The 288,358-nt window shown below is 39.3% G+C and overlaps 2 protein-coding genes and 1 pseudogene across 2 annotated transcripts; 2 read left to right on the top strand and 1 right to left on the bottom strand.

The window, feature by feature from the left end:
• Nucleotides 1–16,190: 16,190 nt before the first annotated feature.
• Nucleotides 16,191–65,650, top strand: LOC139717248 (kinesin-like protein KIF27). Its single transcript, XM_071628745.1, has 33 exons — nt 16,191–16,228; nt 19,481–19,599; nt 20,136–20,273; nt 22,142–22,228; nt 28,901–29,008; nt 29,758–29,890; nt 30,345–30,491; nt 33,661–33,849; nt 35,092–35,315; nt 35,860–35,996; nt 36,564–36,608; nt 37,482–37,704; nt 38,846–38,932; nt 40,108–40,233; nt 41,333–41,488; nt 42,904–43,040; nt 43,791–43,879; nt 44,831–44,999; nt 46,129–46,225; nt 46,830–46,997; nt 49,048–49,191; nt 50,084–50,173; nt 53,472–53,612; nt 54,647–54,751; nt 55,357–55,490; nt 56,497–56,577; nt 57,094–57,202; nt 58,026–58,163; nt 58,875–59,056; nt 60,526–60,664; nt 62,376–62,482; nt 64,270–64,328; nt 65,300–65,650. The coding sequence occupies exons 2-33, from the start codon at nt 19,567–19,569 to the stop codon at nt 65,344–65,346; spliced, it is 3,969 nt and encodes a 1,322-aa protein (XP_071484846.1). The 5' UTR covers nt 16,191–16,228; nt 19,481–19,566; the 3' UTR covers nt 65,347–65,650.
• A 25,269-nt stretch (nt 65,651–90,919) lies between these two features.
• On the bottom strand, nt 90,920–94,412 carry LOC139717239 (uncharacterized; annotated as a pseudogene).
• Nucleotides 94,413–101,505: 7,093 nt separating this feature from the next.
• Nucleotides 101,506–263,514, top strand: LOC139717247 (uncharacterized). The gene is made up of 46 exons (XM_071628744.1): nt 101,506–102,456; nt 179,414–179,605; nt 184,525–184,609; nt 185,562–185,739; nt 186,930–187,094; nt 190,206–190,352; nt 191,247–191,312; nt 192,173–192,287; nt 192,864–192,995; nt 193,520–193,617; nt 199,312–199,474; nt 200,179–200,307; nt 211,391–211,566; nt 212,184–212,326; nt 217,554–217,619; nt 226,857–227,111; nt 228,074–228,190; nt 229,193–229,292; nt 230,502–230,648; nt 231,360–231,544; nt 232,301–232,383; nt 232,927–233,035; nt 233,663–233,737; nt 234,718–234,885; nt 235,410–235,493; nt 235,972–236,048; nt 236,890–236,951; nt 237,699–237,754; nt 238,648–238,832; nt 239,794–239,897; nt 241,797–241,940; nt 244,324–244,485; nt 244,900–245,016; nt 246,047–246,180; nt 248,438–248,588; nt 249,131–249,518; nt 251,838–252,070; nt 253,090–253,161; nt 254,415–254,677; nt 255,882–256,006; nt 256,662–256,781; nt 257,251–257,378; nt 258,995–259,077; nt 259,836–259,926; nt 260,446–260,586; nt 263,073–263,514. Exons 1-46 carry the CDS (start codon nt 101,955–101,957, stop codon nt 263,358–263,360), a joined length of 6,804 nt encoding a protein of 2,267 aa, XP_071484845.1. The 5' UTR covers nt 101,506–101,954; the 3' UTR covers nt 263,361–263,514.
• Nucleotides 263,515–288,358: the final 24,844 nt, after the last annotated feature.

Here is a 288,358-nt window from a genome sequence, read left to right as displayed (position 1 = left end):
CTTAGTCACGTAAAGCATCCTCGTTTCGTGACGTCACTTTGTGGACTCGTTGCGGGCGTGGCTTTCATCTCGACGGCCTTTGTGAAAAACGTTTACATCTTTGCCACTCTCTTCCTTATTATGGGTGAGTCACGTAAGTGAGTCACGTGATCGACTTTTTTTTTTCTGGTATCAAACCTCGAAGTCCTAGATTTATTCTCAGTGCAGCAAAAATCACCTATTCAAATTTCTGTCGGTTATTGTCAATGACGTCATGTATCTGAATGTATAAAAAAAAAAACTTCCATTTTGAGGGTTTTCTGTGATTATGGGCTAAAGGTGGTTTTTTTTTTTTTTTATCCATGGTAGCCTTTTCAATGTTGCATCTGCTTTACCAGAGGGCCTGCCATTATTATTGTCCTATAGCGTTGGCAGGTACCCATTTATACATTTGGGTCTAGAGGGAGAGGACGTGTGGGTAAAACATCTTATCCAAGAACGTAAGTTCTAAGGGGAAATCGAAAAAGGTCCTCCAACTGGGAGTCGTTAGTCTTATCCACTATTATGCCATACACCACACTTCCTTTAGTCCGCAGTATCACCAAATGGCACAACAAATGCATGGCGACACGAAACCGCCGAAATCACCAGAAGGGAAGAGTTTCACCCCGATCTGCAATTCCATTCAAAACGATCGTCCTTCAAGATAACCTTTCACGTGCCGTGGTTCTATTGTGTCATTATTCTAAAGAAACCTACAGATTGGCGGGGGGGGGGGGGGTCTACCGAAAAGACAAAAATTAATAGTCCTCACCTCCCTCCCCCCCAAAAAATAAAAAATAAAAAAAGAGAAGAGGGAAATATTTGTCTTTGCAATGTTTCTTCTGTGTTTGCTAATAGGTTTTCTTCTCTTCCAGGCCTTTCTTCCGCGTTCTTGAATCTGCGAACCTTTGAGCTCCTCTACGAATACTTTCCCGACGACTTCGCCTTTATCAGCGGGATCAGCGTCATCAGCATGCCGATTGGGGAAGCTCTCGCTCCCGCCTTGACTGAGAGAATCTTGACTGCCTGCGGGCTGCACTGGGCTGTTCTCATCAACGGCGCCCTGTTCCTCAACATGTTCCCTATCGGCATTTCCCTGAAAACCAAAAGTCCCTCGAAGAAATATGAGGAATCCACGACTAAGAGTGCTGAGGAAGAGTCCCTACTCCCTCGAAGCGGGGATCATAATGGGTTCGTTCGAAACGGCAGCTTGAGACGCGGGAGGTCGAGTTCGCATGGGCAGAGTAACCACCGCAGCAGATCTTCGAGCGCGGAAGAAAATGCAGGATACTCTTTGTCTAGCGCCCTCACGGCTGTCTCAAAATTCACCCACCTCGACGTCCTGGCTAAAGAACCCATCTTCACGGCCTTCCTTCTGCCCAGCGTCTCCCTGACCTATCTCACGATCTGCGGCTGGACTTTCTTCGTCGTCGTCTACGCCTTGTCAGAAGGAATTGAGATATCGCGCGGGGCATTCCTCCTTCCAGCTGGCGCTCTCGGAGGCTTCCTGTCGTCGTGTATATTTTGTTGCATTCTCTGTTGGAGAGAATCATGGTGCCCTTACCTCTATCTTGGGAGTCTTCTCCTCGCTGCCTTCGGTTTCTTCATCCAGCTGCTCAACTCGTCCTACCTCTACCTCCTCGTGACGTCATTCATCATCGGCTTCGGCCTGTGCGGCGGGAACGTTACCTCGGAGGCGATGATAGCGTGGTTGGTTGAGCCGGAAAACGTCCCTGATGCCTGCAATCCCTTCCTCTTTATTATAGGACTCGCCTATCTCTTTTCTGGCTATATGACAGGTAGGCAAGACATATATTGCGATAAAAATACAGACGTGATATCATAATGAGGCGATTTAAAAAAAGTTAAAACCAATATTTCAGCAGAATCAAATTTATCTATCATGGCAAAACAATGACAATGACATGCAGGAACCGCAAAACGCGACATTATAATGATTACCTTTGTTGTTGCTGTTGTTGTTGTTGTTGTTGTTTTTCAAATCAGTGGCCCAAGTGCGCTCATAATAGAGAAAATTCCGAGCATTGTCCAATTTGTTTTCGAAACTGCAGACCATCTCGAAAATTCCTGGGGATTGCACTATAAGACAACAGGAAGATTGTGCTATCTGTTACATGTCTGACGTTGTGTATCAATACATGATTCGATGCAAAGGAAATAATAAATTTTGATTTATATAGAGCGATGTCGATTGTTCCTGTCGCAGCCGCTGCGTATGTGTGCATTAGACTATCATGATCGAAATACTGCATGCATGGACCCAATGATTTATTAGATGCAATGAGCATTGAACGTACACGTTTCTGGCCCCGTTGCATTTTACATGGTAACTTTACAATCTAAAGGTGACTCTGCAGTTACTCATGGTTATGGGTTATCTTCAGCATTTTTTTTTTCTTTTTAGAACAGTCTCTTGTTTTGGTATATTATTTTCCATTCAAAGCAGAGTTACGATTATAAAACGGGGTCCTCGTTCCTTCTTGTCTTCGCCATTAAATCATGGACATTATTTTCAACCATGTCATGCGTTTTAAAGCAAAAAAAGAAAGAAAGAAAAGAAAAGAAAAAGTAATAAGAAATATGGAAATAGTAGTCTTCCCTTAACTAGCTAGGTGGTTACTGTTAGCTTCCTTTGTTATGATTCGTTTTTTGTTTTGCTTTTTCTTCCTTTGCTTCCGATTCTCAGGCTTCGTCCAAGACAGGACCCACAGCACAAAGAAGGTTTTCATCCTGCTGGGGTCAGTGTTGCTGGCGGCGAGCCTTCTCGGTGGTGTCGCCGTCGTAATAGGGCGGAAGAAGAGGACCGCCCGACAAAACCAAATGCGTGTCTCCTGATTTCGCTGCTCCTTTTTTTTTTCTTTACCATTGCATTATTTGCACCCCACCCCATGAACAAAACTGCAAATCAAAACCAACATATCCTTTGATATTCTTTTTTAACGAAAAGGGACTTATTTTAGAACCCGTTCGTAAAGGAGCTACTAATTCGCGTTCTCCACCAAACGTTATCTTGCCATCCAATACTTTCACTCTCTGTGTATAATGCGTGTACAACAAACATTGTCATAGCATTGCAATCTCACTTGGAATTTGCATATTGATTCAATTTGCCGTACAATTTCTAGAAATGTCGGCGTAATCAATAAAGTTAAATTTTATTTCCCCCAGAATGTTTTATTAATGTTACATTCATCTTTAATTTTACCCTATCTGAACTATGGCATTCTCGCCGGGGTAACACTTACTCCTCATATCTAGAAAGAATATTATTATTGCAGAAAAAAAGCTCTTCGTATTATTTGTAGAGAGTCGTGGAGATGTCATACAAACGATTTGTTTTATCAAAATAATATTTTAAAAATTAAGGATTTGTATTGTTTGAATTTAGGTCAGTTTATGTACAAATAATTCCCTTCCTTTTGCGTTTGATTCCATGTTTATTCAAAATAAAACTGTACATTCATACCCCACGAGACAAATCAATGAATTCCATTTACCACTCTCTAGGACGATTTTTGCAAAGTCTATATTCTCCTTCGCTGGACCTAAATTTTGGAATTCCCTTGACAGCAGCATAAAAAAATCTCTAAGTTTTAACACTTTTACTTTGAAATTAAAGAAAATGTTTATCAATTCTTATATCACTGGGGATTTGCATTTCGAAAGTTGCTAACTGATTTCTTTGCTCTTAATGTCTTTACTTTGTTTAATCTATTTCATAACTGTTATATATATTACTTATAGATAGTCCACTTCTTGGTAAGACCAAAGTCTCATGTGCCCTGGCATTGACCCTTGAACTCTTCCTCCTTTGACCTTTTCTCTCTCTTCCTCTGTCTTCCTGTCCCCCTCTGGTCTTTGGCCTCATATTAATTCTTTCCACGCGTATGTAAGAGAGCAGCTTTGTTTTTGTCTGTGTGTGCGTTTTATGTGCGTACTTGTTTTATTTTCTGTTTCCCGAGGACTATGTCAAATTGTCTTGTTGCATTATTACTATAATTTTCACGACTCACGAGGGGACTGCATTCTTCAAGCTTGGCTTTTTAGCAGTCCCCTCCATTTCCGACCTTTTCTTTCTTATGATTCAGTCGCATTTTGCCCATGTATTTTTTCAACTAGTATGTTTATTGAGTCATGTAAACAAATGACGTGTATCTAAATGTCATTTGGAAATGTAATAGTTACATTGTACTTAATTTGTTTATATGAAATTGTCATATTATATGTTTTGGCCAGAAATGAAATAAAAATGAAATGAAAAATGAAAATCTGTATGCTTTGGCGTAACTGTTATTTGAATTATAACACAGAATAGATGCACAAAGAAGATATAAAGGGAATTCCACACAAAAAATAAAATTACGCATTCCATCAACTTGGAATTAGGGCCTATTCCCCCTACTTTCTGAAAACGGTTAGTCAGGTGCTTTTTCATTATGATAGAAGAGTGAAATCATGTTCAGTTGTCTTTATGTTATTTTTCTTAATATTGTTTTTTACACAATCATGATGTGTCATGTATTCAGTAGTCTCGTCATCCAGCGGTTTTAACATCAACAATTCATAACTTTTGCATTCATTGTCCGATTTTCACTTTCACTGATGTGTTCTATTAATGTTGCTGCTTTCACTCCATCAACATTTCTCTTTGGGTTTTGGTTTCCTTTAACTTCGTGTAAAATTGAAGAAAAAAAAGTCTATTATTCGTTATGGCCCTCTTGTGTCAATTTCGGGACAATGTTAAGTTACCCAACTTCGTTTTAGAAGCTAGAGTAATTATTATTGTTTCGGTATGCTTTACACACCATCCGCTTATGAGTTACAATAATTGTCAGAATACTATATAGTATGTTTCAAACGATTCCAGTAATGCTCATGTTACATGGTTATTCAATAGCGTATGATTCATATTCCTTTTCAATTCAATTCAATTCAATTTTATTTCCATTTCCATTGAATAAACAGAAAAAATATATACAATACATTTACAGAACAAATTTGTAACAATTTCAAAGAAAACGTACAAGTGGTCACGAGTAACAACAGAATTTCGTTTCTAAGGTATATACCTAATACAAAGATTAGAATGGAAATGGAGGGTCCCACTTAAAAAGCAAAGCTTGTAGGGTATGGGACCCTCAAAAAATACGTACACAAAGTCAAAGAAACCAATGTCAACTGACATGAAATTAACTTAGGAAGGGGAAAAAAAAGAAGAGGAAAAAAAAGAACAAAAAAGGGGGAAATGAGACTATGGTACAACACGCGCCATCGTGGACACAAGCATACTGTACTTCATGATGAAAATGCAATAACAAAACAATACAACGCTCCCTGGTTTGAAATTGCGATTGATTGGGTGCATATGCCGGTATTATATGAATGCATAGGAACGGATATTAAAAAAAAAAAAGAGAAAGAGAATAGACTCACTGTTACTGGTACAATAAAAGAAATATCTGAGGTAAACTTATGTTAGACAGATTGTTTTCCTTAAAAGATGATTTCTGTGTGATATCTTAATACTTGTAAAAACAAACAAACAAACAAAATAACAAACAAACAAACGACTTGATTGAGAGAATGAAACCGAACCTAATTTGGTTGTATATCATAAGATTTCAATAGAAAGAATTTTAATTTGTTCTTAAAAGAATTCAAAGTTTGTGCTGTTATTATGTCGTTGGGAAGTGAGTTCCAATACTTTGGCCCCTCGTACACTGTAAAAAATGCGACATGCGACATGTTTATGAACTAAACACAGTGTTAAAAATCTAAACACTTTGTTTAACATCTAAACACCCGGTGTGTATAGCACGTGTAAAGTATTGAGAGTTAAAGTGTTTAGCTTGGAGTGTTTAGTTGGAGTGTTTATTCTGGTCACGTTATGTTAATCTCAATATGTCCATATATATATGGAGAAGTGTTGGAAATGGTGTGTAAATTGCAATTTCTAGTTTCCTTTTATCACGAGAAAGTGGAAACTGTTACGACATCAAGATGCACTATGAAATAATTCATGTCTTAGGCCTTTCATGGAAATGCCTAATCAATAAGGAAAAAGGATAACCTAAAAATAAATTTATATTTTGGTTTCGCATGTACAGTCCTATATTTTAACTGCTAGAAAAAAATGGGAGTTGCCTTTGTTAATGATTTCGTTCATGGTTTAGGGCATTACCCAAATGTTTGTTGGTTAGGCCTAAACACTTCTACTGTCAGGATTAAACAGACGCGTTTACATTTAGAACGCCTCGTAAACACATTCTAAACACCGCACATGTTTAACATAAACACTTATACTCGTACTCTACAAGTCAGCAGCGCATGTATTGTGACATGACGGCCGCGGCCACAACGCACGCAGTGGTGCCCTGTGCGTGCGCTTCTAGCGCCCACTCGTGCTATGCATGATTATGACCATAATCAATGCACAATTGGCGGGAAAGGAGATGTGCACGCGCGTACGTACCTGTACGGATGGATCTGTCTGAATGGCTGGCTGGTGCTGCGATTGCATGCCCCAGCAGCGTGATGTGCGTAGGCCTACAGTACGTGCGCATTCGTTCTAGGCTTGGTCGTCCACACACTGCACTTACGACTCGATTGACTGCACTGCTGACTGCATGCCGCACTGCATAAAGGAGCGGATCTAGCTAAGATGGCGTCGAAGGGATGAAGTTCTAGCCTGGCCGGCCTGCATGAAAGCGGTGAGTCTGCTAAGTCAGCTAAGTCGGTGAATAACAAGATTTATTGCAAAATCGCCCTCGTTTAATGTAAAACTGTTGTAGGCGTGGAAATAAGCTACGCCCTTAAAGATTTTGCTCGTTTGTTTTAGTTTTCTATTTCTAAATCTAACGACTAAGTTACGTTAGAACGGGGAACGCTCTAACTGTAACGTGTTAGTGTTGTTAACGTTACAATATCTAGGCCTACACTCTGCAAATTACCGGTACCGTAGTTATGGGTAAACTCGGCCCAGCGGGTAAACTCACTGTATCTTTAATTTTACGAAGTTATGAAGTATCTTTCATGTGAATGACGATGGGTTAGTGACTATATTTTGAGTGAAATTCAGTTTTATTCCCTGTAAATTCTTCACTCAACAGGTGGTGAAAATTGAATGTAAAGCCCATTAGGATGTCTTGGAAGGGGATGGCGATGGCACCAAAGTGGGTGACGATGATGTCCTGACGTGTACTGTATGAATCCTGCAAGACATTACCTCTGCTGGCAGAGAACGAGGCATGGTGTAGTCAGCAGAGTAAATCGACTGGGGATAGTACATCACTGTATACTGCCCATGTGGAAATTGGAAATCAAGTAAGTCAGTACTCAAAATTGCAGGGCCAAATCAATGAATATTATGTACTTAAAGGGTATGTAAATGAGTTTCTATAAAATGCAGATTTTAGATGCTTTGACTTCTTTTGTTTGTGTGTGTGTGTGTTTTTTTTTTAAGGGGGGGGGGGGATTACCTACTCCCGACTCCCGAATTCAATCCATTAGCTAAAATAGACATGGAAAATTTATTTATTGCAAATATTGTTGAAAGTGTAAGTTACAGATGTGAAAATCTTCACCCAAGAGACAAAGGATACAGTATGGTCGTAACTCTGCTTGATAATGATGATGAATAAGAAAGAAGAAACAACAACAAAAAGACTTGAATTATTTCCAGAAAATTCAGCAGAGTAAGTAAAAACTGACGCAAGACACTATGTGCTAATGTGATGAAGGGATTCTGTCATTCCTTTTAATTTGAACTTGCTTATGGATTCAGTCAACTTTTTGCTATCCATTCATTTTCAGAATCTATGGGAGCAGTTAAGTCCATTGTATTGCAAAGCCAACTGATTTGTTTTCCTTGTGTAATCATTTCTTTTTACCAGCACCAGTACGTCATGGAAGAATTGATCGGGGATCACGCCAAACCTGTCTGGATTAGAATGAAAGATGCATGCGCTTACTTCTATACAACCCGTCTAAAAGTGCAAACATCTGAGGATTACAAGGACATCGCAAGATATACTGATATACAGTATATCTATAGGCCTACATGCCATATGAAGGAAATGAACCATGGATAATGATTTTGAATGTTAATAATCTTTTTCCCGCTAGCCATGTGATGTCTCACATCGTCATGATGCACTACAGACCTATTAGGAGGCATCCCACCTGTTAGAGCAACCTTCTTATTGTTTTTTTTTTTCTTCACTGACAGTGTGCATCTAAACCTGTATACTAGAATAAAGTAAATCATATGGGGGTTGATAGGGGTTTGAATGTGCTGGGGCTTCAGTTCTCCGTGTGCGTGTATGCGTGTATTACATAATGACGAACCTCTAAAGAAATATGAAGGTAGGGGGCCTATATAATTCGAAGAGGAATTCAATGCTTATTTGATGAAAATTGGTTTTGAAATGGCAGGGATATCCAAAACAAAGCGATTCTATTGTCCTCTGTGCTTACGATAATGGTCACCTGTATTCTTATTGCTGATAGATATGTGTAATTGTCTTATTTTAACAGCTGGTACGTAAAATTGTAATGTTATCTATTATGTAAAGACACTTGCTCGAAATCGTTTTGCACTACTAAGAAAAACAGTTTTATTCACTTCATTTTATTCATCAACCAATATCCTTGTAAGTCACTGTTAATATATTACTCAAGAACTTTGTTCGATTGGCTTTCTGTTATATTCTTGTGCAAAAAGGAATATAGAAATCAAAACAAATCAAATCAAAATATCAGCCATTTCTTTTTTTTCCCTCAGGTGCTTCAAATACAATCAGCAGATATTGGACGCAAATAAGAGGCCAGTAGTTGCATTTGTTTGGAATTCTTTGCAATTTTCCTGTAGACCTGATAGGAAATGCAGCATTCGGTAGTTAATATTTTCTTTCTGAGATATTCTTGAAATCTGTCACATGGAGAGAGGTATCAGAAATGTAGTACAACATGCATGGAGAATAGGGAGGAATCTTGCAACTGACTGACAAATTGACAAGGGAGGAGTCTTGCTGATCACATCGCGTGTTCATGACAGCCTTGCATACCCTCCCCCCTCCAGTTGCAATGCATTATTTTTTCTTTGTTCATATCCTCTTGTCTTTACCAAAAATTCTGCTGTGTCGAGATTGAAAGTAGCCCTCCATACCATGATTATGTGGAGTATGATGAGACTGATTAGACTCTAATAGACTATTCATGTATACCCATTGAGTTTGACTTCTTTCTCCAAGGTTCTAGCAAGGTAGAAGTTTTTTCTCACTCACCTTTTGAAAACCACTAACATTCTAAGATTTCTCTCGAAATAGCAAAAGTGAAAAATCAATACAGTACTGTTAGCCTACATGTACTTTCAGTGGACGTCGCAGTGAAAAGAACAATATCATGTATGTATTTAAGTTCCATTATTGGTACTGATCAGGGAGTGCAGATGTTCACCACAGGCTAAATACAGTGAAAACATTTTTTATTTATTTATTTATTTATTTTTTTTTTTTTTTATTTTTTTTTGGTGGGGGGGGGGGGGGGGTCTCTTTATGGCGAGTGCATCATCTACACTCCCTGATCAGTACCAATACGACCATAGTGTTGTGCATTGTATAATTTGCCGTGAGCCTAATTTTGTTCGGGTACACCCCAAAGCACTCTGTCAATAATTGGTGCAATCTTCAAGGTCGACATCGATTTGTTCACAGACTGCAGTTATGTTCCTGGAGGTGTTACATACATGTCAAGCTTCCGAAGCGTTGAGTTACAATTCACAATCACCAAGTTTATTCGTTTGTTTTACAATACTAAGAATTAGTTCTGAATACAGTAGAAAGACGGCAATTCTTGAAAGTAGGCTAAGAATTACATGTGACTGAAAAGTAATTGTTAAATGCAATATTTTTTTTCTCCAAAATGAGTTATGTGTCATTTCCTGCAAATACAAACTTTACTGTGTGTATAGGAGAGAATTCCATTTACGTCTTCGTACAGGCCAGTGACTCCCAGGTATCTTGCATTTAACTCAGTATTGTGTCGTATAGCAATAACATGGCAATATTTAAAGGGGAAATCCAGTCCAAATACAAGTTAGTCTGATAAGAAAAAATAAAATATTAAGAGTTCATTGGTAAAATTTTGATCGAAATCGGATGTAAAATAAGGAAGTTATGACATTTTGAAGTTTCGCTAATTTTTGAGGAAACAATTCTTGAATAGTTGATATGAATATGCAAATGGCAACGTGGGCATGTCATTCCCTCACAACTTACTTAATTTCAAGTTTTTCATTCAAACGCAATTATTCCCGAGGCTCAAGTCCTGATATATCTAATTGATCACTTTTCTAAAGTTATTCAACCAGCAATACCATAATGTTTCACATTTCATTAACATAAACATTGAATTTCATCGTTTTTGGGGGGGTACGCGATCAATGGAAAATTGTGAGGTTATGGCATGGTCAACACACTCATTTGCATATTCATATCCACTTTTAACTGCTTGGCAGAAATTAGCAAATCTTCATTTGATAACTTCCTTATTTTTCATCCGATTTCATTCAATTTTTTACTGTTAAGCTGGTAAGGTTTTACTCTTTTTTATCAGACTTGTTTATTGGACTCGATTTCCCCTTTAAAGGATTTTAACTTATATTATTCATCAGATATTGCCCAAGCTTTGACTGATGTTTTGATAACTTGCATTCAGAGAATTGCCTTTAACTCTTGTAGCCAAAATGTTCGTGAAAGCTAACCCAGGTCTTCCCTGGTATTATGCGATGTAAGTGTGCTGATGATTTGGTACATACTGGGTAAATTCTATATAATGTTATGCGTTTATCTTATTCCATGCAAAAAAAAAATGGAAACAATCCACTTTACATTAATAAATACATGGAAATTAACATGCATGATGATATGTCTCATTTAAACACGTAGAAATTAGCATGTATGAATGTATGATGTGTAAACATGTCTCATATAAACACGTGGAAATTACCATGTATGATGTGTAAACATGTCTCATATAAACACTCGGCATGTATAAGGTGTAAACATGTATCATATAAACACTGAGAAATTGCGATGTTTAATATGTAAACATGTCACATGTTTAGTGTATGCAATTTTGTGATCGATCTAAAAATCAGACATGTGTTCTGAAAATAAACACTAGAATGGCAAATAAACATGTCGCAGTGTTTTTAATCTGTCACAGCGAATAAACATGTCGCAGTGTTTACATCGTAAACAGTGCGTCATGTTTATTTTTTGGTTCAGTGTTTAGATCTTAAACATTGTGGGTGATTATGTGACTGTGCGGTGTTTAGTATTTAAACACTGTGAGTGATTACGGTGTAAACGTTTGGTGTTTAGGCTATAAACACAGCAGGTGTTTAGTTTTTAAACATCAGAACCGTTTAAAACATAAACATGTGTGTGTGATAAACACCTAGGGTGTGCTGAAAATAAACACAGCATGTGTTTAGTTCATAAACATGTTTAATATATAAACACGTCGCAGTGTTTTTAAACTGTCACAGAAAAGTGTTTAGTTAGGTGTTTAGAAACTAAACAAATTTTTTACAGTGTAGATGAAGGTTTGCTGAGCCAGCAAAGTCCTAAAAAATGGTGAATGAAATTCGTTGGATTGCCTTGTAGGATAATTATGAACAGATTGATTTTTTGAAAACATTGATTCAAATATAATATATTATATGGAAGATTATTTTTATTGTAATTATACATAAATTGTCCTAAATTAAACAAATACAAACCTTTAATTTTAAATATTTTATTTTCAAAAAATAACGGATCAGTATGAGACAAATATGCAGTGTGACATATAATACGCAGTGACTTCTTTTGTAGCAGAAGTAATTTATCCAAAAAAGTTTGATATGTATTTCCCCATACAAGAATACCGTAATTTAAATAAGGCAATATGAGGGATGAATATAATGTAAGCAGGGACGACAAAGGAAGACAAAATTTAATCTTGTTGATTATACCAATGTTTCGAGAAATAATCTTACATAGACTATCAATATGAAATTTCCATGAAAGCTTATTATCAACTGTTATTCCCAGAAATTTGATATAAGAAACATTTTCCAGTGGTGTGCCATCAAAAATAATATCAACAGGTAGTGCCTCAATGGAGTTGCTGAAAAGCATATATTTTGTTTTTTGAAGATTGAGAGATAATTTATTAGCTTTTATCCATTGAGCAACTTTTTCTAATTCAAAATTTAATGTCTTTACTAGGGTAAAAGGATTATTATGCGAAAAAAAATAAATTTGAATCATCCGCAAAGAGAATGAAAGAAAGAATATCTGATGATTTACAGAAATCATTTATATAAATAAAAAACAGAAGCGGACCTAATAAACTTCCCTGTGGGACCCCACATTTAACATTTAACATTTGTGAATTGCAACCATTTAAAGAGACATATTGCTTCCTGTTCAAGAGGTAGCTCCTGAACCACTCCAAGGCCTTCCCACGGACTCCGTAATGTTGCAATTTATTAAGTAAAATATCATGATTAATGGTGTCGAAGGCCTTGGAGAAGTCCAGGAACAAACCTATGAGATGTGAAGATTTGTCGATAGCATGTGCTTCTTTTTTCTACAAAACTCAATAATGCATGTGAGGTGCTATGTTTTTCTCTAAAACCAAACTCAGTATTTGAGAGTATATCATTGAATTTCAAAAAAGTAAGAGTTCTTTTGTAAACAATTTTTTCAAGAATCCTATCCCAACCCGTCTTAATAATGTTTATTTATTATACTCTATTATTATTTGGGGACAAAAGCTGAGGTAAACATGTTGAACGCTTCAAAACACTAGGCCTCCTGCAACATTCTTCGTCACTATTAACTTTATCACACCTGTAATATACGCTCCAAAGAATGATGAGTTAGGTGAACGTAATAATGCAGGCATTGATAAAATAAATTGGTAGAAAGTAATATGCAAGTAGAAGTTATGCATATATTCAAAGAATATTTGAAGAGAGCATAATGTTTGTAAGTACACCGTATTGTCGAGTATTATACACGTTCGATTATTCGACTTGTTTCTGCTGATTCATGTTAAAAGGTATATAGTATACTGCGTTAGTCCCTCGGGGACCTGGCTTCTGACAGAGTTACTGTCAAATGCATCTTTTCATTACACGAAGAACAGAAGTGAAAATACACGTTGGATTCTCTTTGTTCTCTTCTCTTCGTGATGTACTGTGATATTGTTGTATTAGTCTTCTTGTGCAGTGACGAATTCATTTAAATGGGAAATCCAGTCAAGATATGATTTGTGCTGAATTTAGATATATAACGAGTTCAACGATAAACTTTAATCGAAAACGGATGGAAAATAGGGAAGTTATAATGACATTTTGAAGCTTCACTGTTTTTTAAGAAACAGTTCTTGAACGGTCAATATGAATATGTAAGTATCAAAGTGAGCATGTCATTCCCTACAAATTGCCATAATAATCATAGTCTGTGCAGCTGCTGCATACAATTGTGAAATTTCCAGTTTTTATTCAAACGCAATAATATGCCCGAGGCACAAATCCTGGTGTATCTAACTGATCACTATTCTGAAGTTATCTAACACGGAAAAGCATCATGTTTCAGACTTCATTGTCAGAAACATTGAACTTTCGTCACTTTTTTTACTCCATCAATTGAAAATTTGGAGGTTATGGCATGGTTAGCTCACTCATTTGCATATTTATCACGTATGTACTGTTAGTACAAGAACTGTTTTGCAAATATTAGCACATTTTCAAAATGTCATAACTTCCTTTTATTTGTTCATTCGGTTTTAGTCAATTTTTTTTACCTTTTTTTTATCAGACGAACTTATATCTGGACTGGATTTCCACTTTGGACTAAAACTGTCTAAATTGATAACTTCTGAACGCATCATCCAATTATCCTCACACTTCACTTGTGTGTATGTGTTTTCTCTCTCCTATTTTCACTTAATCCACATTATAAAATTTAATTAAACGGGCTCCCCTTTCAAGCGTGTTTTCTGTTTCTTTTAAGGGAGGGGCAAGTTTCTCTCCTCAATTTATTGAGGGCGCTGTTCAACTGAACGTTTGTTGTTAAGCTTTGTAATTTGCCAATGATGAAACACTAAAAATCGGGAAAAAATCCAGAAAATTGTATTTTTCTAAGCAAGAAAATTTTAAATAATGGCGTTTTGATTGATTCAGCTTTTAATTCCAGCGCTAAACTACCAAAATTATTGACTTGAATAAAATTCGTAAGTCTATCAAAGGGTTGTAGTTGGGTTTTTTTTTTTTTTTTTACACATGCAACCTACTTGTCATTTTTTTTTTTTTTTTTTTTTTGGTCGGGTGAAGGAACCTTTTTTTTGACAAAAAAGAAAAATCAAAGAAAAAGTGACAAATTCATGATTCTAAACATGTTCCGTCCTGATCGAGATTTTATAGACTCTTAGGATCAGCAGATGTATTGAATATATCAAAGTGTTAGCATGATCCTCTTTAACGGCAGGTTGAATTCTTTCAAATTATTAAAAAAGCGACATTTTCGTCTGAAACTAAAAATAATCATTATGATCATCACAACTTCACAAAATTCATTTATATATCAAGGTCCTCATACATGGTACTCTATCCCTAGAGAAATTAAAGCATCAAAATCTATTAATAATTTCAAAATTAGATATAAACAATTTCTATTAGACACATAATTCAAGGCGTATTTTGTTGTTGCTGTTTTCTGTGTTATTATCGTCCATTTAACTCCGTAGTTCTGTTTTGTAATGATTGCAGTCTTTTGTTTTGTTTTGTGAACTTAATTGACATTTTTTTCAATCTGTCAAAGGTGTATGTTACAGTACATGGGTCAGCTACTCACAGGGTCTTTTCCCTTTCTCGCTGCTTCCCCCACCAATGGCATTGTCTTTGTTTGTAGTCATACCGCCACATTATATTTCTACTTATTGTACGTTGTATGTCCTATTAATTTTTCTCTATTTGTATCTCATTTCGTACTTTCATGTTTTACTGTATGCTCTGTATATAATAAATGCTTGGTGCAAAATAAACTGAACTGAAGCTTATTGCTTTGTTCTTTCTTTTTGCCAGTAGGGCCGACGTTTTGAATTCCACGCATCGCTTATGAAGTGGCGTGTCAGAATCAAGAATGTTTAATTCAGGATAGCTAGGCGCAGATAGCAGTGGTGGAGCCAGAGGGGGGCGCAACCGGCGCACGCCCCCTTTATTTTCATTAAAAACAAAAGAAAAAAAAAAGAAAAAAAAATGAAATGAAACCCGGAAGTGGCACCAGAAATATTGGTTCCCCCCCCCCCCCTTTACAGAATTCCTGGATCCTCCCCTGGATAGAGTCACTGCATTCTTATTCCCTTCGGATCCCATGTGCGATATACACTGCCAGACAAGATCTTTTAGAGTAGGACCTATATGAGTATGTGCCAAAGTGGATATATATATCATATATTATATTGTAATAATGATGGTAATCATAACCTTTCGCCTTCTCCTGTTTATGTGTGAGCCTCTTTGATGAGTAAAAATCAAATTACAAACAAAAGATCCTTAACTTCCCATGTCCGCGTACTTAATTTGGCATACTGATTTATCAATAACCATAACTGAAGATTACCATATCAGTTCTATTGATGAAATTGCGCGGAAACTGATAGAATCGGCGATCCAGATCGAGTACCGTTTCACACAGTTTCACAACATAATTCTTCTTGACACTTGTGTATACAGTGTACTTATTTCTGGATGGCATTGATTTCTTATAATGCTTTTTTTTTCCTGTTTTATATTGTCTTTTTTTGTGCAAAAACAATCGAAATATATCCGACATTAGGTCAGTATTCAAAAGTGACCTTCAATTTGCTCACATAGATTGTGCAAGATCCACGTTGATGATCGATCCAAGACAACACACAAATTCATGCACAGGTGGTATTCTTTCAAGCCATCCCCTAGAAAATAGACAGCCGTTTGAATGATAAATATACCGTAATAGCCAGCGGGAACGTCATTCTCTAGACCCCCCTTGGTAAGATGCTGGTAAACGGCTGCGGTAAAGTCTATGCAAATAACTTCGATTAATAATGGAATTACGCGTCCTTGCGAACAACACATCGTAGAAAAAAGGTAAGCAAATGCCCGAATATTTTAGTGTATGTGTATGCCTAATATCCTTGTTTGATATTAAGTATCTTAAAATAATCTATCAAGTATCAAGCGAGTAGATTATATGGTAATACAGAATAAATCGATACGTTATCTGTTAGAGCTTGCTGTCAAGACCTAACAGCTAGTCTAGACGCGTTGTGGGGCAATTGACGGTTGTGAACCCCGCCCGTGTTCTGGTGTGTATTTTCATGGGCCACCGCCGAACCGACTATCTTTTCAACAACGAACTATGAACATCACGTTGCGTTTGGCCCCAGAGACACCCGTTAGAAACTAAGAAAGTGTTATTATTCCCTGAAAACCCCCTTCACACCCAAATCTCATGTTATGACTTTGGCATTCCATGACTTTTATCCGTGCTAGCCCTAGCTGCTGATTAGATGATCCTGAGCTGAGCCTCGGACTGGCTCTGCTCTGGCTCTGGGCGTTCATTCCATCCAGGCCAGGCCGGGTGAATACAAAATGTAGCAAAATTATAGCAACGCCAATGGGATGGGCAATGGCAAGCAGATAACACCAAAACACAACTGGTCAACAGCACAAATTGTACTGGTACCACATAAACTTCATTGGTTCTAATGAATACACGGTACTCTCGGTAGTGCAGTAGGGCATAGCGCATACATTATGAGTGAAGTCAGTGATGTATGTATGAAGGATCGGAACCATTGCATGCATTACTAAAAAAAAAAAATGCTTTCAAGGTAAATCAAGGAACCATGCATTAGGGTGGGATTTCACGGAGCACGCGAACGATTTGCGAATGACGCGAATGGCAAAATCCAGCATTCGCATTTTAGTCTGCAAAAGATCGCCAAACAAACGTGAGGGTTCGGAAGCGTCGTCAATTGTTCGCGAATGTCGTTTTTACTTCGGCGATAATTTCAAAAAAGTTTGAAATTTTTTGCGAACCTTTTCCGCACACTTAGTCGGGATTTGCTCGTGAATTGTTCTCGAAAGTGTCTTTAAAGCTTCGTCATATGCGCAAGACCTTCGCAAGACACGCGCGATGTTCGCAAAATGTTCGTGAAACCCCAAACAGACTCCGAAACTTCGGAGAATGTCTCGCGTATGTTACGCGAAATCTGCGAAGTTTTTCCGATCATTTTACGACGTAATCGCGAACTGTTCGCGTACCTTTTGAGACATTCTCACGAACGTTTAGCGCACGTTTGAGGGATGTATGCCCTGTACGTTTTCTACAAATAAAAATCGTAGTATACATCTAAACATCAAACAATTAAATATTAACAACTATAGTAACGAAAGAAATTAAAGACTAGCAAAGAGAAAGAATATTTGATATACAAAAAAAAAATCGCAGAATACACTTAAAATCAATCTTAAAGGGAAGGTAAACCCCAAGAGCAATGTGGATTGAGTGAAAGCAGCAGCATTAGTAGAACACATCAGTGAAAGTTTGAGGAAAATCGGACAATCGATGCAAAAGTTATGAATTTTTAAAGTTTTTATGTTGGAACTGCTGGATGAGGAGACTACTAGAGGTTATGACGTATGAGTGGACAACAATACCAAGAAAATATAAAGAAAATTCTGCAAAAATCCATTTTTCATGAAAATTACAAATTCCATCAACTTGATATTGACATATGTTAAGGGTAGCAATTATTCTCCCTGCTTTCTGAAAGCGGTTGGTCCATTGCTCTTTCATAATTCTAGAAAAGTGAATTTTTGTTGAATTTCCTTTATATTTTCTTTGTATTGTTGTCCACTCATACGTCATATCCTCTAGTAGTCTCCTCATCCAGCGGTTCCAACACCAAAACTTTAAAAAATCATAACTTTTGCATCGATTGTCCGATTTTCCTCAAACTTTCACTGATGTGTTCTACTAATGTTGCTGCTTTCACTCACTCCACATTGTTCTTTGGGTTTACCTTCCCTTTAAGTATGTAAATTTCATTTGAACTATAGAGATTATGTGTTGGAGGAACTGCAAAAAAAAAAAGGAACAAATGCTTTACTAGTGGAGATACGTCCTAGGGGGAAAAAATGTAGGCAAACACACGATAGAGAAATGAGAGAAAAAGAAAGGAGAAATACAGGAAAGAAAAAAAAATCAACTCAAGAAAGCTTTTTGAGTTGATTTTTTTCTTGCTTCCACCTCTCCTTGCTACATTTTCTCCCATGATTATTGAAAATGTTTCGTTGTTCGCATTTCCGTCGCGTGTTCTTCGTGTACGTAACATGCTGTACTTTAGCAATGATACACACGACAATCGCACATACGTCGTGGGAACTTCGCACAAATTGCGCAAGAATAGTTTTCGGCTTCATTGTCGGAAAACATTCGGAGAAAAACTTTTCCGAATGTTGGATTTTGTCATTCGCGTCCTTCGCAAAACGTTCGCGTGCTCCGTGAAATCCCACCCTTAGCCAGCAACTACGTGTAAGTTCAAGGCCTAGGGTACTGGGTAGGCCCAGCACACTTTCATAATTTTATGCATTTTTGCTATGGTGCATGCTGTCTCCTCTCTTGCCTGCCTGAGACTCGCTGGTTCATCGAACTATTCAAAATTTAAGTTACCAAAACTAAGCAACAGCAAAAAAGAAAAACAAGAAAAAAAATAAAGAAGAAAGGACAATCTGCGTGGGGAATACACTGTATGTTCTGTGAAGACTTTGTACCTCAATCCTAGCTTCACAGAATCCTCTTCTCCAATTATCCTCCGGAGGACCATAAAGCAGTATTAAAAGTAAAAAAAAAATTAAAAAAAAAATGTTAGAGCCCTAGAATATTTATAAACCTCCTCCGCTCCAGACAGACAAACAGATTTTTCTGTCTGTAGTTCATCAATGCTGTCTACATGTAAAGTACCGGTACTGTACACATAATGGCCCGAATTCTCAAAGGTGGTTTAAACTTTAATAGACCATCGTACAAATTTAGATCATGGTCTAAAATAAGCGTTAAATGCACCTGGTGTAGGCAGATGCGCGTATCAATGCGCATTTGTTGCTGGGTGTCTGTTGTCGTACGCAATCTGTCAATCATATTTATGCAGAAGATATTTGCATAAAGTTTTTATAAAACATGGATTACATCTAAATTCACCTTGAATATGGGCCAATTGGTGCAGACATGTTATGGCAAGGATGAATTTAACCCTTCTTGTTTTTTGTTTTTTTAGGTGTTGTTGTTTTCTTCAGTTCACCGTGTTCACTATCTTTTTATTTCATTTCCACCAGCACAGATTGCGATTAACTCATGCCATATGATGGAGAGTACAGCAAGGCCCTGTAGACTCTCAGCCAGCAGTCAGTGAGGAGCAAGGATGCAAGAATGCCCCGTGAAAGTCGCAGTGAGGGTAGGTACACTTGTATCCTGAAACGTCGGTGGCGGATCCGGAGAGGGGCGCACTGTCAATGGTGGATCCAGAAGGGGGATGCACTGTGCCTACCCCCCCCCCCCCATTTTTGTTGTTGTTGTTGTTGTTAAATACAAAAGAAATAAATAGAAAAAGAAAATGAAAACCTGAAGTAGTACCATAAATATTCTTTGCTGCCCCCCCCCCCTTACAAAATTCCTGAATCCAACCTTGAACGTTGATCTTGGATTTTAATGTAACTACCTTCCAGACATCTCCTGTGGGTTTTTAACTGGAGGTTACTTAGATTGTGGATTCTCAGTAGAGGGAAGACATGGATGACTCCTGAAGGAGAGCATATCATGTTTAAACTGATGGGGTGATTTTGAGAAACAGAACGAGATGTAACTAGATTATTTCTAACCCCGGGGCACTCCTTCATACAGTAATACTGTGGAACGCTTTGCGTTCGGGCTGGCCGCAGTTGAATTGTTTCCTGCAGCTGTCTACTAGTACATTGTATGTTGTATTCGCAGGTGCGCCCTCTACTGCCCCAGGAACGCCTCCACCGACATGAATTGTGTGTGCGCGTCATCCCAAAGACCAATCAGATCGTCGTCGGCAAGGACAGAGCGTTCACCTTTGACCATGTCATGTCATCAAAGACGTCACAGGTAGTGGTCACTTTTTGTTCACTTTGTACTACATATAAAAGCCAGATTTGTATTTAAAGGGGAAGGCTAGTAACTGATCAGTGGGAATCAGTGGAAATGTTGGGAGATGATTGTTCCAATCCTTACGGGATTCATTCAAGAGTTCATTGTATATCTATTGTTGTGTGAAAATGATTTGCTTCAGAACGGTCTCATATTCAAGTAATGTGCAGATTAATGCTCCGTCACTGACCAGGGACGCTAACCTGGAAGCATTAAACTGCACATTACTTGAATATGAGACCATTCTGAAGCAAATCATTTTCACACAATAATAGATATACAATGAACTCTTGAATGAATCCCATAAGGATTGGAACAATCATCTCCCAGCATTTCCACTGATTCCCACTGATCAGTTACTAGCCTTCCCCTTTAAAGTGGGGTTTCATGATATACAGATCTTGTGACTCACCTGATAACTGGTATTTGTGACTGATATCTCCAACAGATATTTACAAAATTATCAGTATGACAAAGTACAGTCAAACCTGTCTATAGCGGCCACCCAAGGGAGACGAAAAAAGTGGCCGCTATAGACAGATGGCCGCTATAGACAGGTTATCCAACTTTGTGTACATTGCCTACTTGTACATATATCATCGTTGTATACATCTATAAGTACTTACATGTACATTGTATGTGTGGACATATGCACACGTGTGTATCATGCATTGAACAATGCCGGTGTTTATGAAATTGTTGCACAGTAGCATGTGTACAGTCTTGAAGAAAGCTTAACACTGGTGCATTATTATGACTGAATGAGTGATGAATGCAGCGGTGGCGATCACTGAACGTTGCCCATGAATGACTGGCACGGCTACAAAGCAGAAAACACGCTGAATTATCAAATCTTTGGCCGCTATAGACAGGTTAAAATCTACCGCGGGAAACAAAATTTGTGGCCGCTGGCCGCGTTAGACAGGTGGCCGCTATACACAGGGTCTTTAACAGGGTTTTTCTCTCGGGGGGATTTTTCAGTGGCCGCTGTAGGCAGGTGGCCACTATAGACAGGTGGCCGCTAAGGCAGGTTTGACTGTATCACCTCCTAATTGGGCACAACACCAATAGTCTACATTTATTCTTAAGTCTCTCCACGGAAACATTGTCAAATTGTACTTGAGCATCGGATGTTCAACCCAACATTTTACTGCAAAAGTGGATATTTTCGCATGACTAATTTTTCGCGCTTGGCCAGGTAAGAAGAGTTTCGCGTGTTTTTAATTCCGCGGAATCAAGACATCAGCTACGGGAACATATGACACGCAAAAATATTTGCATGCTTTTATTGTCGCGCTAGCTTCTGGTTGCGCGAAATGCGCGAAAATTTCCACTTTTACAGTACTTTATCATAAAGATTTACTAGTGACTTTGACAAGTGGTATTTGTTTGACATACAATGAAAATGAATGAAAAATTACACCATTTTGTTCCTTTTTTATTTTTATTACTTCTTGAATTTTGTTTTGCTCTCGTAATTTAACAAAACTCTCCAGACATTGTGATGATCTATGCCGCATTTTTGCCTGAAGTCCAAACTTGGATATTTTAGATATTGGTACATTGTCACTTTTAAGTTATTGTGAGTGAAATCTTGTCTTTTGTGCCTTTGGCACCTTTTTAACATGCAGAGATCATGTGTGTGCAAGTTGGGCTGAGTAATGCATATATTTGCCCACGTAGCAACAAATGTCATGAAAAATTGTTACTTTTTACTATAAAAATGAGTGCATCAGGCTACACCAATGTGTCAGCTGGCTTAAATGCAAAAAAAAGTAGCAGTTATCAAACCTGAATAATTTTATTGTATTCCCTGCATCTCATAGGAAACGGCTTATCGCATATGTGTCGAAAACCTAGTTACCAGTTTCTTCGAGGGGTACAATGCCACAGTGTTCGCCTATGGGCAGACGGTAAGTTCTCTTTCTATTACCCTTTGTGTCAAGTGAGCTGAGCTGCACAGTTAGCTATGAAGTACATCATGATAACACTTCTGGTGCTTAGTTGCCCACTGCAAGGTGCACCCTTTCCGACAAAAGCGTGCTTAGCGTCGAGTGAGACAGTTGGCCAAATTTAGCAAATAAACCTGTGTTAGTGACAGATTAATTTTTGTGTAGAAAAACAAAAATCATAGGTTAGAAAATAACAGACATAATACCACAATGCTTGTCAAAGACATACAGTTATTGCAGAAGAGATTGCTGCATTTGACGTATGTTGTGTCTTCAAAACTTTTTCATAGCAGCTGTATGAGGTGAATTGATCCAAGCATTGCAAAACCGAAAAAGTTCACATTTAGACTTCAGGCAAAGATGTTGTACATTTGTATTATACTAGATAGATTTGTTATTTTATACATGAACACCATTCATCATTTATTAGTCTGTCCAAGTAAACAACCTTGGTTTTGGGGCCAATTATAAGTGTACAAGTATTTTGATTATGCAAACATGAACTCATAACCTCAAGCTACCATTTTCTGCTGCTATGGCAACAAACACGAAGCATCCGGTTATCCGAGTGCATCTGTCTTGTTTCTATGGCGACTGCATCCATATCATTCCAGGTCTCTAAGTGTGACAGACGACCCAAGTGACCCTAGTCATGTCTGCCACTCATGACAGTGAACTGTGTTAGAGCTCGCTTTTTTATGCCCCGCCAACGAAGTGGCCGGAGGCATTATGTTTTCGGGTCGTCCGTCCGTCCGTACGTCCGTATGTACGTCCGTCCGTACGTCCGTCCCGTTTTGTTTTTGTCGATATCTCAAGAACCGTGAGGTGGTTTTGCATCAAACTTGGTATGAGGGTATATCCTGGGGGGATGATACTTTGTTTGGATTTTAGGGTCACAGGGTCAAAGGTCAAAGGTCACAGGTTATTTTGTGAAAAAAAGGTTGAAATTTCATGTTTTTCTCCATATCTGGTCAGTTTTACAGTAAAGGGTGTAACTTTGATGTGGCAAGGGTCAAAAATTAAAGTTGTGTTTCCATTTTTATCTTTGCCTTTATTTTATATAGGAATGTCTATATTTTCAATATTTTGTCATTCCAGAGCTTAATTCTTAGGCTAAATATGAAAAATGAAGTGACTATTATGGAATTTTAGATAAATTTAGGTAAAAACAACAAGAATGTTTTGGTCACCCACAGCAACCAAATGAAGATAAATGGTGGAGGTAATGCAACTTTTCATTTGCTGTGAACATATATTTGAAATATCAAAACACTTTTCCCCCAACAGATATTCGCTCTTGCAATTATTTGGATGTGAACTTCACATTCCAAGGTAAAAATGGTACCTGACAAACCATTTTTAAGTTAAAAGAATGTTCTAGAAGCAAGAGCCACTCTAAACATAGCCCTAAATTATCTCTTGGTAACAAACATTTATCAACCCAAATCCCAAAGAAATTTGATTATTTTTGACAAAGTTGAAATTTTCAGACTTGTGAGTTTCGGAGGCTTCAGTTAACAAACTAGTGTGTTTCGGAGGCTTCAAAACTGGTAACACAAAGTTCTAGCCCTGTATTCACTTAAAATGATAAACTACAGTAAGCAACTATCACTACATGCTAGAATAAGAACAAGGCATCAATAAAATGTGAATAACAGTATACAGATGTACATTTTATGGCAGTGCATAATGTTTTATACCCTTCATACAAATTGTACTTATAATTATAAGGAAATTGGCTTCCACAAAAGTGAATAACAAACTGTGTACACTTTGAGCAATGCTCAGTTCGAATTTATGGCATTACATGAGGCAATATGATTCTAAAGGAAACTGCAACAGTAGCAATAAAAGTACACTGATTAGGAACATCTTCTTTTTTTTTGCGGCTTAAAGTTAGCAGCAACGCATGTTTTGGAGGCTTCATCATGACTGTTAACATGCAAAAATGGTCCATTTTAAGGTGATATGAAGTACTTTAATGCAGCTGATTGTTTCCAAATAACTAACAATGTTGTAACATGTAAAATAGTATTTATTTGTATGCAGAAAAAAGACTTTCCAACATATATGTTAACAGACAAAGAAAAATATTTTAAATCTTTATGCTCACTTGTATACATACACTGTATTTGCATACATGACTTTGGCAATGCAGAACATGATTAGGCTACACACATGTACAGCTGTATGCATTTGTCAAACTTTTCATCATAATGCAGTAAGAATTACTTTCAATGAGTTAGAACTGTAGCTATAGACTTAATGCAAAGATTATGTTTGCTTGCTTTATAAGTGCAGTTTGTGGGATGTATATTGACATAAACCACCCATCATAATTGTTTTATATACATGTGAAATCAATTTCAACTGTTGATGAGAAAGGGATAGAAAATAGACTATGTGATGGCATGACGGTTAGATTACAACATAGCATTGTAAAATATAGAAAGGGGAAAAAAGGCTTATAAACATTCTTTTGCATATGACCATGCCTGATACCCCCTACTATAGCTATCAAATGCAGTGATCATGGTCATAGAACAGCAATCTTAAATACCGATCAGCCATTCCATGTAAGGGTCATCATCAAACTGTCATCATCAAAATGGAGTTGGAATAATCAATATATTGGTGATATTATCATGGAGCTCAATAGAAATTGAAATGGTCAAGATCCCATTCATCTTTTTGAATCGCCTGTTGAAAAGAGAAATGTACATACCCTACCCATGACTGTGTACGAATTTGAATTAAAAAAAAAAATGTTGACCAAATGTATAGTTCCCTATAATATATGATAGTTAGAATTTTACTTTCTTTTTCTGTGGTATACAAGTCACCCCTGTTTCATATCATTTTATTTTTCTTTTTTTTTTTTAAATTCTTCAAAGGCTTCTTTTTTTATAGTTATTTTATAAAATTCCAGTTAGTGTGACTCCTGTGACAGCTAGGAGGCCTGTTTTTGAAGGTACGCATTGAGAAATTGCTAACAGAACTTTTACTGTTTCTAAAAATGACAACCTTTTAGCAAAAAATTAAAAAGCAGCAAATGTGTTTAAAAATATCTAAGTTTTTTAGAAACCCACAAGTTTGTTTTAAATAGTATATAAACCCACAGACTACAGTTTTAACCCTTTGAATTTCAAAATAGTTAGGGGCTTGTAACTTTTTCCAGAAAAGCCAGGACTAAACAGATTATAAAGATTTCAATCATTTCAATATTGTTCTTCATGAACATAACTTCTCCAGTCACCCACCCATGTAAACTACATGTATCCCATGGCAACAGGCTTTTATAAGTAGAGGTCTATATGTCATTTATAAACAATCCTATCCCAACCATTACTGTCCATTTACTGCACTGAGAACTACATCCGCAAACATGTCATAGAGTCTCACACATGTATGCGAAGAGATGTTTCGTAACACAAGTTACATTTTGTTTAATCAAAAATAGTCAAGTGGTCACTGCCAGCATGATAAAGTATGGAAAATAGGGTATAGTTATCAAGATTGTGTTGCACCTTACATGCATCAGATCTGACATACAGATTGATATGAAAACCTGTCTGAATGAAGTAATCAAATGTCAAAATTCCAAAACAGTACCCTGTGATCCAAGTCACACCACAGAAATGATAATCTGCAAGATGTTAGCTATTTTCAAATCCAATCACAAATTTATTGATTAATTATTTTCCTCCAAATAAGTACTGGAAATGAAAGCCAAAGAACTTGTTAAGAAATGGAAAGCTGAAAAAGTCAAGATTTTAGTGTGGCACAAACAAATGCCATGTGAGTAACAATGGAATGGATTTGTCAATGGGTTATAAATGGACATGTAAAAGATTGTGTGTTTCGAAACTATTACACTCAGATGATAGTGAGTCGAAAGTATAAAAATCCAAAAAGTATTTTTCACCATTTGCTCTGGATCATGCATAAAAGATACAACCTTAAATTCAAAAGTAATATATTTCTTAATTAAGTGTATGCTTCCCTCTTGAATAACCATCTATTAAAGTCCTTGAATCTTCAGGACAGGAATAGTGTTCAGTTCTTTTTTAAAAAAAAGTGTATTTAACACTAAATAATCAAGTAATTGTTTGGTCTTCATTATCAAAGTCTAACCAGTCAAAAGAGTGATACAAATATGGTCACAACACTTCAACTTCTCTCAAGAGTAAAAATGAGTTTTCCAACTTTAATAAGAACATTGATGTATCCACAACTACTTGCTTTGTTGCACTACTGTTGCATGATGTGGGCATGCACGCAAGCTGGAAGTCACTTTCATTACTCACAATATCTAGCCTGTTTCATTGTTTCAAAAGGAAACCTACAAAATAAATGCTTTTCATACATTTAAACAGCTATCTACACCTTGCTTTAGGAATCATTAAGTCTCATTCAGTCCAAACAGTTATTTGATAGACTTAGAATTACAAAATTGTAATCAAAACATTCCATTTACATGCTGTTAACATAAAATGAAGCCTCCGAAACATCTGGAAAATTAATTTGGTATGCCTTATGTTTTTATGAAAATCATGTATGTTATGTAGAAAGTGATGGGTAAATTGTGTCTTTTTTGGTTGATATACACTGTTTAAACATATTTGTGGGGCAACATCCTCATCTGCTAATATTTTATTGCTGAATGAAAAGGTGAGTTATGTGTGACACGTCTGCACTGTTTAAGAAAAATAGGTAAATCATATAGTAAATCTATATTGGTGAGTAAACAAAGCAGCCAGAAAACTGAATGTGATTAAATATCTTTAGATATGTCATAAGCGATCATTGGGTGGGTGAACAATAAATCTAATTTGATTTTGTCCAGAGAAAATCACAAAAATGCAGTGTTAACATCCTTTTGAAGCCTCCGAAACCACTTTTTCTCTATAAAGTGTATTAGCTCAAAAAATTATTGCAGTATCATAATGTTTTTATTATTTTTGTTGTCTGTCTATGTCTGTTGATGATTTCATGGCATGATTTGGGGCAGACACTCAAAGAATTTATCAGAAATGTCAAATTAGATGTTTTTGCTGTTTCGGAGGCTTCAATGCGTCTCGGAGGCTTCACATGTTAACGGAAAATTTGTATTGTCTCCTGTTTTCAGAGAGTTTGGCGGATCTTAACTATTTTTGGTCTATTAGGTTAGGGCCCCATATCCTACATTTTGACATATAGATTAGGTTGCTTCTCTTATCTATATTCATATTATTTGACTAAACACTTTGTTTCGGAGGCTTCAAAACTGCTAACGGAAATTTCACTTGATGGAATAAAATTATCACAAAATTTCAAATAGCCCTAGAATCAAGTAAACTTTGATGTAAGTCGAAAGTTTAGCTGTACCTTACTATTTTCAGCATAAAAGAAAGTAACCAAAACACATCCACTGATCATTACTGTCCATCAAAGTTTGTAAACAATTGTTAACGGAAAATGAAGCCTCCGAAACCTCAAATTTGAAGTCATAGTATTCTAAAATAAAGGGCCAGATACAAACCAAACTAATTTGGTCATTTCAATTGACCATACAACTATGCTTTTAACATGAAAAATTAGATCTCTGCAGTTGCTGTAGAAAATTATTACATTTCAAAAATGTTATATAAATTTCAATGCAACAAAATAGTCATTTTTAGGGTACATATGTGACTGTCAAAACAAAACGCATCAATACCTGGACCTGATTATGCTACCCAAGGTGGCTACTCATAAGGTGACTCACATGGGAAAAAATCTTTGAGATCTGTAAATCTATGTGTTCAGGGTGGGCCAAAAGGCTAAAAATTGAAAGTTACACCCTTTACCGTAAAACTGACCATCTCGCAAATGGTTCAAGGTATCTTCATGGAACTTAGTATATATGCATGTACCGATGGGCAGTGATTATCTAGGGAAGTTGGGGGTCAGGGGTCAAAGGTCAGGGGTCAAAGGTCAAGGTCAACTCCTCAAAATATCACTACTTTCCTTATATTTATGCAATGCCTGAAGGATTTTTTTAAAACTTGATGTATGCATGTATAACCCAATATATATTCTGTGGGAAGTTTCTTGCCAAAAGGTCAAAGGTCAAAAGGTCAAAGGTCAAGTGAAAGTGCTAAATTGCCCTTCTTCCTCCATATCTCAAAAGTAACTCAAGGTGTTATCATGAAACTTACATATTTATGCATGTTCTACCTAACAGTGATTCTCTTTGGAAATGTGAGGTCAAAGGTCAAAGGCCAGGTTTAGATAATACTATTTTGCCATTTGATACTGAAATTTTACTTTTTCTCAATACCTTGAAAATTACTCAATGCATAAACTTATAAAAGGGTCAAAAGTCAAGTAAAAATCATCAGTTCCCCCAAATACCTGCACTCTGATGTTTTAATCATTCATCCAATTGAACCTAGTTCTAGGAAAGTGAGCATTCAGCACATTTGTGGCAAACCTGTCATTTTAATATTTTGCCAATTGTGTGAAACTGTCATCACACTTATTGTCAAGACATTGTACTATAGACCTATTAGGAGAACCATGCATTATGGCGGAGGTATACACCAGTCGCCGTAGCAACATTTCTAGTTTAATTTCTGTAACTTGTGATGATTTTGCAATATTGCTCCCCAGGGCTCTGGTAAGACGTTTACCATCGGAGGAGCCGACACAGCCAGCATCATGGAAGAAGAGCAAGGCATCATCCCCAGGGCTGTGGGCCACATCTTTGACATCATCAAGGTTTGAAAATCTCATTTTAGCGTTTATTTGTTTGCTTGTTTGTTTTCATTTTCTTTTTCAGTATGAGAAGATGGCTGGATAGCCCATATTCAGCTGCACTAGCTGGTCTTCTGTGGGGTCCAGTGGTTGGATGTGAGGCAGACCACTTCATTGGATTATGCACCTTGCTCTTTGCGATGAATGAATGAAGCAGGGTCGTTTATGTTCCTGGGTTATTAATCTCTCATGCAAGGGACTTCCATTTCATGTCCTATCCAAGGAAGGATGATTGAGGTGATGATTAGCTGAATTTCATTTCCAACGAGATATGATTCATATCATTCGTATCACCTGTTCCTGCTTGTGATTAGAATTGACGTTTTACATGTTGAAATACAATGTTAAATCACAAGTGTATGATTGAAGTCCATATTAGGGGCTGTGGAAAGGGTTTTCCCTAAACCTGCTGGAGGCTCACTGAGAAAATCAGACAGTTTTATTTAGTTGTCAAAATACAAAGGAATGTTACCCGTTGAGGACGAGTCCCGAGTATAATAGTTAATACATGTACTCGGGCAAGTGTCTATGGGAAATGTGTGTTGTAGCAAAATTAGTCCGTCCTCAACTGGTTAAAAGCCCCACTGATTTAAGAAATATTTGTATCCTACTGGGGTGCATGTAACCCACAATTGTCTACCTGCTTGCTCTTTGGATTCTTCCTGATTTTGATGTGTAACTTTGCTAGCCTCATTTTACTCTTTTCCCTCCAGAACAATCACAACATTGACTACGTCATCCATGTGTCCTACATCGAGGTTTACAAAGAAGATTTGAGGGACCTCCTGGATCTTGAGACTAGCAGTAAAGACATCCACATCCGAGAAGACGAGCAAGGGAACACAGGTGAGAGAGGGCGTCCTGCCTCCTTTCATTGACATAGAAGCAGCATTTATCAGTTGATAACCCTGTGTTAGCATGCTGTAGAAATGTGCTCTGGGAGCAGACAATGAAATGCTATGTATGGGACTACAGATGAAGTATTTACAAGCTGAAGTTGATGTTAATGTTTGTCTTGCAAGTTCATTGTTCTTTATATTAAAATTTGCAGTACATACAGTACATGTTCAATTGAAATGTAACTTTTGCCTTCAAAGTATTCAATTATGTATTTATCTATGTATTTATCTGTTATTTATTTATTTTTCATTTTTTCATTTTTTATTTTTTATTTTTTTGTTAGATGTTTCAGTGTGCTTTTTGATCTGTAGAAGTTGGCAGCCCTGGTAGTTTGATGAACTCAAACGAAAGTCTTTGTGTATTCATGTCTATCTTTTTCTGTGTTCTGCCTTCACACCAGTGATCTTGGGTGCCACTGAGCTACCGTGCAGTTCCCTTGACGACGTGCTGCGTTGCCTGGAGCTAGGCTCCGCCCACCGACACACCGGTGCTACAAACATGAACGAGCATTCCAGTCGTTCCCATTCCATCTTCACCATTCTCATGGGTAAGTGAATTAATTTTTTAATGCACAAACAGTAATTTTGCATATTTTTTGTTTCAACAGCTCATATCTATTAAAACTCTAAAAGGGTATTTGTGTTCCTATGAAAATTGATAGTTGTGTCATTTTATACTTGCATCACTGGGATGCTTATACCCAAATTGTATCATATGTGACCCGCTACAACAAAACGATCCTAAAGTCGCTGAGAGCTGAGCCGTGAAAATTGAATTTGAAGTTTATACATCATCAAAATCGGTCAAAACAATCAGATTTCTTTTTTTGGCATAATTTTGTAGTCTAATGTTTTGTCTATCACCTGCCGAAATTTTGAAGGTAAATGATCAAAGGAAAGGCAAGAAATCAGCGTTTTTCTGGGCCTTGATTTTCCGACTTTCAGCGTAACAGAAACGTGTCCAATGATTTGGATTTAGCACCGCAGCTAGACTCCGCCCCTTGCAACGAGGGAGTGAGCTTATTGGTCAGAGCATGGCATCCTGATTACTGATCGGTTGTGCGTAGACCGCTGGCGCTAAGCTTGAATGAACATCGCGGAGGTCGCTAGGAGCATACCTTCTATTGTCAAGCGGTGAAAACTATCTCGCCTCCCCTTGATCATGATAGCGTAGGAAGGAAAACTTTGAAGGCGTTTTTCTCCAAACTCTGATTTCCTCGACCACTTGACATGCGCTAATAAAATCATTGATATCTTCGCAACCGAGTACTTTTATGACTTGTGTTATTGTCCCCGCCGAACGAGTTCGAGCAGGGGACTATGAAACGGGCTCCGTACGTGTGTGTGTCCGCGTGTCTGTCCGTCCGTCTGTCTGTCTGTCTGTGCGTCCGTGTGTGATCAAAATGTTCAATTTGCTACTTCTCTGTCATTTATGAGCCAATTTTAATTCTGTTTGCTTTATATGATAGCACTACATGGGAGCTTTGAAACTTCTACACAGAATTTCAGTTGTGACCTTTGACCTTGACCTTTGACCTATATTGTACATTTTGCTTCAAAATGCTACTCCTTCGCCATTTCTAACCCGATTTCGATTCCGTTTGCTTTATGTGATGGCACTAGGTGAGGGCTTCAAAACTTCTACACAGAATTTTGACCTTTGACTTCTTTGACCTTTGACCTTGATTTTTGACCTATATTGTACATTGGCTACAAAATGCTACTCCTTCGCCATTTCTAACCCGATTTCGATTCCGTTTGCTTTATGTGATGGCACTAGGTGAGGGCTTCAAAACTTCTACACAGAATTTTGACCTTTGACTTCTTTGACCTTTGACCTTGATTTTTGACCTATATTGTACATTGGCTACAAAATGCTACTCCTTCGCCATTTCTAACCTGATTTCGATTCCGTTTGCTTTATGTGATGGCACTAGGTGAGGGCTTCAAAACTTCTACACAGAATTTTGACCTTTGACTTCTTTGACCTTTGACCTTGATTTTTGACCTATATTGTACATTGGCTACAAAATGCTACTCCTTCGCCATTTCTAACCCGATTTCGATTCCGTTTGCTTTATGTGATGGCACTAGGTGAGGGCTTCAAAACTTCTACACATAATTTTGACCTTTGACTTCTTTGACCTTTGACCTTGATTTTTGACCTATATTGTACATTGGCTACAAAATGCTACTCCTTCGCCATTTCTAACCCGATTTCGATTCCGTTTGCTTTATGTGATGGCACTAGGTGAGGGCTTCAAAACTTCTACACAGAATTTTGACCTTTGACTTCTTTGACCTTTGACCTATATTGTACATTGGCTACAAAATGCTACTCCTTCGCCATTTCTAACCCGATTTCGATTCCGTTTGCTTTATGTGATGGCACTAGGTGAGGGCTTCAAAACTTCTACACATAATTTTGACCTTTGACTTCTTTGACCTTTGACCTTGATTTTTGACCTATATTGTACATTGGCTACAAAATGCTACTCCTTCGCCATTTCTAACCCGATTTCGATTCCGTTTGCTTTATGTGATGGCACTAGGTGAGGGCTTCAAAACTTCTACACAGAATTTTGACCTTTGACTTCTTTGACCTTTGACCTTGATTTTTGACCTATATTGTACATTGGCTACAAAATGCTACTCCTTCGCCATTTCTAACCCGATTTCGATTCCGTTTGCTTTATGTGATGGCACTAGGTGAGGGCTTCAAAACTTCTACACAGAATTTTGACCTTTGACTTCTTTGACCTTTGACCTTGATTTTTGACCTATATTGTACATTGGCTACAAAATGCTACTCCTTCGCTATTTCTAACCCGATTTCGATTCCGTTTGCTTTATGTGATGGCACTAGGTGAGGGCTTCAAAACTTCTACACAGAATTTTGACCTTTGACTTCTTTGACCTTTGACCTTGATTTTTGACCTATATTGTACATTGGCTACAAAATGCTACTCCTTCGCCATTTCTAACCCGATTTCGATTCCGTTTGCTTTTTGTGATGGCACTAGGTGAGGGCTTCAAAACTTCTACACAGAATTTTGACCTTTGATTTCTTTGACCTTTGACCTTGATTTTTGACCTATATTGTACATTTTGCTACTAAATGCTACTTCCGGCGGGGACATATTTTACGCACCGCGTAATTTCTACTTTTCCTTGTATATGAAATTAAAGCAAAAGAGTACGGGAATTATGTCATTCCATTTTCAGAAAATTGTCCTCCCCCAACTTTCGGATCCTTTTGTTGTAGCGGGTCACATATATTTTCAACTTCATACTTATTAGATATTATTTTTTCAAACATTGTATTTTGAGGGAAATAATCATGGTGAGATCATTGGAGCAAGATCTCTTCCAATATGACAAACTCTGGCATAAAGATGCATCTGACAGGACTCTGGATAATTATAAGTACATGGTCCTTTTAACGGGGAAACCAGTAGGTCTATCTTCAGAGCTGAAGGAGTCACTGTAGGCAAATAAAACCATCATAATGATGATGATAGGAGTAGACGTAGAAATAGTGGTAGTAAAATCCTAAGTAGGAGGAGTACGTAATTATAATGATAATAGTCAAGGCACTAGTGCTTTTATTATTATTATTATTTTGTAGGTGTGTTGTCGTCAGTGTTTACTATGGTGACTATTTTCTTTATCGGCATTTGTTTGTGTACTTGTTTCTATGTTTGTCCATTTTTCCAGAGCAAAGATGGCGTGATGGAGCAAACAGTCCCTCCGCATCTCAAGCTGTCTCCCCCCGCGGTGAAGAGGAACTGTCCGATAGTGACGAGGACCCAGACTTCCATTTCATGTCGGCCAAGTTTCACTTTGTGGACCTGGCTGGATCTGAGAGGGCCCACAGGACGGGGAACGCCGGGGAGAGGTTCAAAGGTCAGTTTAGTATCAAATTTCAATCCAATTTCATTCTGGCAGACCTGTGCTAGTCGTGGTTTGCGAATAGGGAGCTTTAGATTTTGACGCGCGGACATTTGAGACGACGCTTGAGCTGGACGTTCTCCTCTTCCCTGCGTCGTGTTGAAAAGTAGCTTTAGATTACGCTGTGACGCAACGTTTGAAAAATAAAATGGTGCCCCCACATGATCGGTGCATCAAGTAGCTCTCTACGTCGTGAACTGAGTGGACGTAAAAATGGCCCAGAAACGCATAGTGAAAACTCGCGCATGTGAGCTGTAAATAGATCGAGTTTGGTACGCGATTCTGTTCGGAATAGGTTTTTTTTCCCCTTTGAACGTCCCTGTCGCGAAAATCTAAAGCTCCCTAATGTATTGAAGTGGACAGCAAATGGACATTGATCCAATTCTTCGGCTACTGTAAATCAAGGAGTGTTTGTGTTCCTTTTAATTTCGTCAATTTTGCAAGAGCCAAGATCAGCAAAATTAAAATGCACACGTAAGTTCTTGTCTACACTACATGAATGAGTGCCAGTGACAATTCGCAAAAGTCTCATGCTGCAAAAAAGGTCATCAGCTCCAATTCATAAAATAAAAAATGTTATGGCAATAATATATCATGTTTAACAACTTCCCAATGACACTATCTCCGCACACTACCAGGGCCCCATTTTAAAAAGTTGCTATCATAGCAACTCTTTGCTGGGCTGGTAATTGTCATGGTAATGACAAGAATCCAGCTTCCTGATTGGCTGCTGCTACGGGAAGTTGCCATTCCAGCAATAATTGCTATCCAAATGCACCTTTTTATGAAATGGGGCCCAGGCCTTTAAATTGAAATGTGTGTTGTTGTTGTTGTTGTTGTTGTTCTTTTTTTTCTGTAACCAGAGATGAAATACTGCCAGAATATTATGCCTTGTACTTCTACTTTTGCTTTTAAACAAATTTTGTCATGCAATTCTAAGCCTAAGTTCTGACTACAGTGTATGTACTTGTATGCCACTACAAAAATTTCCATTAAATTTTTCTGTTTTCATCACTTTAAAAGGTATACTGGGTATTTATCTTTTTTTTGAACACACAAGTGAAAGTTAGACACAAAAACCATGCTAACATCAAAACTGTTATCCACCAAGGTTGGTAACAGAATATTAAATTTGAAAACTATGCTTTTGACTGAAAGTACATTGACATTGGGCCTCCGTTTTATTTTGTTTTTCAGAATCTGTGTACATCAATAGTGGTCTCCTTTCGCTGGGCAACGTGATCAGCGCCCTCAGTGATCCGAAGCGTAAGAGCACACACATCCCATACCGTGACTCCAAGATCACACGGCTACTGAAAGACTCGCTGGGCGGGAACGCCAAGACGTGCATGATCACATGCATCAGTCCCTCAGCCGTCAATTTTGACGAGACCCTGAATTCACTGAAGTACGCCAACAGGGTAAGAAAAATGTAACTAAAAAAGGAGTAAAGGAAATGGGATTCCTTCGGGATTTGAACGTGAAACCTCTGGATTGCTAGATCCATGCTCTAACCCTCTCAGCTGTGGAAGGACCCAGTGTGGTTTTCAACCCAGTACACGCTAAACTCTCAATGCCCACGTGGTTAGAAGCTTAGTACAAACCTGACATAAACCCGAAGGATAGAGATCAACATGACGAGAAATGCAAGGGATCAATGAAGTGATGCAGCTTTTGAATGACAGCATATACAATCAGTATGAGAAAACAAGTATTCTCACTTTTTAAGAGCAAAGTTTAGAGATTTCTCTTTGTACTTAATTTGTACAATGCATTTATGTAAACTGAAGTTAATATCTTTGCGGGCTGGTGATTTCATGACATTTGGTTAACTTTGAAATTTAGCTAAAAAAAAAACACAGCGAAAGGTGCTATGTATAGGTCCACCATCTGTAGTCCCATAAGATTTGAATTGTTGTTGTACTGTACCATTGATTCTGTGACGGATGTGATATTTGCAAACAGGCGCGGAACATCAAGAATAAGCCGATTGTGAACAAGGACAAACAAGCCACACGCATTGCCGAGATGCAGACGGAGATCCAAGCTCTGCGAGATGAGTTACAGCGCCATCGCTTGACAACTGCTCAGACAGAGGTAAGGTGTCAGGAGAAGGTCATATAACTGATTCATATTATTATTTTTATATTATTATTCTTACATTTGTCTTCATATTTTAGAAATTCTTTACATTTGAACAAGAAAAAAGAATAAGTATATAGAAATCATCTTTATTCATTGCGATACCTTTAAAAAAGATATTGCTAGATGTATTATGGATACTCAAACTGCAAAGAGACTTGGTTTTGAAATAAATTTGATTGTTATGATGTGTTGGAGATAGTCCTTTAGAAGAGCATGTAAGACTTAAAAGTGTGGATAATTGATGGTAATTATTATGCAAATTTTATTTCAAACTCTTTTAAAGAGTGGTTTCATAATATTTGAGTTGTTTTTTTTCTTAACCACTATAAGTATCATCTGGGAAAAAATGGGGAAATAAACATGATTGTATAACAAGTATGTGCAGTAAGGTTTGTTTGAAATGAAGAGTCGGCGATGCGTTTATCTTCATTTTGCTTCACTCAATGAATCAATGGAATATATCAAGGCAAGTGTTGTGATACGAAACTTTGTTGTTGTTTTTTTTTTTCTCACTGGTCACAGAGGCCTGACACGCTACGCATTGGTGACCTGGAAGATCAGATTTCAAGGTGAGCTTTTATAGCAACAAAAAAAAAGGGGGGGGGAAGAGATAGATGCAGATAGGAAGAAGCAACATCTAAATATAAGGAGAGAGTTGCAAAAGGTATTCGGACAAAGAACAAATGAGGAGGATATGGGGACAGTGAAAACGAGAAATTCATGCAGTGTGGAATGTGGAATCAGAAATCCTAAGCTTGAATGTGGTACATGTATGTTCGAGGTACAAGAAGAGGAATCTGATAATAGTTCACTTTTGTGACAAATGACAAGTTTGGGACCATCTGCAGCAAATTTCACTCCTTTTTCAACAAACATTGTTAGAATTCATTACTGTTTTCCCAGTTAAATTCATTCAATGTATAATTATTATGTATAGTTGTTGATTTGCATTCATGGGACTGCAAATTAACTGTTAGCCTGTACTGGCCAAAAGCATCATAGTTTGGAGTTTTTTTGTTCAAAATGAAAAAACAACAACAAAGTGTTATCATGATGTGACATAGCCAATATTTGTTTATGTTTTCTAATGTTATCGGCAGAAATAAAAAGAAAAAGAAAAAAAGAATAGAAATAGTTGTGTGTAGGTAATGCCGCCAAAATGAAATTGTTGCGACACTGGAATGTTTCGTGCTGAACCAATTTTGGTGATTTTTTTGGTGTGTGTGTATGTGTGTGCGTGTGTGTGATTTTTGCAAAGGAGAGTATTTGTTTGTTGTTGGTTTTTTTGGTCTCCGAAAATATTTCCATCTTTTTAATTTGTTTTCTTTTTTTATGGTAGTTCATTTCATCAAAGTGAAATTTGCAAAAATTTCCATGTGTACACTAGTGTAATTATGAAATGATTCTCTTATCCTCGACTGTATTTTCCTCTTTCCTTCAAGGCTGAGAACTGAGCTTGCCCACTACCATGTCTGCACGGAGGAAGCCTCCAACATCTTCTCCGGCCTCCAGGACAGTGAGCAGCTGACCAGAGCGCAGCTGACCGCCGTCAGCAATTGGCTGGACCTGGCCAATGAGATGAGGGATCAGACGCAGGCCCCACCCACCGACCTCGGCAAGGAGGGTCAGGAGAGGATTAGGGAGTTGGAGAAGAGGTTGAAACAGGTGGGTGTGGCATGCAGGAGGCCGTAGAGGATTATTTGATGATGAGGTGGAGCTTAGGCAAGTGGGTGTGTCCATATCAGTAGAGTATTGGAAGACAAGGAGGTAGGGACAAGTCAGTAGAGGGTTAGAAGTTGACGAGGTAGGGCTAGGGCAAATGGGTGTGTCCAAGTCAGTAGTGGATCAGAAGGTGAGGAGTTGGAGGTAAGACAAATGAGTGTGTCCAAGTCATTGGATGATTAGAAGATGGGGCTAAGGCAAGTGGGTATGTCCAAGTCAGTAGCAGTAGAAGGTTAGATGGTGAGGAGGTGGAGTTAAGGCAAGTATTCATGTCCAAGTCATGCAGGTGATTACAAGAAGAGGAGGTGGGGCTTAAGCAAGTTGGTGTGTCCAAGTCAGTAGAGGATTAGAAGGTGAGGAGGTGGAGCTAAGGCAAGTGGGTGTGTCCAAGTCAGTAGAGGATTAGAAGGTGAGGAGGTGGAGCTAAGGCAAATGGGTGTGTCCAAGTCAGTAGAGGATTAGAAGGTGAGGAGGTGGAGCTAAGGCAAATGGGTGTGTCCAAGTCAGTAGAGGATTAAAAGATGAGGAGGTGGAGCTAAGGCAAGTGGGTGTGTCCAAGTCAGTAGAGGTTTAGCAGGTGAGGGGGTTATGCTAAGAAAATGGGTGTGTTCAAGTCAAGAGAGGATTAGAAGGTGAAGAGATGGGGCTTAGACCAATGAGTGTGTCTAATTTTGTCAAGAATTGGAATCTAATGTGAATAATGAGGCTAAAACCAGTGGATGTTTTACACTCTGTAGAGGAATAAAAGATCTGGAGGCATGTCTTAAACCATATGGTGTGTCTCAGTCTGTAGAGGATTCAAAAATGTTTGGGAGGGTCCAATATCAGTGAGTGTTTCACAGTTAGCATGGGGTATGGAGACTTGAAGGCAGGGTTTAGCCAGGTGATTATGGCATGCTACGTGGTAGACTGTAAAATTTCATGAATGGAGAGGCTAAAGCATTTTTGGAACCCACACACCAAATTCATAACCTGCCAAGCTGTGATATTTGCGTTCAGATAATCCACTTTGTATACGGATGACTTATATGATGATTTCTGTATGGATGTATCTGTGTATTTGTTCCTTTTTTTATTCTTTTAGGCTCTTGCTGACCTGTCAAGTGATGAACAGATTTTTGCTGACAAGCGGAGAGAAAACAGCGACCTCCTGGCAAGACTCAAAGATGTGGTATGTCGGTTACTTCTTGATTTGAAGGATACATTGATACATACACCAAATGTAATGTGTGGGACTGAAGGATAGCTGGGTAGAGGCACTGGGAGGTTGTACCTAGTGTATACTAACTGCAGCACTGAAGCTGGGAATTTGTTTCATCTGCATTTAGTAAATAATACCTTAACTGGTGTCGTTTTTGACATGTTTACAAATTTGGTGAACTCCGGCTTTGGTTGGGCACACTCGCAAGCAGAAGGTCATAGTGAGCACGCCCAGGGCAGCCTCTACAGCATGAAATTGGGCTGACTCATATCAACACAGCCAACAGGTTCGATTCAGACAGATCTGAGGTTGCTATTTGTTTTCACTAATTCGCAGGAGAAAAATCACACAGTGGGCATTTGGCTTTACTGGTCCATATATGGGCCCTGTTTCATAAAGCTGTTCGTAAAGTTACGCAAAACTTTACGAACGACTTAAAGGGGAGGGCTAGTAATTGATCAGTGGGAATCAGTGGAAATGCTGGGAGATGATTGTTCCAATCCTTATGGGATTCATTCAAGAGTTCATTGTATATCTATTGTTGTGTGAAAATGATTTGCTTCAGAACGGTCTCATATTCAAGTAATGTGCAGATTAATGCTCCGTCACTGACCAGGGACGCTAACCTGGAAGCATTAAACTGCACATTACTTGAATATGAGACCGTTCTGAAGCAAATCATTTTCACACAACAATAGATATACAATGAACTCTGGAATGAATCCCATAAGGATTGGAACAATCATCTCCCAGCATTTCCACTGATTCCCACTGATCAGTAATACTAGCCTTCCCCTTTAAATATGGCAAGCCGAGTGGGTTTCGTAATCGCTGTTAATTTCAATAGCTAAAGCTGAAATTTGCAGATGACAACAATCATTCTGACATGTTAACACACTTGTTTAGTTGAAAGTGTATTTTTGCCACAGTGTAGAAGTATATTGACTTACAGTCTTACTTTGTTAAAACGTAAGGGGAAAAAAAAATGGGCACACATACTGCCACTTTTATATAATATATTTCCAGTCGTTTGTGAAGTCAGACATGGGTTATCAGGCTGGTGGGCTTGTAGCACCCTGCATGGTATATGCTAGCGTCTTTTTGCCTTTGTTTAACGCGGAGCCATTACCTGCCTTCCTTGCCAGGAATCTGAGAGGGAGCAGTGTGCCAATGAGCTGGAGATGTCGCTGGACAAGATCCGCCGGCTGGAGGGCGCCCTCGTGGAACAGCAGACCAAGATTGCTGAGCTGCAAACCCAGCTGGGGACCGAGGTACTATAGATGAAATGTTATCGGCTTGTTAAGCGTGTGCTGTGATCATTTTGATTCAGGAGCAAGAAGAATGGATTTGTATGCAAAGAAGGAGTGGGAGTGTGAATTATGAAAATAAGTCTCAGAATAGCTGCAATCCCATTAGCTGCTTGTTTCCTTTTTGCCACGAGCTATTGACTCAAGGGCCACATGAAAGGATTGCCTGCAAACTTATCAAGAGTGGGAGTGTGAATTATGAAAAATTAGTAGCAAAAAAAGCTAACTGAATACTGCTTTAATATCCAATAGTGGCGACCAAATGGAATAAAATGGAATCACATGTGGCCCGAGCTTTTGATCCTAGCAGAATCTTCATCAGAGGCAAAATGAGAAACAGGCAGGTAAAGTAATCACATAATGGATTACACACAACAAGCACAATCTAAGGAGGGCTAGGAACACAGAACAATGAAAACAAAAGGGGTGGGTTAGAAGTCAAAGGCACGGAGCCAAACAGGTAAGGGAGGGGGATTATTGAAGCAAGGGGTTGAATAGACAAAAGGCAGAGGTGGGCCAGTGATGATCCCAAGAATTGGCTGTTTGCCTTTTGCAAGTACAGTATTGTATCTGTACCAAGAAGTGAGTGTCCACACTTGTCTATTGTATTCACCAAGGCATCAGTTTATTTCCTGCGGTAGGATTTTTCTTGTAAGTTCGTTCTTAGTTGTACATGCTTGACTCCTTCTGGTCCATGTATGTATTACCATCTGTGGAAATACACGAGAAAATTTGCCCTTTTTTTAGTGTGCGAATTGGATGAGCAAATCTACAAACATTCTTGACTAGGGTCTTTACTGATGGATGTATGATGTGGAATATAACAATAGGCACATCCTTGCATAGAACATGTCAGAAACTCTTCATAAAATATCTGTTTAAAAGTTATTTGAAAGTGAATGTCAACGTTTGAATTATTCCTGTGGGCATATCTAAAGGTAGATTAAACATTACTTCAAGATGGTAGCATTGTCAAACATGTGCAATTGTATCTAAATTCCATCTCTGAAAGTAGCTCCAAGTGAATGCTATGACACTGTTTTGACCCTTCCATACCCTACAGACCGGTGGAGGGGGCTTTGAGTTACCCCTCTCCGCTGGTAGGAGGGCCATGTCTGTCCCTCCCCACGCCATGAGGACCAAGTCAGTGTCTGGGAGCACTACGGCCAGAGACAGGAGCAAGCCCCAGCCCCGCAGACTGCACACCAGCCCTCCACTGGTGAGTGCATCCTCCTTGGATGGGTCTCCATGGCGATGCTTGGTGCAAAGATGCCATCACAAGAGATGCATAGTAGAAATTTATCTGCTGTTGTTGAGGATAATTTTAGGCTTGTTGTGGACATGTCATTTGTTGATCATAGTCACTTTTTTTTTTTTTTTTTGCTGATAAAAGTTTAGTGCTTTTGTTCATATTTTTCCCCTTTTCTCTTTAATGTCTTGTTCAGGATCTTAGGGCCATTGGCCCCCTCCTGACTGGGAGTGGTCACCCTTAGCCAGGATTAACATTAATTTTTAACGTGATTATGCCGTGTTGTTTCATGACTTTTTTCATCGAAGTCTCCCGCATATTTTGAGACCAAATTTGCAACATCCGGGTACACTGTTCTGAAGTTACGCAATGTTTTGCATATGCATGTCAACCTGAAAACAGCTCAAATTCATGATTTCGTGTGCAAATCCAAGGCAAATTGTTGTTGTTGTTTTTTTAATTGATATAAATTAGAATATTTCAACTTTTAATTATTAAAATTAATCAATTCTAATGTAGATAAGCTTGAAAAAGTGCCTGCAACAAATTTTGGCAAAAAAAACAATAGAAAACAAAAGGTCAAAAAAAACAAAAAACAAAAGGAACTGATTTTGATTGCGCTATTTTTTTAAAAGAAAATTGTTGATGTGTCTTGAGGAACTTCTGACACAAAAATTTAGCAATCCTTCAATTTTATTTTATGGAGTTATAGGTGAAAATATGACTTCATGCGTAAATTTGCATAATTTATTTATTAAAATATATTAAATCAAATTTCTCTATTGTATGACTGCATAATCTTGTAGTTGACATCCGGCTCTATATTCTGGCCAAATTTTGCGGCGATCGTGCGATCGGTGGCCGAGATTTGAAGGGGGGTCAAATTGACCCCCCCCAGTAAAAACTTGGTCTCAAATAGCCCAGTTGAAATAGGGTTACACACTAGTGTGTGACAAATCATGGGTAGCCTAGTTCATTGGCTATCCAACAGGGTACAATCAAAAACCACGAATAAGACTAGTCAGTGACTATGAGAATGAAAGCATGCACATCCATAACGATTTACTCCAGTTGAGATTCTTCAACTGTGTATGTACATCTTGTGTGTGTGTGTGTGTGTGTGTGTGTGGATCTATGTATGGGTGGCTGTCGAGTGGTCGTGAGGGAATGCTGAGTTGGGCACCAGTACATAGAGATTAGTGATAAAGCTGTAGAAAAACTGGTTATGGGAATTCTTGAATCTATCTGAACCGGACCAACCTTGCTTACTCCATGAATCCCCATACCAAAGGGTTGTTAAGACCATCAACCGCTCCTTGCAGTTGATTTAGTCCTGTTAAGGAGTGATGTTGATTTTGTTTATTTGTTATGTTTTCCCTGGACAGTTTTCCTTGGAGCGTATTGTCCAGGGGTTCCGAGCCAGGAGCCAGCTGTTGATTCGTGAGCTGGAGGATGGAGACGCTGTACTCCAGGAGAGACTGACGGACAGCAGCGAGGCGGAGGACTCAGATCCAGAATCCAGGTCAGTGAGCCGCAAGCATTGCTAGCTTTCATCCAATCATTCATTCATTCATTCATTCATGCATTCTTTCATCCATTCATGCATTCTTTCATTCATTCATCATTCATTCATTCATTCATTCATCATTCCTTTATTCATTCATTCATTCATACATTCTTTCATTTATTTATGCATTCTTTCATTCATTGATGCATTCTTTCATTCATTCATCATTCATCATTCATTCATTCATCCATCATTCATTCATTCATTATTCATTTATTCATTCATTCATTTTTGCATTCATTCATTTGTTCAGTCATTCATTCATTCAATCTTTTATGCAATTATCATTCATCCTCCTAATATCCATCCGTCCAATCATTCATTCATTCATTCATTCATTCATTTATTCATTCTTTCATTCATTCATTATTCATTCATTCATTCATCTATTCATTCATTCATTCATTCATTCATTCATTCATTCATTCAAGCACATGGCACAATATGCCTTGTTGATACCGTTTCCTGACTATTGGGAGTCGCCTGGGGATAGCTACGAGGGGTCAGCATCATTTGCTTATTTTCTTGTGTGGGTGGGTAGGGGGACCACTTTACTGGGTTGGCACCCTGCTCTTTGCAAGGAATGAATGACCTGCTATTTTCAGCTACAAGGAAGCAATTTCGTGGGCCATTCCTCGCAGTAATTTGCAAATGTGATCTGCAACATGGAAACAATGTCTTCTATTTTGTCTCCTCCCCATCCAGAGCTCTCGGCCAAACGTGGAACAAGGAAGAAAAGGGAGGAGTCTCATCGGCACGGCAACGGCGACGGACCCAGATCTTGAACAACAAGAGTAAGTTGAAGACAAAGGCTGCTCAATCTCTATCTTCTAGAAGAGTTTAGTGCTGATTTTTGTGTGTGGATGTTTTGACAGTTTTGATATCATTTGTGGCCAAAGAAAAAATGTGAATTTATTTTCTTTTCAGGCCCTCAGTGCTCACGATGTTCATATTGTTATTTGATATTGCGGCATTATTCTTGGGATTATTCCACATTATTCTTGGGATTATAAGTGGAGGGTCACTAATAAGCTGATATTTCTTAATCTGTTGAGGATGGGCTGATTTTGCTACAACACATATTGTTTTTTCCCATAGACACATGCCCTAGTGCACTCAGGACTTGTCTGCAATGGGCCCATCTATTTCATACCCTGCAATGGAGAATATTTAAGGATACTGAAAAAAATGTGTTATATGTTTCCTGTCAGCACTGGTGAAAAGCATGTGTTTGGAGTAAGTGGTTCTTGTAAGTTCATGTGACATGCCCTGTGTTTCTCAATTCCTTCTCACACAAAAAGTGCTTAACCCGTTGAGGACGGGCTGATTTTGCTACAACACGCATTTCCCATAGACCTCTGCCCGAGTATACTCCGGACTCGTCCTCAACGGGTTAAGAATGAGCTTCAACATGTTTGGGAAAGAAATTCTACATGGTGTTTATAGTGATGATGTTGCCTGTGAAAAGTAGAACAGAAATTTTAAGACAAAACTGGGTTAGACCAGGGCACCGTTTCATGAAAGTTGTCAGCCCTGACAAGTTGTCAGTCTCTGAAAATCGCCATAGTAACAGTCAATGACCAGAGCTTCTCAGCCAATCAAAACCAAGGATTTTACTGAAATCATCAGAGACTGACAACTTGTCAGGGTTGACAACTTTTGGTGCCCAGGATGTAAAATAACTGCATGACTGACAGAAAAATTGTTTTATCAGCTTCTGTTATCTGTCTTTCTTTGGCCATTAGACTTTGGCTCGACGATCACAAAAGGTAGAGCGCCCTCTATTGAGGAGACAGGGTCAGAAGGGGTCGACCTGAGGTCGAGCCTGACGACGGGCCAGGAGCGAGTGAGGGCGTCCCAGCTGCACATGCAGGAATCGCAGCAGAAGCTTCGGGACCTCACGCTGAACATCAGGTGAGTCTCTGCAGATTAGCTCTTTCTGTGCAGGGGACTTTGGACAATGTGCTCAATGCTATCATATTTACTGTGGCCATTGGCAATCGGGCATACAAAGGCCCGAGTTCACGAAGGTGGTACAAATGAAACCATGGTTTAAACCGTGGACAGAAACCATGGTTTAAACCATGGACAAAAACCATGGAGCGCCAAGTGTCGCATTTAATATTTCATTACGAAATCAGTCATTTCGTTGATGAAATGAATATTTTGTAATGAAATGACAACATTTTGTAACTAAATGAACATTTCGTCCACGAAATGATAATTTCGTTAACGAAACGGTCATTTTGTCAACGAAATGACCAATTTCGTAACGAAATATTCCGTGTGACACTTGGCGCTCCATGGTTTTTGTCCATGGTTTAAACCATTGTTTCATTTGTACCACCTTCGTGAATTCAGGCCATAGAGTTAATTGACCCTCAAAGAGATTATATATGAGTAGGCACCAATTTCAAACATTTTAAAGTGAGTCCATCATCACAGCAAAATAAAACCTTTCCAGTTATACTTCACTTGTTACGAACAAGAAATATTCTACAATTTATGGTGAGAAATTTCCCTCATCTTTTTATATTTTTCTTTGTGTTTTTTTTAAAACCAGATTTAATCACAAATATCTCAAATTAAAGAGAAAGTAGGCCTACAGTTTCATTTGAGATAGGGCTGCAGGTTTCTAATGTTTTTTAATGAGGATCTTTTGAGGTAATCTGAAACCTCTTGTAAAATATGAAAGAGCATTTGATTCTAAGAGGAATTCAAAGTTTATTTGATAAAAATTGGTTTTGAAATGGCTGAAATATCCCAAAACAGAGTGATCCTAGTTAAAGATGGGATTCATCTTTTATTAGGATTGCTTTCTTTTACCTTGTTTTTGGATGTCTCAGCCATTTCAAATCCGATTTTTGTGACATAAACTTTGAATTCATCTGAAAATGATAAGGTCGGTACTATTTTGTAAGTGGTTTCTTGGCATCTTGCAGAAAGTTAAACGCCCAGTCCTCATCTTCAGCAATACTATACCATCCCATTAGTCACAAATATCTTGAATTAGCACATGATCAAACTCTTTTTTTTTTTCCAGACTGAAGGAAGAACTGATCCGAGAGTTGGTGCAGACTGGGAAGGACTCGGAGGCAGCCAACAAGAAGTACTCGGAGAAAATCATGCACCTCGAAAAGGTTTGTTTTGGAGCAAATCAGATGAATCTTGATAAGATACGAGAAAGTTTGCTATGATTTGAGGTTCCTGACTTGATATTTTTCATTATAGTTGATATGGAGTTCTGCTTCCTCCTCCAGTATGATATCCTTTTCATATACACAAATACCATGTTTTCTTATCGCCAACTTTGAAAAAATGAATTGTTTTTCTATCCTTTTCAATGTTGCCTATCTCTTCCACAATTTCATATTTTTGTTTTTTTCATGGTGTCATCTGTATATCTTTGTGGTGGCTTCTTTCCCCAATTCCTTTTCCATGTATTTTTTTTTTCAATCTTGTCTCTCTTGTCTGTATCTTCTATCTTCAACTGTTGTTAGTTCTTCATTAATATCTTTCTCCCCCTCCTCCTCTTCTTTTTTGTGTTCTTCCTCATCACCTTCTGTTGCTTCTTTTTTTTTTCTTTCCTTCTTGTTGTCCTTCTTGTTGTCCTGTTGCATATTTCTCCTCTTCTAGTGCTCATTCTTCATTTTCTGCTTTTTCATCTCTCTCTGCTATTCCCTGTTTCTTTTGATGCATAATTTTTTTTTCTTTCCTATTCCGTTCTTCCTCCCATCATTGCAGGATGTGAAGAAGGCCAGAGAGGACCTGACAGAGGCCAGGAGGCACCTGCATGACCTGGGGTCAAAGGGCGAGATGGAGGTCAAGGAGAAAGGTCGGCTGCAGGTCGAGTACCAGAAGAAGATGGAGAAAGCCCACACCAAGGTCAAGGAACTTATGAAGAAGCAGCAGGTAGGTCAACAAACTTTCCTTCTCAATTCTATTCCTTGGGGGTGTTTCATCAATTTAGTCAGTGCTGACGAGTTGTCAGTCAATGACAATTTCAGCAAAATCCTTGGTTTTGATTGGCTGAGATGCTCTGGTCACTGACTGTTACTATGGTGATTGTCAGAGACTGACAACTTGTCAGCGCTGACTAACTTGATGAAACACCCCCCTGAACTCAGTGTGTAACACAGAAGAAACTACCAAATACATGAATGCAGTGCAATTTATACTCTCTCCATCGCTTACATGAACTGTAAACACCACATGTAAATCTTTTTGGGAATAATGCTGTAAGTAGATGATGTATATATCTCCGTGGCAACAGGTGGAATTGTTACCCATTTTTTATATGTTCCACGATGTCAGTGTACGCAGGAAACAAAACCAATATTTCAAAGAGTGCAGAAAGGGAAATTGTCTGTGTTTAATACTTCAAGACATTTGGGGATAATAATATGATATTTCACTTTGTGTATATTTCACTTTTATACCTCACTGTATATTGGAAGGTCAGACAAGCATATGTATACACTTCTGTAGATTGATTGATATTTTTTCTCTCTCTCCCCTTCTGCAAATACATGTACATTTAAAGTCAGGAAGTAAAGACAGAAATATACTAGAAATACAAAAGATTTCCCTCATTGCCTCAATTAGCACCACTCATGTCGGGGCTGCATCTCGCAGTAAATTTAACTATTATACAACACCTGAAAATATGCAAGCTGTCCAATTTGCCAATTGCTCATCATGTGACATGCATTCATAAGTATTGATGCATTGCACACTGTCACTGTTGAGTTCTGTGAGTTTGTTTGAGCAAAAACGGATAGCACACAGCTGATGTCACCAAGTTATGTTGACTCTCATGTTAAATTCATGATCAAGTTGTAATTTTCACACCATTGCACGCCTCTGACATCACAATAAACATGTACCTGTGCCACGCACACTCGATTGGTTACAAGAGTGCACTCAGTCACTCATTTCACTGTCAATGTCTTTACCATTAAACCAATGGCTTTTGTTCACGTAAGACTGACTCTGCTGTGCTAGCTACCCGTTCGCCTTTTGCGGAAATACAGTTGCCATTTCTGTACTTAATTGGAGAATTGGTATGGACCACATCCGTTGATGTCTGAAATGATGTATAAAACAAATAGTGTGTGGTCTTTACTCGTGCAATGGAACAAGATTTCGCACCCGGTGAAAGATGAGGGGCACTATTCAACTCGGCTTTGCTTCGTTGAATGGAGCGCTTCCATCATTCATGTCATGCGAAATCTTGTACCATTGCACTTGTGACCATTCATTATTTGTATACTACTGTGCAGTCACCTCTGCCCATAGTTTTAACCAGATACTCTCCAGGCAAAGTATGACCCTGCACAACAAAACCAACAAAAAGTCACCAGACATAGAATTTTAGTTAAGGGCAGATTCTGAAAGAGCAGCCTCTAAGCTTTAAAATGATGTATAACTCAATTCAAATAGATTCTCCTAACCTATATAAATATTGGAAAGAAAGGCCACACTCTGGAAAAGTTTGAACTGAGAAAAGAGGCTTTGAAGTGCAGGGTCTATTCAAATGCTTAATCTTTACTAAGCTGTGCTACCTGTGCCATGAATGGGACAAAAACCATGATGCTAACCACTGTAGCAACAACAGTGAAGGGATTATCAGATTAAGCTGAAATTAAGAATGCTCTATTACACATTTTCAAAAAAAAATGAAAAGGGGCATCTAAGAAAAACCTGATCACACTACTCTACAAAAAAAGCGGTTGTAGAAAAACTGCTGAAAATCCACTTTCCCATTCACTTTATGATCCCAAACTCAAGAATAATGTAGAAGAAGAATAGCTCTTTCAGAAAATATGGAAACTCAAAATTGACTTGGTTGAACCATTTCATCTTTCTTCAGTCCTCACGTAAAATCAAGGGGTGCGAGTTTTTGTTTGTTTTGTGATGCACGGTCACATATGTTTACTAACTGTTCAACTCTGTTTCCCAGGAATCTGAGCGGATCCTCAAGATGCAGTCCCAGCGAGAGAAGAAGATAGAGGACCTGGAGATCGCCGTGGGTCGGATGAAACAACACCAGGAGCTGCTACAAGTCAGGCTGAGGGAGGAAGGGGAGAGGAAATTAAAACTAGAGGTGAGTCTCAAAACACCCCGTCTCTAAATGGATCATTCTTCTGCCAGTGGTTTGCTTTGCTGTAAAAGCATGGATGACACCAGACTGTTCCATGTTACAGCAGGGGTGTGATAATGTCATGTAAGGTCGAATGGTTGAATACATTGGGCTGTTCCAAGTATTCATCATTTCATGTGAAGGAAATGAAACACTTGATAAGATGGATATATCTTTTGTCAGCAGAAGTGATCAGTACACTCAACACTAGATGAAAATTTACGCATTCTTTTCATGTATCTATTTAAATGTTTAGAACAAACAAACTTTGTGTGGAAAATGTATGGCATCCAATAATAATGTACTTTCCATGGTAACATCTGAAAACATTTTGTCATTTATCATGTCATAAGTCATGTAATAAGTGAAACTTACAGTGATTTTTCAGGTCAGTTCATGAGGTCAACATATGTGACAGCCATATACAGTAGAACTGCTGTGTGACATTTTTGAGGGTGTAGGGCTGCTTGGGCTTTGTTTGACCATAGGGAAGCATGCTAGAGTGCTTTCTTCAGCTGTTAGCACAGATAAATGGAAGCTAATTGTCAATGTAAAGAGATTACCTAATCCTCTTTAATCCCTATTGTGACATCATGGCCTTTCTGTTTAAAAGATCAGGTCACATTAAAAGATCAGGTCACAGAGTCTACAACTCTGTCCACTTTAGATTGATTATTGAATGCTGACAGAAAAAGCGTGGCAAGTTAACTTGTTGCTTCCGAGATTACTCAATTTCCCATTGCTTCAAAACAGGGGGCACCCGGATCTCGTAGTGTAAGTACCAGGGCACACAAAGGTTTATCGAAAAGTAGTTTTGAAATGAAAAACGATCTCTCCAAATCCTTCTCTGCCTCAGAGGGACTTACAGAGAGACCAACAAAAAATCAAGGACCTGGAGCTTCGCAACGAACAGCAGCAGAAGATTCTCAAGCGCAAGACGGAGGAGGTAAGGAAGAGATTAAACTTGAAGAGTTTAAAATTGCTTGTTTTAACTCTTTATGTGCCATGATGTAAACCACCAGTGTGCCATATCATTCTGAGACTGCAACGTAGTCATGCTTTTTGAATACGTTTTGTTCTTCAAATCTATGTAACTTTTATGGATTTTTGTTACCTGGGACATGTAAGAGGCAAAGCTGAACACGAAATGCCAAGCTTTGCTTTGATGTAAATTGTATGACAAATATGATGTGATTGATTTGTTTTCAAATGACCAGTAGCTACATAATTGTAGAGACATGACTTTTGCACACAAAACAGTGATAAAAGCAGAGAATTTACTTGCAAATCCAGTACGAAACACCCCTAGATAGTCAATCCCCACATAAAATGCAAGCTACATGTGACAGGAATGGAATTGCGAGAGATGATTTCAATGTACTGTGGCATTTGCCGATTTATTGATCGGTTTGGGTGGGTTTGTGCGTTTGAGCAGAATATGCAAAGTTGGCATGCCATCGACTGAGTTGGTCGTGCGAAAGTGGCACATAAAGAGGTAAAAGAGGCAAAACCGATGTTGATTGCTATAAGGAGGTAGCACCGCTATTGATCAATGATGATGGAAGTGGTGTGGGAATTGCAAAATAATGTCTGGATTTTCTGGTACGAAGGACAAAATGTGAAGATTAATTGGTAAAAATTTGAGTGTATGTGTAAGATTTTAGAAAATGTGGAGTGCATACTGTGATATTTTTATGTGGTGTTATAGTAATTTCCACATTGATGTGTGTGATACTCATAAGGCTTTTTTATGTTTGCATGTAGAGACATGCCAAACAATGTGACATGAGACTTATAGATATGAATATATACACAGGTGATTTTGACATATAGATATGAATATATACACAGGTAATTGTGACGTATAGATATGAATATATACACAGGTAATTGTGACGTATAGATATGAATATATACACAGGTAATTGTGACATATAGATATGAATATATACACAGGTAATTGTGACGTATAGATATGAATATATACACAGGTAATTGTGACGTATAGATATGAATATATACACAGGTAATTGTGACGTATAGATATGAATATATACACAGGTAATTGTGACGTATAGATATGATTATACAACACCTCAGAATGATGTCGAATTGTGATTGGCCAAGAACATGTCACATGACATTCAATAGAAAATACCTATCAAACTCATTGAGAGTGACAGCCATACAATAGGCCCCTGGCATGGGCCTATAGCACGGCTCGAAGGTACTATAGCACGGCTTCGCGGGGGGCTACTAATGCATGGCCGCTCACAGAGTTCTGTGGCTCACACCCGTAGCAAAGCGCCAGCAAACTACATTGTACAGTGTACGTGCTGGCCGGCTGCGCTGCGCTGCCGGTAAGTCTCACAGACCAGGCGCGGCGGAGTACAGCAACGTTAACGTATACACACAGTTACTTTACCTAGCTAGTTGCATGTATCGCGGCCTGTATACACCTAGCGGTACTGCTGTGTTTTTACTTTTGACTCTGATCTGCTACGTGGACCACAGTGATCCCAACATCAAGACTTCATTTCAAGTTGAGAAACCGTAATTTGATTATTTTTCTGTGTTTTTATACAAAATCATTTTCGGAAATAGACAAAGTCTAGACCTACTACTAGATCTACCGACATCTCAGATCGACCTAACAGCCAGGCCTAACTCGATCTAACGTTAGCGTAGAATGGGTATAGACCCTGCGGAGTTCGTGATTCCTGTGACTGTGTGGTCGAATCATGACGAGTGTTTGAAAGCAGTACACAGGGTGGTTTACAATTCTCTGCCTAATTGTTACATTTATTTTTGGGCCTTCCTGAGTTGGCGGTCACTAATTTTGTATTGTGATTGTGGACAAGGTGTTGTATAAAACGAATAATTTATGATTTTGTTCGTGCATTGGGGCACGTAATACCGCACTCGGCGCGAGATTCGCCACTGGTCTATTCAACGCGGCGCTACGCGCCTTGTTGAATAGACCAGTGGCTCATCTCGCGCCTCGTGCGATATTCGTGCCCTATGCACTCACAACTCATAAATTATTCGTATAATATATACACAGGACTGGTAATTGTGACGTATAGATATGAATATATACACAGGTAATTGTGACATATAGATATGAATATATACACAGGTAATTGTGACATATAGATGTGAAATTCAATATATATACGGGAAATTGTGACTACCAGTAAAAGAAGACCCAGTTAGTTGTTGCAGATTTGTTCACTTTCTACCTGTAATTACCAAGCTTTTGACCTTTTTTTATGGGTCTTCTTCGGGCCTTGAAATACTTAATAACAAATAGCAAGCATTTTCAAGCCACTGAATTTGAACAAAATTATAGTGAAACAAGCACAGCAGTATAGCATACAGTGTATATCGACATAAACACTCTAACAACATGTAAACCTGTTTTGTGTTTGAGGTTCGCTCCCATCTTCTGTGCGTGTGTATGAAGTGTATTGGTGTCTCTGTGTGTCACACTCACTGTATGAGGTTCACAGACATTGTGCTCCTGCGACAATTGCTCTCATGAAATATCTGCAAGCTATTAAAAGCCAAACATAAAACCTACCCACAACCTGCATAACCCCTACCCTAATCCTCATCCTCAAATCTAGCTAAACCGGAAATCCTATCACAACCCTAACCTTAACCCAAAGTCCTTTCCCAATAGAGAAAATAAGATTGGAGCAGTCGTTGCAGGAGCAAATGGCCTGTCACCCTGAATGCAAGTTATGCATTCTACCATGCTTCACAGTACACTGTGTCTTAGCCAACTTGACAGGTGTGTGCGTGTGTGTGTGTGTGCGCGCGTGCTTACCGATGGTGTAAAACAAGGACGTACACACAAACCTTACATTTAAACCAAGGACACAGCAAACCGAGGATGTCCTCGGTTCGCAGACCATTCCAGACGGTCTGCTTTTGCATTTAGGGGTACATGTTTGTAGGTCCCGATTAGCATTACTGTAACAAGTCCTCGGTTGTATAGTAATAACGAATATATGAATAAGTCCTCGGTTGACAAGAGTCCTACTTACACGCAGGTCCTCGGTTATGTGGTGAAATTCTTGTGCGTAAAACATGTCCTTGATTTCCACCATAGATGCGTATGTGTGTGTGTATGTGTATGTATGTATGTAGTGCATTGGTGCCTTCTGTGTTTTACACTCACTTTATGAATGCGTCCCTGCCACACTTCACCATCCATTGTGTCTTTGCCAACTTGACAGGTGGCTGCTGCCCAGCGTAAGCTGCGTCTGGGTGTGACCCACAGTGAGGAGCAGGAGAAGCTGGAGGAGCAGCGAAAATGGCTGGACACCGAGGTGGAGAAGGTTCTCCAGCGGAAGAAGAAGATGACGGAACTGGAAGATGTGAGATGGAGAGCTTCTTGACCTTTGACCCTTCTGTTCTGGAGGGGAGGGGGAATTGTACAGCTTGTACACAAAAGCTTAAAATTTCCAGGTTTTGTTTTTTTCTCCCCCAAATGCAATTATGTCCCAGTCTCAGATCCTAATATATCTGACCGATCACTATATTAAATTATTCAGCTTTGAATAGCATTATGATTTACTCTTTTAGAGTACAGGAATTTAATTTATGTCAGGAAATGATTTACATGTACATTTTGAGATTTGTTTTTTTTTTAAGAGTTTAAAGATTCAAAATTTTACTGATTTGCGGTCACTGGAGTCATGGTTCACTACTGCAAGGCTTCAATGAGCTGGTCACATATTGGAAAGCAAAGAAATCTTGAACAAAAAAATACCCCTGGATAAAGATGGAACATGATTTGAGTGCATATGCAGTCAAAACCGGGGCAAGTTTGTCCCCCGAGCTGTCCCATAATGCATCTAAATCCTTGCGTCGCCGCATGGCACCAAGGTATTGGCGATACCAAGAATTGAATTTATGTCCTAAAGAAAACAGTTCAGAATTAGAGTTTCTATACTTCAGTCACTTTGCTGAAAGTTGTCGTATATTAAAGGGATCGTACAGTTCTGGTTGAGACCTAATTTCAGGTTTCTAACATTTTTAGGTGAGATAATGAGAAATCTCACATGGAATATGAAAGAGCATGGAATTTTATGAGGAATTCAACATTCATTTGATAAAAATTGGTTTTGAAATGGCTGAGATATCCAAAAAAGAACAATTCTAGTAAAGTGTGGGACCCACACTTTGTAACAATCGCTATGTTTTACTTTGTTTTTGGATGTTTCAGTTATTCCAAACCCGATTTTCATCAAATAAACTTTGAATTCCTCTTAAAATGGTAGGCTCTGTACAATATCATAAGAGTTTTCTTGGTATTTTGCAAAATTTTAAAAGCCTAATTCTCATCTCGACCAAAACTGTACTATCCCTTTAATGAATGGTTTATTTCCCCCTCCCCCTTTCTTTATAGGAGTTGAGGAAGAGGGAAGCGATCCTGTCCAAGAAGGAGGTGATGGTGAGAGAGAGAGGGGAGCTGGAGATGAAGAAGCTGCGGTCCAGTCAGTCCCTGTCAAGAGTGAGTTGTCGATTTAACCCCCTCACCACCGCTGCCTCAAAAGGCCATTGACATTGTGTAGGAACAGGTTGTCTATGGGAATGCAAAGCTTGAAGCCAAAATGTAGTTCTTGGAATGGCTAGAATAGAAATACAACTTCCATCATTCAAAATTTGCTTCCAATATGCTGAAAGGGGCTACCAAGAAATTTATCTGGCTGACTTGTTTTGCCAAGATGATGAGCTGTTTTACGGTGTTTGTAGATCCAAAATGTAGAATAATTTCAATCACAGTACACAACTTTTATTTCAGAAGAGCCCTCCCTGTTAACCCAGCATTGTGGAATGGTAGAACGTATCGTGATGATCAAACATACCAACCAAAATATTGTTGCTGAAAGGAACAGAGACCAAGAGTCAATGTATTTTCTTTCATATTCCTCTTAATTTCCACATTATTTGAATTAGGAAAATAAGCAAAGTATCATATAAATATTATAATGTAAATCATAGTACTGAGCACCTTGGGTGTTAAAGTTTGTGAATACACACACCACAATGTAGTAGATTTACACCACGGGGATTTGACACCTTCAGTGTAGTGTTTCCCTCACACTCCTTCCCTAGGACATGACCGGCATTTCGTCCAAGCTGGAAGCGGTCGAGAGGCGGCTGGAGGAGAAGGGTCAGTCGCTGAGGGTCAGTCTGGACAGCGAGCGACCGGTCATTGGTCGAGAGATTGAGAGCCTGCAGGCAGAGAAGTAAGATTCTTTGTTTGTTTGTTTGTTTGTTTGTTTTTTCATTTCCATCTGAGGAGATGGCTGGATAGCCTATATTCAGCTATGCTAAGCAGATCATCCATGGGTTTCAGTTGGATGTGAGGCGGGTTCACTTCACCGGATTAAACACCCTGGTCTTTGCGATGAATAAATGAAGTGGGCTATTTTACGTGCATGAGTTGTGACTCTCTAATACACAGGACCTCCATTTTATGTCCTATCCAAGGGACAGAATGTTTTGCCTCTTACTAGAGGAAACGGTATGATTGAACACAACATTGCTCAGTCCAGACTTGTATTCGAACCCGGGTCGCTTGGGTCGGAGACAGATGCGCTACCGACTGAGCCAACTCTCCGCCCAATTTGGACTTTATGATGGACATTATGATGTCAACCTAGTGCTTGTATTAGGCTTGTTCCCGCCACGACAGACTGGTTTATTAGCACTTTCAAATTCTATCTATAATTCTACATCGTACCTGTGACACAATTTCAATGTGAATACATTGTGTGCATTTTCAACTGTAAACATTTTTGTGAACATCCACAGAAGCACCTCTGGTACACTTTCATGTGAGCAAAAATAATTTGCTTCAATCTCTCTCTCTATTTAAAATTTTTATAGATGGTTTTATAGGTAAAAGATGCAAAAACAGTTTTGCTGGAAATTAGTTGAGTGGACATATTAAATGTACACCTGTCCACAGCCTTGGATTTGATTTTGATATGATTTAAATTGAGTTTGATATCTCTTGATGTAAACCCTGTATTTGTTTATTAGATAAGTGTATTCATTATGATATTTATTCACATGTTTATTTTACTTCTAATATAATCTACATGGCTACTTTTGTATCTATTTTGCGTGGTAAAGCAAAGTTTCCATCTGTTTAATTGTGCAAACTTTCAATTGAACTTTGAGGTATAAATGATGATTTGTGCTTTAGAGCAATCACTTTATTTATCTCATTTTCTCTTTCCTACCCAGGGAGCGCCTCCTGCAACAGAGGATAAAACTTGATGAGAAGTTACAGCAAGGAACTCTCTTGTCTACCACAGAGGAGAGACGGTAACCATGACAACAGGCCTCTCCTCCTTTCCTTCTGTCTTTCTCCTGTCGTCTAGATGTTGTTTTTTTGTGTGTGTTTTTTTTATTGCAGCCTCGAAGATTCAAAATTCAGGATTGATCTTTGGAATCTCCTATCGGGATTCCATGTAGAATTTCAAGAGGCATGCATGTAGGAATGGCAATGCTTGTGTGAGTTTAATTTTTGGCAGTGTACGGCAGAAGAAACTTGGAAGGAGCAGCCAAATCAAAGAGTGCAGACTTGCATAAAAGTTTTAAATTTCAATTATGCCCTGTAAAAATGTTACATGAGTGTGCAGAACACACGCGCGCAGAGCGAAGTCCGCCACGACTACAAAAACGTAGGGCACATGTGCGGCTCCTTGTAATCACTTGCATTATTACAGCCTTAAACAATGTATCATTTGCCCTCTGTAGGTAGTGAAAAAAATGTCTTTGCGACGACATAACTGACGTGAACACTGTTTTATGGATGTTCTCATCTGTGTTCCCCTCAAGGCTGATAGAGTTGGATGAAGGGGTGGATGCTCTGGACGCCGCGATCGAATACAAGAATGAGGTCATCGCTAGCAGGAAGAAAGAGCTGAGGAGGAATGACTTAACCCAGGTTAGTTGAAGAACGTGTGAGGGGCTGCATTACTGTGGCATTAAGCCATTGTCTCCCAAGTTGTGAGAAACCAAGCACTTCTGAGAACCATGATCACACCTGTCCCTAGGCTCTGTGCATGTCAAGAGTTCTTATGTCTATTTTTTCACGTTATCAGAATTGCATCAGGGCAATTACCCCCTCGGCTTAATACTGGGTTGTGATAAGGTTGAGAGTAAAAATTAGGGTTAAGTTTACATCAAGGGTTAGAGTTCGGGTTTGGGAATAGGATTAGGTACAGGATTAGGATTAGGGTTAGTGTCAGGGGAAGGGTGTGGGGCAATTGGAGGGAGAGGGGGTGGTAATTGAGTAATTGCCCTAGACCCCATCAGAATAACTATGTTCTTAATGAAGGCTACATTATCAATATTGCATCTCTATGGTAGCAGAAGATGAGAAATTGATATCGTCTGAGTGTTAGTAGTTTTTTAAACAAGGCAACTTGCTTATCTACCCCCCTCCCCCCACCGCCCCCATCAAACAGCCAACCACTAGTAAGCTTCACTTGCATATAACCATCGCTTAATCCAGACCTCCCAATCGTTCTGAATTCTAGGAAAGAATCTGAAATTTGACCATTTCAAACTCTTATTTCAATGGAAGTTTCCTATTTTTCTTGATAATTTCCATGGGAACTGCTCTTTCTTTCCTACTTTTGAGCCAAATCATCCCTATTTTTCAGTCAGAAAGGTTGAGAGATCTGCTTAACCTTAACCTTGTTGAGCTGGTAAATATTTTGTTAGCATCTACTATAACTTCTACAACTACCACTATGAAACTACAGAGCGAAGCCATTCTAGTCAGCCGACTAAATAGTCTTGCCCCGACGGAGACACGCAGCCTTCTTGCCAGGTACTTTGAAAAGGTGGTCGACCTCAGGGAAGCGGACCGAAGGAAGGAGCTGGAATTGAGCGAGCTTGAGGTAAGACCGAATCGTGATCCTCCTCTCTTTATACGAGCTTTGCTTATCCCTCTAAAGACTGGTATCAAATATATTTGGGTAGGTGTCTATGGGAAATGCGTGTTGTCATAGCAAAATTTCTAGCCCTCAATTGTTTAGCATCAATAGTCTGCATATTGTAAATGTAAAGATGTAAGACTCTATAACCCTGATGAGCAAAACAAGAGTAACGAAAAAATGAAAACTAGTGTATTCAACTTGGAAAGTGTCTCATGCTGTTTATGTACTGGAAGCATGTCATGTGCTGATTTTACATGGTAAATGTTTGTTGTCCTTTGTTGATGTGCTAGAGTATGTCATGTTACAATGTACGTATTTGATATATCAGACCAATGATAGTGTGATAAGCAAGGGCATGATCTTCAGTGATGATTTATGACTAGACTTCAGTGGCCAAGAATGTGTAGTGGTCACTCTTCATCTTTCCTTCTTTTGGCTGCTATGGAAAAAATGTCATTTCCCTTTTTTTTCATTTGTTTTATTTACACATCTGATTTAAAAAAAACCAAAAACACACACACAAAAAAAAAACACAAGAAAAGTACATGAAATGTAGGAACAATACAAGGAAAAAAGTACTTTAGCTTTTTGACAAAAGGTATAACACAAAATGAAAACAGTTATTTCAGCATTTGACCAGTAGTTCTTCACTTCTCTACGGAAATCTTAAAGGTAAAGATTGAAGAGCAGGAGCGGGTCATCCGGACCCTGGAGAACTCCCTCCGCAGCTCCAGCATGGAGGCAGACCGGAAACTGGTGTCGCAGCAGAAGGAGCATGAGAGGAAAGTCCAGATGTTGATGAGAGAACTCCAGCAAGATGGAGGAGGAGGAGGAGGAGGGGACAGCCAGATGGAGTAAGTGATGAAGGAACTTGAGGAGGGGGATGGATGGCTGGATGGAGTAAGTGATGAAGGAATGAGATGAAGGAGATGGATTGAGTTTTTGATGATGCATTGTCATGGTAATGTAAGGATGATCTTGTAGAAGGCAACATGTGTCAAATGTAGGGGAGAATGAAACGAGTGAACGCGAGCAGGATGTAGGAGGAAGAGGGGATGGCGGGATGGTGGGATGGAGTAAGTGATGAAGGAACGGAAGGAGGAGGGAGATGGATGGATTGAGTTTTTGATGATGTGTTGTCATGGTAATGTAAGGATGATCATTAAGGCAACATGTGTCAAATGTAAGTGAGATGAGTGAATGCGGAAAGGATGTACATAGGAGGAGGAGTAGGAGGTGGGGGAGGGGATAGCTTGATGGAGTAAGTGATGAAGGAACAGGAGGGGGATGGATGGATTGAGTTTGTGATGATGCGTTGTCATGATAATGTGGAGATGATCTTTGAGAAGGCAACCCATGTTAAATGTGAGTAAGAATGAGATGAGTGAATACAAGCAGGATTTAGAAGGAGGAGGGGAGGGCTGGATTGAGTAAGGGATGCTGGGTTGTCATGGTGATATGAGTGTTATGCTGGAGAAAAAGAAAATTTTGTAAACATGAAGAAGTATAGGAAGAGCGTTCAGATTCTGATAAGAGAACTCCAGCAAGATGTAGATGAGAAGGAGGAGGAGGATGGATTGAGTTAGTGATGATTGGTTGTCATGGCATCAAGAGGATGTTGTTGGGGAGGGCGTGTTTAACAAATTTGAATGGGAATGATTCAAAGGTCAAGATGCTAGTAAAGAAATGAAATTAAATCATTGCATGTGGACGTACTGGTCTAAATTCCGAGGACGGTTTCACATCCAATCTTGGACGCTTCATCAGCTCATCTGACAATGAGCTGATTTTTATACAACTCGCATTTTTCATACGCACCTGCTGAGTTTACGTGGGACTAGTCTGGAGTGGGTTGAAATATCTTACGTTGCCTTGATGAATATCATGGACACGGCAGCCTGAAAAAAAAGCCATGAGAGAAATGAAGCTCCCAACCCCACAGGGTGGGGAAAATGGGTGTTAGATAATGATGATGATGATAATCATGATGTTCTTAATAATGATGATGATGATAATCATGATGTTCTTGATAATGATGATGATGATGATGATGATGATGATGATGATGATGGTAATGGTGATAATGATGATGATGACAATGATGACGATGATAATGAAAATATGATGATGGTGACGATAGTGATGATGGTGATGATGATGATGGTGATGATCGTGATGATGATGATGATGATGATGATGATGATGATGATCGTGATGATGATGGTGATGATGATGATGATGTTGATGGCAATGATGATGAAACCAACTCTGGTTTCCATGGTAATCACCATCACTTCTCCTGCATTCTCCTCCCCCACCGTAGCGGCATGGAGCACAAACTCCGGGAGTTAGAGAGGGACCTGTACTACTATAAGAAGACCAGCCGCGATCTCAAGAAGAAGCTGCGAGAGTTTGTGACGGCCAGCACTGAATCCAGCAACGGCCATGCTGAAATGAAAGCTGCCCTCGCTCGCCCAAGAGACGAAAGAGGTATAAACAAGTGTCTGTCAAGTTTGTAGTACTATATTTAATAGTTGGAAAGATGCTGCGCACAATGCATTATTTTGTTTTGTTGTGGTGTTGTCTTGTCTTGTCTTAATTCTGCACTGTGATTCAAACACAAAAGCCAAAATTCATAAAGGTTTTTTAGATCTAGAAAGTCAGTTGATTACAGTGTATAAAAATTTTGTCTATGTACATGTAGCTACACACCATACATCTCATATGCAAAACAAACATCAAATGCAGTGTTGTATTAAACTGGAACTGCACCATACGTTGCGTATGCAAACAAACTTCAAATAGTAAACCCAAGATGATATGTGCTTATGCAAAGTGCACCTATTTTGTGCTTTTGCTAGTCCATGGATTAAATTCAAACCTTGGATATAATTCAACCCAGCTCTGTGAATTTGAGCCAAGTGTGCATATTAATGCAGTTGCTTACAAGAGTATGTCGACAAGGTGGTATTGTGCAATGGGCGAGATATATTGGGTTGTATCCCAAATGTTCTGATGTTTTCTGTAATACTATGCAGTGTGTATTAAAAAGAAGGTAATCTAACTTTCAAGGGCTACAATTTCATAATCATCAGCGATGTAGAGCACAGTGTTGGTTGTGAGGAAAGAAGAACTCTTCCTCTTTCCATTGGTGCCTATAAATTATGTTGACAAATGTCATTCATGACTGAGCGCATGAACTTTAATGGGGTATTCCAGGCGATTTTCATAATTTCACATCATGTGGTACATAAATCAAGAGCTCCATGTCTAGATTTATGGAATTTATTGTGGTTCTTGAGCAGAGAAACAAATCTTTGAAAAACCTTACACAAATTACACTGAACAAGGATGATGACATAGGAGGTTCATATATTTCAGAAATGTAGCAGTGGAATTCCATTGCAATACCGCTTGCTTGCGAGTTCACCTGTGTATAATCTATGCATGCCTTCTTCTTTTGTTCTGCTTCCTTGAGCCCCAACTCATGCGTTCTTATGGTGACCCTGCCATATCATCATCCTTGTTCATGGCAATTTGTTATAAATTTCGAAAATATTCTTATTCGTTATCCCGATTATCATAAATTCTGAAACTCTGTCCTCAGTATAACTAATTTATAGTTGTTCAAATGTTAAAATCTGAAAATCATCCGGAGGTCTCCTTTAAAGACAATAATGACAAATTGCGCTTTTTCCAAGTTTGAGTGTCACATGAAGGAGCAATGAATGGCTCACTGCATGCATGAGATCTGTCAATGAAATGGGCTTCCTTTTTTAAGAGGAAACCCAAGCCAGCATAGCAAGCCAGGTCATAGGTCATCACGGCGGCACTCCTGGTTTATCTATCCCTATCTCAATCTATCTATCTTTATCTGTCTATCTGTCTATCTATCTCTATCTATCTATCTGTCTATCTATATATCTATCTCTATCTATCTGTCTATCTATCTATATATCTCCATCTATATATCTATCTTTATCTGTCTATCTATCTGTCTATCAATCTCTCTGTCTATCTATCTATATATCTGTCTTTCTATCTCTATCTATCTATCTGTCTATCAATCTATCTGTCTATCAATCTATCTCTATCTTTCTGTCTATCTATCTAAGTATCTCTCTCTATTCCCCGTTTTCTTCAGATGAAGCCCAAGCCAGCATAGGAAGTCAGGTCAGAGGTCATCACAGCGGCACTCCTGGTTTACCTCATCAACCTGAGCACACTCCGAGGGAGGCCACACCTGTCCGGAAATCCAGAAAGGAAGTCCGGGAACTGAGGTGAGATGATATTAGAGGCATTTGTATTCGTTCTTTCAAGTATTCTATGCCTGACCCATCATGAATCGGAGAATTTGCTGCAGAAATGATTATGTTGTGGCCTGATTCATTTGCTGCCCATTAGGGTTCCATTCGAAAACTACGATATAGCACCGGTCTGCAAATATGTGCATCTTAAGATCATTGGTAGCAGTCGACTCCTGTCAAGATTCTTTAGCTGTGTTTGTACTTCCACTGAGATCAATGATTTAGCTCCACACAATTCATTCTGGAGATTCTTGACTATACAAATGATGCACAGGATAGAGTGCATTTATTTACTTTCTCGTGCATGTTTCACAATTGTAAATACCCTCAAATGCGCTGCATCTCCACTAACGCCACGAAATAATCCTGTGCATCATTTGTTTTATAAAATGGGTCGAAAACTAACAGCATTTTTCACGTACCTTTGTGGATCAAGATGTCCGAAGATGTTCGTCCCAAACATTTACGCACGTCGCACTCGGAAATCCCGCACATATAAGTACCGTACGTATAAGAGTATACGTACGCCACACATGTTATGCACACAAGAAAGGCCGGCCGGCAGCCCGAACTAGAAGTTGTTTACAGGATTGACAGTGCGTATAGTAGTGCGCGACGCACTTGTAACAACTGATTCAGTGCGCTCTGCTAGTGTAAATATTGTGACGTCGGCCGTGCATATGTTAGTGAGAAATTAATACAAGCACACGTGACTCATTTCAGCGCTTGCAATTGGCTACATTCTTGAATCCATTTTATAATACTGTATAACCAAGCCAGGCCAGCCTTCCTACTCCATGGTATCCCCACGCTACCTGGTCTTTAAATTGGCACCCATGAATTTCTATGCATATCTTGCATTGGAGAAAGCATAGCATAAGCTGGTTAATTGTACTACATCTAAACAAGATTGGAAAGACATTTGCCAAAAAGAAAAAGAAAAAAGAATGCTGACTTGAAAGAGAATAAGGAAATAGAATGTGTTGCCATTGAAAAAGTGGTTGGGAATTCAGCAATTTTGAGGCTTCTGAAAATATTGCACCTGAAACAAACAAATTGTATATGTGAGGAAAATGGTGGTTTCGTGAGAAACGTTATATGGGAAATGACATGCCCAACCCTACTGATTGCGTGAAATGGATATTGAATGATAAGGAGAATGATAATTCGAAAAGACAACGTTTTTATCCTGGCCGTTCGGATAAGCTTTTTGACCGGATATGGATGAAACACTGTTTTATGAGTACAAGTAGGCTGCCAACCCAGTGGTAGCTACATAGGTACGGGTGTACACCTTAGCAGTAGTGTATTTTATACCAGCTTAATTAAAATCATGGTAATGAAATTGAAACATTTTACTGTAAAATTCTGAACATGTCTCTGTAAGCAGTATTATTGGTAAATTACACAGTATGCGAGTTTCATAGGTGTTTTGATTTTGTTTAAAAGTGTTTGTTTTTTTTGGTCATTACTGCTTGTAGTTGTTCGTATAAGAGAGAGGTGCGGAGAAGAGAGGGCTGGGTAAAAGAAAGGTCAGACTTTAAGCAGAGAAGATGGATGGACACAGGCAGGTAGCAAGACTGCAAATATTCTTGAGCCTTTGTGTGCATTGAGTGCTGATTTGCACAGAAAACCTCGTAGCATTGTACATACTGGTACAGAAAGGGTTGCGCCAGTTTCCCAAGTTTTCAGTGCTTTGAATTTCCAGTTCATTGATAACAAAAACCCAACTCAATTTGTGTTTGTCTTTATTTTTGTAGTGAAGCGGAGGTCTCCCTGCGAAGGTCATCTGCAAGTCAAAGGTCAAGTTTTGTGGCAGGTGAGGACTTTTTTATTCTCTTGTGGGCTTGAGTGAATTTAATCCACTTAATCAAATTTGGCTTAAAGGGACTATATAGTTTTGGTTGAGATGGGGATTAAGGTTTTATTTTTTTTTTGGTGAGATAGTTAGAAACCACTTAAAATGAAATATCTAATATAATACAATTGTAAGGTGGATTAAAAATTTAGTTGATGAAAATTGGTTTTGGATGGCCGAGATATTCTAGTACAAAGAACCTTTAATTAGGACCACTTTGTTATGCTTTCTTTTGGATATCTCAGCCATAACAAACCCAATGCCCTTTAATATTTCATACTTGTAGTTTCTAATTGTCTCACAAAAAGGTAAAACCCTAATCCCCAACTTCACAACAACAACAAAAAAAAATAGACCATTCCTTTAGGCATTCACTGCTGAACTTAGCCCATCTTTCAGCTCGGTTCACTTGTGAATTGCGCTCATCGAATTAGATCTAAATTGAATGTTTGATTCAACTCTGAATTTTGCTCATACTTTTAGACTATAAGTTGTGGAAAGCTTTGCATAGGTGTGAGAGGTCACATGGAGTTAAGTTTTGGGGACTTTTTGTTTGTAATTTTTCTTTTAAATTTGTAACTATGGAAACATCAGACATATATATGAGATGATGAAGAGGGATCATGGAAAGTTTTGTTTTCTGAATTTCTTTGGCAATTTTGAATTGACATTTGTTTGTTTGTTTTGTTTGTTAGTTTTGTTTGGATTGGTTTTGTTTGGTTTTGTTTGGTTTGTTTTGTTTTGTTTTGTTTTGTTTTGTTTTGTTTTGTTTTGTTTTGTTTTGTTTTGTTTTGTTTTGTTTTGTTTTGTTTTTGCTACCGCACTATTTTGGCCGTAATCTATGTTACTTGTAGCTTGAACGTGACGGTCGTTGAAAAGATATCTTCGAATCTGACCTTTGACCCCTGTCCTGTTCATCTTCATCGTTTCAGATTCAATAGAGAGTGGTGCCCCCACTGGCTCCAATCCATGGACCTAGGTCAAGATGGACCCTGACCTCTGAACTTTGACCTTGCATAACAAAGGTGCTCTTGAAGTGCCTGCCTCATATTGTACGCCCTGTATTCTGTGCCAAGTCCAAATGTGTTGTATTGTGTGTGTGTGTGTGTGTGTGTGTGTTCGTCTGTCTTGTTTTATTACAAAGTGGTATTAGCAATAAGAAGTCTTTACAGAATATAATTTATTATTATATCATAAATTAATCACTTTGAATGTGAAGAGTTTGAGATCTTTTAAGTGTTTTTGAATTTTCAAAGTGTGGCTTGCAAGGAAACAGGCGTGAGTTGGTGTATACACCGTCATGTGTTACGTTCATAGTGATGTTGAAAAGCACATACACGAACTTGATGTGTCAGTATGTTAATAGCAATATTTATGCTATCACTATCATAAATGTGATTTGTGTATGAACCTTAGTATGCACACCCAAGGTATTCACTATAGTTTGATGTACATTTACTTTAAAAGAGTAACTTTTAGGCAGGCGAATATGTATTTTTTACAAAACTATTATATGCAATGCAACATGACATTCTGTCTATTAATTTTACACAATTTCATTGTGTCAATATTTGACCAAATCTGTGGGAAACTTATCTATTACATTCGTACCTGTACAAAAGAGGATGTTTGCTAGCTTGGTGAAAAGTGTGTCAATACCAATAAGTCCTATTGAATTCTCTTTTTATCTCATGTTAATGTCATGCTACCCTCTTTCCCGTTGCTCATACATTCTCTATTCCTTTATATTCTATCCTGTGCATCTTTCTACTTCTACTTCTACTTCTATTCCTTTCTTGTTCTACATTTGTGTGTGTTTGATTTAGTTTGTTCAGCAATCCAACTTTTGTATATTAAGTGCTTGTTCCTTTAATAGTTTGATTTGGTTTTTTTTTTTTAAACATAGATTTTGATGTGCATGTTCTTGCCATGAATGATAAGCCCACAAGGCATTTCATATCAGTTGATGCAAATCATTTGTTGCTTCATCTACATTGACACATTTGCCCTCAATGTTGAAATTGTCAAGGCCCCGTCACACTACAGTGAATGCCCAACGAATGCCAAGTGAAAGCCCAACGAATTCGAAAATGTGAAGACAGTTTGCATGTCTGACGTTCTTTGAATTCATTAGCTATTCTTAGGGATTCGCAGAGATACGCTGGAGATTTTGGACATGTTTAAAAAATAAAATCGGCTCCAGCGTATCTCTGCGAATCCCGACGAATAGCTGATGAATGCAAAGAACGCCAAGCATGCTACGAACTATTCTAGTATTACCAATGGATGTTAACATATCTTCAGATTTTCAAATTTATTGGACATACGTTGGGCATTCGCTGTATTGTGACCGGGCCTTCATGAATCCTGTTACCCCTTTCTGTGCAAGGGACTTATGACAGTGTGTACAATGCTATAGAGTTTTCTGTACCAATGAGCACTCAAAGCACGCAGTGGGGTAATGGGTGGTAAAGTTTTGGTTGAGATGAGGGATTCCGATTTTACCTTTTTTGTGAGATATTAAGAAACCCAGTATGATATATTAAAGAGCATAAAATTCTAAGATGGGTTCAAAGTTTATTTGATGGAAATTTGTTTTGAATTGCCTGAGATGTCCAAAATCAGAGAGAAAAGGTAATTTTGATAAAAGATGGGTCCCTGTTTTTGTAAGGACCTCATTATTATTATTTTTTTCATCTCAGCCATTTAAAAACCAGTTTTCATGAGGTAAACTTTGTATGCTTTTGATATTTCATGAGAGGTTTTTCATTTTCTCACACAAAAAATTGAAACCTGAAGCCCCATATCAACTTAAATAATACCATCACTTTAAGGTCTATACACATTTAATTTCACAACAGACGTGACTGTTTTTGATTCAGTATTTCTCCTTGGAAATTTACCCTCCCCCTCCCCCCCCCCCCCAAAAAAAAAGAAGTTTGGAGCATAAAATGAATGTGAGGTAAGTGAAGTTAACATCGCATAGGCACATATTATTTCATGATCATAGTGAAGTACTTTGATTGAAAAATACAAAAATCTTAACTGATAGTCTTTTCTTTCTTCCTTTCTTTTTTTCATTCTGAGACGTATATTACCTTCCATTTAAGTATTGTATGGAAACTGGCGATACAATATCCTTTGATAATTAATTTCTTTGTTCATAGAATTGGAACCGTTTACAGAGAAAGTGATATTCATAAATTCAAAACTATGCTTCTCTTTTTGTGGAATGAAGAGAACAATAATCTATACTATGTAACAGTTTTCATGATACCTTGATTCAGTGTGCATTGTAAGTTTTATTTCAATGTATCCGGGCAATTACCCCCAGAGGGCAATTACCCTCCGGCTAAATACTGGTTAGTGGTAAGGTTAGAGTAAAGATTAGGGTTAGGCTTAGGCTTAGGGTTAGGAGTTTGGGTTAGGGTTAGGATTAGGTTCAGGATTAGGATTAGGATTAGGGCCAGGGGAAGGGTACGGGGTAATTGCCCTTGACCCTTATTTCAAATCTATTTTCAAAAAAGGCTTGTAGATACATTGTATTAAGGTATTCTTGCTTTAAGTTTGTATCCCCTGAAGTACGACTGTATAATATATCTATTCATCTCTGTAGGTTATTAACTGTTTCAAGGTACAATACTTGCATCTAGCTGTGATTTAAACTGCCTTAATTACCTGAAGCATAGGTAGCAGTGTATATTCATGTACCATGCCAGCAAACAAAGTTAAACCAGTTTGGTTACTTTGTTTTTGCTGACCCCTCTTTCTTTCTCCTTCTCTCTTTATCTCTCTCTCTCTCTCTCTCTCTCTCTCTCCTTTCTATGTGAAAGTATTGTGTTCTAGTGTAATAAATTCTGAATAACATGGGTAGTTTTTTTTTTTCCTTTGGCTAGTAGCTTGTTACAGCTTTCATCTCACCGGGCACCATAGTCTTAAGTTACTGAAATCCTTGCATCTGATTGGCTGAGACCAGATTTGTCAGTGAATATCACTGACAAAACAACACTTGCTAAAATGCCCCCTGAAATGCATTCATAAGAATGATCTGTGCTTTGTATTACACAGTTTATGTGTAGTTTCTGATATGTCATTTATCAGTCAGATCAACAACTTTCTTCTTTTTTGTTTTTATAATTGTGTTCCACCCCAAAGAGTATAGCATATGCACAGTAGGTCTCTGCTAATTCCGGCGACTTACATGTCGATAACAGGATCTTTTAAAGTGCTCTGAGTGCTATACGACTGGAAAGTGTTGCAGAAAAAGCACTTTTAACATCATCATATTAGCACATTTTAGAATACATCGGTCAAGGCATGTCATAACCTTTTCTTTGTCTGATGGTGATTTAGCAACATTCCAAATTTTATATCATCATTAATAGTACTATTTGTAAAAATATGAGCTGTGATTTATTTGTTATGGTAGAATTCTCCAGTATCACATGTTATTCTAAGCCACTGATGTCCGTCCTGGTGAGTTTTTACCAAATAAAATGCACTGTTTTATTCTGTAACAGTATAGCGACGACATGACAAATATATTACCGAGAAAGAAGGGGAAAAAAACATATGCAAACATTACGGTGGTCGTGTGATTAATGTATACTAAAACCGTGTCTATAGTAGTGGTACACTATTTGCATATATATACATGATACACTGTACATGTAACGTTGACCCCCTCCCGATCCTGCAGAGGCCCCCACCCCCCAAAAAAAATAATAATAATGATAAAATGCTCTACGGCCCCCTTGAAAAAGGGGACTTTCATTGTTGTCAAGTGAATGATTGAACATACTGTCCTGAACACACAGCTAAAACAGAGTCATCAGGTCGTGATTAAAAGCATAACTTCAATCAGAAAGACCAAAAAAAAAAAAAAAATGATATAGTGACATAGCAGGCACAATGTAAAGGATTATGAACCGAGTTGGATGACTGCTACGTAACCAAACTATTTTTTTGCAGGATTTTCCCACAGAATGTTTGTGTGTGAATCAAGACATTCAAATGGTTTCGTCCTGGCTGTAGGGGAGTTTCACGGTTAGCGCTTGTTTCATTTGATCCCTACACCACAGACTTTCAAATAACATGGAATGGTTTTGTGATGAAGCGTTATTTGTTTTAAAGCATGTCAACTTTGTAAGCAGTGTATGGTATGAAATGTATGGCGATCTTTTATTAATCGCTGATGAGTCACTTTTCCCTGTACGGTCTAACAAGTGTGAAGACGCTTATCTCTGAACATTCCACATCCGCATTGCCTGGGCATTCGTTTTGTCTAAAAGACAGTAACAAATACTCATCACATTCTCATTTAACTTTTATTTTTGCACTTGCGTTAATCACAGCTGTGAACTCCGTTCATATAGTAGTTACATTCAGACGGCAATCCTTAGCCTCGAGGATAAGCTCTATGGGGCGCCAAATGTCACACGGTCGATTTCGTTACGAAATCAACGTTACGACACTTGGCGCCCCATGAAGCATATCTTCGAGGTTAAAGATCACCGTCTTAACGTAACTAACGTTCATTTTGTGTGCCTCTACTATTTGAGGAGCCTTTCCATGTGTCTCGGTATAGGTTCATGAGGTGGAGGTTTCTCTTCCAAATTACGTTGACCTGTAAGCATTAATGCATCCACGCTGATCTTATGAAAGGAGAGCTTTGTTTCTGGAAGAAACATTATCAGTTACATACAAACCAAGATAGATATGAACTCCTTGTACCGGTATAAGGAATGAAGGTCTATCGTAAATACTTAATGCCTGGATAGAAAATAATACTGTTTTATAAAGTTTTTTGTTGCGAATGAAACAAAATTGATGTTTTTGGAAGTGAACCATACTGTATGAGTTTGCAGTGACTGTGACTACTGTCATTACTTGTATGTGCAGGTCGTCTCCAGCTGTGTTTATGTCGTTTACTTTGACGTATATTGCACATGGAAGAGGGTATACACGAATTGATTTGTTGGAGAGAATTGTTAGCTCGAATATATTAATATTATTAATTATTAAATATTACGTTCGGACACATAACTCCTTTAACTTGTGTGTGTTACTTCCCCAGCAGATATGTTTGCTTGTGTGTTTGTTGTTTGTTTATTCGTAAATGTCATTTGGTGCTCGAAGAAGAATGAAGAACAGATTTTGGAGTGATCCCTGAGGTCACTCGAAAACGAGTGAAAATGAACATTGGCACTCAAAATTCACTCCAATTTCACTTTAAATTCACTCTTTTTTGTATTCACTCCTTCAATAGTGAATAATACATGTATTTTCACTCGATTTTTTTTAGAGAGGTATGTATGTATCTATGTATCCATCTATATATATATATATATATATATATATATATATATATATATATATATAATATGTATATATCTATCATATTGTTATGTGCATGTATAATTATAATAGATAGTGAGAGGCAGAGAAAGAAAAAAAAAATAGAAAGGAGAAACGAAAAAGTGTCCTTAGATTATGTTGACCGGAATAACACTTCTGCTGAACTTTGAAATTGATTTGATACTTGTGTTTCCTCGTCTTTTACTTATTGGCCAATAAAAAGTCAAAATGCAGTAAAAATGGTAAATATCACCAATGTATCTCAGGCTTGAAGCACGTGATGTAAAACTGATGGGGGGGGGGGGGGGGGGAGATCAATAAAGAGATGGGACGAACACAAGACATGAAAGAAAGGACCAGTATCTAACACCAAACGGTGCTATCGATTATTCCAGATTACGCCCGATTACCAGCCAAAGGCGATCGATATTACCCCAGGCGCACCATCAAATTGCCAAATCGATTATTCATCACTCGTTCCATTTTGCATGAAAAGAGAAACTCGTTTAATGGCGATTGCTTTCCTGTGTCCTTAATTTTATCAGCTTTGTTGCACACCAGTTAATCTTAAAATTACAGTGAATTGATTTCTAGTCCAACTGGATGAACGTTTTCTTATTATTATTATTATTACTGTTATTACTACTATGCTTCATTTCCCCAGAAGAATGTGGCTAATTGGAAGTTTCTTTCCTGTTTGGCTTGAATGGTCTCGATTCTCAATTTCCAGTAGCTCGCTGTTATGGAAAAGCTCTTATACTCCTGACCCTTCTCTTCTTTGTAGCATTTTTGCCTTCGCCACGAAGTGTCGCCTGTCGCATTATGTTTTCAGGTTTTCCGTCCGTCCGTCCGTCCGTCCATAATCAATTTCCTAGGCAGCATACATGTAACTTAGGAGCCGTTCAATTCAATTCAATTCAATTCAGTTCAATTCAATTCAATCCAATTCAAATTTTATGTTTTATTTTTCCCTCTCTTTTTCCTCTCAACAGAGCGTACAAAGAAATGCGTGAAATGTGACATGTATCATATCGAATGATACTAAGACAGCAAAGAATAAAACATGTTCATGTCTATGTTCACTACAAGAAGAGACATACATATACAAACATATTTATACATTTTGTTTAAAAAAAAAAAAAAAAAAAACCGGTGGCACCCATTTGAAAGACTACGCTTGTATGAATTACCTCAGAGGAAAGGAGAAAGAGGGGTGATGAGCTTACAAATACAAGGAGCACGGGAAAATGAGGACAGAGGGAACAAAAAAAAAAAAAAACAAGAAAAAAGGCAACTTCTGGGAGCACACGCTCACGATCAAAGGTCAAGTGTCAAGTTCCAATTCTAAAATGTCTCTGTTTCCGCCATATGTATGCAATGCCTGAAGGCATTTTCTTGCAACTTAGTGTATACATGTTTCACCAGATAAGCATTTTCTAGCTAAAGTTTTGGGCCATGGGGTCAAAAGTCAAAGGTCAAGTGAAAATGCAAAAAATTCTCTTTTTTTCTCTTGGTATCTCCGTGAAACTTACTTGACAAATATATATTCTTGGACATATTGTGACTAACTAGGTCAAGTGTCAAAGGTCAGTTGCTCAATGCTAAGCTTATATCCTTAGTAATGATGAAATTCTACTTTTTTCCCCATACCTTGGAGATTACTTATGTATACACATAAGCAAACTGGGTATATGTAGGCCTACAATACATGCACAACTGCACGATGATTTTGGTGCGAAAATTTTTGGCAATGGGGTCAAAGGTCACGGGAAAATGTTACAATTTCTTCCCCTTCTTTGAAAAAAGGCTGTGAGTATTGTCATGAAAATTCTGTGTCACCAGTTAGTAATTATTTGAAGTATTGTGGGCCATGGAGTCAAAGGGTATGGGTTAACCCTAAAAAGACTGGGCTATTTTGGTAGCTCGAAAGACTTGGGGGGGGGGGGCCTAAAGGGCCCCCCCCCCCTTAAGATCTCGGCCGTGGATCGCGCGATCGCCGCGGAAATTTGCACAATGGTAGTGTGCGGTGTAATCTACAAGATCGTATATTTAAATTTTCCAAAATAGTCTTCTTTCATTTTATTTTGATTAATTATGCTAATTTATGCGAGAAATCAGACTTTTTTATCTAAATCAGTAAATAAAGCTCCAAAAGTGCTCATTTTTGGTCTAGATATTCTTTGTAGCATTCTTAGCAAATGTACTTGAAAAAAAATTCGGTATCAAAATTAATTTCTTATTTATTTTATTGTTTTATGAATTTCTTATGTATTTCTTTGTTTTTTCGACATTTTGTTTTTGTTGTTTTTTTCAGCAAAATTTGTGGCAGACCCTTTTTGAAGCATAATACTACTAAAACAAATTGATTTTAGCCATTGAGAGTAAAAATAAGCATATTTATATGAACCATGTGATAAAACTCAATTTGTATTGACTTTGTACACAAAATCACATTTTTGAGCCATTTTCGGTCTCACGTGCATGTACAAAAAGTTATGTAACTTCAGAACCGTACCCCCGGGCGTCACAAATTTGGTGTCAAAATGTGCGGGAAACTCGAAAGAAAAAAGTCATAGAGCATCGCCGCGAGAGCATTGCGTGTTGCTGAGTAATCGCGCGAAATGTCGAGGGGGGGGGGGCCTTTTAGGCCCCCCCCCCCCCCAGTCTTTTTAGGGTTAAAGGGATTGTGTAGTTTTGGTTGAGATGGGGTTTCAGGTTTCCAACGTTTTGTGAGATAGTGAAAAACCTCTAACAAAAAATCTAAGAGGATGAAAATCAGTCTGAAGTGGCTGAAAAAAATCCAGAGCAAAGAGATCCTGATAAAAGATGGGACCCACCTTTCATTACGACAACTTTATTTCATTTACCTATTCTTTTGATATCTCACCCTTTCCAAAATCGTTCCACTTTTTTTGGCAAATACATATAGGGTCTTACACCTTGCTCCCACCCCCATGTTTTTTCTTCTTCTTTTTTTTTTGTCAGAAAAATAGGGTTCGACTGTTTGTTGTTTGTTTGGCTGAAAGCTTCTTAGCCAGTTTTGGTAGGCAAATGACATCCAAAATGTGAATACCTTTTTTTTTTTTTTTCTTAAGGACTCTTTTTACTTTTCTTTTTTTTTTCTTTTTGTGTGCTTGTCAGGCGATTTTTTTTTTTTTGCACAATATTAACTGTCACCCAATATACCCTCTCCATCTTCAAAATAAATCGACGTCCCTGTTCCCATAAACTGGGCCCCTCACTTTAAAAAACAACAACAATCCATCTGTTTTGTATATCAACTGTATAACGCGTGATGTTAAGGTTAGTTTTCTAATATGAATAAGGAAGAAAAGTTTGTGGTGACGCCATTTGCATTCATAGTCCTTGTACAGTTTGCATACTGATGTGAATAAGCCCCTCTCCCCCCCCCCAAAAAAAAAAAAGAACCAAAAAAAAATCATAATTCCTTCACGTGTTGAGATTGGCCTTTTTGATATTATACTGAGTGACTAACCTTTAATGTCATAACCGGCATTCAGATTACTATTTGTGATAATCAGATAGTTTAGGTCGTAGAGAAACCTTTGCAAGACATACGATCAACGATGTGGTGAAAACCGATGTAAACTAGTTGTTTTGTTTTGGTTTTTTTTGGGTTTTTTTATGTCCGCGAAGCGTTTCTATACATGATCAGTGGAGCACTGGCGTAGCCAGGGGGGGGGGGGGGGGCGATGGGGGCGGTCGCCCCCCCTAAGATTTGGACCGGGGATTTGGGAGGCGGAAAAAAAAATGCGTGTATACTGTATGCATGCACATGAAGCGGGTCTCCTTTGCAACCTTTCATCAAATAAGATATTTTTTTGAATAGTTCACCCAAAGTGTGCACCAGATCGTTGAATTTCAGTTCAAAATATGCAAAATTTCTCGTGCTTGGGAGGGGGTATCCCCCTCCCAAACCCTCCCCCTCTGTGCCTCTTTCCCTAGCTAAGTACACTTTTTAGATTTACAAAAAATTCTGAATAATTCTGAGTCCACAAGACTTATATTCCGAAAAATGAAGGTTCCCTCATAAGGGGAATTTCCCCTTTTAATCGACCCTTTCCTCCCTCAGTCCCCCCCCCCCCCCCATCATTTTTTTTTTTTTTTAGTGATTTTCCAAATGTTGATTCCATCAAATATGCGTATACGAGATATCTCAATTTCAACCTTAAAAAGATAAAAGCTCCATCGGAAGGGAAGGGTGGAGATAACACTCGCCCACGCCTTCTCCCTGCTCCCCCCCCCCCCCCCCGCCATGCAAAGAAGTAGACTGTGGCTATACCCAGTTCGCTTTATTTCAATTCTAAAAACGCAAAAGCTCCGCGAGCGGGAGGGGGAATCCCCCTTCCCCTAAGCTCTAGACTTTATACATACGCACAGATGGTGCACATTCGGAATAAGAGCTAAATTCACACTTTTAACACTTCGATGAAAAAGCATTGCACCAAAAATGTGCACCAGATCGCTGAATTTCAGGTCTGAAAACGCAAAATCACCTTCGTGTGGGAGGGGATATGCCCCTATCTACACCCTCGTGCTTTTTCTGTTTTATTGCTGAACAGACAGTGTTCATGATATTCAGTGCAAGAATTAATACAAGAAGACTAGTGTATTTAAATGATACCATTTTATAGGCAAATTGTTCAATAATAATCTACACTAAAATATCCTGCTACCTTAAACAAGTGGGACTGTTTCACGTCGATAAAACGCGCAAAAACATGCATCAAATTGCACCATTTGCAACATCAAAATGCAAAAAGTTCTTACCGTGGGAGGGGGACACCCCCTCCCACACCCTCCCCAATGCCTCCCCCCTCGCTTGTTCCGCTCGCTCGGGTTCAGTCGCGTTCATGATATTCAGTGAACAGAATTAATACAAGAAGTGTATTTAAATGATACCATTTTATAGGCAAATTGTTCAATAATAATCTACACTAAAATATACTGCTACCTTAAACAAGTGGGACTGTTTCACGTCGATAAAACGCGCAAAAACATGCATCAAATTGCATCATTTGCAACATCAAAATGCAAAAAGTTCTTACCGTGGGAGGGGGACACCCCCTCCCACCCTCGCCCCTCGCTCGCTTGCTCCGCTCGGGTTCAGTCGCGTCCATGATATTCAGTGAACAGAATTAATAAAAGAAGTGTATTTAAAATTATACCATTTTATAGGCAAATTGTTCAATAACAATTTAATCTACACTAAAATATACTGCTACCTTAAACAAGTGGGACTGTTTCACGTCGATAAAACGCGCAAAAACATGCATCAAATTGCACCATTTGCAACATCAAAATGCAAAAAGTTCTTACCGTGGGAGGGGGACACCCCCCTCCCACACCCTCCCCTCGCCCCTCGCTCGCTCCGCTCGCTCGGGTTCAGTCGCGTTCATGATATTCAGTGAACAGAATTAATACAAGAAGTGTATTTAAATTATACCATTTTATAGACAAATTGTTCAATAATAATCTACACTAAAATATACTGCTATCTTAAACAAGTGGGACTGTTTCACGTCGATAAAACGCGTAAAAACATGCATCAAACTGCACCATTTGCAACATCAAAATCCAAAAAGTTCTTACTGTGGGAGGGGGGACACCCCCCTCCCATACCACACCCTCCCCTATATACCCCTCGCTCGCTCCACTCGCTCGGGATCAGTCGCGTTCATGATATTCAGTGAACAGAATTAATACAAGAAGTGTATCTAAATTACACCATTTTATAAGCAAATTGTTCAATAATAATCTACATCAAAATAAACTGCTACCACAAACAAGTGGGACTGTTCGACGTCGATAAAACGCGCAAAAACATGCATCAAATTGCACCATTTACAACATCCAAATGCAAAAAGTTCTTACCGTGGGAGGGGGGACACCCCCCTCCCACACCCCCCCCCCCCCCCTCGCTCGCTCGGGCTCGGTCGCTTCGCTCCCTCGCAGACTAACCGCCCCCCCCCCCCTAAGATGAAATCCTGGCTACGCCGTTGCAGTGGAGTGCTATAATGTCTGATTTGCTAGCCTTTAACTTTCTATGAGTATCTTTCGTGATTTATAGGAGTTATCTGTTATCAGATAATGTCACCCATTACCCTTGTCCGTCTTTCGTAACCGCTCATACTTAAAAGTAACAAAAGAAGTTCTTAGCAAGATGAAGGAGACTGTAATTTTTACAATGTGAAAGTATTCATACAACTCATGCCATGAAAACATACTTACATGTAAACAATTGCAGTGATTACATGTAGTTTCTTCACGATTTGGATATTACACTACACGGCGCATTTCAAATACACGACACAAATTCTAATGGACAAAAGGTCGAAAGTTCCCAAGCCTTGCAGTCACCTTGTGATAAATGGATTTCAGTCGGAAATTGATATGCTTAATTTCTATATTTTAACCATATGCATGACCGCAAAAGTTTAAAGTACAACATGAAAACTTTGATCTTAAAACAAATTATTTTCATTTTTGTCTATTTGAGATGTTTTGGATTAAATCTGTTTAAAGACAAAGAAAATCAAAGAAAGAGATGTGAGATATTTTTTTATTATGACTTCAAGAACATTTTCTTGTTAAGCAACAAGTTAGTGAGCTATCATTAAACTAGATTAGGATTCCTGTATGTACATAACCATGATGACGAACTTACTTTGAAATGTATACAAATGGCGCCTAACCTGTTTCGTGGTCAAACTTCATAATTATCATATATACATATATACATTTATCATCCATTATGTATATATATATATAAAAATCATCCATTATATAAATATATACAGGGTGGCCAAAAAAGAACGGAACACCCAAGATTTTTAATTTTAGCAATATTGTTCCTAATATGTCATTATTTTGTATACTATTGTAAGGGCCATTCTTTTTCCAATAGAATGACACCAAGTTCATTAATTTTGGTTAATGCATTATGGTTTTAGGACCATTTTTGTCAACCCTTGCAATTTTCAAAATGTGATCGTTTTCCACTCTCAGAGACACCGAAATCAGCGAGAATTCGGCTTGCCATAGAAGCAGTAACGTTCACAATGCCGTGGAATGTGGCTGTCATTGTCCGTTACCATTGTGAATGAGACGACCTGACGACAATAACACTGTCCGCCCCACATTCCGCACTTTGCGAACGCTACTGGTTCTACGGTAAGCCGAATTCTCACTGGTTTCTGTATCTCTGAGAGTGCAAAATGATCTCATTTTGAAAATTGCAAGGGTTGACAAAAATGGGCCTAAAATCGTAACGCATTAACTGAAATTAAAGAGCTTGGTGTCATTCTATTGGAAAAAGAATGGCCTTTCCAATAGTATGCAACATGATGAAATATTTGTAACGATATCGCTGAAATTAAAGATCTTAGGCGTTCCATTCTTTTTGGGCCACCCTGTGTATATATATATATATATATATATATATATATATATATCATATATATCATATGTTATCATATATATATTATACATATTCAAAACAAACATCCCTGTCATTGCCGGTTTTGTGCTACCACTTTCAACAACAAAATTAAAAATCAAAGCTGATAATTTTAATTATTTTGCCCTGAAGGTCAGGGATAAACTGACTTTTGTTTGTTTTTTAATTTAATTAAGTTAATAAAAATCAATAAAGGTGTTCAGTTGAGCAAAAATGTCATTTGTGTAGTGGTATTCCTAAAGTAACGTGAAAACCAGATGTTTTGATTTACATTGCTTTTTATTCCTGATTTGGCTTGGCACTGATTTATTTATTCAATGGGGCAATCCTTTTGCCCCGATTTCAGTGATACCCATGATAAAGCGAGAAATAAGTACGGTTGGCCATTTTGCATGGCGATCAGGAGGTTGTCATTGGACATAGGGCAGCGGGTATCGCTAGCAGTACCATGTGTGACACTGCATCACAAAACCAACAAAAGACTAAGGATTTGAATATAGCCTTTACTTCAGAAACTCTTTTCATTTTATAGTACCATTTTCCAGAGTGTGTGCTTCCTTTTCGATATAGGTTACCAGAGCCTCCATCACTTGAATGTATAATATTTCCTGTGACTTTTTGTTGGCTTTGTGATGCAGGCACATTAATAATGACACCTTAAAGGGGCTTATATTCGCACACAAAGCTACTTTGGGAGGAACACTTATTGTCGTTTATGCCATAGTAGCCATCGCGCCTAAAGAATTGGATGCAGTTCTCGTCGCCATGGTTATCATCATCATCCGGCTGATCGGGAAACCACAGGGGGTCCGATACGGGTACCATGCCGCCAAAGTACGTCCAGGTGTAGCTTCCCTCCACCTCAATGTCATTGAGACCCAGCCAAATAATATTATACGCCACACCTTCATAATCCGTCTGGCCCGTGAACGGGTAGATAGTGCGGAGAAACTCGACCACCGTTTCCAGCTCTTCGTCGGCATCGAGGGCGACCAGGTGACCACCGAGCTCGACGCACTTGTCACGGGCTGCGAACCAGTTCAGTGAAGACCCGTTGCTGTAGAGGTAGCAAGACCCTGCAGCGCCAGCGTGTTTAGCAGGCCAGTTTTTCGGGCATTCCCCTGTTGAGAACAGAAACGAGAAGCAAATAGAAAAATAATTCCAAGAAATGTAACGACTCGATTACTGTAAATGGTATAATAACTTTGTTTGTGTAATGTGTGTTTGTTTATTTAGTTATGTGAGAATATTTGTTGTCGAGACTATCAAAAATATGAAAATGAAACGATAACCTTAAAAATCGTTGCAATACAGATTACAGTTGAGATGACAGTCGCTGTTCTATGAATTCTGATCTGTATAAATGCAGATCTTAGTGTGAATAATGTCATGGATGAATGGATGAATAATTCAATGAATGAATAAACAAAAAGGGAAAAACAGTAGGCCTACTGGGTTGAAATGCACGCAGTGTACAAAATATGCAAAGAAGATGCCAACCCCTGATGATATAATTACCTTTATTCACTCTGAACCTACATCACAAAACCACCAAAAAAGCACCAGGCATAATAGAGCATACTTTAAGCTTTAAAATGCTGTGTAACTAAAAACATTATTTGGATTCTCGTAACCTCTAGAAATGTTGCAAAAAAGCACACACTCTGAAAAGATGTTTACAAAATGTACAGTAATGATCGTCTGAAACGATCGTCTGAAACGCGGCCGTTACACGGTAAAAGGGTCTATCTTTAGAAATGTTACTTCGGAGAAAAACGGGTTTAAAGTTTCTTGTATTTGTATGTCTGCCTCTTGTGTTTGTATAGAAAATGACTTGTGATTGTTATGTATTATGAAAATATACACATAAAAGACATGTTTTAGAAAATTTCATCTTAAATGCTTATTTTAGTCCAGAGTTATTACAAAATGTATACAAATAGACCGTTTTACCGTGGAACTGCTAAACGCCCAACGATAGTCCAGACGTTCATCTGCACTGTGGGTAGATTGTAACATTTCTTCGCAGCGTACTCACAATCTTCACAGGTCTTTCCGTAGAATGGTTCTGCACAGTGACACACGAAAGACTCCAATGTCTCCTCACAGCTTCCTCCATTCAAGCAGGGCGACGACACGCAAGCTTTAAACATAGAACGTGGTATCATATAGGTCTTGTTATACAGCTTGATCTCAAAGCGAAAAAAACGCCATCTTTAACCATTTCAAAATATATCAATCATAGAGCAAAAGAAAACCTTCCAGCAAATAAATGTCCACATTGCAGTAATACCTCACTTGTTACAGAATAACAAGGAAGGTGCTTGAAGTAATAATTAAGATATCCTGTGTTTTCTTTTTGATATTCTACGTTATCAGTTTCATTGGCAAACAATAAATTCTAAATCAATTTTATAGATGATAATGGAAAAAATTCGCTTTCCGACCACCAAACCCTTCATCATAATCATTATGTCACTGAACCATAGGCCTATACATATTGATAAATCACCTGGCCGTGCGCAGTATAAATTCATTTTCTCCCTTGCTCTTTCCGGAACCATATAAGCGGCATAATTATTGTTGTGGCCACGTGGGACGCGCTTCACAACGAGCTGAACAATTTCTCCTGTCTCTTCTGAGGAAATGGCCGGGCACACGTCCGGAGGCAGAACTCCAGTGCCGGTATCGATGGCCCCTGCAAAAGACCGTTAACCCACAGAGGACGAGTTCCTAGTGTACTCGAGTAAGTGTCTACGGAAAATGCATGTTGGAGCAAAACCAAACCGTCCTCAACGGGTAGACTAAAAAACAACAATAAACCACTCTCCTAAGAAGAGGGGAGGGGGTTATCTTACTGAACTGTGAATGTTGCCAAAAGTGGCAAATAGTAGTTCATAAGGTTTCGTCAGGGTTCGTAAACTGTTTCAATCAAATTTGTAAGCAGTTGCAATCGAATTTGCAAACAGTGTTTCTTGTAAAGAAAAGACATTTTGAACACGTTCACATTTTCTTCGCGACAAGTTGTGACAAGGGGAAAAACTGTTTAAGACAAAGAAAATTATCTGCGAATTAATTGCACATTTTTGTGAACTTAATTCAATTTTTTTGCGAACCCTGACGAAACCCAGGACTCGCTACATTCCCAATCATTTGCATCTCAGTGAAATACTCCCTTAAGGGGTATTTCAAAGAGAAGCGTATGCTTAAGGGGATATCTCACTGAGTTGCAAGCGTTGCAAATTCTAAGGAATTTCAGGATTACAGTTGTGATTAAATTCGTAAATATTTGCGAACGAATTCGCAAAGAAATATCATTGTCGTAAACGGTTTTTCTCTAAAGAAATGTTGAACATGATCAAATGGTGTAAATCTGCTAAGGGTCGAGGGTTTGGTGGTTAAACAAGACATAATTCTTTCTTGGATGCAGATGTGGTCCTGAAAAAACACTTACTAAAAGCTCTTACCATCATCAGAATTAATACATTAACTTACCTAAAATCGTGTACGCCGTGAAAATTAGAACACAGTAGATCACAGTCACCTGTCATCGAACAATACACAAGAATAAATACGGCAAGAATGAATTATGAGCTAGCAGAAATTGTGCTCTTTGGATCTCATCCTTGCAAAACCTTTCTGTTGCTGAGCAATGTCATGAATGTTGGGAAATAATTGACATGGAAACCATGTTTTTGCTTGAATCATGATACTATAGATGATTCAACTGGTGGTAAATAGCCATTAAGAGGCTCTTAATAACATTATCTACAATTTGCAGGCGAAACAAAAATCCCATTTTAATGCTTAAAATTTATAGTTCTGATCTGTGATTTTGCGATAGAAACAACCAATGTAAATATATTTACCAGTATTATCAATGTTATCAATGTTACGGATTGTTAAATATACAAACAATAAACAATGGTTACAATAAGATTGTTTCTAGAATAAACCATCTACAGTTGTGGTTAATTGAGAAAAAATAGTTATTTATCCTGATATTTTAGGCGTTGCTGCGAAATAATTTTGTGATACAGCTGACCTACACATATACATGAAATTTGATAACTCGAACATTAAAAAAAATAAAAAATAAGAAATAACTGCTCCCATGGTGAATAATACCTTTACTGTGCAGAGGAACTATGCCTATAGCACGTGAAATGAGACCATAAAGGCCGTGTCACACGGTCCTTTCCGGGCAAGCCTTGGGTGCGACTTGCGAAGAACAATTTTTGCTTCCCAGAAGTCCCCGCAAATGACCCGCACATGACAGTACCTAGTAAGTATCTCACCCATAGTGACCCGGAGTTGCGCACGCAAGTCCTCTTTACCGGCAGCCAAGTTTTGGCCCTGTCACATCTTTCCGGGCAAGATACGCGGGTTCGATGCGTGTGGGGATTTTCGAGAACGCAGGACAACTTCTGCAGGCGGACAAGGATTTGGGCGAGTTTCGCATGCGTCTTACTTGCTGGACCCGTGCTACTTTCGTTCTACTTACGTCCATTCCGTTTGACCTGCGTGTAGGCGCATGGGTGGCGAGTGAGGGCTGACAACTCGGCGATGGAATTCCTCTGAAGGAATATGATATGGTCATGCTCAAAACTAGGCTGCGGGTAAATCGGACTTGCGTGCGCACCTGCAGGCGAGATACGCGCTATGTACTGTCAGGTGCGGGCCAACTGCTGGGAGGCCCGGGTAGCAAAAATTTTTCCTTGCAAATCAACCCGCAATGCTTTCCCCGATACGGTGTGACAAGGCCTTAAGCATGCTCAAAACTCGTTACGGCCGAGTCACGGGGGTTTGCCGGCAAAGGTTCACGTAGAACGCCAGTAGAAGGCCCTTAGCGGCAGCACCTCGCAGTCAACTCATACGAGTGTACTTCGCAGCTGTAACGCAGGTACTTCCCAGTCCCCGTATGTCGCTCGTAACTGAAATCGGTTTCGAAGCTCTCACGCAGGTCACACGGAATACACGCAAGTAGCAGATAAGTAGCACGCGTCTAGCAGGTAAGACGCAAGTACGGAACTCGCCAACATCCTTGTCCGCCTGCAGAAAATTTTCCTGCGTGCTGGAAAATCCCTACTCGCAACAAGCCCGCGTAGATTTCCCAGAAAGGCGTTGCAGGGCCTTTAGTTTGTTTTTATAGCAAACTTACAAGGGTGAAATAATAACGTTCCGACAAACAGTATTACAGAACAGATGTTTCGTCAAAATTGAATATGAACCGAGAAATCATTCAATATTATACGAATAATTTATGAGTTGTGAGTGCATAGGGCACGAATATCGCACGAGGCGCGAGATAAGCCACTGGTCTATTCAACAAGGCGCGTAGCGCCGCGTTGAATAGACCAGTGGCGAATCTCGCGCCGAGTGCGGTATTACGTGCCCCAATGCACGAAAAAAATCATAAATTATTCGTTTTATACAATACCTTGTCCACAATCACAGTATTAAATTAGTGACCGCTAACTCAGGAAGGCCCAAAAATAAATGTAACAATTAGGCCGAGAATTGTAAACCACCCTGTGTAAGCTGCTTTCAAACACTCGTCATGATTCGACCACACAGTCACAGGAATCACAAACTCCGCAGGGTCTATACCCATTCTACGCTAACGTTAGATCGAGTTAGGCCTGACTGTTAAGCCTACCTGAGATGTCGGTAGATCTAGTAGTAGGTCTAGACTTTCTCTATTTCCGAAAATGATTTTGTATAAAAACACAGAAAAATAATAATTAAATTACGGTTTGTCAACTTGAAATGAAGTCTTGATTTTGGGATCACTGTGGTCCACGTAGCAGATCAGAGTCAAAACTAAAAACACAGCAGTAGGTAGGCCGCAATACATGCAACTAGCTAGGTATCGAAAAGTAGCTGCGCGTACACGTTAACGTTAACACGTTAAAGGGTGCACACACTTTTGGTTGAGACTTAATTTCAGATTTCTAACATTTTTTGGTGAGATAATGAGAAACCTCTTATGAAACATGAAAGAGCATGTAATTCTATGAGGAATTCAACGTTTATTTGATGAAAATTGGTTTTGAAATGGCTGAGATATTAAAAAAGAGCGATTCTAATAAAGTGTGGGACCCACACTTTATTACGATCGCTTTGTTTTACTTTGTTTTTGGATGTTTCAGTCATTCCAAACCAGATTTTCATCAAATAAACTTTGAATTCCTCTTAAAATGGTATGCTCTGTACTACATCATAAGTGTTTTCTTGGTATCTCGCAAAAAGTTCAAAGCCCAATTCTCATCTCTACCAATACTGTACTATCCCTTTAACGTTGCAGTACTCCGCCGCGACTGGTCTGTTTACCGGCAGCGCATCGCAGCGCAGCCGGCCAGCACGTACAATGTAGTTTGCTGGCGCTTTGCTGCTGTGAGCCACAGAACTCTGTGAGCGGCCATGCATTAGTAGCCCCCCACGAAGCCGTGCTATAGTACCTTCGAGCCGTGCAATAGGCCCATGCCAGGGGCCTATTGTATGGCTGTCACTCTCAATGAGTTTGATAGGTATTTTCTATTGAATGTCATGTGACATGTTCTTGGCCAATCATTCGACATCATTCTGAGGTGTTGTATAATAAATTTTATCACATTAAGCATTAAGGAAGTACAATGATCCCAACACCTCACAAAAAATAAATAAATAAAAAATAATTGAAATCATTGGTGATCGAAGACTTAACCATTGCAACCTCGTATTTATTTGATTTATATAAGCAAAGATTTCTGGAAAGTTTAGAAGGAGGGAAATGCTAACATCACAGTTTTTCTGGGAACATTGTTATGTCATCATGTTATGTGAAATGTGAGGTATCACAGAAATTGTTCTAATTTGCTCCATCTGACAATGAACTTACATGATGCAGATTATTTTGTAATAGTGCTTCAAAAGGAAATCAGGTGGTAAATACTTTGGTAAACATTTCCTGACCATACCTCATGAATATCTAAATAAGCGTGTTGATGATATCATGCCCTCACAATTTTTCATGTATATGTAATAAAAAATCATTATAATGATATGAAATTGAGAGAAAAAAAATCTTATCTATAGTTAAGACAGGTAAAGCATATTCCCATATCAAAATATGTCAGAGATGATATTGTTTTTGATGATGTTTTTTTAATTTTGAGTAATTTCCAATATAAACGCTATTGGGAGTTATTACAAATTATGAAATTTCCTAGCAAAAGGCTTAACGGGACGGTATAGTATTGGTTGATATGATAATTCAGGTTTTAACTTTTTGCAAGATACCTAAGAAACTGCTTTATGAAATGTTAAAAAGCATACAATCACAACAGGAATTCAGTTTATTTTATGAAAATCGGTTTTGAATAAGCTTGGATATCCAAAAACAAAGTAAAACAAAGCGATCCTAATAAAAGGTGGGTCCCACCTTTTATTAAGATAGCTTTGTTTTGGATGTCTCAGCCATTTCAAAACCGATTTCCATCGAATAAACTTTGAATTCCTCTTAGAATTAGAACTATAAGCTCTTTATAAGAGGTTTCTCATTATCTCACAAAATCATTATCAAAAACAATGGTAACCTCAAGCCCATCAAACCAAAAATTGTATCCTCCCTTTCTTGTGTTTAGAGCAGAATGCTGGAAGGACGTTGCATTTGACATTCAAATGACAATGGGATTGCTTCTTCACTTTTTGCATTTCATGTTTTAAAATCATGACTTCGACATACCGTATAGACAAACATCCTATCCTCGTACAAAATGTTGAGCTGATTGAAGGTTCGGATAGAGAAACACCAAACGTCCTCAGCATAAAACGAGAATCGACAATAAGAAACATCTATATATATATATATATATATATATATATATATATATATATATGTATATATATATATATTATAATGGTACGTAAGCTATGTTTGATATACGATTTATGATGAACAATGAGAAGACCAACCTTCTTCAGGCTTCGGGCTGTGACTTGATCCATACTTTGCCACATCAGTCCGGTTTTATGATCCTGCCCAAAATCCTAACTCCGCTGCACAAAAACGAATTCAAGCAGAAGTACTGCCTCGGCTCTGGACCGGCAAAATAATTTTGTTGGTGGACTCTGGAGGTGTGTCCCTTTCCCTACAGTCCTTTTCTCAATCTTATCAAAACCACGCATGCGTAGAGCGAATGGTGATTTTACAGTAGAAAAAAAATATGCCAGATATTCATCATTACTCAAATATAAAACGACAATAAAAACAAAAACAAAAACAAATGCAACAAAAAGATAAAGATCAGAACATTATGAACTTATTTTATCATTACAGAAATTGGGCCAGACTTTAAGACAACGCGTAATTTCAACTAATGTTACACTTCTGGTTACCATGGTTTCGCCTTAATGCGGGAAACGGTGTGATGCCTTCCCTGGATAACGCCCCTCGATTGTAAAGTGCACGGGTTCTGAATATTACATATGAAAAAAACAACAATAACATTCATCTTTACTCAATGAGAAGTGAAAACAACAACCATAAGGATGATAACAACAACAATAACAACAAGCACAGCAAGAATATCATCAGCATAACCTTTAGGAAACCCAATGGCATATCCTCATCATGCATGCAGGTGTTCGTGCCAGAATTAGGGTGGTTTAAAAAAAATAAAAACTTTTCTCTGTTTTCTTCGGATAACCGTAGTCTCGTCAAGGTCCGGGAGCAATTAAGGCATATATAGGCTAATGCGTTCCCTTGATAACAACGCTCGTAAAGTGCACGGGTTTTAATGATGTTGAGAAAAGGCGAAAATACAAATAGGGGACATTGCACTTATGCCCTTTTATCAGGAAAAAAAAAGGGAAACATCAAACAGGTGAAAGGAAAGGAGAAAAGAAAAGAAAGGAAAAAGAAAAGAAAGGAATAAAGGCAGACATAAAGGCGAAGAGAGAGAGAGAAAAAAAAGAAAGAATGCGAGGGGAGAGAGAATTATGATGGATGTTAGCTGCGAGTTTTCTTCCTTATTGTAATAATCTAAAAACGACGAATATACCCATCCAGTGGCACACTTAAGAAACAGGCAGAGAGGTCGTATTATACACACACACACACACACACACACACACACGAACACACACAGATATATTTAAATATATATATATATATATATATATATATATATATGTATATATATACATATTATATGGATTATATAGGTAGATATATATTATATAGATAGGCCTATATGAATAGATATTATATCTATCTATCTATGCTATACACGTATATATTTAAATACTGAGTATACATTCATTTGTTGTCGTCGTCATGGTGTGTTTTGCTCAGCTAGACAAAAGTTCTTTCCCTTTCAGGTGTTTTCTTTTCTTTCCTCTGGCGTGTAAGAAAACAACAAAAACTGCAATATAACTTATGTTTCGTATTGCCGTACAATATTACTCAGACAAAGGCGGCTGGAATTCAGACTAGACATGCTAGACTACGCCCAAATTCACGAAGGTGGTACAATATCCTTGTCCATTATTTCGTCACGAAATCGGTCATTTTGTCGACGAAATTAACATTTTTATTTCGTAACGAAATAGACAATGCGACCCTTGGCGCCCCATACGTTTGTCCATGGTTTAAACCATGAACAAAGATTGTACCATCTTCATAAAATCGGGCCTGAGAGGTCAGTGTGGGGAAGTTTTCTCCTCTTTCATTAAAAAAAAGAAATATATATATATATATATATATATATATATATATATATAAATGGTCGATGTACATTTTGCACTTAATTCCGTGCCTTTTAACTATCTTACCCTCATTTAGATTATTATTATGATATTCGTACAAACACGTGTAACACACAGACATGTGTATGATCAGTACATGCATTCATAAATACAGATGTCTGTGTGCGTTGCATGATTTTGATATACATTTAAAATACAAGTTTTCTAAAAAGAACTGGGGAAGGCATTCATTTGGCCATCGTTGATATTGCCCGGAGGAAGTTGAATTTTTACGACTCGAGGAACTTTGCTCGCAGGGTCACAGCCTGAAGTTGAGATCCAGATAGGTGGCAGTGTCCTATCAACGATGCTACGAGTAAAAACGGTCCATATCTGTTTTATAACTACATTGTATAATGACAATGACATCAGATGAAATTTCACTCGATTGAAAGAGGTAGGCAATCAACATAATAGATGAAGATTAATCATTGCAAACAGATTGCACAAACGACCGAGATCACCTTGGGCTGTGGAAGCCAAGTGTTTACAAAAAGAAAGAAAGAAAGAAAGAAATCACAGTGCCTCTGGCCTTAATCTGGTATACAAACCGAAGGGGGCGGTTCAGAACTATGGCACGTTGTAGTACTATGGGGCAGCTTAGTGCTTTGTAAATAATCGAGAATTCCATGGGGCATGTAACAAGGTAATGAAAAGAATACCAACACACTTATAATTAGCCTGGTCAGGTTGGCAGGACCTGGTTCCGAGGGCAAGACCAGGCTAATTTGCACCCACTGCGATACATTCGGAAAGCAACCGGCGAGCTGCCGTATTTATATGATTTTTATTTCCATGAGAAGTAACATCATGCGATATTGCATAGCAGGAATATTCGAAAAGGTTTAACCCTCTCAAACTGTGCCAGTCAGCAAAATGTAGGCCTTCACACATTACTCCCACACAAATCTAGATATGAATAGGAAATTAATGTGGCACGCAGAGTATTAAATGACTTTGACGACATTTCGTGATCCGCGCTCGATAGTGGAGTCGTCAGCTGCGGCGGCAAAAGGCTCCCTCTATCGTCATCATGCAATCATGATTGGAGAAGAGAATATAAGCACGTGGAACGTTAAGATCACTACAATATCAAGCAGGAAAGTATGACAACGTTGTTCTGGAGATGAAGAGATCGGAAGGCAATGTTCTGGGCATGCCAAGGATGCGCTGGCCACAAGGGGGAAAATCAGGTTAGAATATAATAAGGAATCACCATGGTGTAAAATTCCGTGTGCATACTCTAGAAATAGAAAGACACTTAAGTAAACGGAGTTTGGATCTTGATGTCAAACGACGTTTCTTCTGCGACGACCGATTCAGAGCGGGCAATAATCACAATTCTGAAGGAAAACCATTCAACTACAACATTATTCATCTATGTGCACCAACCAGCGTGAGTATCAAGAGAGGAGAAAATCGACGAATTATAGACAAGTGTATGGGCCTCACCAGTTTTTTTCAAGGGGGGAGGGGTAAGTTTAATTAAAAGGGGGGCCTGCAGTGCAACTTTCTGATTTCACTTCTGGGTTTAATGGAGTTGATAAGTAAAACTTTATTTTTAGGGTCTGAAGGGGAGGTCCTTTCGCACCAACGCACCCCTCCCCCTGGTGACGCCCATGAAGTGCATAATCAGGTGTGGGAGGCATATCGGCAGCACAAGCCGGGTGATGAATTCCAAATGTGGACATGTTTGGAGAGATTCAACCAGGGGCGAGCGCGATGTCCAAGGCCTGTGTGTCCTAGGCGAGAGGAGCGAACGAGGTGAAAGATGGATTGAGAGCTGTACGATACACCAGCAGGTGATCAAGAACACTTGGACAGTTTCATTGTAAAATGGGTTGAAAGGGACTGTACAGTACTGGTTGAGGTGGGGATTCAGGTTTATAACATTCCTGATAAGTGAGATAAGGAGAAACCTCTTATGAAATATGAAAGAGCATGTAATTTTAAGAAGGATTCAACTTTTATTTGATGAAAACTGGTTTTCAAATGGCTGAGATGTCCACAAAAAAGTAATAATAATAAAAGGCGACAAGCCACGCCTTTTATCAGGATCTCTTTGTTTCACCTGGATTTTTGATATCCTTCCGCCATTTCAACACCGATTTTCATCTAATAAACTTTTGATACCCCTTAGAACTGCATGCTCTTTGACATCTCACAGAGTGGTTTCTCAATATCTCACAAAACGTTAAAAGCTAAATCCTCACCTCAACCAGAACTGTAGGGCCTACACACCTTTGAATATTGATGAAGAAGATAGAGGTTGTATTGGCAGACCTGTACTGAAGACAATGAGGGTGGTGATTTGGCTTAGTCGGTAAACGCAACTGCGTCTAAAGGACCCGGGTTTCCGAATCTCAAAGAGCAATTGTTACCAGTCCTGTGATCCTACCGTTCCCTCAGCAGGCAAAATATCTTAGGACAGAGTCATCAAATGCAAGTTAAAGATTCCGCTTCATCAATTCATCGTAAAGAGAGCAGGGAGCCGGTGAGTAGTGGTCCCAACCCACATTCACCTCGATCATGTGCACTGATGTGGATCCCTATCCATGAATGACAAGCTAGTTCAGCTGAACAAGGGTTATCCAGCCAGAAAAAAAAAATCAATTGCAGTACATCATGATGGAGAAGTTGTTGATTGGTGGTACAAATTTGCCCGTGTAATCACTTTAGAATATAGTTCTATGTTTTATGATTCTGTGTATGCGATCACACGTGCGCGACCGCGAATGTTTGTAAACACACATCCGCCGGTTACGTAATCTTCATGTTGAATCATTCGTTTTGAACTGCAGCCTTATACACTTCGCCCAGGTTGAATTTAATGTTGTGAATATATTAAGCTGGGCGTGCCTGATGGAATTTTCCATGTATGTGAGAATATTCATCTTAAGAATCCATTGCTCGCGTCAGTCGACAATCAAGAAGCCAACCTGCCCCTAGCCCGTTTTTCTTCGACGACGACGGCGATAAAAAGTTTTCGTCGACTTGACCAGGCGAACCACCAGGCGGTCTGGAGCCAACGCCCACCTGTGATTGCTACACGGCAACTATAGTCAGTGGGAGCCACGCCGAGGTCGATCCAGGGCGTCGACACTGTGCGTGAATGGCGACGCGGACCCAGTGGCCAACGCCCTTCTGCCCGGCATAGTCGCGGAGCTGCAAGCTGACCTGAGATAGCGGCAGCAGCGTCGCCGTCTGATTCGACGACGTCCTCGTGCATCGACGCGTTCTCCACGTGATATAGCGCCTGGCGTCGCCTCCCCGTCACGTCGCAGATAAGTAAGGGGGGCCCCGACGTTGTTTTTCTTGGGGTAAAACCCCGGCCAGGTATTACATTATCTGTCTTTAAGTTATCTTTCGTTGAAGCGATCCTTTCTAAACCTTGAATTGTTATAGTTAATTTCGCTGTAATGTTTTAAGCAAGAATGATTATTCCGGTTGGAAACTGATTGTTAACCAAATTCCTAATAAAGCTCCGGAAGATTTGTTCATTTCAACTGACTGAGACCGCCTTGCATTCTTTGTGTGAAATTGACCGTAATAATTGGCATATCAAACGTGGTGTGCGGCAAGCAGCAGTTGGACAAATTCCCTGACGTTGCAACCATCCATTGATCTGTTCATATTTTGGTCATAATGGTAGTAATTTTGGCATTATCGTGAAATTTGTCACCAGTGACAAATTTCCGCGGCAGGACAATTTCGCCTTTGACAGCTCGCGTATTCCGCGAGAGAGTGACTCGCACAATCGTAGTTAATTTGATTTAATTAAATTTCATTTCATTTATTTTATTTCCAACAACATTTTCATACACAAAATAACACAACATCTATACAATGTCGTAACAAAGAAAAATACGTGAAGTTAACAATACTACACATGAAAAAAAGCAAGAAAATATTGCAGGAAATGGAGGAGACATGCTAAAAATCGCTGGAGGTCGCTGCGATCCACGACTGTGTGTTTCCTGGTTCTTTTCGCCTTTCGTTACTCGCGCAATCTCATAATTTTTTTTTCTTCAAATAAATCATATATATCATAAAAAGTTTGAAACAGTTAATGAATATTAAGGCAATATGGAAAATCAAATTATATAAAGATATGGATTATATAACGTGCCAAAAATAGTCAATATTATGACTGATTGCCATTAAAGAGGTCCTGAAATCCAAATGCATGTTTATTTGTGTTGATTTATGATACCCTCAACATCACTTTTGCGGTAAAACGAATATCTAGAAACATTCCATATCTTTTTAATGATTTTTTCTTCTATTTTTCTTCAGATTACTTGGGAACGCCCCCCCCCCCCCCCCCAAAAAATCCTTCCAAACCAATCAATATTCATATTCTTGAGATGACATCATCTGTCAATCATTGCTTAAGTGCTGAAATGTTTAACAAAAGACATTGGAATGCACCTTCCCCTCGACTCTGCATAGCTTGCATGTTTCAGTCACATGAACGTGACTAACAAAAGACATGGCGAGGGAACATGCAAGTTATGCAGAGTCGAGGGGAATAGAATTAAGATTTTTTTTTTTTTAGTATCCCTGATCTTCTTTATATTGAGATGTAAAATCTACAGTATGTTTACGAGAAATTAGATGAAACTTAACGGCATACCGCATTCTCTCTTCAAATGTGCGTCGATCCTTTTCTAAAATTTCTGGAAAGCAATCAAGATTTCTCCTTTGAAGGCCGGATATTCACAAAATCAATAATCAATACAGTAGGAGTAAAAGACGAACGGATAAATGCGTAGGTTCCTTGTAGATGTGACACTTTTTACGCAGTTTGTTGTTTCCGTGATCCAAGTGTATGAGTTAAGCCCTAATGGAAATCGCTATCAGACTGATGAAGACCAAGTTAGCACGAAGTTGGATTTTTAGTATGGATTTTCCTTTTTCTCCGACGTTTTGCTTCCTGTTTAAGCGGGAATTGCCAAGTATCCCTCGGGATGGTGAAGTCTACTGGCGCTAGACGTGATTGTGCGCATTTTATTTTATTTATTTATTTTTTTGCCGTTACCCTTGCTATTGTTTTTTCCGTTTTTTCCTTTCACTGTCCAGGTGGTAGAGCTTGAGGCAGGCGGAGAGTGGACCCTTTTAGCTACTGGGTCGGATGATAGCGTAGGGGCAACATCTCGTGCGTGAGCTGTAGGCCTGGAAGTTGATGGGCCAGCTTCATCTGAACTCACTGACGGCGGCGAAGGCGAGGTACATTTAACCGTCACATCAGACTGGACAGAAGTATCGACAGGATTGCCATCTTCTTTCATCACTTTCTCTCCTTCCGTGACATTCCAACTGTCAAAAAGCGGCACCCTCATCTCCAAGTTTGGTTTTCTACGCAGAGAGTATAGTGCTCGCGAACGAGATTGAAGAAGGCTGATATGACATCGTAGCGATTGACCACAACTCTGTTCCACCAGATAACTTCACACAGATGGCTTTCAAATGTGGTTATTTGCACCCATTGATGCGGCGAAAGTGGTCCTTTGAGATTTTCCACGAGCCTTCGGTTGTATTTGTGGGGACCACTTTTTCTGCGCCGGTAGATGTATTCCTGTACCGCTGAACGAAAGTATGTTTGTGCTCAACTGCGAAGTGATGGTAACCACGACTGTTAAGGCTGCTATACGCTTGCCACCCATCGGAGTATGGGGATATTATTAGACCCCTTTTCTACATGTCTCTCGATGAGAGGTATGAGGGTGGTTTCATCCCTCCTCTCGACAGGATATAGAATCAAACGATTGGAAGAGCGCTCCACCATCCCAAATATCCAGATCTTCAATCCGCGATGGTCTCCACGATGGTACTTTCATCTATTTCTATCTCTCCCCTTAGCTTCTCCTCCTCCTCATAGTACAAATCGTGGGCAAACTTCCTACAGTGATCCCTCAGGAAATTCACCCAGTCCACTGCCGATTTGTATCCTCCATGCCGGACTGTATGGCGCATCGATGAAGTGACGACCCCAGAAGCCATTCGCGAACAAACACTAATAATTCCCGAACGTCGAAATGAACCCCTTCAAAAATCGAAAGTTTGTGAGAGCTGTAATTTGTCTCGTGCTTCCATGTAGCAGACCCCCTACACCTCCAAATTTTCCCGCCCTTTCTGCTCTTGGCGCTTACCACTTTGCAAGGCCTCCCACATTTTTCGTAGAAGAAATTTGCCGCAATGAGGCCGTTCTGCTCCAACCACTTGTACAAGACAGCATCCTCCTGTGATAACAAAAAATGAAAAGAAAATGGATTCCGAAAATGGCCAAAATGCAGAGTGTCGACGCTCTCAACCTTGCTCTTCCAAGACATGATGAATACCCTGTGTTTTCCAAACGGATGCGAGAGTGCGAATGGCATCAGTCTCTTTCCAGCTACGTGGCTCAGTGCAGACCGCATCCTAATTCAAATCATTGGCATTCATGAATATAAAATGAAAATTATAAAAAAGACACGTTTCTTACCTTAAAGGACCGTACCTACTAGTATTTGGCGTCATATCCGTGTACACTCTGATTGGATGCGCGAGTGCGAATGGCATCAGTCCCTTTCCAGCTACGTGGCGCAGTGGGGGCGTCATCTGCAGACCGCACCCTTATTCTAATCATTGACATTCATGAATATGAAATGAAAATTAAAGAGATAAAAACTGTTTCTTACCTGAGAAGACCAGAATACTATTTGACGTCACCGTTTAAAAACTCATAGCGTCTGGTTGTAACGTTCCGTGCGCATAATTTGTATGCTCTTCCATTTTCAAACAGTCTAAAATAAAGCTCTATATGACATGTGCACCTGCTCGATCTCTGCAGAGTCCAAGCAGATCAGCCCACTCCATAAATACTTCGGGATTGAGTCCATTCACGAAGACGAAGGCTGCCACCAAACACCGCTGCCAATGTGTAATATTTTTCGTCCAGAAGTACCGTCTAATTTTCCGTGGCCATCGGCTCGCATTACCAATGATATCCTGAATGTGAGTCCACAGAATGTAGATGTCCCTGTTTCTTGATGTCATTGTAATTTACGCGGTTACTCAACAGACACTTGCCAACAAATGCCCCACGTTTTGAAAGATGGAAAGACGTTCGTATTAGCTCTTCGAAGGGAGTTGCAGAAAGCATTTGAATTGCACTCCAGTGCATCTCTGAATTATATTTATGAATAACTATGAGAAGAACGTCAAGCATGTTGAGAACTTCACCACAATCACATGATCCTTTAAATATTTGTTTTTAAGGCAAAGTGCCTCTATGTATACTTACGGAATTTGTCACCACCACTTTCATACTAAATAAATCGTTGCTAATTTGTTCATTCCATCAATCCCACTTTTCTCCCCTCTTCAGTACATGTACTAGTCAGGGGCGGATCTAGCTTGTTATAAAGGAGGGGGTTTTGGGTTGGGGGCGGTATGCGAGGGAGCGTATCGACCGAGCCAGAGCGAGCGAGGGGGGGGGGGGGGGGGAGGGTGTGGGAGGGGGGTGTCCCCCCTCCCACAGTAGGGCGAATTTTTTGAAAATCTGTGTGTAAAAATGGCGTTTTCTTGCATCTAAAACACCGCTATCCCCCCCAAAAAGAAATAATAATAATAATAATAACAATAATAAATAAAATAAATACATAAATAGAAAAAAAAAATAAAATTACAAGTTTTAAAAAAAAGATAAGATTTAACAAAAATTGGTTCCCGGATTTTTTAATTATTTATTTATTTATTTTTTTTATTTTTTTTATTTTTTTTTTTTTTGGGGGGGGGTTGCAACCCCCCTCCCCACCCCCATCCCCCCCCCCCCACTAGATCCGCTTCTGCTAGTCTATACTTTCAGATAGTTATGCTATCCAACATAGACAAATCACATCACACTCCACGATTTATTTAGTGTATGCTGCTCAAGGAAACTCTCTATGTGCTGATCGTGGAATTTGTCACCACCACTTTCCTACTAAACCTATCGTAATTAACCTGTTTATTCCATCAACCCCACTTTTCCCTTCTCTTCCAGACCACTCTGCCACTTTCAGAATGTTATCCTATCCAACATAATATACGAATCACAGTAGGAAACTCTCTATATACTGATCGTGGAATTTGTCACCAGCCCGTGTTAACTGGCACCCGAATCCCATAGGCAGTGGCAAATTCCACGATTAGTATAACTAATCGTGGAATTTGTCACCAGCCCGTGTTCATATTGCGTGGCGTTCCTATAGCCGGTGACAGATTCCGCGATAGGTCCTAAACTCTCGACCAAACTCTCCAGTGTCGTTGAGTTTGTCACCATATTCGGCCACTCCTGAACTGAATAAATCGTAATTAACCTGTTTATTCCATCAACCCCACTTTCCATTCTCTTCAAGACCACTCTGCCACTTTCAGAATGTTATCCTATCCAACATAATTATGTACGAATCACAGTATGAAACTCTCTATACTGATCGTGGAATTTGTCACCAGCCCGTGTTAACAGCAGCTAAAATCCCATAGGTGGTGACAAATTCCACGATCAGTATATTATAGAGAGTTTGCCGAGAGTTTCCTTTATACGTTTAGGGCCTATCGCGGAATTTGTCACCACGCTACTGAACGGCACGCAATATGAACACGGGCTGGTGACAAATTCCACGATTAGTATATAGAGAGTTTCGTATGAAAATTATTATTCATAAAAGATTATTACAAGTTAAAGCGTCTGAGCCTTCATCGTCCCGTCAGGAGATAGTGTATCAATAGGGAAATGTGTGGTGGAAATCTGTCACCGCTTGCCTCTTGTGTTAGGAGAGCTTCGCACGCACCGAACAATAGCTTTCATTCAAAATCACGGAAGCGTGCAAGCGGTCTGATATTCGGGTACGTGTTAGAAGATGTCACCAGTGACAGAAAACACGATAAATGGCCGTAATTTCAATGACTAATAGTGGACTCTGACATAAAGCGCTTGTCCGTCGAAAAAAGAAAGAAAAGAAAGAAAGAAAGAAAGAAAGAAAGAACAAGATGCACATGGCGCTGTAACAAAGCTGACATGAACTACTCTATACGCTGTTATTTTCGCGTACAGATATTTTCGCGAATGAGGAGGTCACAGACATTTTTGCGAGATGTAGTTTTCGCGAATTGACAAAGAGACCTAAATAAGCGCACGACTACCTAAGTGTATGGTGACATTTTCGCGTGTTGTTAAATTCGCGGTGCAACTGAGATTCGCGAAATTCGCGAAAATTAAATCCTCGCGAAAATAACAGCTTATACAGACATGTTTTCAACCATAGGAAAATCAAATACAATAACTTGTTCGAACAGTTTGAATGAAAATTAATACTACTGCTTATACTATAAAAACAGAAAAGAAATTAATATCTGAACTTTAGAAAATCAATCATGAAAGTAAGAGACTAATAAAGCAGAGGGGTGAAGGGTGAGACCTGAGTTTTCTACAATTCTCTCTCCCTCCACAAATTAAATTTGTAAGATCGCAACTGCATTCGATTATTAATAATTCATGCGTAGAAATTATAGAGCGTGCTTGGTAGGAATACGCTTAAAATAGTGGTAATGAATTTAGTAGGCCTATTGTACACTACATCTTAAGTGATATAAAGTTGATTTTGGTGACGAATATTCCTGTCAGAAAAGGAATGCTGGCTGAAAATCTATTCATTTCTCTGGATTTGATTGTGCTTTTGTGTCGGATCAAGCGCGAAGTCTTGCGCCCTCTATAGGCCGAATAGTGGCAAGGGATCTTTCATGAGACAAAAATAATTTTTGGCAATGAAAGGGGCTTCTCGTCGTGATCTGCAGTCTGTGTAATCCTTCGATGCAGAGTAGCAGCGATTCTCACGACAGATTATGAATCTCATTTAAGTCTCTCAGTTACAGATTGTAAGATATGACACTTACAGCCGAGGCACAGTTTGCAGGGGCGGATCCAGGAATTCTGTAGGGGGGGGGGGGCGAAACTCTTATTTCTGGTGCACTTCCGGGTTTCATTTCATTTTTTTATTTCTTTTGTTTTTAACGAGAAATAAGGGGGGGGGGCGTGCGCCGGTTGCGCCTCCCTCTGGATCCGCCACTGGTTTGAATAGGTAAATGGACTAGGTACAGGCGGGGGGTGGGGGGGGGGGGGGGGGCAGGGTGACAATGACGATCACAAAACTTTGATCGGAAAAAAAGAATTTTGCAACCTTCTTTGTATACGTTCTAAAGTAAGTCCATTAACGAATAGACCAAGATTTTCAGTGATCCCTAACTTATTTCATTATAGCAAGGGGTATTCTTGAAATTATGATTGAAATGCCCATAGATCATTTTCTTATTTTTTCTTTTTTTAGCAGCTGTATATTATCATGTATCTCAGACTAACAAAAATGCAGTTAAATTGTTTTTGCGTTCAAACTCTTTGTAATTATCATAATTTTATGGCTGTCAAACAAAGATTCGATTTTCAAACATCAAATATCACACTTGATTGACGGAAGATCAGATTCCTTTATCGTGTTAATTCTCGTTACTTCAATATCAATTTATTAATTAATTTGTCAATTCTTGACGTATTCCAGTCATTTGTCTGCTTTGATATATTTATCTATTCATTTGCCATCTCTTTAAAAAAGATTAATAATCCGTTCCATTTAACACTAGAGCAAATTTTCGAATCCAGTGAGATATAAGAGCGGATAACGAGACTGGAAGTCGCCTTAGCCATGAATAGCAAGTTGGCCTATAATTATCATAAGAAATTATTTAAATGATTCAAACTTTATTTTCACTTTTTGCTGAGTGAAATCCTTTTCCCATTCAGGTAACATAAACATAATTCAATTAACTTGTGCTTTATCTTTTTAAGATTAAACATTAAAAAAAAATGAATGAAATAAAAAAGATATTGACCATTAATGTAATTGTTATCTTTATAGAATCATAAAAAAAGTTATATTTTGGCCATGGAATCATACAAGTAAAAGTGCTAGCAAAGAGAATTATAAGCTACATTCGCCTTAATGCGCATTTATATGAATTAAATATTTCCATGTAATCCATTGAATGTCCATACATCATCAAGCTCTTGTCACGAGTGCAATAACAATACTTGAAATTCTCTTGCCCTGAACTATAGAGGGCGCTTTCTGCGAAAGTAAGTCGTGTCAATGGCTACCTAACTGCATGAGGGCCAAGGAATTCTTCAAATATTTGCGGCCTGTAGTAGACAGGGAGGGTCCTTGCCATTAATCTTCTTGTTCGGTTCTTCGGTTCACATGGTGTGTATACCAGACGCTGTCAGTTCCATAAAGACATTTCCTATAAACATGTTCCGACCAACCAATGAAAAAATAGTCGCTATAAGACGAACGCATGCATTCAGCGTGAGCATATCTTATTGGTTGCAACCGGACTGCTGCTATAGCAACTGTCGCTATGGCAAGTTGAGGATCGTTGCTCGGTCATTTTGGAAAACGCCAGCATGCCAATGATGTAAGATACTGGGGCACAAAAAGAAACGAGGAACCCTACCTCAGTGGACGCGGCTACTACACTACACGTTTGTGACTCAACGCACCGTATGGGACTTCTGACATACCACGTGTAACATCCCTACCATCAATTTTGACAACGAATGTACACTGTAAGGTGATACCCTAAATAGACTTCATAATTCCCAGCTGACCCTGAGGAATAAGCTTGTACGAATTGTTGTGGTCACGCCAAACATCGTTTTACGGGTAGTATTACTATCATTAGGCCTCCATTGCGTGGACTGTCATAGGATATGGCTATTAAAAAAACAACAAGAACTTAATTAACCGTCTAGCAGCTGCTCATTGCAAGAGTGCAAAACCGTGGTGACCTATCCGGAAGAAGTTTCATGCCATACTGAATGCTGAAATCTGCATAGACTTAATTTACAGGCCACCTGGTTCCCGTAGAGAACGGGTTAAAGGAAACCACAGCCCAAATTTGTGGAATGAGTGAAAGCAGCAATATTAGTACAACACACCAGTGAAAGTTTTGACTATAATCGTACAATTGATTCAAAAGTCGTATTCTTTTAAAGTTTTGGTGCTGTCATTGCTGGATGAAAGGACTACTACCGTTCTTTACGTAATTTTGGACTACATTATAAAGAGAATACAAGAAGAATTCCACATTATTTCATTTTTCATTAAAAGTGCATATTCCATCCACTTGTCGCTGACATTGTGTTCAGGTAATATTATCATTTCCCCTCTTTTCTAAAAGAGGCTAGACAAGTGCTGGTTATTATGCTAGAAAAATGAAAATATGTTGAAGTTTCGTTATATTTCCTACCATGTCCATAATGACGTCACTGAAACTTTAAGAATTTATAAATTTTGCGATTAAATGTTTTTCTTCAATCTTTCACTGATATGTTCTACTAGTATTGCTGCTTCTATTTAATTCACATTTATGATATTACGTGGGTTGTGGTTCCCTTTGATACTAAGGGATATTGGTAATTTAGCACGTTCAGCTTCATGCGATATGCAAAGAATGATGTCAAAAAAGATAATAATATATTCATTTTAATGTGATCAACGTTCCTCTTCACAGATCTCAGAGCAAATTGCAAAACGACTGCTTTTGTTATCGGCTTTCTATTTAGTTCTTGAAGGTCCTCTAGCTAAAGCAATATAGTACGAGTACTATGTGTCACACAAATATGCAGTCTAATTATACATATATCTATGTCACATATGAACCATTTTCAAATATGGATCTGCTACTAGTACTTCTACTACACTATATTTATGCTGCTACATACACTTTGAACAACTAACTGTATGAAACAATTATCGACAAATTGAGATAATTCGTCTTTAAATCATTTTTTTTTTTGGGGGGGGTCTTTTGTGTAGTGCGTGTAAGTTACTGATCTATATTCCGTGTGCGAGATTGATTATTGATGACAAAACAGTAATATTAAATCATTTCACCATAACATACTAGTACAATTACATTGTGTTCTGCAATTATATTCAAATTTTAGATGCTGTAAGCCAAAGGAATCAAACTTCTGACTCGAGTCAGCGAAAAGTTCACTTCCGTGACCTCAATACCAATGCGAACAAGGATGCGCCGCGCCTTGTTACTTAAAGCGTATACGCAAAGACGTCGACCAACCAGCGTTCACTTCAGGCTCTGCACGCAGAACGCTTCTGCTTTTCCTTGATAGGATCATATTCAACTTTCATGCTGTGCACGCATATCTGACACGCGCAGTAGCGCAGCAGAGAGAAGACTCTGTATTGGACGCACACACATACACACACACACACATACACACACGCACATACACGATCCTTATGCGCTATCCTATGCGCTTATACACAGCATCAAGGCAGACAGTAGGCACCCCCCGATTTGAACACGGTCGGGCGACCAATACAACACATACACACAAACAACACACACATACACATAGCATACATACACACCCATACCACACACACACATTTACCGATATCGCGCACTGTGTGTCTGCCTGTGATCGAATGTTCCACGGTCGATCTTGCTTGCCGGATTTTGGAGCTAGCTGGGCTTTTATGCATTTTTGAGTGGCACCGACCGGAGAAAGTCCTTTTACGTTAGCGATGTGAGTCGTGATATTGATATCATACCATTTTCTTTTTGCTCTCGATATCACTCTCCATCTACTGTACAGCAGTAGCGTAGTCTGTCGGACATCTTCAGTGAGTCTCTCTGGATACATATGCGATTTATTCCTACAGCGAGCTGTTGGAAAGTTACTCTGCACTGCAGCGATGTAGCTAAAAAGGTGAAGTTCATTCCTTGGCTCCAACACTGGAGGGAGGTTGGTGGAAGCGCCACCAAATCTTAGCATGATGTTGAAACAGTGGTGAGTTGAGGTGGAGTAACAATCCCGGCAAAATTTCATCTGCTTTGGACAACAAAATTTCTACAAGATGACTGGAAGGGCAGGTCATATTCCCGTCGATGTCGAAGAGGCGGAAACCGGTGGTAGCAATGACCGGACAACGAGCACCACCGACCCCCAGTCCTGCTTTCTCAACCCGCAAAATAGCCGAATGCGGGCTTGGGAAACTTTAATTGTCATTACAATTCTAACGACTTTTAGTTTGGATTTATTCATAGCTGCTTTTGACTCTAGGATTGTCGCTCTGTGGATTGTCCTCTACACTTGCGACATCCTCTTCTTGATGGACATTGTTATGCGCTTTTTCCTGGGATACATGAAAGATGGCATTCTCATTACGGATAGCAATAAGATAAAAATTCACTACCTTCGCACCACATTCCCATTGGATTTCTTCACCATCTTACCAACTGACTTACTTGTGCTGGCGTACCCCGGCATTACCGAGCCAGCCAGAGTTTGGAAATGGGTAGCCACCTACAGATTTGCAAACAGATGTCTTCGAGCCCTTCGCCTAAACACCTATTTCGGTAAGCAATCATCACATGTCTATTCCAGAATAGAATTTAATCTGGACTTGGTTAGAGTAGAGAGATCTAGAAATCTAGAAGTCTACTGTACTGTTCACGTTACGTTAGAGCTGTCGTTAGAAGTATTAGAACTACCATGTTTACTGTTGTGTTTATAATGTCAATAGGTAAGACTAACGATTAGCAAGAAAGAAGTTAAGGAGGAGGAGGAGGATGAGAAGAAGAAGAAGAAGAAGAAGATGAGGGGGAGAAGAAGAAGAAGAAGTTGAAGAAGAAGAAGAAGAGGGGGAGAAGAAGAAGAAGAAGAAGTTGAAGTAAAAAACAAATTTGTCGTCCCAAGCCTAACAAGGTGAAAACGACGATGTCTAACGGTTAACGGTTAGTCTTTACAGTGTAGATTCCAACAAAGTTTAGACTCTCAGAGTATCAGACTCAGACACTGTCTCACTCTCAAGTCTCAGTCCTACCAGAACATAAAGGAGAGTACAAAAATCAAATCACCTAGTTTCTAGCATTTGCCCAGGCTAGTTCAACTAGTTACCGTTTATTGTTGTCTGATTCCGTAATCGCTTTTCCTGTGGGACTTAAACTTAGGCAGTGTCAGAAGTTGGATTAAACAACAACCTTGTCAGACTAGAGTAAAGGAGAAAAAGAAGAAACAAAGAAGACAACAAATCCACCTAGTGTTAGTATCTAAGCTATTAGCAAAGACCCTTCTATGGTTTCTAACCTTCTTGATAATCTTGAGAATAGCCCTACACAATGAAAAAGTCAAGAAAGAAAAGAATGTCTTGAACCTTTGAAGGATCTAATTTCTACTAGAATCTAGAAAAGGATTAGGAACCTATTGTCACTATCGAGGTATCCTAATTCTATACTATGACTAGTCTGGTATAGATTTCTAGGTCTAGAAAGTAGTCGAGAGTAGTGAAAACGTTGCTTTCTTCCGTAGACGATAAAACCAGAACAATGTCCTGAAGAAAAAAGAATGGACTTAATAGAGTCTACATTCCACCTCATGACCTCCTGAGTTCAGACATTTGGATTATACATTGTATTTTTTATAGGACTATCATAAAAGTACAAGTGTAAACGTACAATGTACTAGATCTCGAGTGTAATTAAACGTATGATGACCTCCTAGTTTGACCTGAACATTCTTAGAATCTTGTACAGTGTGTGTTTACTTTTGAAAAGCAAAAAGAGAAATGAATATTGGATTCTTACAATGGTTCTTTTACACTTTTTGCATAGTAAAAGTCACGGTAAGTATACTCAAAGCATTCTGTATTAAAAGCATTAGATCAAATCCTGCATTCGTTATTAGAGAGCACTAATGTGTACAAATGTATAGATCTATGCTCTAAAGCCTCTACTAGGTACACAGGTTAGTCTTGTGTTGTGCATTATATCACAAAAGTTTGTTATCTTGATGTTTTTTACGTAACTGTCCCCATAACAGAACTGTATTAATATTGTCTGTAAACAAGTGGTACTACATACATATGGCTCATTACAGGTCAATTGAGACTTGAGAACACGTTGACTAAAGACAAGACTGAAGCTTTGAAAGTTTGAAGAAAGTTGATCTTTGTATCATTAGAAGGAGTTATCAATTTCATTATACAGCCAAAAAACTGTTTCCTTGTAGAATTTATTGGCCCGGCCAACCGAGCAGGTCTGTACAGCTGCTGAATTATAGACCTGTCTATATTTTTCCTCGGCGCATGTAGAACCACCATAGCTGGACGATTCCGGCAAAGAAAGCAGTATGCAAAATTTACGGAAGTGACGTCATATTTACGTGACCAAGATGGTCACGACACTCGTTCAGTATTAATTTCGGTAGTTTAAAAACAAAGAAACGTGTAGTATTACATGATTAATAAAATTCCTGTTAAAAAATGTAGGCACTGAAATGTTTATTTTTTTCTTGAAAAGCGTAGTGGGATTTGAGACGCTGTTGGCGATGATGAAAATGTTAGTGTCCGAAATCATTAAAAGAGACCTCCAGATGATTTTCAGATTTTTACATTTACAACCATAGATTAGTTATACTGGGTACAGAGTTTCAGAATGTATAGTGATTGGAATGAAGAATAAGAATATTTTCAAAATTTAGAAATTGCAATGAACAAGGGTGATGACATGGCAGGGTCACCATTAGAATGCATGAGCTGGGGCTCAAGGAAGCAATACAAAAGAAGAATGCATGCATAGATTAAACTAACACAGGTGAACTCGCAAGCAAGTAGTATTGTAGAGGAATTACACCAGGCTACATTTCTGGAATATGTGAGCCTCTACAATGTACAAAATTGTACAGTATGTCATCATACTTGTTCAGTGTAATTTGTTCAACGTTTTTCAAAGTATTGTTTCTCAGCTCAAGGACCACAATAAATTCCACAAATCTAGACATGGAGCTGTTGTGTTACATTGTATGTACTACATGTACATGGTGTGAAATTATGAAAATCTTATGGAATGTCCCTTTAAATGTTAGCTTTTGTGAGAATTTGACCAATATTCTAAGAAATCATATTGTGGAATAAAATTTAGCTATTGTTATTATAATAAATAATAATACAGTGTATTTACAACAGCGTCAGACAAATGCCTTATAAAGTAACTGAGTCTAAAATTCCTGCAATAGCTAGTTGGTGCCCTGCCACACACACACACACACACAGTATACTAATTGTTTTTTCATGTTGGCGATATCATTCAAAATAATAGTCTTTAGACGTCCCAGGCATTGAGAAAAACACATTGTAGGTCGATTGTCGATGATTTCTTTATTGTTCTGTAGCATTTCACATTTTCAGTGGTACACACTCAATGTAAGATGAATCATGTCCCCATTTTATTTGTCACAAACTTCTGCATTATTCCAAAAAACGAATATATTACCAATTCAAGATATAATCTGCTTCCAAACAGGAATTTTTATGCAACAGTACTTATTTGGTGCATTACCAGCCCCCTTACAACTATGTTTTCATCTCAACAGCAGTATTCATTCTTATAATACGAGAAACCAACAAAATTTTCATCCTCCCCTCTACCGAACCGAATTGGCCAAGTCAACAATTTTTTATCAAGGTTCAATTTTGTGGAATACTTTACCGAAGGAACTGAAAAACTGCAAATTATTACAGCAGTTCAGAAACAATTTTAGACGCACTTCCCACACACATATGTACAATGTATGTAATAACAACATGGTTTTGTAATACTGCCAGTATTTTACTCTTTTCTTTTTTATGCCTCCGCAACGAAGTGGCCGGAGGCATTATGTTTTCGGGTCGTCCGTCCGTCCGTCCGTCCGTCCGTCCATCCGTCCGTCCGTCCGTACGTCCGTACGTCCGTCCGTCCCGTTTTGTTTTTGTCGATATCTCAAGAACCGTGTGGTGGTTTTACATCAAACTTGGTATGAGGGTATATCCTTGGGGGATGATACTTTATGTGGATTTTAGGGTCACAGGGTCAAAGGTCAAAGGTCACAGGTTATTTTGTGAAAAAAATTGAAATTTCATGTTTTTCTCTGATATCTCGCAAATGGTTCAAGGTATCTTCATGGAACTTAGTATATATGCTTGTACCGATGGGCAGTGATTATCTAGGGAAGTTGGGGGTCATGGGTCAAGGGGTCAAAGGTCAAGGTCAACTCCTCAAAATATCACTACTTTCCTTATATTTATGCAATGAATGAAAGTTGTTTTTTTTTAACTTGATGTATACATGTATTACCCAATATATATTCTCTGGGAAGTTTCTTGCCAAAAGGTCAAAGGTCAAGTGAAAGTGCTGAATTGCACTTTTTCCTCCATATCTCAAAAGTAACTCAAGGTATCGTCATGAAACGTACATATTTATGCATGTTCAACCTAACAGTGATTCTCTTTGGAACTGTGAGGTCAAAGGTCAAAGGCCAGGTTTAGATAATGCTACTTTCCCATTTGATTCTGAAATTATACTTTTTCTCAATACCTTGAAAAATTACTCAATGTATAAACTTATAAAAGGGTCAAAAGTCAAGTAAAAATCATCAGTTCCCCAAATACCTGCACTCTGACATTTTAATCATTCATCCAATTGAACCTAGTTCTAGGAAAGTGAACATTCAGCACATTTGTGTCAAACCTGTCATTTTAATATTTTGCCAATTGTGTGAAACTGCCATCACACATTATCAAGACATTGTACTATAGACCTATTAGGAGAACCATGCATTATGGCGGAGGCATATCAGTCGCCGTAGCGATATATCTAGTTCCTTCTTCATCCTGCTTTGATTGTGCACCATTTGTGTTCTATATATTTTGTACCTTATATCGTAAGTTGAGAAAGTCTTGTATTTACTTTGGGGCCTATTCCCAACAAGCCTGAAAGGCTTTAATTGGTCCCCCACGTTTATACTATGACCTGAAATGTAATGATTGTTGTTTTTAATGTGGAAATAAATGAAATGAAATGAAATGAAATTTGAATGACTGACATGAAATAACGGCAAACTGTGTCAGACACACACACACATATCATATACACAAACACAAAATGCAGAATATAAAATGTTGGGAGTTTAAAAACTAATCACTGACTTCTCGAGAATATACACTGTACGTAATTTTGACCTTACAAGATGCTCAAAAATAAACTGGCATAATTCATCAGTCTATTAACATACAACTAGGACAAATAGTGTTTTTTTAATTACTTTTGCGTCGTTTAAGCTTAAATGATGATTCATAGACAATCTGATATACATACTATTGTATAGTATGGTCTTTTTCTGTCATGACATGCATTAACAATATCCAGATTTATCTGTGCAGTGTATCGGGGTCATTTTCTTTTAAAACCATCCCATATTCTACATCTATGATGATTTATCTTTGTCTGTTGACAATTTTAAGCGTTCAAAGCCCCTTGTTATAAAGAATCGTAAAAGATTTCATATCATTTTTTATTCAGTACACGGCTTACTATACAGTATCAAATCGTCACATTCATATCATACAATGCAATGCATTCTATTGTTGTTTACATTTACAGGATGAGAATAGAATGAAATATTAAAAACTGACATAAAAATTGTTGAAATCATAGGGGAAAACGTTTTTGGCAGATGTACACGTGTAGATCTGTGAGAAAAAAAAAGAAGCTAAATAGCGTATACAAGCACTCTGCATCTTGAATCGAATTCATTGTATGTATGAAGTGTTATAGCAGTGGGCATTTTCCAAAACGTGCGGGTTGTTGTTGTTGTGTGTATGTTTTTTTTTTTTTTTTTGCAGCGCTGACAGCGCTCAAGTCCATCACTGAAAAGGCGATTCTTGTGAAAGACTGTGAATGAATGCGAAAGACGATCTTTTCATTATAGTTTGTATTACGTGCGAACACTCACAATAGCAACGAACCAATTACAGTAGAATGAACAAGTACGTATGCATCATTCACATTGTATAATACATTGCTCTTTTGACCTCTGTTTTCGCATGCCGCAGCTGTGTTGTGCCTTGAAATGCGGACTCACAATTACTCACTTTTGGTCATTAGCATTTATATCACATGCTCTATTGATCTTCCCGCACTCCATGCGGGATAATTTCTTGTACGACACAAAATTAATCATCCTTTTAATATCTACTTGATTCTCTGTTTTCTCTGTGCGATAATAGCAAGCTGGAAAAGACAATAACGTATTACAAATCAAGGTATGAATAATGAGTACTGGTATCTGTTCGCATAATGATCATAAAAGAAAAAAAAATGCAAACACAGGTACAGTGTATTTACACTTCTCATGCTTTCAAATCGCAATTCTTTGTAGTGTTATAGTACAACACAGGGAATCCAAAGGTGAGTATTCTCAAAATGTGAACAGTGCGTGGTGTCGCATTTCTACTGAGTGCAGAAAAAGTTCGGGACTATCACATGAAGTATATGCAATAACTGCTCTCGATGAAGGGCAATAGCCATGTACAGGTACAAGTGACCGGAACTTCAGTTTCGAGTCGATGCTGACCAGTGCGACATTGAGGAAGATCGATAGTCAGTAATCTACTACTACAAGCCAAGGCTCATACAACCGTCATAGCGTACGAATCCACAATGCAGTATCACAAAAAGGTTTGCGTAGCCTACGCATAAATGATCTTTATTGGGAATGGTCATTCCATTCCTAACCATTGGTCAGGCTACCGAGCTGGAAAATAGGTAACGTAAAGATCAATAACAGGTAAATAAACTGGTCCACAAGTCATCGATCGTAGCCACAAAATGCGTTCATGCTCTGTCGCGTCATAAACGCGAGCAGCGGACAATATTTAGTGCTATCGATGTGTACCCAAAATCGCCTGGTATGAGAAAGCTAGCGACAACAGAAGCGCCATGAAAAAAAAAAAAAAAAAAAAAAAAAACCGCTATAATGCATGCGTTGATGGGAATAGCGTATGCTTGACCTTGGTTTTAAACGGCGTGAATCATTAAGTTCGGCCGATGCTAATTTGAGATGCACCCGTACCGTGTAAATGTCACCGTTTGTATGATAGCGGCGATAGCACACATATTACTATGAAGCTATTTTAAACTTCTGGTATAGTATTTTTACACCATTTTATGTATTTGAACGTAGGGTTAGAAGCCGAGTTGAATTAGCGGTTGTTTTTTTTTTTTTTACTCAATTATCTGATATTGTGCTCGGGAAAAGTGGGGACTTGAAAAAAAAAAGCGAAATGATTTCTCGAGAAGTCGAAGAAATGTACAATGTATGTTTTGAAAGAATAACAAATTATCAGTTTATGAAAAGCACGGCAATATTTTTGGGTCAATTAAGTAAGGTAATTTGAAGATAACGTTTTAGAGTGCATGGATGCATTTTTGCACATAGGCCCTATGCCTTGGTTACCTTACATCGTGCAATATGCATATATTTTGTTAGCCTGTTGTTGTTGTTTTTTGTATGATCAATAACATTTAACAACAGACTGTGTAATACTTATACTGAATAGTGTGAGAAAAGGGGAAAGATAACGATTTTACGTATCATAAAAGTTCCTGCAAATTCAGCTGCACGACTTATCCTACAATGTGTATAGACTATTGGGCGGTAGTTGATAATGTGTGCGCGTGGACAAAATGTTGAGAGATTGTTTTGAGATACGAAGAAGATAATATACAATTTATGTAACAATATTTCCTCAGTACTGCGCTTGCAGTCTTTGTCGCTCCACTGGTTTAGATATATCGTACTGAAGTGAATATACAACACAATAACTTCATATCCAATTATTGAAGTTCATGTCCATGTAAATTGCAGCCTGCTGTGTACTTTGGTGATACACTTGATTAGACTATCTCAAATGCATTCGCGTGGAGGAAAGCGAAGAAGAAAATTGTAATACAGAGAAGATGAGAGAAGGAAAGAGAGAGTGTGAGAGAGTGAGGGAGAGAGGAAAATGTGGGGTGCGGGAGATGTTTAATTTTACGCTAGATGAAACATATATTTAAGGAAAAATAAAACAGCCTCTGATGGAGATATCGTTAATGGGTTTGGATTGAAGCCGGCCAATTATTTTGTCTCTAACATTTAGAATGCATATAAATTCACGACCTCTGTCTCTGCATGCAATGCCCCACTCCTTGCATACTAAGTATCGTGTGCATATTAAACACACTTGTGACAGTACATCATACAAGTAATTGTACTGGTTGTCGGCTACTTAATTTAACAGGCCATGGAAGCGGTGTGACTTCAGTATTGTTCTAAGTGGTATGCGATGATAGTTCTTACATCAACGACTATACATTATCTTTATCTGTTTGAATTATTTTTTCCCAGTTTTCGTGTATTGCCTAAAAAGTCAGCACATTATATCACAAAGTTGACGGTCAGCTGTTATCTCGGCTTCAACTCTAAATAGAAGTCACCTCGTCCGTTGAGGCCCATTTGTATTCATTGATTAGTATAGGACAATATCACACAACATACACTGCAAAAAGTCCGGTGTTAAATAGTGAACACCGAGCTGGTGTTAAATTTTCGGTGCTCATTTATGGTGTTAAATTAACACCTCCGGGTGTCACTTCCAAATTTTAAACTGTTTTTTTGAAGAGTTTCTTAGTAACTGCACTTCTTTTTGATTTTTAATTTAAACAAGACGATGAAGAATTTTACATTAAAATACTCGATTTTTGAAAAAATTTGAAAATAAATTTACACCAAAGTAACACCAGCTGGTGTGGTCTCTTATTGAAGCTGGACGGGTGTTAAACCATTGATATTAACACCAACAAATATCAAACCAACACCATGTGGTGTCATTTTTGAATTAACACCAGTACAGTGTCAAAATAACACCAGGTACAGTGTCAAATTAACACCACGAAGTGTCAGGTGAACACTTTTCAACACCATCACAGTGCATTTTTAACACCTGTGGGTGTGGTCCTTTATTGAAGTTTGATCGGTGTTAGATTTAACACCCGTGGTGTTAAATCTAACACCGCTGTTTTTACAGTGTACTCTCAGTCGCTGGGCGTCTATATTGTAAGTCTAATCTGGGGAGCCGTATCGATCCCATGTCAGAAACACCTTTTGTTAAGCAACAATTTAAAGACGTGTTTTGTTCGATGATGTCTAGACGGTCCCACTTAACGGGAATTCGCTGGTAGTTTGAGATTACTTGTAATCGAGCAATTTCATGACGAATAGTAACTATTGGTAGTCCATGAATTTGATATTTGCAACTTTTTTCTATTAATATCTGTTTGTTTTTCTAGTGTGGATGTGATAGAAGGGGAGCCATAATGATAATTTCCTTTGGTCTATAAATGACACATTTCATGTTAACTAATGTACACCATTTTATGTACTAAAACGTGTCCTACTGCATGCGTGCACGATGTTTCCCTGCAGAACAAACGAGGAGATACATTTCGAATAAAAATGAGTTGCACGATACTGCACACAGGCAAACCAATTAAGGCATCTACATGCTGAACTGTCAATATGTGCTGTTTTCGGCAACAGTGGGTTTTTTTTTTCTACAAAAACAAAATTTCCCCATAAAGATGAGATGAATATTTTTAAAGTGCACTATTACGAGATCGTTGAATTAGGATACCAATGGGCATTTCTTTTATAATGCCTAGTTCCCTTTAATGGTCATAGTACCATTTTAAACAATATTGTGTATGTCAATAAACTTTGTGCATGTAAACTCGTGAGGGAACGGAGGAAAATGCAGCGTGAAGGGTTTAAAATGAAGTTTACCCACGGGAGGAAGTAACAACATGTTTCCTGTCATAAAAATGGTCAAGTTCATTCAATCGCTGTCCTGTATTTGACTTTGTGTGTTGTAGTGCTACTATTCATCACGTGCATGCCATGTAAAGTAATGAACCTTTGTTATATTGTTTTTACAATAAACGTTTGCAGCGAAGAATTTATAAGAAGAGTTGTGGAGTTTGATGATGACCTGCACCTGGTCGTCTTGGTGTGGAAATTTTGTGTGCGCGTGTGTGTATCGCTGGGTAGAACGAGAGAAGGTTATAGAGATATGTTGTTGTCATTATTGTTGACATGTTTGTGTACAAATATGTATGGTTGCGTGTGTGGGTCTGTGTGTATGCGCTTTTCTGTATTATGTTTGCGTTCATGTAATATATTTATTGCTCCACTATGCGCGGCTTGCATTTACGAATGAATACTGAGTATAGTGTATTATTGGAAATACGTGTACTCTTGTGTTTGTGTATATGCAGTGTATGCAAGGGTAGGAAATGTGAGGATCGGTCGACGTAGAAGAAAGATGATAAAAGTCGGCGAGATCATTTCTCCGGCTCTGCAATAGAAATTGCACCTGGGTACTCGATTTTGATTGATGAGCAGCGATGGTCCCCCCCCCCCATCTCTCCCTCTCTTACTAAAAAGAGAACTCCTGGTCTTTAGCAGTTCGAGGCAACCCATACAACCGAGTCTGTCGCCGAAAATGCCTATTAATAATAGCGAAATTCTCAGAGTGAAGCGAAATGGAAGAGAAGAAGGAACAGAGTTCTACAGGAAGAAGACAATGAATCACGCTGATGGATCATAGATTTTCGACAAAAAAGAAAAAAAGAAAAAAAAAGAAGATGGAGATGTCGATAGGCTTAGTGAATACATTCTACGGATAGACGGAAGAGTATTAATGATGGATGGGGCACAAACAGATTCTATATTTAGATAGGTAGGAGTCTATAATAGATATTCATTTGCATGTAGTTACATTCACACTAACCACACAAGAGTCAAGAAATGTTGGCTGATGAGGTTGATGGCTATAGATGCTGATGTTATGGTGACGGATAAAGGTATATGCGGAAAATACTTACGACCTCTCCGCATGCAGGTAACAGTGTGAAAACAAGACAATAGATCTTTAAAAGCTTAATGTATCTGGAAATAAGTGCATGTATTATACGAATGGATGGCAAGACAGATCTATGAGCTACATAGATAGGCCCATGGATATACACAGGAGTTTGAATATCCTTGAGACACGTGTAGACAATGGTTGTGCAGACTTGTATTACAGTGTACAGTGCATGACATCGGATATTGCTACGAAAGTCTACGTCGAAGTTCGTAGGCCTTCTGGTGATATACAGCTGAAAAGAAAACTGTAATAAAACCATGATGGGCGTGTAGGCAGTTATTACGTATGGAAAACATCAACGGACATTTTTTTTTGTTTTTTTTAATGGTTTACAGTAGACGGACTACAGTGTACCAGGTGTTGTATACAATAAAGCGGAGACAGCTTGGTAGAAATGCATCTATAACTAATTTTGTGTACATTGTACATGTATGCATGAAATATGAACGACCCTGATAAGCAGAGACTGCAAGATGAACGGGCTGATGAGTGATGAAAAGATGAATAGATACAGATAGATAGACTGATGTATAAACAATAGACAGACATCTAGACAGATGATAGAATAGTTATAAATAAAATAGTTGGATGGATATAATATGATACACAGACAGTGGATTGAAAATGGTGGAAGGCAAACGAACGAGCCGACCCAGGGTGCTCTTGTATGTCGTGAGCAATGAGTGGCATGAGGGAAAGTGTACAGCGCTGATGTGGCATCTTCGGAACACACGATGCATGCTGCAGAGAGAATGGCAGCCCCTCATTTTAATGAATTTCCCTTGTGACGTCATTGGCAGGGGGGTTGGAAAGCAAATACCAGAGGCCTGGTAAATGTACGCTGATACGTGATGAGTGACGTGAAGGCCTGACCGGCGCGCCAATACTGCAGCGCGGGGATTACTGCGTGCACGATGCATTCTGACAAAGCCGAAATATCGATGAGTGCCAGCTAGCTTGCTCCGCCATTTATAATTCGCTGGGATTTTACTTGCATGTCGAAAACTTCACAATACAAGACGCGCTCGCGAGCCTACAGTGTCGTTATAAATAGTTTAAACATGCGCTCATCTTGATACACGGTTGCTCAGTATACCCCTCCTCCTCTCCCCCTCCATCTCTCATCCAACTGACGTACCAAGGGGAGTACCGGGTAGAATGAACTACAAGTGCAGCTTATGGGATATGGCGGGGAATGCAATATGATTTAATTATTTGCAGTGGACATTTCGGAGCGCCTGTCTGCACCGGTACTTGTATGTCAAACCTATTAACATAATTATTGTGTTTCGCGTATTCCTCTGCTGTTGTTCGTGCGTTTTCCCATCAATTCTCCCAGTCATACTGTCGTGCTCTTCTTGAGCATAAAGAGTATGTAATACATGGTGTCTGTTTATAGCTTGACTTAAACTAACATTAACAGGCATAACATGAAGTTTAAGACAATCAAACATTTCATATACAATGTATAAATAAATATAGTTGTACAGTATATTTACTTATATGTGTGTGCGTCTGTGTGTGTGTGTGTGTGTGTGTGTGTGCGTGTGGTCTCCCCCCCCCCACTCACAAACTTTTAGCTCTTAGAAAAAGATATCAAACAAAATCGAACAAATAAGCAAAACAATGAAACGAAACCCAAGATTATCCGAGGGTTCCGCCAGGAGATTCGTCCCTTATCTTCTAGAATATAAATAAAGGGTATACTAAAATTAACCCCTGACCCCCATTGACCGTGGGTTACCCCCCCCCCCCCCCCACACACACACACACTAGTATGGAAAATTTTCCGCGGCGCAACGTTTAAGATGTAAATGATTTTTTAAATAAATAATATTCATCAGAAATAGTCTCATGTGTTCGTCGCTATTCTGTCCACCCGGTTCACAAAATTTTCATTTTTGCTTGTTGCAATTATTTGTGTGTGTGTGTGTGTGTGTGTGTGTGTGTGTGTGTTTGTGTCTGTGGGAGTAAAAGAATAATTTTTCAGAATTTCAAAATTATCGTAACTTCGTGACTGGAATTATAAACTTTGCTTGCGTGGGAGGAAAGATGAATTTCGAGCATTTACTTTTGTGTCTCCATCAACAGTTATGGTTGTCAGATCGCCCTTTCAGGTTTTCATGCTCCTTGGATAGAGGTTTTAATGACGAAGTATATCGCTATCTTTCGTTGATTTACTCTGCTTTGCTTTGATTTGATTTAGCATTTGTGCATAGCAAAATGCATACACTGTATATATTTTGACACATGGCTGGTTTCACATGTCAAGGGGCATATTGCGTCAAGAGTATAATACACGATAACATTGTTGAGTAAAAAAGGCAAGTATACATAATTACACCTACAACCAAGACACAAGCTCATTACCAATACTTAGTAAACCCTCCATTAAAATTGACGTTTGTCGGTTATTATCGCTTTTTTATAGATAAATGCAGAATTAATATTTGGTATCTATAGCTTTTTTGTTAGTGTAAGAAAACTGATTGCTGCTTCCAAATACTCCTAAAAGTTCATATCGGATTTAATTAAAAGAATAAAAACAGTGCTATAACTACAACATGATAATGACCCTGTGGAAGTACAGGCACATTTTGCGAAAAATATGGCTGAACGGGCAATCCCCCTTTTCTTCAGACTGTATACGTTATTTACATTTATATTTTCTTGCAAATAATGTACTACTATATTTTTATCTGAACACGAAAATAAAAACAACAACATTTCATGTTGTAAGAGAACAAGACATTAGTTTAACACAGTGTGTATAGAAGCTGTCATGAATGTTAGTACACACACACACACACACACACACACACACAAAATGCATTTTGAGTTTAAATATGCAAATTGGAGTGCATTGTGTATCACAACGGAACTCAATTCATGTAATGAAGCGAGAATATATGGAGGCAGAAATTGTCTAGCTTTTAAGTATGAATGACGTGTTTTATGTTCGTTTGCTGTAAATAGTCGTTGGTACATGAGTTGGACACCTACTCAATGCCTATGTTTTCACGCTTGGTGTAGCAAGGCTTGTAGTTTGGGATGTTACCTCACGCCTTTCCCGTGGCGACCTTGCTGTCTCCGCCACTTGTCAAAAGCTATTTCGCGCACTTCATCGACGACAATGGGACATACGGGGACTACTTCTCGCTGCAATTATCATAGTCGCTGCTCACAATAAGCAATGTGAAAATGGGAGTGTTTACAGTGGCCTTTTTTTTTTTCATATTCAAGACAACACCTTGCAATCCAATGGCGCTTGACTTTAATATCGCTGCGTCATTTAAAGGAAAAAAAAAGTAAGTTGGCGACTCGCTACCCCGTTCAATGCATTAGGTGATTGGAACTCGGCTTCTGTTATACCGCGTATTCGACTGTGCTGAGATCACTTTGGCGTGTGCATGGCGTGTTAGATTCTATGCTCAGCCGCTTGATCGGACAGTTGCTGTATGGTGCGCGCACACACAGCGAACTGGATAGTGTAAAAAGTGTGCTCGCACTTGCCGTCCCGATATGAGTGCGCATTTTGGCGCCTTCACGAAGTCGCCATCACCCAGCTACCCATTGCATATCCCATGTTTAGACTGAGTGACTATTAGCAAGATTAAACATGGAAAATGTATTCCTGTATGTATATATTATGTGTGTGTGTGTGTGTGTGTGCCACTGCGTGTGGTTAGTCGATTAAGAATAATGATGTATATTATACTTTGAACTTATTACACTTCATCCAACAGAACACGTCACAACGCTTTATTGGAGAGTACACGCTAATGAGCCACTCTTGTTCGATTTTTGTCAGCTTTTATTTTAATTGAAAGAGCTTTGGCATAATGGACGACAATAATGCACTTGCAGCTTGATAATGAAGTGAAATAAAAATGGGTCAGGGGAGCAGCACACGCGGGTGACAGGCTAAAGTTCATCTGCAAATTGGATGTAATGAGTGTTTGATGAGCTGAGGTCGGACCAACGAGTCGCGACTGGCTTAGTGTTGGTGCTTCCATACTTACTATACTAAAAAAAAAAAAAAAAAAGCTTTTAGACATGAACCAGCAACATCTATACTGTACGGATATATATTTAGTACTTTGTGACTAGCGTCTGCTTAGTCGTGGTTTATACCTGTCCAGGGTTGCCCAGTTGAAGGGATGTTTTTGTTTTATTTTCGTTCATTATTTTGTTTTCGATCCCGCCACCATCAGCAACCTACGCCATATCATAATTACTCTTGTGGGTAACAGGGACATTTGGTACATAAATTGTATAGATCTTGTTCGAGGATGAACGCACCGAGCAGGATTCGAACCCCGAATTTCACATCAGAGAGCTCCGAGCAGTGTCCACTATCCCCCTTTCCGTTCCCATCCCCATGCACGGAATTAGTCACCTTTGACGGTCACTGGAAATACTAGTAGCTCATAATCGATGTCCCGTCCTATTTACCCATGTCTATATATCACATGAAATGGATGTGGAAAGGTGCAAAAAGTGACAGTATGAGTAATAATGCGGACAAGATTTAAAGTACTGACAATATCTGCACATTTTACCATCAATCACTGGTGCATGCATTCGAACAGGGTCTTATCAGTAATACATGTAGGCTACCATATTCATCATTAACGTCTAAACATAAACATCAGTCATTTTTGTATAAAGTTATTCTCTTGTAATATTCATTGAAATGTGAATGAATGATATCAGTCTTTGCATAATGTTCGATGTATACAAGGTATAAAGAGCAAAATGTTGTACGCTAATAGGAAAGGGCGATTACGAATGAAATAAGTAAAAACAAAAAGAAAGTACAAAAAAAAGTGAGCACAAAAATGATGTCGAAGAGAAGGGGAGATGCCGACGGCGGGCACGTGAAGGAAGATAATGAGAAGAAGACAGCGTTTTGAACGAGCGAAGACCATGCACAACTCTTCCCCACCAACCTGTGAATTCTGGTAGGTCTATCCCTCTCACCTCTGATCCATTAGTATGGATGCAAAGTGCTATTGCTGCGGGCGTGTTCGCGGGAGATGTTTACTATCGCGCGAATATACGCCACGGCGCTGTATCGTTTGGCCGCCCTGACTTATAAAGGGATAGTTAAAGTCTCTCTATCGTGGCAGGCAGGCATCATTGCCTATCTCGGTTGCTGATCAGGAATTACCGCGTTTTACCCGTAGAACGCACTTATTGCTTCTCTAAAGAGGCCTTAATAATTACAAGACGCTGTCACAATATACAGTCATCTTTTACCTCGCTGCGAAGGAAGAGATTATCAATCAAACCCTCTAGGCGTGAGAGAAACGTGCTGCCCTGCTCGAGAGAGATTGATGCGATGTGTGTGCGTGCGCGCGCTCGTCTTCCATTGCGTGTCGAAATATTTGTGTGTGTGTTGTGTGTGTATGTGTGCGTGTGTGTGTGTGTGTGTTTGCATAAAAGCACTGAAAAACTTCATGGCTAAGGGCAGAGTGTATAACATGTAGATAAAATGCATGAAAGTGGTTGTCCTCACAAGTTATGGCGATGACACGCAGCGGCTATGTAGTCGTTAAAAGATAGTGTTCGAATCTAGCATTTATCGCAAAAAAAAAAAAAAATGCAGAGATACAGTCTTTGACAGTAGAACGGAATGTGTGAATACATGTATGTACCAAAGAGTATGTAAACTAATAAGGATCTTTGCAGCTGTGTGTGTGTGTCCCTTTCTGTATCTGTTCTCCCAAAACATTGATTCTTAAATTGTGTGACATAAGGTGAACTGTCGACATGCTTCAGGGGAGAAAGAAAATAAAAGTGTAATGTACTGTACATCTTCTTTAAGTTGCTTTAGAAGAGGAAGACAATGATATCATTGTAATTGTAAAAACCTTGTATTTCATCTAAATTTCTCCCTCTGTATTTTTTATGCAAGAAAAATTCTGGAGACTTTTTTAAAATGATGATAATAATAAAAAAAAAACAGCGTTGCCCAACGTCCACTACACGTTGACTTCTGCTGATAGGAACGGGTCTGCACATCATAAAGTCAGGAACAGTTTGATCCAAACGATATGTATCGAGAAAGTTTTGACCATTTTTTATTTGTCCAGCTCCCACTAAGCTCCGGCCAGAAATCTCTCGGCAAATCTATATCACCTTATGTGGCACTATCGGCAGCAAAGTCAGCTGAAATAGGCAACACAAATACTGACAAAGCGTCACAAGTATTGCACGCTGCCTTGACAGTTGCACAAACTCAACGATAGTAGAACAGGTTTTATAAAACCGTAATCCTCAAGATAGTATGATATTATGGCAGTCATTGCTATTTGCAAAATGTTCGAAGACTGAGAGTATAGCAAGAAGCGGCGTAGAATTGTAATGGTATGGAAATATTGTCTGGCTATGTATGAGCTGGTGCACCTGGTAACATCAAAATGCATACTATTATACGTATTTTGCTATACTTACTTTAGCTGACTTTACTGTAGATGGCATCAAAGAAGGCAAGGAAGATTTTTGATTGGTGGAGATAAGCAGACACAAAAAAGAGAGAAAAAGAACGAACTGAATGGATCCATACACACACACTCATAATATATATGTATATATATATATATATATATATTTGAATTAGATATCTTGAATTTTAGATGTTGATACGAATTCTAATCAAGAGAAGTCATCGAGGACACATGATATTGGAATTGGTCGTCAGGGCGTTTACGAAAATATTTATGAGCATGCAGATGCTGCTCTTACCTATCACAAAGAAAACCAAGCATGGTTCCAGGCATTTGGTGACACAGGTTATTAGACGAGCATTGCTTTTGCCCACACGGAATTCATGTAGTGTGTATTTCTTTTTTTATACGTTATATAAAAAAAAAAAAAAAAACAAGCAAGACCATTTTGAATGAAAAGAAAGATACTCCATGCTTGAACAGAGAAGTAAGTGTTCGAAAAAGCACACGTGAACTATGTGCATAAAACGTTAACTCTGCGCGTCGCTCCGATGCACTTTATACCGTACGCATGTCTTTGTGACCTCATAATTACTTGACGTCACAATACCTCTGTTATAATATTCTAAGGATGTCAAAGTGCACGTGAACTATGCGCACAACATGTTTACTGCGCATCGCTCCAATGCGCTTCATACCGCGCGCATATCTTTGTGACGCCATAAGTATTTGACGTCACAATACCTCTGTTATGATCTCAGAATGGTTCGACTAGATGAATATAGTACACTGTACCAGTACCACTGGGAAAGTCCCACTGGAATATTAAAGCCTTTCACCATAGCGTGTTTCATCCTTAGAAAAGGTGATGATTGTCATGAAAGACGTAACCATTGAGGATCACATGATCACATTGTGTACTAGAAACAAATTGAAATGATTGAGTTTAAAATGTAACGTCGTATTCCACCAGCCCCTTCCATCTCGTTACAAAATGATTTTTTTTTTTTAATCTGCCTCATGAAATGGTTTGCAAAGTAGACCTACACAATGATGGAAGTGAATGTGATCTGAACTCGTATCAATATTTTGAAAATGAAGCGCTTTGTTACTTGAGTGAAAATAATAAAAAAAAAAGCTCAATCAAATTCGTTCCTTTCAGTGATTAAGATGGAATATATCAACATTAGAAGATCACCAGTTCAAACGGCCGTCTCTCCCCTTTTTTGCGAAATCGCAGCTGTTTGAAAGATTCTGATCACACTTGCCCCCCCCCCCCCCAATAAAAAGGCGGAAAGACAGAAGAAAAAAAACTGCACCCCGTGTTTCCTCTTTTTTTTTTCCTGTTCGCGCATCGATTTTGGACGGTACGGCGCTCGCTTTCGGGTTGGGCGCGCGCGGCTCGCCTATGAGCGGAGCATAAATCTTCCTCCTAATGGCTTTACTTTGACAAATGCTGGCGTAAATGACAAGCAGCTCAGTCTGGCGAACGTGCCGATCTCGCACATTCCAGGACACAGTGCCGACACTGATAGTCGGGCGCACGGGACAGCTCTGGCTGCGTGAAGACTGCATCTGAATCGTCCGCTACACTTCGCAGTCAGTGGTTTTTGGTGTCGATTGAAATAATAAAATAAGACAAAAAGAAACAAAAATAAGCCCTAGGAAATAAAGTAAGACAGTTGTGGGTAGAACGATGAGAAATAGAAGCAGTGAACACCATAATTGCTCAATGTCTCATTTGACATAGATGTTAAAAGGTTATAATACTGTATTTATGTGCGACACTAACATTACGCATATTTCAGCATGAGCAAGAGATGTTGCTATAATGTTTACAGGCGTCGTATACAAACGTTGTGTACGACGCGGTAAAGTCGCAAAGTGATATTTTTCATGCATCTGAAAGAGCGATATGCCGCTACTTTGTGCATTTTTTTTTTTGAATAGGAACTAATAGAGAGTGTATAAATTGTATACATTTGGGATATACCATCACAAGTTCGAGAGTCGTGCTCGCGAAGTTCCACCAGGTTGCTGAGCATTTCCAATTGACGGAGGAGGGCTTATTTTGGGATCTCACACCACCCTTGACCCCATTCCGACAACTTAAAGATGACTTAAGAGAGATTATCTATAGCTAGGAGCCGCTTACACAGTGACGCCATCCTCACACGTCAATATCGTCAGAGTCCGCGCTTGCGTTGTTTCATCCCGTCATTTTACAGTACAGTATGTCAAAAAAAAAATACAATCAGATTTTTGCATTCATAACACCCAATATGATTAAACTGTCGCATCGATAACACTCAGTATGATTAAACTGTCTTAATGCTACTTCAGGGTCTTAAAATATTACATCTTAGCTCTATTTTGCAGAAAACCCCATTCAATTTGGTTAAGCGCTCACAGAGAAATGTGGATTGTAGTAAAGCATGTCACGAGTCTGATTCTTCCAAGTTTAGCACTTCGATACTCTTGTGTGTGTGAACACAATAGACAGAACTTGGAGGGAAGAGATTCCTGACATGCTCTACAAAATTCCTCATTTCTCTTTGACCACTGAAGCAAATCGAATGGGGTTTTTCTGCAAGATGTGGGCAATGAGTTATATTTTCGTACCCAGAAATTGTATTTGGATTGATTTACTATTTTTAAAGTTATCATTGCGGGGAGGGTCCCGTTGTACTTTTTTTTTTGGGGGGGGGGGGGGACATACGGTGTAGTATGGAGTTGAATTCATTCAGCGGGATTTACCGGTTGCTCCTTTCAAGCAAGGCTGTATAATTGTGCCCGTTAGGGAAATGTCCTCTATAATAAACCATATAAACGAACAGTAGACAATATGTAACTGCAGTACTAGAGTTTTCCTTACTGTATTTGAATGCTCTCGTACATCGTACATGAAGTCCTGGATGGCTCATCATAAATTTCTGCACATCCTCGTATATCAGCAGAGATGGCACCTAACATTACTTTTGCTTTCCTATTCATACCCTCCCCTACAAAATAAACAAGCATAAAACCCCAAATATATATGTGTGTGTGGGGGGGGGGGAGGGAATAGGATTAATAGGAATAAGGCAATGAGGTATGATTGTCATACCAATTCATTCATTCATTCATTCATTCATTCATTCATTCATTCATTCATTCATTGTCACTACATATATTTATTATCTTCATTGCGCATTTGTTCATTAAAAATAGAATATGGTGAATTCACAAATTAATGTTCTCAGCACATCACAAGTTTAATAATACTATCGATATCTTATTTGCGCGCACTTATTTTCAAGGTAGACACATCAGCGGAAATTGCAAATCGCATTTGTTATAGAATTATGTTTGTTTGTTTTTGAGGTGCTATAGCACTTACGTGAGGCTGAAACCTCAGTCTGTGAGAATGACAAAAATTATATGAAAGGCAAATGGGACCTTTTTTTTTAATCATTTATTATATACATTTTTTTTTTTTATGTGAACCAAAACGAAAGAAACGCATGTTCTAAGAAAAGGATGTATTCCTGTCGTCAATCATACAGATGACAGCTTGGTATCTATAGTCATAAGACGCTTGGCATCCATTGCTAATTTGGGAGAAAGTTTGGTCTGAAAAATTGCAGAGAAGTAATTCAAATCCTCAAGGCAGACGGAAGCGCAATCAAAAAAAGGAATAAAAAAATGTCACAACCGTTCTTTTCTTCTGCCAGATGCCGTTTGCAGCTGAAACTTGGGTAGAAAGGGAGACATTTTGAAGGAGGTTGAGTGCTCACGTTGAAATGTCAAAGGCGCGACCTTCTCGCTACACCCTACTTTTTTTCTCGCCAAAAACAGGGTGACGCGTTGGCGTGTTCCAAGGCCACACGAAAGAGAACCGTTCGCTGCATTTTGGTCGCAAGGCACCATCACACGCCGTACGCGATGAGCTGAAATTCCATCCTCTTTGTAGGTAATGGCGGACTTGTGATACACTCTCCCACGCGCGGTGCATGATATGATAGTCATATTTAATGAACCGCAGCTGACAGCGTGTGTCAGCATGCGGGCGATAATAACTGCCAGAGCTTGTTCGCCGCGCTGAAATTAAAAATTCACCCCAACTGCCTCCATTGGTGCACGCTCCGGTTTTATGACCCAGGCGCAGCGAGCCAGTTTCAACCCAAGCCCCCAGTGGTTCATCCTTCGTCCAGCAAGCAGGCATGCAGTTATAGGATGGGGGGGAAATATATCGCGTGCGTTATGAAAGACAATTGCTCAAGGCCTACATCAATGTTTACATTGAATGACAGGTCAGTATGACGTCACTGCGAGTACTCAATACTCACCCCTCCCCCCTTGGATGGCATCGCATTCCCGGACTTCCATTTTAGATTCCGCTGTCCAGATCGTATAGAAAAGCTGAATGCTGTTTAGATTATAAATATGCAAACCAACATGTTTAAGCGCCGTCGTTGTGTGTGTGTGTGTGTGTGTGTGTGTGAGAGATTGTTGTTGTTGTTGTTGATATTTCCCCCTTATTCATTGTGATTGTGATTGTACCGAGTAAATACTTCTTTCTATTTCATATCGTAGAGCTCCACTGGTAAAAAAATGCTTAATTAAGGTATGCAATTTACATGATTTGCCTTATAATAAGAGAGAAACAATCAGAACCACTATAGTACAAACATTATGTCAGTGGTGTTACTGTGGGGAAAAGACGAGTAGATTAGAGAGAACCACGAAGGGGACTGAAGTATTCACACTGATATAGATGTAGGGGTTTGATGTTATAGGGATAGTATAGTAGGCTCTATCGGTTGAGATGGCGATTGAGCTTTTAACTTTTTGCCAGATACTAAGAAACCACTTATGAAATGTTACAAAGCATACAATTCTAAGAGAAATTCAAAGTTTATTTGATAAAAATCGCTTTTGAAATGGCTGAGATATCGAAAAACAAAGTAAAGTAAACGATGTCGATAAAAGATTGGTCTCACCTTTTATTAGGATCCCTTTGTTTTTGATATCTCAGTCATTTCATAACCAATTTTTATCAAATAAACTTTGAATCCATTTTAGAATTGCATACTCTTCCACATTTCATAAGACATGTGAGAGATGTCTCATTATCTCACAAAAAATTTGGAAACCTAAAGCTCCATCTCAACCAAAACAATACCATCCCTATTAAGCAGAACAGTTTACCACCGTATTTTTCTTTTCACATCAGACAGGAGTCATCACTATTGCTACAGTGTGAAAAGACCCATACACGAATTTGGCGTCCTGAATGAACATTGAGATAAATCAAGAGTGAAGCCCCATGCAGCACGAACATAAACAACCTCACACACAAACAGAATGTTAACATAATATTTGACTGAATAATGTCTAAACAGGTCGTCGCGGGAGATTTTTGTAAATAAGCTGCAACGGGCAACCGCTTATTACCGTGTTTGTTGTCCCCGCCGAACGAGTTCGAGCAGGGGACTATGAAACGGGCTCCGTACGTGTGTGTGTCTGTGCGTCCGTGTGTCCGTGTGTCCGTCCGTCCGTCCGTGCGTCCGTCCGTGTGTGCGTCCGTGTGTGATCAAAATGTTCAATTTGCTACTTCTCTGTCATTTATGAGCCAATTTTGATTCTCTTTGCTTTATATGATAGCACTACATGGGAGCTTTAAAACTTCTACACAGAATTTCAGTTGTGACCTTTGACCTTGACCTTTGACCTATATTGTACATTTTGCTACAAAATGCTACTCCTTCGCCATTTCTAACCCGATTTCGATTCCGTTTGCTTTATGTGATGGCACTAGGTGAGGGCTTCAAAACTTCTACACAGAATTTTGACCTTTGACTTCTTTGACCTTTGACCTTGATTTTTGACCTATATTGTACATTTTGCTACAAAATGCTACTCCTTCGCCATTTCTAACCCGATTTCGATTCCGTTTGCTTTATGTGATAGCACTAGGTGAGGGCTTCAAAACTTGTACACAGAATTTTGACCTTTGTCTTCTTTGACCTTTGACCTTGATTTTTTACCTATATTGTACATTGGCTACAAAATGCTACTCCTTCGCCATTTCTAACCCAATTTCGATTCCATTTGCTTTATGTGATGGCACTAGGTGAGGGCTTCAAAACTTCTACACAGAATTTTGACCTTTGACTTCTTTGACCTTTGACCTTGATTTTTTACCTATATTGCACATTTTGTTACAAAATGCTACTTCCGGCGGGGACATATATTACGCACCGCGTAATTTCTACTTTTCCTTGTTTGTTTTTTTGCATCCAGTTTCTTATTGAGTGTTATTATTCAGTGTTTCCATTTATCGGACATATTGAGGTATCTAGCATTTCGCTGCACCACAAGCTCTACGTTTGCTTTATAGGTTTGAAACTGCATGATGCATGATGTTGTAGAGTTTACGTCATTAATAAGACAATTCCTAAGAAAGTGAGAGCCTCTAATTCTGAATCAGATACAGTATAATGCAAAATTGGTTGACGATCACTATTAACGTGTTCCATCAAATGTATGTGCAATTAGGATTAGCATAATTTAATTTTTTTTTGATGAGCAAATATCTTAGAAAACCGATGATCAAATTTCAGATATAACTCGATGTTCACTTGTCCGTGCACATCCATGTCTGTTATGAATGTATATGATTATGAATGTATACATAGACATGACAGGTATCTATGAAAAGGAAGGCATAATTTCGGTAAAATCATTATCCCATCTTTTGTATGATCTGCGCCCATAAGTTTTAGGACGTCAATCATCAGAATCTGTACACAGCAAGTCGAGTTATGAAAGGAAAAAAAAAATGACGGCAATAACATCGCGGTCCGTTAGCAAACAGCAGATGCCAAAGATCGGATGTGCTCCCACCACCGTAACCATGGCAACGCCCTCATGCCCTCGTCGCTGAGATACTGTTTCCGACGATAACTGTAGTACGTATAGTGGCTGCACAAAAGCAGGGGAGAAAACCTGATCCATTTCTCTTTCTTCTGCAATGATATACAGAAAAGCTCAGCACAGAAACTTAGATGACGAAGTGATGTGAAAAAAACAGGTCTATGGATAAAAGTATAGAGAGGGGACAGAAAATGAACAGTGTGTTCTTAATCGTAACATTTTTCAGGGAGAGTTGCTTTTAAGGGACAGTGTTCTTTGTGCGACGACAGACAAGGTATTGCGACGGGAATTGGACAAGAATAAACATATTTTTTTCTTTCGAAGAATAATGTTAAGTTAGAGCTGCGCGGATTCCTGTTGTCGCCATGTGTAGTCGGATATCAACGCGTCGGCATTGAGTTTTACGTCAGGTGCAGTCTGCTCCCTTTCCTTTTTCCTTCCTTTTTTTTTCTCCCTTCCGAGCCGGAAACCATTGGGCGGTTTGGAGAGGCTCGTCTAGCGTCGGACTGAGCGCTTACTCTCGATTGGTAACGCAATCCAAACGGTCTCTCTATTTATCAGGCACCGTTACGAGTACGTGGGTCTGTACGAGTGGCTCTACTTTGATTAGGATGTATCCAAACAACGCGGTCGTCGAAGAAGGCACTACACGTCTGAATAGGCGAAACGAAAGTGGTCGCCCCGGCATTACTTAGGGCTGCCCACCTTCACTCGCTCTCCCTACTTAAAAGAAGAATTCGAGAAACTCCGTGGGTTTTGATTTTAGCCTGACTGTAGTCCGTCAAACATAGTTTTTCATGTGTAGAAAAACTATACAAACTATACCGCCATAACATTGAATTAACTTCGTCATAATAAATTATGCTAAGGACAATTGAAGGGAGCAATGGTATTGGGTATAACGAGTCAGTTTTCTGTAAGGTGGCCCTGTTATCCCTTAACACAAATCGACATGAATGCTCGATCGAGCATCGTTGTTGGAGAATTATTTTGTTTTGCCCTGCGCATTCTGCGACTTGTCATCAGAGATAAAAAGCAAAGCAAAGCAACGTGCCTTTTCTGACTTCGCCAACGCCGAGCCCCTCTCCGGCCGAAACAATTTATGGCTATTATGAGTGTACACAAACGCATCCTGCACGACAGTTTAGTCGCGGCGTATATGGGTACATCAGTTTAAACGTGAGCGAAATGCATTTAGGGGGGACGAGAGTGAATTTGGGAGTTATGACAAGCCGAGCTGCGTGTGGAGATGGAATCTCGTGCCATGCTGAAAGAAGAACGCACCATAGCAATGCTTTTAAGGCCAGCTATTTTTCAATTCTCCCCCTGCACGGCGTGCATTTCGCATTAGTTCGCGGTGACGTTTTCCAGATTGTGCTCGTAGGCTAAATAAAGGGACTCTCGTTGTGATTCCCTTCCCGTTGATGCGTGAAACGTAGTGCTCCGGCAGGGGAAAAAAAAAGTCTTGTGCGGAAAAGTGGATGTACAGATGAAAATTGATTATTAACAGGTAGTGTTGACGAAAATGTGTCTCAAATTGATGTCGAAGCAGAGATCGAGAGGAAGAGTTGGATAGACAGAGTGAGTGAGCAAGAGAGAAAGAGAGAGAAAGAATGGAGAAGAACAAAAACAAAAAGATAAAGTAGGGAGGGAGATGGGGAGGGACAAAAATGTTCCAGGACATGTTTTAAAAAACGTTCTGTTCATAATACTGAAACCCGCGGTTATACAAAGGTAGTATATGGGTAAATGATTATGGAAGTGGCGTTGCTGATCAATGAACACGTTTTGTTGTTGTTGTTTTGCTATTTTCCTGCTGGAGCTGACTGTATCATTATGCAGTACATAAGACCGACGGACTTTGTGACTAATACTACCAACAATGGTCGGGTAATATCATTGTAGGATAAGCGTTAGTGTGTGTAGATGTGTGTGTAAGTGTATGTGTTGTTCGTTGTCCTCGGGGAAAGGAAACTCTTCAAAATGACTCAGTGCAGATAGCAATGACTCGGTTCAGTCGCACAAAAATGCCATTCTGACGCTACACGCGTCCAGCATTTAGTATACGAGTACACAAAAGACGCTTTGCTTTCTGGCTTAAAGGAAACACATAGAACAGTGTTCGTATACTCACACATTACGATGACGTTTTGCTGACACTATGAAAGTGGGTGTGTGGGGGGGGGGGGGCAGCCGCTGAGCATGGCGCCTCTTTGCCCCGTTTCTTTGGCGTCTCTGGTACATGTATTCATGTGCGTGTAATTGAAGAAGGTAACTTTGAGAGAGAAAGAGAGATAAAACTGCATTATTATATAATGCATACATTCATACATAGATATGGGTGTGCGTTTGTGTGCATATGTATGTGTGTGTGTCTGTGTGTGCGCATGAAAAGAAGACTATTTATCCTCAAAATTCTTCGCAGTTTCTAACGTTGAGAAAAATCAATTGGTATACGGCGTCACTGATCTCTCTAATAGTTTAACTCTTAGTTTTTGTATTCACCTTGCATTATATAGCTGATTTCTATACGTTATAGTCAGGGTTATATACTAGTTTGTGATGACACCAACTCATTGATATTTTTTCTATGTGAAAACCTGGTTCTGATTCTTCCGATACGAAAAGTCGATCTGTGCGACACGATAGTGATGTTCTTGCCCATTGGCACTGTTCTCAAAAGTAAAAAAAAAAAAAAGAAGGATGAAATTAAAAGAGGATAACCCGTCATCACTTTGTCATCGCTTTGTTTAGCTTCATCAAGGTATACTCTGTAGATACAGTGTACGTCTGGAGTAATGCCAAGGCAAAGCTAGTAGCTGCATACCCCGCGAAATTGATAGATGATTAGAGATTTCGTGTTCGTGCTCATCATCCTGACTAATCTCGCAATAATAACACAGAATTCAGTGAAATTATCCGTTTGACTCTATGCAGGCCCTCTTCATTTGATTCCCCCTTATACATTGCATGCTTTATTTCATTTTATTTCCTATGAATACAATGTCGTACATAGAAGGCACTATATGATATATTGACATGGACAAGTACTTAAAGAAAGAAGACATACGTTTACTTAAAAATACCTACTATATATCAGCGATATCATTAAATTAGAATGTATTATAGCTTTTTGTGGATATAACGATGAAGTACGTCTTGATGTATTATTTGAATGGGTCGTGCTATTAACTTCCGTTTTGTCCTTTCGGAGAGTGAAATTGACTCCTCAAAATGATTATATTCTACAAGGATGTAGAAATACAGATGTCTTGAAAATTGTGCACGATTGCAATGCGACGTATGCCATGCAGGGCATATACATGCCCCGTCGGATGCTGTGCACGGCGGATGGAATATGTTTTCTGTGACGGTTTGTGCATGCAGGGCGATATGATAATCTCATGCGCGTAATCTGATTTACGTGCACCTAAGCCCAGATGTTGCCGCGATCATGACGTGCGTGCGCTAATATACAGAATGCAGTCAGATGCACTCGACGGGGCTAGGGCGTGCCAATCCCCCCCCCCCCCCATCCTTCTGTAGCGTTATTATAGTACACCTTGTACTGTACTGTGCAGTACTGTACACTTCTTGTGACATTCTTATTGCCTATACAGAAACCGGTTCCATAACTGCACTGTTTTCATAAAAAGCAGTAATAAAAGTTGTTTTGTTTATGCAACTGATCGATAATTGGCCCTTCATCGACGTCAATAAACACTGATCGGTCAGTGTTTTAGTAGTAGCCATGATAGAAATCATGCAATGGGCATGCAGATTCAGGTTGGACTTGAACCAACGACATTCCCGATTGCTTGACAGGTGTCATAAATATCCACTATTTATTTTCCCTGTGTATTATTTACGTCGATGATGGGCAATTTGTGAATCGTCACAATTGCAATAAATCTAAGAAAGAAAGAAAGACAGACAGAAAGCGTGCTGGCAAGACTGACAGAAAGAAAGAAAAACAACCCAACAACTCGACGTGATTCATTTAAACCAAACCCAGGTAAACAGTGACTGCTTTCTTTAATCGGATATCATTAGTGTGGTTAATCCTATCGAGAAGTTTGAAAATGCAGTGTGTATTTCGTTTGTTGCAACTAAAATACAACGAACAGCACGTCAACGCACGAGAATATGCACCGTCTCTATTGCGATTCACTTATTTATTAAATTGGCAATTATCTTTCTTCATTTAGCTATATCCCATTTTGTTATCAAAACAGTGTATGCACCTACAGGGTGTAAGGTTGTGTGTTTGTTTTTTTTCACTAGGGAAAGGTCATGGTATATGGGCAAAAGCCATACCAACTATTTTTCATCATTTTTATACTAGTACCAAAAACATTCTTAGATTGTGAGCACTCTTCGTCAAAATGGTGCTGAAAGGTTGTAGATTTACGTAAAATACAACAGCAACTATCGCTATGATACAATACATATTATACATCTACTAAATATGGTGTTTATTTCGACCATTCAAAGATTCAATCAATTATATTCACAGTTTAGCCCCCCATGAAACTAACTCATGAATTTACCGACCCCCCCCCCCCCCCATCTCGGTATTGTACCGATAATACAATCATGTGCTCAGCTATTGGTTTATCAAATTAATTTTGTTATGATATTATTCCTTAAAGGACAGTTTGATGGTCAAATGATAGTTCACGAGACTGGAATCCGTACTCGCAGGCGAGACTTAATTTCACATATTTTGACAAACACGGTGCAGGTAAAATAAATTTTAATCATAAACGATAGAATACGTATTATCACGTATAGCTAGTCTTTATATAACCCTAAAATTGCTAACTTAAAAATTTACTTTGTATTTGCTATGTTAATAAGAAAATATATTTTGATGCAAAAAAAATGTTTTATCGTGTTTATAACATGTACAATGAACCGTATGAGCTTCCCATTAAAGGCAACAATGATATCCATGCAGATTTTTTTGTGCGTTTATTTACTGTTCATCGTCTTTTCTTTATTTTTAGATAATTATATTAAGATTTGCAGTCCTGAGACCGTATAGGCGAAAGTGTGGACACAGTTTGCAGTGCCACTTGTCACAGTCATAATATTTAATGTTATCAAAGATATTATATATTCTTAATCAACTTTGTTTTTGTTATTCTCTCTGTGAACAATTTGTACATAATATTATGAAAGCTTACATAATTCGCTACAATAAATAAGCACGTTTGCGCGTACAATTTATCAATCTACTCAATATTAGATTTTTGAAGAACAACTTATTACATGATACGGAGACGTCGCCAAAAATGCGCCTAAAGTATCGTAGTATCTTGTAATTGTAATGGGATTACAATTTGTCCAAAATACGTGTTTACTATACGCGCTCTCTCTGAAATTAGTCTCCTCTGCGACGAAGACAAGCGCTGAAGAAACGGTTGCAAGTCGCGCAAGCCATTATCGCCGGCGCCACACGTTCCAGCAATTGGATGGTCGCCCTGGGTTACGGCTGTACATAAGGAGAGAGAAAGGGAGAGAGAGAGAGAGAGAGAGGGGGGGGGGGGGGTTGTCGAGAGCGGCACAAAATATTTTCACGTGTAATCATAAAATAATTGTATGACTCTCCATGCAAGAAGAGATGATCATTATCTTCAAGAGATCAACGCGTATACGGAAGAAAATTGATAAAGACCTTCCGATTTCTTTCTTCTAATTCCTGAAACAATAATGGAAGGCGTTACGATGGCTAGGAGAAGATGATTAGATAGATCATTACGGTAAGGCGTGAGGACCTTATTTTATCTCAAACCACCCTGGTGTTTTTTTTAATTTTTATAATAATATTGATAATGATAATGATGATGATGGTGATAATAATAATAATAATGCTGATAATAATAACAACAATAAGAGTAATAATAATGATAATAACAATAATAATAATAATTATATAATATTGACTGGCCTTGAGAGAGATACCAGAAAATATTGCCCAGACTCAAAGAGTATTGCCCGAGTCGAAGACGAGGGCAATATTCTTTCAGTGCGGGCAATATTTATCTGGTATCTCCCTCAAGGCCAGTCAGTATCATTATTATTACATATCCCCTGGGTAATAATCAGGAAAATATGTGAATACGGCTAGACAATATGATATAGATAAAGCCACATTTGACTACCTGTAGATCATCACCAACATGCCGAATAATTGCAAATTGTTCATCAATGTACATCATTCAACTCCAACTTCCAAGATGCATATGCAGTTGTAACAGGCGAACTTCAAACATCTGAACGTATATTTACACTTTGTTTTTGCTTTTGTTTCAATTTGGAGAGTTGTAATAACTGATGTTCACTGTGCAGTTATTGAGCACAAATGGACTAGTCATTGTTTGACGCGTAGTGCTACTGGAAGTGGTCGACCTTGTATGAGTTGATTTATTGGCGTTCTGCGGTGCATGTGTCCCGGATTTGTGAATGTCTCCTCTTTGTGATTGACCGGAATGTTTACACGTAAAGTGAATGGCGAGACCCGGATGGAGGGTGATACGCACTAATATCGCCCTCTGACCTCGACGACCGATCAAAATACCAACTACAATTGCCCTACAAAACTACCTCATATAGGTAATAATAATAATAATAGTTATTAGTTTTTATTATTATTATCATTATTATTATTATTACTATCGTCATCATCATCATTATTATTTTGGACAAAAACAATAGTTGCTCTCCTTGTTTCTATACAGACTCATTTCTTTCTGTAGCTTTCGACACTCTGATCATCCGTTGCTTAACATTTGGTACGGACTATACTACGGGCTCGCATTCTGAATATTTCGCGCGAGTATCAATTGGCATTTCATAATCGGGTATGAGATGTATTACATACAGAACATTGTTGAAGATCTTGTGTGGTATACATTTAGACAGAGAGAGTGTGAATGACAGAGAAAGAGGAAGGGAGGGAGAGAGAGATGGAGAGAGAGAGTGTGTGTGTTTTTGTGTGTGTGTTCGCTTGTTCGCTTGTGTTTCAGGTTATACCCGTCTTCATGAAATTCGTTGGAATGGTTACTGCAAAGTAATTGAAATTCCCCATCGCTGTAATTTTGCATTTCTGATGCATAATACGCACATGATCGCCATGCGTGCGTATTATATACGTCCGTGCAAAGCAGACGGTCGTACCAAACTGTCGGCTCGCATTTCGTACAGCACGGCCCCAACCATCAGTCAGCGGTGCGCTAATTTTCGTTGATGCCTCGACTGCAGCGATGCTTTGTTTATTCAAATGCGATTATATCTGATTGATTATACTCTCAACATGACGGGAAGGCAGACTATAGAGAAGAGACGGAAATAGAGATAGATGGATAGATTGATGAATAGATAGATAGAGAGATACGGAAAGAGAGAGAGAGAGAGAGAGGGATGGGGTGGGGGAGATAGGAAGAGATACAAATTACAGAGCTCTGTACTCTGAATGGGGACAAATACGTTATACCGTCATTCAATCGCATAACGTTCGCTATGAACCCCAATTCTTTTTTCAGCAACTTTGTTGAATGGACGATGTCCATAAACGATAGGCCTAGTTATAATTACCATTTTCAGGATCGTATTTTTTGCTCTCTCTCCTATAATGCAGCTTCTAGTTTGTCTTCTCCCCTGATTTCGGTTCTTGTTCCATTTAAGATTTTCGTTTCTGAAGAGTATCTTACAGTCTTTTCAAAAGCCTCATTTGTTTTTAATTTGTGTGTGTATATGTATATCTGTGTGTGTGTGTGTGTGTGTGTGTGTGTGTGTGTGCACCCATTCTGACACCGTATAAAATAGAATTATGTACCTTTGTGATATGTGTGTGCCTGTGTGTGTGTTTGTGTAGGGCCTAAACTTGTACTCATATACACTGTACTTTGTTAACACACTTATTTCAGATCAAAATGAAGAAGGCTTGAATAAAATTTATTTAGGTGGTGTTTAGCCTTGTTAAATCATGTTTTATAATTATGTTGATTTCGGCGTCACGAAGCAATGATTCAATATTTTGTTAAGGGATTTATCTGTTAGACAAAGGAAATACAATACAATACAAATGAAAAGTCCAGAGTTAGTGAAGTGTGATGATTTGTTTGTTTGGTTTTTTTTTTTACATATCTAGTACCACTTCAACCATTCCCTGGTTTCAGCATTTCGAAGTTTGTATGTCGTTTAAAATTGTAATGCTGAATCTAGTCAGCATTTTAATAAGCACTCGTAAAAGGAAAACATTACAGGTCATCTTTATACCATGCCAAGTGATAGGGGTCAAATGCCAAGAATCACATTCTGAGCTGTCAATATTCTGGCGGTTTTACGGACAGAGAAATGTTTATTTTTCATAGTCAGAAAAATATGTAACTATGATACTACGTGCAGGGAAGGTTGCTGATCAATGTTTTGGTAAAATAAATTTGGTATAGATGCTAGCGGCATTGTCCAAGTTTACAATGCGAAGAATGTCAGTTGGAAGCTTGACGTGGAATCAGCAACGCGTGGAACAGTATACCATCTTCCTCCTTATGTCCCATCCCGCCAACAAAGAGAGAGAGAGAGAGAGAGAGAGAGAGACAGACAGACAGAGAGAGGGAGAGAGAGGGAGAGAGAGAAAGCAAAACGTTAAAATCAGAAAATCAGAAATAAACATTTGAATTGGCGAAGAGAAAACAAACAGACTTGCGTTGCGGTGATGGAGAGAAAGAAGGAAAATAAAAGAAACACAAACAAATCATGGTCACTTGCACAAGGAAAGAAAAAACACTTCACATGGCCCGCAGAACAGTGTAACCACAAAAGGAGATTCGAGGGTTACAAAAACAGATAACAACAACTACACGTTAGCATTGCCGTAGTCGAGTGTGAAGAGCATGCCGATGGTTTGCTATTATTTCCACACAGCGCTCTATGTATAAGACTTCAACCTCCTCCGCCCGGGGTTTGGTGTCAAAACCCCACCTCCGCGCTCCCTCGGGGCTTGTATAAAAAAAGCGGGCCCAATTCATTATTGGCGCATAAACACGCGAAATCACACAGCGCTGGCATGTATCACACATGATAGTACCGAGGCCTGCATGAGTCGCAGACGCCTCGAACGAATGGCGGGCGCGGGTAAAATGAACCGGGGGTGGTGGGGGGGGGGGGGGGGGGGGGGGGTGTACGGTTAACGCTTCATAAGAGGTGATTAAATTGAAGGTGAAAAACATTGATTGCCAAGGTGATGTTGATACTGATTAGACATTTCACTCATATCGATATTGTATTAACTGGAGGTAACGCAATTCTAATTTATCAATACATTTATTTATATATATATATATTTTTTTTTTTGGGGGGGGGGGGAGGGACTAAGTGTACTCGTTAAGGTAACAGTTATAACTAATTTATCGTTTTATGCGTATAGTATCCACTAATTGAAATCTATCAAGATTTGGAAATATTCATGAACAGTATACATCGTAGAGCACGATATCTTATTGCAAATATCGTTTAGGTCCATTGACTGATCAACAAAACGAGGGGTACCCATAATTTTTCATCTAAAGAATTTGCAGAGGATGTCCTACAATTCAACACATGACAGGTACATACGGCTTTTCCTTATGAATTATCAATTAACTTAACCTTGACACCAATTTTTGACTAGTCAATGGTCATGTAGAATACTCTAGTTGCAAGGACACGCCCACTCGTGTTCCTAAGTGAAGCGGTTATCGCTACATTCTGATTAGTGCTATTGAGGAGGTGTCATAACCAATAATCCTGTGTTTGTCCTATATATTTTGAGAGTATCACTTTAGGAGAGTAATTATACGCTGTATAAAAGGTATCCCCATACAGGTGCTAAAGAATAACCCTCACTGGCTGTATGTATAGATTAGTCCACTGAGGGCGCAACGAACTGACGATGCCTTTCACTTGGGGCGGATCACACGGATGATGACTGCCTCCCCCTGGCGGACCTTCTCCATCTTGAATTATTTAATTGCGATGACGTTGTAGCATCTCAGTGCGTGTCCGTCCAATTAGAGCGTGAGGTATTGTGAAATAATGCACGGAGAGTGTCTTTAGGGAACAATGCACTACCATGAACGGCGCCGAGAAAGTCACATCGCATGGCGCGAAAGGGAAATTAAGCATTTTATTTTTCCCGGAAAGTGAAAACGAAATGTATGGAATGACAAGCTATTTTTGTCGTTGGTTTATGAAAGAAAAGAAAACAATGGAAATCACCTAGACTGATGCTTGGAATGTTTATTTTCGTCAATTTTTTTTTCTTCTTCTTTTTACATTTACGGTGTCAGGGACCTTTTATGATGTTATATTTTGTTTTGTTGTCATTCTCATATTAAAAAACAACAACAACTAAATTTAGTGTATTATATAAGAATATAAAGAATGTACTTTGTGTATGTTCCATAAAGAAGTTCAAAATCGTATACGCCAAAATCCTAGGAGTTGCTGGAAGTAACCTCTTGTTTATGGTAAGAACTGTTGCTCTGCAGTGATCTACACGGTTTATATATCGCATGCGGGCATTCAATTTTTAGAAGTAAATTTCACCGATTTGTATAATGATATATATATATATATATATATATATATATATATATATGATACAATCGGGTATGTGTGTGTATTTGTGTGTGTGTTTTATCATAACACCAACAATTACTGATTGATAATGAATTATTGTAATTAATAGATGATTATACATTACCATAACGCAATGGTACATCATAATCACAAGACACGAACGATGCTCGTCACTGCACACACTTGTAACAAAGAAGAGTAATTTGCCGCGATGATCAAACAGAATTCATTATAGAGTGACGATAATAGATATAATAATACGTTAATTTTGATACGTCAACATCGAATTTACATCGACAGTCGCTTGATTGATGATAAGGCAAAATAGAAAGCTCAGATCGCGCAGACAAGGCAATACATCATCCGAATTCGCATTAATGCCATAACATGATAATTGCCTTAATAAGTTTTTTAAAGACTTTTTACATTGAGATAATTTTATTTAAAAAAAAAGATGCATTTGAATTTGATGCCTTCGTAATGGTACAAGTCTTTTACCCCGTCACAAGACTATGATCTCAGAGAAGTAGAATCGCCATTATGACACGATCTTTGCTATTTTGGGTGGCAATATTATGGTCATGCATTAATGGTCGAAGATGCAAAATGACCTCCTTCCACAGTGTAGACAACGCTGTATTGATCGTGCGTAAAGACAACCTATATCATACGATAGTCACTATGATGCTAAACACGCATGATATACTATAGGCGCCATGGAATGGACCAATATGTAGACTACAGAGAGGGCATGCGGAACATTGCATTCAAGGAGAAAGTGATCATGTGAAGAATGCAAAGCATAATAGTTCACATTGTATCACTCTTGTAAGTAAGGGTAAGGCCGCCGCCTGAATTCGAGATTGCTGCTACTGTATTTTTTCCTTCTCAATTTACGGTTTTCTGCAAGGTTTAAAAAAAAAAAAAGACACAGCGACTTGTATGCAAAGTACAACAGGGGAAATACAGCATCGAGTCCGTAGAACTTCTAGAATGATAAAGCACAAGATTAATGTGTTATCATTTGATTCAATTTGACATAGCAAATTCAGATTCAAATTATTTGATTTCCATAGAAAGTAATACAAAGCAATATACATGACGCTTACATGAATACATAATATTTTAAGTAACTTTGAATCACGTAAAATTCCACAAAACATGGATACAATAACGGTATGAACTGTCATGACTTAATACCTCGTTTCCTCGTTTCGCTTCAGCAGATTCTTCATTACAATATGAATGAAAACTGAAGACGACAAAGCTTAAAAAGAAAAAAAGAAGAATACTTTGGATAGCGTAGTATTTTGCCTTGCTGACCAGTACTTTGATCAGGGAGCGAAATATCAATACAAAAATAGGGGGAAAAAATCTCAAGTGCTGTGTAAATACCAAAAGGTCATCTAGGGATGAAATTTCCCTGGAGTTGGGAGGACGTCCAGGTGGAGGATATTGCCATGAAAGTAAGTTAGGCTTTCTCTACAAACAGACTGTGATGGCTGCTGTGAAGACTCTCAGAGGCGAGTAATGTTTCATAATCAGAAGGAGATGACCTTCAAAGATAGATTTTTTTTTTTTGTATTAGCACTCCCCCCCCCCCCCCCCCCATGGTCTCTGCCACTAAAAATCTAATAAACCATGCGTTGGCAAGTTCCCATGTTATGCACCTGAGTCGAGCAAAACATTGTCAACAAAACATCTTGTGAAAGAATGTTTACGTTACTTTGGCTATAACAATATGATTCGAACTCCGCATACAATGAATCAGGACGCAGGATTGCAGACCATGTGGCTATACTGAATTGCAAAGTAACAGTTATCTATCACATTGCACGTTGCGTCTTTTTGACATTACAGGGTACTGTCTGTCTTTAATCATTCCTTTGTTGAACTTTCGGGTATTTTAAAGGGTACAATCGTACATGATAAATTAGAGAGAGTTTTATTCAAGGGTATCTTTGATAGGCTCACGCATTGGCACACAATGCACTGAGCAATGTTATACGCGTTTCAGTATTTATAACGTGTTATCAACCAGCCTCTCTCCATACTCTCTCTCTCTCTCTCTCTCTCTCTCTCTCTCTCTATATATATATATATATATATATATATATATATATCTAATATAGGATATTTTTGTTTTATAAATATTGGCTCTCCATTTTCATAGATTCAGTATAGTATGTCACCTGCTTTCAAAGGTAATTCAGAATGTACTGATAAGGAGTTGATTTAAATTCTCTACGATAGGTTTTATATATCATCGTTATAAAAAGAAAGTATTTTAAGGATGTGTCTGCGCGGTGTTTTAATGACGGGCAGGCCCATTTACTTTACGATAAAGACTGATGAGAAATATAATTGTAGAATGTGCCTTAATTATTTTTTTATCAACCCGTGATGGACCACTTCATGACCATCTATTTCAATAACAATTTTCATGAATCTTGAGCTTTGCGAACCTGTCCGATGGAACACTTTGTTATGTTAAAACGAGTGTCCTCGCACGAATCTTATGTCGATTTTACGCTGACGTACCTTTGCTATCGCCCTACCGATGCAGTATACAGTCGTGTGTTTCAAGGTCGCGGCGCCCCTGTGTGTCTACCGTTTGCTCAGGCTCACACACATTGTCAAGCAGAGCGTCAAAGTGAATGGCGAAAAGTTGCCACGCGAGTGCTGCGCCGAATTAAGAATTTCGCAGGGAGCGTTTATCATGGCGTAGTGTTGTGATACTCGCCAAGTGATAGAGTTTCGTGCAGCCGCGAAGTCCGGAAGAGAAGGACGAAATAGGCTTCGAGTCCGTACAGGTGTGTGTCGTTATGACCGTGAAACTTGCAGGCTCAGTTTATGTAAAGAGATGACTGGCTTATCAGAGAATGTACGGAATGTTCGATTTGAAAATGAGGGGCTTACCCCTCCGCGAAGCGAGATTTTAATCATCCTACACACAGAGAAATTAGGGTTCTATTAGGGTTCATATTTTCACCCTACGAGCAAATCTAACTAAAAGGCACCTTATAGGGTTCGGGATGGGTGTAGGGGTGCAAATCCGAACCCTAAAGGGAGCCAAGTCTTAAGGGTTCGAATTTGGAACCATTCCATAGTCTTTCCCGAAAGCTGACATGTGGGTGTTGAATGGTGTTTGCTTGAAATGCCACACTATTTTTGGATATTATCGTATATTTTTATTTGAAAATATAACTACACGTTGTTAAAGAGTAACAGTGTCATCAGTAATACTGTACTAAAAAAATTACTACTTGAATTAAACATTTGTTTTTTCTTCTCGCACCGGGATCAAGAATATCATTTCAATGACGTTATCATAGAGTACACGTATTATGCGTGCACGCGTGGACCGTTCAGCACTTGGTCAATGGCAAAGCTAAAATCGCATGCGCACGCCACGCCGTTGGTCGCGCGGTATACGTACGTACGTGCATACTACTGACGTTCCTCGTTTGAAATGGACTGACGACCGTGAGGTTGGGATGATGAATTAATCTTTTTGATGAGCCAAACGTTGTGAGTAGATAGTTGTACTATAATTCCGTTGAAAATATTTCACAGTAATCGATGATGATATGTGTGAATTATGCTAATCGAATGCTGAGTGGTGAAAACTGATGCGAAAGAGTTGTATCGAGGTACATGTGTACTAACATGTCAGAAGTGCGATCATACATATCAGGTACATACAGTAAAGCATAGCGAATAAGTCAATGAAAGTGCACGGTAATACGGAAAGCCTCAACCAAGGTACTAACTACGACCAACAGCCCCATACGCATAGCCATAGCGTAATTACGCTATGCGTATGGGGCTGCTGGACGCAGTTACCAAGGTACGTACGTAAATAGGTGACCGGATATAGTCGCATCATATTCGTTAATAGGAATTATTACGTTTGAGCCGAGTTGAGGCTCAGTTGGATATTGGTTTCTGTGAAGTTGACACGAAGAACGATGTAGGCAAGTATGATGTGCCTAATGAAGAAAAATAGCGTTCCTGGTTCATTTAGGAGAATTTAAGACATGTATGAAGATTGAAGTCAGAAAATTTAGGTTGGCCTTGACTCCTTGTTGTCTATCAATGAAAATAGAATGTGTGTTATAAATTAGCAATGCCATAGTCACAGAGCATAAGCAATGATACACGATATGTGAATTTAGATAATATCTACTGGAGAAGTTGCATGTGCTAGACATGACATAAAATAAGTCACACAAACAAGGTATGTAAACGGTAAATCACTTCAGAAGTACAACTACTTGATCCCATACTTTAGCAGGTAGATATTCCAATATTGATTGTATGTTGAACTTTGTTTTATTCAATTACAGGTTGAGCCTTGCTGATCCATGCTGATGCATGGTGTTAGCTTGGTCTCATACTGGGCCAAAGGGACCTGTGATTATTCATCATCGAGTTCACTATGCATCAAGTTCAATAATGGTCTTCAGGATGAGTGATGCAGGTCAACCTCGAGAGACTGGTGAGCCATATAGGATGCCAGAGCTGGAGATGGAAGATGTTCAGGATGTCAATCCTGGTTCCTCGTTGAGTCAGTGTGGAAGCCATGCCAGTCCTTCTGAGAGTGATGGCCAGAAGGGCATACTATTTGGCAGCTGAAGCAGGTGCTATAGAAACGCATCAAAAACTAGAGCTCGAGGAGTTTCGACTTATGCAGCGTAAGATGAGATTAGCTATGAAGACCAAGCTGCAGGTTGCTGAAGCAGAGGATCAGATATACCTTGACTACGAGAACAAGAAGTTGGGAGTCGGCTTTCCTGTGAAAGCAGAGGATGAAACCTTGCTGTACCCAACTGAATGCGCCAACCAACCAGTACACACGAGTACACCGATTTCCCTGACTAGAGAAGTAGCAAAAACATTATTTTCAAATTTTCTTTGACTTTTAGCAGATATAGTCCAAAAGCCAATAAGATCATCAGCATCATGTAGTATCCCTGAACCAGGTTTGATGAAAGCCCATCAATTTTTCCGTAGATACATCCGCACAGACCGGGAGACAGACAGGCAACCTGAAAACATATGCCTCCGGCACCATTCAGGGCAGAGGCATAATAATGAGACTCCTATGTCATAGGCTATGTCATGTATGTTTAAACCATATAAAATTTGAGACGGGTCACATTGAATCCCCCCCCCCCCCATTAGAATTGCTAAACACCACGGCTCTAGAAACATCTTTCCATTTTAATCCAGAAAGTAATCACCTCCCTGTTTTTAGCCGAGGGTGAGCATGAAGCCACTCCATGAAATGAAGATTAGCATTTTTTTTTGCAAAATATATGTGAAAATGTCTAATTTCATAGATAACGATAACTATTTATTCTGTCTTCTAAACTGTTGTCAGGTTATTCCCTTTCTTAGAATGCACTGGGCTTGAATATTTACAAGAATACTCTAAAGAAATATATGATAGAAAAATACAAGAGAACGAACTGGCAAATTACAAATTTAAACACAACCTAAAGAGAACTTGACTTCTATTCACTTTTTTCTTTTTTTCTTTTTTCGGGGGGGGGGGGGGGTGGATTATGGATGAAAATATGAATCTGCTAATGGATATGAAATACTCAAATTATGCTTTCCATTATATTTCATACTAGATGGGGTTAGTTTGTATTGTTCATATATTAGATATTTCTTCACCATCGATAGCCTCAGTGCTTCAATAACACATGCACACTTTGAATTGATTGTTTAAGTAGGGAACAAAAAAAAAATAAGTCGCCTGCTGTTTTTTTGTAGTAGACAGCCACACAATGTATGTCAATTTTGGGCAATCTCTGGCAATGCAATGTCATAAGTGGAGTAGCTTTGTGACACTTGACAGAAGCATGATTTTCTCACAAACCCTTTATGTATATAAGGATTGAAAAATAGAGTTTGTTCCAAAACCTGAGAAAACTCAACATATCATATCTACTTTTTTGCATATAAAAGAACACTGGACTTCACTCTTTAAGAAGGCAGAAACTACATGTATTATCATTGCTCTTACATACGTCAGTGACTTGTTGAGGAAATGTGCATGTTTTACCTAAAAGAAAAAAAAAGTGAAATTCTCTTTAGGTTTTCCTTGAATTGTTCTACGCATGTGACATCATAAACTCTTCTCACTCTGCTGCGACTGCACAAATGACTTAAAGATTATTAACTTTTGAACTGAATGTCCGCTTTTCACTTTTTTTTTACTGATGTGTTCTAATAGTATAAGCGAGTTCGGGGTACCAGTTTGAGCATGTGCGGAAAAAGGTTATTTGTACCAAGAGACAGGTTGGTTTTTTAATTTCACTGAGATAAGCATCTGTAATGCTAGGATTATTCATGGAATCCTTATAAATATTGCCTGCCAGTACATCCACTTGACAGCAAGCCTGGTATTTGGCAATGTTAACACACAAAAAAAGTTTGTTAACATATTCAAAACAGCACTTAATAAAATAGATGATTCCCTAAGTGTTGATTGACGAACCATACTGGTCACTTCATCTACACTGGTTAGGTTCATTCTTTGTTTGAATATGAGTTCCATAAATGGCTATGGTGGGCAAGCTGCTGCATTATGTCACTTTGAATTGAGTGAAGTGCCTAACCAACTGAGAAAAATGAAAGGTCAGTTGTACCTATGTGCACATGAGCTATCTCCGGACTGGCTTATTGCTGCGCATTCACTCAATCCACATGTAGGTCTATATGAAGGTGGACTTGCCCTCTAACTCTGATTATAATTTTAAGCTTTCTTTAAGTAGGTTGTATAAAGTGCTGATATATTTGTGTAAGGTTTGGTGAAAATTAAGTGTTAAAATGATTGGAAGAGTTGTGAGACTGTAACATCAACACTTGAGGTACCGTATTTCTCATGCATGATCATAAATCTCTGTAAAATATTGATGGTAATACATGTAGTAATAATGATAATGATAATAATAATAATAATAATAGTAATAATAATGATGATGATAGTAATAATAATATATTTTGCTTCTGATCATTATGCTTGTGATGGTGCCAATACCAATACCTGCTTTATGAATGTGAAAAATCGACTGCTCTTTACAATATTTTGAATGTTGGGGCTAAACTGCATACATTGTGTAATTATATTTATGGTCTACTGAGTACAATGTGCTTCTTGTTTCCATCGCTTGAAAAAACAACAACAATGTATCAAAAAAATTGTTTTTAAACTTGTCTCACAAGACATATTCCTTCCTCTTTATGTCCAGTTTGTCATGCCACTGATTGGTTAACTTTATTTTCCCTTTCTGAGGTTACATTTTCTGTGGAATTGTTAATGTTAATTTGATGCAATGAAAAGTGTTTTCAGATGTGCTATTCTGCCCAAGATTTATAACTGGGACATATCTTTAGCTGTGTGCATAAAAAAGTAACCAAATTTAGATGTGCATTCTTCATTTTTTGATTCTTTTTTTCACCTTTCTTATCATTGGTGTAATTGTATATGAAAAACAAAATGTGAAGTATACTAATTGTATAATGGCGCACATTCCCTAGCTCTCAAGTTTGGAATTGGATGGAATATGTCAGTACAAGTAGTGAGTTTCAAATATATATGACAGAACTTTGCCATACCCTTCATTGTTTTGGCAATAACTTGTGTACGAGAAATCAGAGTTGACATATCGCTGTTAATGTCTAAGAGCGTCATAAAGGTGCTTTTGATTACACATAAAGGTGCTTAAGATGTACCGGTAAATTCAAGGTACATATCTATGATCCATTCTAGAAGTAGAAGGACAATGTGAAAGATATTTGTCACATAGTTTACTATTACTCTGCACAAGCTTCAGGGATTTTTTAAATAAAAAGAATTAGTGCTTTTTGTCAATGTGGTAACTTCCTTTAAAAGAAGAAAAAGTAATCATTTGATGGAAAGAACAAATATTTTTTTCTTTTTCAATGTACTGACCAAATTTCATACATTTTTGATTTACATTGCAATTTTTATGACAAAATATGCATCTCGTATTAGAATTTGTAGAAATACAATGTATATTTGATGTTCACTTTAAAGTAAACCATGAAAAAGAAAATCGCTGTTAACTTGTCCCTCTTCCATTAGACATATATTAAAATGTTAATAATTTATATGTAAGTATGCACTGTATTCATCATGTTTATGTTCTATTTGTTGTTGAATTGAAGTCTCTGACTTCATTTTTCGAAAGATTGTGGATTTAATTGACTGAGAAACTGTGTGTAAATCTATGCATGCTATTTTGCGTCATGTCTGGAGTGTTGCCTTAGGTAATTGTTTGTGAAGTCAGTGAAGGCATCCAGTAGACATTAGGTAATTGTTTGTGAAGTCAGTGAAGGCATCCAGTATATAATTATTTTGGTTTAAAAAAAAGGTTATAATTTTCACCATATGGGGTGCAGAAAGGTAACCCTATATAGAGACGTGTGCAAATTGTATTGCATCCTATATTGCGGTGACTTTATCACCCCATAGGGTGCAAAATTACAACAATAACAATATGAACCATAATGGGTGCAGGTATGAGGTGCAGAAAGGGAACCCTGTATAGAGGTCCATATTTGCACCTTATAGGGTGTTGAATATAGGGTGCTAAATAAGAACCCCCCAAAATAGAACCCTAAATGGAGCCGCTGGTGTTACAACGATATGAACCAGAAAGGGAGCAAATTTGCACCTGAATTTTTGTTCACCATATGGGGTGCAGAAAGGGAACCCAATGTAGGGGTGCAAATATGCACCAGATATGGTGTTGAATATAGGGTGCTAAATAAGCACCCCCAAAAATAGAACCCTAAATGGAGCCGCTGGTGTTACAACGATATGAACCCTATTGGGTGCAGAAAGGGAACCCAATGGAGGGGTGCAAATATGCACCATATATGGTGTTAAATATAAGGTGCTAAATAAGCACCCCCAAAAATAGAACCCTAAATGGAGCCGCTGGTGTTACAACGATATGCACCCTGTAGGGTGCAAATTAGAACCGTAATTTCTCTGTGTGTATTATGAGGTCAAAACATTCTGTAGTAAATCAACAACTGTTAATAATTGTAATCGATATCTGTCAGTCACGAAGACAAATTCAACTCGAAAATCGGTAATCTTCACCACCTGTTCACAGAAAGAACTATCTGAATATAATACATGCAAAGAACATTATTAGTACTGAGAAGCAAAGTGTATCAATGTTAATATGTTTCGTCGCACTTCATGAGGTTCCTGCATGTTATTGTATGATTGTACATTTTGCTGTTAATGCCGCAATATGAAAACGATGTTTATACTATGTAGTCCCTCCTGCGCATGATATCAAAATGATCCTCTGTTTTTTAATATAAAAAGTTGATGATTGTATGATTATGCAACCTGAAATATTTATTATTTTCAAGAACCGCTTTAAAATTTATCAGTTTCATTCACTATGCAGGAATCATAATTGTTATCATTATTTTTTGTTATTGTGAGTTTTAAAAAGTATTGTATATATTTATAGCCACCGATCAAATTGAGTTAATACTTTGTTCTCTGTGATGCATTATACATGTCTCTTGTTTCGACCATCCGTTTCATTTTCCTCACACAACCATGAATGAATAATCGTATAAAGATTTGGCGCCCTGGTGAGAGAAGTAATCATTACAGGAACTGTTGCAGTTTTTCTTCGTTTAGTGGGTGTTGCAGTTCCAAAGAAAGCGACGCCACCGCGCGCGTTTGTGTGTGTATGTGTATGTGTGTGTGTGTGATAAGGTAAAATAGAGAGCTAAAGATAAATAGATATGATAAGAAACATGGAGACAGTTATGTGGTAAAGATTTGTATATATATATATATATATATATATATATATATATATCACTTCATACATTATATATAGAGAGAGAGTGAGAGAGAGAGATAGAGAAATATATAGTTATAAACAGAGTGAGAGAAAGAGAAAGATTACACTGTAATAAAGAGGGTGAGACAGATAGATAAAAAATACAGATAAAACATATAGAAAGAGAGATTGATACATAGAGAGGGAGAGATAAATATAGATATATAGAAAGAGAGAGAGAGAGAGAGAGAGAGAGAGAGAGAGAGTTTAGTGAGAGAGTGGTGTGTCTCAGCGCCTTGACAGGAACTAACATTGGCAGGCCTGGACAAGATATTTCTAGGTCAATCATTCCCCCGCGCTTCAAAGCATGTCGGTATTATTGCATACCACAAACCCCTCCCCCACCTCATCCTCGCCAGGCTGACATAATCTAGTTGACATGCACATAAATATAACATGCACACATACAAACAAAGATATACAAACACATTCAGAAACGTAACAAACACATACTGTACATGCTTCAATGGCGACATATTTGTGTGCGTGCGTGTCCGGGTGTGTGTGTGTGTTGTGCCTGTGTGTGTGTGTGTGTGTGTTTTGTAAGCACTCGGAAGGTTTGTTAGGTACTAACATGAATGGAAGAAGTCTAATCGTCAACTATGTAGTACTCGTATCTTTTTGATATCTGCTGGCATATTTCAGGGATTACCCCAAATCAAGAACAAGGTATAACAGTACCACTTCCTCTGTGAAAGTATTCCTTCTTCTCCTCTTCCTGGCTCCTCTTCCTTCTCCTCCTCCTCATTTTTCTTCCTCTTCTTCTTTCTCTTCGTTTTCTTCTACTTCTTTTTCTTCCCACCGTTTTTTCTTTTTATTGGGACGCAGTTTTACGTTTCCCTGTCTCAAACGTTGCACGGTCAAGAGACTAATCACCTTTCTACTGATGTTGTACGTGGTAACGCTTCTTCAGTGTGCAATTACAGCTTATTGTCCTCACCACCTGCCCAAGGTGCCCCTTCATTTGGCTGACGTGAGAAGACAGGGTTGTTTGAGTACATCGATGATAGTCTTTTTCATAGCACGGGGTTGCGTGTAAACGATAAACTTCATGTTTGTGTACACTCTCAGTTCGCATTATGCAATGTTATGTGTACTGCTTTTTCTGGGAAGACGGAACGGACTTTATGCATTTTGAATCCTTGTTTCAGTGCAAGAATAAAATATTGTCGGATGTGAATGACACAATTTTTAGATCTCGGCAGAGAAATCGCTTAAACGCCTTTGTATTTTGAAAATCTGTTTCTCATCATCTATAGTCATTCGTAAACTAAGTAGAAAAGGGAGAAGAAAAAAAGAAAGAAAGAAAGGAGATATGTATAACTCATGTAGTCCCATCATATTGTAGTTTGTGTTGGCGTTTATTTTTTTGTCAATATCTGCCGAGAAGGGACTGTGCAATCAAGATCGTCAAACCAAAGAGGTACTATAGGCGAACATGATGCTTACAACACGTAATCAAATCTGGACTTATTGAAATTCTCAATTGTGAAGTCCAGTCGAACAGATTAAATCACGTGTTGTTATTGCGCTAACTGGATAAATCAAAGTCCTTATGCATCAATAGATGGACTTGAAGAGATTATCAAAAACGTAGATGGATATCAAGATATAGCTGGATAAATAGATAGAGATAGATAGAGGTAGTTCTGTGTATGTGTCTATGCGTGTGTGTGTAGAGGTCATACAGCAAGTGTGATTGTGTGCGTGTGTGTGTGTGTGTGTGTGTGTATGAGTATTTCAATGTGTGTATGAAAGTAGACAGGGGAAAGCCACGAATCTTTTTCATCACTTAGAATAGACCCATTGCGATAAATTAACCAACTGCCATGACTGCCATGGATTGTAATTATGTGGCCTGTGTCGGTGAGCTAGCGAGGTAGTACATGGACCATGCTGAGCACGCATTAAACTGGTGGCCCTGTTCATTGGCCGTTTCCTCCCACGCGGAGCTGTCTTCCCATGCAGCTTCGCATTGGCACCGAACCCCTGCAGTATTAAGTATACAGGGAAGTGCATCATGCATTACACGGTGCCGATGGTATTTTGAAAATAATACCCCTGAGAGGGTAATGAAGTGTCATTAAAAGTAGCAAACAAATACGTCTATGTTTCACAGCGAAGTACTCTCATAGAATTCGAAAAAAGCACATTGTTTCTCTCCCCCCCCCCTCCCTCACCCTTGTGTCGACGTTCTTTGACATCCCCCCTCCGAAACACGTTACCGGTTTTCCAAGTTTTGTGTCTGTTGCTTGGAATATCGAGGCTTTCTGTTCGCCTGCTTAATAATAGGGGTCTTAGTCCTTTGTGAGAGATAAACTTGTGCAAAAACCCACACGCACACAAACGATGCGGTAATAGGATCGTTTGTTCTACAAGAGTGCAATATGCGCTTTAATATTTTTCATGATCTCAGCAATACGTAGAACAAAAAAAAAAGAAGAATCCCATCAAATTTCCAGTTTTTTCTGTCTGTTTGTGGCGATAATTAATGGGATTAAAACCGCCAGTTATGGGTAGCCCTATGTAATATGCAGCGAGAGGAATGTTTCATAGCTAGTAAAAGAACTGGCGTGAGACTAACAGTATCATTCATGATTTCTCGTATTAAGACATTTAAATGGAAGGTGCCTATATATAGCCACTCTGATATACAATTTGTACTATATTACCCATGGTACTGTCATGGGATTGATTCGCTGTCACAGACAAGCCATCAGCTGTTTGCTGCGGCGGTGGGGGACCATGAGAAGGGTCGCATCCGTGTCGCCTGGCTACATACACCCATCCTAGTCAACCTCCAGCATCAACATGCAGTTATCAAGAGGATACATGTATATCATAACAGCGCAGCCAGGGTGCTCCGAGATAATTGAATAAGGCAGACTCCACGTTCTAAGAGGTAGTATTCTCACCAGCCGCACGAGACGATCACTGAGGGAAGAGTTATAGAGAGCATGAGGCGTGTGGAGAACAGTTGAGCCACAAAAATTGCATAAACAGAGTGCAGTGCATAGTTAGCGCGGCATGTGTTTGCACATGTCGGTTAACGTAGTCCACCAATAGCAACGTGGGTAGTATATCACGTGATTACACTTTAGGTACATAACAGCGAATTGGCGTGACGTCATATAACTATAGGGCATCGACAGGTGGACCTTTAATGCGTACTTTTCTCATTGAGGGAGAAGTGATAACCAAACAAATGACTATTATGTGATGAAGGCGCTTATTCTGTTAGTGCTCATGACCTTTCTGTAGCCTAAGATTACATAAACGATCACCTTCGCGTCTACGCATGTATTGGTGGCCTAGTATGTAAGAGTTCAAATTCCTTGCATGATTAATAAATGCGATCGCAACAGTCAACCGTGAACAATTTCAAATGCAAACCTTGAATCACAATTTTTTTTTTTTTTTTTTTTTTTTTAAAGGAAGTTACTTTTAAGCGACCGGAGGTCGTAATGATTATCATTCACTTCGAAACATGTTAGCATTTCTTATTTCCAACTGAGAAATCTTAAAAAGAGGCAGCATTTTGCCATGAGCGCAGAAAGGGAGTACAACAGGCGTATACAATTTCGCTCCAACTTTAAATCCTTGTGTCAAGGATGCGATTATAAGGATCTGTGAACAAACGATTATTCAATTTTCATATAATGTATATTGCGCGATATTACTATACAGGCGTGCCATTAATAGGAGCCTTGTATGAATTGGGTCCCATACATCCGATAAAAACATAGCGACAATTCGCCAAGTCTTAAAGTATACGACATGAATCACGCATCGTGATAGCTGACGATTGTTCATACGTGGACCTTTAAAAGCGCGCACCTCTGCGAGATGCAATGGATGAGCAGGCGGCCATTATTATGCCAAGGCCGAATTGGTTATCCGGTGGTCTGTTTTCATATGACTGTGCAGGCCATCTATACGGCCGTCAACCCAAAATCAATATGAGTATCCCTTTCCTTTATAACATTTTTTTTTTTTTTTACTTCTTCATGCTGGCATATACGTGCAGATAGTGAATTGCATTTCCATCCTCGCATAGCTTCACCACGTGAAACTGCATTTATTTCAGCATGCCTACTCGTTTTTTTTTAATTCTTTTTTTTATAGATTACCTGTCTATGTGACGACGACATGCTGAAACGCAACGACATGTCCTTTTGCAAAAGTGATTCATTTGGTAATATTATCTTAGCCAGGTATATGCATAATAAACAGGTGAATAAGCGGATGATAAATGAATGAATTTTTAATGAATAGATAAATAAGTAAATACAAAAATAAATGAATAGTTAAGTCGTAAACAGACTTATTATATATCTATTGATATAAATGGTTAAATTCAGCAACTATACATCGAATCGAAACCAGACGAAAAGAGAGAAAAAAGACAAGCAAAAAATGTTTGCATCAATGATTACATTACGCTATTGGAACTCTTATAAAACTTGCAATTATTGCGGATACTGTCATGTAGTACTAGTAACTGTATTTTCTAACCTGCTGTTAGAAAAGGGGACGGGCCATCTCTTGTCAATGCAGAAAATTTCAGTGTATACATCCTCAAAAGAGCCCAGGAGCGTAGTATCGTAACTAGTGGTATATACAAACTGTATAACGGCACTCCAGTATATAATCCTGATTATGCAGTGTGAGAACGAGGAGGGGGGGGGGGGAGGTTGAGGGTTGAAGGGGAGCTATAGGAAGGAAGGGGGTTATTCAGAAATTAAGAGCAGAGAAAAAGCGCCTATCATATCTCGTTATATTCATAAGAGAGTCTGGGAGGTGAATAGTAAAAGATATTGTTATCGTTATATCCCATCAAGGTCAAGCTACAATCATTCCACGGTAATTTTAAGCTCCTTTCATTTAATTAATCAATTTTCCGCATATTTAAAGACTTCTATTAGTGACATAGATGGATAGACACATTGCAGAGAGAGAGAGAGAGAGATAAAGATATAGATAGAAAGATAGAGAAAGATCTGTCTTCTATGTTAACTTAATAGTTAAGATACCACACAAGATCTTGTTACATGAATAAACATTTTTGTTTGTAATGTTTCCTTTACCTCTTTTCTCACATCTCCATGCTTTCTATCTGCATTTCTCTGCTCTTATTAATGAGCATCTATCGAAACAGGTTTCTAACATTATCCTCAGTATCGTCACCGTGATATGCTCAACGAGACATTGAATTTTACATTGCCATTATTATGCGTGAGTTTGCGTTCTGAGGGCGCCCTTTTATACATTACAATTCTTACAAACCTTCTTAATAGCCCACCAGTGGATTTTAAACCGTGTCACTGAAACCTCCCTTTTGGATTTTTGTAACTGTTGGAATGGCAAAGGCCTAATCTTTGATGTTCTCCGTGTATTTACGTATGCGAGGTTATGCAGGAATTCTATTCATATTAAACAGTAAGTTATCAGAATTCCTGAGAATATCATTGCACATCGTAAATGTAGAGAGAAGGAGGTACTGTTTCCATTAGCATGCTTTACGACATTCTTTACCATAATCCTATGAAGAAGTTACATCGTAATTTTTACCCAGTACGACGAGTAGTATACCACCGGTACTCTTCCCGCGATATCTTCAGTGCGTGGTGAGCTGCCATCGTGCGTTTTGTACGCCATTGCTTGTATGCACGTCACTCGAGCTACTAACAATATACTGCAAGCCACCCGCCACGAAACGCACGAGTTCTGTGTATGTAATGCTATACCCCGGCCTTCCGTCTAATGCATCAACTCTCAGGGGGACGCGAATTCCTCCGCATAGCGGGGCCGCGCCGAGCCCGGCAAGCCGTCTCATTTCTCCGGCGATGGCAATAAAGTGACCGTGAGAGTCGTGTGCGATCCGAAATTGAATTTTCCACCCATAGGTCACGCGTCGGCCCCCGCGCGAAGGGATATAATCAGGAATGAGCAGCCATCTCCTTTGGTTGTAAGGCGGGCTGGTAGTGTTGTAGTGGGGCGGAGGGACTGATGTGAAAAGATTTGTCTTTGTCCACCGATCTGTTTTTTACACTTGCAATCATCCCCGCCCCCTCCCACCTAATGATACTCCTAAAGGCATTGCTTCCTTGACAGGGAGTTTTGCTCCTGAAATGATCACCACGCCATCACTGAATTTGCACCTCTGAATTTCACTGATATTGGAGAAAGATCAGAGTTAGAACATGGCCTTGTTATTAAAGATTATAAAATCTGCCTCGCAAATAGTCGGGAAAAATATAAAAGTTTGCCCTTTTGAAACCAAAAGATTTAATCGAATCTTTAAGTTGTCTTATCAATTGTGACAGAATGACTTATGAATTAATGCATTCAGAGGGTTAAGGTATTCCTGCGATTAACCTCTTCTGTACCGATGAGTCAAATGTGCAGAAATTTCACACAAACAGCTGGGGACAAGAGATAAATTTGGCATGCAGAGAGTTAAAATACAGAATGGTATTCATGGCTAAAATAAATCTACCTCATGAGGCATTGCCGCAGTGGATGCAATAATATAGCAAATAATAATATTCAGTGAAGACAAAGGGAAACACCACCAGGTGACGTGACGTCTGGTGTATTTAGATTATGTGAGATTAGTGGATCAAAGGCATTTTGACATGAATATACAGTTGGCACTTTTTCGTTCTCGTTCAAACACTCTTTCATTCTGGAATCTGACCAATAGGATAACCATTACAAGAAAATAATAACAACAACAGCAAAAACTAAACAAACAAACAAACAAAACAAAACCCACAAACCAAAAATCAAAGCACAAACAACAACAACAACTGATGTTAATACACGCACGTTAGGTCATGAATGTAAACAACTTTGTTATCAAAATGAATCAGTACAAAGGGATCTACACCTTTCAGTTTGTATTTTTTTTGTCTTTTTATTTTAGAAACGGAGACGCCAAAATAGTAAAAGGAATCGAATCGAATGCAACTTCTCTTTTCGATCATTCTGCATAATGTTGTGATTGCAAAGGACAGCATGACGTAGTCGTGTTGTATACTGCTGATTAATAATCGCCTATCGTGGAATGAGTACTACAGTGCCCTTGAATTGTAATTTCTGTGTGTGTGTGTGTGTGTGTGTGTGTGACTATCTGTATAGCCACAATCTCTTTACTCCTCTCTCATCTTCCACCAACTTCAACAATAATGTTATGCTTCAGTGCATTCCCTCATGACGAGGCGCCGCATCCCATCATGCACCTCCCCCACCCCGTCTCCCACGCATGCATATCGGATAATAATTTTCCTTTGCATTTAAGTGCAATAATTCCCCTACAGTGCCTTGGCATTTTCACCGTTCACGTTCCACACTGTGATATCTGGGAAGAGCTTTGCAGGCGAAATTTCAACGCCCATATTATCTCGTCTCTTTAATCTAAACATTTATTGTGCTATTATAGATCGTGAATATATTGTGTGATCTATAGTAGATGGTAACGTAGTAAAAGACAATATTGTTATTGTTATTGCTGCTACCTTTCTACTGATGAGGCTACCCTGTTGAGATAAGACTGAATAAACAAATAAAGACGAATACACTTATCTTTATTATCATTATCACTATTATTAGTATCATCATTTCCATTATTATTATAATCTAATAGTAGAAGTAGTGGCAGTAGTAGTAGTCGTAGGAGTAGTTATGGTGATAGTATAATATAAGTTGTCATTATTGTTATCAATGCTATCATGGTTATTATTGATATTGATATTATCACAGTTATGCAGTCTTGACGATGTCGTGCACAGTTATTATTGTTTTGTCATTTTCTAGCCATGTATAGTAGGTCTCTTTCTCTCAAAATTTTGGATGAATGACATATATTACAAAAATTATGTTTGGTTTTGATGTCAATGCTATAAATTGTGTTTTTCTCTCTTTTCTCTTTCTCGGTCTGTCTTGGTCGTGTTCGTCGCTTCATGTCAATTCCCATGTTCTTCTGAAAAGGTAAGTGAATTAATTCCGTACCATTTGCTAGCCATTTGACACATTAATTCCATGCCAGGATTATAGTCATGCGAGATAGAATTATTGACTGATGATCTGCTGTCTTACTCGTGGCTGATGGTGAATTAAATGTGGCTAAAAAGAATAGCAAACTTTTATATGGTAAACAAATAGCGCCAGAGGATTTATCCATTAAAATCATTCGCTCGAAGCATTTTGTAACATGATTAATCAAGACGTACAATGAACTATACATTATAAGAACAATAATCGACCCATGATTTACCGAACAGGGCTCATGTCCATGTATTTTATGAGCTTGTTCCAGAAATAAATCTTTATAAACTGTCCATTCTTCCATGTAAAAATGCTGTTTTCACAGTATCAGTATAAAGTTGTTTAAGTGTCCCTCTGTACATTTGAAGAGATTGTGTGTAAGCATTACAGTATGATGCGTAAAGCTGATGTGCATGTGTGCTTGAGAAAGTGCGCGGCACATCCTCCGTTATTAGGTGATCCGAGTATCCTCTCGGATCACCTTCTGTATCTGTACTGATTCTTTGTTCTTCTTTTTCTTCTTCTTTCTCCGCAAAAGTTGTGTAGAGGTAATCTCGGAAAGTCCTCTTCCTATCAATGTCAAAATTATACCATACATGTATCATGTCCCAAAGACGATCCTCCTAATAAAATCATAGTGATTAGTCGACCGTGACGTCACTATGACGTCATTATATGAAAACACATTTTCATTTATATCTCATTAATGGAATAGAATTTTGCAATGAAATCTACGTCACATACATTTCAAATTATGCGCATTTTACTCATATTCTCAAAATTCATATTTTCTCTTAAAACGTGCACGTACGCGCGCGTTGAAATATTTGTATGCTCAAATCGAGCTCAAATTTTTTTGCACACGTTTCAGACCATTTGGAGCATTTTTTAAAAAATTGAAAAAATTGGACGGACGCGTACGCGCGCGCACATATTCGCACACACAGCTCATATGCAATGGAAATTTCCCGGTTTTTTTACACTAATCGGATGCCTGAAATGTCAAGGAATATTTCTACCAAGTTTCAAGTCAATCTGACTCAATATGACGTCATACGGGCCCGTCAAAGTTGAAATTCCGCACGCGCGTCAATGGCGATATACAGTGCAACGATGCAAAAAAAAAAACCGCCAATTTTAAATCCGATTTTACTCGTCAGGATGGACTGTAACCCCCCATTTTCTTTACATATTCTGAAAGCTGATGAGTTGGACATGTTATTTCATGGGTTGGCGATGCTGGCAAAATGATTAAAAGATATCAAATTTCTTAATAAAGTAAAAAAAGTAAATTTTCAAAATGACGTCATCAAATTTCAAGTTCACTCAAGCGTATCTCACTTATCCTTTGCCAATTTACACCCAGATTTCAGTATGTTGTAGCTTATTATACGATCTTTCATTAATATTATTACAACATTTTGATTGGATGACGGCATCACCTCGTAAAAATGGATTGAAAGTAATATTGTCAAATTTGATCAGTTTACGTGTTATCTCTATGGGAGAGCAGTTTTTCTGGCAGTGAAAATTGACATGACTCTCTTTTTCGAGCACTAGCTCACTTATGCTTCAGTGAATTTCTCCCATGTTTTAGTATGTTGTAGCTGAGACTTTGGGCTATAATAAATGTGCCCTCCATTTTTTCATACGATGTCGGCATCACGTCGAAAAACTTGGTTGAAAATGGCACGAGGCTTCGATGCAGCGTCATTTTGCTTAATACACAGGGCCTATGGAGAATGAAATAGGTCATTGCGTAGCGCATCCGACTCGTAATCCTAAGGTCCCTGGTTCGAGGCTCACCCCTGCCAATATTTTTTTTTTATTTTTTTAAATACTTTTTTTCTTCTTTTTCTTTATTTAATCTTAAACTCCCTCTCCTTACTTTATCTTTTCCTGATTTTTTTATGCTTCTCCTTCAAATTTCTATAAAATAACAATTTTTTCTTTATTTTTCTTCCTTTCTACTACTTTCTGTGCAATAGATTAACAACAACAATGGCTATCAATCCCATATTTTGCACATGTTTAGTACATGTCACGTACATTATTTCATAAAATAACAACTACTTGATCGGACACCATCTTGGGTATGTAAATTAGGGTCAAAGGTCATAAATGTTTCATCCTGTATCTTGGTGAATACGTGTCCTATCTTTCCCATATTTTGCACACGCAAAGACCATGTTACAAGAATCATTTCATAAAATAATCACTTTTTGCTTAGACGCCATCTTGGGTGTGCAAAGTGAGGTCAAAGGTCAAATATACTTCATTCTGTATTTCCGTTAGTGTATACGGAATTCGGTACCAAAGATGGCAGGTCTCACTCCCTTTTCTAAATGAGAATCCAAACATCACACGGCCAATGTCCCGTCAACACAGATGAAACCTGTATGGTCATGAATATTTGGGTCAGGACTCAAATCATTGATTCTCGAAGAGATCGGATCACCTAATTTGTCAGTGTTGACAAATTCCGGTTCTAGTCACTATTATTGTTATCATTATTATTATTTGGAAATATAGTGTACGCGAGGAATAAATACTTTCTTTGACAAGAATGGTGCGTATCGTATCATCTCTCGCCTTTTTATTCAAACGCATTGAATTTGCTTGCGCAGGATGTCGTAAAGACTATGCAGTGAAACAAGATGTCAGGTGTCATGTATTGTACGTGACGTAATCACTCTCAATGCCTTACCTTCGATTGAAAACACATTGAGTTCTGCTGACCTCATTTCGGTAGTTTTGTGAGTGTGTGTTTTTTACATTTTTAAGCCCCTTTTTGTTCTAACAAACACACACACACAAACACAAAATCTGTGATTTACAAAATATCTAAAAGACAATATCATTGTTCAATGAATTATTCAAAAGTCATTCACCATGCGGTGTCATTAATGAATTAACTCTAGCGCAGTGTCAAAAATATCACCAGCTACAGTGTCAAATTAACACCACGAAGTGCCAGGTGAACGCTTTTTTAACACCGTCACAATACATTTTTTACACCTGTGGGTGTGGTCCTCTATTGAAGATTGATCGGTGTTAGATTTAACACCATGGGTGTTAAATCTAACACCGATCAATCTTCAATAGAGGACCACACCCACAGGTGTAAAAAATGTATTGTGACGGTGTTAAAAAAGCGTTCACCTGGCACTTCGTGGTGTTAATTTGACACTGTAGCTGGTGATATTTTTGACACTGCGCTAGAGTTAATTCATTAATGACACCGCATGGTGTTGATTTGATGTTGATGGTGTTAATTTCAATGGTATAACACCCGTCCAGCTTCAATAGGAGACCACACCAACTGGTGTTACTGTGGTGTAAATGTGTATACAAATTTCTTCAAAAATCAAGTACTTCATCGGAAAATTCTTCATCGTCTTGTTGAAGTTCAAGAAATTCAGTAACTAAGAAACTATCCAAAAAAAAAAAACAATTTTATATTTGGAAATGACACCCGGAGGTGTTAGTCTAACACCATGAATGAGCACCGGAAATTTGACACCAGCTCGGTGTTTCATATTTAACACCGGACTTTTTGCAGTGTGGCATTGTGTTTTCTCTCTGTCTAGAATTGGCAATTTACTTCAGAAAGCGTGCAGCTCTAAAGTGTTTGATGAAGTTTAATAGTTACATGATTATCATAATTATCAATTATATATTGTGTATTATTGCCATTATCAAACATGATTTAGTAATTGATGTAATGTTATTGTTTAATATTTAATATAGTATTTCTAAAGATTGCCAACTTGATGATAAAAAAAAATAATCATTTCCGCAGCATAAGTTGTCGAGGACTCGATGGATTAAGCGTGGAGTGCTTCCTCAATCCCCGGCAGCGCTAAATTGAATGGGCAAAAAATGGCGGAATATTTTCGAATCCAGATTATGATTAAACCATCGATGAATCAGGCGCGTAGTCCTATAAGGCAGCGCTCTCGACATAGTTATTTGATGCCATCATGAAGACGTATGAACCGCTCTGGGAGCATACAAGCCGTTTGTCATGCCGTGCGCCCCGTGTAATGCTCCGGCTCGGTGAATTCCTCGTCGACATCATTCTCCCCCTACAAAATATATATAAAGGTTGGCTCCCTCGTGGGTAGTTTTGTGCATCGGAGGGGGAGAACATGTCGTGGTAGACGTGAGGGGAGATTAGGATGCGAATAAGGAGGGACCGAGAGACGATAAGATCAGTGGGCTTCCCTCTGCCGTGTGTTGCGGGGCATCTCCTCTCCTCTCTTCTCCTTATACCTCTCCTTGTACCCTTCCCCCTGGCTCGCTCAGGCACAAAATGCGCGCCTGGCTGCACATGATGCATTCCGACGGCATAATTATGGCCCAGCGCGGCTTTACTGGATGCAAGATCGCGTCTTAAGACGACAAGGGAGGGATATCGAAGGAAGGAAGGACAGAAAAAGAGGAGGAGGAGGAAGAAGAAACGGAGGACGGGGATGGGGGTTCGGAGAGAGGGGAGGGGTAGAGGGAAGATGCCTAAATATAAGTAGATCGGACTTAAAAGGGTTCTTCCCTAGGTCTTTCTACTAGTAGAGAGTGCATTTCAATGCCCCAAATAGAGATCCCCCCAAAATCTCATTCCCCACCTTCCATCATCTCATGAAAGGATTCGAGAAGAAATAGGTTCGAATCGAAACGGGCGCCAAATGAAGTCGTTTCGAAGAGTGATGGGCTCGAACTGACGTTAGATTGAAATGAAATCGCTTCGTATTGTATTTTGATATGAAGTTTCATTCGTCGTGTGTTTTAAAGGGGTTCGCTAATTTGCTTTAAGATGGCCGCAGAAAAATAAGTAGGCCCTAATAATACCATTGATGGGAAACAAACGCGATTTGCTTCATCCGTTGCTAAACTGTTGCTGAACTGACATTTGACAGATGCTATTCTCATTCCTCGTTCCAAATTTTATAGTGGGATGAGTCATTGAAAACCTTCAGCCAAAAAGACTGGTTTGCTGTATAGAGTGTCTCAACTTATGAGTAACTGAACCGCACGAAATCGCCCGTTTTACTACTCCTTAAAACGCCCGAAACCACCGTCCGCTTTTCATTTTTATTTTTTTTCTCTACCATTTTTTTTTTTCGTAAGGAATGTATAATTACGTCATTTGAATGGGTCAAAGGCCAACAAAAGCATGTCAAAATTACTTCAGCGACACACCATTCTCTTTGTAATGCCTTAAGATGCTTTTAGATAAACATATCTAATAATAGACAAGAATGAATAGGTATAGTGACCTATTTTACATAATTCATAAAGTTGTCGAAATAAGAGTAGTGGTATCGCTAAACTTTCTATAAAGGGAACAATAGGCCATTATATACGTACGGAATCTTCAGTTGCTAAAGGGTTAATACAGTGACTCGATGTTGTCACGTTTTCGAAACGAATCGGTAATAGATGTGAGATAATAATGCCTAATTAATGATCTATGGATATTCACATGAAGACCTGAAACGACATGATCATTTTGTGCCAATATTTTGTATGTTTGTTTAGCTGTCTAATCTCTTTGTTTTACTAAAATCCTATACTTAATTCAATATGTGCTCTCTCACTGTTTTTCTCTCAACTCTCTTTCCCCGAAAAAGGCATGTTATAAGGTTTAAACGCTGAAGTGTGTGTCCTGTGGACAGCCCCACAGGAATTTACGGGTGGTTGTGACGACGGAAATTACAAAAAAAAAAGTCATGAACGGAAAGGTTCTGGTTCAAGTCATGGATTCCGAGGTGATAGAAAAGTATAATGCTCTTTGATTATATTATCGTAATTATCATCGTAAAATACATAATTTCAATTCAATTCAATAGTTTATTTATTTCCATCATCACAAAGAAAAGAAAAGAAAAAGTTGACATAATCCAAAGTGATACAATATTTTTTTCATTTCTCTTTAATACACTCGTCTGATCAAGGATTTTTTCAATACAATGTTAAGTATATTATTATACACAAATGATGTCGTAAAAAAGAAACAATGCACTTTGTCATGGCAACAAAAATAGTAAATAATCACAATGATGGAAAACAGTGTTCCACTAAAAAAGCCACGCTTGTAAAACGTGGAACACTGGAACAAAACAACAACAGCACCAATTTGTTATACCAATAAGACATATTCATGTTAAATTCTTCTATATACTATTGTACATTTTAGTCATTGATATAATGATGCTGATACTATGAACAATACTTACTAGGATTTTAGGATGCAAACGTATAAACTATATAACATATCACATTTGTGGCACAGACACTATGGGGCCAGGGCCCCGTTGCATAAAAGTTACAATTATGGTAACTTTGCCATCCAATGGTAACTACCATGGCAACAATACTCAACAGCCAATCAAAATCAAGAATTCCATGGAAGTTACCACTGGATGGCAAAGTTACCATAATAGTAAGTTTTATGCAACGGGCCCCAGGTGTGCCAGGAAAATTGAACAGAAAGGAAGATAATTTCACTAGTGGCTCGAAATTGTGATATTTTTTTTTTCACATCTCTCAACCGAACATACAGTTGTTCATAAAGTTGTTGAACTAAATTATATACATAATATTTATCATGATAATATTATAGTAGAATAAATACATAAAGTTGTTGAACTAAATTATATAAACTGATTCGGTGGTCTATGGAGCAGATATACGGATAGAATTTTAGAAAGAATCATATAAACGTGCAAAACTTAAGGCAAAAATATAAGTTTAATATCAGGCTCACACTGACAGGGCGTAAACGCGCCCTCGCTGGCTTCTACACAGGGTTATTCGCCCACTCGCTGGCATTTGCATTTTAAACGATGTTCCCGTAAGGGACTCGCAGTATAGCATTTCACACAAAACGATATTTATACACACTCGTCCCAGTGCCTTGACAAGGAGAGTGCTCCTGTGAGCAGGCGTCCTCTATTCTAGTCTTCCCTCCAGGCATCCGACAACAACTAAACGAATTTGCTTCTTTTCAAGCGTTCAGCGACGCAGGTCAACTCGTCAAGATGTACCCATCACAAACAAAAGGTGTAGATCCTGCACGATTGTTCATGTATAGTTCTATGACGATCAGAGATAAAAAGTACAGGGTACCCCTAAAGGAGAAATTATTGCTTTTTAGTGCATAAAGGGCACCGCACACTATACGACATTTGGCCGTACGACTGACCGACTTTGGATCCGAAATAAATCACAATAGCCTGAGAATAACCACGTTTGTTTGTTTGTTTGGGTTTTTTTTTTTCATTTCAGCTCCAAAGTTGGTCAGTTGTGCGACCAAAAGTCGTATAGTGTGCGGTGGCCTTAAGGCGGGGGGATGCATTCCTCTTTGATATTATTTGCACGGGCGTTTGTGAAAGCTGGTCTGGAAGTGGTAGACTAGAGCTGATCACATCTGCTCCGCGGGTATCGACAGGTGCTCGATATAGTCTCGAAGGTGATGACGGGGGTATGAACATGAGCACTCCCGGCCAAGTAATGGTGGTGTTAGGAGAGCGCGTAGAACAGTATAGCTTCGCACTATATCACCTATAGTTTACAGCAGCAGCTAGCTATAGCGGTGAGCTAGTGAGCTGCTTTACCAAGCTATTCTAGTCACGCCCATATTATTCTGTGCGAAATTCTTGACGTGCAATATTCAGCAATATTGCCTAGCGGTAGTTATCATGACTACTATAATATTATCATGGTATAGTGATGTTAATAATCCACATGCACAGAAATGTCGAAATAATGACAAGCGCCGCCACCTCGCGACGACGACACGTCAGATGTTGGCACCTCCTTTAACACGAGAGCTAGCCGGCAAGACCCACTCCAGAGAGGCAGCGAACCATGCCGGCGGAGTTGCCCCCATCCACTGAGGAGCGGCATGTACCCGAGCCCCTCACCGTCGCGTCAAACGGTTTGTGGTCCGGCTATGAGACCTATTAATATTAATGCCGGACACTCGAAGGAAATCGAAGATCAATGCTCGTCGACGACTCCGAACATGGAATGTTTCTTGTTTCGAGTGGAGTGCAAACTTTCATGGAAATCGAGGGAAATATAAGAAGGGGACGCGTCTGAGGATGAGGACTGAAAGAAAAAGAGATAAGAGAGAGGGAGAGATGAAAGTAGAAAACAAAAAGAAGTAAAAAATGAGAGAAAAAGAAAGAAAAAGTAAAAAGAAAGAAACGAAAGAGAAAACAGCAGCGATAAAATATGTGTAACAATGTTGATATCATATATTAGTTTTATACAAATATATGAAATAATCAAAACTAATTATATTTATATCATATAATACGGATGGAATTTTGTACATAAATATTATTAATGAAAACATTCTTATTTCATACATTTTGTATAGAGTTGTATGTAAATAAACATAATTCATTTATATCCGTAGATGAGTGTCTATGACTATGTTATACAATATACCCGTGTAATTCAACGTAAGTATAATTCAAACATTGCTATTTGATATGTATAAAATTCATGTAAATATATACTATATGATTCACTTATATCTACAGACATAGAATAGAAAGAGAGGGAGAGGGAGAGAATTAAAGAGAGATGAAAACGCGGGAAAAAGTACTTGACACTGTCCTCTCCTCGTCCCGTCTCATTCCCTCTCCCTCTTTCTCGCTTTCTTCTATATCTCGCTGTCAGGGAGCTTATCCGACTCATTGTAGAGATTGCATTCTTGGCGCCGTAATCGGATGAAGGATGGTTGGCGAGATTGGGCGCGCCACCTGTCCGAGGTATTGCTTCTATTTCCTTTCTGCCTCGAAATGAAACCCTTCACTCTAGTCCGTTGTAAATATAGCTACAGGAGAAAGGAGAATGCCCCTACTCATTCCCCACCCCCCCCCCCCAAAAAAAAAAAGAGGAAAAAAAAGGAAACGAAAGCTTGGATTGGGAAGGGGCCTATGTTGTTGTTTCAAAGAAAGAAAGAAGAGAGAGAGAAAAACTGGGGCCTATACTGGTGGGTTATGTTCGTAATTTTATTTCACGCTTGTAAATTACTTCATGCACAGTCTGGTTTTCTCTGAGAAATCTCCTATAGCTTTCTTCGTGTACTGGTATGTGTATGTGTGTGTATTTGAGTAGAATACGACATTGTGTTTTATGCCTGCTGGAATTGCCCATTTATGGGGTATGGTTATGTTTCATGTATGAAACATTGCTATAGGCAGCAAATAGTACATACATCAAATTGAAGAAGGGGAGTGTTTTCATTTTCACCTGTTCGTGTACGTGTCGGTAATTGTTCCACATAAATGATGATGCAGGCCATCCTAAGGGAATATTGAAGGGGAATTCAGTATGATATCATGTTGCTTTATATAAAAACAGATAAATCAGGGAGGCAATTCAGTGGAAATTTTGACACATAAAAAGTCGGGAATTGCAAAAGTTAGGAGTATTAGACAAATTGGCAACTCTGTGTCACGTGTTTTGCAGCTCTCCATTTCTTTTGCATACACCAAATTTAACGATAATTTTCATTTTTCTCAATCTTTTTTGCACACAGCTGAGGGGGACGCGCAAAAGCATATAATTCTTTTACCAAGAACAGAGAGCTAAAGATTCTTTTTTCCTCGAGAAAAAAATAACATAAAAAGAAATATCTGTAGGGATTGTTTTATGGCCAAGGGGGTCAAGAGTAGAGTGGAAATGCCAAAATGTAACCTTTTTTTCTTAAGCATCTTTGAATTAGCTCAAAATATCTTTCTGAAACGTAGTCGACATGTATTTCTCGAAGCGATTTTACTGGGGAGTTTGGGGTTAGGGTTTCAAAGGTCAGATTAAGACCCTATAAACTACACTATTTGATGCTGAAATTTCACTATTTTCTCGATGCCTTGGAAATGACTCAGTGTATACACTATCTTAATTAAGCTTGGTGTACATGCTTTACCGCGCACAGATTTTGTATAGGGGAAATTATTTTGTACTAATGTCAAAGGTCAAACGAAAATTCTAACATTCCATTTTTGTTCGTATTTTTAATTTAAAGCTGAAAATATTGTTGAATAAATTCATCAGTTAGTATATAAAAATATAAATTAAATATATATAAAATAATATGTATGTAATTATATGCATATATCATACCAGATAGTGATTATTCATAGATTTTATTTTTTATCATAGGGCCAAAGGTCAAGAGTCTTGAGGTCAAGTAAATACTGAAATTTCACTTGTTTCTACTTCGCTCTGCAATCGCTGACATTATCATCCTGAAACTAAGTATGCATACATACGTATTTAACCAAAAGTTATATTCATTTTTTTGTTGACATAAGATCAAAGAATTTAGTAGTGTGAAAAGGTTAAGGGTGAAGTGTAAAATGTGAAGACTAAATGCTAGCGATTTGCCAATTCCACCGAATGTGTAAAATCGCTCCAGCTTTTGGAGATAAATCATGTGTTTGATCGTAAAGGCTTTTCAGTTAAAAATGACCTCTATTGTGGTCATGAGGTCAAATATATAAAAAAAGATAAAAATAACGTAACAGTGCACACCATGTGCATCATGAAACTTGTTAGAATTCCAAAGTGATCACTCTGTGAAACGATTTTTGCTGTTCAAATGAAAGTAAGTCCAAAGAACGCAATACATGTCAAGATGTGCCATTAAACTTTCAAACCTTTCATTCATTTTAATTTCTTGCCAGTCATGTAAACCTACAAAACCTTACATCGTCAAGATTATATTTATCGGGTGAATAGTGTAACATATCGGATGCATACTGGAGTACTGTAAAAGTGAACATTTTCGCGCGACTAATTTTCCGCGCTCAGCCGGATAAGAAGAGTTTCGCATGTTTTTAATTCCGCGGTATGAAGACATCAACTATATACAGGAACATATTATGGCAAGCAAAAATGTTTGCGTGCTTTTATTTTCGCGCTAGTTTCTGATTGCGCGAAAAGCGCGAAAATTTCAACACCGCAAAAATTTCCACTTTTACAGTACTCGTCACCATTTGCGACATCTCTCATTTCTCTTCATGCTCTTCGTGATAGAAAAAAAAAAGTTTTGTTCCACCTTGCATTTGTATATTATGAACACCTGTGGAACGTTGCATAAAACTTACCATTGAATTTCAATGGTAACTACCGTCAAAATTAGGCGTCACAGCCAATCAGCATCAAGGATTATAAAATTTACTGCTAATTTGAAAACTTACCGCTAGAAAGGAGCGGTAAGTCCAGCGGTAAGGGTTTTATGCAACAGGGCCCTGATGATGCTGTATCTTAACTTGGTGACAGATCTTATTTTTGCAAAATTGTCTTCAAAGCATCTCTATATTCATTGGACTCCAGAATTTGCACGTATGTCATTTTTGCTGCTAATGTTGTTGTTATCTCTGTAATTGTTATCACCATATCCATCGCTCTTGTCATCAGCATAAAGAAGGGGGAGATGGAAATACTTTTACAACTTCCAGGCTTTACCGCAGGTTATACTTGCAGATAAACGTGACCCCACATTCGCGTTATTGAGTACGTAAACGTCGCGAAAGTTGCCACGAACCATATTATGAATGTTCAAACTCTTCTCAAATGGGTCTGCTTGAAGGGTTTATTCTACTTGACATGATATGATTGAAAATAGTTGCATTCTCTTTTCAAAGCAATAAGTTAACAAATGAATTCCTCGTTCTTTAAGTTAGCAAATCGAACCAAAACATGAAAAGACCGAACAGAGCTGCCTAACAAAAAATATAGACATCCTGAAAAAGGTCATCTGAAATAATCATTCAATCTTGCATGAAACGCATTCGAGAATAAGCCCTCTAAGGAAAAGATGCGCAGAAAAATAGAAGAAAGTGCCAGAGAAAGAAGGGGAGAAAGGGAGAGAGGGAGGAAGGATCTCACTTTCACTTTTCGGGACGTCACAGTCGAAAATCCGTTCCCATGGTAACCCTGATTCAGCGTTGGCAGGTCGCTCGGAGCTGATCCCTCTTCAGCCGTCCAATTTGGATTCTCAAATATTTGTCCAGTCTGCCTTCGTATTTCTTGTCCTCTCGCTACACGTGATGTGTGTGTGTGTGTGTGTGTGTGTGTGTGTGTGTGTGTGTGTGCGTGTGTGTGTATTATTTTGTGTGTGTGGTGTGTGTGTGTGTGTATACAACTAACCACTTTCTCACGCGCTATTGTAGAAAGTGGAAATGTGTGAGTATGGGATTGAGGTACGGTGGAGCAGAGGTGCGGATACACTCCACAACTTGAATTGGGTATTCCGTGACCAATGCTTTGGACGCATTAACATCGCGCCCGTGGAAACAATCATAATGTGGATATTTGATTTCGCACTCTGTCTCTTGGCGAATGGTACGCTCGCCTACCTCGCTTTTATCAGAAACAGAACGTGACATTCTTTCAGCACCTCATACCGGTGCACGCTTACCAGTGCTTCGCAGAATACATGTAAGTTTACCTGGTGATTAGTATACCGTTTTCCAGGAACGTCCCGTGTCTGCCTCCATACTCATGAGGGAATGATTCCATGCTGGGGACAGTTCTGAGCATCGAGAATAGACTAGATTCAATATTGATCACAACACCTTCAAAAATCAAGAACCAAAAATATGATTAAAATGGATCAGCCATGATGAAAGTTCCCCGTACTTTTTAGTTATCAAAACGTACTACAATGTACTTATAAATCCATTCATAACTGAACAAAGAATCCCATCGCAAGGAAATGTTTCACTGAAACCTTCAAAATATGATTGAGATAAAAGTAAACTGCCGTGGATGAAAGTACACGGGACTGAAAATTGCGAAGGATGAATCTTTGTCTCCCCTGCGAAACGGAAGCGACCCATAGACGTCACTTTTCCGTCGTCGTCATCCGCGATGTCAACAATTCGGTGTACTCTCTTTAACTTTTAATAACTATAAGCTATGACCACGAAACTCGCATCAAATGTATATAGTTATCACCTAAAGCTGCCAGTCAAGTGTGAATATTGGTGAAGTCCATCAAGATGAAGGGTCAAAATGTCAATGAGCTTTACCTAAGAAGCACTGTACTTATAGTAAAATGCGGTGCCTACTCTCAATGACTTTCCATAGGTTTAAGCTATGACCATCAAATTGACACCAAGGAGCATTTAAAGATGCCGTCCGAGGTCGAATATTCGAATATTGATGAAGTTCAACAAAAAGGTCAATGGACTTTGCCTGATAAGCACTGCAGCCGTAGTAGTGTGGGGTACTATCAATAACTTTCCAGAGATTTGAACTCTAAACACAAAATTCATTTGACAGGTACATCACCTAAAGATGCCGGTCAGGGTTGAATATTAGTGAAGTTCAAAAATAAAGGTCAAAAGGTCAATTAACTTTCTCCGATAACCACTGTTCTCTCCATATCGTGGTTGTACTCTCAATATTCCAGAGCTTTGAACTATGACCGCGAAACTGACAGCACATGTGCATCATAATATATGCTGATCAAGTTCGAATATTAGGGAAGTCCTACTAGTCAAAGGTCAAAAGGTCAATAAGCTTACATTGAAAAACTGAAAAACACTATACAGTACTAACAATAGAAGGGGTGTAGTCTTACACTCAATAACTTTCCACAGCTTTGAGCTTTGACCATTCTCACTACCCTAAGTAGTCCTACATTACCTAAAGTTAATTTTGTATATTCGGTCAGATCTGACGGTGTCAAAGGTAAAAATGTCAATCTAACTTACGCTAAGAATATTATACTCACAATATTGGGGTGTCTTCTCAATAACTTTTGTGAAGTTACCAAACCACGTGAAAATTGCAATGTGCAGGCGAGACATCGCTTTGCATTTGCTTTGCTGTTTTGTGTGTGAGTGTGTGTGCATAAGATTATTGTTGTACTCTAAGTATTGATCATATTAAAGGGATTGTATAGCTTTGGTTGAGACCTAACTTCTCTTTTCTAACATTTTTAAGGTGAAATAATGAAAAACTTCCAATGAAATATGAAAGAGCATATAACTCCAAGCGGAATTCAGTGTTCATTTGATGACAATTGGTTTTGAATGGCCGAAATATCCAAAACAGAGCGGTCATAATAAAAGGTGGGACCCACCTTTTATTACAATCGCTATGTTTTACTTTGTTTTTGGATGTCTCAGCAATTCAAAAACCAATTTTTAACAAATAAACTTTAAATTCCTCTTAAAATGGTATGCTCTGTACTATTTTATAAGTGGTTTCTTTGTATCTGGTAAAAAGTTAAAAGCCCAATCGTCATCTCCACCAATACTTTACCACTCCTTTAAGCTACCAAAATTTGACTTTCATTTCTAGTCTTGTATACCTTTGCGGCGAGTGTGAGAGAATAATGTAACTTGCCCCCCCCCCCCCCCACACACACACTTTTTTTGTTTTTTGTTTTTGTTTTTGTTTTTGGTTGATAGCACTTTCCCTTAATTGTTTATGCGGGCTGAGCCCACCGATGCCATGTACCTGTAGGCAGGTTAATGAGATGTCGCGGTAGCGAAACAGGGGTGAACGCCCATGCTGATCACCTGAATGGAACGGCTGTCCTGTCGAGAGCATGAGCGGGTTAAACGCGTGTGTATTCGACCTTACTCAGACTCTATTATCCTCTGCAATGGTTACTGGAGATGTTTAAACAAACTTCTCTCCGCCATCTCCGGAGGGCAAAGGGTTGCAATGCATTAACCATCAACTTGCTTTAATAATGATCACCCGCACGGGGTTGTGGGGATCTACCACTCTTTATGTACCTTCGCTTACTACGCTGTTTACTTGTCCAATTGTGATTCCCCCCTCCCTATATGCTTTCTTATATTTTCTTTATCTATCTCTTTATCTATCTCTTTATCTACCTCTATCTATCTATCTCTCTATTTACCTCTCTATGTACCTCTCTATATCTATCTCTCTATCTATCTCTTTATCTATCTCTCTATCTACTTCTATCTATCTCTTTATTTACCTCTCTATCTACCTGTCTATATCTATCTCTCTCTCTCCATCCCCTGTCCATCTATCTCTATTTCTTTCTCTATCTCTCTCTATCTATCTATTTATCTATTATCTATCTATCTATCTATCACTAATCTCTATATCTATTTATTTTGGCTTTCTATTTATGTATCCTTCTTTTTGTATCTGGTTGCGTCCTCAGCCCTGTGTGTGTGGTCGCTTTCGATCACTTAGTGCTATACACTCCACGCCAGTGGATTCGCGATATGTCTGAAGATGGCGGGTGCACCGTTCCCAACTATACGTGCTCACTTATAACGCGTGGCATCCGGGTCGCCATCACAGCTATTCAACCATGGAAAAAGCGTGCCTTAGCCGTCTCCGATTCACATTTCACTATGAAGGAGGAAACTTTGCTATGGTGAGGCTGCGACATTCTCCCTCTTTGGCTCACTCCACACTGCACCCCACATGATTCTTAAGAGAGACTGTGATGAATACAGCATACGTACTGAGATACCTCGAATGTTTGGGACATGTGGAAAGCTTACAGTACATCTTATGTTCCTATAAAAGTAACACATGATGTGGATCTCATTGTCATCGCACAATTTGATGTGGCCTTTGATTTCATCTTTGTTATTTGCAATTTCTTAAAGATGATACGACACTTCAACAAAAGGAGACAAAAATACCAAAATACGTCGATTATTATTGATAATTAAACCAGAAGACGGTAGCTCTTGTCAACTCGGTAAAAATAATCATTTCAGACTGTTTTCAGGAATATGGGAATGTAGCAGTCTGAGGATTGATGGGATGGATCGATAATGTGAAATGACGTCATCATGAAGCCAATTCACAGTGAAGCAGTGCCCCTTTGTGCGCAGGATCAGCGTCAACCCATCTGATGAACGTATCGAACGAGCGTATTAAACTAGGCCCCCCTGACAACTTAGAGGAATACAGCAATGCGGGAATTGATGTTGGATTTTCACGTTTGATTCATCTCACACGTGCAAGCTTTTATTTCGAAAGAGGCCTGGTAGATTCTAGAGAGTCATGATGTACGCGGATACGGACGCGGGCGATTTGTGAATCCACCCCCATCAGCTTTTTTTTGAAAGTGATTGCCGGCTGGTTATCAATTAGTCGGTGCGCTACTTCAGTCTGTGTTTGCGCATTGTTCGTCACGACGTGAGAACTGAAATGAGCCCTCTCTCAATCTTCGCGTCTTCGTGCACTCCTCTTCCCTCATTATACCTCCTGGATGATCCATCTCGACGCACAGTTCCCGCTCGGTCTTCAGTTTCCATTGCCCCCTCTTGCGTCTGACATTTCTTGCGATGACTTCAACCCAATTCCACCCCCTTCTCCCCTCCCCCTCTTCCTCTTAATTCTCCTCCCAGTGCATCATCTCCCTCATCCCTCCCAGTAAGCCTGCATCCATCTCGCCCATCTACTGAAGGGGGAGGGGGAGGAGGGGGAGGAGGGGGAGGAGGGGGGGGGGGAGGGAGGAAGGAGTGGAGAGAGGATGGGGAAATGTTTTCCCAATGACGGTAAGTAAACCTTAGACGATACAGAATGTCCTTTAATATTTTGAATATCAATTTGAAGCTCAGTCAGCATTTGCTATATACATTAATTCTTGCAACTGATTGACAGAGTGCCTTGTATCGATGTAAATAAGTAAGTGTTTTAGTATAGTAGCTATGATAAAAAAAATCATGGGCATCCATTCATGCTCGGTACTCGAGCAGGATGTCTAGGAGACAGGACGCCTGTCCGGTGTCCAGGAGGTCGCAGATTCGAATCCTGCTCGAGTATGCGAGCCAATGATTTTGTTGTTGTTGTTGTTGTTGTTGTCATGGCTACTATACTCAAGCAATAATCAATTCTGTACTTATTTACTTTGATGTAAGGCATTTTTTTTTCAATCCGTTGCAATAGGAAAAACCTACTCGACCCAAGAATTTCATCACTTTTAACATTCAATACAGTGTCTTTGACGGAGATTGTCATCAAAAAGGTAAAATTATCATGTTGTGTAAACGGTATAAACATTACACACAACAAAAGAGCTCCCAACCTGTTCTTCTACATCAAGGTTATGTATTTTTTCATGCACTTAACAATGAAAATATTTGCTTGCTTTAAATGTTGATAATTACATCAACTGGTGGCATTTCGTGTATATAGTATAGGCAATACAAGACAGAGAAGAGGTTGAACGGGGTTATGGGAATTTGACTTCGCCCGTGCAACGCGTGATGGTCGTAAGTAACGATGTGCAGGTAATTACCTCACCCTGCGTCATTATACTCGAGTTGAGCTGTTTTTATGGTCGTAGCACACATGGCGAGTCGAGAATCGTGCAAACATTGACAACGAGCGATGTTATTAGAACAGGCATCCTCTGCCTCAAGGGCAAACCCTGCGAGATAGGAGGATGGAGTGCAGTCACAAGACTCTACGGAAGATATTGGGGCTGAAAGCTTGGATCGCATAGGTTATGCCTAAAGTTCACTAATTGAAAAGGAAAATACCATTCAACTTCAAGAATTCTTGTACATGAGGGTAGTGTGGTATAGTGTAAACGTGAGGTGATGTCTCCCAAATGCTAACGAAGAATGATGACGAAAGAACAAACACGAAAACCCCGATCTATCAGGCGCAATAAAATTGAGCTGAGTATTAAACATGATAAATCAAGCCGAAAGGAATAATTGAATTAGTCTTGCTCCGTTTCTGCGCAATACCATACAAACGGCAACAGAGAATTTCCCGTATTAATGGCGATACTTGCATTATTTTATGCCACAACAAGTAATCCCACATTGATTATGATCAGAATGATGATTATACATTAAAAGCTCATACAGCTAGAACCAACAGAATCACGCGATCGGATCTGTACACTTCTATAAGTCGCGGTGAAATGATACACCCATGCAGATTGCATATTTTTCACATTGATTGTAGTACATAAGATAAATGAAGTATTATAATCTGTAGTATCAACAGCATCACAATATATAGGAACTCTACACTCGTAATGCAGTGAAATGGTACGTCATCTCTTTCACACTGAGCTTCCTAATGACACTGCATTCACCAGACTGTTGTAATCATGTTTCTCAATCACACTGCTGCTACTATTACACTGTGTGCCCTTTACACTGTGTCACTGTACACTGTGTCATTCCCGTCTCCAATCACAAATGTCAGTCACTGTGATTGACTTTTCCATCACATTGTTTTCTACACACTGTCTTCTCTATACCCTTTCCGTCATCATTCCTATATGCTGTGTTTTCTGTCTTGTTTTCTTTTTGAAGTGATGTCTTTATGCTGCGTCGAATTTTCCTCACTAATATACATATAATCACACACCCATTTTGCACACCCCACACACAAACACACACACAACACATATACATCATAGGAATATAGTATATTCCTAACATATAAATATTATACTATTATGTAATATATTCCTATATAAATGCTTTAATAATTAATATATTGCTATATAAATACATATATAATGAAAATGATGATGCTGATAATAATGATATTAATGATATTAATATGTTTTACACACAGACAGAGAGAGAGAGAGAGAGAGAGAGATGTATATAAATAGATAGAGATATATCTGTATTTATAATTATAGATGAGTGTAATACAATAGGTAAGAACCCCGAAAATGTTCTCCTGTTCCTCTCCGTTCGTCATCAGTAGACATTCGATTGTGGTTCGCTATTACTACCTCACCCCCTCCCCTCCCTTTCAGCCCTCTGGGGTTTGGCGCCGATTGCGTTGAGATCGGGATGATATGGGTGGGCTGATCTTTTGCTTTGATAAACAAATTGGAGTTCACTAACACGGACGCTTGACCTTTATCTAGGCTTGTGATGTCGTCTGAGCAATGGAGCTCGTCTGGACATAAACGGCGATGGTGATGGGGGGGGGGGGGCGTCCTGCGCGGAGCGTGGTATCGGTCACATTGTATGTTTCACCGAATGTCTACCGTCCCTTAATATTGCAAGTTCGAGGGATTTTGAGAATCTGTAGAGTTGTTTTACGCGAAGTTCTGGAATTTGATTTCGAGTATGGGGGAGGGGGTGATGCAAAAAAAAAAAAAAAACACCAAAAAACCTCACCCAAGCGTTGATGGCGTATAATAATAAAGGTGTATTGGTATGGAAATACTGGTTCACGACTTTGGGCTCTAATTAAATAGCTGTAGAGTTCAAATCCGGACAGAAGGCTTTCATCAAGGAGGTATCACACACTAAAAATTCAGGGATGGCAATAATGGCAGAGTCCTCCATTCCTGTCTTACTCTAAAAAGGAGTGACCCCCCACCTTCCCCCCCCCACGTTTTCGAAAAAGCAGGGTAAATTGGTCAGTAATCGAACAGGTAGTATTACACTCTGTTAATGCTGCTTTAAAATCGCCGACTCTGTCCCATGCGCGGGAGTATTAGCCTTTGCTGTTGCCAATTCGAAGCCATCCGTAATTACCCCTGCACGGGCCTGGCCAGATATCGATCTGATTGTTCGCGATTATCATAATCGATCGGAGCGTCTGGCACAGTCCATTGCCGTGACTGCGAGTGTGAGTGCTATTTAATGTGGGCTACAGTTCAACGCGCGAGGACAGGTTTTCCCAACCCTCTCTATCGATAGTCGATAGTGAGATTTTCATATCGTAAATGCTTGTGCACGCGCGCAATACCTAACTGGACGAATTAACATTTGTGTGCTCCATAATAGAAGGTGTGAATAGAGTAGAGTTTATCTGTCCTGATTTGTGATTGGTTGAATTGACATCACGTGACATGCACTGATATTGCTTTTGGAGATGGTACTCATATAACAATGAATTATTGAATGACTTGTGGAGTAAATTTTGTACAAGTAATTCAGTGTGAAACCGGAAGTGGTTTGAAACTTCAACAACAAATCAAACAAAGAGAAAGTTATATCACATCGCCCAATACTTTGATAAGGTAAGTTAAAGAAGTAGGTTTACTTTAGGCAGTCACCGCAGTGATGACACATCCTTCTTAACCGAACAATTATCAAATTAATGATGATAGCGCTCTATGTGAAGCAAAGGAGCGAGGTGCAGGCAGATGTTCTTATGGAAAGTTTGCAACAACAACAACAAAAGTGGGGCTCTGCCACATGTAAAATTAATGAACATTGAATTTTGAATGTGCACATTTTAAGGACTCTTATGAGCCTGAAGCTCCTGTTTTGCATGCATCTCCCCCTCATTTTCATCTCTCTCTCTCTCTCCTTCCTTCTCTCCCTCTCTTTCTCTTTGATAATTTTGTTTTATGTCGCTTTGAAGTTAAGTGAACAAATCGTTACCCAAGTCTGATTACGACACATTCTTCCATGCCCCAATAATCGCGCGACTTTTACAGTGATTGTTGTACTCGCTAATCATGTCTTTGAAGATGAATGGTGGTAATTATCCTATTTCATAATGATAAAATAATTGTATTGATTGTGTTTTGCAGTGTGTATGTATAGCTAATTAACGTTTTGAGGAGAACGTGATTAGTGCAGGGAATAGTGTGTCAACATGAAAGACACACGTGTGGGGGCTCTGTTTGAAGTGACGCTATACAGTATGGAGACAGTATGGAATATTTCCGCACTCACACCAACAAGAAAACACACACACAGCCATGTAAAGCTCACGCAGTCGACATCACATACCCACATTCACACAGTGCATTCACACTCACATTGACTCAGTGCAGTCACACACACACACACACACACACACACACACAAACACATTCAATGCAATACGGCACTCTCACACACACATACGCACACACAAGTCACTTAATGTAGTCATAGCCAACGTGATCAATTTCGTCCGCTGTCCTTCGTTACGGTGCTTTGTACAGCTCAGACCGGAAAACGTTGACGGCATTCCGGATGTAGTGACACAGAAATGAAAATGACGTCATACCTCACACCTCAAAGCACGTGCAATAATTTGAGTGTGACTCAACACGCTTTAAAGATAATCAAACCTAATCAGAGAAATCAGGACAATGATCTGCTGCTCCTCATGAAAGAAAAATACACACACACACAAAAAAACTTATTTTATCGTCTGTTTTTTTTTTCTGTTTCTCATATTTTGGGATGTTCCTTTCTCAAATATGTACTGTCTTGCCAAACAGCCATTATATTCAAACTCTTTCTGATAGCATCGCCTTTTGCACAGTTTCAACCTTGGTTGTTAAAAATGCATTACAAAGTACAATCATGACCTTTGACCCGAGCAAAGTCTATAGCGAGAGTTCGTTGGCATCCAGTATCCAGCATCTAGCCAATTACATTCGCCCCATATACAGTATACATTATCTACGGTAGATCTGAAGCTAATCTACAGCCATTGTTTGCGATTGCCGATATTACGGAGCTCAATGTCGTCTCGTGTACGTGATCAAGTGAAGGGAAACGGATGGGAGCGTAGGTGGGGGCAGGTTACTCCTGCACAGCAATGAAAAACAAAACAAAACAAAACAACGCCGCCATCGGCGAGGCATGAATAATATATTCTGCCTTACTGAGTATCTTGTGCATGTATCAAAATGCCCGGGACGGGCAGAAAAAACCCATTGTGTAGACATGCATCCTGGAGCCTGCTAAATGCATTCATCCAAAAATCGCATCGCCTAAAGGATCCGCGTAGGAAGAAAACATCATTTTGAACTTTTGGCAAGTGTGGTGCCGAAATTAGCCTACCTGAATTTCATGGCTGATGTTATTTGCATTAATGACATTGGATGCTGAATTTCCCTCATAATAATGTATGGCAAGATTCTTCTACACAATGAATGAAACATTCACAAAAAGGAAATCCTATAGTGATATTTGTGAAAACATAAGTGAACACACACACACACACACACACACATTAGATTAATTCCTTTGGTTCGAAAAAAAAAACGTTTAATAGAAACACGAATCTTTTTAAGGTGCTATGTTTTCTTTGGAAAAGTCTGCCACCCTTTCTTTATTATATACCATAATGGTTTCAAACGCGCATATAAATCTCATCGGATGAGCTTGTCTTCATTCCCTTACCGATTTCGTGTCAAATGTTACTTTTATGTTCGTGTTTTATGTCCTCCTTGATATATGATATTTTTGTACCTCTGGGGTTAATGTGTTATAAAATTTTATTTTTTTTAAGGTTTTTTTTGTTACTCATGCATACACATGAAATATGTTCTACATGTTTGTAGTTTCATGTTTATGTGATTATAAGTGTATTTTTATGACGAATAAAATAAACTGACAGAAAGAGAGAGAGAGAGAGAGAGAGAGAGAATGGTGACAGACCAATGGACAGACAAAGTTTTACAGTGATACAGCGATTGGAAGAAGACTTGAGCTTTCCGCGCTACTTTTGGCTAGAGCGAATTCTAAAACCCGCGAATATGTCCACATTTTGAATGGGTTGACCATATTGCGCAGCGCGAATTCAGGAACCCGCAAATAGATGTTTTTGAGCGGCTCACAGGAAAAATTAATCGCGCGAAAATATCGACTTTTACAGTAGAGAATGGGAAGGCTAGACATAGTGGCATGAATAGAGAGAGGGATAGAGATAATAATGAAGGAATTAACGACGTAATAGAGAACACAAGAAGGAGAGGGGCAGACAGATAGACGGACAGAGGAAAACATACAGATATATTGCTGGTGTGAGAGAGAGAGAGAGAGAAACAGACGGACAAACATACAGACAGACAAAGATGAAGAAGGCGGGACAGAGGGAGGTTCGTGACGTCTGGGCCTCTTTCCGCATCTTACCACCCAGCGAGAGAAGTCATCATTACAAATTCCACGCGGGGCGACTCCTAGGCTCGTATACACAGAGTACCAGCAGGGATCCCGCCGAAAGACGGGCGGTCTATGAGATGGGTTTGGAGCAGAAAGAGGAGGAGGATGAAGAGAAAGAGGAAGATGAAGAGGAGGAGGAGGAGGAGGAGGAGGAGATGGGTGGAGGTGGTGTCTCAAACGTGGAGATTAAGACAGGGGTGAATGATTATGACTGTCATCTATAATTGTCTATATACATACGCTATCACTCCCGTACACTAAAAAAATAGAATGCTGTGCAATTATAGAAAGAGAGACTAGTCATGAGTCTTGATATTAAAGATAAATGCATTTCCTTATGTTACATGGTCAATGGGACAGAAGTCGTTGATATGCTGATGACTTGAACCTATCTAATGATGTATCCGAGATTATCATTGACATCATATAAGATTGTAGATAGGACAAATAAACTGGGAGGTATTATATTTGTATATCGTGTCTTATATTCCGCAGTTCAAGTTTTGCTCACGGTCTAAATCTAGTCCATTGACTGTGCGAGTTTCGACTGCCCAAACGTGCGTGACTTATCGAGTACGCCAACATCCATACAACCTTGAAGTATAACGTTGACACGGGCATGTGCGAAGTTCTGCTTGTTTTGATTATTATCGATGGAAGAAGTTCAAACCGTGACTTTCTTTTTAAATACATTTACGACGTGGATTTTTCAGTGTTCATATTTATAGTTTGTAACTTCTCTTGGTTGACATCAATTGAGTGAAAATAGCTAAGAATATAAAAAAAGGGGGGGACACTGGACTATAGTGCAACAGATAAAAGTGGTAACTTGATGATTCCATCAATGTGTTGTTATTGTTTGTATCTCTGTGCGTCTTGAGAGGAGACTATTAGTGTTGGTAGAATCGCCGCGGCTAACGAGTGTCCTCCCATCTATCAAGACGCTCCGCCCGGGTATCCGGCCCCGTGGAAGCGAGTGGCGACCTGGAGGCGAGAAAATTGATTATACATCCTGTGCTTGTGGAGCACCGTGGCCCAGCTGAAACAGGAATGACATTAATCCGAGGTCGACACATCCTTCTGACTTGATAGGGCAACGTTGACTAGTAAAGAAAGAGGAGAGAGAGAGGGAGAGTGAGAGAGAGAGGGAATATTGTTTTTGTTGCTTTGATTTGATAGGAAATACAAGAATTCAAAGAGAGAGCGAGACAGTATCGTTTTATTGCTTTGATTTGATGTGAAACAGAGATTGAGAGAGAGAGAGAGAGAAGGAGAGAAGAGGAAGGAAGAAAAGGGAAAGAAGGAATGCAAGAGGAAGAGAAGATTGAAGAGTTTTAAGTCTTGAAAAAAGTGGAAATTTTCGAGGTGTTGAAATTTTCGCGCATTTCGCGCGTTTTTTTCGCAAAAAAACAACAAAAAACAAACATATCATAATATATATCACGTGATAGGCCTTCACTCAGACAGTGAAAGAGCAAATTTGCAGAAATATGCATCGAGAAATAATTAATTTTAAACAACTATTAAAACAGGGCAATCCGTTGACTGCTGTCCTCTGATCGACAATAGCCTATAAGCCATTGCTCTCCATGGCATCCGCGTAAACCATAGACATGCGGGACGGCGAACTCAGTCATGACTCATTATAGTAAATGCTGCATCAATTTACCACATTATTTTCTCTTTTTTTCCCCGTCTCGCAGAAAACCGGGAATCCAAGCTGGGTTCGAACACGGCTCTGCTACGGACCCTGAAGTACACCGTTTTAGCCGCCATGGTAATCCACCTGACGGCCTGCGGCTGGTTCTACTTCGCCTGCTCCGGCTGGCACGGACCGGACGGAGGCTACGAATTGAACTGTCGGAAAAACAGCTGGGCAAGGAAATTCGGCTTCGGTAAGACTTTCCTCGTTTGTGTGTGGCTGTGTGTGGGCATACACTATACATACATGTACATGTGTATGTGGTGTGTGTGTGTGTGTGTGTGCGAGCGAACATACACTAACGTATATACACGTGTACATTCAAGTGCAAAGTGTGTGTACGTGTGGGTGGGGTTAAGGTCCGTGACCCTGTGTGTGTGTGCATATTAATGTATGACAAAGAATAACCTTCAAACTAAAATAAGTGAATTAGCAGAAGACTTGCGTGTTTTCGGTATTAATTATACTTTAGCAGCAGTAACAAGCAATGAAAAACAAAGGAAACAATCGGAAAGCAATGTACTATCTTTCCAGTGACATGTAAAATGTGTTTAATTAGATGAAGGATGTAAAAAGACGGAGGCAATTATCACTGGGTCAAAAAGAATACATCAGGAAATGCAAAAAACACCCCCTAAAAAAGAACAAACAAACAAACAAACAAACAAACAGAACAACAACAACAACAAACTGAATAGGCTGTAAATGCGACCTCTACCTCTCCAACGCAAAAGTGAATTTGCAGTTAAGCATTGTAAGGTAACGTTTGAACAAGAATTTGAACTGGCTGTGCACGATAAGGGGTGCTAAGGACAAACTAACAAACGACAAGCTGCTGCTATCAGCTATATTGTGAAGCCAACCTTTGTCTCCCCCAACCTTAAAAAAAAATAAAATAAAGAGAAAGGACAGAAAGAAACAGAACTTCCTGGTAACACCTACTTATTCTGGCGCATTGAAAAAAAAATGTTATGCAAAAATTACTAATCAAGAACAGGTTGTTTGGCGCCTCCGCCCTCCTTAACTCTAAGGCCGTGTACAGCAATTAACTGGACGTGAATGGAGATCGCCAGAAATAACCACGTTATTTTCCACAGAGTAATGAGCATTTATTGTCATTGCATGTGCTGTTATGGGTTGTAAAGTGATAATGAGTACAGTAGGCAAACATATTTTGAAAGACCTTTTACATGTGTTTTAGGAATAACTCACCCCAACAGAACAAAATGTGCAAAATAGAATGAACGAAATTGATCAAAGTTTCTAGAAGGAACGTTTAAGTAAAGGAAGTCATAAAAAATAAACGAAAAGAAGTAACAACACCCACCAAATAACACAACAACCCAAACATGAATAGACGCCATTTGATTATTATGCACATTTCCGCTTTGAAGTATAGATTGCAAAGATATAGCATGTAAAAAGAAATAAGATAATGCAAACAGAATATAAAGCCATGCTCCACGTTGATTTGCGCACATTTTTTCCCTCCCCACCGTTCATTAAGTCCAATACTATAGAGGAGGTAAAAGAAGCGGGAAACAAACAAAGGAACGAAATACGTAGGAGAACCGTTGTGTGTACAAATTTAACCTACCTGCTTCTTATCCGACTCGACAGGTATTCATCATACACGAAGAAGAATATTATTATTGGAGGAACTCGCGCACTCCGAGCCGTGGGTTTCCCGATGACTTCTGACATTTACCGGGCTATTAGTCTCATTGGCGCAACGTGAAAGAAATATTGCCAGTCGCGTAGTACACAAGAGAAGAAGAATTTCCAAGAAAAAAAAAAATGGTCACAGCTAATACTCGCATATACTGTCTTCAGGTTTTGCATTTGTATACCCGATGGTACACACACAGAGAGAGAGAGAGAGAGAGAGAGAGAGAGAGAGGGAGAGAAAATAAGAAGAAGAAAAAGAAGACAGGCAGATCTATTCTTGTATTTTGATATTGATTTCTGTGAGACGGAAAAACATATATGTTGGCTTTTTCCCCCCTTGGACAGTTATCGTTCAACAAATTCACCTTTTACTTCAGTTCTTTTACAGACAAACACAGGCGCTCAAAATATCTCAATTAAAAACAAAACATGATCCGATGTGCGCACGTGCATTTGATTATTGCATTCGTGTCTGTATGTGTGCGTGAGTGTGTTTGTACGTATTTCCCGTACGTGCCTCTTATTAAATGTACCTCAGTAACATCGATCTTCACTGTGTAACGTTTATTCGCAGCTGAAGATAATTGCAACAAAAAAAGAAAATAAAAACAACAGAAAACAAAAGAAAATACCAAGCTACAATAAGCTTGTGCCTTGTGTGTGCGTTGTGTGTGTATGTGTCTGTTGTGCATTTGAATTACATCTTCTTTTTTTATTGCAATCAAAGTCCCTTAACACAGCCCACACTCTTGAATTTCTATTCGATTTTCGTAGAAAGAAGTGAAACCAAAAGAGAAATCTTCTCATAATTCCTGCACCTGACAAAAAGGGATTGGAAGAGGGAAAAAAAAAATGCGAGGAAAAGTAACCATTCATACCTAATATTTCCTTCAATGTATTTCAAACAGGCGAAAGTGGTGATTACACTTTTCGCTTCAGGGACGTTACCATGACCACGGACATGACGTCACTAGGGGTGAAAAAAAAACATGAAGGAAAGTGACAACGTTGAAGAGGGAAATGTGTATGTTTGTGCGCGTGTGCATTGTGTGTGTGTGTGTGTGTGTGTTTGTACGTGTATAGCATTGAAGGGGGTGGACATTATCACTCCGTGGCACTTTGTCACATCTGGAAAGATGGATACTGCGCGAGAAAAATGTGCCTAATGGTGAAGAGCGCCCCCGCATACATGCACTGCAAAAAGATCGGTGTTAGATTCAACACCATGGGTGTCAAATCTAACACAGGTCAAGTGTCAATAAAGGACCACACCGACAGATGTAGAAAGTCTGTTGTGATGGTGTTAGAAGTGTTCACCTGACACTTTGTGGTGTTAATTTGACACTGTAGCTTGTGATATTTTTGACATTGCGATGCTGTTAATTCAACAATGACACTGTTGTGGCGTTGATTTGATATTGCTGGTTTTGATGTCAGTGGTGTATCACCCGCCCAGTGTCAATAGGATATCAAATCAACTGGTGCTACTGTGGTGTAAGTGTGTTTACAACATTTTCTTAAAAAAGAAAAACCAAGTACTTTATAGGGAAGTTCATGTCCGTCTTGTTGAAGTTCAAAATCAGCAAGATTACTTAATTATCTATCTAAAAACTAGTTTTACATTTTGAAGGGACACCCGGAGGTGTTGATTTTAATACACACAAATGAGCCCCAGAAATTTAACACCAGCTTGTTGTTTCATATTTAACACCCTATGTATATATATATTATATATATATATATATATATTTTTTTTTTTTTTTTCAGTGTGGCATTTGGTTTGGAGAGCCCCTGCGTTAGCAAGGACGGGCAGCGGAATACCCCGAAGCGCGAGGTTTTACGGGCGAAAACAGACAGCTCGCGCTGGCCTCGTTCCGATTTGATGATGATTAAAAGCTGGCTCACCGTTCTTTTTGTGCATCTGAGCCAAAAAAAAAAAAAAAAAAAAAAAAAAAAAGGCTTGGCGCAGATGTTCAAGAGTCAGCAGTATGAGTCATTATGACTTTGTTGATATGTCATTTTTGTCGAGCCCACCAGAGGTGAGGGGAGACTAAGGGATCGCCTGCGGCGTCTGTCCGTCCGTCCGTCGTCTGTCCGTAACGCTATAAAAACTTGAATAACTCTGTACTCTGGGTTCAATTTGAATCAAACTTGGAGTGAAGAGTGGTTATACAAAGTTTAAGCATTTACCAAGTATGAAGGTCACCTCAAGGTTAAAGGTCACAGGCAAGGGTCATTGAATTTTTAGGGCCCAATATAAAGTTTTTAGGGCGCGTTTCGATTATGGGCAATAACTTTTGATCCGTAAGTGTATATGTGACCAAACTTGGATGGTAGATGTACCTTGGGGAGTTGATGGTCACCACAATCATGGTCAATGGTCACAGGCAGGAGTCAATGAACTTTAGGGCCCAATGCTAAGTTTTTAGGGCGCGTTTTGATTATGGGGCATAACTTTTGATCCGTAAGTCTATTTGTGACCAAACTTGGATGGTAGATGTACCTTGGAGAGTTGATGGTCACCACAAGGTCAAAGGTCACAGGCAGGGGTCATTGAACTTTTAGGGCCCAATATTTAACTATGACTCCTAACTTTTGATCCATAGGTCCATTTGTGAACAAAATTAAAAAAAAAAAAAAAAAGGTGTTGTACGTTTATGGGCGAGACACATTACGGCACTTGCCTTGTCTGATGGAGTGTGTTGACAGCATTGCAGACAATACGTTCTACATATCTACTTTCTATACACATAAAATTGCTTCTTTCTTTTTTCAAGTGGTGGATCTTTCTGACTTCCATTTTGAGCGTGATGAAAAACGAGGAAAAGGTGTGATTACTTGGTCAGGCGTTTAGCTTTCATCATCATCATCCTTTGTTTTTAATCTTTGCAATAAGGTGCAGACTTGGATATTTTACATGGTGGGCATGGCTCGTACATTATGTCAGTTACAGCAAGTTTAATTCGCTGCCTCGTTTTCGTGGTTATCACTCGTTTCATTAGCATCTGTCATTTCACATGTGTGATATTTCTAAGCATTATTGTATTATTGTACTGTTTGGATTGTTTTTAGTCTTTTTCAGGGACAGAACGTTTGATTGTTTGTAATTTACCATACAGTTTCTTTCAGAAATATGTCGCTCCTGCCAGATAATTCGCGCCGTTGCTAAGGAGTATGAGTATTGAAAGTGATTACAAATGAATTTGAAAAGAAAGTTGATTGATAATGATCGTGTGTTATGACACCAAAACTTTCCGTGATACTGCATGCAGTCTAAACGTCTGTTATATGTATTTCGGTCTCCAAATATTTCTTCCCCTCCCCTCTTTTTGTGGGGGTTGGGGATACGATTATCATTAGACTTAAAAAAAAAAAAAAAACATAGACAAGGGACCAATAAAAGCTAAACATTGTTTTTATTTCTGTCCCATTTTTACTGTCTAGTTGGCAACGACACAGAGTCGGACAAACCCGGGGATTTTTATGTCATTGCCCTTTACTGGTCCGTGGCCACCGCAACATCTACCGGGTGAGTATGTAAACTTCTCAACACAGGCTGAAGGTTTGTACTTTCTCGAAAGTGTGTCATATTTATGGTTTATTTCATGGGTAAGTGTTCAAAGGCACCGGTGCCATTACTAGATGCAGCACAGTTTACGTTATAGAGCCGGAGGGCTCCGAAGGAATTCCATCCGGCTGGGCATGATGCGATTAAATCGGCTTTCCGTTCTCCGACGTGACTTACATTGGGTAAATTTTTCTGCCTAAGGTCAGAGGTCATGGATCAAGGTCATGTGATCGTTACAATTTATTTCCTTTTCAAGAAGCAGTTCGTGATGAGATCCGTGAGCCTCTATATAAGAGGATCTATGCAGACAAGATATTATGTTGAGATATAATCGGCAAAGAGCAAAGTTAGAAGAAAGTTCGTTTATAAATTGCAGTTGGTTAAACCAGTCATACAGCTACCATCGCCGCTGGTGGCAGCATATTGATTTTGTTGTGGCAGCAAAATTGTCCCTTCTGTGTCTGTCGTTTTAGGGAAAGTCCCTTCCTGCGATTTAAAAAAAAGAAACAAATGAATAAAATAAAACAAAGAAAAGGTGAGAAGCTAGAAAGAAAGAACCATGTCATGAGTACGACGGATGCAGTCAAGAAATGTCTCAAAAGAAAAAAAAAAAGATAGGCCTATGTATTCTATGTAGAAAAAAGTTGTAACTAAAAAACAAACAAGCAAAACGTTTCAAAGCAGTCAATATTTTGCAGGACAGATCAGCTTTGTGCCAAAGGCCAAAGTCTTTGAAAGCTTGAGGAAGTGTCAAAATGTGAAGACTTTTAATACCTCATGAGACTATAAATAGATATAACTCCCGCGCGAGCTCGTCGAGTGTTATAATATACCTCTAAAAGGGCAATATCGGTCTAACAACGCACGTTAGATATAATCTATAATGACCGCGCTCCGTCGTCATGTGCTGCAGGTATGGAGACATCAGTGCCGCTAACGAGCTGGAGAAGTGGTTCTCAATCTTCTCCATGCTGCTCGGAATCGTCGTCTTCTTTGGCATGATCCTGGGCGGCATGGCCTCCATGCTGACCAACTTTGACGCACAGAGGGCGCGCTACACGCACCGGTTCAACGTCATCAAAGACACACTGGTGAGAATATACGGATTGAGAGGGAGATTGAAAATTTGCGTTTGTGTATGTGTGCTTTGTTTAAAATAGAGTTTAGGAGTACATTGTGTCCATAGATACATGTAATTGTTGTTTTAATTGTTATTCAAGTGAATGGTTGAATGAATGAATTCTCTGTCGTTAGTGATGACACCTTATGGCACATCCCCGCCCCACCCCAATAAAGGAATAATAAATATATGTTTTGTTGCCCGTATTGTGTGCTACCATGGAATGCAGGCACTTCATCTGGCACCTCTGCATGAAAAGCAAAGTGTGATATAAAGCACTGAACTTTAAAACATTCTGCTTTTAACAATATTGAGTCGCGAGTCAGTTGCTCACACAACTCCAATTTGATTCAACACGTAAAAAACATCTCAACTTTTCGTGAAACATGTTACAAGCAGTAGTACTGAAGGTCGATAGACAGTTTTCCTGCTGTAACAATTATCACTGAATATCATTGAACATTAAAAGATGGAGACATAGAGATGGGAAAGGAGTTGACCATTCAGTCTTGCGTGGATCATATTCTTGATATCGTCATGTTAATTCGTTTCTCCTTCCACTCATCTTCCCTCTACATCATCCTCTCATTCACTTTACTGTCCGCCCTCTCTTCCTTCTTGCTGTCCCTCCCTACCCCACCTTGCCCTTCTACACCCCTCTATAACCCTCTATCATACCCCTGCCATCTCCTCAACTCCTCCCTCCGTTTCTTCTATCTCCGCCTTGCTCTCCTCCCCTCCTTTTCCCCTTCCTCGCTCCTCTTTCTGCTACTCTTCTCTTCCCCTCTCACCTTCCCTCTACCCCCCTCATCACTCTGACCATTCCCCCTCCCCTCTCCCATTCCCTCTCCCCCTCCCCTCTCTACACTCTCCACTCCCATCTCCCCTCCCTTCTCTACACCCTCCCTTCCCCTTCCCCCTCATCTCTCCCCTCCCCTCTACCCCTCTCCTTTCCCACTTTCTCCCCTTCCCCTCTCCACCTCCCCTCTACGCTACCCCTCTCCCTCCCCCTCCCCTTCCCTCACCCTCCACATCACTCTCCTTCCCTTTACCTTCCCCTCACTTCCCTACTCAATTCCTTATTCTCCCTACCCCTTCCGCTCCCTATTACCTCAATTTGTTCCTCTTGCCCTACCCATCAAACCCCTTTCCCAATTGCAGAAAGACCAAACGGTTCCCGAGGACCTCCAGAAGCAGGTGATAGGGTACTATGAGTACCTCTGGGTCAGGAAGAAGGGGGTAACGGACGAGAGTTTGATCAACGCCCTGCCCCTCACCTTCCACGCCGAGGTCTCGCTGAGCGGGAACAAGTACATCCTAGACAAGGTAGGCACTAAACTTTACCAAACTCGATTGACCTCTTCAATATCCATGAAGCATTACTTTTAGCTCACATGCTTTTCACATAGACATACCTCATCGGATTGTGCTCTTCACAACTACAGGAAATATGTTGAGGCTTGTCCAAAACGCAACGACTAATTGCCTGCGAGCGTGATTTAAATTCTTGAAATAATCTGTGCACTCTATCCTGAATCGAGGAACACAATGGACTTTAATCGCTGATGAAACTCTATTACGCCTCTAAATGTTGACATCTTTTACTGTAGTATTTTGTCGTTACAAAGTGAATGTGTGATGGTACAGTGCACTTTTAAATGCGATTAACTCATTTCATATTGCGAAAGGGACAGTGTATATCTGTGCGTGTGTGTATGCTTAAATGCGTTATGCAATGACCGTAAAATCATTGGTGTTTGAGTTCATCTCTTTTCCACGCCTTCCAGCACTTCTCATTCTTTTGGGTTGATTTTTTTTTTATGCCACAAGTTCACCTCTTGTCTGCTCTCAGTGTCAGCTGAGACATAAAACGCCAATAGCATTGCACACACTGTCCAAAGTCCCTTTTGAGCACAGAAGGTTTACAGAATGTGCAACCACTTCATATCTACTGTAGACGTACAATGTATGGCCCTGGGTCTCAAGGTGACAATACACGTACAGACATCACCCGCCCTCTCTGTTCTACCATGGACGTCACTGCCCGTTAGTGATCGCTGATGCTGTAAGCCTCCCCCAGCTCCCTCTGTCGTCACACGAGTACAGAAATGTGAATTCTTTTTTCTTTTCTTTTCTTTTTACCAGTTAAAGGGGATGGCTAGTAACTAATCAGTGGGAATCAGTGGGAATGCCGGAGGATGATTGTTCCAATCATTGTGGGATTCATTTAAGAATACATTATATCTATTGTTCTGTGAAAATTATTTGCTCCAGAATGGTCTCATATTCAAGTAATGTGCAGTTTAATGTTTCCAGGTTAGCGTGCCTGGTCAGTGACGGGGCATTAATCTGCACATTACTTGAATATGAGACCGTTCTGAAGCAAATAATTTTTACACAACTGCAGATATATAATGTACTCTTAAATGAATCCCACAAGGATTGGAACAATCATCCCTCAGCATTCCCACTGATTCCCACTGATCGGTTACTAGCCATCCCCTTTAATAGAGGCATAAGCCAGGCCAAAAACACACTGAAAAACATTGCTGGATACCTTAGTTGATAACGAACCATTTCTGCAGCTCACTTGAATCGCCAGGCGCGATTTCTGACGTCAGTTGTACTCTCATTTTCTAATGATATAGTTGGCCAAGCGAGCATTTATGTGGATCATATCCGTCGAGGAATATTGTCATGAACTCCCATTCCTATCGCACATGGTAGACTTGCTCTATAGATTACGACGGATTCACAACGTTTGTTGTCGTTGTTTCGAAGAGGCGCCATTTTCCCCCGAGCGCAACGAGGCAGGCCCTATTTCTGAAGAGTACGATAACACGTACGCGTCGCACACCTCCCGTATTTTCCTATAGCCATGTCTACACCTATCCAAAAACTTGTAGTTATACTAACTACGAGCGCAAAAATGCGTTCCCCTAACCACGATAAAACTTCGATGCCGTTCACACCTACATGCAGTTAGCAAAACCTCGAGGTAAACATAACTACGATAGAAAATAAAGGGCGCCTAGTTTGCCCATAGGGTTGCGCACTATTGTGGAAAAAACTGAGCGTCGTGGTTAACAAAACTTCGTTCACATCTGTCATAGTTTAAGCGCGCTGCCACAGCGCGCTTAAACTACGCGCTTAAACCACGACAACACCCTAAGAAATCTTGTGGTGTTGTCGTGGTGTCTTCGCCTTAAGGTTTTGTCGTGGTTTTCTAAACTACATGCGTCTACATCTACGCTAACTTGTAGTTTAGTACCTCGTGGTTTACAAAACCTCGAGGTTTAGAAAACCTTAAGGTAAAGGGACTTAGGTGTGAACCTCACTACTGTGACATTAAGCGCGCCACGCGATCGCCTCGCGCCGGTAATTGTGCCAGTGTAACGCTGTTTATCCGAGCGGAATGCCAATCACAAATAGCCGCGAAGTCTTGCCGCGTGTGTCCACCTGCTGCCCGCAGTTATTTGCCTGTCTCTTCACCCTCTAACCTAATAGTCGCACTCCCCTCCATCCCGCCCGACCTCACAGCTTACGTACCGTTCTCCATCCCAATCGGAGAATCGGAGAATCGGAGAATCGGAGGGTAATTTTCTGCTGCATGCACAATGTTGCTGGTGTGATGCCCTTAGATTAGATGGAGAGAAAGAGAGAGAGAGAGAGAGAGAGAGAGAGAGAAAGAGAAAGAGAAAGAGAGAGAGAGGGAGAGAGATGGATGGGGTTGGGGCTGGGGTAGGGCGACGGGGAGAGAAAGAAATTCAAATTTCTACTCCACCACGATATACTGAAGATCTCTTAATACCGTCGGATATCATATTCGTTAAACATGCATCTTCACAACGTACTTGTGTGTGCTTGTGTGTGTGTTTGCACACGTATGTGTGTGTATGTATGTATGTTTTGTTTGTTTTGAGTCATTTTACAGGGGCGGTCGAATGTGTTTTAGTATGTGCGTATTTGTGTGTGTGTGTGGGGGGGGGGGGGGGGGTTGGATGGCTTGGTCAAGGGTAAGTGCTCCCCAAGGTTGAAAATAATCATCAAAAGCTTCATAATAGATAGAAGGTAAACTCTGTGACTGACCAGATTTACCATGCTTTCCATACCCCTTTAAAGTCAGTAGTGCTTTGATAGACCTTTTCAAGGGGAAAAAAATCACAAGAAAAAAAAAAGGCTTATTCTGTATTAGTATGGCTGAAATTGTTCTTGAAATATATCTTGATAGTGGTAGCATCAAGTTGACCAAGTTTGGAGTGCAGATATGTGTTTTTATCAATCTGAATATGATCACGCGGGTAGGTCCTAGCCAAGTTTGACTACTATAGTATTATTGTATATATTCAGTTGTGTCATGATATTATACATTGTGTCTTTATCAATCCGAACTGAAACAAATTTCCTGTCGAATTCCTGTCACGCCGTTGGCGGCAGGCTCCAATGTTCCAGGGCCTGAGCGACGGCTTTCTGCGCATGCTCTCTCTGGAGATCAAGCCCTCCCTCTATCTACCACGCCAGACCATTGCGGGCCGGAACGAGATTTGTCACGACATGTACTTTATACAACGGGGAGAAATCGAGGTAAGCATGCACACAATAATCATTTTCAGAAAAATCATGACAAGATTCCAGTACCTACAAGTAACATTAAAGGAATGGTATAGTTTTGGTTGAGATGGAGCTTCTGGGCCCTGTTTTATGTAGAGTTAAAATTGATTATAGAGTTGATTTCTATTATAAGTCTATGGCAGCCTGTGTGCCTGTGTGTCAAGGAAATTCAAAGTCGATTTTATCTTTTGATAAAACGGGGCCCAGATTTCAAACTTTTGTTGTGTGTGTGAGATAATGAAAAACCTCTTGGAAAGTATGAAAGAGCAGTGCGAAGCGGTTCCCTCATGACATTAATTTTGCTCCTCCAACAATTGCTCCCAAAAAATATCTACACGTTAAGCCAAATATAAATTCTACCCACAAACATAACCCTAACCGTGATCTTAATCCTCACATCAAACTAAACCTAAAACCCTATCACAACCCCTAACCATAAATTCCTTGGACAAAATAAGATCGGAGCCACTGTCGCAGGAGCAAATGCCGTGTCACCTAAAATAGAATACAGTGCTCATCCGAACATCTAGAATCGTTTTATCGGGAACATCGCTCAGGGGCAACAGAATTTGATATTTCAAACTGACAAAGCTTAGGCGGAAAGAGAGGAAAGTACACAAGGAATCGAGAACGAAGAATGGCGGGGTAGGAAAAGAAAGAAGAAAAGACTATTTGTGACGCTGACAGGCATAATGCGTTCTCTAATGTTCCCCTGCCATTTTTACTCAATGTCAGCTCGCATCATCTTCGTGTAATACGATACATCCTAACCGTCATTATAGGCACATTAGTGGCGGCTTAATGCCTTTCGCAGTGTCTCAAATGGGCGCCCGTTTCCGCTCTCCTATTCCCCCTTCCCTCGCTCAGGTTTTATCAGCTGACGATGACGCAACTCCAATCGCCCGCCTGAACCACGGCAAGCTGTTCGGAGAGGTAGGTCTGTGTGTTTAATGGTATAGTGTGTGTGCTGGTCTATGTGTATGTGTGGGAAGGAATAAGTATGCTAGACGTTTATGTGAATGCTCTTGTGTGTATGCGCGTAGCTATCTATGTGAATGTGTGTGTGTGTGTGTGTGTGTGTGCACCATTTGTTTATTCGTGCGCTTGCAGTTAATAAAGGGATGGTATAATTTCGGTTGAGATTCGGCTTAATGTTTCCAAGGTTCTTTGTTGACGCTTTTTTTTTAATAATGAGATTTCAACCTCTAATGAAGTATGGAAGAGCATAATTCTAAGAAGAATTCAAAGTTTATTTGATGAAAATCAGTTCTGAATTGGCTGAGATATCCAAAGAAGAGCTTTTCTAATAAAAGGTAGGACCCACCTCTATTGATATCAATTTGTTTTTGTTTCTGGATATCTGAAAAAAAAAGAGATTATGATAAGAACATTTTGTTTGTTTTATCACATTTTAAAAAAATATTCCCTGTTATGTCACAAGTGAGGTATTACTGGAGAGGTTTTTATCTTACCCTGTGTGAGGATTGACTTGCTTTGAAATATTTAAAAGCCCGTTAGCCCGTTTTGTGATCAAAACTGCTCATATGTAAAATCCGTGTATCTCCTCAGGTCGTTGTTGAGCTGTATGTTATTAGCTCGTATCCGAGGCGCCTCTAACACCCCACAGCGTGTATTTGTCGCATCTTATATTAGTTTCACTAGAAACGTAGGTATCCTCTGTAATGCTCAATTCAAAACGATTTCCATGAATTATTAAACAACTAATTGAAATGGGAGCTCGTTGTTAAATTACAAATTTGGTGTCTTTCCTCTTCGATATTTTTACTGCTAAGGTGAGCCTCATCTTCAGCATGCCTCGGACGAACACCATCCGGGCCGCGGCCCACTGCGACCTCATGGTTCTCGATAGAGCAGACCTCCAGAATGTGCTCCATCACTATCCCGAAGGTAAGGTCAAAGTTCACGATGACGTTCTTTTGTTTTGTTTTGTTTTGTTTTGTCTTGTTTTGTTTTGGTTTTTTTTCACTATTTATAACAGAACACAGGCAGGGGTAAAAGGTCACAAATCCTGGTTCATGTTAAGCTTTGTTTCATTCTCATCAACAGAGAAGCATGAATTGACACCCTGGTCATTCGTGTGAAAGTTGGTATCTCTTTCATATTGCAGGATACTTTCATGTCGAAGTTTAAGTTTACAATACCATTATCAGTCGAACAGAAACCGCGATTGCCGATAGGTTGAAGCGATTTTCAGTTACGATTTAATCATAAAAAATGGTACACGCGAGAATTCATTATCTTATCTTGATTTTGTATTTGAATACCAATGAAAGGAAATGAATTGACAGTCCGTTGGCAATGGCATCATATGAAAAAAAGAAAGAATTTGGGTCTATATTGTTGACTTGGCATATGTACCCTTATCATTTTCATTTCTTTCTTCTTATTCCTCTATTTTTAATCTTACCTGAGTCTCATCTTTGTATTTTCTTTTTCATTTCATTTTGCTTTGGTCCCACGCAGTCGCCAAGAAGCTGCAACAGATAGCGGAACAGCGCTGCGACGCCGCCGGTCTCCTGGAGGAGCGGGTACGAGCTGGCGAGGGTATCATCCCCGCCTCCAAGAGCCTATCACGACACGCCACTCACCAAAGCAGTAAGTCTTTGAAGTGCCAAGCACTTGATGAATTAAAAAGAAACAAGAAAACAGATGTAAATATACATCAGAGAGAGAGAGAAAAAAAAAGATATGAGAATTTTGTTTCAAACTTCCTCCCCGTTGAATAATGCGAGGACATGGCGTTTGTTTAATTATTGTTAGCTTATAGTCCGAGCCTCCACTTTACAGTTTGTTTGAATATTGGTATAATGGAAATATGTTGCTATTTTCATTGCAATTTATATCTATATTACATTTTTGCTATATGGACATAGTGATGATGATGAATTTTGAAACGTAATATTTTGTCAGTTTGGTTTTCATGTAAGGTTATTTACAAATGTAAGTTGGTTGCATTCTAAACACCGTTAATGTTATTACAAAGAGTGGTATCAGTAGTGCTGGAATGAACTGAAAAAAACACAACAAAAAACCTCATCAAATTATTACCTGGGTGGTAACATTACACTACCACAAGTAAAACATTTCTTTAGACCCCGTGATGCTCTACCAACCCACAGGACACGACTCGGGCTACCCGCTCAACTCCTTCGAGGCCTTCGACATGGAGGAGATGGAATCGGAATGGGTATCCGTGCACCGTGGTTCCGTTGTCATGGTAAGTGCCACACCCATCCACCCACCACACCCCATTTTAGTCTAGGCGGGGGGGGGGGGGGGAGGGCTTGGTGAGATCAGCATCGCCAAAGAAGATTATTAAACACACTTTTATTCTCGATATTGTCTGATGTCTCATAATGACAAAAGTGTGATATACAGTACTAGAGTATACATCTCCAGGGCCCCATTTTATAAAGGGTTGCTATGACGGCAACTCTTGCTGGAATGGCACTCACTTGTCATAGTAATAACAAGAATCCAGCTTCATGATTGGTTGTTGTCAAAAGTTGCTATTCTAGCAAGAGTTGCTATCCTAACATATTTTATGAAATGGAGCCCTGGGGGGCATTTCATGAAGGAACTTGTCGGATAAAATGTCCGACAAGTCAATTATATCCGACAAGTTGAGAGAAATCAGCCAATCAGACTAAAGAATTTCTCAAAACTTGTCGGGGCCCTGTTTCATAAAGCTGCTCGTAAAGTTACGAACAACTTACGAGCGACTGGTGATCACTTCTGATGTGCTATACTATCAGAATTTCCATAACTCAGCACAAGAACTGATCACCAGTCGCTCGTAAGTCGTTCGTAAGTTTACGAACAGCTTTATGAAACACCCCCCTAATATAATTGACTTGTCGGACATTTTATCCGACAAGTTCCTTCATGAAATGCCCCCCCCCCCTTGTGATGCGTCTTGAGCCTAGGCAAGCCTTTCTTCAAACATGTCCACGTAAGACGAAATAGAATTATGGTCACCCTTTAATCTGAATTGAACTAAAACATTACGCCATTGAAAAGTAATCACCAGTACTGAATGTATACGAAATGGAAGAAGTTTATCTTCAAGAAGCCCAAGAAGGTAAAGAAAGAGAGAAAAAAAAATGAAGAAGCAGGAGATAAAGGAGGAGTAAAAGAATGAGAAGAAGAAGTGGAAAGAGAAAAAAAAGGAATAATTAGAAGATAGAGGAAACAAAAGAAGAAGAGGAAGAAGAAGAAGTAGAAGTAAAATATGAGGAACAAGGGTGATCAAAAATGGGATTGAAAAAAAGATGGAAGGATAAGAGGATGAATTAGTATGGGGAGAGAAAATCAAAGAAAATCCAAAGTAAAAGAAATTGTGAGGACAAAGGGTGAGGAAAACAGGAGAAGGTAGGAAGAAGGAAAGAAGGGAGGGGGAAAAGAAGATTATGAGACAGATGGTGCTAATATCAAAAGGCATTATCCCCACGTAATTAACATGTGAAGTAGCACATAATAAAAAAGAAAGTAATTAAGCTACATTTGACATGCTTTGTAAGAATATGTATTACTATAATTATAAAACGCCCGGTTTACACACACAAGCAAAATGTTTGACATGAAGACATGTAATTTTTTGAAAACTAGTCTTTGAAAGTGGTAGCTACGGTGTTACTAACAAGCTCTATTAGATGCGCGTGTCAGTCTCAATATAGACTGCCTAAATTGACATGTTTAAATGTAAGTCGAACTGAAATGTTTAAAGTCATTGGCTCTGTTTTGTTTTGAGGAACTGTACAGTGCTAAGTAGTATACGATAGTCAGTTTGTCGTTTAAAGCGTACACGAAGTTGAGAGCACCAACATTGAACTTCCGCGTCTGCAATATGAATTAATGTCACTATTTCTGCGGCTCTACTGATTTCAATATTCATGATCTCTCTAGTAAGTTGTGCTCAGCTATGTTTATCTGCCAATTGTTTAGTCAGTTCTTGCTCTTTGGGGATGTCCGTACATTTAGTGTTTAGCTATAGAATCTTAAATGTATTACTTCATTAGCTATACACGCTGAAATTACCTGTCAAGTATGATCGGAGAAACGCTAGTGTAAAGATTAGTACATCAGGAAATGTTCTAATCATCTTGCGAAGAAGAAACATTTTGCTCCATTTGTTGCTAATTTTCATTACGCTAGTTCTGCAGATTTGATATGTCCTCTTTATAACATCAACAAGCGAGGTCTATTAACTCTACATGGTTTTGACAATTTCTGCATGCCAACTAACACGCTTGTGTAACAGTACATGCGATTGATATTCAATTCAATTCATTTATTTTCATTCTTCTTTTTCCAACTAAACGTAACACAGAATAAATCAGCAATTCTGATTTCTCAATATTAGAATTCGTGACTGATGATGTCTGTGCTGTGAGAGAAATAAGTACTGTTCATTTACTTTAATACCCTTGGAGAGAGAAGTATATACACTGCCAAAGCTAACGGGCTGCTGGGACAGTCTCTACCGACTATTACATCAGTCAGTCAGTCAGCCAATGATATCCATCATCACAAGCCACGCCCTCTTTTGTCAGCCAATTAGAAAGACGTGCTGTGTTCAAACCCGTAAAAAAAATCTTTGCGCGTAGCAGAATGCCTCTTTAATTCATAGATATTATAGTCAGGAAGGAGTACATTACATTGCACGGCTACTCCCTAGAAAATGATAGAAAATGTTTCGAGTATGTTTGAACGTGTGTTTTATCTGCGGTAATTCTCTAACAAATCATGCATGGCTTCAACATGGAAGATAACATTTACTAACAACACGAACATATATGCCTGCTCACTTTCCTTATTCACGTCAATAAAAAATAAAATAAAAAAAGAAGAAATAAAACGTACAGGTAGATACACGGGTGTTTTATAGCTAGCGTACATTCGTATGTAGGAAAGCACATAAAATACGTCCAGATTCTAACATTGTCGTCAGTTGATAACCGATGCATTACTTTGAATAGTTAGTGTGCCTGACCTGAACGGAGAGTGTAACTCCATCGTGTAGAAGTTGTACGATATTGCCCCGCGTTGTTCAAATGGAATCTAACACTGGCTTGAGAAAGTGATAGTACAGTGTGACTGAAATTAAACCACCATTGAGTTTCGATAGTCATGATTAGGTGATCTGATGCCTGGTTTTAGAACCATAGTCTGATCCTAAAACAACAACAACAACAACAACAACAACAACAACAACAACAACAACAAGATGAAATCAAAGCTTGAGAAACTAATATACTACAATCACATACGATGTAATATTAGTCATTTGGGTAATACTTTTTTGATTTAACTTCTCAATAACACGTAACTTCATAATGGCTTCAAATTAATTTTGTAGATTTTGACTAGAGCTTTCAAAAAAAAATGAGCCTGAATAGATGCAAAATTGAAATGATAAGGCTGTCTTTAAGCGCTAGAAATCCTATGGACTACTTTTTGGCTGTGCGCATCACAAACTTACAGGGGCAGTTTTCAATATTAGTTAATGCCTTTAGAGACTGCCGTTTTTATTAAACGCATATTTTACAAAGCTTCAGCGCATGCGTAGGAAAGTACGAGAAAGATTTGCCTAAAATGGAAAAGAAAAAAGAAATGGGTGTAAACGGTTAACTTACAAAATTACATGCAACATAAACACACTAATATAAACACGCATGCGATCGGTAACATGTAATCATATCCGAATATGTATGGCTGTATTTCTTTCTTTTTTTATGGCTATTGCTCACACACTGAATTTATCGGTGTTTATATACGTCGATGAAGGACAATTTGTTGATCAGTTGCAATAAAAAGATTAAAAAACAAAACATGTATTAAAGAGCATTTTCCTTCAATTTGAGAGTGCACTAAATATGAACACGGAGGGCGCCCTTCATTTGCAAAATATTCTTTGATATTTCCATAGCTCATTTCTCCGCAAAAGAATCTCACAGCAAAGTTAGGGAACAAGAACGAATGTCATGGACATAGTCCTTTTCTTTTTATTCAGTGCCTCAGTTCCCACGTGACTGTGTGTAATGGTTATAGTTATCGTCTTTCATTCAGCCGCGAGAACTTTTTAGCATTCTCAGGTGAGGGGCCTCACGCCATTGTTTGAGATTAAATGTCTGTGATGTTCTTTTTAACCTGGTCCTTCATTTCTTCGTTATTACGTTGCCATAATCAGCACAGTCCAGCCCGGATGACACCGTCGGTAAGATAGACTGCTCCAGGATTGTCAAGATCCATCCTATTTTTTCTCTAGATCTATGCTTTCTGTGGTAGTGGCTTTCCAGTCGTACATAGAGTATCAAATTCTTTGTCATTTTCTGTCACAACTGCACTTTGCAAACCGCATCATACGTGTCAAAATGTGTGGAACGTTTTCTACTTTCTTCGCTTCATGTCTTTTCCTGTGCTGGCCAGTAGTTTAGAAACTTTGCCACAAAGTTTTCACTTGAACTTGCCTCTTTCGCCTGAATAATCACCCTCTTTTTTCGACCAAGAAAGATGACATATACTTGTATTTCACAGTGCATGGTAGAAGCACTTTATTAACCCTTCCGGCACTCGCTATTACCTTTCTAGTTGTCAAGCCTGTAGATCTATGCAACTACACCGCCTTCGATCTTAACTCCATTGCGTGAGTCTGTGAGCACAAGGAAAGTAGAGAAAGAGTCTTGTGTTTGGTGCAATGTTTGATTGCTTACTTCTGCTTGTGTTGTATGATCTGGTCTTATTCTGGTCCTTTTCATATTTTTTCCTTCATTTTCAATGACATAAATCTTACGGCCAGTGGCAATACTAGCAATTGCCCCAAAAGAGACGCCTAGTAAAGTTATTTATAAAGTAAACCAATATTTCTTGGAGATAGTCCGCCGGTTTTAAAATGCCCGGATCTAATACCAGCATGACAATTCTCACTAGTTCATTTATCAAAAATAAATAGATAAATATTTGTTTTGTTCGTTGTTGGTGTTTTCTTTTTTTCCTGAAGAGCTGTTGCAAGAAATAAAACAACTGAGGAAAGAAAGAAGTTTGCCATAATTATATTGGTTTCCTACTGCTGCAGTATCGCCGCTGGAAAAAAAAAAAATGTTTTCAGTCTTTTGCACTTGTGAAATAGATATTTGTGTGAATGTCATAATTGAGCAGATCTATGAATGTGCTTGTTTCTATGGTGCTGTTGTTTGTAAGTGCTTTGTAATGTCTGCATGGATCTAACAGTATCAAATACTTCCTAAACAGTGAATAATGTTGGTTGAAATTCGGACAGTATTCGTCTCACTCTGTTCTCAATGAGTGACATTGGTAAGCATTACGTTATTGTCAATAACTATCATGTGGCGAGAAAATACTGAATAAAAACCCACGTTGAATTCGTGTTTTTCCCATTAGTCCTTCTATGCCAAACGTAAATCTTTGGGTTATATTTTTGTTTCAATAATCGCAACTTGTTGTCTTGTCAACTCACTATTTTGGACGTAATATTGCTACAAAGTTGTGAATAAACTTAAGTTCATTTGCTACATGCTTGCTTTATCAGAGCCCACATGCCAATTGAAACATACAGCTAGTGAATCTGCTCCATCATGTCCATTTCTTCATTTTTATCTCGTTTTCTGTCCTTTTCTCTCCTCTTTCTCAATAATGCTTTCGTCTATCTATCTATCTATTGATCTATCTATCTCTCAAACTATCCATCTATCTATCTACCTGCCTACCTATATCATATTCCTACCTACAAATGTATAAATATATCTATCCTTGTTTAGCGCAGAATATGTCTCAAGATTTATGGAATTGAACAAAGCAGCTAACAAGTTAAATTTCTTCAATTTTTCTCCGTTTATCCCCTCCCCTCCCCCACCCCATGTTCTTTCTTCTGTTTATTTAATCGGTCTCACAGAGGACAGGGCGCCACCTACGGATCTTGTGGGATGACATCCAGTCGCTAATCACGGATACAGTGGTCCTGCCTAACTCTCGCTTCGCCCGTCTGTGGGAGCGGGTGGTATTACTAGTCACTCTCATCATCGCTTTCCTATACCCGTACTGCGCCAGTTTTATCGGTATGAACGTTTGCCTGTCGTTTGTTTGTTCGTTGGTTGGCTTGTCTGTGTGTGTGTGTGTGTGTGTGTGTGTGTGTGTATGTATGTGAGTGTGAGTGTGTGTGTGTGTTTGCGTTTGTGTGTATGCATGCATAAATGTGGGGGGGGGGGTTTAAGTCTGTGCGTTAGCTTGTGCGTATTCTTTGGTTTGTGTCAGTATGCGTGTGTTTGTTCAATTCTTTTCAATTAACCGAATGCCAATAGCAATTACCTAACTTTAGTGTTGTTATACGTATCTAACTTCTGTGCCGTGTAAAGTGCATATACAAAGAATTAATCAATTAATTACTTGACACTTATCATGTGCTTTTTTAAAAAAAAACATAATTATTCCTGATACTGAAATTAATGAAAAGCGTTGTAAATTACAATTACCTCCATGAGGACTGACATGGTTTACCTTCTAAAAATTGGTGGAAATATTGATAGCTGAGATGGATAAATTTCCTAAAATACCCTAAATGATGATGATGATGATGGTAATAATAACAATGATGATAATAATAATGATAATGATAATGATAATGATAATGATAATAATAATAATGATAATGATAATAATAACGATAATAATAATGAAAGCAATAATAATAATGATAATGATAATAATGATAATAATAATGAATATTAATGAATAAATCTTGTGGTGTCGTCCTGTCCTCCAGCGAACCAGAACAAGAACGACGAGAACGCGAAGGAGAACCTAGTCCTACTCACTCTGATGTACCTCATGGATTTCATCCTCGTCATCGACATCATTGTCCGCCTCCGCACCGCTGTCACCACACCCAACGGTGAGAGCCGACACATTTCAAACCCTGCACCAGTGTGTCACTTTCCCTCTCTTTCTCTTTTTTTCTCTCTCAATCATGAATCTATCTATCTCTCTCTCTAGCTAGAGAGCTTTTCATCGCTCTATTCATTTTCCTACCTCTTTGTTGTCTTGTCTATGGATTATAATCCCCATATTATCTCTCTCTATATATATCTATAATTATTCATTTCTTTTTCTCTCTATATATGCTTGCATCTATCAATTTTATCTATGTAGCTATCTGTCTATAATTATATCTATCTATCTATCTATCTGTCTATATATCTGTCTATATATCTATCCATCTATCTATCTATCTATCCATCTATCTATCTATTTATCTACTTATCTACTTTGATATCTATCTCTATCTTTTGCAGCCAACTCCTAATCTCTCTCTCTTTCTCTCTCTAGTATATCTTTATCTATATATTTTCCTCTTTGATTTCCAAGCTCTTTTGGAACACTGCCAATCCAGGTTTTAAAACGTTTCTGCGTCCTAACAAAATTAATGATGTGCATTAGTTGATGGGAGTTCATTTGTTCGTTGCAGGTTTTTTTTTTCCAGTTGTCTTCAATTCAACCTATATTTGGTTGTTTGTTTGTTTGTTTGTTTCTTATTATTTTTCGTAATCTCCGTTGTTCTTTAATATGAGATCCCACTCGTACGCATGCGCAGTCAATTCATTCGTAGCGTGTGTTTCTTAGCGGTCAAGTCGCCATTTTGAGCTCTAAATTTCGCCGATTTTCTTTCACTTTGCGATCTTTCGCGTTCTAGTTTTCGGGGTTTCATAGGTTATTTTACCTCCCCGATCGTTTGGTAGTATTTTTGGAGAGTGATGGAAGCGAATTCGGGTTCTTCCACGAAGCCGAATTTCCCGCACGAGAAGCTGGTTCGCGATGCGGGTTCCACCAGCATCGCCAGCGGACCGCGAGCGGGTCCCTCCCCCGGCAGCGATCCGGGGGGAAAGGGTATAAAGACGGCAGCGGCGAGCTCGGCTAGCCGCGGTGGTAAAGGCACGGGAAAGCCAAAGGCAAAGCACCGGCGAAGATTACTTCTCCTCCTCCGTGATTGCACGGAAGTTCGCCAAGTCGGCTGCTACCTCTGAGGTCTCAGACCTTTTGATTAAGAAGCCCTCGATCATGATTGACTCTGAGATATTAGCCAAAGATTCTCGGGCTGTCCAGGACTGCATTCGTGCAGATCCTATTTCAAAGAAGGACAGTCAGGCCTGCATTCGTGCAGAGCCTCCACAAACCACGACCTCGAATTCGGGACCAAGCACTAGTGTTGGTGGCTCAAATTTTGAACATCGTCTGAATAAACTGGAAGAGATGCTGGGAAAATTGGTGGATCATTTGCCACTTTCTCATCCACAGACTCGTAGTAGTGATGACACGAGAAGTCTCGGAGATGAGGATGATAATCTCCTTTTATCTGACTATGAGTATGACTGCGATCAAGATGGGCCTTTTGGCTGTAAACTTACACCAGCGTCTGACTCACAGACTTCTGATTTCAGTGCTGAAACAAGCACTGAAGATAGTAATGCTACTCCTGCCTCTGGCAAGAATGTAGCCATCCCAGCTATCGCAGCAAAATTCGCAGTGCCTCTCAGCGTGGGGAAACCCTTAGATGAGGATATTGCTGGGTCGGTATCCTACCTTGTCAACCACACTCTTGAACAGGCTGCCCTAGAGGAGACTGGTAGGAAGTACACTAGCCCAGAAAACTGTCCACTACTTGACGTGCCCAAAGTCAACTTGACAATTTGGGAGAATCTCAACCCTACTACCCGGGCTAGGGACCTGAAGCTACAGCGTATTCAGAGCGCTCTTGTAAAAGGCATCACTGCTTTTGCGCAGACCCTTTCTGCTTCGGAGCTGTCAGAAAAACAGCAGGACGCTCTCGGACTCCTGTGTAGCTCTAATTTTGAGCTGAACGCCTTGAGGAAGGACCTCATTAAACCTGGCTTGAATGCAAAATTTGCACACTTGTGCAAGCCTCAGAACCCTGTGACCAAACAGCTGTTTGGTGATGACTTAGGAAAGAAAGTCAAAGACATCCAGGAAGAACAAAGAGCAGCAGCCGGTGTTGTGAAAGGCTCAAAACCTTTCTCAACAGGTAACTCCCGTCAGCGTCCATATTCGCAGTCACAGTCTCATTATCACCCTTACCGCCGACAGACGGAAGCTATAATTACCGTAGAATGAGATCAGCGGGGTGGACCACGCCAACCGTACAGGCTGGGTCGGTACAGCGGCCTTTTTTAGGCCAGCATTCGTGGAAGCCACACACTGCCACCCCGATGACCAGACCCAACAAGGGCAGCGGCCGACAGAGCCCTCAATACCGGGGGTTTGCGGGGGCCCGCAAGTAACTGAGCATGTTAAACCAACAGTCTCCTCATCCTCTGCAGAGGTGAGTACATGCCCTCTCATAAATCTTGCTTGTTCAATGGTGGGTGGACGACTGAAAAATTTCTATGACAAATGGAGAAGCCTGACTTCAGATCCATACATTTTGAATGCTGTCAAAGGATACAAACTCGAATTTGATCCTAATGAATTCCCTACTGTAAGAGGGAAAGAGTTGTTAATTTATCTCGCAGTTCAGAACTTAACAGTCAAATAGAGGGAGAGATTTCTCGCCTCTTAGCTAAAAATGTGATTGAACTTTGCGAACATGAGAATGGAGAATTCATCTCCAATATTTTCACGAGACCCAAAAAGAATGGTTCCTTACGAGTTATCCTTGATCTTTCTGATCTTAATACAGGCATCCTTTATCAGCATTTCAAAATGGACAACATACATACAGCCTTGTCACTGCTCAGCCCAAATTGCTACATTGCATCTATTGATTTACAAGATGCATACTATTCAGTTCCCGTCCATCCATCATCGAGAAAGTATTTGCGTTTCTATTGGCAAAGTAAACTGTACCAATACAAGGCCTTACCTAATGGTCTCAGCTCGGCTCCCAGACTGTTTACAAAAATGCTGAAGCCAGTGTTTGTCCAGCTTAGAACAGAAGGACATGTAGTTATGGGTTATCTTGATGACACTTTGATAATTGGGAGATCTAAGGATGCTACCCAAAGGGCTGTTTCAGCTACCACTAAGCTTCTAACAGAGCTGGGGTTCTTAATTCATCCTGAGAAGTCAGTACTTAGCCCAGGCCTAGACCTAGAGTTCCTTGGGTTTCATTTGAATACTAGGTCAATGCACATTACTTTGCCAAGGGAAAAACAAGATGACATTTATGAGGTTTGCACCTCCCTCTTATCCCTTGCCACCCCATCCATTCGAAAGGTTGCTAGGGTCATAGGGAAAATAGTTGCCACGTTCCCTGCAGTACAGTATGGCCCACTGCATTACAGATATCTAGAGAGAGACAAGGTACAGGCCCTTAAGGCAGCTTGTGGTCATTTTGGTAGGCCCATGACTCTTTCCATGGAGGCACGACATGAATTGATATGGTGGAAAGAACATATTCATGAGTCATTTAATCATGTTGTCAGACAAAAGGTCAATTTGGAGCTACGTACAGATGCCAGTGCAGAGGGATGGGGTGCTACAGACTTAACCTCTCACACAGGTGGCAGGTGGACCACAGAGGAAGTACATTCAGCTCAAACATCGGGTATTAATTACCTAGAAACACTGGCAGCTGGACTGGCTCTGAAATCCTTCTGTGCAGATAAGAGAAATGTACATGTCCTATTGAGGATTGATAACACTACGGCTGTTGCCTACCTTAATAACATGGGAGGGCTGAAATCAGAAACGTGCAATCAGGTAGTGTTAGACATCTGGCATTGGTGTATAGAACGCAATATATGGCTGTCAGCAGCTCACTTACCTGGGTGCCAGAACAACGAGGCAGACTTCATGTCTAGACACTTTAATGACAGAACAGAGTGGATGCTAGATAAGAATAGCTTTGAGAAGATTGTGGCTAAGTATGGTACACCAGTAATTGATTTGTTTGCATCCAGACTAAATGCTCAGCTACCTAGGTACATTTCATGGTTGCCAGATCCCAATGCAGAGTCAGTTTATGCATTCACACTAGACTGGGGAAAATTTGCAATCTTTTATGCCTTCCCTCCTTTCTGTTTGGTAGCAAAATGCCTACAGAAAATACAAGAAGACAATGCACATGGCCTGCTTGTGGTACCAAATTGGCCTACACAGGCCTGGTTCCCTCTCTTGACAAGTATGATGAGTGAAGAACCTTTGATCTTGAAAAGAAGCAAATCCTTGCTGACACAACCAGTATCTAAGGCTACCCACCCACTCTGCACTAAACTCGATCTTCTTTGTTGCAGGATTGGCGTTCACAGTTCGAGATAAAGGGACTACAGGACAGGACTGTGGACGTGTTGTGTGCATCTTGGAGACTGTCTACACGCACACAATATGGAACTTACATTAAGAAATGGCAAGAGTATTGCAGACAGGAAACTTTGAACAGTCACTGCACTGCTGTAGAAAGTGTTATAGAATTTTTGAGTTATCTGTTTCATGTACATAAGTTGAGTTATAGTGCTATAACTGTGCCAGAAGTGCTTTGGCCTCGGTGGTGCTGTTGGAGAACAGCAACTGTACAATTAGTACACATCCTTTGGTGACAAGATTCATGAAAGGTGTATTTCATTTACGAACTCCGCTGCCACGGTACAACCATATCTGGGACGTTAAAATCGTGTTAGATCATCTCCGCAAAATGTCACCAGCCAGTAAGCTATCTTTGTGTGAACTTACTCATAAGCTGTGTATGTTGCTCGCACTCACTTCAGCACAAAGGGCACAGACTTTGTTCTACATTCATATTGATGGCCTGGTTTGGAAGGATAATAGCGTAGAGATTCATGTCAGTGACTTGGTAAAACAGAACAAGACCTCCGACAGAGTAGGGAGTACGACTACAATTGAAGAGTATCCTTCAGAGAAGAGACTCTGTGTGGTACGCTACCTGAAAAAGTACATTGAGCGTACAAAAGTGATGAGGGATACGGAAAGGCACCTGTTCATATGTCATAGGAAACCTCACAAACGAGCCAGTAAGCAAACCATCTCCAGGTGGATAAAGGAGACAATGAGTGCGGCGGGTATCGACACTAGAATTTTCAAACCGCATTCTACAAGGGCTGCAGCAGTCTCTACTGCAAAGACAGCAGATGTGCCCATAGCGGACATTCTGAAACAGGCTGGATGGTCTAATGAGGAAACCTTCAACAGGTTCTATGATAAGCCGTCGATCAGGGCAGGACCTACATGTAGGTTCTCCATGGCGGTACTGGATAATCATTGAAGAGAAAGAGTATTATTGGTGAGCTACTATGTCATTCTTATCACCATACATTGCTTGGTTTTTGCAGAAATGCGACCACTTGCTTCAAAATCTCATATTAACGAACAACGGAGATTACGAAAAATAATAAATAAATTAAACGAGAACTTACCTGTTTGAAGTGTGATTTTTATTATTTGAGTAATAGGAGTGTGAGTTAATATGCCCTCCACTCCCACCCTCAATTCAAACTTCAAGGTAATGTTCTTTCTCCGTCAATTTACAGTGTATTTCCAGATTGTGGGATTGTGACAGTGGTCGCATTTCCTCATGGATCAGGCAAATCTCACTTGACCCAGTTGGGTCTTTGGTTCAGTTCTCTCACCTAAGTTGACATTATGTATTAGACGTCGGAAGATGGTGGAGATTTGCCTGGGCGACGAATATTGACTGCGCATGCGTACGAGTGGGATCTCATATTAACTCACACTCCTATTACTCAAATAATAAAAATCAAACTTCAAACAGGTAAGTTCTCGTTTAATTTATTAGGTGATACGCTATCAGCGTATCACCTATTGTGATTGTCAAAATCTCTCTTTATTAGGTGATACGCTTTTAGCGTATCACCTATTGTGTTTGTCAAAATCTTCCTTTCTTTCTTTTTATTCTTCTTTCTTTCTGGCACATTTTGTGTCGTGAATATCTCAACATTGACATGACGGAATAACATGACATTTTCAGTCAACATGTCTCATGACAATATCTAGCCACAATAAGGTTTTCATGACAGTAACATATCTATGACGTCATCTAGGCGCCATTTTGTGATTTTCGGACCATGTTACATTATCGATCATAACTTCATAACTAGATATCATTTCTGTATCATTTTCGTTGGACATAAAGTTCAGGTCACGCTCTATCTTACTTTTTAATGCTAATTACCTAGGACATCATTACGCGCGCATTAGCGCGCGTCAAAGTTTTTAAATGCTTAAAACGACTTCCCAATGGGAAATCTCGAAGTTTCAGACAATTTTAAGCGTTCCGCGCGTTCGCGTCCGTCCGCGCATTTCCGCGCGCAGTGCGCGTAAGCAACATGAAAATGCACATTTTTTGACAGATTTGGATTCCTGATACATGAAGTAACAATATCCATTGATTTCCGATCAATTTCGACCTATAACAAAGGAATGCGATGGCGTCAAAGTTGAAATTTCGTGTGCGCGTCTATGTGGAAATATAGCGAAAAACATGTCTTTGTTTATTTCGCTATAGCTCTTTAAAACGTCAGGTGACCCTATGTTTTTATTGCATATTACAAAAGCATATGAATTGAAAATAACGTTTCAAGTATCAATATTTCCCTGAATACATTATGACGTCATCATATCATCATCTGAAATCAAAAAAAGTGGAATTAATTTTTTGAGGTACTGTTTCTGACATTCATTTGCTCGTATCTCTGTTGTTTAAGCTCAATATTATTCCAAATTCAGATATGTTGTACTTTGAACATTTGCCTTTCAAGTCCATGTCATGCTTTTGATATTTGATGACGTCATCATACCTTAAATTGTGATTAAAGGTAAAGACGCAAAATCGGACAAGTTTACGTGTTATGTCTATGGGAGGTGATTTTTTTTTAAACCATGCATTGACTTAACAACGTTTAAGCACCTTTATCTCAGCTGATTTTGCTTCATTTCCTCTGAAACTTAAGTATGTTGTAGCTGAGACAATAAGCTGCAGTAATCATGGATTTTATTCTTTGAAATCTTCTCATCAGATTGACAATTTTGCAGTTTAAAACTGAAAATGAAAATGGAATGTGGACAAAACGATTCCTCATGTATCTTTCACATACATAACTTTACGTTCCCCATATTTTCTCGTCGAGACGTATGGCCGAGTGGATAAAGTCGACGTCTCAGAGACGTGAGGTTGCGGGTTCGAACCCCACAGGATCACGAAACAAAATACTTAGCTATTTTACTTTTTTTTTCTTCAATTTTGTATAACATATTCGTCCATGTAGAAATCACGTTCGTATATAAACGCACCTATACACACACACAGACACACACACACGCCATATCCCTCTTTTTTGTGTGTTGGAGACCACATTGCTTCGACTGCAGCAAAATTTTGCAGGTTGACTTTGTCAAACCGATCATAGTATGTAATGACGACGACTGAGGTGTTGTACTTTGAACAATTGTCTTTCAAGACGATGTCATTGTTTTGTAATTTGATGACGTCATTACACCGAAAATTGTGATTAAAGGCAAGGTATCAAAACCAGCCGATTATAGGTTTTATGTCTGCGGGACGTATTTTTCCCAAGTTACCAGAAACGGCATAGCGACCTCAGTCGTTACAAGGCCGCTTTTCCGTCTAGCAATGCAATAGATGTTCACACGGCCACGTTGGTTGAGTGGGCATTCACTTTCCCCCTGTTATATCTATACATTGGTTTGTTTTTTTTTGTCTTACCATTTCCGTGGATGACCCGTGGCCGAGTGGTTACAGAAACGGTTTCGCATGCACGCTCAATATAACTTCAAGGTGCCTATATCACATTCTTTTCTTTGTCGATCACAGATGACCGTCATCTGATGACCACAAGCGTATCACCTAACTCGTCCTCAATGTGACGAGTTTTCATGTCTCGTTTCTTTTTATTCTTCTTTCTTTCTGGACAATTTTGTGTCATCAATATCTGAAGAATGACATTACGGAATAACATGACATTTTCAGGGAACATGTCTCATGACAATATCTAGCCACAATAAGGTTTTCATGACAGTAACATATCTATGACGTCATCTAGGCGCCATTTTGTGATTTTCGGACCATGTTACATGATCGATCATAACTTCATAACTAAAGGTCATTTCTGTATCATTTTCGGTGGACATAAAGTTCAGGTCACGTTCTATCTTTCTTTCTCTGATCCTAATTACCTAGGACGTCATCTAGGACGCGTAAGCGCGCGTCAAACTTTTAAAAGGCTCAAAACAACTTTCCAATGGGAAATCTCGAAGTTTCAGACAAATTTAAGCGTTTCAAACGATTTTGCGCGTGCGCGTCCGTCCGCGCGTTTTCGCGTGCACAGCGCGTCAGTAACATGAAAATGCACTTTTTTTGACTGATTTGGATTCCTGATACTTTGAGTAACAATATCCATTGATTTCTGATCGTTTCTGACAAATAACAAAGCATTGCACTTGCGTCAAAGTTCAAATTTCGCCTGCGCGTCTATGTGCAAATATAGTGAAAAAACATGTCTTTGTTTATTTCGCCATAGCTCTTTAAAACGTCTGGTTACCCTATGTTTTTATTGCATATTACAAAAGCATATAAATTGGACATAACGTTTCAAGTATCATTATTTCCATAAAACATTATGACGTCATCACATCGTCATCTGAAATCAAAAAAGTGGAATTAATTTTTTTAAGGTACTGTTTCTGAGATTCATTTGCTCGTATCTCTGTTGTTTAAGCTAAATATTATCCCAAATTCAGATATGTTGTACTTTGAACATTTGCCTTTCAAGTCCATGTCATAGTTTTGAAATTTGATGACGTCATCATGCTTTAAATTGTGTTTAAAGGTAAAGATGCAAAATCGTACAAGTTTACGTGTTATGTCTATGGGAGGTGATTTTTTTAGAAACCATGCATTGACTTGACAACGTTTAAGCACCTTTATCTCAGCTGATTTTGCTTCATTTCCTTTGAAACTTAAGTATGTTGTAGATGTGACAATAAGCTGCAGTAATCATGCATTTTATTCTTTGAAATCTCCTCATGAGGTTGACAATTTTGCAATTTAAAACTGAAAATGAGAATGGAATGCGGACCAAACGATTCCTGATTCATCTTTCACGTACATAAGTTTACGTTCCTCTAATTTTCTCGTCGAGACGTATGGCCGAGTGGTTAGAGGCGTCGTCTTAGAAACGTGAGGTTGCACACGTACGGGTTCGATCCTCACAAGAGCACGAAAGAATATAATTTTTATTTTTACTTTTTTTCTTCAATGGAGTACCACACCTTCGTCCATGTAGAAATCACGTTTGCATGTAAACACACCTATACGCACACACTCACACAGTATACCTTTGTTTTGCGTTGGAGACTGCATTACTTCGACTGCTGCAAAACTTTGCAGGCTGGGCTTTCAAACTGATATAGTATATTGTAATAAAATGAAATTTGTTCATATCAATTCAGTAACACAATGTAGTCGTGGTTACTTTGTGCTGATTTATACATGTAACAAGCTATACATTGTAAAAAAGGTATTCAGTCTTCTGTATTGATGATTATTTGTCAATTAGTGGTTTTTGTGGAGTTTCAGATAGTGATAAAAAGTATGGATGATAAGTGCAGCGATACTTCCTACAGTTAGTTCAAAGTTGTGTTACAGATGTTTGATACATACATTTAGCATTGTGTGTGTATATATACGTGTGTATACAGGTTGGCCATATGACACATTCTAGACAATTAATCTTAATTGATTAGCAAACGTTATCAGCTATGGAATTGAATATGGTACTAATGTATGATGTTAATGATTCTAATTAAACTGTGACGAGTTTAAAGGGATAGCATAACTGTGTGTAAAAATAAGGCAACTATAAGGAAATTTTAGGGCAATTTGATAACCATGCCTATAATAATTTCATACAGGTACTAATGCCTGCCTCATATTCGTGTGATAGATTGTCATGTCAATAGCAAACTGACAACGTACGATGAATGTGTTATACATTGAACAACTGTCTTTCAAGTCCATAACGTTCCTCATATTTTCCCGTCGAGACGTGTGGCCGAGTAGTTAAAGGCGACGTCTCAGAGACGTGAGGTTGCGGGTTCGAACCCCACAAGATCACGAAACAAAATACTTAGCTACTTTACTGTTTTTTTTCTTCAATTTTGTATTACATATTCGTCCATGTAGAAATCACGTTCGTATATAAACGCACCTATACACACACACAGACACACACACACGCCATATCCCTCTTTTTTTGTGTGTTGGAGACCACATTGCTTCGACTGCAGCAAATTTTGCAGGTTGACTTTGTCAAACCGATCATAGTATGTAATGACGACGACTGAGGTGTTGTACTTTGAACAATTGTCTTTCAAGACGATGTCATTGTTTTGTAATTTGATGACGTCATTACACTGAAAATTGTGATTAAAGGCAAGGTATCAAAACCAGCCGATTATAGGTTTTATGTCTGCGGGACGTATTTTTCCCAAGTTGCCAGAAATGGCATAGCGACCTCAGTCGTTACAAGGCCGCTTTTCCGTCTAGCAATGCAATACATGTTCACGCGGCCACGATTGTTGAGTGGGCATTGACTTTTTCCCCCTGTAATATCTATACATTTCTTTTTTGCCTTACCATTTCCGGGGATGTCCCGTGGCCGAGTGGTTAGAGAAACGGTTTTGCATGCACGCTCAATATAACTTCAAGGTGCCTATATCACATTCTTTTCTTTGTCGATCACAGATGACCGACACCTGATGACCCCAAGCGTATCACCTAACTCGTCAGCGTGACGAGTTTCATATCTCGTTTATTTGTTCTTTCTTTCCTTTGAAATATTCTACTATGTGGTGTTCGCGTATCAGTAGTTTATTTCAAATATCTCTACACTGCCCCTATCACACATTCCCCTGACGTGATTTGATTTGACTTGATATTTTGACCCTGATCCGACTGGAATCGGCTCCAGGCACGTTCAAGGACTTCCACTACATCCGGGACCATTACGTGCGCAGCTGGGGCTTCGTGTCGGACGTGCTCGCCATCCTCCCGCTCGATCTATTCTGCCTGCTAAACGAGGGCGGGCCCGAGCGCACGCACGCACTCTACCTTCTGGCCCTCAACCGACTCATCAAATGCTGGCGGGTAAGACATATCTGTTGTATATCTTTTCGTAACAAGTACCATGGAAGAATAAACAACTACAATCCTACATCTAAGAAACAAGACTACATGTCATTATATATTGTAGGTCTACGTTGTTCAGTCGTATTATAAACTGTTATTGTACTATTAAGCACTGAAAATAGAACTACTTCAAAAATATTCTGTGTCTGTTTATTCTTTCATCTTGCTGCAGTAAGCTGATTAAATATGAGGCGATCCACCATATTTTCTGTTCTGTCTGTCTGTATATATTTCTGTTTCTGTATTAAATGCAAAGTTTAAGGGCTTTCCCGATTTGCATCAGTCTGACTCGGAATGTTCCTTGACAGAATAATAAATGTGCTGTTACGTTGGGATTCGTTTTCTCTCATGAATAGTCCTGCCTAATTTCTAATGTCAATACAACATACTCAAAGTGACATAAAAATCATACAATTCAATTCACCACTGAATGGTGGGCACTTGCCTACATCAGCATCAAATTATCTTTCTACGGCATGGCATAAATCTAGAGCTTTTAAAATAAGAACTCTCAAAAGTGATCGAGTTAAGATCCATCAATTCGTTTTTTTAATGAATGTGCGAAATGTGTGAAGGTCCCGAACTACTTCAAGAACCTGGAACAGAATCTCGACGTCAACATCGGCACCATCCGCATCTTCAAGTTCGTCATCTACATCGCCCTTCTGTCGCACTGGAGTGCGTGTTTGTGGTACCTGGTAGCGTGTCCCAGCGGCAAGTAAGTTTGGGGGCGAATTCTTCGTTTAGTCCCCCTTTTTTGGTAGTATTCATTTCTGTTCTTTTAATGATTACGTGTATAACCCAAAGGAGCTAATAACTCAATATAGCTATAACCGATAACAACTCAGTAGCTAAAATCCAGAGGGGCGTTTTTGCTGAGGCACCTATGATAAAAAGTTTTCGGATATCTTTCTGTCTCGGTCTGTTTGCTGTCTCTTTCTCCTCTCTACAAAATATGTCTGTTTTATATCTCTTTATGGTATCTCTCTCTTCTTTCCTACTCTCTCTCTCTCTCTCTCTCTCTCTCTTTCTTTCTGTCATTGCTTTAACTAAAGGGAAGTGCCCGTTGTCTCAACAATTACATTTGTAAAATATCAAAATACTCTCCAACATGTCTTTTCTTGCAGCGATTAATGTACCAAATATTAAAACATGTTTTCTTGCGTTTTTGCAGGAGTGAATATTTCAAACCTATTCTTGTCTTGTGAGGGAGACATCGTGTAAGAGACTAAATTTCCCCCAATCCTTTTTTCAATGAATGGTATTTATCTTAACGTTCATGAAATCATGTACACTATCATTTCAAAGTTTTTGGAAAGGTTTGAAAATAAAGAGAATATGAAAAAATTTTCATGACTATGACCAGTGTGAAGAATTTTCTCACATTTAAAAATAAAAAAATGCTACGTTACTTACAGCTTAAATCAATTCACGCAAAGGAATGATAACTCACTTCTGAATTTGCAAAGCAAATTAACTTTCATTCATTCTTTTAACAACCGCTCTATGAGTATTTTTTTTTTTATGTTACAGCCACTGTTTTTAATACAAGCGATAAAAGGCGAAGCTATGTTACACTATCTTTAATTATCTTTAAGCAAGGAGCTTCTCATTACGTAAGACCTTTGAAGAATCAAATTCTGTCGGAATTCATGTCTCGTTGAATAACTCGTTTTATTCCCTTACAGGTTTTACACATTCTTTTTTTTTTCTACAAACATGACAACCGTATTTTTGTGCATTTTTGTTGTAGCATCAGAATTTTAGCAATTTAGAATAGGCACCATGTTGATAACTTATCTTTCTTATTTTGCTTGCCTAGGCAGTAAATAAGTGTCGTACTCTTCTTGTAATTACTGTATTATGCACAGTGCAACTACAAAAGACACAACTTTTAATCACTTTTTACTAGTCGAAATAAATTGTACAACTGATCATCTATCGCTTTTATTTCGCCAATAAAACTATTCGGACAAATTTCAACCAAATGTACGGTGGGAAATGTAAGCCTTTTCAACCTTGACACGTGTGAAATTATTCAATCTCTTGCATGACATCAATTTCTATTTGAGTTCTCTTTTTCTCCTGTTAATCTCTCAATTATAACTTCACATCAATACTCGTTAATGGGGTGTCTTTTTTATGTTTCCATCGAAGTTATTCATCAAATTGAGTGTGGATATTAAGACAATACGAAATCGTTTCACCTCCACTTGTAACGAAATAATAATTCAGAATTTACAATTATTTTCCTATGACTACATGTATACTGTGTGATCCATTTTATCTACGCCAATGTCCTTTTTTGAATTGAAGTTTATTCCATTTCGTGTTGTATTGGGCGTTGTTCACATCCCCCACGCCGTGTCATTCAATTGCTTTTAGTGTGAATTTGTGGCTCAAGTAACGCTTTGAATGTTACTACATGTGCAAGAGTCATTTCTACTCCATCCCGTCTTGTCTTACTTACTTAGTTCCGCAATTTCTCGTGTTAGATATATCTCTCTTTCCTTTTTTTTAAAATCCCACGCTTTAACTTCGTAAAATTGTTTAGCCTCATTTATGAAGAAGATAGGACATGCTTCATGCACACATTTATATATATGTTGTAATCAGCACAACGCTGAATTTTAGATCCCATGTGTATCACTTTCATTGTAGATTTTCACGTTTGAGTGACACATTATTTACAATACGTTAATATCATAGTCCACCTTTCCTCATAGGTATGAAAATCTGTTGGGAAAAAAAAATACATACAGAATTTTGTCAAGAAAAGGTGTGCACATTGGGTATTTAAGAAAGTTAAAAATCATATGATAAGACGAATGTAAAGCAATACATATTGATGGAGTCTGGCCACACACACATATACACACATAAAGCGAGCATAATATTATGCTGATTACAAGCCGGGCAGAGAGAGAAAATGTTTGGGTCTTATGTAAATCAATGATCTCCATCGATTTACAATTGTATTTCCTACCACGACATTTTTTTTCTTCATACTTCAAGAAAGAAATTCGACATCTTTCTATAGTGTCCATTTACATCACCATTGTAGAGATATGAGAATCATGTCGTTTAGGCAGGTCGAGTTTTCGTTCTTTTGTGTTCAATCATATTTTGTACCTGTAGTTCTTGGCCATTCGGTGTTCCTTCGTCTCCATGTTCGCTATCATGTTCCTCATGATCACATCATTCAAATCGTCATCGCCATCGTCACCGTAGTCGTGTTCATCGTGCGCGCTCTGTTGCAACCCCGAGAACTCATGTGTAGTATCGTAATGTCGTGAAGAAAGTCGACCTCTCAGCTTCCGTGTTCTGTGTTTAATGACACCTGTGTATACAGCTTCCGTGTTCTGTGTTTAATGACACCTGTGTATACACATACTCATTTCTTTCGCTCTATCGTGAACACGTGTTGTTTTCTTTTTCTCTCCTCCATTGGAGTTCTGTAGACTTGTGATACCCGTCCCACAGTGCATTTAACGTTAAACACCAACACTGGAAACGGTGGTCGTACACGTGTTTGCTATCAGTGCCCCTTGTTGGCGTCGTGTATATGTGTGCTTCAAAAGTGTTGAGTCTCTTGACATCGTTCAAAGCTTATTGATTAATTCAAGAACATTTTGAGATAGAAATACGTTCATGAGTTTATTATTAAGTACTCAAGCAACACTTGGACAAGAAAGAAAAAAAACAGTTCTTTTGGTCTGAAATTGGATAAAGGGATAGGATTCAATCGCACGTGTGATTTTTTGTTCAATCCAAAATTACATAAGGTATCATGTTTTTTCCTCACTCAGTCGTTGTTTTTTTTTTTTTTCAAAAATCAAAAATACATATTACTTGGGAGGTTTCTCCCTTAAATCACTCATAGAGGAAACTCTACGGATATCTTGGATAGAATTAATATTTATTCAAATTCACATTTATTTTTACATAAAGGAAAAGCATATGTAGATTTTTTTTTTTTTTTCAAAGCGTAGTGCTCAATGTTGCAATATTATGTTTTATGCGCTCCCACGTTTCATCATTTTAATTATTATTGCTTGGGAGTTTGTACACATTAACATTTGGTTTTTTTTTCTTGATTTTTTTTTACATTTTCCACCTATTCATCCATTCATTCTGCATATTTTGTTACGTAACTTATCATGCCATCAGCTATCAACATCTTATCTGGAATTTACTGATTTTCTCTCTACAAACTTTATGTTTGTTTTCCATTTCCTAAGTTGGTGTCAATACCTTACTGACACAATATTGATCATAAACTTTTAGCAACATATAGATTATACAGTATTCGTCTTTTCAATTTCTTCTATAATCTTTGTTTTCAGTTGATATCTCAACATTTTGTACTGAAACATATCTCTTTTATCATATATGCACACTTCTTCCCCACATCACTAGTTTATGCTCTGGAGTGGTAATTTCGTTGGATTTCATTAGTCAGATTTATAGTACACACGTTTCGTTTCCACCGTCGGGTAGACTGAAGCATTTTCGTAGCAATGGACTTTTAGATTAGATGTTCTACATGTCTATGGTACATTGAGGTTTATCTAGTTACACATTCAGAATCATCATCATGTATGCAAAGGTGGTAGCCCTTAAATACTGGAGGTCGATAACAGAAAGTTTAAAGCCCGCCGCACATTAAACGACTCACGACTGTACAACTGACACACTTTGAATCTGAAATAAACAAGTGTGTTTATTCTCAGGCTTTTGCGATTTATTTCGGATCCAAAGTCTGTCAGTCGTGTAGTCGTGAGTCGTATAGTGTGTGGCGGACTTATTGAAGACTTCCAGTCCCAGAGTTCGCTTGAATAAAAACCAACTTGTGCTGTAAAGCCCGCCCATCGTATTTCAATGATAACCACTGGATGGCGCCCCCAGTGACAGGAAATATTATTCCTGACCTTTGTCTCCTACTTCATCTTTCTCTCTACGGGACGCCAAGAGGTTATTTTCACCCTCAAACATCCGTATTTTCTGATGCAAAACGTCGTCCAATGACAAAGATGTATACAGGAATCGAATTCGATACCCCAGGAGAGTCCGAGAAATTGGGGCTACCACCCTTCAACGCTCTTGTATTCACCACTCTGTGGGATCCAAAGGGACCATCTAAGTGCCATTTAGATATGCTCTGTTCATGCTGCTACATGAACTAGTTTTTTTCCCCCTATTTTTTTCCTTATTTCAAACTCTTTATAAAACACACACGCAAAAAAAAGGGAAGCTTTCCAATTCACGCCCATACGCCCGCAACCATGCGCTTGCCACCCCTCAACCCAAACCGGTCACATCCTTCCACCCCCCTCACCACGCTGTGTCTGTATGAGCACATTATCCCCACCCCTACCACCACCACCACCACCACCACCACCTGTTCTCTAGCCAAGCGGAGTTCGCACCCATCCGCTTACCCTCCACCCCACCCCTTGCGTATAATCAATGTATCGCGTGAATGTATTCACCACAATTAACATCGTACGTAACAAATGTAACATTGTGTGTGTGTTTGAAAATGAAATGAAATCCTGCCATGTTAACCGATTTAATACAACCGTTTCTCCTCGCTTTCTCTCCCAATTGTCTTCTTTACACCGCTTCCCCGACGAACGACTTCTACCAACACCCCTACCCCACTCCGTCTTTGTGTTACCCCCACTAACTAACGAAATGGACACCACACTTCTCTCTGTGCTGCGTGACGAACACTTTTTTCCACCCCTTGGACGTGTCTTATCCTCGTCCTTTACACGCTATGATGAATCTTTCTTGCACTTAACGTGTCTTTTCTACCAAACTTCTGTATCCTTCTCCAACCCCCTCCCTCCTACCCTCCTCCTCCTCCTCCTCCTCCTCCTCCTCCTCCCCCCCCCCGAACTCTTCCTGTACCCCACTATTCGGTATCCGACCTATTCCAGCTGCCATGTGGACATGAGCAAATTGGAGGATGCAAATTTTATATTTATCAGTAAAGGATCTTCAAGGTTAGCATCAAAGAATGGTTGATCTTTTCTCTTTGTCTTTCTCGAACACTATATTCATTATTATCTAGTCACTTTTCTTTAATTTTCTTTTCTTTTTTTTACTCTATTTTAGACGCTTTTTTTTCTTTAGTTCGAGCCATAGCATCTTCAGCTGATTTCAAAAACTCTCGCTTGCCTCAATTTGATCGTTGCTAAAATAAAACATCGAACGAAAAAAAAAAACGCTTTTTACTTTAAAGTAATCATAATACAAAATATCATTTTCACACCACCTTTGCTCCGATTAAACGAGCAAGTGTTTGAAAACTGTAAGAGAAGTATTGTAGCGTTGTTGTAAATATAAGAAACAGATTAGTTGGCCAAAAGTATCTGTTTCCAAAGTTATCGAGGGCCTTTCTTGACTGAATGATGACAATTTCGGAGGACGTCGTACACGTCATAAAACGGATCAAGGGAGCGCACATAAAACGCGCTACTTGTATTCCACAAACTGACTCGGTATTTGCACCATTCAAGCAAACTTTCATTATGTCGGATGAAAGCGCAAAATACCGATCGAATTTGAGGCGAGCTCTCTTTTTTATTATTATTTTATTTCTTTTTTTTTTCACCGCATGACGCTTGAATCGTATCAGCTTTCAAATATTTCTTTCTTTGGATTGGGCTGTGGTATCTATGCCTCATCTTGATTATCTTTGTGACTGCCCCGCTCGACCCGTGGAGCATGCTCTTGCCTTTCGTAGTGAACGTGTGAGTAATGTAGCTGTTCTAATCATCTGCATTTCACGAGCTTGATAAGCACCGAGGCTTGTAAGACCGCATTTCGCCTTCTTCTCTTCTCTTGAATTTTCCTCGCAGGAATTACGATCAACAGCATAACAGAGAACGCTAGCAGTAATGCTAACCTCGTTTCTTGGTGAACGAGAAGTATGATAGTCATGATATTATAATAATATAGTCATAATAACATCTTCTTTACCAGGGTAGCCTCTTCAGTATTGCCACTGCTCTACCAGAGGGTCTTGTCATTATCAAATACCCTAGCGTTGCCAGGTACCTATTTATACACCTGGGTCTAAAGGTACATTGCGTGTAAAAACGTCTTGACCGAGGATGTAAGCAGTGGGCTGGATTCGAACTCGGGTTCTCCGATTGGTAGTCTTGTAGTCATGTTCCATGACATGTATAGGCTTTAAATATAGTTCTTTGTTGAATCTATTATCTAAACCAGAGAGTAGGAAATTGTGTGTGTCTAGTTGTTTGCTTCTTCTTTTTTCAGTGAAAAGTATCTTGTATGCGATCTGAAGAAAGAAAATGAGACATAGTATTTCATCTGACTGCAAATACATCGCATAGATTTTGTCGAGGACGTTTGATCGAACGAAATAAGTTAGAAAAAAAAGAAGCAAAGTCAAAACATAACGTCTTCTTCGTTTTTGATAACGGTGGTCTGAAATCGGTGTCAAAAGTTAATCCAGCTGTAATGGATCACCGATGACACTCAAGAGACCCCCGCAAATCTTGGTTTACTTCTTAGGGTTGTAGGTGTGAATAGAATATGCATTCTGTGCTTGTTCGTTTTGTTTGTTTGTTTGTTTGTTTGTTTGTTTGTTTGTTTGTTTGTTTGTTTTTCCAGCTACAAAATTTGCATTGCTTGTAGACCGTTGGTGCAGTGCGTGAGTGTGTAACTATGCAGTGCACGTGTATGTGTTTTTGTGTTTATGTGTGTGTGTATGTGTGTGTGTGTGTGTGTGTATGTATGTGCACATGTGTGATTCTGCTTATGTGTGTATTATATAATGTGTGCGTGTGTGTTATGTACGCGTGTGTATGTGACTGTGATCACATCTGTTTTGTGGTTAATTTTTGTATAATATTAAACTTAATTTGGAAACATCGCTTCATCCGAAGACGTTGTACAAGAAAGGGAACTGCAGTGAAGCAAAATCAGAATGTAGAAATCAATGATTAAAATGTCGACGTAGGCTTTTCTTTTGAGCGTTTTATATAAAATATGTCTCCTGGCTTCAAACGGAGCAGAGTGGCTAGAACAAAACAACAACAATGACAGACAATCAAACAAACCAATGTAACCATATCAAAAGTTTCTTTTTCAATGCATTGGTTCATTCAAAGTAGTAGTAGTAAAAAAAAAAAGAAAATTATGTTACAGTATGAAACGACAGGCAAACGTCCCTCACTTTCAACGAATGTACTTTCATTCACTTTCAAGGAAAATGAGACGGAATTAAAACAATGCTTGCATTTCAGACATTTTACTGTGCCGTATAATCATATTATTGACATCCAAGGGCGGATCTAACTTTTTGCTAAGGGGGGGGGGGGGGGGGGTTGACCTAGTGACAAAGAATCATGACAAGCAAAAAAAAAAAAAAGTCATTTTTTTTTTTTTTTTGCTGCCGCTGGTCTCCCAAAATCGGCTGACAAGTAAGCAAGAAAAAAAAAGGGGGTGTTGAATCCCAAAAACAAAACTAACACACACAAAAAAATCCCAGTGAGGTGTGTGTGTGTGTGTGTGCACTTACCCATGGTGTAAAACGAGAACACACACTCGAACTTTACATTTAAACCGAGGACACACAGAGAACCGAGGACGTACGCAGACCATTCCAAACGGTCTGCTTTTGCACGTAGAGGTACATGTTTGTAGGTCCTCGATTAGCATTATTGTAATAAGTCCTCGGTTGGACGGTAATATCGAATGAGTCATTGGTTGACATAGTCCTACTGACACACAGGTCCTCGGTTATGTGTTAAAAATTATTATGGGTAAAACAGGTCCTCGGTTTCCACCATAGACCCGTATGTGTGTGTGTGTGTGTGGGGGGGGGGGGGGTAACCCCCGCCCGTAGATCCGCCACGGGATATTAGAGTCTTCATACACACAAACTGTTCATCTAACTGTCGTTTTATAAAACTTGATAGCAATCTTATCAGGCTGCGTGCGGGGACCTTTACCGTCAAAACACATTAACATCTACCGAAGATGTATAATGTAAAGCTACATTCATCCTCTCTTAGTGATCACTAAATACTCATGAGTAGAACAGAACATTCCAATACTTCTTTTCTGTTTGTGTTTTTTATTGCCACTCGTTGTAACGTATGAGTTGATGCGATCTTTGTTAACAAGAGCTAAACAACAAACAAACAAATAAACAAGAGCATCAAGCCGAAATAGCTATCGCATAATAGCGACTTTCTACCACTTGTCAAAATCATCAATACCGAAAGAATATCTGATTGGTTTCAAATTCATGTTTGTTTTTCAATTTGCTTTTCTCCTTTTAGTCTGCTGTGGTTTTTTTTTTTTTTATTTAGACAACGAAATTTCTCTTTCGGCCTCTGTTCCCATTGGCTTGACCTATTCATGATTCAAACTTAGGCAACGACGAAGAAATTATTATTGATATTTTTTAGTATGAAATTCCGAGGAAACTGGGAAATGTAGTACATGTAGATAGGCCCCACTTTGATCCGGCTAAATTACCAACAAGAATAAAAAGACATAGTCATACACTTAGGAGGAGCGGGAAAAAAGCGAGAAGAAGATGATATTTCAGAAAGAGGACTAGTCGAGACGAGGTCAACTCAGTGCGTAAGAAATGGTTATTAGCTCACCTGAGCCAAAGGCTCAAGTGAGCTATTGCGATCGCCCTTCGTCCGGCGTCCGTCGTGCGTCGTCCGTCGTCCGTCGTCCGTCGTCCGTCGTCCGTCGTCCGTCGTCCGTCGTCCGTCGTCCGTCGTGCGTCGTGCGTAAACTTTTTACATTTTCATCTTCTTCTTGAGAACCCCAAGACCGATTTTCATCAAACTTGGCAGGTAGCATCCCTAGGGGGTTAGGAACTCAATTTGTTAAAATGGGCACCATGCCCCACCCAGGGGGCCCCCAGGGGGCCCCCAGGGGGCCCCCAGGGGGGCCCAAACCCCCCAAAATTAAGGAATCTGTAAAAATCTTCTTCTCTAGAACCAGAAGTGATAGAGCTAAGTTAATACTATGAGTTAGTACATTGATGACTGTAGTTTCAAGTTTGTTCATGGCAGAATCAGGGGTGCCCCCCTTGGGACCCAGGGGAGGGGGGTGGGGAAGGGTTCTAATAGGGCCTAAATTGTACATTTTCATCTTCTTCTTGAGAACCCCATGACCCATTTTCACCAAACTTGGCAGGTAGCATCCCTAGGGGGTTAGGAACTCAATTTGTTAAAATGGGCACCATGCCCCACCCAGGGGGCCCTCAGGGGGCCCAAGCCCCCCAAAATTAAGGATTCTGCAAAAATCTTCTTCTCTAGAACCAGAAGTGATAGTGCTTAGTTAATACTATGAGTTAGTACATTGATGACTGTAGTTTCAAGTTTGTTCATGGCAGAATCAGGGGTGCCCCCCTTGGGACCCAGGGGAGGGGGTGAGGAGGGGTCCTAATGGGGCCTAAATTGTACATTTTTATCGTCTTCTTGAGAACCCCATGACCCATTTTCACCAAACTTGGCAGGTAGCATCCCTAGGGGGTTAGGATCTCAATTTGTTAAAATGGGCACCATGCCCCACCCAGGGGGCCCCCAGGGGTCCCAAACCCCCCAAATGAAGGAATCTTTATAAATCTTCTCTAGAATCAGAAGTTATAGAGCTGAGATAATACTATGAGTGAGTACATTAATGACTGTAGTTTCAAGTTTGTTCATAGGAGATCCAGGGGTGCTCCTCTTGGGTAGGGGGGGGGGGGGGGTGGTTGGAAGGGTCCAAATGGGGGCCTGAATTGTACATTTTCATCTTCTTCCTGAAAACCTCATGATGGATTTTTGTCAAACTTGGCAGGTAGCATCCCTAGGGGGTCAGGATCTCAATTTATCAAAATGGGCACCATGCCCCACCCAGAGGGCCCCAGGGGGCCCCAATCCCCCCAAATTAAGGAATCTTAAAAAAAATTGGGCCTTTATTGTACATTTTCATCTTCTACTTGAGAATGCCTGGTCAAATTTTGGTAGAGCTGTGAATAATTTAGGTTAGTGACTGCGTGAAAGGTGAACTTGCGATACTCAGGTGAGCGCTAGACCCGCGGGTCTCTTGTGATAAGATAGTGAGAGAGAGGGAAAGAGAGAGATGGAGAGAGAGCGTGAGAGAAGGCAGAAAAGTTAAAATAAACACGCACACGACTTATGATATAGTAAACGTAACAAAACACATCTCACACACACGTACACACTCAGATACACATTCACATCTACAAAAATCAAATCTTATATGGACATCGACGTATTAACGTATCTTTCTTTTTCATAATGGGGTAACTTTATTTTTGTGTTGATTACATGCGCTGAGACAAACTTAGACGGGTAGGCCTTAGCACTTAAAAAAATACATCAACTACCTAATAAGTATTGAATTTTTAGTTTTGTGTGATCAGGATTGAAAATGGCGGCATGTTTTAATTTGACAGGATATTTTGATGTTTTTAAGCAATAACAATACGCGGGGATCGTGTCGTACATCTGATAGGCAGTGAGTTGAAGAGTTTTACTGTAATCGGCTGTTGTGGAAAATGGATGTGTATGTGTGTGTGCGCGCTCGCATTTGTGTGCGTGCACGCGCGTGCGCAGGTGTGTAGAGGCTTCCGTGTCACCACGCTTTACTTTGACGAGAAACTGAGTGCTTGTTCATAGCATCGTGTTGAATTCATCTGGCTTCGAGTTTTGCTCGATTGCATCTTCCATGCATGGAAATCAGAGGCTGTCGACATGAAGTGATAGTGCATTTTCCATATTATCCTCTCTTTCTCCGATTAACACCTCGTGTGGGAGCTTTAAACGGACATTTCGAGCCAGTCTTTGCCATAGCCCATGCTGTCTGCTAATTGGATAAACGTATATAGGCTACCTCGGATAATCTTATGTGGGATAATCACATTGATCGCAACGCGCATACGAGAAGTTCTTTAAATAAAGGGCTGGTATAGTATTGTTCGAGGTGAGGATTGAGCTTTTAACTTTTTGCGAGGTACATGTACCAAGAAATCACTGGATGGAATGTTAAGGAGCTTGTGATTCCAAGAAGATTCAAAGTTTATTTGATGAAAATCGGTTTAAACTGGTCGAGATATCGTAAAACAAAGTAAACCAAAACGATCCTAATAAAAAGTTGGTCCCACCTTTTATTAGGATTCTTCTGTTTTGGATATCACCGCCATTTCAAAGCCAATTTTCATTAAAAAAAAAACAAACAAACTTTGATTCCCTCTCAGAATTTCATGCTCTTTCATATCTTTCGGATTTCGCATTATCTCACACAAAAAGAGTTAAAAAACTGAAGCTCCATCTCAACCAAAACTTACCATCCCTTTAAGTCTGTGGTAATGTTGTACTTCATGACGCGTGCAAAAATATGATTAAATGGCATAGTGAAGTACAAAATGGTATGTCAGTGCAGAAGGCGGTAAAATGTTACTTAAGAGAAGGGGGGGGCTTCAAAATTTACTGGACCATCGCGTGAATGCTGTCAGCTGTATATCTCATTCTTGCACGGGAAATGATACGATAAGTAGATATTGACTGGACTTGAAAAGCAAATCAAGAGTATATAATGTTACCCCCGGTTGGATCACATTGCACGCGCCAAAGCGCCTGACATTGTGATCTGTCGAGGGCAATATTTCCTTATGTAGGCATACTCTTAAACCAAGGCAGTCAATATAATCGATTATGGACTGAAGCGAGGTTTTCTGCATCTGTCTTATGAAAGATACAAAGCGTTTCAAATATTTTGCATTTCATGTCATTTTCTCCATAACGCACGGGTAGTATTATTCGCTCTTGTAACAAAGAATGTAGTGCACATCTGTTGGAGTATTGCACCTTTCTGCTCTGACGTAGTACGTACAAACGGCCAATCACAACAAAGAACGGTTTACGGACTTTGACAAGCCGATACGGGCGGTATCCTGTAGTCCCACTGAATTAGTCTCGTGTATTGTGTCGATATTTCATCTCATGCACAGCTATTCACACTTTTACTCGGCAGTACATCACGTTGGATCGTTTGCTGTCATTGATTAGCTGTCGAAAGTTTTGCTTGATTGTAATAATAGATTAATGCATTTTTCAGTGAGGCTCGATTGATTGAAATGGCATCTTGTCTTCGTGTCTAAAACATAGGGATCACAATTTTTGTCGTTGTTGAATGTTCCATTTTTTTTTCAGCTCAAGCTTTATACATAATTGTAGATAGAATGCATTGGCGGCAATTGCTCAGAGGTAGCAGTTTCTAATTGTTTTTTGAAAGTCGTGCATTGGACTCGTGTGATATTACACTTTACATGCTCTTACAGAAACGTGTAATGAACGTGATTCGGCGAGCTTCATAGTCTTTTCCCTAGCCGCTCCACTAACTAGATAGTGTTTCTGTTGCGATGACTTGCGCTTTTAATAGTCTTCCCATGAAAATTCATTCAGACTCTGTTGAATAGGTAATCGCATTCTGTTTGAATGATAGTCAATGGTAAGTACAATCGTCGTTTGTGTTCGTTTATCATTATTTCCCTTCTCCCCATTAATTCAGCTATATATTCAAGCAGAAGTAAATGACCGACCTTTGTGATTTACATGCTGTATTCGGTGTATATATTTGGGAAAAAGTAAAAAAAAAGGTAAAAAAAAACAAAAGGCACGTTTCTATGCGTTCTCACATTACGCATGGGTTAAACGTATACCGATTTACTCAACGTTAGATATAAGGGATTAACACAAGCGACCTTCAAGATTCAAAGGAATAACTCCTACTTACAAAGAAAAAAAATGAGAGTAATAATATTTGAGTAAGATAGTAAAGAAGAGGAAGAAAAGGAAAAAATTAACTCAAATCAAAAGGAAACCGGCGTTCCTACCCCGCTTCCTGACATAAGGGACGATTAAAACTGACAATTCACTTTATGTGGATTCAGGATTTTAAATGTAAACATTTTTTGGTAAAGGAGTTTAAAGGTATTCTATCAACGCCGTGGATACAAACATTATTACACTTCTAAATCCTGGATCGATCTCGAAGTGGGACAAGTTAGGCTTTTAAGATTTTGGCATGTAATATGCAATATTAAATTCCAAAACCCACTGATCCTATGTATACATGGTATATTAAGTAATTCCCTGGGATTTCGTACAATTCCCCTTTTTCCAAATTCCCCTGTGTGACGATAGATTCCGTCGTATATATCTATAGATATATGTATCCATACCTTCATATTACGATAGCAGGTATCCAGAGAAAACGTATTATATTTTTATGATATACTCGTTAGAAGAGAAGTATATTCTTTAGAATATCTATTGTCATAATTCATATCATAATAATTGTGGTCTGTCTAGAAATCCATATTTACTATGTATTCTTAATTATTGAAGATGTTGGTGTATGTTTGTGTCGTAGTGGTCTTGTAAATTGTTTGTCCCATCTTGTTATTTTTGTTGTCCTGATTAGTATCATAATTATTACTATTTACTATGGTTTTGTCATTCCAATGTCGGGATAGACTTCCAACCTCAATCTATCAAAAGTGGCTTTGATAGGGTACCGTGTATGAAAGGTTACGTTTATTCATCCGCTTACCAAAGCAGTGGATAGGAAAACTAGGGTTTTAAAATAAAGTATTGCTAACGTTTGAATACACAAGACAGTGTAGTACACACACTCACACGTCATTACTAAAACCCGTAATGCACTGCTTTGCTTCAACACGAATTCTTTCTGGCTTTTACTTTCAGACAACACTACTTGCTCAAACATCATTTTTTTATTTTTCTCTCTTTCTCCCTCTCTGCAATAAAGCAAAATCATCAGATTTTTGTTTAAATTCCCTCTCCACGAATACTGTGCATTGATTATCATTATCATCATGCATTTTTATTTCATTTTCCTTTGGTTGAATTGAGAAAAAAAAGAATCCCCATTCTGTAGACGAGCATGCTGAATGTAAACTGGCAACTGTATACCAAATCACCTAAAAATAAATGAAACGTATTGATGGACCAAGTTCTTTTACCGCTTGCGGAATCGGAGTGGAAATTTCTGTAAGGTAACGTAGAGGGCGATATCAATGTTGTGTTATCTTGAGTACGTACCTGTGCATGAATCGCAAAGCTGCGGCGAAATTTGTCTTCTAATTTCTTTTCCCCTCTGCGCGTGTCTCCTCCATCCCCTTCTTGTCATCATGTCCTTTGCCCGCTCATCAGCGACCAGGGTACGTCGACGACGTCGTCAGCAGACAGCATGTCGGACCAGATGGAGAAGCCGGTACCGTGGCACGAGTACATCATCTCGCTCTACTGGGCGGCTGCCACCATGACGTCCACGGGCTACGGGGACATCAGCGCCCACACGACCGTCGGCCGCGCCATCGCTCTGGGCGCGATGCTGGTGGGGCTCCTGCTCTACGGCTACTGCCTCTCCTCCATCGCCGCAACTCTGGCCAACGGCGACGCTCCCCGGTAGGTATAGAAACTAGGCCGCGAAACTTAGCGGTAACCAACTCAGCAGGCGGTATATCAATGAGCCCGCCGCTAGCTATCTCAATCGCTTCAGTCAAGAATGATAAAGAAGTTATCTGGCGTTGCCTTTGCTTGATTAAATAAATGAAGCAGGGAACGTTGAGTAAAAACCACAACCTGGATAGGCAGTGTTGCTTTTACAGTGGCAGTGATAAAAGAAATAAAAGAAATAAAATGATATAGAATAAATGCGCAATGAAGAAGAACACTCGTGGATACGAAATCACATTTCATTTTTATTTAGGCAGTCTTATGTTTTAGGGGGCTAAATTATTTTAGGCATCTGTAAACTTCAGCACAGCCATGTAATTTACCCCACTAAACCAAAAATTGGAAGAAAAAATCAAGTGACATATATCAAAGGTAAATGGTTAAATTTAGGTTGCTTTAGGGTTCAATAGGGTTCGAGTTTAGGGTTAGGTTAGGGGCTGTGCTGAAGGTAGAAGCCTGAAGCATAAAATAATTTAGCTCCCTAAAACTCGGATAGCCTTCATATAAATCATTTCTTTAATTTCCTTTGAAAAAAAGGTATACATGTAAAAAAACAAAACAACATATTAAACTTTGCATTTTTTGTGCATCAGATTTTTAGTAACTAATAGTAAATTTGCCTGGACAGAAATCTAGATAGAGAGCGTTTTAATCCACATTTGGCCCAGTAATATTACATATTGTTGTCTGTGGACTGATAATGCATGTAATAGTACTGGTGGTGTGGTGTTGCTGCTGAGCTGCACATGTATGCACTGCCATGGAACTGCCTCTATAAATTAGAGGCAGGGCATTAAACCGATAGAAATTTGGTTTCTAGTACTTGATAGGTTAAGAGAGGTCTGTGTTCCCTCATCCAGCTCTGCTCTCTTTTCATCCTCTCTCTTTTTTTGTTTACATTTCTACCACAGTGTTGGCTTCCAGGAGAAGCTGTTTGCCGTGCAGGAGTTCATGAAGCGGCACAACCTGGACACAGAACTCCAGCAGAGAGTCATCAACTACCTCAGTCTCGTCTTCAGAAGACACAGGTACGCCTCGTCCTCCCAGGAATGAAGGAGGAGTGAGCAATTGCTGCACTCTCTTTTTTTTTTTTTGCTTTTATTCTTTTATCTAGGCACCTAATTTCACTGGAGAAGATTTCTGTATTTGTGTGTGTGTGTGTGTGTGTGTGTGTGTGTGTATGACAAAGACATTTTGTGATAGTTATTTTTTTACTCACGTGTAATTTTGCCTTTGGGCAACCGAAAGTCAGTGGTAGGCATTAGTGATTTGAATGATCACTTGATTGACAAAATTATGTAGCCGTTCCATAAATGTCTCCTTTGGCCAGTGGAACAATTGTCTCATTGTATTATTATGGCAGGGATTATGTAATGCAAACTCGGTGATTAGTTGGTTGAACCTTTAACACCAATTCGCTGAACAGAGCACAGCCAGGGTAACAAGGGTACGAGCAGATCTGAGGAGAGTACTCAGTTTTCTACCTTTTTCCCTACAGGACATTATTACAACAAAAACAAGAAGAAAATCAAAAGCAAAAATGTCCCCCCTTGCTGGAATGGGCATTCAGACTAGGGCCTCACACTTTGAATTTACTTGTAACTAGACAAGTGGTGATTAGTTCTTACTTACTAGTACCCTGCAGTGAGTGTAGCTTACCCTCGGAGGTGGCAAACTGGCGAGTTAGTTCAGAGCTCCCCGCATCTGTGTGGATATATCCTATGTCCCTTGTTGGAGATTTCACTGGTTCAGCGATGATCATGATATTGTTCCTGTTTTTTATATCCACTGATAAAAATGAGACAGTATTTGTAGCACCGTGCATCTATTGATGTATGTTTAAACTTTGCCACTCATAGGAGATTCCAATCGTTCATTTATGGTCGTCTGTACTGTTATTCCCTCTGATAGAAATATGACGTTTTTGTAGACTCCCTGCATTTGATTCTGTGTATAATTTGTCTGTGTTCTTGTTAAGATACCAATGGTCCATTGATGATTGTGTCTTCTTCATTGTTCCCTGGTCATAGAAATGAGACGATACCAGGAGGTGAGAGGATCATGCATGACATGCCCATCCAGCTCCAGCAAGACATTGCCTACCAAGACGTGGAGGAAACTCTCAGCAAGGTGAGGATACTGTATACGCCATATATTTCGCGAGTCTAAATTTTCGCGAATCGGGAATTCCCGACGATTTCACGAGTGGTTAAATTCGCGATCGTGGAGTCATGTACTGAACGGAGAAGTGTACACGCGTACGTCACATTCACATCGGGATCAGAGTCAATGTTTTCGCGTGTCTTAAATTTCGCGAATAGCACCTGACTCGCGAAATTCATGAAAATAAAAACCTCGCGAAATATTCGGTGTTTACAGTATCCCAAGCAGAGATGCCAAGTCTCCCTGATTCTGCAGGAGTCTCCCTGAAAAGTGTCAAAATCTGTTCATGTCTGAATAAAGGGAATATCAAAATCTCCGTGATTTGGGAATTATTTTTGCCCATTGAAATGCATGTAACACACAGATATCTCCCTGATTGCTTTTGTGGAATCTCCCTGATGTGGATGTGGGAATGTTGGCAGCAAATCTGTATCTGATGCTGCTGCACGTTCATGCAGACTAGAGCGGTGATTTAAATAGCTGAGTTCATAGCATGTCTGCCACCTAATCTATAAACTTGTGTTCAATTCCTGAGTCTCTACCTGAGCAATGTTATATGTAATCATACCATCCGCTGTAGCAAGAGGCAAAACGCTCTGTACCCTAGGATAGGACATAAAATGGAGATCTTCTGAATAAGAGAGTCCCATCTCATGCACATGAAAGATTGGATTACTTAACGCTGATGAAAAAAGCTTAGTAAAGTTAAGCTGTGTGCCTTGGCATAGAAGGGCTATTATAGCAAAAAAGGCTCGTCCTTGATGGCTTAAAGGGATGGCATAATTTTTGTTGAGATGGGGGATTCAGATTTTAACTTTGTGAGATTACAAAAGACTTGGTGAAATATTTAGAGCATGCAATCCTAGAGGAATTCAGAGTTTGATGAAGATCGGTTTTGAAATGGCTGAGATATCCAAAAACTGTGTAAAAGAAAGTGTTCCTAATAAAAGGTGGGTCCCATCTTTAATTAGGACCTCTTTGTTTTTGGATATCTCAGCCAATTCAAAACCAGTTTTCATCAAATAAACTCCGAATTCCTCTTAGAATTGCACGCTGTTTCATGTTTCAGAAGAGGTTCCTCATCATCTCCCCAAAATTTAGAAACCTGAAGCCCCATCTCGACCAAATCTAAACCATCCCTTTAAACTCAAATTTCATATTTCCTCCCGTTCCCAGGTACCGCTGTTCAAGGAGTGCGACTGCAACTTCCTTCGGATGCTGGCGCTGAAGCTGCACGTCTACATCTTCATGCCTGGCGATGTGATTGTCTACCAGGGGGACATGGGTCGCGAGATGTACTTCATTCGTAGAGGAACCTGTGAGGTGAGAGCGTGTTCCTCTTCCTCTCACCCCCCCCCCCCCCCCAACTAGGTAGTCGCCGTGGCTCAAAGGATCTGTATACACCATGCACTTTAACAGCTTGTCTACTCTTTTGCAAATCATTACCTCCCGACTTTTTCTCAAGTGGTTATAAAATTCAGCTATTGTGGAGCACAGAAGTGACAAGCGAAATATTCGTATGGATGTCAGATTCATGTCAGGATCAAAGTTGATGCATGTTACGTATTCTTAAATTTGTGAATAGCATCCTTTGTTCTCTTCTGAAGTTGCATCTGCTGTCTCTATCCATAGAACAGAATGAAAGAAATATGAACCCTGACGATAGGATGATAGTTTGTCCTTATAAGGAAAAAGAGTTCTCCTACCAGGAAAAAACTAGTAGAGGAGAATATTAAATTCTGTAGTTGCAATGGTAAACAAACAGAGAGAGAAGCTTATGGCATAAATTTCTCATCAGAAACAGCTCTTATTCGATTTCCAGTCACCTACAGTACCTAGGAGTTTTCCCCGCGCTAGAAACATCATCAATTCAAATTTGATGTGAAAGGCGTCAAATCTTTGAACTCATTTTGTATGATCATTTTATTTTCTTTTTGTACCCTTTTTGTACCCTTGTTATGGTTATCTTTCACCCTTGTTGTGAATTTTTTCAGATTCGTTTTGAATTTGTTGTTTTGGTTTTTTTTTGGTCAGGTTTTGTCCAAAGATGGCAAACACGTAATGAGCAATATTGGGCCCGGCCAGTACTTTGGCGAAGTGGGGCTTATCTTTGGGGACTACCGCACGGCCACAGTGCGTGCAGCATCGTACTGCGAGTTACTGATGCTGAAGCGAGTGGATCTCGACGAAGTTTTGCAACATTTCCCTCTGATAGAGAAGTGAGTATGGTCCCAGCGCTGTATATCAGAATATGTGGATTGTAATACTATCTTACAGAGGAAGCTCCTCTTGACTGTTACAATGTCATCACTTAGTCCTAGGATCTCTGAAAAAAAAAAAAAAAAAAAAAAAAATCAATAGCAACTTAAAATCAAACAAGAGAAAAGCTTGCCCAGACCAAAATAAGATTTTGGTATATTGCAGTTTCATGCATTATGTGCTAATTGTAACTAATCATTTGATAAAACTGTAAAATTGACCAGTATTCACCATTGCTGTGAGGCTGTTTTAAGTCTGTTGTAACTTCTGTTGTAACTTCATAATCTTGCCAGATAATGAGTGCTTGTTATAATGCACATAGTTGAGCAAAGTGTGTATCTCGTTTTGCCCAAAGGACCAATCTTTAGGTTTAAACATCTTACATGCTTTTTCAAATAGTATTTTCTATTGGATATGTTGTTGTGGTGAGTGTGGTTTTCATGACTTACAACACCATTAAAACAGTTCACAAAATACAAATTAAACTGTTTTAGCAGTGTTATAACTCACCGACTTACAACAAAAATTACAATAAAAGTTACTACAGTATAGTTAAAATGATGTTCAAAATACCACCCCATGATTGTCAGCCACCATGAAATGGGATAAACATACTCTTGGCTATGCCAAAACAGCCAGGAACTCGTATTTCAATTTCAGATGATATTGGTCAAAATTTATGACTTTTCTCCCTCTCTCATCTTTGGCATGGTCAGACAATTTTCGGATGCAGCCACTAACCAGGGTCACCTCCGAGAGCTTCGGGATGCTTCCAGACCAGCCCATGCCGAGCCGCTAAGTGAGTTTTCTGCCAGAAGCTGTCTGCAAACTACCAGTGACATTACGGAGTTTTTGATTCGGGACAGTTGGGCATACAGGACAGAGGGTTAAAGGGATGGTATAGTTTTTCTTGAGATGGTATCATTTTGGTTGAGATAAGAATTCAGGTTTTAACTTTTTGCTAGATACTTAGAAACCACTTACATGAAATATGAAAGACCGTGCAATTCTTAGAGGAATTACAAATTTCTCTGATGAAACTTGGTTTTGTATGGCAGAGATATTGAAAAAAACAAAAAAAAACAAAGTGAAACAAATTCGTCCTAGGGTCCAACCTTTTACTCTGATCTCTTTGTCTCTGGATATCTCAGCCATTTCAGAACTGATTTTCATCAAATAAACTTAATTTTTTTCTTAGAATTTATCTGAGTGGTTTGGCATGGTGATCTATGTTATGCAACTGAAGAGATGCCAATTTCTTGGAAGGAAACTGCTTTGCGTACCACCTTTACTTTTATATGTCGGTTTGTCAGTATGTCTTTTTTGTCTTGTTACTCTGTAGTTCCAGGCACCGTGCTGGAGGCGGAAACTCATGGTCAAGAAGAGATTGAGATGTATCCCGCGGCAGCCTCCCTCAGACCTATCGACATCTCCATCAAGGTCTTTGACAAGTGAGTCTCGTCCCCGTCTGTCTGACTGTCGGTCTGTTTGTGTGTTTGTGTGTTTGTGTTTTGTATGATTGTCACATTCGCATACCTAGAAAAGGTGATGCCCTGATTACTTTAGAATGATAAGTACACGGCTTTTCATTTCCTTAATATGAAGATTCGCACGTGATGTTGGAGTAGCAATGTTTTACTCATTAGTTACACACACACATGCACAGACAAATACACAATGAAGAGATGAATTTGATGCAAAGAGCTTTTCCCCAGTAAGTACTAGAGTGAGGAGTATGCATACGCCCTGTACTATTGTTTTGTGAGCGCACGGGGAGCACTGGAAAACGAGGCGGTAGGCTCACCCCTCGTGCTAACACGCTAGCAAACGAGCAACCGAGAAGCAGCCAAATTTAGAAGTGCGTACTCGCGTAAAAGTTCAAATACACGCTGTAGAAATGTTACTTCACTATGCGAAAAGCCACCATTACTATTAAAAGTGGGTAATGGCAGCCCCCATGAAATCTCAGACACCATTGTATAGTTTGCCCTCTAGTGGTGGAGAGGAGAAAAATCTCTTTGATTTGATGTAATACATGATTATATTCTCTCTGTCTCCCACTCTGCCCCACCCTGCAGGAAGAGTGAGGACTTCACTGAGCCGTTCCAGGAGATCAGCTTCATCAGCCGAGTCTTTGCCAAGCTCCTCATGAGGTATGGTGTCCTCAAAGAGATCATGTGATTCTACTTCTTGACTTAAAATAATTAGCTTGCTACTCTTGTTCTTTTAAGTTGATAGGTTGTACTGTGCAGTGTACTACAGACATGATGGCGTCATTTAACTGATCCAGGTAGTGGTACTTTTGTAATAATGCGGCACCCCATCCATCCTGTTCTTGTAAGAAATTGAATATGAATACAACTCTTTTAATAGCAGTTTATACGTCTACGGTGAGGAACCTGTACTCCTTTAAAGGGAAGCAGTCCTGAGATTTTCACTGTACTGATAATTAAGAAGAGTAAAAAATATAACCTTTCACCAATTTATATGCGTGGACATCAAAAATTGTCTCCGTACGCGATTTTTTAAAAATAATTCCTGCAAGCGATCGTGTAAGAGCCTGCCAAAAGGTGCAATGTCATTGATGCCCTACTCTCAAGTTGACAGCCGTGCCTCAGAAAACCAATTTAAGTGTTCAAAATGATCATATCTGATTTTTTCATAAAATGTGACAATATGTGGTTTTATTATTTCAAACAAAATATTTCAAGCTTATTTATATATACAATTAATATAAAAATAGATAGTAAACATGTATTTATAAATAACTAGGGATGACAAGCAGAACACCGCTGGAAAGAGTTGTGCATCGATGACGTATGACTCTCCGCCAAGACTTGCTCATTTGCAGAGTCACACTTTTTTTACCGAAATGTACGAGCTTATTTGGTGATTTGAAAGTTTGTTTTTGATGAAAGTAGTTCATTGGAGGTACCAACAACAACATATTTTTTTAAATTTCGTGAGGACTGCGTCCCTTTAAGATCCTATGTTTCATTGATTTTTTCATGTACTTTGGCCTAGAAAATTTTGCTGTTGTACCAATTTTAATCTACAGAACTCGCTTTCAGCAATTTATATCACTTTTGCTATCCCTTCCCTTACTGATCGTGTCTCTCTCTCCCCTGTCCAGCCGCGCGTTCATCCCGAGCGGGACGTGCTTCAAGCGTTGGGAGGCCATCCGAGTTGCCGTGGCCCTCCTGGCTGCCTACGTGGTCACGCTCCAAGCTGCTTTCCTTCACATGAACATCGGCCTCTGGGTCATCAACTACTTGCTGGACTTCATCTGCTTCGTAGACATGTGAGCTTCCAAACCTCAGAATCCTTTTGTGCCTAAAAACAAATTTCAAAAGGCATGACACTCTTTCAATGAGAGTGATGTGGATTTTAGATTGGCAACCATCTTCAAATCTCTCTTTTGCTGCGCCTTCCATGAAGCAGACATTTCCCGAAATACAAGTATGTATGACGACTCAGGAAAAGTTAAAGAAAAATCTCACAATTCAATACAATGGTAGGATAATATCGTCGCTGGGGTGATAAGACCTTGTATCTGCAATTTTGGTAAAAATGAGTTTTTTTGATTAATGGTCAAATAATGGGTTAAGTGATGTCCTGTCCAAATCCCAACTGTCTTACTCTAAAAATGAAGCCACCACGGCATGTCAAAGGAAAGGCTATCCCATTCGCCACAGTGCTTTGGCCGCCATGATTTTTGGCTCTCCTGAACATTTTACATTTTGTAGATACGAGCTCTTATCGCCCCAGTGACGATATGATAAACTGCTTTTATCATAGTTTTTGTTCCCCCTTTTCATTCATCAGGTACCTGAAATTCCACACAGCTTTCTACAATGATAGCAATGTTCTGGTCACTCATCCTGTGTCCACAGCTAAGCACTACTTGAGGTAGGTTTTACAGCTGTCCCATTGCTAGGGAGATCTCTTCAAGATCATTGTTATTAGAATACTAGTTACAGTTGTTTTTAATAGTAGTAGTAGTAGTAGTAGTAGTAGTAGTAGTAGTAGTAGTAGTAGTAGTAGTAGTAGTAGTAGTAGTAGTAGTAGTTAGTAGTAGTAGTAGTTGCTGTAGTAGTAGTAGAAATATGTGGTATTAGAAGAAGTAGTAGTAGTAGGTAGGAGTTACTTTGTAATATTAGTAGTAGTTTGTAGTAGTAGTAGTAGCACTAGTAGTAGTAGTAGTAGTAGTAGTAGAAGTAGGAGTAGTACTAGTAGTAGCAGTTAGTAGTAGTAGAAGTAGTAGTAGTAGTAGTAGTAGTATGTGTATGTTTATCATTGTTCTTGCCTTTATCATCATCATCATTGTCTTTATTTAGTACTACTTGCCCACATCCCTTATTCTGCATTAATTCTTTCCATCCCTCAGAACGAACTTTCTGATCGACGTTCTTGCCTGTTTCCCGACGGAGTTGATTGCATACGCTGTCATTGGGGACTTTTCAGGTTAGCGCAGTGTTATAGTCTCATTGAGATGGCGTGTTGCAACACTCCCAACTATAATTCACAAGGCTGGTACATGTTGGTGTTCTTTGAATCTTTTTGATGTAGTGTGGTGAAAGGATGTGATGAATGGAAATTGGTATTTGTGTCTCAACCGAGATGCTCATAGTCTTCATTATCTGGTTTTCAAATACTACTCTCCCTAGTTTTAGATGGTAGAAAAATTTTCTCATGTAATCATGATTGTTAATTTGTATTCATAGAAGAAAGAGGATTATGATCAAGTTGTTTCTTCTGTCTGAAAGGATATTGCTGTAATCATGATTCTGGAATCTTTCATTGCAAATCAAGGTCGAGAGGTGTTTTCAAATCCTGATCTACTTACTTGATGGTGTGCAATGCCCATCTGAAAGGCTTGACCCTCCAAAACATGAATCTTTCATTGCAAATCAAGGTCGAGAGGTGTTTTCAAATCCTGACCTGCTCACTTGATGGTGTGCAATGCTCATCTGAAAGGCTTGACCCTCCAAAACATGATTGAGGAGGTAGAGCTTCTAGCCAGTCTCTACATTTACTTCCGCCCACCGACTGCTCAAAATGTAATGCAATCTACCTGCTCTGCCCTACCTAGCACCGAGCTTTTTCAGTTTGATTGACAAGTCAGGGAGAGCCTATCTCAAAAGACTCAAATCAGGATTACAATCAAAATTCATAGACATAGTTGCAAATCCAGTGAGATTTTTTCTGTTTTTCAAGTTCAGGTGTCTCAATGTTTCGTATCTCAAATCTTGTGATGGACTTCAATATTATGATTTTATGTTTTTCATTCTTTACACTATTTCAGAGGAGGCAATCCATTTGTACGCACTAGTTAGATTCAACAGGCTTTTGCAGCTCTACAGAGTGGTGAGTACCATGGACCGTATATACAGTACTTTATATAAATAAAATGTCTCTATTTTATCAAATTTAGCTGGTCAACTGTTGATTGCACACAAAGGGGTTAAGGGAAAAGACTTGTTTTACATTCAAAGATAGTATTCTGTGTGTGTTGCATTTGTGAGATGGTATCCTCACAAGATACATGGCCTTTACTGTACATAAATAATAAATATAAACATAAACAAAAAGCATAAGCTGTTGTTTAAAGGCAACTTAGAAGATGCATTGCACATTTTGGGGAAAATTAAAAGAAATGGATTGCAACAAAATTCCAATTTTGCTACATACCTTTATTATGTCAGATGATACAATTTCCCAAATACTACAACATGTTAGGTTTTTTTTTTTTAAAATAATGTGATTATGCAGAAGATGAGGTATGTGGGTACAATTCTAAAAACTCATTCCCACTGGAGTTCCCTGTAACATTTTCATGAAGGATATTTTAATATCATGTACATTAAATGGTCTTTATAAATTGTTGACCGTTACGAAACATTTACTAATGTAATGCACTACTGTTGCTTTGAACTATGTACAGAGTGCATTTTCCAGTTATGTGCAGGAATGTTATCACTTCTAATCTATTAGCTCAGATTTTCTTTTTTATTATCATAGAGTGTAGACATTCAACGTTAGTGTGCCCCCCCCCCAAAAAAAAAGAAATGACAAAAACAACAATTGAAGAACACATTGTTTTCATGCCAACAGCCACTTGCCTTCAATTACCTGGAGTCAGACGTACAGAACCTGACAGGAAATATCAGGTGAGTGTTGCTTTAACTGTGATCCCCGTTAGCACAAACTCCAACCCCAAGCATATCTTTGATAGCCAGGAGATTCTCCAGCCTGGACCCCCTCGCAAACTGGAGACTATGATCGCATGAATATGTGCACAATATGAGCACGCCATGAGCGCCAAGTGTGATGTCCCTTTTGCGGCAGAGTTGCAGGGTAGCTGTAGGGTTAGACATGCTCTCTCTCTTGCTATCCTAGCCTTGTTTTTTATTGTACTTGATGTATATCCATGAAAGAAAAAATCAGAAAAACTCTGAATGAGTTATGGGCGCCTTCAGATTGCAGCAGAAGTTTGCAACACATGACTCTGAAAGGGCTAGCAATATCTGTCATCGGCAGGTATCTCAATCCAGGTGTGTACCTGGCAACGCTAGGGTAGTACTAATGGCAGGGCCCTCTGGTAGAGCAGTTGCAACACTGAAGAGGTTACCCTAGACAAATAAGACACTATTATTTTCACATTATCATTGTTGTCATCATATTCAATATCATCATCACTGATCATTGTCAGTATCACCATTATCATTATCATCATCAGAGGCGGATCCAGAGGGGGGCGCAACCGGTGTACGCCCCCCCCCCTTTAATTTTTGTAAAAAAACAAAGAAAATGAAAAGAAAAAAATGAAATGAAACCCGGAAGTGGCACCAGAAATTATTAGTCACGCCCCCCCTTTACAGAATTCCTGGATCCGCCCCTGATCATAACTATGATTACAAATTGTCATTATCATCAACGCCATTTTTGTTGTTCCTGTTGCTGTCATTGTAGTAATTATTGTCCCCATTGTTGATCTCATCACAATTCTCATCTTCACCTTTCTCTGCCGATTTTCTTCTCCCCCGTTTCTCCCCTCCGATAGGATGATGAAGTTCTTCTTCTACATGGTTCTCTTCATCCACATGTTGGCGTGCCTGTGGTACATGAACGCCTGCCCCCCTGTCTTCAGCTTCCCAGTCCCCTCCGACGTCATCAACTACCGCATCAAGACCAACTACCACCGCTGCTGGAACGACTCCTGGACGTCGTCCAACGACACCAATTTTTGTGAGTCGGCGTCGTTGGACATCTTTTTGTCATGCCCCCCCCCATAGAGGGCGCTGTTGTCAATTTTGTTCCCCCCAAAGTTTCCATGTCCAATAGAAAGACCGGTGATGAGCCGTATGTATGCATAGACTATAATAGTGATTTCAATATGCACATAGGGCTTTACCTTTTACGGTTACACTGCAGATCTTGCATTATTGTTGGATTTTGAGTAGATAAATCTATCATGTACATGTACATTGATACATTAGCATTTCAGTGTCCTTTTTAAAATATTGCAATGATTTCTCTACTAAAATTTCAGTTTACAGGCCCCGTACACATAAGAAAGGAAGGTGTCTTATGCATCTATGAATTGATTCATCTAATTCAGTGTCAGTTTCAGTTTTGTAGCATTTTCAATGAAATTTATACACTTGTACATGAAGTTAGGGTACGTACGTGTAATCTAACATGCATATGGGGCCCACATTTGCCTAATATAGAAACAGTATAAATCTTATTTGTGTGGTCGATTCTGAAAGGAAATAGCTGTAGGCCTAGTGTGCATTAGTTTTGCATTGTCTTCATCAGAATCACACAAGGACATAAAAAGAAAAGAAAAGAAAAAAACAAAACAACACTATCGTGTACATTAGTGCTTCTCTACCTGAATTGAAATTTCACAAACACTTCATTTCCTGAAAGACACTTTGTAGGCTTTGCTTACAAACGTAAAGAAAATTTAAATTACCTTGTGCAGGCTGTTAACCATGTTATAGAATACAAGACCCTGAATGATAGTCCTGAGACCTTTTAAAACCTAACGGACCTCTTCAAACTTGTGAAGACTAGTGTTCCTTGAGGTGCAGGCTCTCAGAGTGTTTTATGAAAAGCTTTCTCCATGTTGACAATCAACTTAAGCTGGCTGGGTTTGAATCAGCTAATGGGTCTCACTGATTGTGTCTTGCGCCCTCTATAGACGAGCTCTCCATCGCTGCTCAGTATCTGACCAGCCTCTACTGGGCGTCAGCTACCGGTGCCTCAGTGGGATACGGTGACATTCACGCAAACAACATCTCTGAGGTAAGGTCGTTTACAGAATCAGCTTTAGTTCAGATGACCTTATATAAAAGGGGATATACACCCTGAAAATCAATTTATGTATAAAAGATAGAAGCAGACAAATCACAGGAGCAAGAATGTGCAGATGTGAGTGATGGATACGACTATGGTCTAATAAATTGTCGTCGATGTATTTGAATATAAAATGTCATATGTAGCAGCCACAATCGGGTAAGCTCTGAAATTGTAGCATTTCCTAAGAGGCTCTTTGGCCAACATTTAGCATTTTTGTCATTACCTAGTACGTGTATATAACCGAAATAGTGTTATGACGGCATTATTTAAAACATTTCATACATGTATGCTTATGTTTAATTGACAGTTCTGCAGGCATAGGCAACTATGTTTTCACTTTTATATGCCATGGCCTTTAGCTGAACTTGCCATGCTTTCTCATCCACATTCAGTAATCCATCCAAACTTGACCTGATTCTAAAGTTAGCAAGCCCACTCAGGTGTAGCAGTGTGCCGCAGTCCAACAAGAAGGCCATCGTGACACAATAGGGATTAGGAGGTTTCAGGATTTTGTAGTTTTGAGACATCTGTTCTAGTCAGCGAAGGAAGCTCCCCAGCGTGTGTGCCAATCAGTTCCACGACATTTGCTCCCGCAACAAATACTCCCATGAAATAGCTGCACTCTATAAAGCCAAACATAATTCTTACCCACAAACATAACCCTAACCGTAGTCCTAATCCTCACATCAAACTAAACCTAAAACCCTATTACAACCCAAACCCTAACCCAAAGTCCTTGGAGGAAGTGAGACCGGGGCAATTGTCACAGGAGTAATGTTGTGTCAACATCGTCCAATCATTGACCAAAGCAGGGTTCACTAGTGTCTCGTTTTAACCCGTTGAGGATGAGCTGATTCTGAACACGTATTTCCCATAAACTGCCTGAGTATATTTGGGACTAGTCTTTGACAGGTTAAAGGGGTGGTATAGCTTTGGTTGAGATGGGGATCCAAGTTTTAACTCTTTGCGCGATAAATTTTATAAACCACTGATATGGCATATTAACCCTATTTTAACTGGGCAATTTTTACGGGGGGGGGGGGGTGGTCAATTTGACCCCACCCCTTCAGATCTCGGCCGCCAATCGCGCGATCGCCGCAAAATTTTGCATGAACATAGAGCCGGATGTCAACTACAAGATTACATGGTCATACAATAGAAAAATTTGAAGTTATATCTTTTGATAAATTAATTTAAATGCAAATTTACACATGAAATCATATTTTCACCTATAACTCCATTAAATGTATTGGAGGATTGCTAAATTTTTGTGTCAGAGTTCCTCGAGACACATTGAACAATTTTCTTGTAAAAAGATGGCGCAATCAAAATAAGTTTCTTTTTTGTTTTATTGTTTTGTTAATTTCTTATGTATTTTCTTGTTTTTTCGACCTTTCGTTTTCTATTGTATTTTTGCCTAAATTTGTTGCAGGCACTTTTTCAAGCTTATCTACATTAGAATTGATTAATTTCAATGTTTAAAAGTTGAAATAATCTAATTTACATCAATTAAACAAAAAAAACCCCCCAGAATTTGCATTCGATTTGCACACGAAATCATGAATTTGAGTTGTTTTCGGGTTGACATGCATATGCAAAACATTGTGTAACTTCAGAACGGTGTACCTGAACGTCGCAAATTTGGTCTCAAAATATGCGGGAGACTTCAATGAAAAAAGTCATAAAACGACGCGGCAAAATCTTTGTGCGTTGCGGAATCGTAGCGCGAAATGTCGAGGGGGGGGTCAAATTGACCCCCCCCCCAGTTAAAATAGGGTTAAAGAACATACAATTCTTTAAGACAGGAAATTGTGCGACCTGACACTCCTTCTCATCCCTTCCCAGATGATCCTGGCTCTCTTCTCCATGATCGTTGGTATCGTCTTTTTTGGCTACATCATTGCTAGCGTGGCAGCCAGCTTGGCCAACGCAGACGCCCAGAGAGCACGTTACCAGGAGAAGCTGACCGCCATCAAGCGCTATCTCAAGGTGAGGAAACTAGTTTTTATCTCCCAACAACCCAAATTACACTTTAGGAAAGCAAGACTAGATTCATGTTGATGTGACATTAGCCTGCTTCCCTTAGTACATAGATGGGATAACCAGACAAGCAGACAGTCAAAACACATCCTTACGTTTTGAATGGTATTGAAATTTTGATATGTCAACCGGCAATAATTTTTAGGTTTTCCTTTTCAATTTCATATCAAAATTTGGTCTCCTTTTTTCCACTATTTGAATATATTTCCCTATCCCTTTTTTAAAAGATAATTTACGGATTTTGTATGATAACTAATATGTATTTCCACTTGATGTTGTGTCGATATCACAATCTTTATTTGTAGTTCTCATGCTTCGGTGCATTGAAATTTTTCACCCACTTTAACATTTTACTTCCTTGCCCGCTCGTTTCCGTCTTGCCATATTTGTTATTCTCTATACAAGTACATATTGTATCTCTACCTGTTGTGCAATACTCTCACCTATCCCATTTTCTGATGCCCCGGCCTGATGTGTATTATGTCTTTTTTTTTACATATTTCACGCATGCTTATCCTATCAATGTCATTTTATTTTTTATTTTTAATGATTCTAATGTAAAGCAACCGTATCAGCCTTCGAGCTTCTGGATTGTTATTTTATTTTTTTTATACTTGCACAATAAACCATGTTGAATTGAATTGAATTGAATTGACTAATTCCAAGATGAATATTTTTGGTGGAGTAGAAGGCTGTTGTTCCAGTTGTCATAGACTTTAATAGTGAGCGTCAATACCAGTTTTAGTTTTCAGCATACAGCATGTACATTTTCTTGCCATGAGTTATCATCAGTACCATCATCATCATTATCAACTTTATTGGCATCATTATCATCTTCATCATTATCAACTTTATTGGCATCATTATCATCATCATCATTATCAACTTTATTGGCATCATTATCATCATCATCATTATCAACTTTATTGGCATCATTATCATCATCATCATTATCAACTTTATTGGCATCATTATCATCATCATCATTATCAACTTTATTGGCATCATTATCATCATCATCATTATCAACTTTATTGGCATCATTATCATCATCATCATTATCAACTTTATTGGCATCATTATCATCATCATCATTATCAACTTTATTGGCATCATTATCATCATCATCATTATCAACTTTATTGGCATCATTATCATCATCATCATTATCAACTTTATTGGCATCATTATCATCATCATCATTATCAACTTTATTGGCATCATTATCATCATCATCATTATCAACTTTATTGGCATCATTATCATCATCATCATTATCAACTTTATTGGCATCATTATCATCATCATCATTATCAACTTTATTGGCATCATTATCATCATCATCATTATCAACTTTATTGGCATCATTATCATCATCATCATTATCAACTTTATTAGCATCATTATCATCATCATTATCAACTTTATTGGCATCATTATCATCATCATCATTATCAACTTTATTGGCATCATTATCATCATCATCATTATCAACTTTATTAGCATCATTATCATAATCATCATTGTCATCTTCAATATTATTGTCATCATCATCATCATCATCATTATCATCATCATCATCATCATCATCATCATCATCATCATCATCATTGTCAGCATCACTTCATCATCATCCTTACAATCATCTAAGCACATCATCGTCATCTTCAATGTTGTCATTGTCTTCATTATCATCATCTTCTACGTCATCATTGTCATCTTCAATATCATCATCGTCTTTATCATTTTCATTATCATCATCCCCACCACTATTATCACTGATGTCATCATCGTCATTGCTATAAGTTCTCAGATGATTGTACGATAATATGTCCTGTTTTGATGCACAGTATCTGTCTTAGCATACAGCATTATTAACTCACACAACCTGACACAGATATTACTCTGTCAATAATCCAGCCATGGGCCTGAAAGGATTTTGACACTTCATTGGTTCAATTTAATACACACCTTGTCTTATGAAATTTGTGAGTCCTGTGCACATGCCATGACATATGTTTTGCATAGTATTTTGTGAATCAGGTCTTGCGTGACGATGTCGAGAGTGGTTAGATTTGTTGGCAAGAACATGGATATGTAATAGAAATGTGAAATAATGGCCCCTCTTACAGCCACAAGATGTAAGTGATGATTTCTTACCTTAGATTTGTTAAATATGCCATATGATTTACATGAGGCATTGTTATGATATTCATGAAGATAAAACCACCTCCAAGTAAATGGCCCGTGTAGTGTATTTGAAAGGCGTGGCTTCTATGCAATAAACTCCTCCTACCGGGGATTTCCCTGTCTCCGATCTCACACCACCCAGGACCAAAACGTGGAGAAGATGCTGGCCCAGCACGTCGACATCTACTACAACTACATGTGGCTGCGCACCAAGGGAGTCGAGCCGGACTCGCTCTTCGACGGCTTACCGCTGTCCCTCAAGGCTGACGTCACCCTGAATCTCTATCAGGGGATAATCAACAAGGTATCGGCACAAAACTACCGGCCGTTACAGGGGAACGATGCAATGAATGTTTGAAATTCGTGATTGAGAGCCATATAGTGATGCCATGAGAAATAATTCCTTTCTCTTTGCTGAAGACAAAATATTTGTTTCCCATGTTGGATTTCATAGAACAGCTCACTTGCATTACAGGAGGCAGTATTTAAAAAGTTGTTAATTTCACAAGTATCATTCAACTCACAAAGTTCACAAAAATAAACACCCTGCAAAATGTATACCTCTTGTAATAGTATGTAATGTATACAGTGTACAATTGTATGTGAGACCCCAAATAGAATTACTAAACCTCTGCCTGAGTGGATTTTATGTTAATTCACATGTGGTGTTGCTGATACATATTGACTGCGTTCACATCTGTGCAATTCAATTCTTCAGGTACCTCTGTTCCAGAACACGGAGATAGGTTTCCAAAAGATGTTGGCCATGTGCATCAAACCGGTCTACTACCTCAACAGGGAGTACATCGTACGCAAGCACGACTTCGGCAAAGAAGTGAGTGCCTTTAACTTCTCTTGCCCCTTCTGTTAACTCTTTATGTGCCACGTTCGCACGTCCGACTCAGTCGATGGCGTGCCAACTTCGCATATTCTGCTCAACAAACAAAGCCGCAAAAACCGATCGATAAATCGCTAATCACTGCTAATCCCGCGGCACAACGAAAGCGTTTTTCGTGCTTTTGTTCCTCTCATATACGGCTTGCATTCTATGTGGTGATCGACTATCAAGCGGTGTTCCCAACTAGATTTGCTCGTACATTCTAAGTTTCTGTCACGGTTTTATGTGCAAAAGTCGTGCCTTCACAGTAATGTAGCAACTGTTCATTCGAAAGAGAAATTGAAAATAGATTCGTCATATAATTTATATCGAAACAGAGTTTGCATTCCTCTTCAACTTTGCCTACTATTATGCCCATCCTAACAGAAATTTGTTGAAGTTATACAAATTAGAAAAACAGAATTCTTTCTCAAAGCATGACTACCTTCATGTCTCTGAATAACGTGGCACACAAGGGGTTTCCACCATGGCAAATAAAGAGTTAACTCATTCATTTGCTGAGTGATATATTTGGCAAGACTCGACTATTACTAGTTATTGTGATTATTGTGTTATTATTGTTATGATTTCTTCTTTTCTAGAATGCACATGAAAAGATGGTGATTTCCCTATCTATACAGGAAAAATAAACTCCCCCATCAGCACTCACGATTCAGGAGAAGAAAGAAACAAATTAACAGTTTATATGAAATAAAAAAACTTGAACACAGTGCATTGTTTATGTATATGTTTCCTACCTGTTATGATTGGAGCCATATTTGGTATCTTTGTGTCCTTTTTGTTGTAGTTGTTGAAATCACAATATGGTCGAAGTGAGCTACTGGGTAGAGGTCTACGATGTACCTTCTCCAAGTGCATTTCTAGTCATTTATTGTGGTAAATAGATTCATGTTTGAAGATATTTCCATTTGATTAAAGAAGAAACCTGAAATATCACACTTCTGCTCTCTTCTTTTTGTCTGTCCAGATGTTCTTTATCCACCGTGGCGTGGTGGAGGTCGTCTCCGAGGACGGGGCCATCGTGTTTGACACCATGCAGTCTGGCAGATTCTTTGGAGAGATCAGTCTGGTCTTCAGTTGCCCTCGTACAGCGTCCATCAGGTCTGTGAACTCGGGGATTCCCCCCGTCATCATTTCTAGGGTCAAAGGTCATCGTCATAAGAATGTGTTGTGTATCATCGAGAAATTTTGCTCCTTTCCTGCAAGATGTTAGAAGGCATGTCACAATGCAATGTGTATCATACAAGGAGTTGAATGAATTGTTTAAATTTGTAGTACTTTGACAGCAAAATGTGTGAAATGATAACTTTTATTCCTGAAACGCCCTTTCCTGTTCAGTAGTGGGTAGATAGAATGCTATTAATATATATGTGATGATCGAGTCGTGTCCAAACAGTAGTACAGTGCTCACCCGTTAATCGGGAACCGCTTTAGCGGGAACCCCATTTAAGTGCAACAAAACTTAATGCAACAAAATTTTCCCGTGTTATTTCCACCGCTTTATCGAAACCATGAACCGCTTTATCAGGACAAATCTGGCTGAAACACTTCCATTGTCCGTGTATCAATATGTAAAAATAATAAGTTAATCCATTAGAAAAAATTGCATGGATTTAATTTCCTTACCAGAAGGATTATCTTCTCACCAGTTCCCTATAGATTATGTCGACTGCAGTCAAAACATTTGCCACTAGACCCTAGACAGTGAGACGTATCGCAGTAGAGGGGGTCTTATTGAGCGTCATCTTATCGAGTGTCTACTCACGCACTTTCACCGATCAAGTCCACAGCCAGCCAGCTACAGATGTAGCTAGCTGAGAAACAGCTCTCTTTCCTCTTTAATAGCCGTCTTGCCAACTCATGTGTGACTGTGTGTGCCCCACAAACACACGCCACACACACACACAGTCCACTGTGTGTGCATGACAACGCATGCAGTGCACTGTGTGAAACTTCAGCTTTGATATTACATCAATTGTCCCTTTCCCAGGGCCCCATCCATGCAATCTACAAGCGCGTACCCAGATTCCTTTCAGCCTGGCCAGGTGGCTGGCATGCTTGTTAGGTGTCAGACTGTCAGTTTCCCTCTATCCACCAACGTTTTTTCTCCCCCTTATTCTTCACCTTGCATGAGATACCTGCATGGCTGCTAGCAAGTGGTTTGTTGTTTAATCATGACAGTGTTTTTGTTTTTCTCTGTCATTCATGGGATCGGGCCAGGGCGAGGGATATCAAAAGAAGAAAGTCTTCTCAAGCCAAGTTTCCTCTTGCACTATACCATCAAACTGTCATTACGATCATTAATCATTTTTCTTTTAGGTCCAAAAGTTGGGTTGCGTCTTATACAAGGGTGCGTCTATACAATGTACACGGAAGTTTACCATGTGCGTTTTCAACTCTAAAAATTAAAAAATGGGTTATTTTTTTAATCTTATGAATGGAGGTTTGTTCTGATAATGCATCTGCCAAAATTATAAGACTGCCGTGTCCTTTATAGCGCCGTTTTGTGTCCGCGTGTCGTAGCGTGCGTGTATTTGTCGCTGTGGTTATCGTCGGGTTTGATAACTACATGGTTTTATGTAATGCCCACATACTGGGATTCATGTTGTATGGTTTGCACGGGCCAATACCGGCCATCGCTTAAGCGGGAGCACCGCTTAAACGGGAGAAAAACTTGTCTCCCGACCCCTTGCGATTAAGCGGTGAGCACTGTACTGAATTGCGTGCAGAATAAGCTGCCGGCAATTCACTGTCACGAGCAGTGGATATACAGCTCTGGCTTGATATATTGTAATCAAATGTAAAACAGTAAGTAGCAACTACTCTTGCGAGATTTCCTGCAAAGCTTGGCTGATAATCACATTTGTGTCATTACCCAACTGAAATTGTGTTAACAAAGCACTATTTGACACATTTCTTATGCATTCGTGTACATTGTAAAGTAGAAATCAACAGTTCTGCAGCCATACGAGAACTATGATTTTTTATTATTATTGTATTATTTAACCTGTTGAGGACGGACTGATTTTGCTACAATACGCATTTTTATGCTCAACTAGCTCGCTTTTAAGTAGATTCCTTCATATTTCTTTAGCATTCATTCTCAGATTCCAACTTTCATAGATCGACCACTATATGTTTTATATATCTGCAATATTCTATGTATGTTTTTGCTGGATATCATGTATTTCATTTAATTGTGTTATATTTGATGTATTTTTTCCGAAAAATATGAAAAATAAATTGAAATTGAAATTGAAATATCCCATAGACACTTGCCCAAGTATACTCGGGACTCATCCTAAACAGGTTTATGGAACCTATGTTAACCCGAATCACACGTATGTTCCTCTGCCAGGGCCCAGAACAATGTGGACATGTTTGTACTGACCAAGGAAGATCTAGACGAGGTACTGACCCACTACCCATCCATCAAGGACCAGATCCAGAAGGTAGCTGAGGAGCGCATCAACGCCGTGCGCAAGAGGAGTGAGGCCAACTTCCAGGCGGTGAGTCCCGTTGAGCCCCTACCCTACTCCCTCGGATATACAAGCCCCTTTCCCATCATCTATCTGTGCCCCAACCCTTCCCCCTCCCACCCCTCCTACTCTTCCCCTTTTCTATTTGCTTTGTAGAGGAATCTGCCTTTCCGAAGTCCAGTTTTTGATGGCGTATTCTTATTTACTATGGCATGTCGATGTTATGAAGTGTCCATTTTGGGGAAAAAAAAGTGTATCGACATTTGTGGGAAAATGTCAAGGAGTATATATGTAGTAGTGACACAAAAATGTGCCATTTCCAACTAAGGTCAAAACAAGATCACTGAAATAGAGAAGAGGTTTCCCAGATTGGGATAGCCACACCTTACCTCTTTCTACCAGGCTCAAAGTGTGTGCGAATGTTTTTTGTTTGTTTGTTTGTTTGTTTGTTTTGATTGTTTTTGATAAATACTGTTGAAATAAATAAGAATTGGACTGGAGTGTAGATCTATTTAATCAATTAAAAGTATCAGTAGTAGGAGGGACTGTATACTGTTGATTTCACCTCACAGAGTAATACCCCCAACAACAGCAATAACAACAGCATTAAGGGGAGCAGTGTGAACAGCATTGAGAAGTCAGAGAACTCCACGGCGAGTGCCGGCAGCAGCGTACCCTCCACCTCCTCGGCGCAGCCGGACAACGCCAGCGGTCAGACCAAGCCCGAGGACGGTCAGTCCAGCGTGGCCACCGCCACCAACGGCCGCAGCGAGGCGGAGAGCCCCAGCACTTCCGTGGCGGCCACGCCTACCTCCACCGGACCCCCTCCCACTGCAGCGTCTCCCCCGTCCTCCCGGGGAGGGGCGACGGGTCCGGCCCCGCCGCCTGTCGGCAATGCCAACAACAACGCCAGCACTGGAGAAGGGAGTGGGAAAGGCGGTAACCAAGGCGGGAACAATGGTATGTAAGACCTCCTTCAAAGGGAAGACCGCAGGAGAACTGCTTAGATTTGGGGGGCTCCCCCTCCCCCTTCCCCCCCTCCCAAAAAAAAAAAGAAACAAGAGAAGCACTCTAAAGAGCGCAGAGCTCTGCCGAGCAGCTCATTTCCACCACTGATCTTGTTCTTCTATAGAGAGCAGTGATTTCCACCCATACGCATGCATGCTGAAAATTGCTCAATTTCCCATATACAGGGCGTATCAAAAAAAAGTTATACTTTTGAAAAAAATTGTCGAAATTACATTTCAGAATATTTGGAAAATTTTTTTCATATTCATGGATGCCCAATAGTCTCATCTATCAAGTGCAATCAACAAAACAAATTTTTGTTCACGCTTGGCTGAACACTGATGCTCTTTGTCCAGAGCGTGAAAAATGATTTGCGCCAAATTGAAAGAAGATGGAAAATTCAGCCAGCAGTCCAGATAAGTGTTCTCATTCAAACAGATTGCTCTTTTGCTCACAGTTTTGATTATGTTATGATAGTTTAGGAATTTTCTGACGATGTTCTGTAACGTTTTAATGATTCCATTGTGTTATGGAAGGTTGATTAATAACTTTCCTCTTAAGATTTTTTAAGCACAGGTATCACAAATCATGCACAGACATATAGAACCCACATGCCAGTCACTCAGTCAAGAAGAAAAGTGCAAAATTAATGCATCCTCAGATCATTCAATCAATCCAATCAATTCAATTCAATCAATCAATCAATCAATCAATCAATCAATCAATCAATCAATCAATCATTCAATTAATCAATCAATCAAGCAAGCAAGCAAGCAATCAATCATTCATTGAATCAATCCATTAATGAGTCCGTGTATTGTGAAAACTTCTTTAAAGAACTTGACGTAATTACACACTCTAATTCTCACCAATTAATTTAGAAATGATTTTGAAATCATTAGAATTACGATAAAGCTGACAAAAAAATCTCATAACATAATCAAAGCTTTAAGCAAAAGAGCAATTTCTGTGAATGGGAGCACTTATTTGGACTGCTGGCTGCTGGACTGCTGGCTGAATTTTCCATCTTTTTTTCAATTTGGCGCAAGTCATTTCTCACATTCTGGACAAAGAGCGTCAGTGTTCAGCCAAGCGTGAACAAAAATTTGTTTTGTTGATTGCACTTGATAGATGAGACTATTGGGCATCCATAAATATGAAAAGATCTTCCAAATATTTTGAAAGGGAATTTAGACAAGTTTTTCAAAAGTGTAACATTTTTTTTTTGATACGGCCTGTAGAAGCCTTTCGTTATGTCATCAGCTTCCAGCTGAGCAGCGCTTCGTCTGAGCAAAGCATGCACTTTGGTGTCTGTATGGAAACCTCAAATACGCGCAGCTCAAACTCCCCAAGTTCATTGACCCTACCTGCCAAAAGATTTTTAGAAATCCTTCAAAAATCCTTTAAGAATCCTGGATCTTTTCCAAAATTTTATTATCTGTTCCTGGTGTCATTATAAAACTTTTCTGTAAGTTTCATCCAAATCCGTTCACAACTTTTTGAGTTATTTTGCACACAGACAACCAAACAAAACAACCAACAAACAAACAAACCAACGCCGATAAAAACAACCTCCCTTGATGGAGGTTATAAATGAATATTTCGTTAGCCATGTTCTGTCAAGAGGGGAAACAAAGCCTTTCTGGTAGAAAACTTGTTTTTTTCTTTCATGTATTTGAGATACACTTATCATTCAAGTATCTCCATGATTGCTCCATGGAATCTCCCCAGTTCTTGCATGTGGCTGCTGGAATCTGTTTCCCAAAGCACAGTAGCAGCTACTTATCTCTCTATATTGGAAATTTGCATTTGCCATTTGTACTGATGGAATAAGCCACATCCGCGTGTCTTACAGTAGTTTTACAAGAATGTTTTTTTTTTCCCACTCCTGGGGCCTGTTTCATAAAGATTGAGCATAAGTTGCAATCAATCACAATTTGCATTTTCAAAAACTCCTTTGCGAGTGATCACAAGTAACGCTCAATCTACTGAAAGTTACGCTAGATTTTGCTTGAAATCAAGTGTAAGTGTCTTTATGAAATAGGACTTATGCTCAATTCAACGAGTTACGCTCAGTAAATCGATTGTAGTGTCAATCGCATCTCTTTATGAAACAGGCCCTAGTTTCAATATGAGTCTTTGGACACAACATGAATTTGTCTCACAGCATGTTGCTAAACTCTGCCCACATACCTTTAGCCCTCATTCTTTCCTCTCTCTCTCTCTCACTTCCTGTGTACCTCATCTCTGCTCCGGCCGATGTCCACCCAGTGTCCAACACCCAGTCAGACCCGGTCTCCGCTCCAGATAGCACCTCCTCCACCACCCACGTGCCGACCCGCTACCCGGTCCCCTTCTGCTGCATCCGGCGCGACAAGAACTACCTGGAGTCCCTGCTCCACGCCAACCGCTTCGTGCTCAATCCGGACAGCCTCATCATCCGCAACTTGGCCCGGCTGACCTGCTGTCTGGCGGTGGCCACCTCCTGGACCATCATGTATCAGGTGACCCTGTCATGTGACCCCCAGACCCAGACAATGTTTGCTTGTGTGTGTGTTTGTTCTTACGTAATAGATTGATTTGAAGGTTGCGGAGACCAAAAGGATAAAATAGTCATCTTTATTCCATCATAATTATGAGGTACAAAAGAATAAAATAGTCATCTTTATTCCATCATAATTATGAGGTACAAAAGATCAGGGGCCCGTTTCATACAACTTGTTGTCAGTGACAACTGCCACATTTCTACGACAAATTTGCTCTTAGCCAATCAGATGGCAAGGATTTTAGTAGCTTGTCACAACTATAACAACTTGTCACTGATAACAAGTTTTATGAAACGGGGCCCTGGTGTATTTATGGATTATTTATGAAATGTAATAGGAGAAAACAACACAGTTCTCCACAAATCGGTATGTGCAAAAATGTCTGTGTTGTGTGAAAGCATTTTTTTTTTTTTTAATGCATTTAATCTGTAAGGATGGTGATAAACTCCATTTCAATTCTTTGGGAGGAAATTCATTAGCTCCAGTTTCTTACTTCATGGAGGATTGTTATTAAGCCTGGGCCCTGTTGCATACAAGTTAAGATCACACATGAGTAAGAAGATCAAACATAAGTCTCTAAATACTCAATTCTAATTGGCTAATACCTGACTTACGGCCTGTATCATAAAGAGTTAGGATTGATCTTAAGCTCAATTTTATTATTGAGCTTAACTCGGCAAATTGAGTGTAAGATCAGTCCTGATTGTAAGTCTGTTTTATATAGATACTTATACTTGATTTAAAGCATGTATTTGATAGCAGATTGAGCGTATCTTCTTTAAATCGCATCTATCATAAGATCAATCTTTCGAACAATCTTTACGAAATAGGCCCCTTACTCTATGTTTGATTTTCTGACATGTTTGATTGCTTCTTTTTCTGCAACAAAGACCTGGTTTACAATTCATACTCGGCGAGGGAAGTTTTATGAACTCAACGTTATTTTCTTTTTCTTTTCTTTTTTGCTCCCATTTCAGGCCTTCTACCAAGTAAAGAGCATGCCTTTCCTTCTCTTCAGCTACCTGTGTGAGTGTGTCTTCATATTTGAGGTGAGTCATTGCCCCTTGGAAGTGCATTTTACTGCAGGGAAATGGTTGTGCTTTGTACAACACTAGAAGGGAATTCTTGCTTCCTGATTGGCCGATTGCTAGTCACATGACATTTACTTATGAGTGCAATTGCACGGTTTGCTGTCGACATGTTTTAGGCTTTTCATCGAACTAGGGTTTTCCCGTTCGCTATACCCTGAGAATTGGTCGCTGTACCCCAGTTCTTGGCTTGGACGATGCCCGTTAAAGTCATGCGGCGTTGTATAAAACAAATGGTGACTGTTTTTCGTTTTTTTTTTTTTTTTTTTTTTTTTTTGCTTCTTCCTTGGCATAACAATGGAATGTGCAGCAAAAGAAAAATTCAGGGTATATGTGTACATAGCAACCAATCATGCAATTATTGCTTTGAAAAGTGTACACTGTCCTGTACAGGTGTGCTCACCTACAATTGTGTAGTTGAGCTGAATTCCATTGCGACATATGCTGAACAGTATTATGACAATATACAATATAGCAAAACCTCATTATAACGAGCTTCTTGGGCCACTGAAGTTTGCTCATTACACCATGTATCTGGTTATATCAGGGATAAAACAAAAGAATATTATGGAATGGGACCTGTAAAATTACCTCATTATACCATGTATCTGGTTATATCAGGGATAAAACAAAAGAATATTATGGAATGAGACCTGAAAATGTCACCTCATAACATACCGTACGCGTGTAACATTCAGGTATCCCATTATATTCGACCTCGTCTTTACGAGGTTCTGCTCTATATCTTCTTTCATCTCACTACTCGCTCGGCCTGAAAAAAACATGTTACAGCAGGTATCTCTTTACATCAGGGATAAAACAAAAGAATATAACGTCGCTGGGGTGACAAGACCTTGTATCTGAAATTGTGATGAAAATTACTTTTTTAGATTAATGGTCAAATAATTAGTTAAGTGATGTCCTGTCCGAATCCCAACTGCCCTACTTCAAAAATGAAGCCACCACGGCATGTCAAAGGAAAGGCTTTCCCATTAACTCTAGTGCTTTTGCCGCCATGTTTTTTGGCTCTCCTGAACATTTGACATTTTGTAGATACGAGGTCTTGTCGCCCCAGCAACGATAAAATAAATGGGATCTGAAAAATCACCTTGTTATGTACAGGTATCTCACGTATTCGACTTTGTCAAAACAAGGTTCTAACTATACATCTTCTTATCATCCCACAATATCGCTTGGCCATCGTTGTCCGGCAGATCTACATCAAGTTCCATGTGAGCTGCGCCGACGAGTACGGCGCCCTGGAGAAGGACTTTGGCAAGATCTACAACTCGTACCTGCGCAAGTGGAGCGGCTTCCTCCAGGACGTCGTGCCCACCATCCCCATCGAGCTGCTGGCCTTCTGCTTCCATCCCAGCATCCGCTTCCCCGTCCTCTCCTTCCTCCGTTTCCGCCAGCTCCTCCGACTCGTCCGCGTCTCCCAGTTCTTCGACCGGTGGGAGCGGGAGCTCAACATCAAGTGAGTTCTCGTCTTCTCGCTCTGCTGATGAGCGGACATGAAGTATAATATGCAACTTGACTCGCATTGTCTCACTAAATAGAGTTGCACGAAGGATGGGTGTTATGTATAATAATGATGCATTTTTACTTCTCAGCATCAGGTGAGTTTCCGTTTCAAGCTCAACCGAACTCACCCAAGCCACCACAAAGATATGCAGTTTGACCTCCACTGATCCGCTATTAAACAGAGTTGCGTGGAGGTCAGGTCTTAGATATTTTAGTGGTGAATTTTCGTTTTAAGCTCACCTGAGCCCCCATAAGAATATGCAACTTGACCTGCATTGACGAAGTATATAGAGTTGCATGTAGGATGGATATTAGATATTCCAGTGGTGAACTTTCATTTTTAGCTCCCCTGAGCCGACATGAAAATATGCTATTCATAAAGTTTTGTGGAGGGCGGGTATTAGACATTCCAGCCACCTGCTGCCTACCCCAGAACATGGGACACCAGCAGCAGATGTAAACTGCAAAAATTAGCATCAAGTCAAGTCAAGTCAACAGCCAAAGACTCAAGTGAGCTATTGTGATCATTGATAACTATGGCATACATAAACTCTTTACGTACATTCCAACTTCTTGGGGGGGGGTCATAGACTAAATTGGAGGCTGATGTACTTGTACATGGAATATGTACAACGTATGCTTAACAATTAAAGGGAAATAACTGCCAAAGAGCAAACTATAATGTTAAAATGGGAGTGAAATAAATTTCAGGCTTCAACTCAGTAAAAGTTTGAGAAAAATCTGAGAAATGATAGAAGAGTAATATCCTTATCTCTATCTGTCACTCTATCTCTCTGTCTGTCTTTCTTTCTATCTCTTTCTATTATATCTCTATCTCTTCTTGTCTTTCTGTTACCCTGTATCTCTCCTCTCTGAATATCTCTTTCTGTCACTCTATCTATCTGTCTGTCTTTCTATCTCTTTCTGTTATATGTCTATCTCTTTCTGTCATTCTATCTATCTGTCTGTCTTTCTATCTCTTTCTATTATATCTCTATCTCTTTCTGTCACTCTATCTCTCCATCTTTCTTTCTCTCTATCTCTTTCTATTATCTCTCTATCTCTTTCTGTCTTTCTGTTACCCTCTATCTCTCTGAATGTCTCTTTCTCTCACTCTCTCTTTCTATCTCTCTCCCCCTTCTCTTCTGTCTCCACAGTATTCTGATGGTGCGCCTGACCAAGTTCTTTGTGCTACTTCTCATCATCATTCACCTGTTTGCCAGCATCTGGTATACCATTGCCTGCCCCCTCGGCAAGTGCAAAGAGGGGTCATGGGCTACCGGTAAGTTGCTTGTCCTATCCAGTAGCCAAACCCTTTACCAAACTCCCTGAGAGGCGTCATTTGTTCGTTAACTCGTTCAGGACGAACTGATTTTGCTATAACACACATTTCCCATAGACACCTGCTCAAGTATACTCAGGACTAGTCTTCAATGGGTTAAGAATCAACACCCCTTCTTCTTTTTTTTTTGGGGGGGGGGGAGGGAAGGGGTCCCTGACATTGGGGGGGGGGGGCATTTCATGAAGCGTTTTGTCAGATATTTTTTTTCTCACAAACTGTTATAAGCTACAGAAATCCTTACATCTGACTGGCTGAGAGTAAATTTGTCCGACAAATTCGTCGCACAAAACGCTTCACGAAATGCATCCAGATCTGTATTGAGTGTGAGAGGTGTAGCTGAATGTTCGGGGAAAATTTGAAGAAAATTAGCACTCATCAACATTCAGTAATTCATCCAAACTTAACCTAGTTGTGAAGTTTGCAAGTCTCGTCAGGTGTAGCAATATGCCTCAAGTCCGACAAGATGGCTATGATGACACAATCGACAAGGATTTTACAACCCTTTTAGGGTTAAAATGCCCTTCCCTGTTTTCGGGGGAGCTGTGCATACACTGTGATGGCGCTCTAACTTTTGGCATTTCTTTCCACCACCCAGATTACACCGGGACAGAGCCGCACATTTTCCACCGCTACTGCGACACCATCTACTGGGCCGTCGCGACTCTCACCTCTACAGGCTACGGAGATATTCACGCCAACAGCGTCCCCGAGCTTGGTAAAGCCATGTTTCGGCACATTTCAAGAAGGGGAAGAAACACTTGTTCTTGCCACAGGTTTAAGCCTCGCATTGTAGTATTGGTGCTATTCAAAAAGGGCTTTGGTCTATCATTCATTCTGTGACAGATTCTTCATATTTTTGACCAAAAGACTGACAAAAAAAAAGTAATGTATAAATTTTGTCTGATATGTCATAGAATTGCTCTGAATTTTGCTACAAAGTCACATATTTATCGCATGTGATTTTTCAGTATTGACAGTGTGTCATTTAGGAAGAATATACTTTGAGGAGATGTTCGCTGTAATTTTTGAAAACTAGGCATGTTAGATAAAGTGTCAAAGGCCGTGCCTGTAGTTTCATGTTTTTGTTTTTTCCTTAATGATCTACTAAAATGTGCATGATTGTGATAAAAGTATGATGTGATTTCTTTCTGCGTGTTTTTCCCCCCATGATAATGTCCCTGCAGCTTTTGCCAGTATGGTGATGGTGTTTGGAAAGCTACTCTTTGGTTGGGTGCTCGGAAACATTGCCTCCACTCTGGCCAACGAGGAATCGGGGCGTGTCAGCTATGAGGAGAGACTGGCAGCTGTCAAGGTATGGCACTCTTTTTCTCCTCTCTTTGCAAACCCCTCACCCTTCTTTCATGCCCACACCCCCCCCCCCTTTCATGCCCAAACCCCTCCTCTCTATTCATGCCCAAACCCCTCCTCTCTATTCATGCCTAAACTCCTCCCTCCTTCCATGCCCAAACTCCACCCACCTTCTTTCATGCCCAAACCCCTCCCCATGCTTTCATGCCCAAACTCCCCCCTCCTTCCATGCCCAAACTACCCCCATTCTTCCATGCCCGAACCCCTCACCCTCATTTCATACCCAAACTCGTACCCTCCTTCCATGCCAAAACCCCTCCCCTCCTTTCTTGCCCGAACCCCTCCCTCTCCTTCCATGCCAAACCCCTGCCCCTCTTTCATGCCCAAACCCCTTCCCCTGATTTCATGCCCAAACTCTTACCCTCCTTCCATGCTAAACCTGTGCTCACTCCTTCCATGCCTAAACCCCTCCCCCTCATTCATACCCAAACTCTTACCCTCCTTCCATGCCAAACCCCTCCCCCTCATTCCATGCCAAACCCCTCCCCCTCCTTTCATGCCCAAACCCCTCCCCTTCCTTTCATGCCCAAACTCTTACCCTCCTTCCATGCCAAAACTGCTCACCAGTCTTTCATGCCCAAACCCCTCCCCTTTCTTTCGTGGCCTGACCCATCTCCTCTGTTCATGTCAGAACTCCTCCCCTCTTTCCATGCTCAAACCCTTCCCCCTTTCCTACCCAAACCCCTCCAAACCCCTCCCCTTTTATGTCCCGACCCCTCTCCTCTGTTCATGCCTGAACTCCTCCCCTCCTTCCATGCCCAATCCCTCCCCCTTCCTTTCCCAACCTTCTCCCCCTCCTTCCCTATCCATTAATCCCCACTCTCTTCCCTCCTGACATTCCCTACACATACCATTCTTCCATACCCAAACTTCTCCCGTCCTGCCATGCCCAAACCACTCCCCTTCTTTCACGCCCAAACTCCTCCCTCCTCTTCTCATTCCATACGCACCTCCCTGCCTACAGCCAGCTTTCCATGCCCAACCACTCCCACATGCCCAGCCCTCTCCTCTTCCCATACCCACCCCCTCCACAAAATCAAGAATCAGTTTGGAGAGGATATGGAGAGAGAATTAAGTAAACTTGAAATACATTAAAGGTGCATAGTCCCGGTATTGTAGAGGGCACTGTTGATGATACTGCCAATCACCGTTAGCATTGATACGAAGATTACCGAAGTTGAGCTGTCATCGAGAGTAAAGTGCGTAGGTGTTGCTAAGTAACGTTGCTTTCGTTGTCTTCTCTGCGCATCGCGCAGTCTGTAGTAATGCCAGGGTGCGTGCATAATGTGCTTGTTATTATGACATCACAAAAGAAGTTTGCTAAAGCGGTCATCCCCCTCAGCCTAGTTATGAGCCAAATTGTGATCGGAGCACTGGCTACAGTGAATCGGACTTCTTCGGACTCGAGGGAAGTGGGCCAAAGGGTAAGCGCTAAAGAGGAGTCGATAGCGTAGGTCTCTGTAGGAAACTTGCGCCGTGCGCCCGCGTACGCATTTGACTAAAACACCGGGACCATGCACCTTTAAAGATCTTTTTGTGTGTGTTTGTCTCTGTATCCAGGACCAAATGAAGGACATGAGGTTAAGCAGCAAGCTACGCAACAGAGTCATCAGCTACTTTGACTACCTGTGGGTCCGCAACAAGTGAGTGCTAATTACCCTACCCTTGACCATTGGTACTACTTTTGGCAAGGTGTAAAGTAAAATCAAGCCCTACCCATGACTATAGACACTATTTTTTAATAACGTTGCTTAAAGTAAGACCAAGCCCGGCCCGGACTGGGGGCTCTGCTTCAAATCTTGTTAAAAGTAAGGCCAAAGCCTAAACATGACCACACTGCTTTTTGGTTTAGTTTAAAGTAAAACCAAGGCCTACCCATGACCAATGGGACTGTGGTTAGCCTGGTTTACGGTTTGATTTTGCTACAACATGCATTTCCCACAGACACCTGCCCGAGTATGCTCTGGACTTGTCCTCAACGGGTTAAGGCAACACCAAGCCAGACCCACAACCATTAGTACCACTGGTACTGCTGTTGGTTTGTTTTAAACTAAGACTAAGCCCTAACTCACACCATTGGTACTGCTTGTGTGTGGTATTAGCCGGTTGAGGAAGGAATGATTTTGCTGCAAGAGGCATTTCCCATAGACACCAGCCCGAATATACTCGGGACTTGTCCTCAACGGGTTAAGTATGAACAACCCCTACCCATGAGCAAAGGAACTGTTTGGGGCCATTTTTGTTATGATTTCCTCTTTATTCTTCATTCCTATCAATTTTATAAAAAAAAGTGCTATGTGTACAGATCTAATTGTTGTCATATTTAAACCTCGTTTGTGTGTACATTATGTTTGTCTGAGAACAATTATTATATTTTTTATCCCATTTTCCATCTGTACAGGGGTGTTGACCAGAGCACACTGTTCCGAGATGCCCCTTTCTGCCTTCAGACGGACATTGGACTGGACGTATGTCACGGTCACGTCAAGAAGGTATCTAACTTAGCCCTCATTGTGTCCAAGCACTTTGTTTTATAATCTGCCAAGTCTTTTTGTCACCATTCAGTAATTCATCCGATCTTGACCTAGTTATAACATTAGCAAACCTACTGAGGTGTAGTAGTGTGTCCCAGTCCAACGGGTAGGCCATGGGTGACATGTACTGTAAGTGCAGAAGAGCTGTTTGTTTTCACTCCAGCTTCACCGGAAATGATGTATAACTGACCATGAGAATATAAGAAAATCAAATATGGTACCAGCTTCACCCATGGATGATAAGTATTAAAATAATATGAAAACATAGTCTTCATAGGTGATTAAAAGTGACTTCTTACGAGGTACATTATGAAGAGCATGATGTTGATCATCAAAAGCTGAGCAAATTTTCAGAGGTCAACTCATTCAAAAACCATACAAAAAAGATTGACAAAAGAAATCTTCCAGCTTATGTGGGTTTCCTTCTTTCTATATTCCTCTCTCCTTTTTTTTCCTGTCACCTTTGCCGCACTCAAGGTGCCCTTGTTCAAGGAAGCAGAGGAGGCATTCCACCGCGCACTGTCCCTCATGTTAAAACCTGTCCTCTTCATGCCAAACGACTTCATCGTCAGGCAGGGGGACGTGGGGGACGAGATGTACTTTATCACCAGGGGAACGGTGAGTCACCTTTGTAGACATTTTTAGCAAAGAATCAATGATGATGATGATGATGATGGTGATGATTGATGATGATGATGATGATGGTGATGATGATGATGATGATGATGATGATGATGGTGATGATTGATGATGATGATGATGATGATGGTGATGATGATGGTGATGATGATGATGGTAATGATTGATGATGATGGTGATGATGATGACGATGGTGATGATGATGATGATGGCGATGATTGATGATGATGATTGTTGATGATGACGATAATGACGATTGATGATAATGATGATGATTGATGATGACGGTGATGATGATTATGATTGATGATGATGATGATGATTGATGATGGTGATGATTGATGATGATTGATGATGATGGTGATGATTGATGATGATGATGATAATGATGATTGATGATGATGGTGATGATGATTATGATTGATGATGGTGATATGATGATTATGATTGATGATGATATGATGATGATGATGATTGTTGATGATTGTTGATGATTGATGATGATTGATGATGATGATTAATGATGATGGTGATGATGATTGATGTTGATGATGATGTTGATGATTATGATTGATGATTAATGATGATGATGATGATTGATGATGATGATTGTTGATGACGATAATGATGATTGATGATGATGATGATTGATGATGATGGTGATGATGATTATGATTGATGATGATGATTGATGATGATGATTGATGATTGATGATGATGGTGATGATTGATGATGATGGTGATGATTGATGATGATGATTATGATTGATGATGATGACAATGACGATGACGATGATGATGGATAATGATGATGATGATTGATGATGATGACAATAATGATGGATGATGATGATGGTGATGATGATGATGACGATGATGATAGTAATTAAAGGAGACCTCCGGATGATTTTCAGACGTTTGCATAAAATGAACAACTATAAACTGCTATACAACTCTGGGTACAGAGTTTCCGAATTTATAGCAATTGGGATGAGAAATAAGAATGTTTTCAAAATTTATAACAAATCACAATGAACAAGGATGATGACATGGCAGCCTCACTAGAAGAATGCATGAGTAGGGGCTCACGGAAGAAGAACCAAAGAAGAAAGCATGCATAAATTCTACACAGGTGAACTTGTTAAGCATGTAGTATTGTAATGGAATTACATTGCTACATTTCTGAAATATGTGATGCTCAAATGTCATCATATTTGTTCAGGGTAATTTGTTTTGGTTTTTTTTCAGAGTATTGATTTTTCTGCTTACGGACCACAATAAATTCCATACTCCATGATGTGAAATTATGAAAATCGTCTGGAATGCCCCTTTAAAGCAATAAGTACTACTGCCAGTACAACTACTATTTCTACTACTACTGCTGCTACTTCTATTACTACTTTTGCTAATTCTACTTCTTCTGATTAAAAGTACCGTTACTTCTATAACTTCCACTATTGATGCGTAATATATCACTGCTTGTACAAGTGTAGACTGCTAAGGCATTTTTCTTTTTCTAGGAACTGTTGTTACTGGCTAATAGTACTATTTCTGGAGGTGGAGTTTTGGAAACGAAATGTGGCGACTGATCATTGGGAAGCAAAGTGTTCTGAGAATCAAAAAAATACCTAGATTAGAGAATGGTGGTCTGACGACGTTCTCTTACTTTCGTAGCGACTGATCGTACGTTGTTTTTTTGAGATGTCAAAGTCAACGTGGCATGGGAGAAATGAACTAAAATAATGCAATGTAAAACCCCGGTCACACAGCGCTTTACGGCTTAATTGAGGCAAAAACACGTCAAAAAGTGGTCTCCCGTGAAGCAGACGATGTTGTTTGCGTTGATTTCGAGTTTAAGACGAGCTACGGTTGATTTATAGACGTGGCAGGACGCGGGGCAAAATCGGAACGGCGTCAAACGCGGTAAAAAGTTTTGAACTGCTCAAAATTTTATTCCGCGGACAACCACGGGTGGCACACGTGGTAAAGACGTGCAACACACGTGAAACACACGTGATAATCCGTGATCCGGCAGTGATTAAAACTTGGGGAGACGTGGTAAGACGCTAAAGTTTAGCCGTCTGTCACGGGCAGAGCACGGTCATCTGACGCGTGTTACTCGTTGGTATCACGGAAAATAGCGTGTGTTTATAATAGCGGCTTATCACTGACAAATGGATTTTTCCGCGTACACACATGTGGCTGGACGTGGTTAGCCGTGCTTAGGCAGTGCTTCAGCAGTGGAACAGCCACCAACGGCCATACCCTGTACAAAGAACTGCCAAACCAAAATTGACCAAAAAATTACCACTTACGACCACGTCCACCAGATTTTCAAAAGTGTTTGTACGTGATTTAGACGTGGAGTGCTGTGTGACCAGGGCTTAAGAGGGAGAAATAAGAGGAGAAAGAAGGAATGAATGATGATGATGTTCTCCGTTTTTGGGTTTGTTTTTTTTTTTCAGGTGGAGGAGCTGGAAGTGAACAGTCAGTCTCGTGTGGCAGCCATTCTGGAGAGCGGCGACTTCTTCGACGACATCAACCTCATCTACGACGTGCCGCGGCGGACGTCGTTCCGCGCCCGCACCCACGTGGACGTCCAGTCCCTGTCCGTGCGCGACCTCAAGATGGTATTGGAGCAGTACCCGACCGTCGAGGCCCAGATCCGCGGCATCGGCAAGGAGGTCTACGGGGAGTACGCCGCCAGTGTCAACGCGCAGGAGCACTTCCCCTTCAAGCAGACGGACGTCTAATCCCACGCCCCCTTCCTTCCCCCTCCCCCTACCCCTCCTCCTAAATCTTAATCCATCTAACCAACACGTGCTGTACACCCAAAGTATTATCAAAAGAAATAATATACAAAAAAAAAAAATCAAAAAAAACTTTCAAAGTGTGTAGAAAATTGATTGAAGGGGTGCGTGAGGAATGAGGAAAAAAAAGGAAAAATTAAAAAAAAAATTATTATTGAGATGATTAACAAAATACTGGAAGAGCCGTCTGTGGCCTATATCCATTGTGTTCATGTAGATGTTTGTGTATTATGCAACCTTGTGCGCTTTGTCAGAGAAGCTGCAGGCATGAAGATATTCAACTGAGATGTGTTTTGTAAGTCTTGGTATAACCAGTTACTGCAAACATCTCCGATATTACTTAGGGAAGACAAAATGTACTCAAAGTCGATGCAGGTGTATTTTAACTGTCGAGTGAATTTTTAACTGTACGATATATTCACAGTTCTTATAGAGGCTTTGGAAGTGTGTAATTCCTGATGATGTGTGTAGACGTGCCAAATCTTTTTCTTTTTCTTAATGCCTCAAACCCATCAGTGCTTGAGTTTGTTTATTTTAAACACTTCTTGACATATATTTGGCCTCGGAACGTGTGTCAGAGGAGTTTTGTGTGAAGTTTGTTCTCAAGTTTTCCCGCAGTCTCGTGTGCAATGAAACTAGGAAATGTCTGCCAGGTGGGAGCCTAAAAGAAGTAACTTTCTCAGTGGTACATTTATGGCAGTAATGACCTTCTGCTTCTGCTAAGCTTGATGCTGAGTTGGTGAAGTACACTCAGGATGTCAGCAGCATTGATGGTTACGGGGGAATATGAAAAACAGATGTGTCTCTATAATTACCGCAAGTGGACATTGGTTGCCTTGTAAAAGAAAAGAAAAAAAAAGAAGAAAATGACTCATCAGTTGCAGAAAGGAGCTGTATGATTGCTAGGGTTTGTTTTGGAGTTGCGTCTGTTCTGGGCATGAGTGGTTACATCTACCCTTGATGCCTTTAAGCTGAGCAAGGTCCTGCATCTGGTGAATGCATCAAGGCAAAGTTGTGAGAGGGGACATACAGTGCATTTGAAAGAGGTTTGAGTGGTTGTGAGGGCTGTTATATCTCTGACTGTCCATAGGGAGGGACTCTGAGGTCTGGTTCTGCGCATCCAGCCCAGTGGAGAACAACTGCTGTAGTCCCATAGGTTCCAAATTGTGTCTGTTTCATCACTTGGTGCAGTCTACTCGATCCAGCGCTTGTCTTCATTGCAAATTACGCGTAGTGGGCTCTGACTGACCAGTCAGCATACCAGTTAAGGACATAACAAATGTGGATTAGAAGCCCGATTCATTGCTTGATAAGAATCCAGTGGGTTTGAGGAAATGTGCATACCCAGAGTAGATATCACAGAAGTAAATACCTGTACAATATATCTTATTTGTCATAGTGTGTGTCATTGTGTACATAGGTATTAGATTTCTCATTATTTTCTCTCTTCCTCTCTCTCTTTATCTCTTCCTGTCTTTCAAGCTGATGGTACTCTTTCTTAGAAATTTATTTATATGTTCTAGACTGGTTTGACAATGAAATTATATTTTGTAATGTTCAATGTTGGTATAATTATCTGATTTTATGTCTGTTAATTTGCGGGGTTTTTCAGTTGATTGTTTCGTGTTTACCCATGAGCTTCTGACATGAGAAGCGAGAGAGAATGGGTTATGAATGACCTTGCAATAGCTCTCATGTAATGACCCAAGTAAAAGGTCTTATATCCAGATCTTGGGGCTTTTGGTACTAGGAGCTTAGACTCTGCCCACATAGATACTGTTCCCTGAAATCTGCTTTAAAAATTGTCTCCTGTCGTTGATCATCGCAGCGTCGGTAGAATTATGTATGCCTTCCTCTGGTTTCCGGTCTTTTCCCGGCCGCTCATCAACACCGCCCTCTGTTGTCTGAATGTTAAATAACAGCAATAACATGATCGTTTGATTTGGTTCTCTGTTGTGTGTTCATTCATCTATTTACTTCATACTATTATATTACGATGTATAGCAAATTGTACAGTTCATCTTTAAAGTACTCTTGTGGATTTAATCCTGTATGCCAAGTTGTATATAGTCCGAGAGAGAAGACAGAGAGAGAAAAAAAAAAGAAGAAAATGTTTAAAGGTTCTCTACTTTTTAGTAAACTGTAGTTATGACTATGATGTATAGATTGCATGAAATGTAGGTGCTGATTGAGAAAAAAAAAATGACAACAAAGAACAGTTTTGTTAATTCCTATTTACTGTTTAATCTAGTGAAGGTTAACTATGTAAGCTTACCATCAAATCTAGTACCAGTTTTAAGATAGCCTGCAAGAATGGACGAAGGCCATGTTTAGGATTTTAAATCATGGGTGAGACATTGATGCTGTACTTCCTTAATGGGAGTGACTAGAGGGATGGCAGAACTCTTTCAGGAAATGAGTTTTTGGTCGGCACTGACCAAACTCACACTGCCTGGACAGGGTAGGTTTACCCCTGTCTGTGTCTGCCGCCCTCGCACAAAGGCAGCAGGAAAACTGGGCCGCAGTTGCGTTTGCCAGCCAGATTTGCGGAAATCATATTGCAACCAACTTCGACAGTTTCGGAATGTCACCCTCCATGCCTTGATGGGAGTGTCTGCGGTAGAATATTGCGAGGTTTGGGTTGGGATTTTCTTTTTATGACAGTTTTGGATTGACCTGCACTGACTTGCAGTTTATCCTTTTTTTATTTGTCTGAAGTAGGAGTGACGTATAAAAATGTGTAAAAAAAAAAAGCAATATAGACTAAGAAAAGGTGGGAAGATAAACACTATTAACGCTTTTCTTTCCCAGGCAAGATGGTGTGAATGAGTGATTCTGAATTTACCTTTGGAGCAGACAGTGGCTGCGTACAGAATCACTCCCCACAATGTCCCTTTTGATTTTTGTTTGAGCTCTCGCAGTTCCAATGTCAGCATTGTGGTGTGGATTTTTCACTGTCAGTGTGCCCTCTACAGCTATGTGGAGCACAATGATAATAATATGGATATTATGAGGTAGAAGATAATTTACAGTCTCTCTCCCAGACTATCTTGCGTGCTTTCATCCAGTAGCCATGAAAAAAATGTCATCAAAACAAACGCAAAAAGAGTTGTAAGCCTCATTTGTTGTAGCCTAGCATTCCCTAGCCCCTCTATGCATTGTTGATATTCAGTGCATACGCACAGTGTCGTAGTATTGCTCTCTGTTATGTAAATTTGAATATTGTCAAAACAGGGTCTCAGTATTCTAGACTAGGCGCGGCTCATGCGTCTCCGCCCTTTTCTATACGTAGGTAGCGCTTCTAGTGATGTGTGAATTCATTACTGACCTTTTTATTGTGTATATACTGTACAAAACATAAATAAACATGGTTATCATACATCATTTGTTATAAGCTTACCAAGAGAGTACAAAGACGAGACATTGGTCAATGTATGGAAATTCCAAATGTGTTTTCAATATATATGCAAACAATTTATTATTATTCGTTCGGTACTATATCTACTCTTAGTCAAATACAAACAGATTAGGATTTGTAGAAACAGAGGCATATGGTAGGAAATAAAAATAGCTGCAAACACGATATATATTTCAATCGGTGTAAACATGGCTAGAATTGTAGCAAGCATGGTACTCAGCCATACTGCTTGAATGCATAAGCTACAGTGTGGCTGCTAATGTGACAAGAAAAGTGTAAGAAAAATGTTTTTTTTTCCAGGGCTTTAGCAGGGTGTGTCGTGATTTTCAACAGCTGAACAGCACCAGGCAATGTCTATGCCTGGTTGTTGAGTGATGCTCTGGGACTCAAATTTTCTGTGAGCATCGGAACAATGTTTCTGTTCCCTTTGAGAGAGTTGGGTGCTGTAGGCATGCTCTGGTTGTTCTGTATCCGACTCGGGTCACCAACATTGATGCTTTCCAGAGTGCGCTGACCTGCCTCTGGCAAACGTGTCCAGCTTTCCAACTGTGGCATTTGACCGAGAATCTAAAGATAGGAGAACTACGGTGAAGTGAAGTGAACTTTTGATCGCGACAGCAAGTAGCCTCGAAATCAGACTACCTTGGCAAAGGGCTGCAGTTAGTGTAGGTTTGGTTAGTACATGGGCTACTTTTGCTATTCTCTGACATTTTCTTACCAATGGCCGCCAGGGCTATTTAAACCTCTCTCCACTGACATCTGTTTGGCCTTATACATTGTATCTGATATTCAGCATCGATACTTAATAATCTGGTAAAACCAGGTAATGGGGATAAGACAGTACCGGTACTCCCGAAGTACCATAAAAACCACATCGTGTCAGAGTAGATAATGAGAACAAATAATATTTCTATCTCAATTCTGGTCAAGGGTGACAAGGCATCCAAGCCTGAGTTATCAACGTACCTCGGATATACATGTACACATGTAACGTAGCATATTCCACCCAGTTGGTCAAGTTTGGAGCAGAAACGCTCACCGTACCAAAAGACAGAAGTTGATACCTCACAAGCGCACCAATGTCCTTGAAAATGACAGACCAGTGAACTATAAACATTGTTGTCATTAGTTATGAGAGCAATGCGCTTGTCACTTTCTTTCCTTCATCAAGGTAAAGCAGTTATAATGGTCAGCTTTTCTGAAAGAGAGTTTCCCTCAGATCCTTATGTCATCTTTTGTGTCTTTCACATCTTCCTGATTTTACCATTCTACTATTCGTTACCATGGTGACTTGCCACTTCAAGTCTTACATCATCAATTGGGTAAAGAAAGGTTAAACAATAATTATTTGCCACATGAACTTGCTGGGATGTCATTTCCAGCGCATATCGAAAAGTTACAACTCGTATCAGCTAGAGGATTGCTTTCCTACAGTCAGCCTCACCTTAGTGTAATCTAAAATGGACCGAAGATAATCCTTTGACTTACGTGACTTTCTAATGTAGAGTTAACACTTGTCTACAGCCATCCGGAGTATAATGTTTCTTCAACTTCGAGGGGGTTTTGTGACGTGTGCGAAGTCGACTAATATTGGGAGGTTTAACCGCACCGTCGCCGCTACACATGGTTAATGGAGAAGAGTGTAATTGCACTGAGTGGCAGGTGTGTTGGAGCAGAAAGAAATTTGAGACTGTCGGCTCAGCACATTAAACCTGGACCGTCAGGTTGTTGCATTATGCAAGGTGGAACGCTGTCAATTCGTACAAAGAAAACGCCATCAGATCTAGACCACTAGTAGTGTAGTTAGAAATTTGGTAACAGTCAACAGAGCGCTTAAATAGTACATTAACCTACTCCGTGTGAGTTGTATCTTCTAGAGTTCCTTCTTTAACCAATCTATATTGTTACATTTAGTAGTCATGTATTTTTTCTCTTCTTTCATTTTTCGTTTGTTTGAATGCATATGGATTAGCTGTTAAACTTTCCTTCGCAAAAGGGAGTTTGGTCGGTGTCTTGCCGAATTTCTTTTAACTTAATTGATTTTTGTTTATTGCCAAGCGCCAAAAATGATGTTCTCATGTTTGGTGGTTGTATTTTCACACTGCAATAAAGGTTTTCAGTGTGTTTTAACCGTGCATTTATTCCTGTGTTTTATTTCTGCGTAGTCTTTCTTTAAGGAAACACTCCTCCGATGCTCAGGTTGACTCAGATGGAAAGAGCAAGCTAGTACAGAAAAATCCATCCTGCTGCTAATGTTGCTTTGTATTCAAAAAAAAAAAAATACAGAAAAGGAGATAAGTGAATTTTTTTGTTGGAAAACCAGAGAGACAAAAAATACTACTGTATATATCACACAGAGTTCCCACTTTGTCTTGCTCTTCTAACTTAATCAGTTCATAACTGTTTTGTGTGCTGATTTTTTCCCAAAAAATTTTCACTGATCTTCTCTGATTTTCCTGTTTTCCTATACATACCATATCAGGATGGAATTTCCCTTTAAATGTGATGCACGATATAAATACATGCATACAATTACGTATCATTAAAGGAAAGTCCGGACTGATTCTGGGAACCATGCACGTTATTACAATGTCGCCGCAGGGAAGGCCGGTTTTGCCACGTCATAATCGTCCCGCGTTGTAAACGAATTTATAATACACACGCACACGCACACACACACACACACACACACACACACACACACAAACATGTAAAATGATACAGTAAAAAGAATCGGGGGAGGTATTCGATCTGAGCGCGTTCTATCTCGATCTGTTTGAAGTCTATCATACCAAGGACCGCCGAATTCACCTCGTTAAAAAGCGGTACCTCGATCCTCGTAAGAGCTCAGCTCGTCATGGATCATAACCGGTTTCCCCGCAACTCTGCATTATGTACGGTACTTTGTGTAAAAACGCAAAAGAAGAGTTTAGATCAATGAAAGTATGGGGAAATAATATCGGACGCATAAGAAAATGTTAAGATTTGGTAAAGGTTAGAGACCGAGGCAAATTGGGAACTGAGATGTTATTTTAATTTTTATTCAGCTCGTTCCATTTAGTAGTGACTATTATACTTTTGTCAGAGATAGATGCTTGAAATCCATTGCTCTACATTTTCCTTTAATTAAAGGCTGATTTCCCAAATTGTAATGTATAATAATGCATTTATATCGAAAATACTTGTTTCTATATTTTGCTTCATCATTACAATTATTATGTCCACCATCAACATGAAAAAAAAATAACCGTTTTTCTTTTAATCAATCACCTGTGTCGACAATGGACGAATCGCAAAAAATAAATAAATAAATAAATAAATAAATAAATAAATAAATAAATAAATAAATAAATAAATAAATAAATAAATAAATAAATAAATAAATGAAATAAAAAGGCCAATACATTGTAGTTGATTGATTGAGCCCAGCTGGTATAATTTGCATACAGCTATGCATGATTTATGAACAAGAACATTACTATCGAAAAAGTCTTGCGGCTGCTTAGTTCGCTGTCAAGAAAGTGAAAACTAGGGATGTTTTTCTTTGCACAACAAAATGGAGGGCTGCTTAATCACTATCACTACAATGTGTCATATTGACTTCCTAATTTTGCCAATATTCTCTCAAGTTTTACAAGTTACAAAACGTTATTTTGTACTGTGTTCCCTCTTTTCTCAATGATTACTGATCTTCTTACCTAACTGTTCTACTTTCATACCAAGCGACATAATACTAGGATGGGCTTGCTCTTGAAAATCTGCCAGAGATTGACATATTTATGATATTTTGTGAAGATTACCCTTCCTTTTTTTTTTCTCTCTCTCTCTCTCTTTCGCTCTGTCAATTCGGTATTATTGCGTACAAACGCCTACTCAGATTGAGAAAGAAGGTGATATATAATAGGCCTATGTTTCCAGCGCTTCTCAAGGCGTACAGCGACCTTCACTGACTAGAGCGAGCTTTAGATGTGCTACGCGAACGCTAATTAGGACCAAAAAAAAAAAAAAAAATGGTGTTCTACACAGTCTGCATGCGCGAGACACCGCCAACCCGGGAGGCTGCGTCATCTTAGCGTTCGCGCTGCAGATCTAAAGCTCGCTAACAGGACGTTATATGCATTTTATTCAATCTCCGGCTGTAAATGATTTCCAGAGGGATAATCTTGGGAATCAAATTAATCAGGTGTGTCGTTTGGGCCTCATTGTCCATAACAGCCATGACCTAAGGCGCCACGTATATTATGTCGTGATCTGTTGAAGAAAAAATAAAAATAACTGAATTGAATTGAAATATATTAGCCGCCTACATCATCTGCCTTTGGAAGACAATAACCAAGAAATAAATTATGTAGGCCTATATAATATTATGATACTAAAAAAGACAAATGTTCAAATAGGACAGCTATTGTTCGAGGTTTTATTTTTCCATCATCCGCATCTAATTAATTAGACGTTGTGACACCTCGCTGATGGCTTCGTAGAGAGAAAGGTTAGGTGCCAAGGTGTCTATACCAAGAAATATACGACTGCCAATCTCTCTTGTGACATATCATACGCTATGATAATGTGCAAATCAATCGGACAGCTGTGGGTTGACACGCATTTTCACCTCCCCTTGCTTGTAGGTATCGATTATGGTCAATATCACTGTCCAGTGAAAGCGTGAATAAATGTAATGGTATCATTTCTGTTCATTTATCTTAATCTAATTTTTCAGCTGTCCCCGCCCCCTTTAATACGAGGACTACTTTGTTTTGCTTTGCTTTTGGATATCTCGGCCATTTCAAAACCGGTTTCCATCAAGTAAACCTTTGATTCTTCTTAATTAGAACTGTGCAATTCAATATTTCACCTCAGCAGTTTCTAATTATCTCGCGAAAAAGTTAAAATCTCAATTTCCATCTCAACCAAAATTTTATCGTCTCTCTATAACCCATTATATTATATGATCATAATGTGTTAAGACGTGAGTCTGGCAGTGTGGGAGTGTGGGGTGTGTCGTATAGAAGCGTATATATTATGAAACGATGGAGGTAAGTTCGTGTCCACAGCTATTCAGACATGCAATTTTCCTATAACTCACTCTACAGGAGTCGACTGTACATAAGCCTCCCTGACAGATGAAATTTTGGTATGGTTTGGATTGGTTTGGCTTATTTCTTCATTTTGAAAATGAAAACAAAGTGATGCAGAGTAGGCCTATAACATACAAATCATTGTCAATTTCACATCAATATCAGTATGTAATAACATATGAATCAAAGTAATTTGTTAAGGCATACTGTCTTTATTATGTGAACAAAAGAGAAATCAGTAGGTCTACATGAAACCGTCATCTTAAGCAGAGCTTGACGTGGAATATACGAATAATTATATTATAACATCAATAAACCTACACATACAACTCTTAATCTTAACGTTATTATACCAAACACGTTTTGCTAAAAACCAAAAACGAAAAAAAAAAAACGGGAAAAAGTGACTTGGTGCTTTACATAAGAAGGGGTGGGGGGGGGGACACACGCAGCATCATAACTATAACTAGTAAAAATGGAAGTGTAGGTGTGTGCAAGTGACAGTGCAAGAGAGAATGAATGCTATAGTACCCATAATTCAGGTGTTATAGGTACGCGCTTGACTGAAAGATATATATGCAAATAAATGCCCCTGAAAAGTCATTATCAAAGAAAAGAACGGGAGAGAATGGAAGAACTTGGCAAAAAAAGTATAAAATTCAAAGATGGAGAAGAGTTCATTATGTCATTTATGTAAATAATGAGAGGCCCTAAAATGGAACCTTGCGGTATCCCAATTTGATACCGAGTTTCTGTGACTCTTGAGACTGAAAAAAAGAAAACATGGTTTTTGACGTTTTTGCAAATTATTTGTGAACCAAAGCAGAGCTTGTCCTCGTACGTTATACAAATTAAGGTTATGAATCATATGGTCGATGGTGTCGAATATTTTCTACAAATCAATGTATAATTATATCTGTAACATGCTCCTTTTCAGTAAAAGCTTCAATTATTTTACCACACATTATTATGAGCAATTCTATTATCAGTCATGTCAGTTGCATGTTCACTTCTAAATCCAAATTCAATTAATTTAGTTCAATTTATTTTTATATTTCTCAATGAAGGAATGTACATCAAATATTATACAATGAAGTCAATCACAATATCTGGTATTGATTGGGTGATAACATGATTAGTTTGTAGAAACTGATGTATAGCCTTTTATACACATTTTTTTCTCCAATCTTAGATATGCTTGGTAATAATGATATTGGGCTATAATTGCTCAGTTGATCTAGAGTCATTTATTTATTCATTTATTCTCTTTGTAAATAGGGATAATTTTTGCGAGTGGGGTAGATCGTCAAATATTTTTTAAATCTATATTTTTACAAGGTATATAGGCACACACATTGACATGCAAACATATTATGCAAATACTCACAAGCAGAATGTGAAACTACATCACCTTTATGAAATCACTGTTACCATGGTTACCAGATGAAGATACACGTTCAGAAAATAGCGTTACATTCTGTTCTCTGGTTTCACACTACGTATTCCTTTTGTTTCGCTTCTGTATACTTATATGCACAGCAACAAGACTCGGCTAAAGGCTGTTCTTTTCAACACGTCAGTGCACGGATAAAGACGAAAACAAATAAAACTAGAAACCAATGTAACTTGATACCGCAAACGAATGAGCAAAATAATAATTAAAAATAATAAATACGATGTAATGATCCCAAACAAAACAAGTCTTAAAATCATATAAATGAGGGGGGGGGGGATACATACAACGTTTAATCACGTTCTGCAGCAAGATGTTTGTTATAGAACTTGTCCTTTATACAACACAATTATGTAGGCCTAATCACGGTAAGCCTACACAAGATCGGTTATACAAACCATGTGCATACATAAGGACCACGTTGATTGAAAGTTTTGTAATTTGTGTCACTTAACATCATAATGGACATCCAAAATTAATGCATTTGCCAATACAGGCCTTATCAAATTCACAAGACCAACGATGACACATTATGTATAGTTAGCAACTCAGTAACACAAATAATATAACGTGCTTCATTGCAAAACTGAATGCGTGTACTGGTGTTAGAGTAGATGTAACACCATGGGTGTTAAATCAAAATGATTAAGTGTCAATAGAGGACCACACCGACAGGTGTACGAATTGTGTTTTGATGGTGTTGAAAAATGTTTACCTCGCACTTCGTGGTGACACTCTAGCTGGTGATATATTTGAAACTGCGATGGTGTTTATTCAACAATGACACACATAGTGTTGATTTGATATTGCTGGGGTTAACGCCAATGATATACCACCCTCCCAGCGGCAATACGAGATCACACCAACTGGTGTTACTATACTCTCTAAAAAAAATCGAGTGAAAATATTCACTCTTAAAAGAGTGAATACAAAAAAGAGTGAATTTAGAGTGAAACTGGAGTGAATTTTGAGTGAAAATGTTCATTTTCACTCATTTTGGCGTGACCTCAGGGATCACTCGAAGATTTTGGAGTGATCCCTGAGGTCACTCTAAAACGAGTGAAAATGAACATTTTCACTCAAAATTCACTCCAGTTTCACTCTAAATTCACTCTTTTTTGTATTCACTCTTTTAAGAGTGAATAATTTTCATTCGATTTTTTTTTAGAGAGGTAGTGTTAATGTGTTTACAACCTTTTTTTCTTTAAAAAAAAAATCAGTACTTTAACGCGAAGATCTTGTTCATCTTGTTGAAGTTCAAAATCAACCTACAGAAAAATAACTACAGAGTCATTGTAATTACCTTTAAAAAAAGAAAGTGAAGAAAGTCCTATATTCTGAATTAAAGGTGTTAACTTAACAACAAAGATGAGCAGCTGAAATGTAACACCAGCTCGATATTTCATATTAAACACTTAGCTTTTTGCAGTGTTCCAATAGCCTGCTAAGGCTGAAGTGCACCATATTCCGAAATGATCATTGGACGAAATTTATATTCCGCTGCCTATTCCAATACAGCAAGCTAAACATTATGAACTCAAGGCAACCGATTGTGTAATACCCGAAAGTTTAGAAGTACAACGGCAACATATCATCACTATAATAAATTCATAACGATAACAGAATAATGGAACTTTTATCTGGAATATTACGAAATATAGCCGACGCAGGAACGGATATCATTCCGTTCGAAAGTTCCTCCCATATGGACTTTTGATATAAGCCTGCTAGTGTAGAACTTGGAAAGGACTTGATTTTTTTTTTTCCAGGTACCATTTTTGTTCCAATGCTAAACAGGCCAATGTCCAAATTTTCCATTCTATCTCTTTACCCACTGTATTACTCTTTAAATCTCCGCTCATTTTAGTCTCAAATTGTACAGGTTCACCTATATACCTGAGATCAAAGTTGGTGGATCGTGCCTTTTCACACATGGGCCAAAACCTCGGAACAACCTTCCAATATTTCTACGACAAGGGTACCTTCTATTGATGCTTTCAAAGTGAACCTCAAAACCTACCTTTTTGATTATCAGTGACAATATTGTTTACATGTGGGCCTATGTATAAGTTTATACGTATATAACTAATTGTTATGTTCTATGGTATTGTAATTCTGTTGTAACGTGATATACCTATCCTATTCATCATCCTAATTCCGCCGCGTCATTTGTAAACATTCAGCTAGAATAACCTGCGTTATAAGAGTCTATTACTATTAATATCGTTTTGTTATTGTAATCACAATCATCGTTATTACTCTTACTGATACTAACTCGTGGGCATGTATTAGTTTCAGCATTCGCCATTTCTGGTTCCATAAGCGAACTTATTATCATCATTATCAGGTATAAATAGCATAAGTTTTCCTATGGATAGCGTAGAACGAGAAGATAGATCAACGAGGTAACAGTCACTTCGACACGGGATGAGCAAAAAGTGCAACTCTTGCTGCTTAGGTCGCTCCCAGAACCCGGCATGGGTATTCGAAGATGGCCACCTTCGGTCTCCATCCCACACTGTAACGTTTTCTGCCACAGTGAAGCCACGGTCGTGTTGCTGTCGAGGGAGGCGCCCGTCTCTTCTGCCGCACTCGTCGGCCGGACGGTCAGCTGGAAACGGTATTCGTAGAGTTGTCCCTCGTCAAGAACGCGGCAAGCGTACTTCCCCTCATTGCCAAGTCCTACGCCATCGAACACCAAGCTTCCGGACGATCCCATGCGTACGTTGCTTGACGATTCGGAGGCGTTATGGGTAATATTCAAGCTTATTCCCCCGGGAATTGCCCACGTGATGGCGGTAGGATTGACGAACTTCATTGGACATGACAGAAATAGCGAAGTGCAACCGCCGAAGGCTATCAACATAACATCTTGGTCAGCGCAGATTTCCGGGCGACACTTGAGGCTCTCCGGCTGCACCAGGAACAGACTCTGATGCAGAAGGGACATTGGAGAGGAACAAAACACGGGCTCAGAAAGACGGGTCAACCACATCTGTAAGTGCCAAAGACGACAGTCGCAGATCCAAGGGTTTTCCCCTCCGAAGAAAAGCATAGCCCGTGAGGCATGACGCAGCAAACTTGCGTCGATGCTCGTGAGATTGTTGCGACGAACATCGAGTGTGGTGATGCGACTAAAAGATGGCAAAGATATCGAAGAGAGGACCTGCAGCTTGTTGTCATTGAAAAACAGATCACTTAAATTGGGTAGCCATGAGAACATATCTCCAGGAAGCCATTTTATTCGGTTGTTGGACAGATTTAACACCTTCAACCAAAAATAAACGCGTTCTGTTTGTAATTGAGCGGGAACGAGAACGAATTTATTATGGGACAATTCCAAGATCCGGAGGTTGGAAGAAGGTATCAAAGGGAAATGACTCGATAATCTGTTGAATCTCAGGTCTAATCTTCGAATATTCGTAGGGTTGGAAAAGTTTAGCTGGATTTCTTCAGAGAGCTCATACAGTCCGGAGCAATTGTTAAGAAAAAGGTAACCAGGAGCTGGACTTCGGTCGAATGCCTGTAACTGACGGAGAGTTAAATCCGTGCCAGACAGTTCAAGCCAATTAAGATTAGGAAGGATGTGGAATATTTGGGTTGATGCGTTCATCAAAGGATTAGCAGATATATCCAGGCTCGCTAATTTGGAACAAGGTGAGAATAGACTGGGTGGCAAATAAGTTAACCTATTTTTTCTTAGGGAAAGTCGCTGAAGGCTTGATAAGCCTTCGAAGCTATTGCTGGAAAGGCTAGATATCACGTTAGCAGAAAGGTCGAGAAAGTTCAAAGAATGAGCTCGTGAAAATAACGCTGGCGTGATATACCTCAGCAAATTATCTCCCAAAAAGAGACCTCTTAATGTTGCTGCAACGGTCATGTTCTTGGTCGTTGTGATAACATTGCTAGAAAAATTCATCTGCAAGAGCGTTGCGTCCAAGCCATATCCTACTGAGGTGAGGTGGTTTCCGTCTACGTGAAGATGAGAAAGAGAAGGCAGCACCTGATCTGGGAGTGACGTCATGCTATTATCTGTCAGCATCAGGTTTGCGACGTCGCTGAAATGAACGGAAAACATTTCCCAATCTAACTGAGAAATATTGTTGTGTTGCAAAAATAGGGATTTCAGTTTCGGCAGGCTACAAGAAGGAAACCTCACTAAATGACAGTGTTGCAGAGACAGACTTCTTAACTCCCGTAATCCCTCCAGAGGGGCTGATGATGGCAGATATCGGAAATCGTTGCGATTCAGGTTCAGGGATCGAAGCTCTCGACAACCGAGGTTTGGCATGATCTGGAGTTTGTTTCCCGATAAGTCTAGAGAATTTAGTTTTGGCATATTGTTGAATGCACCTGAACGTATATGGCGGATCACATTATTGGACAAGTCAAGTTCCTCCATTTGTGGGAAAAGCGCAAAATCGGAGATTTCTTGTAGTCTGTTGTGGCTCATGCGCACTGTGGACATATCACTGCAATTCTCAAAATGTGTGCTGTTCCAGACGTGGATGTCGTTGTAACTGATGAAGAGTAAAGAGAGCTTGGGAAAGTTTTGCATAAAATCGAGGTTATCTAGTCGATTTTGTGTCAGTATCAAAGAGCGCATCGATCGCTTGCTGTTGGAGTCAAAGACCACTTCTTCAAGAATACCTATCGATATGAACACTACCTCGATCATTGTTTGCCCTTTGATTTCAACTGACCGAACGGGGTTTCTTGTAATGCTTAAGATTGATGTATTGAATGTCACATTGTCGCATACGACGAGTCTGCTTATCATGTTTTCGTTGAGAAGTAGACTTGGAATAAATGATGTACCGGAAGGGCAATCGAAATGAACCAGATTGTTATCGTTCAAGATCAAAGCCTTGAGGTTATCAAAGTTCGTGAAACACTCATGAGGCACGAGCTGGATTCTGTTGGAACTTAGGTTTAAGTCCTGGACCGTTGTCAGGACACACAAGCTGTTGACACTCTGAAGTCTATTATGGCTAAGATCGAGCCACTCTAGATTCGACAGCCTCACAAATGCTTCGTCATGAATCCACTCGATTCGATTGCTGGTCAGGTCCAAGACCTTTAGAGCAGTCATCGGTCCAAAATCGGAGACGACTGCGAAGCTATTGAAGCTCAGGTCCAAGTTAACTATTCCCTGTATGTTAGAGAACTGAGACGGAATAAAAGTTGTAAGCAAGTTGTAAGACAGCCTAATATTCTCTACCAAGACAAGAATATGTGGTACCTCCCTGATATTGTTTCTGTCTACGGTCAGTGATAATATCCTTGACACGCTCGGAGAAACGTCGAAGTTCCACTCGTTGATGAGGTTCATGCTGATGTGGAAGGCCAGGAGTTTATCCATATTTACCAGAGACGGGACCTCGGTAAGGAAGTTATCAGATAGATTTAGAACTGCGAGTAGACTTAAGTGCGCGAATGCCGCGGGATGAATAACGCGAATTTCATTTACGGAAAGATCGAGATGTCGCAGCGAGGAAAAGCACGCGAAGTCGTTTGCGTTTACGGCGGCAAGGCTATTCATCTTCAGAGTGATTCGGGCAATGTCGCAGGGAATATTCTCGGGTACGGTCCGCAGAGACCGAGATTTGCAGTCAGCCGACAGCAGGAAAATGTTGCAGGGAGATGCCCCAACCCAGCCCGCGGTAGCGAGGCTCCAGAGAATGGTTAAAACGAGAAACATATTGATGCCTTTACGCTAAACAGATTTAGGCAGCCAACGACTTCACGCACTCCACCTGAAGAGAGTCATCTCTATTGTGAAAGCATTACGCAGGGATGAAATTCTAGATCTGAACATCGTCCATTTCCGGATATGAATACTCTGTCTCCGTGGTGGTGGGAGAATATTAATTTGCTTTGTCCACTCTTGCACAGTTTCTGATCACCCTGCAGATAATTTTTGTCGCACTGGACCAGATAATGAGCTAATACATGGCGACTTTGCCTTAAATACGTGGATTTTCCGTTTCAATGAACTGGCAGTTTTTATATGATACCGGCGTCGGTCTATTCCAACGTCAGCCCGTTGTCATAGCGAAATAATCATGTCGATTAGAAAAAAAAAATCTTAGGAAGAAGGCGGTCCTTGTTAACGCATGCGTCAATCTTCGGAGCTATAACGTCAGGAACATAAAAACAAGCTTCTTCCCTGTGGGTTTGGAACTGGTTAGTCATGTTGTTTTTTTTTTTTGGTTTTATTTCTTGAAGTACGAATTGAATCGAGTCTCCTGATCGACAGACGAAAGCAGTTGGGCAAGGCTAGCTCCATCGGAAACACGTACATCTCACATATTGAATGTAGCCACATTCCAGTGATGCTTGATTATGGAAAATTGGAATTGACATCGATGCAGACAAGCACGATGCATAGATGCAATAGGAAGGATGATATCCTGTAGCTAAGCACAAAGTGTATATTAAGACAGATAAGTTTAGTCACGAGTGTCGTAATTATCGTAAGTCAGTTTAATGAAAATAAAGTAAAATGAGTTTAAATGAAATAAAATGAGAAGGAACGAAAGGAAACGAAATAAAATGAAATAAAATTAAGTGAAACGAAATGAAGTAAAATGAGTGAAATGAAATGAAATGAAATTTAAATCAAGTGAAAACAAACGAAATGAAATAAAATTCATTTATCTATAACGATAACATAAGATTACCGAAAAAATCGAAGTAAAAGATCGTGATTAAAAAAAAAGAACAAGTAACAGTAAGCAAAGTAGTCGATGCTATTCCTTTGACACTTATTAATAAAATAGGTCCCTAAATAGGAAAAGAAAATATTCGCGGCAACGCGCGGAACTGGTGTTCAATTTTACTTTTAATAGAAATGGAAGAGCAAAAAATTAAAAGTCAGACTAATTCATCTTAAGAAAAAAAGAATTGAGTGGTTACCTCTATGATGCTTTTTTTCCTGTGTTGGTGATGACCATTGTCATACATTGGCCATGACTGACACATCAGCAAGCAAGACAAAGTCAGGATGTTTATAAAATCATTGCTTTCCTATTTGCTTTGGGTGTCATGATCACAACAGAAAACAAGTAAATCTCGTTCAAAACTTGGCTGCTAGTAATATTATTCCCCTTCATTATGCGACCATCGTTGTTGTATTGCGATACAATGCCTGATTCATTTCATGAGAAAGACATCTTTTTTAAAGAAATAGTTTGTACATTGGTTGCTGGGTATATCATTATCATAATCATAACATATTCTACTGTCATCTTTTTTAAATGATAGTCCAAAAAGAACTAAGAATACACTGATAATGCATGGCTCCCTAGGTCACTATTCAGGGGACGATGAGCCTTACATCTGCTAATTAATTTGATGCGGCTCATTTCTTCTAAATTACTAATGTACAGCAGCCTGAGATTAAAGGGATGGTACAGTATTGGTGGAGATGAGAATTGGGATTTTAACTTTTCGCGATATACCAAGAAAACACTTATGAAATAGTACAGAGCATACCATGTTAACAGGAATTCAAAGTTTATTTGATGAAAATCGGGTTTGGAATGCTGGAAACATCCAAAAACAAAGTAAAACAAAGCGATCGTAACAAAGTGTGGGTCTCACACTTATTAGAATCACTCTGTTTTGGATATCTCGGCCATTTCAAAACCAATTTTGATCAAATACTTACGTAGTAAACGTTGAATTCCTCATGGAATTACATGCTCTTTCATATTTCATAAGAGGTTTTCTCATTATCACGCCAAACAATGTTAGAAACCTGAAATTAGGTCTCAACCAAAACTATATACAATCCCTTTAAAACCAACACAGAATAGCCCCATTCCACGGAGACTTGTTGTCATCGGTCACTCATCGTTACCTAATTTTGTTGCTTCCAGCTACCCACCGAAGTGTATCGGATCGCAGTCCGATGGATCCGACTTGTGTTGGTCGACTATCAGGTCAGTGTCAGAATGCTCCATCCAGATTTTTTTTTTCTCGTGCATCGTCGTAAAATTGAGAAATGTCAAAACAGATTTCAGATTTGCCGATGACACAACTCTCACACGTTATACTATAAAGGGTGATACCCCAGACTGTCCAGTGGCGAATCCAGAGGGGGCGCACCGGGTCGCCATGACAGAAAGGTCAGCATAATTTCACTGGTTACAGCTCGTTATTCCGAAGGTTCGTTATTCCGAAGGCTCTTCAGTCCGAAGATTCGTTATTCCGAAGGTTCGTTTTTCCGAATTTCATTTTCGGATTAACAAATCTTCGGAGTAACGAACCTTCGGAATAACGCCACACATGTTCGGATTAACGAACCCTTTTTCATTTTCGAATTAACGAACATCTAGGTATAGGGAATTTGTGTGTTTCGGATTAACGAACCTTCGGAATAACGAACCTTCGGAATATCGAACCTTCGGAATAACGAACAGCACCCAATTTGATTGCCATGTCCCATAGCAGTGTAGACATGAGACTCATAGGCCAATCAGGCTGGCCCAAGTTGTATGCGTCTACTTGTCAGCGTTGACAGGTCCCAACAGAGCAAAGTCACCAAAAAGCATGTGAAAAATCACCAAAAGCCATCAAAAATCACCAAATTTGGAAAAGCGTATTATGTAATGCTTCAATTTCATTTTCATTATTTGCATACCTCTTCCATTTTGGTCCACGTTTATTTCATTGGTCTATTGTACCCCTCAAAAAAAAAATGCAAATTTTATGTTTTATAATTCCCTTGTTCAGTATATTTTATATGTCATAACCTTTCAAGTGATCAAATTTCATCAAAGTACATGAACTCTTTAGCTTTTTATCGATGTATAAACCATGTAGATTACTAATGTCGTTTAGATTTGCAGACACTCTAAAAGTGTGGTCTCCCAGCTCATTACGTATTCATGCCCGCGAGGTCCATGCATACGCATATGATAAATGCGAAGGCTTTTCAGGGCGTTGCGGTCTGACTGAAATAGGCATGTTGTAAAACCATGACGCACATTAATAATCATAGCTATGATTGCATGATGTCCACCAAGTTTTAAAAAAAGCAGGGCTGGCGAACGAATATTGTATAATCCTTCATATAGAACTTGCCACGTTTTATTATCAGCTACGTCTTGCACCTACCACTGCTATAAGGCTCTATAGTGACATGGCATTTTTGCTCCCGCGACAACATGGCCGGCGGCAACGGGGGAGGGGGGGGGGGTAGGGGGGCTCGTGCCCACTTTTTGTGCACCACTGTTATCACTTTGGGCCCCCACTTTTTTTAACCCGGAAGTGCGTAAGTGGCACTAAAAACAAAATAGAGATCTTGAAGTGTGAGCGGGGTATGATACCCCCGTCACACACATTCGGAATCAGCACGAATCAAGCAAAACCAGCCGGAATTAAGAATTTCCAAAATTCGCGGCACATTCGGGAGAAAAATTCACATTCTAAAAGCTTGGTAGGGAATGCTATTCGAATACTTGGAATGCACATCGAACCCTTCTCGAATCATTCTTGCACATTCCGAATGAATTAGCTCTCGAATGCTACTCGAATGTACTTGGAACACTGTAGGGATATTCAGAATGCTGTTAAAATGCGGTCAGAATTGTTAGAAAGCACTTCGAATGCCGCACGAGCGCGGTTCGATTGCTGCCCGAAGTCTGATGGTCGGAAAACGCCTCGAATGCAGTACAAACTCATTTCGAATGCGGTCAGAACGTTCCCGGAATGGCTATCACCAAAATGTTCACGAATACAAACAGAATGCAGCTCAAAAAATAGAATACACTTAGAATGTACTTAGAATGCAACACGAGTGCCCCGTGTGTGTCAAGAATGCCGCCGGAATGGTCTCCGATAGCATAATATGGTGATTTTCACCAGTCTCATTAACCCGTTCATCCTTGGGCCATGTTGCTTTGCTACAGATTACTGTCCTCCATCAAGACCTCCTTGAAAGAGAGTGTCTAGGCCAATTACCTCCTGGACAATTACCCAAGACCTTCCCGTGACTCTAACCCTGCTCCTAATCCTGAACCTAATCCTAACCCTAACCCAAACTCTGACTCCAAACCTAACCTTTCACGTGACCCTAACCCTAATCCTGGACCTAATGCTAACCCTAACCCAAACTCTAACTCCAAACCTAACCCTTACTCTAATCTTTACTCTAATTTTTACAAACCAGTATTAACTGGAGGTAATCTATTGTATGGGCATTTGAGCATTTGAGTTAATTTGGCAGAATTTAAGGTGTAAAACAGTTCCGATTCTCCCTCAAATGAGGTCAGATTGTTTCAAATGCTGTCAGAATGCCGTAGGAATATTTAGAATGCAATCCAGTTAGAGTCAAGTTAGAATACCCTTCGAATTCAGAACGATATTTCTCCACTTCGAATGCTCCTCGAATGTTTTAAGCATGGGTAAAACATTCGGGCTGGCCACAAGAATGGGCCCGAATGTTTGGAACGCACTCAGAATGTCGTCAGAATTGTTAGAACCCAGCTAATATTTGGACGTTTTCTGAACGCTCTTGAAACGTTCCAAGTTCGTTATTTGGACGTTTTGTCAAAAAGTTTTCAGAACGTATTTTTGTGGAAGGTTTTCGACGTATTTAACACGTTCAAATAGACATTACAAAAACGTTTTTTAAACGTTTAAAAACCAATAAAAAAACCTTTCGGAATTTTTATGGACCTGCAGAAAACCTGTTGGACGTTATATTATAGACGTCTGTAAAATCTTTTGAGAATATTCAAAACGTTCTGTGGACGTTCTGCGGACGTCCAGAAAATCTTTGAAAAAGCGTTTTAAGAGCGTCTAAAAAGTCTTATGACCCATTCTAGAACGTTTAGAGAACAGCTTTCATATCCGTCTGGAACGTCCAGAAAACCTTTTATGAACGTCTTATGCGTATCTTTTTATTGGGTAATTTAAAAAAAAGTCTGGGATTAATATATACCCTAATCCTAATCTTATCCCGCTAACCTGTTCCTAATGTCCTATCACCTATAACTGCATCCTACTCCCAATTGATGAATCTATAAATCACATTCGTTTATATACCAGCAAAACGTTGAGATGTATGGAGAAATGGTTACTCAAATTAAATCACACACATGCACCTTAAAGGGGATGGCTAGTACCTGATCAGTGGGAATCAGTGGGAATGCTGGAGGATGATTGTTCCAATCCTTGTGGATTCCTTTAAAAGTACATATCTATTGTTGTGTGAAAATTATTTGCTTCAGAATGGTCTCATATTCAAGCAATGTGCAGTTCAATGTTTCCAGGTTAGCATGCCTACAGTGACGGGGCGATCGTAAACGGGCTGTTATTGAATGAAATCCACAAGGATTGGAACAATCATCCCCCAGCTTTCCCACTAATCCCCATTGATCAGGTACTATCCATCCCCTTTAATTAGGTCTATTAGCATTTGAAAAATACCTCTTCATAACACAATATCAATTTAAAATTGTGAATAACTGAACAATAACGTCAGTTTATTTGTAACACAGAAAGTTTGAACCTAGCATAAATCTTTAGATTTCAATGTCTTTTATCTATTTCCACTATATAGGTTTTCACATTGTATATTTTCTTATTTGAATATTCATAAAATTATGCATGAATATTCATGATAAGGAAACCAATGACGAACACGTAGCGGACCAAATAATAAACGTTTTTTAAACGTTCATTAAAGACGAAGTCGACGTAGCATGGGTCCCGATACCCAATAAAAACATTTTGTGGATGTTTATAAAGGACGAAGACGTTGCAGACACCATAACACGTTTTGTAACGTCCATTGACGTTTTAAAACGTTTTCAAAAAAAAAAAAAAACTGTGCTTTGCGGTGTATGCTAAGTCCCAACTTTGACGTTGTAGGCCTATGTACGTTTTAAAAATGTCTATATACGAAGACGTAAGGAACCTAAAAAAAAAGACTTTTAGGAAACGTTCTGAAAACGTTATGTTGCTGGGAATGCACTTCGAATATATAGGAATGCAGAGAGAATTTTCATTCCAACGGCATTCCGGCTCATTCCGCTTCAAGTGACCAATGTGACGGGGTGTCAGGTTAGGTTTTGGGGCTCAAGACCCCCCCCCCCCCCCTTTTTTTTTTTTTTTTTTTTTTTTTTTTTTTTGCTTGTCAGCTGAAGAAACCCGGAAGCGCGGGAAGGGGAGAGATGAGCTGAAGACTGTTCTTTTTTCCGCTTGTTAGCTCATGAAAACCGGAAGTGCGCCCACTTTTGAAAACGCTCCGCCGGTCCTGGACAATATTTTCGCGTACAGATATTTTTGCGAATGACGAGGCCATTATTTTCGCGAGATGTTGTTTTCGCGAATCGACGCCGACGCTTACGTTAATGCACTATCAACAGAGCGCATGGAGAAATTTTCGCGTGTTTTTAAATTCGCAATCCAACTGTGATTCGCGAAATTCGCGAAAATTAAACCCTCGCGAAAATAACAGCTCAAACAATATTTTTTAAGCTCCGGTCTTATTTTCGCTATCCAAGGACTTAGGATTAGGGTAAAGGTTGATATGGTTTCATGTTTAGTTTGATGTGAGGATTAGGATTAAGGTTAGGGTTATGCTTGTGGGTAGAATTAATGTGTCTATAGCTAATAGCGTTCAGATGTTTCATGGGAAAAATTGTCGCAGGCGTAAATCAATATTATTTCATGGAACCGTACTGTTTGGTGTTTGATAAGAAAAAAACAACAACGATGACGACGATGACGAAGACAATGAAGACAACAACAACAACAACAACAACAACGTTTACGACAACAACGACGACGACAACGACAACAACAACAACAACGCCTGTTAGGTGTTGAGCCAGACCAGAGAAAATTACACTAACAGATTCCACCTTCTCTTTACTAGTAGTATTCGGACTTGGCGTCGCGAAAACGACAGTACCAGTACTCAGATGATGATGATTGTGCTATCCTAGAAATGTAAAGTTTCAGAGCGCCATCTACGACATGTTATTGTCCAAGTCGCAGGCATTGATCCCTTGCGCTGCTAGCATGCAGCAGTGCCGTATATTAAGAGAGTCTGGCCAACTCATAAATTGAACGCCATGTCGTTACCCAGCGTACAGTGCGCTTATGGTTTTAGCGTGTGCGCTTTGGGGTTAGCGCAGGCGTCCCAAGGGCGCAAGGCACTGTGTTGCTTGACTTTTTTTATAGAGAGAGAGAGAGAGAGAGAGAGAGAGAAAGGGTGTAGGTTGGGGAAGGGACATTCATTCATTTCATCCATGTTGAACAAAGCCAACAATCAATCATTTTTACACATTCAAATAGACGTACACAAGTACACAGGTATATAAACAATAGGGAAGCTGTTTAAAGGACATGATTCCTGAATATAGATATGATAAATTATTGCTGTATAAATAAAAGAAGAATTCACAGTATGTCGTGTCGTAAACTTTCACTAGACTGTAGGCCCCTATGCTATATTATTGTATATTTAGCAAGTTGTCCAGGGAACAAGAATATTGTATAACAAAATGATTAATGATATTTACAATTCTAGCTGTACTGTGCACAGACGATAGACGAATTTCACAGTTTTACTGTTTCGCACATAAATAACCATCAATTACCATCCTATTTAGCACCATAAACTGACATGAAGGCCTACTAGTGTAAGTAGGCCCTAATTCAAGAGGAATACACCTATGTACAATGTATATACAACATGAAGCGTCATCGGCAAGTGCATATGATGGTATGTAAAATGATCTCAAATTGTTTAAAAATGATTTCAAAAAAATATCTGTAATTGAACAATTGAACAAGCACAAGTACCTGAATAACATAATAATCATGAGGGATATCGTCAATGACATCCGTACCAAATATAAACTATGATCAGGACCATTGAATGGATATGAAATGACTTTTAAAAAATGAAAATGTCCAAATGGCGACCGGTATACCTCCGACATATAAGTTGTTCTTAGCAGATGTAGCGTACGCCTTGACAATGTTACACGACAGTTTCACATATTATTACTGGCAGAAAAATATGTCACAAAATTTAATGCGTCGAGTGTTTACTTTCCTTGAACTAGGTGTAAATGGATGAGTTTTATTTAAAAGAGAAGTATTAAGGAATTTGAGCATTTTTTACTCGTAAGTTGACCAATCTATTTTCATGGCAATACTTTAAGCGGTTATTTTAAAAATCTGCGGAAATTACTGTCATTTTAGTATTTTCACTTGACCTTTGACCATCATGGCAAAAATCTTTCCCTATTCGTCATTGTGTAGTAATGGTGGCATGCAAGTTTTAAGTTTGTGTATTGGGTATAATCTCCAAGGTATGAATGAACTGGGTAATAATATTTAAACAATAGATAGTAGAATTTTAACATTTACCTGACATCGATCCTTGACCTTTGCCACCTCCCATGACCCCCAACCCCAAACCCCCCCTCAAAAAAAAAAAAAAAAATCACAAGAGAATCACGGTCGTGCAGCAAGTTTCGTCTGGAAATACATGTATTATACTCACCTTCAGAAATTGTATACAGATATGAGGGAAATGGCAGTATTTTAAGATTTTAACCATTATGATTTTGACCGTTCACTTTGAGCATGTTTACTATATGCTAGAAAAAAACTTCGTCCACTCCCACATGCACACAATCATGTCAAGTTTCATGGCCAACAGTTTCAACAAAATTGATTACGAATGAAGGACAGACAAAATGCCTCAGGCGACACTTCGTACGTTATAGCGGTGACATACAATCTTAATGTGAATCAAAACTTGGATAGTCACCGCGAGGAATCCAAAGAAAAAAAAAATAATATAGTTTTCCCGTCACACTGTAATTTCCCACTTCTTTCCTTCGTTTTGGATCTATCGGAAAGCGGTGCATCATTACACTTGAGCCAGGTCGGTTAGCGCAACGCCATGCTGCGCAGGAAAAGCATGACGAATTTTCAGTTTATCGCAGTAAGATATCAAAAT

The sequence above is a fragment of the Diadema antillarum genome, unplaced genomic scaffold (assembly GCF_040938485.1).
Source record: "Diadema antillarum isolate AM-2024a unplaced genomic scaffold, OU_Dant_1.0 scf00000073, whole genome shotgun sequence".
Taxonomy (NCBI): domain Eukaryota; kingdom Metazoa; phylum Echinodermata; class Echinoidea; order Diadematoida; family Diadematidae; genus Diadema; species Diadema antillarum.
Note: the sequence above shows the minus strand (reverse complement) of the source record. Positions and strands in the feature narration are given on the sequence as shown.

Excerpts from the sequence above, each read along its gene's own strand:
- LOC139717248 (XM_071628745.1), top strand. The coding sequence starts at position 19,567 with ATGCAAGAATGCCCCGTGAAAGTCGCAGTGAGG. Across the intron at positions 35,997-36,563 it reads ACTGCTCAGACAGAGGTAAG|GCCTGACACGCTACGCATTG; the intron begins GTGTCAGGAGAA and ends CTGGTCACAGAG. Across the intron at positions 41,489-42,903 it reads TGCACACCAGCCCTCCACTG|TTTTCCTTGGAGCGTATTGT; the intron begins GTGAGTGCATCC and ends TTCCCTGGACAG.
- LOC139717247 (XM_071628744.1), top strand. The coding sequence starts at position 101,955 with ATGACTGGAAGGGCAGGTCATATTCCCGTCGATGTCGAAGAGGCGGAA. Across the intron at positions 230,649-231,359 it reads TTCGTAGAGGAACCTGTGAG|GTTTTGTCCAAAGATGGCAA; the intron begins GTGAGAGCGTGT and ends TTTTTTGGTCAG. Across the intron at positions 236,049-236,889 it reads TGTCATTGGGGACTTTTCAG|AGGAGGCAATCCATTTGTAC; the intron begins GTTAGCGCAGTG and ends ACACTATTTCAG.